The sequence below is a fragment of the Ziziphus jujuba genome, chromosome 11 (assembly GCF_031755915.1).
Source record: "Ziziphus jujuba cultivar Dongzao chromosome 11, ASM3175591v1".
NCBI classification, from domain to species: Eukaryota; Viridiplantae; Streptophyta; class Magnoliopsida; order Rosales; family Rhamnaceae; genus Ziziphus; species Ziziphus jujuba.
This window is the reverse complement of record NC_083389.1, coordinates 6,176,694-6,378,802: the sequence shown is the minus strand read 5'-3', so window position 1 is coordinate 6,378,802 and position 202,109 is coordinate 6,176,694. Positions and strand designations below refer to the sequence as shown.

Genomic DNA, 202,109 nt, shown 5'->3' with positions numbered 1-202,109 from the left:
ATAATCGGGCAAATAACAATATTTTTGCCAACATATTCATGTTCTGGAAAAAAAAAAAAAAGTGGAGCCAAATTTTAATCGTTTGGATATATATATATATATATATATATATATATATATATATATATATATATATATATATATATGCTTCTTGTGAACAAATACCCCGAAAAAAATTTACCAAAAAAAATAAAAAAAAAAAAGACAAAGAGGTCATGTATGGGCATTAGGCACAAAAGGTCACATGCCTTAGCAAATTGGTGGTGGTTAGTAAACAATTGCCCTCGATCATGTATGCGATACCATTGGGGAATTTTCTTTTATCGTTTTTTTGTGTTATTATGAGCAAATGGGGACCATTTTCCAGGGCAAAAGGATGTTCACAAAGCTTCCCTTTCCAAGGGCTGTAGAACTTCTCAGAAATATCTTTGTCATATGCAAAAATTTAATACGGCTGTGAAATTTTAGTGGCAAATTTTCGATCTTTTTTGCTTGCTTTCTTATGTATACAATACATTTGTTATAGAAAGGAAACAGGACAACAAGAATACTGTGGGGACAACCCAGAAAGCCATATAATTTGTGACAAATGGATGTGTACGAATAATATTATTTTTGATTAAAAAAAAAAAAAAAAAAACCATGGCGGTTTTCATTTGTTGGACCAGGTCAGGTCCGTTACCTGTTATTTTCCCGACATACACACCAAATACGTGTTAGATGTTATTCAGTGCGTTGCATACAGAATATATGCCATTCATTTAATTTCCTGTTTCAAAGCAAAAGCATATTTCATTGAGGAACAATTTCCAATCACATTTTGTCATGTGGCTTATAAATAGATTAAATACTCCAGGGTAATTAAATATTGAGAAAAATAACTTCCAGCAAAAAAAAATATATATATATATATATTGAGAACAATAGCCGGCACCTTCCGCATGGATTAAATTGTGCACATTTGTTGCAATTCAGTTTTATAATATATATGCATATTAATATGATGACCAAAAATATAAAATTTATATATAATATGTTAAGCCCAACCAGCATTTTCATTTATTTTGTTTTTTTAGTTTGTTTTTGTAAATGTATTCTAAAGCGCTTACGAGTACAATCTTTGAAACAATTTGGATATCTAAATTTCGAGTTGTCATTTTGAACACCTAGTTTATAATTATTTGCATTTTTCAAATTCAACTAAAATTGTCACATTGGTCTTTTTAATGATCCCTTAAAGACTCTATGCTTGTCAATGTACACTTTTCAAAGTTGATATTTTTATTTAATACTGAAACTTCAATTTCTACAATTCACATTTGAAATTCAGTTTGACTTTTATTTGATATTTTTATTTAATACTGAAACTTCAATTTCTACAATTCACATTTGAAATTCAGTTTGATTTTTATATCTATCAATTGCTCTTAAATTCTATTATCCACTTTGAAATGAACTTTTGGAAAATCTATCTAAATTCAGTAAAAGTTGTGGGAAAAATAATTCAAAGTGTTGAATCGCATCTGGTGCTGCATCTTGTGCCCTCTAAGGACAGGGAGTTGGTTAGTTGTCTTATCCACACTGCCATTCAAATTAAATATGAAACAAGGACCTTTTGATTTTTCTGCTTCAACTTTATGAAGTTTTAATTTTCAAATTCTACTCAAAACTTCCAAAAGGATTAAAGAGTTCGACAAATTTTGAAGGCTATATCCAGTTTTTACCAGACCAAATTAATTTTCAAGACCTTGTAAGCTAATTACAGCGATAAGTTTTCAAAGAACAATCTATTCTGATAATAGGAGTTTAACGCATTAGGATTCTCCCCCATAATTAACAGAGATGATAAGTTCCACAGATTATCGAATAGGAGTATTTTATTTTGTGATTGCCTTCTTTTAATATTCTTGGCGCATAATTTTTAAAAAAACAAGTTACATACTTTTTAGCATGACACACTTTTCCTATGACTATTCAACATGTGAAAGTAACATAAAGTTATACACAACTTATATTATACGGTTAAAAAAAAAAAAAATTAATTGAGCAAAAGTTTTTCTAATTTTTATAAAATATTGATTAAAGACTTTATAAAATATAAGAACCTTTTAATAGTGTCTGCGTGCTGACTTGGAAAGTTTATTTTGCTAGCAAAAAGAAAAAAAAAAAATTTTTTTTTTTTTGGCTGAAAATTTGATTTATTTGTTGTGGGAATATAGAAGCTGACTTTGAAGGTTCTTCTTTTTTTTTTTTCGCTTGAAGACTTTGAAGGGTTTTTGTGAGGCGTTTATGGATGTCATATGATGTAGAAGTACTGCTATTTGCTAACACAGCATGGGGCCTGCAACCCCATTGAATGTGTCATACTTGTCCAGAAATAACAACGTCCCGCCAACTATTCACACAGCTAACATTCTCTTCCTTTCAAACCTTTTTATTTATTTATAATCCTAATTTCTTCAAAACTTGCGCCATTGCTTGCATTTCCCTACTTTTGTTTGATTTACTCTTCTTCGTATTTAAAACGATAAAGTGGTTTTCACCCAAAAAAAAATAAATGAATAAAAAACAATAAAGTGGTCGTATTTGATGGTGCTCTACGAGTTTCCATGAAATAATTGAGTGGCAAAATTATTATTAATTTTGGGGAAGATTTATAGTTAGATTTAATATAAAAATTTATATATTATGAAATAATAATAATATTATATCTACCACTTTATAGATGAAATTTAAAGAAGAAATAATAGAATGGTAAAAACCACGTTTTGTATTGAGACAACTAAACCTGTAAATACACATACAATGAGTTTATAAAAGGCACCATATCAATCTAACTAAGGTAAATATAAATCAAATATACACTTCTACATAATAACCATTCTAGGATCAATCGGCGATATTATTTCTAATAAAATTAAGTTGTTTTTGTTTTTGTTGTTGTAATTGTTTTTTTGCCATTTCCTAAAGTATTAAGAGAGAATTTGTTCCAACTTTAAGATTGCATGGTAAGATCCTAACAGGAAAAGAAAAATCTGATTACGCTTTTTGGTAAAATGAAGATCTGATTGCTCTGTCCTATAAGAAAGTAGAAATGGGCCTTCATGAAACAGTTCCATAACACAATTACAGCTCACTATAATGATTTAAACACATGTTGGTTGAGTTGGTGAACTTAAGATTTTTTTAGATGAATTATTAACTTCAACACCTATCCATCAAACACAAAATGAAATTAGATAAAAAGAAAACGAAAGTTAATTAAAGCATTCCACTTGATTGATACACCTAACATACGTGGAGTCATAAAATGCTCATTTAAAAATGGAAAAACAAATTGGGAAAGCATAGAGATCAAGCAACATCCTACCCCCATTCAATAATTCTAGACCAACATAAAATATAATATGAATCGATGTAAAGGCACCCAAAAGCATATAATAAAAATAATAAATAAAACCAAAATTGCTCACATTATTTGTCAATCGCAGAATTAAGGGTCTCATTCACTTTTTTCTTTTAACAAATTAAATATAAAAACATATATTATATATATTTTTATTTATTTAGAAAAACGGATACATAATAATACCTGTAGTCCGCAACCAAATAATTATTCATGTAAATCTTACCGGTCCCATAAAAGGGCAAAATGAGAGCTGTGAAACTGGAACCGTAAGACATGTATGGTCCACTTCCCATACGGCATTGATATAAGATGTAGATCTACCATACGAAGCCTTTTCAGTAGATGCAACAGTGGAAGAGACTACACCCAATCACAACCCGTTTCCACGACACCAGCATCCAATACGGCAATACCTCAATACCACTGCCGTTTTTGCCTTTCACTAATGACGCAACGCAACCCCTCAGTCTCACCACCACCACCACTACCATGCGGAGCGTGAAACGCACCGCCTCTTCACACGTACTGTGGTGCGAAAGGTGACAAGTTTAGGCCCAGATATAGGACCCCACAGCTTTGGACTCGCACCTCCCAAAATTTTCTTACACCCCCACATGAACAGTCCAAAGGACTCGTCACCCTCACCCATGATTTCGTGATCAATTCCACGCGCTCATATGTAGAGTGTGAGAGCATATAATGATAAAATAACGTTGTCTTTTTTGTAATTAATTTACTTACAGAGAACAATAAAAAATAATAAAAAAACGTTTTTAACCCAGTGCCAGCAAAGCACGACCGCTTCTGTTTTTCTCTCGGCTTTGATTTTTCACTTTTGAGGCCTCATGATACTCTCCCCTCTCTTACAAAACCTCTGCCTCTCACTCTTCCACATAGTCTCTCTCTCTCTCTCTCTCTCTCTCTCTCTCTCTCTCTCTCTATTTTCCATGGCCACTCGCCGGAAAACCATTTACGGTGAAGTGCAAAACCGCCACGACAAACCACCGTTGAGAAGCAGCTGGTTATTGTAGGAGACAAGCGACGACCCCATTGTTGTTTGCATTATTATTTGTTGTTGTCTAGTTCTACGGTCTACCCAAGTAGTGTTTTTAGCAAAATGGCTGAGATGTTTGGCTCTGGGTGTATGGTAGCTTTCCATTTAGTATTGTTTCTGCTACTGAGTGGGCGAGTCAACTCGGAGCCCACCGAAGACAAGCAAGCCCTCCTTGCTTTCCTGTCCAAAATCCGCCACGCCAATCGCATCCAGTGGAACTCCTCCGAATCCGCTTGCAAATGGGTCGGAGTCGGATGCGACTCCAACAATTCTTTCGTCTACACGCTTCGTCTGCCCGGTGCCGGGCTTGTGGGTGTGATTCCACCTAACACGCTCGGCCGCCTGAGTCAGCTTAGAGTTCTGAGTCTCCGTTCGAATGGTCTGTACGGTGAGATCCCCTCCGATTTTTCAAACTTGACTGTTCTTCGCAGTCTCTATCTCCAAGATAACAACTTCTCCGGTGCCTTCCCGGCGAGCGTGACCCGTTTGACTCGCCTAAATCGCCTCGATCTTTCTTCCAATAACTTTACTGGCCCAATCCCATTCTCGGTCAACAATCTGACACGCTTGACCGGACTTTTCCTTGAGAACAATCGGTTTTCGGGCAAGTTGCCCAGCATCAACGTCAGTTTGGTGGACTTCAATGTATCCAACAACAAGCTCAACGGTTCAATCCCCAACACGCTTTCGAAGTTCAGCGCCTCCTCATTCGCGGGAAATCTAGATCTCTGCGGTGGACCGTTACCACCTTGTAACCCATTCTTCCCATCTCCGGCTCCATCTCCATCTCTAAATCCTCCACCGAACCCGGTTCACAAAAAGTCCAAGAAGCTTTCTACGGCCGCCATTGTCGCAATCGCCGTCGGCTCTGCTTTGGCTCTGTGTCTTCTGCTTCTCATTCTTGTGCTCTGCCTCCGAAAGCGACAGCATCAACAGCCTGCAAAGCCGCCGAAGCCCGTATCGTCGGCTCGGGCCGTGGCGACCGAGGCCGGCACGTCGTCGTCAAAAGATGACATTACAGGCGGGTCTGTGGAACCCGATAGGAACAAGTTGGTGTTCTTCGACGGCGGGATTTACAGTTTTGATTTGGAGGATTTATTGAGAGCCTCGGCGGAGGTCTTGGGGAAAGGGAGCGTTGGGACCTCGTACAAAGCTGTTCTGGAGGAAGGAACTACTGTGGTGGTGAAGAGGTTGAAGGATGTGGTGGTTAGCAAGAGAGAGTTCGAGACGCAAATGGAGGTTCTGGGTAATATTAAGCACGAGAATGTGGTTCCTTTGCGAGCCTTTTACTATTCCAAGGACGAGAAGTTGCTTGTCTACGATTTCATGTCTGCCGGTAGTCTGTCTGCGCTTCTTCACGGTAAGATTTCAAAATTATTCACTCAGTAATTTTTTTTTTTTTTTGCTTGTTTTAATTCAGGGAATAAATGTCATTAACGTAAAAATAAAATAATTTGAGCATCTGGGTATATTACATTACCAAGAATAAAGTTATCTGTACTCAATTTTTTAAAGAAATAATTATCTGCTGGGATTTTATATGTATAGAATGTTTGACCATAGTGGAGCCTAGAACATTTCCAGTTGTAAAAAATATGATAGTTTTAGTATTTCTAGATGTGTTACAATGTGGAGGACTTAAAAAGGGGGCATGAATTATGGCACAAATTTTCTTCTCAGAAAGCCGTGCTTTTCATTTTCTATTACTAACGAACGCAGAATACGCAGATTCCGTTTTTAATGCCCGAGTCCATAAAAACATTCTTGATTTTTTTCTAGTTCTAAATTGAGTATTAGATGTTTTATTCTTCCTTTTATTTTGTTCTTCTGTATTTTAAATGCAACGGACTTCATGACTAACCTTTGAGTGACCGACACACCATTTTACTCCTTTTTTTATGTCCTGGGTGAGCTTTTACTTCTTTTCAGAAAGTCTATTGCAGTCCCAAAAAGAGAGGGAAAGAGAAGGGGGGGACAAAAAAAAAGCGAGAAAAAGGAAAAGAACATAAAGCTTAACCCCCATTGAATTTTTGTTTTCCAAAAGTGGTTGCTTAATTTGATGACAAATTATGCTCTTGGCCTTTTATAAAATTTACGTTTCTTGACCTGCATTTGCCTTTTAAAATTTCATTACTATTTCTTTGATAACAAAGACATTGGAAGTTTATTTGTCACATGAAGCTCTTGATTTTTGGACCGAATTTTTAGTTGCTTTATCATTAACATTTAATTTGTATACTTTAAAAATCTCTATGGTTAGACCCAGAGTGGACCAGGGTGACCTGAATTTCCGGTTATTTAATTCTCGAAATCCTTTTTGCTTTCAGGGAGCAGAGGCTCTGGCCGGACACCACTGGACTGGGATAGCCGGATGAGGATTGCACATAGCGCGGCAAGAGGGCTGGCCCACCTACACGTGGCGGGAAAGGTTGTCCACGGCAACATCAAGTCATCCAACATCCTCCTCCGACCAGATCACGACGCGTGCATTTCGGATTTCGGGCTCAACCCGCTATTCGGCACCTCAACACCGCCAAACCGGGTGGCGGGCTATCGTGCGCCGGAGGTGGTAGAAACCCGCAAGGTCACCTTCAAATCCGATGTGTACAGTTTCGGTGTGTTGTTATTGGAGCTATTAACTGGGAAGGCACCCAATCAAGCCTCGTTGGGTGAGGAAGGAATCGATCTTCCCAGGTGGGTCCAATCCGTGGTCCGTGAGGAATGGACGGCTGAGGTTTTCGATGTGGAGCTGATGAGATACCACAACATTGAGGAAGAGATGGTTCAGCTATTGCAGATTGCAATGTCATGTGTATCCACCGTACCTGATCAGAGACCTGCCATGCAAGAGGTACTACGAATGATTGAAGACATGAATCGGGGCGAGACTGATGATGGTCTAAGACAGTCGTCCGATGACCCTTCGAAAGGATCAGACGGTCAGACGCCTCCTGCAGAGTCACGGACCCCACCTAGTGCTGTCACGCCTTAGAAATCTAGGCGTGTAAGACGGGATGAGTAAAAAAGGGAAAAGAAATCGACAAGGCAAAATGGGTGGGTCTCCTTAAAATGTGCACAGTGCGTAAGTTGCAGGATTAAAAAAAAGAAGAGTAGTAAAGTGTACACCTTGATTGGGAGGACTGGCTGGGGTGGTCCAATATCTGTTGTTCTTAGTTTTTTTTCTTTTCGTTTTTCATTTTTTGATTTCGGTTTATTTTTATTTATTTTTATCTAATTTTTATTTTTGCAATGATTTTTACAGGTGGGTAAGGGGGGATTTTGAATTGTTTATGAAAAAAAAAAAAAAAAGGGGGGGAAGTCGGAGAGAAGTTCCATGAACCGGATTGGAATTGACCATCTGATGGACTTAGTTGGGTTTTTTATTTTTAATTTAATTCTTTCTTTATAATTCCATCACTCACAATCTCTGTCTGTTAAAACATTTGGCTTTTTCTTCCTTTTACTTGTACATTATTATTCCATTAGTTATTTTAGTTTCTACTGCAATAAAGCCAACTGGGTTTGGTTAAAAAAAAAAAAAAAAAAAAAAAATTCCCAGAGCTTCCAATACTCCCATTGTCTACTTATTATGCATGATAAACGTCAAGCACTTTCATTGTCGGTTTCTTTTACTTATTTAAGTTTTTTGTTTCGAATAATCCAAGTTGAAAACAGTGCATCACATCGGGGCACACTGTCATATAGACATGTGAATAAACGTAAGGCCATTGAGATGGATAGGAAAGGAAAATGAAAATTATAATTTTTTTTTAAAGAAAAAGAATAAAAAAAAAAAGGAGCGTAAAAATGTTACATTCATGTTCTTGATCAAATATACAGGTAGAAACGAGAAATAGACGATCAGGACCGTCGGTCCCTTATCAGTGGGCGGTGGAGGGTAAGTATGTGGGACAATTGTGGTGGGGATGGCAGGGGAAATCCGCCACGTGGTGGATTATTTGTCCGTTTGTATATGGGGGCCAGTGAAGTGAAGGAGGAGAAGTGGAAAACAAATGGGGAACAGCCTGGCCGGCTTTAGACTTTCTCACACTCACGCACACACACACATAGAGAATAGAGCAGAGAGAAGAGAGGCTTTTGACCGAGGGACCTTGTCAGCGGTTGATACAGGCGACTATGGACCCCACATGCTCCCTCAGCCGTCCATCTGAAATCCCCTTTTCGCTCTTTTTCGTCTTTTTCCTTTCCCCTATAACGACGACGTTTTGGCATACGTGGTTCTGCCAGATTATTAGAAGCGTAAGAAATCATTTTGGGGATATTAAGCTCTTTAATTAGATATTATATATGGGATTCTGGATTATGCAATTTTACTGTATGTGTGGGCTCCTGCCGGCTCCCGTACTAGCTCCTTTGGACTGAGATGAACTTTTTTTTTTTTTTTTTTCTTTTCTTTTCTTTAAAAAAATCAATTTGTAATTTTCTTTGTTATAGAAAACACAGTATTTCTCACTCATCTAAAGTTGGAAATATAATCACGCGCGGTTGAGAATCCGTTTAGGTGTACACACACTTATTATGCAATGTCAGTGACTCCCAGCGAGGAATGTACAGTGTCAGAAAGCGAAGGCATGGTCCGAATGGAATCCGGTTGACCCATAATCAAAAATCAAAATAAAAAAATAAAAAATGTTCTTATAAAGAAGTAGTGGAAGGATAAAACCAACGCAGTTCTTATTCTGTTTTAATCCTCAGCATTTGATTCCTGGGAATGCTCCCAAAGCTCGTCTTTTACTTTCTTACCACAAACTGACGCGTGGAGGTAATTTGGTCCAACGACCATATTACCCTCCAAATTCCGTAGAAAAAGGCCAAGCCTGGTTGAGGAATGGTGTGGCTACCGAGGCACGTGCCTTGTTTAAGAAGCCACATTTTCGTGGTTTGGTGCACCGAAAGCGGAGGATAGCATTGCTTTTTTGGTTGGACTCCAAATTGACTGTGCTTTCCTTTTGGCTTTGGCTGTTTTTGCATTCCATTAAGCAACAAAAAATCACCTTAACTTTCTCTGACTAGTCTTAATCTTTGTCCGGGGCCTGTTCCAAGTACTCCGTTTTTATGGTTATTTCCATCAAACCTCGCTTAGTCACGGATAAACTCCCATTTTATCAAATTATTAATGCAGTTTTTCATGAAAAGCCAAATAATCAGAAGGTTGGATGATCCAACAGAAAACGGACACGTATAAAGGGGGGGCTTCATCTATGCTAACTGCTCAAGTAAAACTCCGGGTCCCATGGCATTATCTTTGTACCTTTATTTTATTCGCCTTTTTAGGTGAGACTTTTGATAGAGAAGCCTTGGACATTTTGTTGTGTATGTAATGTACGTGTGAGCGAATTGTGCGAAGTGTTTTGGACTTGGACTACGACTTAAGATACAAAGGAACTTTGATTACACAAAACATGGACCAGCCTCTTCATTTTTTATTTTTTATTATATATAATATTTTGGCTTTTTGATGGGGATAAACATGGCCCACATCAGTGGATCAATGATTCTGTGCTTTGCGGTTCACAAAAAATTCGCATCGAAGGCTTTGGATGCAAGGGATGAGGAAACATGAAAAAAAAAAAAAAAAAAGGGCATTATTATGATTAAAAAAAAGTGTTGGAAAATGATTAATGACACTGAAAAAGCTGAGGATGTTATAAACATATGTAAGGAAACCACTTGCTTTCAATTGGCAGCTTAAATTATTTTTGTGGTCCATCTTAATATATAAAAGCTGTCCATATTAAGCAAATCTTCTCTCTCTATCTCAACTAAGTAAAAGCGACTTGGGGGTGTTGACTGTCAAGGTTAGAGGTTTTGCTTTGGATGCTCTAAGCATATTTTGCAGAAAAAAAAAAAAAAACAAAGAGTGATTTGATTGTTCGAACTTAATATTTATTTTCCAAATTTATATAGTTAACCTAACTTATACATAGTATACCCACTCAAAAAAACTTTAAATACACAGTTTATGAGTATTGTGTATAAAAGCTTTAATCGTGTACGCATACGGTTCACCTAAACTTTACCCTACACTTTAATGCCCTTTGATTAACTTTAACTTCCATGGGTGGATACACCAAGACTAACTCAGATATATCCTTATCAATACAAATTTTTTATAGACAAACATTTTATCCTTCTAATTAACTTTGTCTCTACCTTATGTTTGGAGTTTAAGATTCACTATGATATATACAACTTTATGTCATAATTTCATTTTCTGTTAACCAAGGAATATTAAATTATTTTATAGTTTGATGGGTGTTAAGTGAGTGTTTCTCAAGCAATTCAAATTGTCACGGGTTAAGTAAGTGTTCCTCAAGCAATTAAAATTGTCAACTGATCTTGGTTCATCCTTAATATATATTGCTCATCTACCACAAGGAAAAAGCAGTAAATAAAGACAAATTAAGAAGTAGGATGATTGTGTATCATTGACCAATGCTTCTGGAGTAAAGAACTGAATATCACCAGTTTCCTTGCCTTCTAAGCTCACCTTCAATACATATATATATATATAAATATATATATATATGTATAATATTGGCTACAAAGATTACTAGTTTTAGTTTTGAAGCTAAATTAAAAACTATCTTAACTTACATTGTTTAAATGCGAACCTTGTAAACAATATCTCATAATTCTTAGCAACAATTAGGGGTAACATAAAGATTGGATTATATAGAAAGAAACAAAAACTTGTCTTCAATTTTGTTATATACCTTCTTCTTTCCTCCAAAAAGAGTAAGCAAAAGGGAACACGCGAGGCGTGGTGTTTGAATATTGATTATTAACTCTCTCTATGGATCACTTCCAATATTTTAAAAAAGTAATACTTCAAAGTTCAAACCATTTTAGCAATTGTACGGTCTAAATAGTTTCTGTTTTCCTTTTTTCATAGAACACATGCTTTAGGATTTGAAAAATTGTGAAACCAACCGGTCTATGAAAAGATACAATGATCTCCATGTTCTTCTTTGTCATGTGAAAACGATCAGGTACACCACTTTGTGGTGGCCACTGAGCAAACAACTTTTTCCACATGCTTCTTCTTCTCCAGTACAGAGAGAATAAACTGTAAAGGAAGTGGCATTAGGAATTTAGCCCTGTAAACTGCTAATTCTGTGTTCAGGAAAATGCAAAAATTTGAAACAATAATTATGTACAAGTTAAGCAGGTTTCCCTGGTTATGTAGTACTGAAAGAGTGCAATTACAGGCATGAGACGTGTTCCGCAATCATGCTTTTATTGACTTTTTGCTTCAACAAATTTGAAAATTTGATGGATTTTTTTATTTTTTTCCCTCCTAATTATGACCACGCTCCTAGGTAGGACTTTGTGCCCGCATAGACGCTTCTTTTTCATTCCTCTCTTATTTCAGAGACTCGTGGTTTTGATTACTGGAAAAAGAAGCAACGTCAACAAGCAAACAATCACATGAGAAGAAAATGACTACAAGAAATATTTAGTAATCCCCGAGTGTTCATTTTTTAGTGCCATAATATTTGAGCAGATTGAGCCTGAACAGGGGTAGGGAGCTATATAGAAGGTTGATGTCAATGTAAAAATTTATTAACCACATTTTATGGACAAGAATTCTCAAGAGAAATTAGATGAGATGTAAGGAAATTTCGAGTAAAACACATTTCCAATGCCAATAAAGCCAATGTATAACTAATTTCCTCAATTTTGGGGTGTGATTTGTCACCAGCAACAAACACGTGAAGCTCTCCTCCAATTTGAATCCAGCTACATCCAGGAATCTTCATTAGACCCTTTTCTTTCATAAAACGTCTCACAGTTTTTACCTCATTCCATCTTCCTGCAGCTGCATATGCATTTGAAAGTGCCACATAGTTTCCCGAATTGTTTGGCTCCATTTTTATTAACCTTTTGGACAAATATTTCTCTAGTTCGATCTCATTCTGTTCCCTACAGGCAGCAAGCAATGATCCCAAAATATGTGCATCTGGTTCATAAGGCATTCCCATGATGAGCCTAAAAGCTTCATCCAAATTGCCACACCGAGAAAGTAGATTCACCACACAACCATAATGCACCATCGTTGGCCTCAAATGGTGTTTGGATACCATATCAAAAAATAGCTCCAGACCTTCATTTGCCAGCCCAGTATTGCTGCATGCATATAAGGTATTAGTGAAGGTTATTGCATCGGGTTCTAAACCTTCTTTCTGTAGACGTCTATACAGGGCAAGAGCTTCCATAGCTTGACCATGCAATGCATAACTGGAGATCATTGCGTTGTAGATAGGAAGTTCCTTGTTTATAGTAGTATCAAACACATTCTTTGCTTGATCTATATTTCCACATTTGGCATACATATCTACCAAAGAGGTTGCAAGCGGAGTTGATATGACATGTACATTCCTCGTCAAGTACCCATGAATGGCTTTTCCATACTGTAACAATGCCATATCTATACAAGCTGAGAGTAAAGAGACAATGCTCACAGCATTGGGTTTAATCCCAGCCTTTTGCATGTGCTGGAATGCAATAATTGCTTCATTGCCAAAACCATTCTTAGCCAAACCAGAGATGAGACTAGTCCATGTGATCAGGTTAGGCTGAACACCAACAGACTGCATCTGCAAAAGCATGTCTTTAGCCTCATTTACCTGCCCATTTTTAAGAAACCCTACAATCACAGAGTTCCAAGCTACCACATTTGGTGGCACACCTTCTAACTGCATCCGATAGAACAAGTTCAGGGTCTCACCAGGGAGACCCAACTCTGCATATGCAGCCAACATTGTGTTCCACAATACAAGATCTTTCTTTGCAGTGGAGTCAAAAACTCGTCTTGCAAAATCAAGTCTCTCACATTTTGCATACATATCTACTATGCTACTTGCAACAACAACGTCAGATTCTAGGCCATTTCTAATACAATAACAATGTCCTTCCCTACCAAGTTTCAAATTACCTGTATCAGCAGAAGCAGACATTAAGGTTGCAAGAATCACAGAGTCAAATCTCAGGTTTTCTAATCTCATCTGGCTGCAAATATCTAGAGCTCTGTCAATATCACCGGTTTGCACATAACCAGATATGATCAGATTCCATGTGACCGCATCTTTCTCAATCATCCTACTGAAAACTAATTCAGCTTCCTCCATCAAACCAACCTTGGAATAAAAGTTTATAATAGAACTACCCAAGATGGTACTCAATTCTAACCCACCTACAATTACTAATGCATGCCCTTGTTTGCCCTCTTCTATTGCACCCATATTAGCTGACGCTGAAAGAAAGCTCGAAATGGTAACTTGAGTGGGCTCAATGCCTTCAATTCGCATATCATAAAACATCTTAATTGCTTCCTCATTTAGACCATTTCGTACATAACCAACCATCACGGAATTCCAAGTGACTACGTTCTTATCAAGCATACTATCGAACACCTTCTTTGCATCCTCCAAAACGCCACATTTCCCATACATATCCACAAGGCTACTTGCGACGAAGACGCATCCGCCAAAACCCATCTTGACAACATACCCATGAACACCTTTACCGAACTTGATACACTGCAGGGAACCGCAAGCCTTCAATGCATTTGGAACGACGAAGTTATCAGGTAAAAATCCACTTTCCAGCATTTCACAAAATCCAAACAAAGCTTCTTCATGAAAACCCATTCTACAGTTTAGTCCAATAATGGCAGCCCAAGAAAACACGTTCTTTATGCCTACCGTCCGAAATAAGCTATAGGCAACATCATAAACATTACATTTCGCATATAAAATTAATAGCTTTGTTTCAATATACTCGTTTCTTGCGAAACATTCGCCGTTCTTGATAATCCGAGCGTGGATTTGCTGACCCGTGGACAGAGCTCGCTCATAGACACACCCTTGAAGAAGCTCACCGTATATTTCAGCCCCAATTTCGAGATTTTCAAATTCCATTTCGGTAACTAAGTCCACGGCTTCCTGAATTTGGCCTTGTTTGCACAGAGAGGACATATGGTGGAAGTAAGATTGGTCCAAAATTTGATGCTTCTTCGCATTCTGTTGAAATTTTGCGACATGGGTTTGAGTCAATTTGTGTGGGTCTGTGGGTTTAGAGAGTTTGGAGAGAGAAAGTTGTGGGTTTGGAGAGGTGGAAAGAGGAAGAGAAGCCATGCATGAAGCAGAGCAAGAAAGACAAGGACGTTGCGGCCGTTGTTGCCACACAATGCGGGAAGGGCATTTCCGTAAATTCAAAATTGAGATAACCAACCAGAGCTCGTAAATTTTAATTATTTTTTTTAATTAAAGAAACACAAAGGAAATAATAACTAATAATAACAGTTGTAACAAGGAACATCTTCCATTTGAGGTCCATCTTAATATAAGTACTTGGAAAGAAAGCCTTTTGCCTATCTTTTTTGAAAGTTCAAGAATTTCATAGCAAAAGCAAACACTGAAACAAAGAGCAAAGCAAACCCAATTACTGCAAAAGAAGCCACCCAAAGAAAATCATATCTGTAACCCATGTAATCCATCAGATATTCAGCCACTGTCTCTCCAGACTCAAGCTTAGTCTGTAAATCCCCAAACTGTGAAACAATCACTCCGTACAAACTCCATGACACTGGGGACAGCCAAGTATACCATCTCCACCACACTGCAATTCTCTGCAAATTATTTTCAAAACCAAGGAAAAAAAAAAAAGAAGAAGAAGAAGAAGAAGAAGATATCATTGCCTCCCTAAAGATGAAGCTTTTAAACAAACATATAATGTGAAATATTTAAATTTTTACTAACCGTCCGGGGAATTGCGAAACCAGCAAAGAGATTCCACATTGTATTAAAGGTGCCACTCAATATAGCACCAACTTCTTGACTAGGACTTACTGCTTCTAACATCATACCAAAATAAATAAAATAGAGTATTGTGAAAAAGGTGAAGAACAAGTTCAGCAAGAACTTGCTGGCTGTCCATTCGAATCCAATCATTGCATAATTTATAACCGCATAGATAGTAACCTGAGCTATTGTGTATGGGATCTCAATTGCAACCTGGCAAGGATTATTATTATTTTTGTAAAAGCAAAGTCAAAAAGGTCAGTAAGAGGTTGAATGAGGAAATATAGAGCAAGATTTAGAAATGAATACCTGTGCAATTGCATAAGGCAATGCAGAGTACATCCCAGCAGCCTTCTCTCTGTAAAAAACTATTCGTTCTGTGCTGATAAGAGGTCCAACTGAACCAGAACTTTGCGATCCCATGAATGCGAGTGAAGGAAACATGGCACCCAAAGCATTGAAAATTTCCTCTTTTGTACTTCTGCAGATTTGACAGTATAGTATGTAATCTCCTGTTGACTTAAAAATGAGAACTAACTATTTGAATGCTTAGACAAAACTGTAACAGCTAAATTTTACCTTTTTCTTCCAAGACCCCAGAATATGAACCCGAACATTATGGCCATTGCGGTGCTAAACAAAAGTCTAACAGCATTGTATGGTGTGTTCCTCCAATATGATTTGTTCTGTTTCCACAGACAGGCTTTGCATTGAGTAAGATAGGACTGGGAGTACTTTGAAGAAAAGTGAAGATCTTGAGAATTCGAAGGTGGCATATTTAACTCCCTAATCAAAGCTTTGTTTCTCCTGAAAATATGTGAATGATACTTGAGAATTAGAGATCAAGCAAGTTCAGCTTCTTGAACCAGTTTTTAGTCTTAAGTAGTTAAAACTCACTGGCAAAGAGATGATTTCTTGTATATATCTGCAAAATTGACACCTAAAACTTGTTCTTGTGCTCTTGTTGTCACTTCCAACATCCACGCTGCTGGGTTATAGCCTTCTCTTATTTTACCAATTCCAGGAATTTTCTTCCAACACCAGACATTAGAAAGGAAGAGTCAAGTCAAAGGTGAAATTCTTCTAGTTAAAACAAACAGTAGATTAGAGTTGCTATTTACCTCAAAATAATCGATTAATTGACAAGATTGTCTTCCTAGAGGTCCTACATAAATCTCTTCACCTCCTCGTGCCAAAAGGAAGAGCTATTACCAGAAATTAAAGATGTTAAACATCCATGTTTTAGTATAGGAAACACTTTTAAACAGTAAATAGATTAGCAATGTACCACCTCATCAAATGATTCAAAAATGTCAATACTTGGCTGATGAATTGTGCATACTACAGTTCTTCCTGTATCCACTGTATTTCTCACAGTTTTCATTACAATGGCAGCTGCCCTGGCATCAAGTCCTGAGGTTGGCTCATCCATGAATATTATTGAGGGGTTTGCCACAAGCTCCACCGCAATAGTTAACCTTTTACGCTGCTCAATAGAAAGTCCATTCACATTTGGGAATCCAACCAATGCATTTTTCAATGGTGTAAGCTCTATCAAATCCATGACCTCCTCAACAAAATGCTGCATTCATCAAGTTTCATAACACAGTTACTGTAAAGTAGGCATAAGAGGAAGTTTCTATGAAGATTCAAATTAGTTCCTCAAACCTTTCTAGCCTTTGAGTCAATATTTGGCTGTAGACGAAGCCATGCCGAATATATAAGAGATTCATGTACAGTTACGAGGGGAGAGTGGATATCATTCTGTTCACAGTATCCAGAAATTCGAGCAAAACTATCCTGCTTCTTGGGGTAGCCTGAAATGGTGATGTTTCCCTCTATGTGTCCACTGTTTTTTCTTCCAGCCAACACGTCTAGAAGTGTGGTCTTCCCAGCACCACTAACACCCATGAGGGCTGTTAGTACTCCTGGCCTGAATATCCCACTCACTCCCTTTAGTAGTTCCAGTCTATCATCTGAAACACCTTGAGCCTTCATTGCCTATAAGTTTTATGGTTAAAAAGAGTACTTTTGAGTATTTTAGATAAATATATCTCTTTCTATGGATAATATATAGCTTTGCAGTCTGTGTATCATAATACCTTTGGCATATCAATTGAATATCTGATATTCTCAAAGGTTAAGCAAAGTGGTTTGAATGGTAAAATCATTCCTCTATCCAGAAGTCTTTCACCTGCAGGGTAATCTATAATTTAATGTGTGGTTTTAGTGATTGCAGTTTATAAAGTAACAGTTAAAAAGATTATAGTAAATGAGAGGTTGCAAGGATTACCTTTCGACGACTTCTTAGAGCTAGCTCTGCTATGTTTTGCTCTATTATTTAGTGTTTCAACACAATTGGTCTCATCTGTTCTGTTAGTGTTATTCTCTTCTGATGTATTTTCTGTATGAAAAACCATCTGAGATTTCCCATATTCTGCAGGAATTCAATCCAATATAATTATCAATTCAATTAGGTAGAAACGAAACATAGATTTGTAGCTAGAGTAATTGAAAGTAAGAGCACTTACGATTAAGATAAGCAAGCGCCAAAATGGAGATTCCATTGAATATGAATGTGAAAACAATCAATGCAATGACACTAATCCAATACCAATCTGGGCTGGTGAACACCCCGCGTGATTTCAAGATGGCTACTCCTAGAGATTCTTTTGATCCATTAAGAACCTACATTTGATTTTCAGTCCTTAAGATATTCAATGATAGAAAATTTGCAAACACTTTTTTTTGTTTTTCCTCCCTTAACAGGATACTTACACGTTTCCAAGCTCCACCAAGGAATTCATTTGTTGAAATTGCAGTTTGGGCATACATCAAAGGGGAAGTATAGTAACCCCAAGTGAGCCATTTATGTAAAGAATCTGAAGGAAACAAAACAAGTTACATTATTTTCACAAAACACTACAGTTTACTAAAGAAAACATCAGACAGTACCTGATACGTATCTTCTATGAACTATACATACCTTTTGACAAAATGAATCCACCAAAAACCATAACCCACAACACTGCAAGGGATCCACATGTATTGGAAATGATATGATCCCTTGTTATTACTGCAATGCATCGGAAAAGTGAATAGGCCATCTGTCCGCTCAGAGTTAAAGCAAGGAACTGTTTAAGCAAGCTGAAACAAGGAACCAAAAAGGGTTACTAACAAGAAAAAGGAAATGAAAGAGGCGAGCTTAAAGAAAAACTGGTTAGTTGATATTGACCTTGTGAAATTTGGATCATATCCTACTATGTAATAAGTTGTAGCAACCCAAAAGGCAACTTCAAGAATGGATATAGGCACTCCTATGATCGATGCTGGCAACGAGAATGCCCATGAGGGAAATAAGCCTAGGTCTCTTTGCTTATAGAATATTGGAAGTTTATTAATGGTTAATGGGAGCTCAAAAAATCCAGTAAACATTATTATATTGAGAGCAAAGAAGAGTGCACCCAGATAGACTCTTCCATCTTCTATTGAGCTGTGATGGTTCCTGGCTTGTGCATAGACTGTTGCCATAATGATGGCATTAATTTCTAACTGTAAATAAGAAAAAAAATTGATTGTTTTTAAGTTCATAGTATTACAAATCTGAATTACTAGACATAAATAAGCAAATACTACTCACTTGAATTGCCTTCAGAATGTGCAAAAAAGAACTCCTTTTCATCAGAGTAACTTCCCTTAATAAGCAAGCCTTCAGCAGTTCAATCTTATTGGTTCCATATTTGGTTTTTGTCAAAGCTGCAGGGTGGCTTTTGTACTTGTTGAATGGGGTGGCAAGCTCATGTTGGATGGATTTTCCCACATGAAATGACTTAAAAGCCTCTGAAAACTCCTTCACAGAAATATAATGGTAATGCTGCTCTTGACTCACCCAGTACTGTCTCTGATCCTTTTTTGATGTCACCTACAATGCAGTATATAAGATATTAGAACTACAGTGATAAATTCAAAGATTTAGGAATTTGAATTGGGAATCAATATTTAATCATTGGAATCAATATTTAATCATACTTCCTGCAGGAAGTCTGCAACTCCTTTTGTCTCAGGACATTTGAATCCCATGAATTCAAAGAAGTCAAGGACATGTTCACGCGGCCCTTGGTAAACAATGTATCCTTCTGACAGAAGAATAACATCATCGAAGAGATCATAAGTTTCAGGGGGAGGCTGCAGAAGAGAAATTATAGCAGTCTTATTGAGGATGTGGATTGATTGCCTAATTGAGTTGATGATCTGAAATGTGGTTGAACTGTCAAGGCCTGTAGATATATTGTCCATGAAAAGTGCATTTACTGGACCAACAAGCATTTCCCCTGAATCAAACCAAACCGTAATAGTAAAAAAATAACTCTTTAATAGTCTTTAACATCCAATTCTCACAAAAATTTTCTGTTTACCTGTAGTAACACGTTTCTTTTGCCCACCCGAAACGCCCCTTATCATATTATCCCCTACAATAGTATCAGCACAGACATCCAGCCCCAAGATCTGTAAGTATAAAAGAAAGCATTAAAAATAATAAACTAAATCCTATTGAGTATTTCATGTAGACATGCACTGATAATCTTACAGTTATATATATATATATATATATATACCTTAAGTATATATTCTGTAACTATCTCTTCCTTGCGCTCTGTCAAGATTGATGCCTGCATTAGAAAAAAATTTAAGAAGTTCTTCTAGGTATGAATTCATGAAAAAGAATCCAAATAAGTCTTGGATTTCGTTTTTGTACCTTCATCAGTGCATCGAGATAGGGATCTGGCTTGATATTTAGTTGTTTCTCCCTTCTCAGAAGCTCAGTCAGCATCTCTACGAATATAGTTTATGTAATCAAAAGTAATAAAAAATATTTTGTTCTTTAGTTTCTCCAGAATTGATTAGTCTAATTTCTAAGGTTTCGAACCTACCATAACCAGTACCAACTCCTTGACATTTTGCAGAGAAGGCTAAAGTTTCTCTAACTGTCAATAAGGGAAGGTGAACATCATATTGGCTGATATAAGCAGAGGTTCTTTCGGGCACAAACTCTTTCAGCTTATGGCCATTGTATGTAACTTCCCCAGAGAGCTATATACGATTCAACAACAGCTCTATATTAGCAAAGCCTTTTGAGATAATGCAAGAAAAGACCACCAATTTCCAAGTCATGGACAAGGGATAAGTAATATAAACATATATATAATGAGAAAATTTTATTCACCTTTAGTGTTGAGTCAAGTTTCCCTGACAAAGCTTGTAGCAATGTAGTCTTTCCTGATCCTGGAGGCCCTAAGAGAAGTGCCATTCTACAAAATGTTTCTCATAAGTTTTCAGTAACCTATGAACTAATTAATTCAGCCGTGAATTTATTCAGAGAAAGAAATCAAAAGGGCATGATTCAGGTGGATCCTTCATATTATACCTGCCAGGTTTTACAATTCCATTCACATTATGAAGAACTTGGAACTTTTTCTTTCGACTTGGAAGGATATGGAGATAATTTGCAACACTCTAAAGAAAAGAGTTTTTAGCTTATGATCAGTACTCTGGAAGAAAAAAAGGTTAACCAAAATGTTCAAACTTATTTGCAGTTGAAATAATTATATATACTCACCTCTATCAGATTGAAGTAGAAATTTGGTATACTGGGGAGGGCTCTGCTTCCCACATAGGCTTCACCATCAACATTCAGATTCTCGAACCGAACTTCAATTGTTGGCAAATTCAGAGAAACTCTAATAACATTTGAAGAAAATTTTAGCTATTTGGAACAAAGAAAAAGGGAATTAATTAATAGGAAAACTGAAAATGCATGGAAAAAGAAAGTTTCAAAATTAAACCTGTCTATTCTGCTCTTAAGCTTGTTCAAGAACTCTTCATTGTTATCAACATCTCCAATCAACCTGTTTAATAATTCCTTTCTCTCTTCAAAACCAAGCTTTTGAAGATCAGTTTCCTTCAAATCTCCTGTAACTCCATGCAAAATGCCTTTCCGGGCCCTTTCATATGTTGGAAGCCTTTCAAGAGCAGCCCATTTGAGAGCCTCTTCATCAGCCTGTTGGGATGTTTCTCTGCTAGTACTAGGCACATTTGAGTGTGTTCTATAGTGTACAATCTCCATATTGGACTTGCTCAGAAAAACAAGGGAAAGCAAGCAAAATCAGAAAAAAGAATCACTCAGGAAAATCGAAATGTATGAGGCAGTACCAGTATATGAAAGAAAAGAGAAGGGTTGGTAGCTGGTTTAAGCTTTAATTAAAGACAGAAAACAAAATCCAAGAAAATCGTATGAGATTCTGTAAAAATTGGCGCAAGCAGCTTTCTATATTTGCATAGTATTAAGTTGAATGTATAAGATAAAAATGTGTTTACATCTTTAAAAAGTTTTTTATATTTATTTTTCTGTCCATATATTTTGCATGCCATGCATCAAATTAAAGCTGTTTTTTACGTTGATTTATATATCGCTATTCAAAGTATATTCAACAGAGTCATGAGGATTTGGTGTGCTTCTCAGATTCTGACAAAAGAGAGAGATCCTCAGCTAGATCGCAGCATTTATTAGAGATCATGTTAGATTTTGGACAAAATCAAAACTAGCCCACATTCAAAAGATACATACATACACACACACACACATATATATATATATATATATATATAACAAAATAATAAAATTGGAGTAAAAATCTACGAAACCGAACTTTTATGTTTAATTCTCCATGATTAACTTTAGTGGACTACCAATTAGGTTTCGTTTTGCTTCCGGATTAGGATTGTTCAAAGTTTTTATTTTCATTTTTTACTCTATATTATTTCAAAAAATGTATATATAAAAGAAACAATGATTAAAAAAAATAAATAAAAGAAAAAAATGATTAAAACTATATATAAAGAATCTTATAAAAATGGGAAGGAACAAAGATTTAAAAAAATAATAAATAAAAATAGAAATAAAAAAAGGGAAGGCAAGGTAAATAAAAAAATAAACATGTCCAAAAAAACAAAAAACACACACACGCACAGAGATTAAAAATAAAATGAAACCAAAAAAAAGGATAAAAAATGGGGAAAAAAAAAAACCGATGCCAAAAAAAGGAAGAAACAAAGATAAAAATAAATAAATAAAAGTGAAAATGGAGTTCTTTTTTGAGTTATGGACATGATTTTATCATTTGCTACACCAAGCGTGGGATTCGGACTTTTTATTTAAATCCCAATCTCACCAAACATGGCGAGGAGAAGAAAACTAAAAGGTGTTAACTTTCATTATTAAAGCATTTTAGGCGCTTATTTAATAAATAAAAATCTAAATACTTTACAAGTAAACATGAACTTGCTTATATAATAAATAAAAAAATAGATGCTATCCAAGTAAACATTCATGTGGTTTAATGTAATGGTGAAAATGACCTTGCCAAAAAGGTAGCTTTTTAGCTTTCATTGTCCTAAACAGAGCTTAATGCAACAGGAGAAACCGTTACCACGCCCTTGTTATTTTAAAAGAGTAAAATCATATGAAAACATTGATTATTAGGAATGTTGTTTTGCAGTGAACAATGTTAGCAGCCGGTAAGGACTCTGGTAAGGAGTCTAACGACTTTGGTAAGTACTCTCATTCCTCAGCTAGCTTATGTGGCTTTGAAAAGCATGCAAAAACTTGCTTTTACCAAATGCCAGTATTTTTGTTTTTATTTTATTTTCATTATTCAGTTTTTGTTGAAAGAAATATGGGGTTTTATAATGTTGTTATTTGGTTGTGCTTTCTATCCCTCTTTATTCTGTAACATTTGGGCTTTTATTTGCATTTTCACTTTATTAATTGATAAAATGTGGTTAGAGTTGAGGTGATTTCCAACATATGCAGGTGGCTACTTACTCAAATTGATTAAAAAATTAAAATGGAAAAAATAGTGAAAACATAAGGTTTTTTTTATAATAATTTTGCATTAAAACGTAATGTCATTAGGAATTTAAGTGGCATGAAAAGAACAACCAAATCCGAAATTAGGATACATAAGAAAGGGAAAGGCCTTTTTCAAAAAAAAAAAAAAAAAGATAGGGAAAGGCCCATTAACAAGGTTCAAATAGTAGTGAAGGCCTTGATGCCCAAAACTAAGCCCAAAAATGACGGCCCATAAGCTTCCACTCTCCCCCGGTTCTCGGGTCAAATCAGAGGTCCGATAACATTCAATTTGTAAAATCTTCCTAATATTAACAAAATTATATCCAGAAATATCCACTGCAATGTCTGCAACCATAAAGTTATTGGCTTTTTTTCCTTTCTATTTCCGTTAACACTGTGAAAAAGATCACCTTTAAAAGTGGATTGGGTAAACTCGCCCCGCTATATTCGATACATTTTTTAATTGGATTGGGTATCAGATCTTAGCAAGATGGATTAGAAAGTTTTGAAGTTGAACCAGTCATATTTTTCAATCTCATTCAGACAAGTTATCGAACTCTTCTATTTAGTTCTCGTTTATTAATATTTCTGTCTCTTTTTTTTCTTTTTCTTTTTTAAAAAAAGAAGAAGATGTTTTGTATGTAACTATACATATAATAGTAGAGCATTCAATTGAGACCAAGTAATATATTTAAATAATTTCAGCCAAAAAAAAAAAACTGTCAAATTAAAATAATTTAGTTGTATTTAAGCTATAATTTTAACATGGATTTATGATTTCTAAAATTCTACAGTTAAATAATCTAAAATCATTAGTGATGCAACTTTGAAGAACAACAGCTTTATTAAACATCAACTTCACGAATGTAACTAGCTAGCTTTTGTCAAAATAATATAGATATTTTATAATTTTAACTTTGTTACATTTTTTAACAAATTTGAAGACACAAAGCAAGAAAACTGAGAATTAAAGAAACACATCTCCAAAAAGATAAATTAGGTTGGTGGATATGACTTTGGATGCTCCGCAACTTTGCTGATAAACATCACTATATACAACACGTAGCTTTATATGTACATACAAGTGTATAAACTTTGAGATATCTGAGCTTTAGCATCAGATTGATGAGGAATATTTGGGAAAGGAATTTTGATTGATAAATGCTATATAGTCAGCTTTCCTTCTTTATTAGAAACTTGTGACAAGCAATAATAGGTCAATAATCTATAGTTGAATTTTAACATTTTTTTTTTATTATTAATTTTTTGTTCACTGGGGTTGAAAATTCCAGACTTCAATGAGACTCTACTGGCTAAATGTAACTTTTTTTTCAAGTTCATCGTCTTTTTCGTAAGAGGCCGACCAAAGTGATTCTAATTCCATTCCTCCACTTTCTCATGCTTCATACATATATATATATATAAAAGATGCTAATATACACACATATAAAGAAAAATGCAGAACTACCAGTACAAATATTCTTATCTAATGCCAGTCAAAGTACCTCTTAAAGTATTTGAAAAGGGGGATACTAATTCTTTAATTAGGAACCTTGCATGCACCTGCAACAAATAATATTTTTGTGGTATATATTATATCCACCATTTTAATTTCTTATATAGGATTATTTCCTATCAACTAATTATAATCAATATTTATTCTGCAACTTTTGCGTTGATTTCTATAGAATTTATGCATCCAACTTCATCTTTTATATTTAAAGTGATTTTTTTTAATATATATATACACATAATTTCATTTTCATTAATTTGTAAATATCCTTTTACCTATTGGGTTTCTGTGAGTTTCTCTGTGCTAATTCTAATTCCCCTTTAAGAGAATAATACGCTTCTTATCATTTAAAAGGGGAACATTCAGAAAAACTGAGAGGAGCACAAAACCTTTTATTAAGATAAGTATGAAGCATCCTAATAATTCAAATCCAAAACAGCTTGCAATCATCCATAAATAATCAAATTCTGATGCCAAAGCAAAGAATCTATCCAAAGTGAATTAGGGAATTTATTAGAACAATCCGTTTCTCATATAAAAAAGAGAATTTTTTTTTATCATTTTTTTTTAATAAAAAAAAATCAACTTAGATGATTCTCATTGACAAACCTTACAGCCCGTAAATGTAGCCATCACTGGCTTTCCGCAAAGTTTAAGAATATTTCATATAATGCAACATAAAAGTCATTCTTTTTTTTTTTTTAAATTGTAATTTTCTTTTTTTCTTCTCTTTAGACCAAATTAAAGATAACTTTGAACTCTTGATTTTGTTTTTTTTTTAAATTTCGAACCTTGTTTCAGAGATTGTGACAAATAATTGGACGCAACGGAATAGAATCTTAACATGCATAATTACTTATGTAATTTATTTAAAAAGCCTTTAATATTAATTATTTGTGATTCTAGTATACCGTATGTCGCATATGCAATACTAATTTCTGACACTTGTGGGGCTTATTTCTTTTACTTAATAATTTATTGATTCGTGTGTAAGGTTTCTCTTCAGCCAATCACCGTTCATGTACTAAGGTATGATGTCAAAGATATATGAAGGACTATATATGTAAATGCAACCGTGTATACGCATAAGTATTATATATGATATCGATTCCAATTTTTTTTTCTTTGTTTCTTTGGGGAAAGATAATATACAACCTTTAATTGCTGTTTCTTATTTTATATGCTTTTTTTTTTTTTTTTAACTATATATTTAAGTTTTTTCTGTTGCATTGTGGTGCACTAACAAATAGACAGAGTACTAAACTCCTCCCATCCCCGCCACAACCAAAACTCGAAAGTTCATTATTTATCATTGAGTGTGTATACATATATATATATATATATATATATATATATATATATATATATATATATATATAATGATAACAACCAAAAGGGCTTTAATTTACCAATCATTTCTAAACTTTATAATATGAGGCAGTGGCATTCAAAATTATGAAACGGAAAAGAATGAGATTCTTGTCATAAGTGATGAAACAAAAGCAGGTCATAATTATAACGGTGGGGGGTTAGTACGGATTTGGCACATGAAATTGTGCCAATGTCCTGGCAATGGCATACAAATATATTTCAGAAAGAAAAAGTTAAAAACTGAAGATACATTATGTAAAGATTTTATATGCTATATAGTTAACTTTTTTATAGGGAATTTTGACAGGCTTTGGAATTGAACACTTTTCAAATATATATATATATATATGCATGGAAAAAAAAAAAAAAAAGTAGGGAGGTTGGAGGGAAATTTCTGTCAAAAAACTAGTGGTTCTTGGATGGGCTTTTCATTATAAAGTACGTGAGATAGGCTTGTAAAAAAGTAAGAGATAGGCTGTTTACAGAGGTCTCACTTTTGGCCCATCCTAAAACCCATTGGAAACTTCGAGGCTCTAACCCATAAAAGTAATCCTTGGCAGTTGCCACGTGGACTATGGCTAATATTTCTAAACAGTAAAATACTAACTGATTATCAGCATTTTTTTTTTTTTTTTGACTTCTCTAAGGGTTTTGCAACTTTGTGAAAGAAGATTCTTCAGATTTTACAAAGGATTTGAAAGTTTTTTGGTTTTTGTTTTACATTTTATATATGCAACATTTTTAAAGTTGAAATTTGTGTGATATATTTTCTTTTTTGGTGTGTATGAAATTTGTTCAGGCTTTTGTTTTGTTTTGATCATTGTCTCACTATCACAGTACATAGACAGGGTTAAAGATAAATCCACTGAAAAGTATTTTCTTAAATAACTGTTTTATATTTATGTTGTACCAAAAATATTTTAGCAATTCATAAATCTATTGTAAATGCTCTTAATTAAACATATATGCTTCATAGATGATAAATCTATTTGCTTATACGTCACAAAAATTATAATCTACATTATCATGGGAGGTATTTGTATCATTAGATTGTACTGTAAGATATAATTTATTTAAGTTGTGTATCTAATATATAGAAGAAAAAAAATATTAAATTTATTGGAGTGCATTTAATATGATAAATAATTAAGGATATACCACGAAACTTGTTTATATGATAGTTTTATTATTATTATTATTATTATTATAGATGATACGACAGTTTTTAAATAATGGATAAATTAATAATAACTCAAACCTACGAAGAGTGAATCCGATGACATGATGTTATATTTGTATATCATATAGAATTTGGTGCTGTCTTGATGAGCAGTGGCGCAGGTTAGCGTAGAGAAACATCAGGGCTCACGTTAGCATGAGCGAAAATAAAACAGCAAGAGAACTGGGGGCGTCGACAGACACAGACCTCGGTTTCGGGTTTCGACAAATAAAAAAAAAAAGAAAAAAAATCCAAAAATGGGGAAAAGAGAATATTCCTCTGGGTTAGCGCCAGACAAAAGGGATATTCAGAAGGACGATATGGAGGGAATATCAGGACGCGTGTCACGAGGAGAATCTGTCTTGCTTTTCTTCCTAAAATACAAAGGCAGGAGAGAGAAATTAAGAAAGAAAAGAAAAAAAGAAAAGAGGCCCCAAAAAAAAAAAAAAAAAAAAAAAAAAAAAAAAAACAAGAATCTCCACAAAAGGGTTGGGTTGGAGTCTTGTACCATAAGACTGATTTTAGAAAGCGACCAACCATCATCATTTCATTCTCTCTTTCTCTCTCTGTCCTTGTCTTTGTAAGGGAATTCGATGCAATCCAGTCCAGTCTCTCATACTTTGTTTATTATAATTAATTTCATTTTCTTATTATTTTCCTCAGATCTCCGTTTGCTCTATTTGGGAGAGACCAAACCCAACTCTTTTTATATTGATTGGTTATTGCTTATTACTCTCTTAGTCTGGCAAAATTCTTATGTATACAAATATAATATATGTTCAAGAAAAAAGTTCATTATTTAAAAGAAAAAAGAAAGAAAGAAATAAATAAAGAAAAAGCAAAGCCCACCAGAAAGAAATATTCATGCATGGTGGGTATATCTCATATCTACAAATTAATTAAGACTTTTGTTCCTATATTCATACATGTATATATGTATATATATTATATTCTAATAATCCGAATCCGAATGGGGTTATGGGCGTTCAGAGACCCCAGAAAAAAATAAATAAATAAATAAATTCTGTTTAAATTTTTATAAAGAATCTTCTTACCTTCCTACCCACTTCATTAAAGTAAGTAGCAGAAGAAGATTCCCTACTCTTAGCCTCCTTTATTATTCTTTACGAAGTTGGGGTTTGGGTTTTTTTGCTCCTTTAAGCTTTGTGAGTTGTGTTCCCTTAATTTAGAGTCGTAGAATTGGAACTAAGATATTCCTTTCTTAGAGGCAAATATTATATTCTTTAAGGTGAATGTTTTCGTTTTTTTTAGATTAGATATTCTTCCTCTTCTTCTTAATCTTTCGTCTTTTTTCCCTCTCTGAATGCACTCAATTTTAGAGAGCAATTATGCAACTTTTTTGGAACCAAAAAAGAAAAAGATGCATATGGTCATTTGAATATGTCCTTTCTTTCCTTCTCTTTCCCCAATACGGTGGTAAAAAAAAAAAATATATATATATATACACATTAAATTTGAATTATGGTATATGCTCCTTTCCTTCCCAAAACCCCTTTTTTCCATTTTATTTATGTTTTTTTTGTTAACTCGGTAGATTCATCTAGTAATATATTGTATACCATATATTTTATAATTAAGGATGATATAGAATACTTTGCTAATGTAAAGGACTCCTCAAAGTACTACATGACGGTGCTATGGAGTTTTTTTTTTTTTTTACATGGTATAACTAAGATCACAACCATAAAATTATCCACCACCACTCTTTTTTGACCCTTTTTTTGCCAATTCTTTAATATGATCTAAAAGCATTTTGTAATATATATATATATATATATATATATATATATATATGTTTTTTTTTTTTTTTTTTTGATAAAGTATGGATCTTTAATATAAAAAAAATATGTTATCTTATTTGATATTAGATTTTTACGTTATAAAAATACACATACGCATTTTAAATCACATCTATACATATATATTCTTGTATTTGATATTTGTCCTCCATCTGCTAAATTCATTAAGAAGCAATGAATTTTGTGAAAAATCATATGTAAAACCAGTTTCAATAATATACTGCAATGTATAAAGAATTTGAGTAAGAACAATATATATATATATATAGGCAGATGTTCATGGCTAGCTCGTAACGATTCCAAAGACTTAAAAAAGAAAAGCATATTTATAAAAAGAAAAGAGGAAAAAAAGTACGACAGTAAGAAGAAGAATCATCTTTTGTTTTGGTGAATTTGAATTTCGTACAAAGACTAATCTCAAAGGCACAAAAATAAATAAAAATCATATAAGGTCCTAAGCACATGACCCTCTAGTGTCAGAACCTCCTTGATTCCTTCACTCAGACCACCTCTCTCACATTTTTGGCTTTTATTTGCCTTTGTTCTTTGCAAGAAGTTACCATCCTTCTTTATCCCCTTTGCTTTTTCTTTTCTCTCTCTCTCTCTCTCTCTCTCCCCCCAAATTCTTGCTTTATTCCTCTTGAACTCACCCTAAAAAAGAAGACGATCCTCTTACGATCCTCATTGTGTTCGCAAACAACATCTTCTTCCTTTCTCTCTTCTCTCTCTCTCTCTCTCTCTCTCTCTCTCTCTCTATCTCAAACTGAGAAAGCAGCCAAACACCTTCTTTTGCCCTTGTTTGTTCCTACATACCCCTGTTGTTATTTGATAACATGAACATTTTCTGAAAACGCAGTTTCGTTTTTTCCCACATCTATCTGTTTGTTGTTGTCACATCTAAAAGGAAAACAAAAACAAAAAACCAAAAAGTATAATGGCATCGCCGTCGGAACTATCCCTGGAATGCAAACCCCATAGCTATTCCATGCTGCTAAAATCATTTGGAGACCATCCAGCTGATCAAACCCGGAAACTAGAAGAAACCCTTTCTCGCCTTGAAGAAGAAAGGCTCAAGATCGATGCCTTTAAACGCGAGCTTCCTCTTTGCATGCAACTTCTTACCCAGGGTACTATATTATTTATCATTTTCTGACCTTTTAAGGATATATACATATATATATATATATATATATATATATATGTAAAAAAAATCTGATTTGTATTAATATTGCTTGTATATTTTCATGTTAAAATTAATTAGAATCATAGAGAGATTAAAAAATGAAGATTAAAGAATTAATTTTTTTTTTTCTAGCCACCTGTGGATATTCATGTGATCCATGCCTTGGTTTTCAACCTTTTTCTTTTTCTCTTCTTTTTATTCATAGAAATCAGAGATACATATAGCTTTCTCTACGTGTGTAAACTTTATTTGTTATATATATATATATATATATATATATGCACTGTTATATTTACTTTTTAATTGAAAAATGACATTTTATTTTTCTTTTAATTTAATTTTGGTGTAGCTGTGGAGAATTCAAGGCAACAGCTACAGGCCTACAGAGCCAATCAAGGACCAAGACCGGTTCTTGAAGAATTCATACCCCTTAAACATTCAAACTCTGAAGGCTCAGAGAAAAGCACAAACATCTCTGATAAGGCAAATTGGATGACATCAGCACAGCTATGGAGTCAAGCAAGCGATGTAACCAAACCCCAATCCACAATTACGTCTACGAAAGAAGCCGATATAGGCTTCAACGTAAGCCCAAAACTTGCTTTTGACAACAAATTGCAGAGAAACAATGGAGGAGGAGCTTTTCTTCCATTCTCAAAAGACCGTAGCTCATCTTCTTCAAGTCCCACTTTACGACCTCTTCCAGAATTGGCTCTCGTATCCACCGACAAAGATTTGGAGGATAATAAGAAGTGTTTGGAGGCCGAGAATGGAGTTTCTTGTTCGAGGAGATCAGATAACTCAGGTAAGATTGGCAATGGCGGCTGTGGAGTTATTGAGCCTGGAAAAGGAGGTGGAAGTGGATCGGATGGACAACAAACAAACAATAATAATAACGGTAGCAATACTACTACTTCTTCTCAAACTCATAGAAAAGCAAGGAGGTGTTGGTCACCTGACTTGCATCGAAGATTTGTCAATGCTCTTCAAATGCTTGGTGGTTCTCAAGGTACGTAAAAAAAAAAAAAAAAAAAAAAAAATAATAATAATAATAATAATAAAAACCAAAACCAATCATATTATAACCATTATTACAAAATCATACCCTTTTTTTTTTTTTTTCCTTGGGTTTTCACTAATTTTTTTATTTTACATTGATTTTCAGTGGCCACTCCAAAACAGATCAGAGAGCTGATGAAGGTTGACGGTTTGACCAATGATGAAGTTAAAAGCCATTTGCAGGTATTTCCATCTCTTTCCCTCTTCTTTAGAATTCTAAAATGATAAAACTGACAATTTGGATGAAACATGTTTTCAATACAAACTGTCACGGTATTTCAGTAGGTTCTCAACATATAATAGGAACCATCATCCACTGAGGTATGAATAACTGATTATAAATTTGGTCTTTTTTTGGAACACAGAAATATAGGCTCCACACCAGGCGGCCAAGTCCGAGCCCACATACAGCAGGAGCCCCAGCACCACAGTTGGTACTCATAAGTGGCATCTGGGTTCCACCAGAATACGCCTCCGCAGCAGCCGCTGCCCACAGTGGGGCCCAAGCCATCTACAGTCCCCACCCAGCCTCCCATGCACCACCCCATTACTGTGCCCCGCCTGTCCCACAAGACTTCTACAGCGCACCGACACCGGCTCCGGCACCGCCTCCTCCTCACCACCAGTTGCACCACCACACCCTCCATCACCAGCTCCACTTGTACAAGGCCGCCTCACAAACCCACAGCTCGCCTGAGTCTGATGCTAGAGGGGTCGGTGGTGACCGGTCGGAGAGCATTGAAGATGGTAAGTCCGGGAGCAGTAGCTGGAAAGGTGACAGTAGTGAGAATGGAGGAGATCAGAGAAATGTTTTGGCTAATTAACTGAGTCAATTTAAAAAAATATATCAATGGAAATGAGATCACTTGTTGTATTAGATTTAGGGTTAGGGTTAGAATTAGGATGGTTCATGTTTTAATTGTAATTTTATTCTTAATTATTATGTCTACATAATATTTAATATATATTTGTTTATTACTAGAAGAGAGGATAACCAAGGCCATAACAGTCAGTTGGATATTTGTTTTTATACCCTTCTTGAGAAAATATCGAAGAATATTAATTGGATTCATATGGCTTTTCGATACAGTGTTATTACATTTTCCGAAAGATAATTTCTCATCTCTTTGAATATCATGGACTGGTATATATATGCGCATGGACATATTGGCACTCTGTAGGCATATAACAAATATGTCGGTCCCCATACCCTTGCAAAACAACTACATTAATGTGCAATGTCGGCGGCATGCACAATACCTTTGATTAATTCTATTAGTCAATTGTTATGACAACGAAATCACTCTTAGTCTGTTTCTCCATCTTCTTCTCTTCGTTAACTTTGACTTTTAGTAAAACTTTTTAAAGTTTTTGATGGTCTCTGTTCTATGATATAAATCCACGTTATATATATATATATATATATATATATATATATATTCATACATGGATAACTGAGGCAGCTTTCAAAGAGATAAATTGGATGAAAGTATATATACATCTATAAATAAAACAACCAGATTGTCCACTTGGGTATTCAACATATAGAAACAAATATGACGATCCACATCATAACGCAAAACCTTCGACCAAAGACTACCATATTCTAATCAACACCCGCCACCCCACCAAAAGAAGAAAAATACAGGCAAAAAATTGTTATTTCCAAGATCTTTGGTCATGATATCATATATTGCCATTTGTCAGGATTCCACCCCGTATAGCAACATCATCACCACCAATATTTTCTGCCATCGCTGAATCAACAAGGGACTGCAAGAAGAAGATTTACAAGTTCTTAAATTCTACGATCCAAACATGATTTTACAAAATTTTACCACCTGAGTGCTGTGTGGACAATTAACATATTCAGAGCAAGCATCTTCCATAATCTAAAAGTGACATGTTACGTAAGTGGAGTAACAAGTCCATATGGAGTTGAGCAGCATAAAAAAGTTGAATTATGCGACGACAAGACATGAGAAATGTTAATGGATGGAGATACTAACCTGAAGTTCTTTTTCACAGCTTTTAAGTTTTTCGGAGTAGTCTTTTACTTGCAGGAAATATTTATGCAGCTAAACACAATTTAAACAACACAATGTTAGCTACAATCGATGTCCCAGCAGGATCTCTTACAGTAAATTTTTAACCGTTGTGAATACCTTGGTCAACTGCATCCGATGATATGAAGAATTCTTCTTTGCATTTACCAATGCATCTTCCAATTTCTGTATTCACCATCCAATTCTCAGTCGAAAATAAAGAGATTATGCTATAAAATGAAAAGAGTTGAAACAAAATGACTTTTGCATTTAGGATAAAGAAAATATACATTTGATTTGTTTTGTAAATCTAAAACATGTCTGCCTTTCTCTTCTAGCCTTGCTTCCACAAGAGAAATCTAACAAGGTAATGGATATTAGATTATTCAGCTACTGAAATGTCTGAGGTAAACATAACAAGAAGGATGGACAATAAGTTTATCTGTAGCGTATACAAAGTATCATGATGAATAATTTATAGATGGAATTATGAAACTGACAAATTCTAATTGATGCACAACTTGAGCGCTTGTTAAATGACAAGCAATACATGTATAACTATCTGTGCTCAAATTTTAAACAGAAAACAAACCTCCTTCTTGAGTTCTTCAAACCTTTGAGTGGATCTCTCTAGTTGTGCTTTTACCTAATAATGCAAACAGAACAAATGGAAAACATCACCCCTTAATGTAAAATTTCACTCACAACCTCAACATAGATAACAAACACTGAACTTACATCATCATCATAATCATCACTTAAATTGGATAAAAATTCTCCACTATGTCGGTCGATAATATTATTACTGCATAAAACAAGCAATAGACATAGTTAAATCAATGAAATTAAAACTGCAAAAGAAACCATGACATGGAAAATAAAGTTATATTCATATGCCAATATGTTAATATTCTGCAGTTTATATCTTTATTTTATCCTTTTTGCCATCCCAAAAAGAATAATTGCTAGTTAAGTGATGAAGTGTAAACTAATGTCATATCAATCAGCCCAATGACCAGCTGAAAGTAATGTTACAAGTACGTAAAGAAAAGTTTCTTATGGAAACACGAAAGACAGCATGATTTTACCAAGCAGGTTAATATTTAAAATCTTAGAAAATACCACTAAAAATAAATCACAGTACTGGAATCTTGGTGGAGTTGAATGGCAAGCAAAAGCAAAAAGGTTTCTTACCCATTCCATTTCCTTGACTGCTGATTTCTATACATGGGGACAATATTATCATGACCGTTGGTTCCATCCATTTCCCTATCTTTATCAGGGTTGAACTCCAAATTGTGTTCTCTTTCCCATCTCCTATCATGGTTCCTGCTGTGGTCTTGCTCATTATCTTCCAAATTTCTGTCTTGATCTCGACCTTTATCTAAGAAATGACTCCTTGCCTGATCATGATCATATGCATACTCATATTCTCTTTCTTTTTCCTGATCACGGTTGTGAGACCGATCACGCTCTCTTGACCTGTCACTTTGATTCCGATATCGCTCTCTATCATGATCATATTCCCTTTCTTGATCTCGACCCCTGTCCCTCTCAATATTCCATCGAAAACTTTCTCTACCAAACCTTGATCTTCCACCTCTAGTCTTTACTTCATTTACTTTAACAACCCGCCCATCAATAGTCTAATTCAAAGCTTCACAGTGTCAAAAGTCTAAATCACTATTATTCTTTATATTAACAGATTATGAGTGTAATAAAATCGGATATAAAAGAAAAGAAAATACGTACCCTACCATCCATGTCATTGATAGCATCAATTGCTGACCTAGGATTCGTATAAGTAACAAAGCCATAGCATTTTCCTCTAGTCCCATAATCATTGATAATCTGCAGGCCAAGTATAACCTAGTTACATGTCTGCTTATCCTTTCAACCCGCATACAAGCAATGCAGTTAAACAAATTATAGGCAGCAAACTACATAAGCATCCTCCTTAAACTTTGCAAAGATTAGAAACCATGGAAGAACAGAATACAGGTACTTATCAGTTTCAAAAATAATTAAACCCTCTGAAGAAAATAAATAAATAAATAAAGAAGAAAACAAATGTTGTTAAATTTACTGGTCTGCCTCACTCAGTTCTTCCTAACTAACTTCAAAAACACATTTAAAGGAGAACAAGAAGGTTCTTGCTCAAGTTCTCTACTTCAAAACTAGTTGGTATTCCCAACCTTCGTATTAGTCAATTTTCAGCGCTTTAATTCTTCTGGGTTGCTCAGAAATCTACTTCGTATAGCAATACATTCCCAACAGAAAGCAAAAAATAATTATTTCACAAAAAAAAAAAAAAAAAAAGAGCATACGAATACAAAAATTGCCCAATAATTTGTCACTCACAATAATTTTCCATTCCTAGTATTCTCAACAATTTGAATCCAAATAAAAGAAAAAAAAAATCAATTAATAAGCAAAAGCAAAAAAAACAAAAGCCTAACAGTAAATGCTTAAAGCCCTAAAGACAGATAGTAAAGAGAGCATTGGATAAAAAGCCGAATTTAGAAATGAAAATGAAAATCCTTGTGGGTCTACCTTAACAGCTACGACGGCACCGTACAAATCGAAGACTCGGCGAACGCTATCTTCGGTTGCGTCGTATGGTAGGCCGCCTACATATATTGAGCTCTCGTCGTCGATTGTCATCTCTCTGCCCTTTTTTTTTCTTATTTTTTGCAGCGGTTAAGCAAGTTAGCTACCAAATCAACTGCGAACTTTTAAAACGCACCAAATTTAGCTTTTTTTCTTGATTGCAAGTATTAGAATTCTATTTAACACATTTATTTATGTGAGGGTAGTTAATTATAACAATAATAATAACAGCTGGTTTTGAGACAATAAAAGAGGAATAATAAAGGACTAGATTAAGGGCAAATTTGGAAGAGAACACAAAGCTAGGAAAACAAACTTTGTGGCCCAATAATAGTGGGTTGGACTGATATTTGAGATTGTGGGATATAAGAGTTTCAAGAAGCCCATAAATTGGCTCCAATACTTTTTAACATTTTGGACTTTTGGCTTGTAACTTCCAAAACTTTGCTAACGAAGAATTAACCTCGACTATCGAGATATAATTATTAGAGAAATAGTCACTTATTGTTACATTATTAATTTCTCTGCTAGACGACCAAAAAGAGTAAAAGAAAAATGGTCTGGTAACTACAGAAAGCCCAACCAAAAAAAAAAAAAAATTCTTACAATTAAAAAGAATTTGGGTTTTGGCTGATAAATGTAATTATTCTTGTGTATTATGGAGTTGGTTAATAGAGTTTGAATCCTGAACATGATTTCACCATCCACTTTTAGGTGGTGTTTACTTAATTCAACTAAATGGTTAAATTGTTTTTTTTTTTTTTTTTTTTTATCATTGATATTGATATATGGATTATTGGAGAAACAATCTATTTCCGTTATTATTAACAAGTTTTTTTTTTTTTTAATCAAAGCTATTTCCCTGTTTATTCGGCCATATATATAAGCACTAGCAAACAATAGAGAAGGACACTACACAATTGGGGGCTATTATTTGGGGCTTGCCTTTCCCATAAATTATTGATGATTGCAAATTAATAAGAAATTAATGTCAAATGCAAAAAGGGTAATAAAAATTAAGGTTCAAAAGCTTAATGATGTTTAACTCGTTTTACCCATCAAATTAAAAAAGTTTGCACTTTATAGTATTATTATTCCCTTTGAATTAGCTAGGAAGACAAATTAGAATTCAAACATCATGTCTAATCGCTAATAATTCTAACATAAAGTGGGTCTACTTTTATAAGTCTACAAATAGTGCTTGTCAATCTAAATACGGTCAGTGTCACTAAAAGTATAATCTGCCTTGTACTCTTTTGCCCACGGTGGGATGGGGTATCGAATCAAACACACTTTTTGTCATTCCAATCATTTACTGTTCATTATTTATTATTAAAATTCATATATATAAAATATGCTCTAGATTCTAGCAGGGGGTGACCACTAATTTGTGCACCAGAATTTTTGTAGTACTATTTTTTTCTTAATTTGTAGTGGTATGTTAATAAAGCTATCTTTATTTTTTATTTTATAAATCTGTTACTTTCTTTTTATTTACGAGGAGAAAGATTACTAGGAGAAAGATTAATGAGAGGATTTAAAGAAAAGAAATAGATGTTTTGTTGGACAATAATCCAACTTTGAATAAAAAAAAACAAAAAAAAAGCTTAAAATTCAATAAAGCCATTAGAGATTTACTTCTGCCAAAAGACACATTGCAAAAATATAAAATAATATATATATATATATAGACAAATTTGAAGTAAAAAAAAAAAAAAAAAAAATAGAGGTACGGCAAAATACAGAAGAGAGTCGCTGAGCCGGCCCTCACTACTCTTTAAAGGATGACCCACGTTTCTGTCATATATATATATATATATATAGATGTATTATGTATGTACATATCTCCACCATCAAGGCATCAAACATTTTATACCAAAACATCTCTCTGACCTCTGGCCGGAATTCATCAGCGGAGTGTGAAATCCCGGTGATTTCTCCGTTGAGAACTTTGACTTATTATTTCTTTACGAAATTACAATTGCCAGATCTGTGTTCTAGCTGAAAAAAGAAAGAAAACCAGCTTGGTAATGCACTGAAAAGCTTTGCAGAGAGCGCTCAGACCAAACCGCCACCTTCTTCTATCTTTCTCCTTTATTTTTGCTCTCTCTCTCAGACTCAGACTCAGACTCTGTATGGGAATCTCACACCTTTTAATCATTTATCGATTTGTCTATACAATACTATACTGTTCATCTCCCTTTCGTTTATATATTACTCATTCTTTTCGTTTAGTGATGCAAAATTAAACCAAAAGCTATAGTGGTATTTTATGTTGTCAAAATGCACGCTTTCATGACCAAAAAGCCCATATCAGAACTCTTTCACACTCTTGCTCAGCTTTTCTCGTTTAAAGTTTAATTTTCTCAAATATAGAGACGCTAGTGTGTGTATACATATATATATATATATGTATACAGTATGCACACACTTTTATGGCATGCTTCGTTCTAAACTCATATTTTCATTATATATGTTCTTCCCTGCATAACATTATATTCAGAGAGTTCACTGAACTGATTTGCCTACCCCACTTTGATACCTTAATGCACTTCTTCCAAGTGTTTTCTCTTGCTTATTTTTTCCCGGTTTAATTTTGTGATTAACTAACTGTTATTGCTTCTTTTTTTTTTTCTTTTTTTTTTCTGTATGTTTTTCTCTTCCAATTGTTCTTCTTGATCAAAGCATTTATGAACTCTCTGTTTCATATTCTTAATTGTATCTGTTTGTGTATCAATGCTGACAATTACGTACTATATTTTAAATCTCTCACATTAATTTCACTTTCCGGTGTAATTATTTCACTTCAGTTAAGTAGCTTGCTAGGCTTACCCTAAAGACCACCCTATTCTCTAGCATATCCAATCACAAAGATTTGGACGACCCATATAAATATAGTTCTTCCTCTTGCGTATATACATACAAGCTAAGCTAAGCTACCTAGCTAGCGACTCTAATTTGTTTATAATATATATTCAGGCTTCAGACTTCAGAGGCAGTGTGGCGTTGAATGATCTGGGATTACATAGCGTAAAACGCAAGGTCTGTGATCTTCCTTATTAACTCTTTCACTTTATTACTCTACGACTATGGCGTTCTTGTTTTTCAAAGTGGCACTGCTGTGGAGATTAAAATATATTTAGTAGTGGCTGTGCGCTTTTTCTTTATCTCTTAGCTCGCTCATGATTGCAATGGAATATAAATAAATGTGCAGGTTTGGGTTTAAATTTTGTTTTTTTATTGTCGACCATATGTTGAGCAGAGAAGAATTAGGGATTATTCTCCTTTGTTACATATCCATCACACGTGATACATGAATATGGATGGGTGTGTGAAACATAGACAGCTTTCCGTCTTTGGGGTTTTGTTTGGTTTATATACGAGTCTCTCTTTCTTATACTTGCTTTCTTTTTGTGGTCTATGATGCTGATGTTTCATTCTCATTTCCTACTCATTTCTAGCATATATAGGTGTTGTTTGCATTTATCTCGTGGACTTTTGCTTTTAAAAAAAACTATTACGTGGGTTTACATTTAGGTATATTTGGATACAGGACAAATATATGTAAAGCTAGTTAGGGATAGAAATTTATAATCATAGACCTCAGCATTAAATTAGAAATTTCAGATTAAAAACGATGTGTATATATATATATATATATATCATAATTGTCATTCAAGCTCTTCTAAAATGCCAAAAAAGGATTGTTATTTACAAATGAAATATCAATGATTTAAAAAAAAAAAAGAAAAAAGAAAAATTGAAAAGAGATTAGAAGGAAAGCCGATGTGTGAAAAGGACCTTGCATTGCTTCTTAGATTCTTTACCCCGATAATGTTACCCTATACATAATAGTCAATGGCACTTTGGCCTGACTGGAGCTGCTTTAGGACAGAAATGTACTATGTAATTCAGACAATACATTGACATTCGACCTCCATTTTGCATTTTAATTCGATGCCACTGAATACTATTCATATTGCCGTATTCTAAACAAAATGATAAAAGGATTAAAAAAAAAAAATGAAAACTAAAAAATTGCACATTTTTTTAATAAATTTATTTTAATAACAACTTATATATATATATAATTAGATTCTTTTCAAATTCAAGCAATGTCTTTTAGATATTGTTACAAAAATGAGTAGCTTGGGGGTTGGTAAATTTGAAAAAATAAAAATAAAAGGCCTGCGAATGGACAATACATATTCATGTTGAAGTTCACGACCATACTCCTCTGCCCGAAAAACACAAAAACTCAAAAGAAAAAACCCTGGCAATCTTTTAATTAGCTCGAAAAAAAAAAAAAAAAAGGTTCGTGCACTTTGTCCGATTAATAAAAAAAAAACAAGAACCAAATGAACAGATTAAATACGTGTTGTCACAGTACTTTCTCACTGTTTTTTCATGGTATAAGTTAGCGTTGGGATGAGATAAAGCTCCTCTTTGTTCGCTGAAAAGGGTGATTTCATTTGCTACCTTACAAGACCAGACCAGAACACATATTCAATGTGTAAAAACCACATTAACCCATGGTTTTATATGCTTTTAACCATTCACAAGTTAAAGGCCTCCATTTTTTGTCCTTATAATTAAATATTCATCTTTCAATCAATCAGTTCGATTCTTTACTTTTGCAAGGCTGGACGTCTCTCCTTTTTTTTTATTTTTTATTTTCTCGTTTTTATGCGTGAATATAAAATCCTTGGAAGGTGAAATTAAAAGATTTTGATGCCATTATTTTTTTCTTTTCTCTGGTCGTTCTTTTGATCATCTTTTTCAGTTTGCAGCCGTTACAATGCTTCGCGCCTTTCCAACTTCTTACATTTTCCTTTTTTGAAAAAACAAAGCTCTCAAAGATTCTCAAATGAAAACGTGTAAAATGCAATGCCTGCTATCGGCATTTGTTACCTCTTAAAGCCATCAAACTCTTTCCTTTTGGTGCAAAACCTCTCTGTTTCTCTGTCTAACTCTGCCTTAGTCACTCAAAGCGACCATGTGAAAGTTTTTCTTTTGTTTTAATCAGGCAGAACCCCCCATTGAAAATGAAAGACCCAGAAGAGAAGAAGCAGGCGATTCACTGGAAACCTCAGCACAAATGCATGGATCACAAGGCAGAAACTCTTACTGTAGATATAAGTAGAAGAAATGGAAGAATAAAAAGAGGTAGAAAAAAGATTGGTTCAAATGTGGATGAGTCTCCTGTTTCTCGCTGCAAGAGTTTAATGTTCCACACAAGGCCTGGGTTTGGGCAGCTTGGAACCAAATGCTTGGTTAAAGCTAACCACTTCCTTGCAGATATACCAGACACTAATATTAGTCATTATAGTGTAAGTAATGCTTATTCTAGATTGAGGAATTGTATCTAGGATGAAAAGTTTAACGAATGCAGAGTTGGAACCATTAACAACATTGTTTTTTTTTTCACATTTTGAGTTCAGGTTGAAATAATCCCTGAAGTTACTTCTCGTAGAGTGAGTAAAGCTATCATGACACAGTTGGTGAAACTGAATAGAGAAACTGAGCTTGGTATGAAACTCCCTGTTTTCGATGGAGGAAGAAATCTCTATACGGCTGGATTGCTGCCCTTTACTTGTAAAGAGTTCATAGTTACTTTAATTGATGAACATGAAGGGACAGAAAGTGCAATGTAATCTATCAATTTCAACTTTCTGTGCTTCATACATTTTGTTCTCTAATTGGTAAAATATTTTTCTGTCATTTTAACTGATGGTTGAATTGTGCTTGGCTAGGAAACAAGAATTCAGAGTAACAATCAAGTTCATAGCTATTGCTCGTATGCACCAACTACGCAATCTTCTTGCTGGAAAACAAGTTGATACCCCTCAAGAAGCACTTAGCATCATTGATATAGTCTTAAGAGAGGTTGTGGCGCAAAGGTACAGTTTTTTTTTTTTTTTTTTTGGTTCAATTTCCTTTGACATCAAAATTTGCAATTAGTTATCCTTCAATCTGGATGATTGTGTTTTGTAGATATGTAGCAGTTGGAAGATTCCTGTATTCTCCTTGTATTAAGAGACCGCAGCAGCTAGGCAGTGGTTTGCAATCCTGGCGAGGTTTTTATCAAAGTATAAGACCTACTCAGATGGGATTGTCACTGAATATTGGTGGGAGTTCTTCTCCATTTAGGTTTCTTATTGCCTAAGAAAAGCAGTTATTTATACCATATACGGTTAACATCATTGGTAATAATTTCTTATGTTGTTCAGACATGTCATCTACTGCATTCATAGAGCCACTCCCGGTAATTGATTTCGTAACTCAAATTTTGGATAAGAACGTGTTTATAAGACCATTGTCAGGTGCTGACCGTGTTAAGGTAACTACCATACCATATGATAATCCTTGAAGCAACTGTTTAAAAGTAGGAAGATAATTGCGAATAAATATATAATCTAACCAGCTTACCGCAGGTTAAGAAAGCCCTTAGAGGTGTCAAAGTTGAAATCACACACAGAGGAAATGTGCGAAGAAAATACCGGATTTCAGGGTTGACATCACAGCCTACAAGTGAACTACTGTATGCTTTTATTTTAAAGCTCCTATTCTGTGCTTTATTGTTTATATTGTATGTTGTTGGTTCAAGATTATTATCCACAGAAATTGCTTTCTTTTTGCTGGAAGCAGTTTCCCAGTTGATGAGCAAATGAACATGAAATCAGTTGTTGATTACTTCCAAGAGGTATATGGATATACCATTCAGTATCCTCATCTACCTAGCCTTCAAGTTGGAAACCAGAAGAAGGTGAACTATTTGCCAATGGAGGTAGGCTTTGCTCAATATTTTCCCAGCGAGTTCCTTTGTCCCTTTGCAGCAATTGAAGTACATCTAATTAATTCATGTAATGGTCAATATTCCAGGCTTGTAAGATAGTTGAAGGACAGAGATACACAAAAGGACTGAATGAGAAACAGATAACTTCTCTGCTGAAGGTATCATGCCAAAGACCACATGAACAAGAAGCTGATATTTTACAGGTTCATATAAGCACTTCCCAAAATTTATTGTTTACTTTACAAGAATAACAATACTAAAGGCTACGAAATTGAAATTATCCATCTAAAGTAGCAATACTAAAATTTAGTGTCTCTGCAGACAATTCACCAAAATGCATATGGGGAAAATGCTTATGTGAAGGAGTTTGGCATAAATATAGATACCAAACTTGCACCAGTTGAGGCACGGGTTCTTCCAGCTCCATGGGTAAATTTCAATATCACTTTGATATCTAATGTGGCAACTCAGCTTCACATAGAGACTCTAAGCAAATTTGCCTTTTACCCCCAACTTTCTGATAGTTGAAGTATCATGATACTGGAAAAGAGAGAGAGTTTTTGCCCCAAGTTGGTCAGTGGAATATGATGAACAAGGTTGGTTAACACTTAGATGTAAAAAATTTATTAGTTTCAGAAAAGATTGTCATAGTAATTGAAGACAAATTCAATAATGGCTGTTATAATAATGCAGAAAGTGATTAATGGAAGCACTGTAAAACATTGGGCTTGTATTAACTTCTCGCGAAGCATCCAAGAGAGCACTGCTCGTGATTTCTGTCAACAGTTGGCTCAGATGTGCCAGATTTCTGGAATGGTAGGATAATACTAAGCAGGAAACATTTTGCTATTGAGCATTTCTTATAAAAATCGGTTGCCTTCTAAAGCCTCGTTTTAACCCATTCGATTGATGTTGTTGTAATCTGATGATATTGATCTTTAGGAATTTAGTCGGGATCCTGTGATTCCTCCATATTCAGCTAGACCTGATCAGGTAAAGAGTGCCTTGGAACATGTATGCTGTACTGCTGAAAAAACACTTGAAGGGAAAGAGTTGGAGTTACTCATTGCCATTCTTCCAGATCACAATGGCTCATTGTATGGTATGCAAATCACTGCCATTTCAAGTATTGGTTTTCTGTGACTAAAGATTAGGCATGGAAACCCTTATTCCAACTAAAATCAACATCTTCTATGCTCAGGTGACCTCAAACGAATTTGCGAAACAGATCTGGGGTTGATTTCTCAGTGCTGCCTAACAAAGCATGTTTACAAGATTAGTAGACAGTACCTGGCAAATGTCTCATTGAAAATCAATGTCAAGGTCCGTTAACCAATCCATTAATCATCTGTTACTGCAATTGTTTTCTGTTTAACCTCAGAATCATAGTTTCTTGTTTTCTGTTTACTCAGATGGGAGGAAGAAACACAGTGCTTTTAGATGCTTTAAGGTCAAGAATTCCTTTGGTCAGTGACATCCCAACAATTATATTTGGAGCTGATGTAACTCATCCTGAATCAGGAGATGACATTTACCCATCTATAGCAGCTGTAAGCTTATCTTGAATCCTCAGTCACTTGAAAAGTGGTTATAACTTTCCTTGGTTTATGAGCCATTCAATTAATGTAACACTTATAGGTGGTGGCCTCCCAAGACTGGCCAGAAGTTACCAAGTATGCCGGGCTGGTCAGCGCTCAGCCTCACCGGGAAGAACTTATTCAAGATCTATTCAAAACTTGGAAGGATCCTCAGCGGGGTACTGTCACTGGTGGCATGGTAAGGTATGTGTTTGAGATTTTGAAGGCACGGCATGATAAAGAAAAAAGTTTAAGTACAATGTGAACAGGTTTTTAAGCCTTCGATATTTGATTTAGAGTTTTCAAGTTTTTAGAGTAAATGATAATCCAAAATCCACTGGAAGCATACTAATTCAAGCTTTTTTTTACAGGGAACTTCTGCTTTCATTTAAGAAGGCCACTGGACAGAAACCATTGAGGATTATCTTTTACAGGTAGTTAATCAATCAGCAAAAGGAAATACTGGCCTAATTTCTTTATATTTTCTGAATTCAAGATTTTTTTCCTAAATTTATTGTTTCATACATAGTTTTTTTTTCTTGTGGCATACATATCCTTTACTTCTCATGAAGGGATGGTGTAAGTGAAGGTCAGTTCTACCAGATTCTACTCTATGAACTCGATGCCATTCGCAAGGTCAGTTAACATTCAACCTCCTTATTTCTCTGGACAATATGCTTTTCCTCTTCATGTGGTTAGGTTATAATCCAGCCATGTTCCAGGCCTGTGCCTCATTAGAACCATCTTACCAACCTCCAGTAACATTTATCGTGGTTCAAAAGCGACACCATACAAGACTTTTTCCAAACAATCACAATGATAGAAATAGCATGGACAGGAGTGGCAACATCTTACCAGGTTAACATCGAAATCTTGGTTCTATATAAGAAAAGGAAGAAATTAATAAACAACTATAATTTTGGTTAATTTATTGATGCGTGCAATTGTTATCTTCATAAAATATACTATACTTTTGGTTAATTTATTGATGCGTGCAATTGTTATCTTCATAAAATATATATATATAAGTTTGTATTTCCGAAAAAATGTAGGTACTGTAGTGGATTCGAAGATCTGTCATCCAACTGAGTTTGACTTTTATTTATGCAGTCACGCAGGAATCCAGGTATGACTTTAGAAAACTAGACTTATATCACAATCATACAGAAATTAAATATTTGAAAATTTTAACGCGCAAATTGTGAAACTGGAAATTGGAATCTTACAGGGGACCAGTAGACCTGCTCATTATCATGTTCTGTGGGACGAAAACAATTTCAGTGCTGACGAGATTCAATCTCTAACAAATAACCTCTGCTATACGTAAAAACTTGTATTTACTTAATTACTACTACTTCACATATTTTGTTTTCTTTTCTTTTTTAACGTTTGGTAATTATTTTCTTACAGGTATGCTAGGTGCACACGATCTGTCTCTGTAGGTAAGATTTTTCTCTCTTTTCATCGTGTTATTAATCAATATCATATTAGAAAAAAAGATATATTATTGTTTGTTATGTATGCAGTTCCTCCTGCTTACTATGCTCACTTGGCAGCCTATCGAGCTCGATTCTACATGGAACCTGCTGATTCAAATGGGAATGCGAAAATACGAAGCAAATGCACAACAAATGGAAACAGATCTTGTGTTCAGCCTCTGCCTGCTTTGAAAGAGAAGGTGAAAAATGTGATGTTTTATTGTTAAACTGGAAAAAAAGTTTGGGGAAACTGGTGGCCAAGCTATACAGAGACTTATATATGAGATAAAGAAATATGGTGAAAATATTTGTACGTCTATATTTTGTGTTAATGTGATAGAGGAGATAATTTGTGCATTGAAAAATTTTGACAATCAATCTAACAAGCCTTTAATTTGCCACACCTAGTTCAAGATTATATGGAATGATTGTGATTCTTTATTTATTTATTTCTTTTTTCTTTTTTCATAATCAATGCTGTATTATAAACAATTAAACATTTTGGGCACTTAAAAAACACAAGAAAGTATGTGAGATAGCTAGCTTGCAAAGCAGACATGATCCACAGGACCACAAGTAATATTAATCATAAGAAATTTTTGGTGAATTACAGGCAGGTCCTTGGAAAATGAAGAAGAAAATGAAACGGACAAATGGCTAATAGATCTTGAAGTCAGATATATTTCTTTCAGACTACAGTATTATTGCAGAAAGGATAAAAAAAAAAAATTATGTATTGTGTTATATTTATTCAATAAAAAATTCTGAAAGTTTGAAAAATGAATAAATCCTGTAATTAAAATATATGTCTAGCTATGACTCATTGTGTGGGGTACCCTACTGGAACAGCTCTGATTTATATCGCCCTACGGAAGAGAAATTATTCACAAGGATTTTAACTTTGGCTACAAATCAATTTTGGGTCCCGTGAGAATAAATATTTTTATAGTTTGTGGGGGTTGAAATAAACAATTCAATGAGAAAAAATAAAGAAAAGTAAATTAAGATACGGAGTGATGCCTTTTTCATCTACACCCTGTCACACCCAAAACATTGGAAAAGCTGCCCCGGTCAACTGGACAATGAGTCAATCTTTAACTAACCAATGACCCTTAGAGCAACTAGGCAGTCAACGAATTAACGGTTTAGATTTAAGCGATGGCTTTATGTGATTGCTATTTCTTTGCCCTCCTTTATAAATGTGTTTCTTTATGTTTCGCTTCTGTTTTTTTTTTTGTAATATCATTGATATTTTCAGAACATCTTTCTTTTACACCAAATTGGATCTCATTCTTTCATACGAGTTATATTATACTTCAGTGAGACACAAAATGTGGACATCTTAGAAAAATAAATAAAAAAATAAGATAAAGCTGACAAAATTTTGCAAAACATATCGTTTTTTAAATATTTTAAACAATTTAAAATTTGAAAGAAATAAAGAAGAAAAAAAAAAAAGACAAATTGAAGTTTGTGTTTTATTTGGCCTTTTTTTTTTTCCTCTCTCTTTTTAATTTTGTTGTTAGTTACAATGCCTAATAAATTCAAATTACTATTAAATAGCAGTTAAAATAAACAAATTACTCATATTTAAATAGAAAAAAAATCAAAAACCAAAAATCACTAAGTAACGAACGGCACTTAAATTCTATGTTTTAATTTACCTTTTAAATTTTTTTTGGGTGATATAAGGGACGACAAGTAGCATAGAAGAAGATAACACAAATATTATTTTTTTTTCCCCTCTCTTTACAAAATAATAGTAATATAATTGAACTAATAGTTTAAAGAACTATGCCACATTGTTTGAAAGTGATAGACCTAGTATTTTGTAGAAAATAAAAGGAGAGAAGACGGGGAAGGAAGGAGGTGGAAATATGAATATGAATGCAATAATTCTAGGATACTACGTAAATATCAGCAGTCCACGTCAATCGTAATTAGAAGTGGGACCCAAAGGTTGATGGCTCGTTTTATTTGGCTCTTTAATTTAAAGAGGAGTCTCTCTCAAGGGAAATTGACCTCAGGGTGAAGAGAGAAATAAAAAATGAAAATACAGGTAAGATCGCTGTCGACACGTGGGAGATAACTGACACGTGAGTATACTGCTGGTCGTGGGCTTAGGTTGAAGGTGGTCCTCATTTTTCTTTTCATATTTAAAAGTGGGCCATCACCACCCCCCCTTCTCTCTCTCGCAACTTGCTCAAGCCAGCCAGCGAGGAGGCAACAGGCTGAGTGACTCCGTAACGGGATCACGTGAAATTATGAAAAGGCAATCCCCTTCTATGGTCCCACTCCCCCCCGACTTTCTTTCTCTTCTCGCTTCCGGGTTTCAATCATTTGACCCGTTTTCTTTTACTTTCTTTCTTTTCAATTTTTTTTTTTTTTTCATTTTTAATCCCCGTACTCTTACTCTGCCTCACCAGCTTACCAGTCACGGCTAGATTATAATTTTTTTATTATTTAAATAAATTCAGTTAAATCCGTTTGCTATAAGGCTATCTATTTTCAATAAATAGTAATTTTACCATTAGGTGCGGAATTTAACAAAAAGATGTTTTTGGATAAGAGAAAATAGAAAAGTTAGTAGGATTGAGGGATTTTGCAGGAGAGAGAGAGAGAGAGAGAGAGAGAGACCCATTTGGCATTTGGGACAGGAATGGTGACAGCCATGGTATAGCAGGGTGGACAGGCTTGCCATGTGACCCGAACCCTTTCACCTCCCTCTTTGTTCATTATTACGTTTCTGAGGGTCCCGTTTGCTTAATGCCCTTTTTTTTTTTCCTCCCACAAGTGGGCACAGACCCACATGCACCATTTTCTCTGTAAAGTCTTGTGGCTTTCCAATACAATCCCACCATTTTCAATTTCAATATATCTACCCAATTACCATAGCAAAACCCAATATTTTTATGTGCATGCACCTAGTAAATGCAGAAATTATCTTCCTCTCAAGTAATAATAAGAACACTATTGAATATAGAAAATGATCGAATTTTAATTCTATATTTCTACCTAACTAAAAGAAATTATTAGACTAATCTCTACTACCTGTGGAATTATTGGAAGTAAATGTAGAAAAACTTCTTTTGGAATCATTGAAAATTAAATGTAGGAAAGAAGAAAAATGAGTTGCAATAACAAAAAAGTTTTAGGAATATTAAAATGTTGATTAACCTTCTATTTTATCGTTGAGTAATATCATGTACCTTTTACCTTTTCTTACTAGGACCATATGCTGTCATGCACTCCATGTTTGGGACCCCATTTTCAAAACTCCTTTAAAAAAATTTGGGTACTAGGTCGCAGCCAATTTTCATGTCTCTTCACCTGCTCCGTAAAGTCAATCCAACGTTGATTTTTTGAGAATGAGACTACCACGTTGGCTGCATTTGGACAAATAAGTAAAAAAGAGTGAAATTTTTTTTTTCTTTTTTTAAAAAAAGAAGCAAATATTTACATGTTTAATTAGGATAAAGAGTGAGGAGATAGAAAGCTTAGGATCCCACCAAACGCGGTAGGCAGAAAATTATTAATGTTTGGTCGCAGGTTGCAGTCTACTAGTCTAGAGCCAAAATAGGGACGAAGTTGTGTAGCTTAGATTAGACCTCCGAAAGCAAAATTGCTTTATATAGAAAAAAAAAAAAAAAATGTCAAATACTCTTCTCCATCATGTTTATCTCCCTCGATCCCTCTCCACTCGTACCATTTTTTATTAATTTCTCTACCAATCTTTATTTGGTTTGCTTAACAGATTACAATCACATACTAACTACATCATATCTACGTGGGGCCACTATCTGTGATTTACCAAATTATATTGACAAATGACTAATAATAATAATACCAAACAGTAACAATTATGTAACTTTGGATGAGCTAAAGTGGCACCTATAATATTCTATATCTTTTAATTTGTTTTAAGAAGTAGTATAGAATGCTGCATCAATACGTAGCTACAACGTAGCCTACCAGAATAGAAGAGACATTCATTCTTTCTTTTTTCAAAAGCAAGGTAGAAAATTATAAAATGAAAAATAGTAAAAACCATGGAAAAAATTTACAACACTTGACCATTATTATGATTTACAATCCCAAGTGGATTGCTTACATCAGCCGCCGCTTGCCAAGCTGAAGCCGCGATGAGAGGCCGGCTGTGCCATCCCAGAGTCAAACAACCTTCGTTCTCCTCCACACAATAGCCTTCAGATGAGAAAAGTGTTAAAAGCATGCTCGCTTGTTTGAACGCATTAGACCCCAGGTGCAAAGGCCTGAACCCGGCTTGTACAAGCCGACTCCTCCACTTGGCTAACGGCTCGTGCCTCTCCACCCGAGCCGAACCTTCGCAGCACACGACGTTGCATATCTCTCTCTGTATGTATATCTCGGCTAAGGCCTTCGACGGCTGCAGCGCGCAAGCCTCTAGCGAATCGAACATGGTCGAGTAGTAATACAGTGCTTCCGTAAACCGATCCAAGAATCCGACTTGATTATGGTCCGCTTCTTGTTCCACAACCGTCATAATCTTCGGGTTCAAGTTCCGGATCCACCCGAGGACCATTTCGATGGGCAAATTGCGAGTGTTGTTGGCTCCGAGAAGCCGGTGGAGCTGCATGATTGAGTTCACGGCAACCGCCTCTTTGGGGCTGACTTCGAGCATCCACGGCTTCACGTCCTCTAGCCTAGAAGCTGCAACGCCACGAAAAGCGAACCGGACGTTAACGGACTGGGCTAACTCGGCGAGTCGAAGCCCAATTTCACGGAGCGAGTCATGGCCATCGGGTGATGGTGGGCCAATGCCCGTTAATCGTAACAGAGGAGGCCCACCAGGACGTAAAGCAAGAGCTTGAATGAGAGGCGGCCACTGCAAGCCGTGCATAAGGTTGAAGTCGATGACGTGGACGCAATCGTGACCGTCGAAAGCTTCCAATATGGCCTGGTTGGCGGTGAAGTGGGCAAATTTCAAATAGGGGCTAGCCTCGTAAAAATGATGGTACAAAACCTCGTTCTCATAAGCCGAGCCGTAGGTTGAATTATTAGCAAAACCCCGCGGAGCGAAAACCCGGCGATTGAGCGCATCGATGAAATACCCGGCGACTTTCCCGATGCCGCAAACGGTGTTGACGCGTGTCAGAAGAGCCTGCATATTTTCGATTAAAGAACCGGCCAATGCGAGCTCGCCACGCTGGATGGATTCGGCACACGTGAGCAGCATGTGGACGAGCTTTATCCCGGAATCTTCTTCCATGGCCGTGACGACTTTTAACTGATGGGGAGGAATAATGTTTGGGTCGGCCCAAGCGTCGTCGTTTTGCATGGTCGTCTGATTGAGAACGGGGCTGGCGATGAGATCGGGGAAGTCGGGGAGATCAGAGGGCAGTGGTAGAGCATGAGGGTTGTTCAACTCGGAGAGCAGCGAGTCAACCCAGGAGGCCATGTCGGAGGGATTGTAGTGAACGGTGTCGGAAGCGAGCTGAGAGACATCAGATGGGGAGTTGACCATGACGGTTTCGAGGCGTTCGAGGCGCTGAGCGACTTGTCGTAGGTCGGAGGAGCGAACCTTATAGCCGGCGCCGGCGAGGAGGCCATCGATCTCGTGGGGTTTTGACGTGGAAGATGATGAGCTGCCGCTGCTACTCCCGGCGGAGATAGCGGAGTCGTACGGCCCCATATGAATATGAAATAGAATGCTAAAGCTAGTTAGCTAGTTTGGTTGAATGTGGTGTGGGATATGGTAATCAGATGCCAAGTGGGTGGGTGTGGGTTTCGTTGTTCATTCCTAAAGTCCCATTGACGAAGGAGAAAAAGAGAGAGAGAGAGAGAGCTGTGGGAGTGTTTTTTGAGAGTGTGAGAGTGAGTGATGGAGGGGAAAAGGATAGGTGAAAGAAAGAGGAAAAGAGGGTTTTGACGAGGGAAAGAGGATGAGAGACTGAGTCAGTAAAAAAGAGAGAGAGAGAGGCTGACACGTACTAAAATATGACCATGAAACGTAAACGGGCGTATAATCCTTGTTTTTGCATATATGTATTTGCCTTTTGATTTTGATTTTTTTATTTTTTGTATTTCCCAAAAATTTGCTGTTTCGTTTTATTTTCATTATTTTTTATATTTGTTTAATAAAAGGACAGAATTATACCATGAATTAAATACATATGAGTGAACGAGAAACAAAAGTTTTTTTTGCTGCAAAGATGATCCTATTTGGCATCGATGTATGGACATCAAATAGGAAAGTCATTAAATGTATTACTTATTGTTATTATATATTATGGTTGGTATAGCTGCATATTATTAAATTCAGGAAACAAATCAAATCAACTAAGTTTACATGTATATGGTTTTTGCATGCCGCATTAAATGCACCCTTTTTTTTTATGTTGTTAATGATACGGTTAATTAAAAAATTAAAAGTTTTTTTTAATACGGTTTAAGGAAAAAAAAAAAAAAAACTTCATAGAAACAAACAATAATAATGATATAATATGATAGCGGGTTCCACATTAGAAAAAGGTCTAGAAGTTTAAAAGATGAACAATTATAAGCTAAGAAAAAAGAAAAACTCTATATATAAAGATGCGTGCAAAATTTCCATAATAGGGTCCATAATGCGACCAAAAGAAGCCGGCATAGGGAAGGCAGAAAATGAGAATGGGTCAGCAACATATATACATGTAATAAGGTAATTAATCGACTCGTAAATTAGGTGCTAATTGTATAACATTTTCATAGACACTCTTATTATATATTTTTATAATATATAGCCGATCAACGGGCCTCAACATGTATAATTAATCGGCAATATAGTATTGTAAAATGATTGGAGTTAAATGAGTCTATTTTCTACCTTAAACTAAGCCTAAGGGCTCTTTTGGCACGAAATATATATACTTTTAAGACAAAAAAAGAAAAAATATATATATAGAATTGTTGATTGAGCTTTTACGGAAAATTGCTTACACAATTTTATATATAAAGGTGTTTTTTAGTTTTTAAGTGTGTGTTTTATTAGGAATTAAAAATATTTAGAACTTCAAAGAATATGTACTGTATTGTAATATCGAAAGTTAATATATGTGTGTGTGTATATATATATATATATATGATGGAAAAATAGTTATTCCGTTTTCGTCCTGCAAAATCTCCGTCCCCGTTCCGTATTTAAAGAAGCGGGAAAAACCGCAAAAATGGGATCGCAAATTCCTCGCAGGGATGGAGACAGTATTTCAAAAACCATCCCCGCCCCATCCCATTGTCATTCCTAGTACACAGTGAGATTGAAGAACAAAGATCGGCATCCAGAAGGGATTTGCACTAGTATTGCATGAATGTGTTAATGTTCCCTGACATAAATACATGCATGCAGCCCCATCCACATGATGTCAATTTTAATAATCCAACTCATCACCCTGCTCACAACTTCTGTATGTAAAACCCCAATATTATATACGCCAATTTATATGTTTTATTATTTCTTTAATTATTTGGATCTCGCTCATTTACACAGTATAAACTAAATTAGTCGTGGCGCATACCATAAATTTATTGATACTTACATCATACATGTATTATATATTTTTTTGATAATGCATACATGAATTATATAGTTATATATAAATTCGTATAAAATATATTGTTTATATGCACAGTATTAAATAAAAATCTGACAAATAGTATGATGCTTGGGGGAAAGTGACATATTTCACTGTCTAGATCTCCTTTTACCAATAATATTACCAAAGTTCTCCCGTTTAAAATGGAAATTAAAGTACAGTTTTTTTTTTTTTAATGGAAAAAAAAAAGAGATCCCCTGGTAATATAATTTAGACCTTAGGCTAAAAGCCTTGCGCAGTAAAGCTGTATGGACCCTTTCTTTCGAGGCCCTTAGAAACACTTCTTCTCTCTTTTATTCTTAGATAGTCCAGCTCGTTCATTAATTATTCTCATTTTTTTAGATAATTAATTAAGCTAAAAAATTAGGTATGTATTTCGAATAAAAAGGGTATAGTGTGACAGTAATTTCGAATGTACTAGACGATACATGTGTCATAGAGAAAGACATCAACAGTTGTCGTTGTTGATTTCATAATTTACGAATAAAAATAACATATTACTTATATTATAATAGTAACATCAACCGAGGCAACAAACATAAGATAATTATAATTAAATCATTAGTTTAGTAGCATATCTCGTAATTGAGACAAAGAAAGATTCATATTTTATACAATATATAATTATATCCAAAACTTTAGCTAGCCCTCAATTGGAAATAAATTATAATTAAGTAAATAGATAAAAAATCTAGTCGTTTGGTATTGAGCGAAGGGCGTGCACAAACATCAAATAGGGATTAAACCTTGTGCCAAATGTAGTCCAATTTACAAGTTCAATGAGTCAATAGCAGCTAGACATGAGTCTTCTGCTTTATTTCAAGATTTGTGACAGTTTTGTGCTCTGGCCCTCTCCTCAAGGCAATTATTTTCATCACTCCAATAATTCTGCCATTTTTTTCTCAGCATGAGATAAGAGTAGCACAACAGATCAAGGAGAATAAACTCTTAATTAATTAAAACTTTTTTTATTAAAAAGTTTTAAGCAATTATTGAGAGAGAGAATATTGGATCTCCAAGATATGTAAAAAGATTGCTTTGTTTAAATTAAGTTATTAAAAGATAGCATCAGAAGTGTTGAGTATGTTTAATAATATTACAAGAAATAGAAAATTATACAAGTAGAAAAATAAGACAAAAAAATGCTTAGAAAAAATGGCTTTCTTCATAAATGTGGGGTTGACGTGGTCCACTCAAGTAGTGAAAGTTAATTTAGAATTGCATGCATGGGTGTGGAGATTAAGATATAAATTTTGCATGGAGGAAATTAAAATTAATTAATTTAATTAGTGAGATGGCAGAGGAATCATATTGGGTCCCAAAAAAAGAAATAAGGAAAAAAAAAAAAAAGGGCTTATAGAAACAGTTGGAATTCCCGGAAACACTAAAACAGAAGAAAATGAGAAAGTGTGAGGTGGTCCATGGAGTAACATGGAATTTGGGGACCATAAGAATTGCAAAAACCCAAAAGCACGAATTTAAGTGTAAAGCAAAGTGTTAGGATCGAGGACATTTTATTTTTATTTTTATTTCTTTTGTTAGGGGAAAAAAGATTATTTTTTTGGGAGAGGAAAGGAATAAGATGTGGCCACGTAATGCAAGTTCGAAATGGATTTCTGAAAAAAATGTGCGGTGGCATGGCAATGAAGAAGAGGAAGGAAGGGGTTGGAGCAGGGGGAGTTGGGGACCAGAGGCATTCCCTTTGAGAATATGTTGTGTTTGGGGCAGACATCTCTATTGTGTGCCCCATTCCGTTCTTTTAGCTGACACTATCACGTTATCAATTCTAGTTCCTTCATCATCTCCTTTTATATATCACACACACACACACACACACACACACACACACATACACACACTTTCCTCTCTTCTTTTGTTTTTCTATCCATTCCCTAATCTGATTTCCCCCTTTATCAAATGGAATTGAATTGTGTTGAATTGGATTAATTATCAACTTTAAATTATTTGTTACTTGATTAGGCTAATTTTTTTTTTATGCGTAATTAAGTTAAATTTGAAATAGTTGAATTCAATATAATATATATCTTAAAATATCACAAATTTATTTGGGCTTATTGTATTATACTTAGGCTTTAATCAAAAATTTTTAAAAACCCAATGCCATCACCTATTGGGGCCATAAAAGGGAGCCCACTTTGACTGAAAACTCATTTTCAACTAGAATGGTCCAAAAATGTAATAAATACTATACATATTATTTGTGATCATTAATAATAATAATTATGAATATTAATGAAAACTATATTGATACAGTAAAAATTAATTTGATTCATTTAATCATTGATTTATTATTTAAAAAATTAATATGAAAAAAAAAATATATATATATATATATTTTAAAATAATCAACCCAGCATCGAAAGAAAGGTTTATTTTTAATTTAATAAAAATTTTTCTATTAAAATTTTTTTTAAAAAAAAATTAGAATGTAAATACCTATCCAAAAATCACATATACATACATACATACATATATATATATATATATATATATGGAAGATGGAGGCAAAGTAGCATTTGATATATATATATATATGGACTCAATAAGACCATGTAAGTGAATTTGAAATTTGAAAATGTGATGATGCTTATGATATGTATTTTGCACACAATAGTTGATAGCCGTCGACTACAAGCTAAAATAAGGTTTTGAATCAAGGAAGGGTGAGTCCAGAGGAGAAGGCTATTCCAGCCATGTTTAAGCCTTTCATTCTGCAATCAGGGAGTGGGACCCAAGTCCACTGCCTTCCCACTATGTCGTACCGTAGCCAAATTATGTCCCATAATCCCTCCAAATTAGACATCAAAACTGCATTTATTGTTCCATTTATACCCTCCAAACACCCCATCATAACCCCATAAGGCTTTTTAATCTGCTCCATCAACTTGCCAGGTAACTTTGATATCATTTCCCAATTCCTACCATTTAAACCCAGGCCCAACATTTCTATATCCTTCAACATCCTCACTCTCGTATTTGCTCCATCAACACCGTCCGATTTCGCGATCATCATGTACCCATCACCGCAAACGTGTAACCTATCAATACTTTTTCCCCAACTGAATCCAACCGTCAATTGCCTATCCTCCCCGGTTCTGCCGTCAAACCTTGGCCGTAGGATTACTGGTGTATTGTTCGGAGATTTGATTGCGATCACAGAAGATTCGTTTGCTCCATGCATCACACTTAAAAAAATATGATCGCCCACTCTCTCGGAAACACGGAGCGAGCCGGCATCGTCCTCTTTGGCCACCATAGACTGCCACTTATCAGTCTCGGAGTCATACTCGAACACTACCGGACGATTCTCTACCAACTCGGCAAACAAGAAGCGGAAATGCTCCGACCCGATTGGGCCAGGCAATAATTTCATTCCGGATCTTCGCCAGGAACAAGTGCCGCGTGGGCCCAAAGGAGTGGGAGGGATCTTCCTAACGGTATTGGTGACCAAATTAACTGTAATAACCGCCTGATGAGAATTCGAAGCAAAGAGGAAAATATTCCCACCAGCAGTCAAAAAGAAAAGATCCTCCCCTGGAAAAATAAAAGGTTTCAACAAATTAGAGATCGGAATCCGGAACCACCGGTCGGACCGTTCGGCGAAACCGTCGAGAAGAGAATACCGATGGCAGCGCTTCTTGAAGAGAAAGAGCCAAGTTGTGGAGCGCAGTCTCAAATTATATTGGCGAACAAAATCTTGGTGGGAGATAATCGAAGCCACAGTTTTGCTGACCAATTTGAATCGGATAATTTCAGGTAAGGCCAGGCAGAGAAGTATACGCTCTATGAGTTCTGAAGGGAGAAGGCAGAAACCAATAGCATTATTTGTTGGTGAAGTTCGACAATTACCCATTTGGATTTAGAACCAAATTTTGTCTAAAACTGCTGCTCTTATCCCACAAAAAGGATTTATTTATATGTAGATTGTTAGCGTGGTCATTTGCTTAGCTTTTGGGGAACCTTTTTAATTAATTAGAATTATTATAATAGAGAAGGCATGCTAAGTTAATATATTTAGCTCCTAATGAAAAAAGACAAATTAGCCAACAAAGCATTGTCACGCTTGTTCATCATTTTGTTTAGTGAAATGGGCGGTGGCAATATACACAATTGACTTTTGTTGGTCCTTTTCTTTTTTTTTTTTTTCTCAAAAAGAAGAATTTTGAATGGATAAGATTGATGTTCCTTGTGGATGAAAATGAGAAAGCGAAGGAAATTAATAATTATTGTGTATAAAATAAGAGAAAGAAATTGAAATTGAAGTGTTTTTAAATCATTAAGTGTGGCGTTAGCATATACCCAAGTGAGCACGGGAGTCACTAAATTAGGTAAATTATTAGAGATAAGTCATGCTGTGTAGGTGATGAAAGAGAAGGCCACAATTTCCAATGCATGAAAAGGGCTTTGTTTCAATTGAATTTTTATGTTAAAATTGGGTATCTGCGTTGGATTTGACAACATATACATGGAAAAAAGTAAAGGGGGAAAAAAAAAAATAATGTTTTTTTCTTTGATTGTGGTTGGTTGCGAGTTTAATTTTACTCTAATCAAATTGCTTATATAAATTGTGATTATAAGCCAAGATTGATGGATTACGTACATGGTGTAAAGCTCAAGGGGTTAATATATTTAAAAGCAAGTTTTGGTACTGAAAAGGATGTTAATTCCTTGGAATTTAAAGAAAATTGGAAACGAAAATCATTTTAAGATCCTACTAGAGTGAGTGGTAATGGGAAGTATTAATAATAGCAAATACAAAAAAAAAAAAAAAAGGCTGCGAATTTAATTGACATTGGTCGCTGGCTTGATAAAATATAATTTGTTTATTTTTACGAATAATAAAGTGGCCGTCCAAGCATGCTTATTGTTTGTTATTCGTTAATTTTAGTAGTGTTCAACTTTGACTTATAATGGTGTGCTACCTCCAAATGCATAATAGGTGGAGTATAAGCCACAGACAGCAGACCCCATAAGAAAACTAAAAGGAAGAAAAGAGAAAGCATTCTGATGGAAGATAAAATATTATTGAATTGAAAAAAAAAAACCCAATAAATTAAACAATACGATATATAACATTTCCACAACTATATATGCTTCCTAACCTTATATAATTTCTTTGTGGAGTACAAGTACCATTTGCTCTTATTTAATTAAAAAAAAAGAGACAAAGTACCATTCTCTCTTTTGCAAGGCCAGTCATACTATAAACTTTAGTTATATAAGATTTTAGGATGTGAGTAGGTAAACATCACTTGTTCAACTTAAAAATTGGTAGCGTTGCCAAGTAAATAAATTCACAAAAAATTTCAATAGTAACGAACCCCAAAAGCCTGGAATTGGCACTGTATCAGAAACCCGACAACCCGGCCCGTTGCCAGTTATGATTCACTAGTTTATTATCTTATATCAATTATTTTGGCAGTGATTTTTCCAACTGAAATAACGAAGAGCGAACCTAATAAACAGCAGCAATGGCTGCTCCTCTGTCTGTCCACCATATTAGACCACCATTATCTTCTGATAACTCGATCTTGAAGAACCCCACTTCCAGTTCCACCACCATTGTCGCAACGGCAACCACCGCAGCTTTCACTGCCAACTCCATAGCCACCACCAACGACCATCCAATTCATCCTCATCCATGTCTCGCATTGCTTGATAAATGCGCCAATGTTTCCCAGCTCAAGCAAATCCACGCTCAATTGCTAAGAACCGGCCTCTTCTTTGACGCGTTCACCGCCAGCAAAATCGTTGCCTTTTGTGCTCTCCAAGAACACGGAAGCCTCCGCTATGCCCGTCTGGTTTTCACTCAAATCTCCAATCCCACCACTTTTACTTGTAATTCCATTATTCGAGGTTATACCAATAGGGGTTTGCCTTCCGAGGCCATGCTTTTCTACCAAGAAATGCTTTTCCGTGGTTTATTGCCCGACAGGTTCACATTTCCTTCCCTGTTCAAGTCTTGCGGGGATTTGCGGGAGGGAAAGCAGCTGCATTGTCATTCTACCAAGTTTGGGTTTGCTTCCGATTCTTATATTCAGAACACTATGATGAATATGTATTCGACTTGTGGGTGTTTGGTTTCAGCCCGAAAGGTGTTTGACAAAATGGTGGAGAAAAGTGTGGTTTCTTGGGCAACTATGATTGGAGCTTATGCTCAATGGGATGAACCCACTGAAGCTGTGGTGCTTTTTAATAGAATGGAAAGTGGAAACGTGAAACCTAATGAGGTTACGTTGGTAAATGTCTTAAGTGCCTGCTCCAAGGCAAGAGATTTGGAAACTGCAAAACAGGTGCACAAGTACGCAGATGAAAATGGGTTTGGATCCCATGTGGTACTTAGTACAGCTCTTATGGATGTCTATTGCAAATGTGGATGTGTATCACTGGCTCGGGACTTATTTGACAAGATGCCGGAACGGAACTTGTTCTGTTGGAATATAATGATTAATGGATATGTTGAGGATAGTGATTATGAAGAAGCTTTACTACTCTTTCGGGAAATGCAGCTTCGGGGCGAAAAAGGCGATAAGGTGACCATGGTCAGCCTGCTGCTTGTTTGCGGCCATTTAGGTGCTCTTGAGCTTGGGAAGTGGTTGCATGCCTACATACAGAAAGAGAAAATTGAAGTGGACGTTACTTTGGGTACAGCACTTGTGGACATGTATGCAAAGTGTGGAAGCATAGAGAATGCGCTGAAAGTTTTTAAAGAACTGCCTGAGAAAGATGTTATGACTTGGACCACCTTGATTACTGGTCTTGCCATGTCTGGACAAGGGGAGAAGGCTTTAAGGCATTTTTATGAGATGCAGAGAAGTGGGGTGCAACCAGATGCAATAACCTTTGTTGGGGTATTGGCTGCTTGTAGTCATGCTGGACTGGTGGATGAAGGGATTTCACACTTCAATTCCATGTCTAATATGTATGGCATTCAGCCTACCATTGAACACTACGGTTGTTTAATTGACATATTAGCACGAGCTGGTAGAATAACCGAGGCAGAGGAATTGATTGAGAAGATGCCAATGGCACCAGATCATTTTGTTTTGGGAGGCCTTCTTGGTGCTTGCAGAATCCATGGCAACCTCGAGGCTGCAGAAAGAACTGCTCAACGACTTTTAGAACTTGACCCAGAAAATGATGGAACATATGTGCTCTTATCAAACATATATAGTTCAATGAAAAAGTGGGAGGAAGCTAAAAGAATTAGGGACTTGATGGCAGAAAGAAACATAAACAAGGCTCCAGGATGCAGTCTTATTGAGGTCGATGGAATTGTCCATGAATTTGTGAAGGGGGATTCATCACACCCTCAATCCACAAGGATTTATCAAATGGTGGAAGATATGATCTGCCAATTAAAGAAAGCTGGTTATGTTCCTGACACATCAGAGGTATTTTTGAATACAGATGAAGAGGAAAAAGAGGCTGCACTAAGCCTTCACAGTGAGAAGTTGGCAATAGCATTTGGACTCTTGAGTACAAATCCTGGGACATCGATCAGAGTAGTCAAAAACCTTCGTGTTTGTGTTGATTGTCACACTGCAAGCAAGCTTATCTCAAAAGTCTACAATAGGGAAATAATAGTGCGGGACAGGAATCGGTTTCACCATTTTAAAGAAGGATTTTGTTCTTGCAATGATTTCTGGTGATCTAACAATTGTAGTTCGTACATAATTTTCAAAATCATAGTCATACTCTTGCATTCACGAATACAAAAGCCTGTCTGCATTCCTTAGCACCGGCTAGTAACAGTCTAGGCTTTCATGCATCTCCAATAAGCAGAACTAAAACATTTTCAGAAGTTGTAAATCCTTTCCTCGGAGCATAAAAAGGAGCCTGACTATTGTCACATGCATAACTACAGACTTTATAGAAGGCAAGGATTAGGAAAAAATCCCTTGTATTCTCAAAGAGTAAGTCATAATATGCTCTATTTACTATCAAGCACCAGCGATCGGTGGCTTTGGCCCTTGAGTAACGAAAGGTACAGACTACAAAAGGTTTCAAGTGGAAAATAGCTTTGATGTCAGCCATGAGATGGAAAGGGTCAACTCCTGGAAAAAAGAAGTTAAATCTTTCTATAATCCTTAGATTTTGATTAAAAATTACTTTGCACCACACTGAATAAATTCTTGATATTACTATTTGGCCACCAACATTGCTTGGGAAAGTGTGGATGTTAATACGCTATATCATGGGAAGGCCTTCTAAAAAACTCTTTAAAATTAAATTTAGCCATGAAATAACACCGCTAAGGTTTGATATTTGGTTTCAAATGCAAACATTACTCTGTATGAGCAGTAAATATGACGTTAAACAATTGCCAGAGAAGAATCCATGGAATAACAAAAGGATAGGTCAGCATAAGTGCGAACCATTTCATCTTCGGAAAAGAAATTATAATATCCGTAAAATCTAATACAGAATATTTCCTGAGTCATTAATACCTAGAGTTTTTGCTCCAAATACAGAATCACTAATACCAGACGAAGCACATCAAATATTATGAAACTGTTTTCATGGAGGCTAGAAAATGAAACATACAAAGGTCTTATACAGAAGCAAGTTTACCATGAATTCCCCTTCCTTGATTTTCTTCCTCAAAATCACCACCTTCATCATTCTCACTGCTACTCTGCTTAGACACAGTTGACTCTCGTTGCGGCGGAGCACTGCCAGGTTTGGTAACTGATTGCTGATAAAGAACTCCACCTGAAATTGTGAAGAGGATGCAAACCAATCCAAAGGGACTGGCATGCTTATCCCATATCAAAACATTAATGGCAACTGTGAGAAACTTATTAACCACACCAGTAACTGTGAATGCTGTTGCAGAGATCGCCTTCCTTGCTGCAAACCCAAAGAAACTGATGAGTAAACCAAACACACACGACAACGATACGGCAAAAAATGCACTGGATTGAAGCCAACTCCCAGAACTTGTTGCCAGAGCAGCAAACACATCAGAATACTCTCCAGTAAGAATCCAAAACAACGGAGCCACCATCAAGGATAACAAATTGTTATACAACACAAAACCCCAAGTATTCAACCCAAGATTGGTGACCATATGCTTGATGTAAACCATTTCAGTAGTAATTGTCACCAAATAAGCAAATGCCCAAGAATAAGCAGTCAAAGTAAAACCTGAATCAGTGGCCACATACCCAACAGCTCCACCCAAAATGATCAACAATGATACAAATGTAAGCTTGGAAGGGCATGGTTGTTTCCTAAATGCGGTATCAGCAATTGCAACCAAAAGGGGTGTCAAGGATCTGAACACGATGAAAGTATCCACATTGGCATGGCGAAGAAGATTGGTGTTTGTGAAGATTGCGAGATAGAAAACAAAGGCAGCAGGTAAAAACTTCTTGGCAGTCTCCCATGTGAAGGAATCATGGTGCAAAAACCCCAGCTTTCCCAGAACCCAAACACCCAGAGCAGAGGTTAAGTACTGCAATGCAGTCAAAAGGCCAGGATAGTTGAATTTGGTAATGGCATACTTATTAATCACAGCGAGCAAGCTCGAACAGAGAGCGTATCCAATCACGAGACTACTCGTGGCATAGTACTGCTTAGGAGCATCGAAACGAATCGAAGACATTGTTCCCAAATTTAAAATCCCCCAAACTCAAAAAGTTTCGATGCTAAATCTATCTAGGTCTTCAAGATCAATTTTTGTACCAACTATAAAAGGAAGTCCAAGCATCCGAAACTTAACAATGAACCGGAAATGGAGTTCATTAGCAAAATCTGAGACATGGGTATTGAAGATTTAGCCGATCTAGTGTGTATATGGAAGCAAATAAACACACAAAAAACAAGACGATGAATTGAACAAGAATATCAAGAAATTATACATCACCGACAAAATTAACAGCACAGATCTTGAACGAATATGCAGAAGAGGACCTGAATGGAGGAGACAAATACCGGGAGCTAGATTTGCAGAGAGCACAGAGAGGAAGCGAAATGGGGGAGAGCAGAAAATTGAATGAGACTATCTACGGCATTCATTCGTTCATTCATTATTATATATATGTCAGTACGACCTCCTTCCTGATTGATTTCTTTTGTCTGCAGCGAAACACCGTCGGTCTTAAACCTTTCGCAAATATTACATACAAGAAAACGGGATCGTTTTCGTTGGAATTTCTCGAACGGCGTCGCCAATCTTTTTCTACGCGGTCTGTAATTTGATTTCCTACGAATGTGAAAAATCAAAGATTTGTTTCTTTTCTTTTTTTTTATATAAATTTATGATTTATCTCAAAAAGAGAAGAAAAACAAAAATGTAAAATAATTTATTAAAATTACTTAAATAGATATTTTGTGGTTGGCCGTCCATTGGCTGTGGGGTGAGAACGGGGAAGGTCGACTTGGGATTCCAATTCCACCTCTGACGCCAGTACGTGACTAAAGTCTGAAAACAACTGAAGCTGAAGGTACATCTGGACCTGGTCAGCATTCATTTGGCCCAATATTAAATATATCTTCGCCCAAAAGTTGTTAGTAAGCCCATATTGGGAGAATGTGAAGGGAAAGGTCGATTAGGAAGTCCATTCGGATCAGCAATCTTCTGGCCCATTATTGGATATATATTAGTCGGCTAATAAGCCCATATAGACCCAATATGGATTGGGTCGGGATTTCTGTAGTAAACCAACTTAGCCCAATCTAGAATCTAGTTTTGGAAGTTAGCTTTTAGCAATTGTTCTCGGGGCAATTTGGCCTAATGCCCTATTTAGAAGGACCATGACGATATATATATATATACCCTTGTATTGGTAAATTTTTTTGTTTTACCCTTTAATATCCATTACACCTTTAAAAAAATTTTAAAAGACTTGAATGTCCTTTATTTTAGATCTAATACAAGGAAACCTTTTGTGGCTCCTCTGATTCAGCTTCTGGATTCTCATCCAAAACCAATGTTGAGATTAGAAAGAGTACCAAATCCAAGGATAACAAGTTTGAGTTCAATGAAAGCAATGCTCAGATCTTCAGGCTAATGCTCGACGATGCCCATCTTCAATCTTGCCTTTATTTCTATGAGTACTGGAATGCTTTTACCTTCTCGCTTGTGGTTATTTCTTCTTTACTGCTTTAGAAATACTTGAATGATGGATCAGAAGAATCTGGATCTTTAGCAAATGGTGATTTTGTTCCGATTCTACTAGGATTTGTGCATGTTTTTAAGTTTTTGACATTGCTCACCAAGATTTCTTTTGAAAACTCTGCATCGAGGAGGTCGGAGAAGCAATTAAATGTTCTCTTTGGGGCTTTGGGAGCCATAGCTGGGAATATGGTTTGCTTCCTAATTAGTCCTTTGGTTTTGGATTTCAATTTTGGTCCACTTGATGGTTTTGGTAGATCTTCAATTGCTGTTTTAACGGCGAGCAACGTCCTTTGGTTCTGGATTACCGTATGGCCTTCGATAATTACCTATGAAACCTACGGTAATCAATTTGTAGTTGCTGGAAAAATTACTGTAGGTTTCATCAGTAATTACCAAAACCCCTATGGTTATCATATTTTACCAATTTTTTGGCCCCCACAAGTCCCTTAATGTGTGTTAAATGCAAAAACATGCAAAATATACATTCTTCAATGATTCTAAGGAGAAAAAATCTCAAAATTTCTAAAAAAGTTCTCAAATTGGCACAAAAATTTGATTACCATAAAGTTTTCGGTAATTGCCGATGAAACCTATGGTAATCAATTTATACTCGTTGGAAACATTACCAAAGGTTTCATCAGTAATTACTGAAACCCCTGTGGTAATCACATTTCACCAATATTTTGGCCCCCCACAAGTCCCCTAATGTGTCTTAAATGCAAAAACATGCAAAATATACATTCTTCAATGATCCTAAGGAGAAAAAGCCCTAAAGTTCTGAAAAAGTTCTCAAATTGGCACAAAAATTTGATTACCATAGGGCCTTCGGTAATTACCGATGAAACCTATGGTAATCAATTTATACTTGCTGGAAAAAATTACCGAGTTTCATCGGTAATTACCGAAGGCCCTATGGTAATCAAAGTTTTTTGCCAATTTGAGAACGTTTTCAGAACTTTTGGTATTTTTTCTCCTTAGGATCATTGAAGAATGTATATTTTGCATTTAACACACATTAAAGGACTTGTGGGGGCCAAAAAATTGGTAAAATGTGATTACCACAGGGGTTTTGGTAATTACCGATGAAACCTTCGGTAATGTTTTCAGCAAGTATAAATTGATTACCGTAAGATTCATTGGTAATTACCGAAGGCCCTACGGTAATCAAATTTTGTGCCAATTTGAGAACTTTTTCATAACTTTTGGGGTTTTTTCTCCTTAGAATCATTGAAGAATGTATATTTTGTATGTTGTTGCATTTAACACACATTAGAGGACTTGTGGGGGCCAAAAAAGTTTTCGAATGTGATTACCATAGGGGTTTTGGTAATTACCGATGATTTCTACGGTAATTTTTCCAGTAAGTATAAATTGATTACCGTAGATTTCATCGGTAATTACCGAAGGCCCTATGGTAATCAAATTTTTGTGCCAATTTGAGAACTTTTTCAGAACTTTAGGGGTTTTTTCACCTTAGGATCATTGAAGAATGTATATTTTGCATGTTGTTGCATTTAACACACATTAGGGGACTTGTGGAGGCCAAAAAATTGGAAAAATATGATTACCATAGGGGTTTCGTTAATTACCGATGAAACCTACGGTAATCAAATATTTTTGCCAATTTGAGAATTTTTTCAGAACTTTTGGGGGTTTTTTCTATTTAGGGTCATTGATATTTTATCAACATAATACGACAGATGACTTTTCCAACAAAGCAACACATAAAACCAACGTCTATTATGCCAAATGTCAGGACCCGTCCAGAATTCCTTCTCCGGAACCCTAGACAAGCCCTGATCCCAGGGAAACCCTACCGAACCCTCCAACGGAAAATCCGGCAGAGCCTCCCCTAAGGGATTTACTTACCACAAATTACCTGCACTGAAAACACACTTCTATACTCATCCCCTTATTCCTCCCGCAAACTACAAATTGGTTCCACAAATTTCAGCACTTCAAAATAAACAACAGCAGCAACCTAGTGCATAACGAACAACTACACGTCCAATACAGTATACAGAGCATTATACGACAAATGCGGAATTTATAAAATGACAGATAAAGAAATAATACAAGTTCAAGAGGAAAAAGGGAAGAAAAACTTCTTGAACCTTCGGCAACGAACTGAGACGTTGGGCTCGCCCCGGACAATCAACGTCTCCAACCTGGACCTAGGGGAACAGAATTTAAGAGTGTGAGATGCTAATCATCTCAGTGAGTGACCCTATCTACTGAACACCTTTAATATTAATAATATACCAAATAATTAAATAAATAAATAAATAAACAATTGAAGTAACGCTATCTCTCAAAACCCTCACTATTCACTCCGTTGGAAATGTTCCCCTTTTAAAACATTTTCACAAAACCCGATAGTCGTACTTCCCGAAAACCAATGAACCAAATAATTTAATAAACAACAAATAAATAAATAACTAAATAAATAAATAAATACCCCAAATATAAATAAACTGAAATAAATTATAATAAATAATTTTAGAACACCTTTGGGGTTTAAAACATTATTTGCAATTTACACCGACGCACCACACCATATACCGGTGATGCCCTCCGATACCCAGCGTCCCGAGCACCGACTGGCGGGGGGTTAAAGAGAGAAACCTGCAACGGTCACTTCGGCGTCCCGACAGTACCGCTGCTAAAACCATCAACCCGGCCAAAGAGGGGGGCGGCTGTGCACAACAATAACCTTGCCTGCCCACGGTCCAATGGCAACTCACGGGTGAAGTAATAACCGTGCGCTAAACCACATAATAACTGCGCACTACCATGTGTCCATACACCATACACCAGAACACCAATACTGTATGAGTGCGTCTAAAAATAAACAATATTAACCAACCGTACCGTTTTTCAAAATTACCGTGGGAAATACATTAAATTCTCATACTTACCATCCCACATATTTTTATTAAACAACCCGGTACGAAACAGCGATAACAACAAACCACAACTTTCTCAAAATACGAGATGCAACCATAAAAATACCGCGGGCATAATTTATAAAATTTAACCAAATATTTTCGTAAAATATTTAACCCAATTATGCCCGAAAATTATTACTCAAAATCACGTACAATTAATACCGAAATCCACTTTGCTCATGCATAATAATAAATTAAACCACAATAAAATAGTAATCGGGAATTTCTTAATGACCCCAAAAATTCCATTTATTACCAATGGGTAAATATATATATAAAATAATATTTTTCCCGATTGTATTTAAAATACACCACATTAGCACAAATTACAGATACCAAATCAATACCACATAAATACAATTAATTACCCCAAAAATATTTTTAAAGGTGGGTCACTCACCTGGAGCACGCAATTAAACTATGATCCACCATGGGATCAATTCTACGACTCACCGGTGCTCCTAGAACAAAATTCACAGATAGTCAAATAAATTAATATTTTAATCGGATAAATAATACCCGGTATCCGGGGGGTCAAACACAAATGGTAACCAAAATAGGCGAATGATATACCGAATCGAAGCTCGTGGAACGAGGAATGCAAATCCGGTCTCCGTCGACCCCAATTCCGCCGGAGGTGGCCGGAATTTGGTCGGGAAGTTTCGGCCGGTTTTGATCTTGAGGGATCTTTCAAACGGTGGGGATTTTGGGCAATATAACCCAGGAAATGGACTCAGAGGGGTCGAAAATAGTGGGATAGAGGTATGGGACAGGCTGGGTTGGTCGGAAACGGCGAGAATCGCCGGAAAAATTTCACCTCGCCACCGTGACTTCGCCGGCCTGATCTGGGCGCGTCGCGAGGTGGCCGAGGTAGCGAGGTGGCGGGCTTGGACGGTGGCCGGCGCGTGTACTGTATGGGTGGCCGGAAAAGTTAAACACGGGAGAGAGAGAGACGGCCGATGGGAGAAAAAAAAACAACTGTGCGTGTTTTGGTTGAGCTCGGGGAAGAAGAAGGAAAAAAGGAAAAAAAGAAAAGAAAAAGAAAAAAAAGAAAGAAATGGTGTTTTCCCACGTGGGGAAAAGAAAAGAAAAAGAAAAAGAAAAGGGAAAATAAAACAAATAAATTCAAATTAATTGAATAAAAATATTATTATTTAAAATAATAATAAAAATAATTTGATTTTACACATGGTTGACATGTGGCATTTCACCATGGTGACACATGGTCACCTTCATTAAGTCACACGTGGCACATCGTTACGCGTTTAAAAAATAATAATAAAATAATACGGTGTTTGAAAAACTCTACAGGTCCATAACTTTTAAACCACATGTCCAAATCGGACGTGCCGCCAGTCTACGGACTTGTATCGACGAACACTTCACAACCATGCATGAGTCAACGCTCAACCTTGCATGAATAAAAAGTCAACTCCGACACCCCTTGGACAGTTTGGACCTCAACTTGTTTTGCTCAAAACTTTCAAACCGTAGCTCCGTTTTCAACGTGCTACCAATCTACGAACTCGTGCCAACGTGTATTCCGTAATGGTACCTCAGTCAACCTAGAATTCCAACCGGATCAAAAAGTCAACTTTTGACCCCTTCGGTCAACGGTCAACGGCCAACCCCGGTCAACGTGCAAAAATTCTGACATGGTTCGGGACGGGGTGTTACACCAAAACACACGTTACGCGGTTGAACTACTAATTGCATTCCTTACAACATTGCATAACACACGCATACCACATAACATGCCCCCATTATCTTAATATAGCATAGAGCGATTTATGGTCCTTCAGTTGAATGGTGCTGTTGGTTGGCAGTGCTATCAAGAGGTATGGCGGCTGAGCATAATCAGCTGCTATGACCAATCTGTTTGCACCTCCTGCATCTATATTGATGACGCTCCTCTCCTTGAGATTGAATCCTCTTCTTTCTTGGTCTTCCTGACTGTTTGCCAATCTTAGGTGGAAGTACAAGCTAGTTTATGACATCATCGAGAGCATGCCACTGACATTTATCTCCAAGTGGATATATGGTTTCCGAATATGCGTCGTGGAGTGAGTCAACTGAGTAATGCGCCGAGCAAAGGATATATGGAGAAATATGTCAATGCTTACATGCTACAATTGCATGGACACAAGGAAAGCCAGGTTTCTCTATACGGCATGTGCATTATCTGTCAAATTTAAATGAATAATATGCTACAGTGACTACCAAATAAGGGTGCTTATGAAATGAATGATGCAATCTAGAGAAAATCAACGCTAATAAGTTGAAAAGTGTGCAAAGACTTTTAGACAGAAATTTTACCAGCCTAATCAAATACACTCCTCATTCCCAACACTATGATAAAGAAAGGTTGTAAACATGTCCCCAAAGAAAAAAGGTTGTATCCATGTTCCCAAAGAAAAGTTTATCCAAAAAGGTTAGACAACATAAAAGAATAGCTCTTTAGGTAAACAAATCAAACACCGATAACATACAAAACTACATGGTAATAATTTAGAGAATGTCATATAAAAGAATAAAGCAAAAGGTCATCAAGTTATTTTCTCTCATGACATAATAAAATCCATTTCCTCCAAATCATAGTTAACATAAGAGAGCTGCATTAGGAGGATAAAATGCTTAAATTTTTTTTTAAAAAAAAAACAAAGTAAACAACCAAGATATAGTAGTGTAATTAGACTTTGAATATATGAAACAACTTACATAATATATTAAACAATATGTGAACAAAACTATGATGCACATTATATGTGAGTCTACATAAATATGAATTTTGGGGACAAAGATATTGCACACATGATATACATTATGAGCTAATTCACTTAGAATTTTGCTTTAGTTAGTTGATGGAGAATATGTCAATGTCACCATTCATATGACCTTGTAATGTAAATAAACAAAATAAAACTTCAAGTCAAATAGAATATACAATTAAAAAACCAAACAAAACATACAATTCTTCCAAAACTTCAATTTCTATTCTCCACAATTCAATCTTCAATCTCCATACTTCTAGCATACAAAAAACACAACGTATAATTCTTCCAGCATACAAAATCCACATTCCTCAGCATAAAAAATTCACATTCTTCCATAATTCATAACAAATAAAGATAAAATTAGGGAGAAAAATTTAGGCTATGTACCTTTGAAAATTTATGCCACTGCCCAAATTTAGTCAATCCTTCAATTAACTGGTTCTTCCTTTCTTCATATGTGAGCTTCTTTAAGTTGAACCTGTCAAATAAAGAAAGAGAGCAACTATCATCATATTCTTTGTTTATAAAAGGAAAAACAAACAAAGAAATTCATTCATGTAACCAAGTAACTAACTTTTGTTTTTCTAACATTATATGATCAAACCTAGGTACAAAGAGAAACTAAAGGTAGTTTAATCTCAAATTAGAACAAAACAGAATAGTTATAATATACATAGTATATACAACCAAAATTGCATATTATCAGTATAAATTAGCATTTAGCATATATAACCAAATAATCTCTAACATGCTCGTTATCCACATGTTAAGTTATACACAAAATGCATTTATTAAAGACATTGTATTAATTGCAAGTTCACAGATATTAGCACAAAAAAGTAAGTTGGAGCTCATTGTTTCTATATCAAAGAAAGAAGAATAAAATGAGTGGGATTGGACCCCCATAATTATTCATCACACCATCAACACATGTAACATATCTAATATTGATGTTGAACTTCACCAGTAACAAAAAAACATGCATGACATTCTCCATTGGCCTTCCATGCCCATGTTCAATAAGAATTCGACTTTCAAAGGAGACAATTCCATTTCTTTGACCAAGAAACACATTCTGTCTCTTATCTATACACACACACACACACACACACACACACACACATATATATATATATATATATATATATATATATATATATATATATATAAATATGACAGATAAAAATAAGAATATCTAGGATTTGACTGTAAGGCATTTGAAGGTAAGCCTTTTAGGTAGTAATTTTAGTAAAAAGTTCTCTACTTGTCGTATATATTCTGCTAGCATCTAAATAACAGTAAATTTCCAAGCATATCAAAGATAGATACACAGCTAATAAAACATGGTTAATGAGATTATGATTAAAACATGGTCAAAGAGATTATGATAAGATAATATTAGAATGAGCATCCATTATTGCCATAGAAACATAATCAGATTGGACAATAGAGTTAATATATACATATATGTAGCTACTTCAAGTGTGTGTATAGATATATATGCATATGATATGGTAATCAAATGTAAGAAAATGTAAAGTTGAACCAACTCACACGTATAGAATAAAAACAAGGTAATATGTACATGTTTTGTTTTGCCAAGGTTTGAAAGGGAAAAAAAAAATCATAGCTTGTCCTAGCTAGACATAACAGTATATTTTAGTTGAGAGATGAAGCTCTTTATAGAAAGCAAGATGCATTGAACAAGCAACAATTGTAATGTAAACACATTTACTCCTACATATATCTATATATTAATATTTAAAATATATGTATGGATGTGGAGTGAGAAAGTTTGACCATACAAGAGTCTTTCATGTCCCATATGCATCTGGTGAGGTTTACATCCTGCACATATCTATATATTATTCTTTCCGCAAAAAGAGAACAAAGATCGATCTAGAAAACTTTGACAATGCAGCTACATGATAGCTTAACAGACACAAGTAATTTTGACTCACTAGTTCACAGTTGATCAAGATATTGGCGAATACCACATATGATCAAGAAAAGAGTACCTATAATCACATGAAAACCATGAAAGCCAGTTGCTAAGAAAAAGGTAGAACCATGAATACTATCTGAAATAGTGAAGGGTGCTTGATAATATTCCATTCCTTGAAAGCCAGTGAATACTAGAGCCAGTGAAACGGTAGCTACGGAATACCCTAGAAGGGAATTTTGCTTTACTTCCCTCAATCTTCACTTTACACCACGCCAGCTCCCCTTTCATCATAAGGCGTGGAATAAGACCCATGGGAATCTCCATGGGACTCCAAAATTGCATCTATCATGGTACAATGAGGATGAGTTTTATCTCCAAAGGAAAATCCATGAAGTTTATTGTTAAGCTTGATCCAACTGTGCCCAGGACCCTTTTTCACTTCTAAGTCTCTCAGTCTCTTCCTCACTTCCATCTTCTCACTCCACTTCCAACACATATGTTAGGCAAAATTAAATATGCAGGTATTTGCTTAGGATTTAAACTAAATATCTTCTCTGCTAGACAATATTATATAATGTTAATGTATTATATAATGTTAAGACATTCAAACACAAGACCAGATAACATTCAATAATTATCAACCTCACAAAAATTAAAACTTTAAGAAAACATATACGTTTTAGCAAGAATGAAAGAGTAAATGGGATGCTTGTTGTTTATTTTTATCATTTCTCTATTTACTACCATTATTATGGTTCTTTTAGTCTTTGCTCACAAAAAAAAAAAGGGGGGGGGGGGGGGGGAATGTAAAGCCTTGAGAAAATGTTCGACCAATAAGTGGTGGGTTTGAATTTTTGATAAAAAAAGTGCAGGAAGGTGTACCATAAACGTTTATAGTGTCCTGGGGTGGTTCATTATCAGATTTCTTCACTGTGAGATCAGCACAGACGACAGCATGAATTATCTTGTGCAATTCTTCAAGGTTATTTGCCTTAATTCCTCTTTCTCTGTACTCACCAAAGGATTTCACTAAAAAAAAAAAAAAAAAAAGAAAGAGAAACCCAGTAAGAACTTCAAATCTGATTTTGACAGATGCATACAAACAAACAATAGGTGGGTTTGAAAAGAGAAATAGAGAAATGATTACCAAAAGAAGAATTAAAAATAAAAAAGGATTACTAGGAGAAGGATCAAAGTTTGTAATAAATGAAAAATGAAGAACGTGAACAAACTCAACAAATAATCTCTAATAAACCTAATCCTTGAACTAAAACCCAAAAATTTCAACAAGATAAACTTACCAATGATTGAGAGAGAAAGAGATGGGATCGCACCTAAAGGGAGAGAGAGAGAGAGAGAGAGAGAGATAAGAGATCTTAGAGCTGTTTTGTCTTTCTCTCTTCTTTATAGTTTGTTCTGGTTCAAGAGAAAAATGGATCATTCTTCTTCTATTTTTGTTTTGATATTTAAAAAGGATACTTTAGTAATATTGAAAAATAAGAGGGCGAAAGAAAAAGATTGAGAACCGAACGGGTAAATTTTCTTAAGGGTCTTCCAATATGGGTATTGGACCAAATTCCTTGTTTACTGTTAAAATGAACTAACTAGTACTTGAAATTCGCTAAAATCGCATATGCTTACCCATCGCAACTTTCAATCATTCAGAGTCATTTTTCGCGGTTTCTTTTCTACTCCGCTGGTCTTTACAAAATTCTCAGGCAAAAGTATACTAACCGGTGAGTCATGCATACAGTACCTTCAGCGTTGCAAAACCATGAGACAGCTCAAACAAATACAGACCCAGATCTTTATGGCCGGACTGCATCAAAGTAGAGGCCATCTCAACAAGCTCATGATATTCTGCACCCACCCATCTCTTGGAAATATGCAATACGCTGAGAAGATCTTTGGTTACATTCAAGATCCATGTCTGTTCGTTTATAATGTAATGGTTAAAGCATTTGCTAAACTGGGTAGTTTTAGAAAAACCATTTTTCTTTTTTGGCGATTGAGGGAAGGAGGGTTGTGGCCTGATAATTACACGTACCCGTTTGTTCTTAAAGCGATTGGATGCTTAGGAGAGATTCGGGAAGGGGAAAAGGCTCATGGGTTTGTGATAAAGACTGGGCTTGAATTTGATACTTATGTTTGTAACTCACTTATTGATATGTATTCACAATTGGGCAAGGTTGAGTATTTCAGAAAGCTGTTTGAGGAAATGCCTGAGAGGGATTCAGTTTCTTGGAATGTCACAATTTCGGGGTATGTTAGGTGTAGGAGGTTTGATGATGCTTTAAATGTTTTCCGGCGGATGGCGGCAGAGGGTAATGAGAAGCCTGATGAAGCTACTATTGTAAGTACTCTGCCTGCGTGTACAGCTCTAAAAAAATTGGAGCTTGGTAGGGAAATTCATGATTATGTTAGAAGTGAGCTTGAACTCACTACCATAATCAGCAATGCTTTGTTAGATATGTATGCTAAGTGTGGGTGTTTGGGTGAAGCAAGGAAGATTTTTGATGAGATGCCAACCAAAAATGTGATCTGTTGGACTAGTATGGTTTCTGGGTATGTAAATTGTGGCAAGCTGGATGAAGCTAGAGAGTTGTTTGAAAGGGTTCCTGTTAGAGATGTTGTTCTTTGGACAGCCATGATCAATGGGTATGTGCAGTATAACTGCGTCGATGATGCAGTAGCCTTATTCCAAGAGATGCAAACGAGAAGAGTTAGAGCGGACAAATTTACAGTGGTTTCTCTCCTCACAGGTTGTGCTCAGTTGGGAGCTTTAGAGCAAGGGAAATGGATTCATGGTTATATAGAGGAATGTGGAATTAAAATGGATGCAGTTGTTGGTACCGCTCTTATTGAAATGTATGCAAAATGTGGGAGCATAGACAAATCTCTGGATATCTTCAACAGATTGAAAGAAAAAGATACAGCTTCTTGGACTTCAATTATTTGTGGGCTTGCAATGAATGGAAAGACAAGCAAAGCACTTGAAATGTTCTCAAAAATGAAACAACTTGGCATTCAACCCGATGATATCACATTTGTTGGTGTTTTAAGCGCTTGTAGTCATGGCGGATTGGTTGAGGAGGGCCGTCAATTCTTTTGCTCCATGAGAGAAATGTACGATATTGAGCCAAAGTTGGAGCACTATGGGTGTCTAATAGATCTTCTCAGTAGAGCTGGACTATTAGATGAAGCAGAGGAGTTGATAGAAAAAGTCCCTGACAACAAGAATGAGATTGTGGTTCCCCTTTATGGTGCATTGCTTAGTGCTTGTAGAATCTATGGCAATGTTACAATGGGTGAACGAGTGGCCGAAAAGCTTGAGAATTTTGAATCAAGTGATTCTAGTGTTCACATGCTTCTTGCCAATATCTATGCCTCTGCTGACAGATGGGGAGATGTTAAAAAGGTGAGAAGGAAAATGAAAGATCTTGGAGTAAGAAAGGTGCCTGGATGTAGCTCAATTGAAGTTAATGGTACCGTCCATGAGTTTCTTGTTGGAGATGCATCTCACCCAGAAATGACAGAAATAACCTCCTTGTTATGTAGAATGATAAAACCATTGTCGGGATCTGAAGATATTGGCATGTAGGAGAAGAATAGGTCTCTGATGGAGGAACCTACATTTGGAATTATTTTCGGCCTTACATATTAAACATTAAGTCTAGATGAGTGCTTGATTTCTTTTGTTTAGGATTTTCAAATGCAAGGCTAGTGAAGCATTTCTTCGATCTGATTTGTTGATTATATAGTTGACTTACTTAATAAAAGGTTGGACGGATTAATCTTGCTCAAGATCGACCACAGTGGCGCCTACTTCTTTGGCATTCAACAAACTCTAGCTAGAAGAAGAAAACTTATGTATGTTGAGTGCCGGAGACTTAGGAAGTTGTCTGTGAACTATGTAATAACTTGGAAATTGGAACGTTGAAATGATGAGGTCAAATGTTACAGCTAGAAGAGCGATAGATTTGTGAGGTAAGCTTCACTCCTTCAAATGTTTCAAATATTATAATTCCCCATTTTTCAACTTGTATCTATTATTATAAAACCTCGTAAACCCAACTGGAATATTTTACGTTCAAAAAAGAATTCAGCGCAATTATATTATATAACTCGAGTGTGCAAAGTGCTTAATTTTATTTTTTTTCCGTATTAATCTTTCATCAATGATCCCATTTGTTTCTTTTGTTTATTAACTGGGTAGAGCCGTAGTGGTGGACGGGAGTCAAACGCAGTATCGGAGTCATATCAAATTATCATAATATTATTATATATTATCTGAATAACAACTTATTAAATTAAGTAAACTCGAAAAAATTTGTCTTCTCTTGGACCCGTATCGAGCACTTTTCTTTTTCCTTTTTCATTTACCTCAACTTGTTGTTGAAGCATTTATATAGCAGGGACAATCCAAATCCAACTAATTCAAATAAAAAATAAAAGTCTGGCAGCCATCAAAACATATTAAGACATATAATCTCAGTACTGAACATATATATATATATATATATATAAAAGTACTATATCAGTAAGGCTACCGACCAGTGATTGAATCTGCTCTACGTCACTGGTTGGTTGAGGAATACGTACTGTAAATGACATAATACGACTAATTGAAAACCTAGCTTGCATTATGATATTTATTTTGAATTAACAAGTAGTGCCCTCATGTTGGGAGTTTTCCGGCTACACATACATATATATTATGTATATAATACTACGTTGCTAATGGGTAGATAGGAAAATATAAATGCATAAAATTCATGCCGCCGGAGCATAATCATAACCCCCATCGTCGTCGTCGTCATCATCTCCATCGCCTTCGTCGCATGTTACAGCAGGATCAAGCTCATCATATTCCCTTGTACCATCATAACTAACATGATGATCTCCATGTGCAATTCCAGTAGTAGTACTAGTACTGTTGAAAGTGGGAGTCATTTTCTTGACTGTATGGGTGTTTGGGGGATGGGAAGAGAGGTAGATAGCAAAGAGAGAGAGAGAGAGAGAGAGAGAGAGAGAGACTAAGACAAGGAAAAGATAATAAAATGTGCTAATTAATCGTGATGGGGGAATGAGAAGGGGTGTGAAAGGGTATAAATAGGGTTAGAAAGAGGGAAGGGGAAGGTGTCGGGAAATGTCCAGGCACGTGGAGAGTGTGGAGGAACGCCTGAGACCCAGTGCTTGGTAGAGGGTGGTGGTATATGTGGACTGCCACCTAGGACCCTCATTAGCAATTTAGACCACCACGTAATTGGTCTCACTGTGCTACATATTACAAAGACACGTAGTGAGATTTTTTCAATTTTGGTCGTCCTTTGGGTACATGGTTGAGTCAATTTTGTTAAAATGGAAGATTATATATATGTGTATGGAAAAAGATACTGTAAAAGTGGCAAGTGGTGGTTGGATATATATGTATATGGTTTGATAGCCTAATGGGTCTAAATCATGGAATGAGGCTCATAATTATCCTTTACGCGCTTTCGAGTTTTTCCACCCAAATATACCAAAATTGTGTCACACTCTCTGCCTTGTCTATGGTGGAGATTTGGCCAAAATTTTGATTCTTTTTCTTGCTAGCAATTTAAACAGCCAGATGTTCACATATTAGGTGAATGTGAGATATTTATATCTATTCATTCTTAGAATTTCCATGACTCCCCAGGTCGATCAAATGCTCTCGTCATCTTATCTTTTCAATGTCATTTTGTTTTTTTACATGTTTGGTTATTTCATCGACTAAAAACTTGAATTTCAAATTTCCATCGAAAAGATAAAAAATAGTTTCATTCTTAATTAATTTCATATGGTGTGGGAGGTTAATTATTTTTTATTTAAGTTAAGCTAATTAATTTTTAAATAAAGGTGGATCTCATGTGTCTATCTTGCTCCTAATAGGAGTTGAATATCTTACTGAAATTAATTGGAAAGGAGTAGTTGCGGACTCGTATATAAATTATCTTCTACCATTTACTTGGTGCACAAGCCAAGTTGCACAGCTTTTTGTAAATTAAGCGCTTTGGGGAATAATAGCATATTATATATTATACAATGATTTATTCATAATTATAATAGATATGCATTTTTCTTTTGTTAGAATTCTATAAATATATAAATGTTTGCCAACTGACAACAACTATATATATATATCTTCAAAAAAAAGAAAAAAAGAAAAACTTTATTAATGATTAGAAAGAAAGTATCTAATAATCTAGTGGTGTATAGTGCTTTATTTTGTCCTGTTGTGAATGTGTCAAAAACTCTAAATTTTTACTAAATATTGTTACTTTTTAGCATTCCATAAAATATTTTAATAGTTCAATTCATTGACAAAAATATACCCAGGATTAAACTATTGGTAGTTTTAGCATATGATTGATAGTTATGAATGAATGTATATTATATATATATATATATATATATATATAGAGAGAGAGAGAGAGAGAGAGATATGCCTTAATTAATTTAATTTGGTACATATATAATATCCTACAACGTGCATTACTGTCCACATCATGAATTATATAATAAATATATTTTACATTGATGTAGCAGTCGCAATTGCATATATATAATAACAATAAAAAAGATCAATTTGAACTCCTCATGAACCATATATATATATATATATATATGTTTCGCTTTGCTTTTCTTCTCTTTTTCACCAAGGTAGAACACTGCATATTTTTTTGATGAAAGAACAATATGCACATGGATTAACTTTGAGAGTCGAACACATTATATGGAAGCTAGCAATATGCGCAGTTCGTTCGTAGGGTAATTTGAGGTGCCCTTGCAATTAGTTTGGGGGATTTGTATTAGACGGTATTAATTACTTAATTATCATGCTTAACATAACATATTGATATATATTAACTCCTTAATTTCATCAACATATACAAACTCCTTAATTAAAATTTCATCCCAAAAGTAATTAATTAAACAGAAAAGAATTCTCCAAAAAAATAATAATAAAAAAAATAAATAAAGGAATTTAAACCGGCCGGCCGAAGAATATGGCTTCAAATCATTAATTCATCATATATATTAATTACGTTGTAAAAAGGTAAAAACATCAGATACATATGCACAATGAATTGTCGATGAAGCTGGGGAGAGCATAATCGTAATGACTCATCTTCATCATCATCAATTCCGTGCATATTGGATGCCATCGCAGGACCATAGCATTTGCAGCCATAGACACCATTCCAAAATGCGTTCCATATATTTCTTAACACAATGAACTCACAAATGGGAAGCAATATGGAGCATTTTCATGGACTTTAGAGCAACCAGATTATATTATTAATGGCTGAATTAAAATGGGACTTATATATCAGGCCCTGTACTTTTAGTCTGCTTTAATTGGTCTGATCTGAATTGAGGATGCGATCAAGATATATGAAATATTACATTTTTCCAGAGACTACCAGTTTATTGATAAGAGGAATAGTATCGGGCAAGAATGATGCCTGAATTTGTGGTGGTGATGTGAGACGCCAATAATTAATCAAAGATTGAAGCAGCTCAACTAACCGAGTGGTGCATCTATTCGCTACAATTATAACATATTCATATAGAGTTTGATTTTGAAATTGGAGAAAAGCATGCTTTTTTTTTTTTTTTTTTTCAGAATATGTAGGTATATAATTTTATTGAACGCCTTTTTCCAAAATTATGTATATATGCATGGGCGTATCTTGATCTTTTGCTCTCCGCTGAGACAAAATTTTTTCCAATAATTGAGGGGATGTGTATGAAGGATCAATATTGACCTAGAAGTTTCTAGAATTAACTAGTATATTTGATATACTTGGTTGGAAGTAGAGCATTGGAATTTGTGAAAAAAAAATATCTAAAATTGAGGATGAGAGCAAAGACATAGTGGAGAAGTCTAGAAGCTTTGAGTAGGCCAAAGCAACCGACTTTGTCAAGTATAAAAGGAAGCTTTGGCTTCCCTGCTTGGTGAGCTACACAAGTGAGCTCCAAGGAGGCTCTCGGTTGGTGTGAGTGAAAAGGCTACTCAATTGAGTAGAGTAGGCTCCTAGAGAGAGAGAGAGAGAGAGAGCTCTCATGTTATAGTTAGTAAATAATGTTAGGTGTTTATGTGTTGGTGTCTAAAAGGTTATCATGTGTGTGGGTCCTGCTGCATATATGAGTATTTTATAGTGTGTTTATGTATTTGTTTTTTTAAAATTATTAATATAAGAGAATTGATTTATTTTCTCCCCCAACAGTGTATGCATTTGTGTATATGTACATGAGGTCAGAGGGAGACACATGCACATGCATGAGGATTTCTGCGTTTGGACTTCCTCAATTACTTCGTAATTAAATAAGTATGTTTTTATGAATAACAACATTAGTTAATTAATTAATTATGACTGATAATTCGAAGAGTATATATAAATATATATATTCAAAGAGTTTTTTTTTTTTTATAAAATTAAAGTTTAATTACGTGTGGACTTTTAGAGAATTTGGACTTAGGGAAATAAATTAAGGATCCATATATATAAAAATTGAGTTTATAGTCTTGCATGCATGAGAGAGGATTAAATTAATCACCTGCTTATACATACATACATACATACATACATATATATATATATATACAGTCCGTCTATGGTACGGACGGTCCTCATACGGACCACAGTATTGGTGACGGTTTTTCATAGTATTGGTGACGATTTTTTAAAAAACCGTCGTTAATACTATGAAAAATCGTCACTAATACTGCGGTCCTCATGCGAACCGTCCTCACCATAGAATTTCCATATATATATATATATATATATATATACATTCAGATTTGACTCTCTATGTAATTTAGTTTATGAGTGCTTAACTTTTTAAAAATAGAATACATAAATAAAAAATTAGTTTGAACTTTTGAGTATGTCATCTATGATCAGTACAAAACTTATATAATAATTACTATTACCAACAAAAAAAAAAAAAAAAACTTATGTACTAATTAATAACGGTATAACTAGTTGCATCACAATCACAGGCGTCATATATTTAATTTCTCTTATCTTTAACTAATAATACTTTAGTAATGAGAACTAGTTCAGCAACAAGTCTCTACCTCTGGAACATTCTAATTAACTAGTCACTGAGTGGTACCGGTTATTATTCCCATTTTTTTTAACTATAAACTAAACTGTTATTCTTGAGAAAATTATGCAAATATGTGTCTCTCAGCATCTCTTGTAGGTGTAACGTGAATGTACATTCCTATATATTTAGGTCCTTTATTAATAAAGCTTATAAAAATTATATTTACCGTTTTTATTTGTTCTCAACTCAAAATTATTTGAAAGTTTTATGAAACGAATGCAAATAGTTAATTTACTCATTTATTTGGTTGTTTGGCTAAGCGAATCTCTTGTAGGTGCAAATATTTTAAATTTCTTATGATTGAACTGACAATCTTTTAATTTTATTATATTAGGAATTGTTATATGAAATGTTTAAAGTCGTCGTATTTTATTTAAAATTTTAAAAGAATTGTTTTATGAAATGCTTAAAATTATCATATTTTATCTAAAATTTTAAATTTGAATTCACATATTAAATACTATTTTATCTAATAATTAAAATTTTATCACATAAATATTTTTGATTTAATCATTCTTTTATAAAAAAGCTTATAATATATATGAAGAATATGAAAATGAAAGACATCGATATGTATGTTTGTATATATATATATATATATATATATATATATATATGTATGTATGAGTTCAAATTCACGAATTATGGTAAATAGTCCCTGATTCTGGCACTTAAAAATACAAATTAACATCATCAAAACATAGCTAGCTGCTAAACCCTATTCTCAACACTCATTTTATTCTGTACCAGCAGTCAAACTGTTTGCTAGATTGCACTCTAAATATATAACTAAAACCCGTGAAATGAATATATGAACAGACATCGAATTTTTATGTATATGTATACATATATATGCATCTAGCCACAGAATGAATGTATCCTTCTTCTTGATCATCATCAATGCCATCCAAGGATGCAGCTGGTGCATAGTCAGAATCTGGGAGATGATCATCATCATCGTCGCCATCATCACATTTGATGCATGCTGCTGGGGCATGGTCGTAGTCTGGAAGGTCATCATCACCATCTCCATCTACGTGTTTCTTCCACCATGAGGCGTTAATGGCAACCTTGAATAATATTCTGAAATCCATTAATTTAATTTCTCGGAGTCGGCTCCTGATGTAGCATTCATTCGGACCATTCGACGTTTTTTTAGGACCTTAGAAAGTTCAAAGCTGGGAAATCGAAATAATTGGAGTGTATAGAGGTTAATTTTTCTGGATAATATGGTGGGGGTGATAAGTAAATATTAATATAAGCGCTAAGGTTGGTGAAATAGATATATATGAATGATTATGGTATTCAAAAATATTCTGAAAAATGTACGTGTTTTTCAAATCCTTAAATATACGTAAAAAGTTTCTTAAGACAACTTCAATATACCAAGCATAATGACTTTTTTTTTTTTTTTTTTGAACAACCAAGCATAATGACTTCCATGAAAAGAATATGTAATAAACAAATCATATATATTCATAAAAAAAAAAAATCGTATATAAATACACACTAGTCAAAAATTAGTAGAAAGACAATAAATAAAAGCAGAGTAGATAGAATCTGGATATATGGGGAAAAATGTTAGATTGAGGTTAAAATAATTTAAAGTTTACAGAAGTTATGATGAGCTATAAAGTTTAATTAAAGTGATCTTATTTTATTAGTAAATTAGTTAGATGAGCTGGCTGCTTTGTTGGCAATATTGACTTAGACTTTGACCTCGTCTTCAACACACATACGAGTGTGTGATTAACGTCGTACGCACGAAGGAGTATTCTTGTAGGTGAATATTAATTGATTTTTGGTGGAGAATATATAGATTATAGACTTAATTTCATTTTTTTTGTATTTTTTATGGGAATTTTTCAAAATATCCGAAGGAGTATTTTATATGATCCATATTCATAAACTTGCTTTGTCTCACATTGTTTGGAGGAGTAATATAATTTATACGTGGGACTGCCCATTTGATGAAGATTGAGATAAATAAAAAAAAATAAAATAAGATCTCACATATTTATTCATACAGCTGAATTTAATACGATTTACTGCAACTCGGTCATAAAAGCGCAATATTTCTGTAATGGATATATGATATATATTATATTCATTTGGAATTATTAAAAGAAAATAATTAAATCACGTGATGATGATCACAAGACGGATGATATGAAAACGAAAAAGAATTTTTGAAAAAGAGTTTCTATTTATTTCGTCTTTGCATTGAATATCTTTACAATAATGGAATATAATTGACAGAAAAACAGCAAATATCTTATAAATCAATTCCTAATCAACAATTAACAATGATCTAATTCCGAAGAAATCAGTCATTATCAGGATAACTTTGGAACCTTAAATATCGTACCCGAAATCCAATTTCTTCAATGTCTCATCAGAAATAATAAAAAACATTTTAATTCTTTTTATTTTTATTTTTATTTTTTATTGCCGAGAGCAAAAACAATAGAGAGTAAATAGAATAAGAATACGGGAAGCTGAATTTATGATTGTTCAAAGCGAAATCCAACTTGGATGTATACTTCGAAGTTGTGGACTCATTGCGGCTCATGGCAGGCACGAGTGAAGAGCGTGGAAGAACGTGCATATATATTAAGCATCGACGCCAGTGTGTGTGTGTGTGTGTGCGCGCGCGCTTATCAGTCAGTAATATATGAGTAATCTAAAAAGTAGCCTGAGAATCTTATTCATAAAATCACAATCAATGGAATATGTAGCTTTGGTTGATATTGATTAACACTTGTAGTTTACTCTATAGATGCTGTGGAATCCGCAAGAAAAAAACGTTTTAAAATTGTCCATCTGTTGAAAAAAGTATTGCAAGAAAACAAAAAGGAATTCGAATATATGAACTATGCATAGTGTACAATGCATGTTATATTTTATTTATCATAGAGGAAGATAATAATAGTAAAAAAAAAATATTCCGGCTTAGTATAAAGGTTGACTTTGTTTATATTAACTATTTCTTTTCTGGCCCCAAATTGTAATTTCATTCTTTTGAATTTCATGTATTGGGTCTTGCCACGTGTTTCATTTCGTCAAAGCAACTACTACTTTCAACGACAAGGACAAAGGTCCAATTTTGACCACCAAACTTTCTATTTACTAGTTTTTTTTTTTTTTTTTTTTGGGTAATATTCTATTCACTAGTTTAGTTGCTAGACTTTAATATTTTAATGTTAAACATAATATATAAGAAAACATCATTCTCTACATATACCATATTATATAAAGTCCACACACAGTACACAAAGCTATTATATTTTGCTTAAGAATAAAGCTTATAATTAATATCTTAATCAACTTTTTAAAATCATGAATTACAAAGACCACGGTCATAAAATTATATATACCCCATGATACTCCCATTCTCTTGTACAAAGAAACTAAGAATATGTTGAGCGTCCAGACATTGTGTTGTCCAGCATTCTATGTCTGTATCGTCGAGTAAAATGTTTTCATATATATATATATATATATGCACCCCAGAAAAAAATAATAATAAAATAGATACATGCCAATGTTTTATTTGTAGTGATAATAATAAAATAGATACATGCCAATGTTTTATTTGTAGTGATTTCATAAACTTTTGGTAGGGCATATGGGTAATTTCGGTGCCCATCAATTGCCGCTCCGTGTGTGTCATTCACGTTCTTCAACGATTTCTCCACGCACTCCTCTCCTGCCCGCCATGCGTTAAAACAAGTTCACCACTTTCTTTCAATTTGCGTGTTAATTTTGGGACTCATTTATCACCTTCTTCTCTTTTGCTTTGCATATATATATATAAAATAATTTCCTGGTTTCAGTTTGCAAATTTTAGGAATTAATTTTTTTAGTAATGGTTCTAGTCTCAGTCATGTCACTTCAAAGTCTAATTAAAACACAGATTTGCGTGGGAGCTCAGTGGTTAGCACACCACAGCCCGGGTCAGTTGACGCTGGGTTCGAGTCTTGGGGGCAAGGGGATGCCCTGGGGCATAGCCAAAAATAAAAAAAAAAGAAGTCTATTAAAAAACACTTTCAGCAACAAAAAAAAAAAAGAGGTCGATTCGCAAGGAAAACGTCTTCCATTTCAATGAAGCATACGGTTTGGGAGAAGGTGATAAACGGTGACGTTTCTAGATGTATGACTATGCTCCAGCTGCGGCTGGCATATGACAGTCACCGCATTGGACAAAGTCGAAAAAATGGTACTAACTGGTGAAATTAACATTCTTTTTTTATTGGACAAAATTGAAACAAATGCCAAGTAAGAAAAGAGAGAAAATTGATGGCCTCAATCTCTCTTTTTTTTTTTTTTAATTGGTATTAGATTGACTCAAGTTTTAATAGGGTGAGGGCTAATGAAGTAAAAGCGGATATAATATTAAATTAGGGTCGCCACAAATCTTTGGGCACATGCTTGATTGTACTCTTAGACCCTTCGACCACTAATTACTCTTTAATATCTTTATTAGTCCTTAATTACTTTATATTATATTCCGAGCAAAACAAACAGATACTCCAAACGAACTTAATTTATACAAGCCAATATTTAATTCAAGTATGCTAAAATATTGGCTACGAGAGTCACAAAACCATTAATTAATTGCATGATGATAAGTAGATAGATTTAAATTAAAGACTCATAGTACAATATTCATTGATATCGATATCCACTTAACTACTAGCTAATTAAGCTTTACTTACGCAGAAATCTTATAAAAAGACGTCCTGATTAGAAGCTTAAGGATTAGCTAGCTAGAGCTAAAAAGACTCTCCATAACCCTGCAAAAAACTTTTGGGATCCGATACACAAATTACAAACCGCCATGATTAGAAAGCTTTTATATGTTGGAGTAATCACCATCAAAATGCACATTATATATATATATATATATATATCCATTCATGCAGCCGGCGCATAATCATAGCCATGGTCATCATCATCATCGTCATCACCATCTACGGGTGCCAGAGCATGATCGTAATCATAGCCTACGTGATTACCAAAATCGAAATCTCCATCTATGTATGCTGCTGGGGCATAATCGTATCCGTCGTCTCCGTCTCCGTCTCCGTCTCCGTCTCCGTCTCCATGCTTCTTGCACACGGAGGCATGGACTCCTGAAATGGCAAGCATTTTCTTTCAGGATATATATGGAAGATATGCAAAGGGATTGATTTGAACTAAAAGGACAAGAAAATCTACAGCAAATAAAATTAATATGAATATGGAAATTAAGTTGAGAAATGGGAGTGTGTGGTTGGGTTTTTGGTAAGAACAAATGGGAATATATAGAGGGGGTCAGGGAGAAGAAGATGGTGGGGAATGATAAAGTGACAAGGGCTAGCCCGGGAAAGAGTGTGGACTCGTGCTTGAAGGGTGTGGTAGCCCAATGCCGGTGAAAGGTGGCATTGCACTCCGTGGTCCACCTTTTCCACACTTTACTGCAATTCTTTAGTTAACTTACTGCTTAAACGATCTGGGGTGATAAAAATTAAGTTTATCAAGTTGATTGCTTAATTTGCATTTGTTTCTTCGTATACTGATATCTATGTTAATTAGAGAGATATTTATGTAAAACCCAGATTTTTCTTATGGTCCTCATTTACATAAATAAATAAATAAATAAATATTATTTCCCAGTAATACATTATATGAATAAATGATTTATTTGTTTGATTTATATAAATACTTTAAACTGTCTTGTCCAACTAATACCAAGCAACAATTAAAGTCCAAAATTTTATATAAAAATGATAAATATATTGTACATGAGCTAGCTCATTTACAAACTTGAGTTTAGTTAAAAATGTTGAATACATATATGTATATATGTATGCATGCTTGATATGGTAAGGACCCATATATAGGTTCATCAAAACCTTCCCTATCTATATATATATATATATATATATATATATATATATATATATATATATATATATATATATATATATATATATATATATATATATATATGTATTATATTATACATGCTACTAATGGCATGATGAACTAATTAAAGGAATTTAATATTCACCCAAAAAAATAAAAATTTAAAGCACTTTAATGTTTTGACTTTAACTTCGTTATGGACATCCTTTAATTCGGTTTAATTGAAGTACATAGGTGATCATCCATATTCAACAACATCCATATCAATCCTCATGAAATTCAAGAATTAAACTACCATTTGGTAGCATGGTTGGTTTCCTGATAATTAAAATTTATTAGACATATAAGTTAACTATAAAGTTATTATAAAGTTATAAAGTTAAAAAAGAAAAAATATATATACACCAAATTAAACACAACTTTAAATTTTGTTGGTTTTTAATTTTTCATTTCTTTCTTTCAAGTTTAGGTTATTCAAAATGTTTTATAAACTAAAACTACTATTAATTAGCATTTGACATGAATAAATTACACACAACTATATAAAAAGGATTTAAAACAAAAGTTTAAAACTGACCATATTACAATACAAAAGAAATACCAGAAAATTTACGCAAAACTGCTTTCTTGCCTTGCTTATGATCACCAAGACAATAACGATGATCAGAAAAATTCCTAACTAAATGGGGCCGGCCAAACCTTGAAAGAGTTTAACAACAGGCTATGAATGGCTCAAGGGAATCAGAAAAGTCATATATATAGAGAATTGAGAGAGAGAGAGAGAGAGAGAGAGAGAGAGAAAGATGGCTGGTGTGGCGAGTTGCAGCAAGTAAGCCCCGTGGGGAGGTGTGCCATAATGCATCAAGAGTGTGTGTGGCATGTGAAACGAAATGCCACACGGATGCCCAATTGGCACTTATTATGTACAACAGCAGGCTAATTCCCATTCGTTGGATCTGCTGAGAAAGCTACTAGTCAATTTTCTTTTTCTTTCCTTGTGTGGGGTTGTGAAAAAATCATTATTTGACTAGAATTCAATGTTTTCTAACATTTGATCTGATTACGTGGATTAATATACGCCAGCACTGCACAAACTCACAAAATAAATTAACAAATCATATTCAGATGATCGAAATTTTGGTCGGTTTCAATATTTTTATTTAGTGGAGAATCTTATTTTTAAGGGAATAGATAATAATATAGAAAAAAATATATATATATTACTTATGTCCGTTTTCCTAGTTATTGAAAAATGGAAAGTTTGTGATTATTCAAAAATATCTAATTCCTTTTGTTATTTTTGCGCCATCAGAAAAAAAAAAAAAAATCTCAATATATTGTCACTTCAAAATTTCGTATAATTTTTGTTAGTAATTTGAAAAAGAAAAGGCTAGACAATAAACAGTACCACGTATTTAAGGATATGTTTCATTAGATACTATTTAATCGCCAAAATTGAAAGTTCCTTTCCAACTCATGTTTATATTGTAACATCAGACTGTGAACATCTATTTCCTATCGTAATATAGGTATTCACATTATATTGGTAAATAACCATCTATTATTGTAAATTTATATATACATATGTATATATATATATATATGCATCTTTATTATTCTTTCTTTCTCAAACGACTTGTAATGAATACTGATCTTGAAAACATTGCAACAACAATATTTACAAGAATAAGAACATCTGAACATGCAATTAAGTGACTTAATTTTAATAAAGACCATGACCATGAGTAATAGCACTACTCTGTGGAGACCGTATATGGGGCCGATTATTCTAATAGTCTTAGGCTTTCACCATTTTTATGAATCTTAATATATTGTTAGTAGAATCTTAATAAAAATAACTAGTTATGTATACTATTATAGTCTATTCGTGCCAACGGAGCTATAATCGTATTCAGCGCTATAATCATCATCATTATCTTTATCCTCCCTGTTATCATGAGCATTATCATCATCACCGTCATCATTATCATCATCGTCGCTGTTGTTACTGTCATCATGGTCATCGTTATCCTAATTGTCATCGCTTCATGATCACTATGAACTCCTTCCCTGTATGACTCCGAAGCATATTCCTCATATGCATCATTTCCTTCTGTATAATCCTTACTATTGGACTCTGACATTTTGTATTTTTTAAGAGCAAAGAAAAAAAGGAAACCAAGAATATATTATTGAGAATTGTTATGACTAGTGAAATGAACATGAACAGGGCACACAGTAGAAGGCAGACACTTAGATATATATATATATATATATATATATATATATATAGAGAGAGAGAGAGAGAAGTTAATAATGAAATGAACATTAATGAAATTAATTTTCTTAAGGATATTAAGTCGATAATCCGCCGCTTGCAGATTGAACAGGGTAGGCAGCATGACTCATATATAGTTGATGAATTAATCCAATGTAATTTGTGTTAAACTCGTCATAATAGGTATTTCTTGGTTTCATAAGCATGGATATTTTAGATTATTGAATTCATAGCCGGCCTCTATATGTAAATTATACTTTTAGGTCCTCTGACGAATTACTAAAATGTACAACTCGATCAGTACATGTAAATTTTATTTATTTAAAAAAAAAGAAAAGAAATGTTATAATAATGATTCTGCTTGATGATATTTGTGGAAGAGTTCAGTGTTGTTGATGAACGAAGTTGGTTTATGGTTCCAGACTTTGGTAAAGGTAGCAGAAGAGAAAGGAATAAATATCTGGAGGTGGCTTTAGCTTTTGTTCACTTCTCCGGTGATGGAGAAACCACGGTTGAAGAAGAAGAAAAAGGAAGAAAGGTCTTTGGGACAGCACAAAAACCAAAAATACGGTTTAAAAAATTTACCTTTTCAATAAATAAAAAATTAAATTAGAAAGGCGAGCTTATTAGTAGTTGTGACCTGGCAAATTATTTACATATGTCGTAATATCATTTGGTTGGAGTGGTACCGGCTGATGTGGTACCACCGTGTTACACAAGTTTTTCTCATGTTTTACAAATCACTATTAAATAACCCTTTTTTTTTTTCAGCTTTTGTTCCCAATAAATTATTTTATAATTATTTAAGGTGCATTTAATTAGAGTTAAGCTGCAGCTAATTAAAAAAAAAAAAAAAAACTCGATTGCTTGGGAGAACCAGGATGAAGATGAATTTTTTATTAAGCACGATTCATGCGCAGTATATTCATGATTCATCCAACTAATGATTAAGATTATTGTCGCCTTAAAATAGATGTACATAATATTATATATCTCAGCCCAAGGCAAATTCACTTTTTTTCTTTTTTTTTTGGCTAAGACAAAATCATACACAAATTGTTTCCATTGGATGCCTTCCTATTGACCAACAACAAAAATAAAGAAATAAATAATGGACTCCTTCCTAGTTATATTGAAAATTCAAACACAATTAATGTCAAATCAATACTACATGAAATTGTTCAAAAATCATATTTTAATTTCTTTTTTAAGTTAGCTATTTAAAATTTTTTTATATAAAAAAAAAAGCTATTTTAAATGAAAAACAATATCAGAATTCCTGTAAGTAATAATAACTCACGAAAATGTAAACTCAGGTACATCACAACACCAATTAAAAGAGGCCACGTAAGGAAAGGGGCCACAGGCAGCCCCAGCCAGTTGGTTATTGCGTGGCCTTTCCCAAAACGAACACCAACCGATCATTTTTCTGGCTAAGATTCATTCTCAATGTCCTCCCTTCAGCCGAAATAGCGATGCAGTCACCAGGAGACCCATATTTGAGCTCCACGGCAACATGTCAAGCACACAACTTTACCACCAAATTGTCCAAACAAAAACCACCGCCTTATGCGTCAGTTTCCGGCGACCGGAAACCACCACACACTCTAACCTGCACTTCCCTCCTTCCAAAACTTTGAAATACAAAAGCTTAGCCCTTAACACTAACAAGGGCTCCAAATGGGCCACCAGGCTAAGCTTGGTTGAACAAAGCTTGCCAAAATCAACGGTCGACGTGGAACGCTTAGTGGGTTTCTTGTATGAGGATCTACCACATCTCTTTGATGATCAGGGGATTGATCGGACGGCCTACGATGAACGTGTGAAATTTCGGGACCCAATCACCAAGCATGATACCATTAGTGGATATCTGTTTAACATATCTCTATTGAAGATTCTGTTCAGGCCTGATTTCATGTTGCATTGGGTCAAACAGGTTTGCCCTTTTGCTATAACAACCATTCTCTTTAGTAAATATTGGATTTTGGAATTGGATTTTATTATAATTTAATAATCATCCTCATGATTCCCATTTGCATAATGCACTGAAAAAAAAAAAAAATTATATTTTAATTTTGGCATTTTTGATGATTTAGTTACTATAGACAGGTCCTTATGAAATAACCACAAGGTGGACTATGGTTATGAAGTTCATTCTTTTACCATGGAAACCAGAATTGGTCTTCACAGGAACTTCAATTATGGGCATCAATCCAGAGACCGGGAAGTTTTGCAGTCATATTGTAAGATCCACCTCTTTATTCAATATCAGGGGATTCATATCAGAACCTCTTGAAGGTGAAAATATAACTGTAAATAACCATTTCTCTTTTTCATTTAATTCGTAGGACTTTTGGGATTCTATAAAGGAGAACAACTATTTTTCTGTGGAAGGTTTGTGGGATGTGTTCAAGCAGGTATATATTGAATCACCAAATTGAAAAATACCATTAGTTGATCAAATTAACAATGTAAAGAAAAAATAAAGTAAAAATAAAAATAAAACCATTCGAAGTACCTTATGTAGAATGGGCGATGCTATGCAGCTCCGTATTTATAAGACTCCAGATTTGGAAACGCCCAAATATCAGATTTTGAAAAGAACTGCAAATTATGAGGTATGTATATCTGCCTTTAATACATGATATAAGACGCTTACCATCATGATTTCTTATTGTGATTTTCTATTTGTCAGAACATAGATTTTTTTTTTTTTTTTTTTTTTTTTGTCTCTTTATCATGTTTTACTGCCATGTGTTTCTAATAACATACTGACATGAAAGTTCTTCATCCTTTGTCACTTGTCTAACTGGAATATCCACAGGTTAGGAAGTATTCTCAATTTATAGTGGTAGAAGGAAGAGGAGATAAACTATCTGGGTCCAGTGGCTTTAATGATGTTACTGGGTTAGTATTTTCTCAAAGCAATAATTTGTTTTATGGTTTTTCTCTAGTTCTATTGGATGGTACAAAATAACGCTTCCTATTTGAGCAGGTACATTTTTGGAAAGAATTCCAGAGAGGAGAAGATACCAATGACGACTCCTGTATTCACTGAAGCATATGATTCTGACAAGTCTAACGTATCAATCCAAGTAGTTCTTCCACTGGAGAAAGATATAAGCAGGTGATGCTTTGCGTTTTGGGGCACTAAGTGTGACAAATTTACATTAATTGTTAAATTAATATCAATAAACGATCATATGGAGCTTTGACATTATTGATGAATTAAATTCGATTCAAAATGAGTAGTTAAGTAAATGAATATGCATATGTCTGAACAGTTTACCGGATCCTAATCAAGAAACAGTTAGCTTGAGAAAGGTGGAAGGAGGGTTTGCTGCTGTACTTAGGTTCAGTGGAAGACCTACTGAGGATGTTGTGAGAGAAAAAGAGAAAGCTTTGCGCTCAAGTCTTATCAAAGACAGCCTGAAACCTAAGATTGGTTGTTTGCTTGCGCGTTACAATGACCCAGGACGAACTTGGAGCTTTGTATTGGTATGTTCTAGTGCCCTTGAAGCTTTTAATTTGTAGCTACCATTTTCTCTGTCTTCTCTAAATTTGTCTTCCCATATATTTTCTTGCTGGAACTTGAGTTCATCCATGTAGGCAATCTTAGAATTGTGACTATTGTTGAACATTGTTGAAACTAAAGTCCAAGGATATTATTCATAGACACTGGATAGAAAGGGTATTTACCATTAAAGGCAAATATAGAGACAGCATTCACTAAGAATGTACATGTTTAGTGACCCAGAAGGTAGTAACTTTATCTTACTTTTCTGCTGCATCTTCGCAGGGAGACCAAGTGGTAAGAAAATCCTTTTAACATTTTTAAAAGTGGTTTTCTTTCTAGAATGAGTATAGCATGCAGAGACAGCAAGTTGAGTAAAATTATAATGTCTACTTGTAAAAACTTGTATTGGATCTGGAAATTCCCTTGCTGGATATTGTATGATCTATTTTTCTCAAATTAATGTTAGATATGGATAATTTTGTTCTTTTGTAAAAATCATTTTAGGAACCAATTAACAATATGAATTTTTGTTTTGCTGTTAATTGCTGAAGAGGAATGAGGTGCTAATATGGCTCGAGGACTTTACATTGGACTAGCAGTATGTGCATCACGGCCTTTCAAAGAGATGGTCTAAGCAGTCATAACTGTGAGTAGATGTGTTCTGCAGAGGAGATGTGCTTTGCAGTAGGAAGTTATACAAAACTACAGTTCAAAGAAATCAATATTGGTATGAATTTGTTGTTATTTTTAGATGCTTGAAAATCCATTTTAACATCTTTAAAGTGCAAGACATATTAAGTCTCTATATGTAGAAGACCATATCGGATCTGAAACATCATAGCTCAATTGTTGCCATTGAATTTTTGTTTCCATTTTTCCGTTTCTATTTCCAATGGATATTGTATAATCTTAATTTCATAAATGAATGTTGGATATGGATGATTTTGTTCTTTTTTGCAAAAGTCATTTAGATATTATTTGCAGCTCTATCCAATAGAAAGTAGAAACTAGGTGGGAAAATTGTTCTCATCAATATAGGTTTCATTTTGAAAATTACTCTTATTGCACTCCTTGATTGCTACAAACTTTTTTTCAGAGAAGTGTTACCGCTTTTTTTAAGTTAACCCACTTAAAATGTTTTTATTTAAATATTAACGCACTTAAGAATGACAAGTTTACTTTATCAAAAATAAAAAATAGAATGATAAGTTTACAGACAATCATATTAAAATGTTAATGTTTAATCATAAACAAAACTATTCAATATTTCCATTCAGAAGAAAAAAAAAATTGTGACTTGGATATTGCAACTATTAGGATCCATTTGGAATGAACTGGACTATTCAATATTTATCGCAAATTTACTGATTAATTATCCCATTGAAAAGCATGGTTTACCCGTTGGAAAGCATGGTTTAGACTATTTTATTAGAAACCATAAATCAATATTAATGCCATTGTTAACCATCATGATTGAACTTTGATCCGTGTTGATGATAGAACTTTGGCCGACATTGACCAATCGATTGACATGTGTTACCTGACCTTTGACTGGTGTTGAATAGCCTAAGTTCGGGAATAATTTTTAATTAATTTGTTTTAAATTTATATTAAAAATTATTCAAAATTAAAAAGTTATATTTTATAATTAGATCGTTCGAAAAAAGATTTAAATGATTCAATCATATGTCCTTCACATTCAAAATTACGGTAACACTCTTGATCATACATAACTTATATTTTTTTTAAAAGAATAAAAATTTTCAGGGTTAATATAAATTTTGTTTCATTGCCCATAAATTATTGTTTTTGTATCACTTTAGATGAATCAAGCAATTTTTTTTTAATACAAGTATAATTTTTCATGTTAAAAAAAAAAAAAAAGAATTTCAACATAAAGAAAATGTAATAATAAAAAATTGTTATCGACAACCCAATGTGAATAAGTATAAAGAAATTAACCATAACTTGTTAAAACCAAAATATCCTCCCAAGCTATGTTCAAAAACAAACCAGCAATTGAAACCAAAACTTAATGAATATAATCATCCACATTCAGAAGTAAAATAATAATAAATAAATAAATAAAACTGCAATTGTATGATGATTATTCGAAAGCCCATTGGTTCTCCTTGCGAATGGCCTCCTCTTCCTCAGGGGTGAAGTCATTCTTGATTTGAAAAGTCTCACGAATCTGTTCAGGGGTCTTTCCCTTGCTCATGTCTGCAACAGTTTGGCACGTGAGGTCCAGCAGGCTCTTGATGTTCAAGTAGTTCGCTGCCAGAATGAGGTCGAACAGTGTGGCCTGGTCCACCTTCGCGAAGCTGGTGTCCCAGGTCTTGAGATCTTGATCCTGATCATTATAGGAATTAGCAGCCACGTCATCGTCCTTTGTGCTTGTTGCAGTACTCGATGACCATCGCCAGAATCTTGCCGCTCACCTTTGGCAGAGGAATGCCGCTGTCAGCGCAATCGTCTTCGATCATGTGCTTGATCGTCTGTGATTGAGCAGCGATCGCCTCCTCAATGTAATCTTCTTCGTAGACGATGAAGACGCCTCAGCCATTGTAGTAGTATTTATTTGTTTCTTTTAAGAGAGAGAGAGAGAGAGAGAGAGAGAGAGAGAGAGAAGAGGAAATTTTCCTGCCTTTTCTATTCGCAAAAGTTTCTTCTACAGAGTTTAAAGAATGGGGATTGTAGGATTAGGTATTTATAGAACGGGGTTAACTTGTTGGCCAAGAGTCCAACTAGTCTAGTTAGTATACATATTCCATCAAAAAAATAATCCTACCAACATAGTTATTAGCTTAGTTTCTTAATCCTCCTTTTGTTTCCTTTTCCTTTTTTGGTTTTTGTATAGTTTCCTTATCCTTCTCCTTCTTTTAATACCGCATTCATCAAAACTAACGATTAATAATTAATTCATTAATTAATATATTACTCCGTAATATATACTTTGGACATGTATAATTAATTCATTAATGTATACTACTCATTAATATAAATTTTATATAATTAATTTAAATATATAAGTTTTTTTTTGTATATTTTAATTTCAATATTCTATTATTTACATTTGCAATTTATGTATTTTTTTATATTTACATTTTAAATCATATTTAATAAATATATTATAATTTTAAAAAAGAAAAAAAAAAGGGAATCCCGACCTCCTCCTCCTAAACAGCAATTAGAGTGGAGATTGGCCATACAAATTCTTATGGGGACGAAGAAAGCATGCATAATCCCTATGACCAAGTAAATGTTACCCAAAATATAGACAAAAAGCTACCAACTCAATATAACAGCATTACTTCGAGACAGATGTACAAGATGATAACAACTGAACCCACAACCAAGAACAAGAAGCTGTGCAAATTTGGATCAAACTTCTTGGACAAAAAAGTTGTTCAGCTAGTTATATTGATCAACGCATGTGCTGAAATCCTTCACTAGTTCACCTGTATAAGAATAGCTCCCATGTTTAGCAGCAAGCCATGTGAATTTTAGAGGTGGAATAGAAATAGAAGAATGTGAAAGAAAGCACATGTAATCTTTTTAACTGTCCAATTATTTTATGTATTTATTTATTTCCTTCTCTCTTATTTATTTAAAATATTAGCGTTCAATTGACTCTTTTGTTTTTGTTTTGTTTTTTTTTTTTTTTTTTTCAATTTCATTTTCCGTTACTTTCTTCAATTATTTAATTCAACACAACAGTTTCTCAAGATTTGATCAGTTTAGACTTTACAGTTTCCTGTCTCGAAGCTGAGTTAACAATTCCTCTCGTTTTACCCCAAGTCCGTCCTAAATCCAATTAAGTTGGTGGTGTTATTATTTTGTTTTTAGGCAAAATTGCCTATCCCTCTCTCAGAGTAATAGAAATTGTTGAAAATAAAATCAAACCAGCAAGTACGCCTGAAGAGCCTCTACAACTAAATGTCTTCTAAAAATATACACAAAAAGCTACCATTTCAACATAACAGCAACACTGACAGTTTGGTACCAAATGTACAAGAACAGACTAACTGCCTAACAAAACGAACAGACAAGAAGCTGCTAATCAGATTTGCTAATTCTGATCAAAATTCTTTGGATAAAAGGCTGATCCGATAGTTACTTTGATCTGTAGATATGTGCATAATCTCTCCATAGATCATGATCTGTAGAAGAAGTTTTCACAGAAAAAAAAAAAAAAAAAAAAAGTCATACAAAGAACCGCATACGATGAAATATAATAAAAACAAAAAAAAAAAAAAAAACAGCAAATAAGCATGTGAAGGTACAGATAAAATTAGATATGCTAGATATACCTATAAAAATTATTGCAATTTTTTTTTTTTTTTAAGCAAAGTACTAGCATTGTGGAAAAGTTAATGCAACTGTTCCTATAATACCATTGAGATATAGGCATTATGCCATATTATGCTCATGAACAGTGGACATCCACAAGATTCAGAACTGTAAGTTGTAGAATTGTTTGACTCTGACATCAAAATGTCTGGGATGGAATTTAAAAAATATTTTTCAGACTCAGTATTGTAGTCTAGTAGCGTATGGAATTTTTGTACCTCAAATACAACATCAAGTAAAATTTCTAGAACTATCAGATGTATAATAGCCTACTACTATTATAAGCTTCCACTAAACTTCAGTATACTCTCACTAAAAGCATAAGGATTGCTGTGTGAATGCAAGAGTAAAACAGAAATATAAGACATTTTTAAGAAAGCATACGTAAGTATGTGTATATGTGCACAAACAAAAAGAGTGTCCATTATTTAAGATTCTCATAATATAATATAGTCTTTAGAAACTAAATAATAGAAAAGAAATTTATAAATCCTCATTAAACCCTTTAAAAGATTCTGAAAAAAGAAATCTAAAAGCAGTTTGCAGTCGACTTAAAATGCCATGGTTAAAAAAAAATGTGAGTTTGCCATAATCTAGTTCGTACCTAACTTACCAAACATCTGAAATTGACTTTAACAGCTAAAAGTTGGGGCTCAACGATCAATTTATTCAATACCAAATAGGTTTTAAATGCTAATGATTCCATGAACAAAACCACAGAACCAAACATCAAACATATCAGTAACGGCAATTTACAAATGCTTGCTTCAATAAAAGAAAAGAGCTAGAATGCTTGTTCCCGTAGAAGTATACCTATAATGTTTAAACATTCTAATCTAGACCAAGCTCAAGTATCGAAACAGACAAGGCGACAATAAAAATGTAAACCACCACCACGAGTCACTCAAAGAAGCAATCAACTCAAAAGAAATTTCAAAACTGTAGATGACCTGTATTTAAGGGAAATCAGTAAGAATAGATACGTGCTTTTTAAAATACATAGTTGGGAACCTATACTTAAATCATTAAATTGAAAGTATATAAGCATATATTTGTACATAAGTACACACATACACATGCATACACATAGACACGTACATATATACGTATATAAAGACATATACATATACATGCACATACACAAACAAGAACACTATAAACAAATACATAAAACTGATACTACTATCCAACTTACAAGTTTGAGGAAACAGGTAATAGAGAACGAGGCATATAAAGTATCCAGTCAAAGAATCCCAACAAGTCCAGAAAATTAAGCATGATTCACCTGAACTATATTACTTTCATGCAATTTATTATTCCAATGAAAGATATGATCGTCTATACTATCACCAAGTCATTGAAATATCAAAATACATAAAATTATTGAAATTTCACTCATGGAACATTTACTTACATTTAAATTAAATACGCATCGATATTAACCGATAACAACCGAACTAAAACATGATAATTAAAAGATAATATCCTTAACTTCAACTTGATCTTCGCTCAAGCCAGGATGGGGTTGGCCGGAAAATTTGAGAATAGCCAACAGCAGATTCCAGCGGCTGAGTATCATAATCATCCAAGTCAAAAAAGCCAGCAACACAGCCTGGTAAACCATCCTTATGACAGCTGAAGCTTCTATAAGTGAAATAAATGCAGTTGTTCTTCAATCCAGCTGAATCTCTAGCTGAAACAAAGTAGCAACAACCATCTCCCACGAACATTACCCGGTCCCCCAAGTCCTTCACAGAAATCTATTCAGCTGTGTCTTCGTTAAACTTGTAAAATTCTAAACGAGTGGTCTTACCACCACCATCAGAATCTTCAACATCGAAATGAAAACTATACTCCACAAACTTATCAATCAGAAACAAATTCCCAAGTGAATTTACAAAGTGCTTAAACTGTAAGGAAATTAAGGTATAAAACTCACAATTGCAGCTGAAGTAGAAATGATAAAAATGAGAAGTTGTTTGCAAAATATTCAAATAAAATACACACAAAATAATTGGCAATTGTAGAAGAATTTTATTATAGCAAAAGAATAAAAAATAATTTCCCTATAAAATAAGGAGAGCACAAATAACAATACTTTCTCTCTTATAATAGGAGAAAATCCACACACTCTCTTACAAAAGAAAGACAAGAATATTTAGGAAAAATCATTTCTTAATTTTCTCTCTAATACTCTCCTTCTCTCTCTTTGTTTCTATGTGTATTTCTCACACCAAAATGGAATCACTTCTATATGAGATGGAATCACCATTTTCAAGGAAGGAAAACACATATATACAAAGGTGTATGAGGCGGTTAAAAGAGGCGGTGGAGTTAGTAAAATTGAAATTGAATTTTGACTCCATCATGACAACTTATTAAATGTTGTCATCTTTCTTCCTTGGTCAAATGAAGTGACTTAAAAGATAAAAATTGCTTTGTTACCGCCTTTGTGAAAGGAAGGAAAGTTGCCGCCTATATGTCAATGCAATAAATACATGCATTGCCAATTTTGACTTGTCAACATTACTTACGCCAAAAAGTGGCTTTACTGCCACATATCTCCCACTTAAAGCCACTTTTGCTATAACCCTTCTATCCTTTATACTTTGCCATTTCATTTCCATGCTTGCTTATGTTTCTGCTAGGCCAATGGAGGATCTGCACAACACAAACTTGTCAATATTAATTGGCTTTGTCAGAAAATCTGCCAGGTTGTCTTTAGTATGGATTTTCTGAAAATCCACACTTCCTTCCTCCACCTTCTCACGAACAAAGTGAAATAGAACTCGTATGTGTTTTGTCTTTGAATGATATGCTGGATTCTTTGCTAAATGCAAAGCGCTTTGACTATCACAAAATAGAGTTGTTTTCTCTTGTTTGTGTCCAATCTCCACCAGTACCATTTGCAAACAAATTGCCTCTTTGCTAGCTTGCGAAGCTGCAATATATTCTGTCTCCATTGTAGAGGTAGCCACGACAGACTGTAGTTTTGAAACCCAGCTTACAGCTCCTTCAGCAAGAGTAAACACATATCCCGTGGTGGACTTGATTTTGTCAAGATCACCTGCATAATCTGAATCAACATAGCCTCTGACAGTAAAGTCTGATCCTCCATAACATAATGCAGCATTTGAGGTACCCTTCACATAGTTTAGGATCCTCTTCATAGTATTCCAATGCTCTCTACCAGGATTCACCATGTACCAACTAACCGCTCCCACTACTTGTGCAATGTCTGGTCTTGTGCATACCATGGTGAACATTAAACTATCCATTGCTGATACATACGGTACTTGAGACATTTTCGTCCTCTCTTTCTCGGTGCTAGGACTCATACTTGAGGAAAACTTGAAATTAATAGAAAGAACGATAAGAATTGGCTTACAATTTTGCATGTTAAAACGCTGCAAACATTTCTTAACGTAATTCTTCTGAGAAAGCCATATCTTCCTATTATTTCTATCACGGAAAATTTGCATCCCCAGAATCTTATTTGCCAATCCCAAGTCCTTCATTTCAAACTCCCTAGCCAACTGTGCCTTCAAATTTTTAAAACGATCTTTGTTGGGGCCTGCTACCAACATGTAATCAACATACAACAGCAAAATAATAAAATCACCATCACCAAATCTCTTGTGGTTAGCACAAGGATACTAAGTCTGTTGTATCCAAGGATCATGATGAAGGAATCAAATCTCTTATACCAACATCTCGGCGCCTGTTTGAGACCATATAGTGATTTATTCAACCTGTAAACCAAGTTCTTTTTTTCTTTTTCTTCAAAACCTTCTGGTTGGAGCATATAAATCTCTTATTCAAGTTTTCCATGAAGAAATGCAGTTTTGACATCCAACTTCTCTAAATACAAGTTAAATGTGGCACACATCGCCAGGACCACACGAACTGTTGTAAGTCGAACAACAGGAGAAAATATCTCATTGAAATCAATACATTCTTTCTGAGCAAATCCTTTCACCACCAATCTAGCATGATAACGCTCCATTTGGTCATTGCTATCTCTTTTGATCTTATAGACCCATTTGTTGCCGATAGACTTCCTTCCTTGTGGTAGTGGAACAAGATCCCATGTCTTGTTTTTATGGAGAGCTTCAATTTCTTTTTGCATTGCTGCCATCCACAGAAAAGCTTCTGGGTTTTTTGTAGCCTCTTGGAATGTTAATGGCTCTCCATCCTCTATTAGAAGGCAGTATGCAACATTACCCTCCATAATGTATTCTGAGTGCTAAGCTGGTTCTCTTCTCTCCCTAGTTGACCATCGAACTTGTGGAGTTGCAAACTCAGCTTGCTCTCGTTCTTCGTGCTCTGGTGCTGCTTCAGAAGAATCTAGAGCATTTTGTTCTTCCCTATCTTTGACTTGAACTATAGTAGTCTCTGGTTTCTCTTTCGACATGCTATCATTTTCATTTTCTTATATTTTATTTTCTTTGAATATCACATCTCTGCTGATTATTACCTTGTGGGCAATGGGATCCCACAGACGGTACCCCTTAACTCTATCAGCATACCCTAAGAAAATACATTTTCTAGATTTTGGATCCAGCTTTGATGTTTCTTGGGAGTTGGACATAACATAAACAGGACTTCCAAATATATGTAAGTGAGAATAATTAGCTGGCTTATCAGTCCATATCTCCATTGGCGTTTTTAGATCAATTGCGATTGATGGTGATCGATTGATCACATAGCAAGCGGTCGTGACTGCTTTTGTCCAAAATGACTTGGCTATCCCTGTAATTCTCAACATTGCTCTTGTCCATTCCAACAAGGTTCTGTTCATCCGTTCTGCTACTTCATTTTGTTGTGGAGTGTCTGCCACCGTGAACTGCCTCTTAGTACCTTCTTGTTAACAGAAGCTATCAAATTTTGCACTAGTATATTCTCCTCCATTGTCCGTCCTCAAACACTTGATCCTTTTCTCAGATTCAAGTTCCACCCGCACTTTAAATATTTTCAAAGCTGGAAATGCATCCGCCTTCCTTTTGATTGGATACACCTAACATCTCCTGGAGTAATCATCAATAAAAGATACAAAGTATCTTTCACCTCCTAGGGATAGAACTGGTGCTTGCCAAACATCAGAGTGGATCAACTCTAAGATAGCTTTGCTTCTAGCATTAGAACTGCTAAACTTTAATCTATTGTGCTTACTAATAACACAATGCTCACAAAATGGTAATGAAACCTTTTTGAGCCTTGGAAGAAGCTTTTGTTCAGCAAGAATCTTCGAACCTCGTTCCGACATGTGGCCAAGCTTACGGTGCCACATCATCATTGATTCGTCTGGAGAGCTTGTCGACTTTGTAGATTCTTCTCCTTATTGTAGTGTTTCTCCTTTAAGCATGTACAGATTTGCAATTATCTTTTCCGCTTTCATCACCACAAGTGCCCCTTTAACTATTTTCATGATTCCATCTTGAATATAGGTTTTGCACCCACTATTGTCTAATTGTCTCAAAGATAATAGATTTTCTTTAGGCCTTTCACATGTCGTACTTTCTGAATGGTGCGAACCGTACCACATCATACATCTTCAATTTGACAGTACCAATATCAACGATCTCCAAGGTATGATCGTCTCCCATGAACACAGGTCCTCCTGAGATAGGTTCATATTGGTGGAACTATTCTCTACAGGGGGTCATATGCCATGTTGCTCCTGAGTCCATAAGCCAAACATCAGCAAATCTTTTTCTGCCTTCAGTAACTATTATTGCTTCGCTGTATAAAATTTCACCGTCATCCAAGGTACTCGCGACACAACCTTAAACTTTTGATGACTCTAACACCTTTTCTTTTGTTTTCTTCATTCTTCTTGAGATGCCAACACTTCCTTTTGTAGTGACCTTTCTTGCCACAATAATGACATTTGACATTCTTCTTGCTTCTGGATTTTGATCTACTCTGATTTTGACTCCCACTGGGGCCACGTTCCGTTGATCTCCCTCTCGTCATCGCCAAAGCTTCCACTTGTTGTGAGCTTCCCAATCTATCTTCTTTGCTTTTACGCCGACTTTCTTCTTCAAGAACCGCGGCTGCAATATCATCGAAGACTAAAATTTCTACGTTGTTGGTTATGTTGACAATGAGTTGATCATACGAATCAGGTAGACTTTGGAGCAAAATTTCAGCACATTCACCCGTATCGATGTTATGCCCCATTGCTGTGAGCTGTGAAAATAAAATATTGAGGGTGTTGATGTGATCTGTCATAGTCGTTAACTCCATCATCCGAAGAGTGTAAAGTCTTCTTTTTAAGAAAATTTTGTTGTGCAGTGATTTGGTCTCATATAATTTTGTGTGTGTGTCCCAAATTTCTTTTGCCGTCTTTTTCTCCGTCACACTGGACAATACTTCATCGGCTAGTGCTAGATGCCGATTAGCAATAGCATTGCCATCCATCTCGTTCCACTTATCATCATCAAGGAACTCTGCGGGCCTTTCAAAAATTGCCGCCAAGCAGTTATCTTTTCTTAAAACTGCTTTAATTCTCATTTTCCACAATGAGAAATTACTTCCATTGAATTTTTCTATTTCATACTTTGCCGCCATTGTTGCAGGTACTTATGAATCGGACTCTAATACTACTTGTTAGGAAATTGAGGTATAAAACTCACAATTGCAGCTGAAATAGAAATGATAAAAATGAGAAGTTGTGTGCAAAATATTCAAATAAAATACACACAAAATAATTGACAATTGTAGAAAAATTTTATCATAGCAAAAGAATAAAAAATAATTTCCCTCTAAAATAAGGAGAACATAAATAACAATACCCTCTCTCTTATAGTAAGAAAATCTACACACTCTCTTACAAAGGAAAGACAAAAATATTTAGGAAAAATCCTTTTTTAATTTTCTCTTTTCTCTCTAATACTCTCTTTCTCTCTCTTTGTTACTATGTGTAATTCTCACATCAAAATGGAATCACTTCTATATGAGATGGAACCACCATTTTCAAAGAAGGAAAACACATATATATAAAGGTGTATGAGGCGGTTAAAAGAGGCGGTGGAGTTAGTAAAATTAAAATTGAATTTTGACTCCATCATGACAGCTTATTAATTGTTGTCATCTTTCTTCCTTGGTCAAATAAATTGGCTTAAAAGATAAAAATTGCTTTGTTACCGCCTTCACAAAGGAAGGAAAGTTGCGCTATATGTGAATGCATTGCCAATTTTGACTTGTCAACATTACTTATGCCAAAAAGTGGCTTTACCGCCACATAAACAAAACCCCAAATCTATGCCCATGGGTTACCATTAGAGGTGCAACTTGAGTGAGTTTCAAAGATGAAGGATCAACTGCTATAGTCAATCCCATGCAATCCACAGCGTAAAACCTTCCATTGTGAAAAGCAACATCCTGAAAAAGAGAACCCACACGCCCATCATTAACTTTCGTCCATTTCTCATCACCCTTTTTTTAAATTGCCAATATCTCATCAGGTTCAATAGCCACTTATGAACCACAACGACGTTTATAATTAGAGTGGATTTCAGTTCATAAACTTCACCGCAATCGATTTTTCCAATTCCAACAGAGTCAAGACCTTATGCTTTACCTACGTCTCTGACTCACCCTGTAATCCAACAAGTTGATATCCCTATTGAGCAAAATAGCAATCTTACCCAGTTTTTCGATGGTGATTCTGGTAAGAGGATCCTTGAGGACGCACTTTCCCGGAGGAATCTGCATATTCAATCCCGACAAACCAGTTCTTGGTGGAACTCCAAGCGCTTGAAATATTTTTCAAGGGTTTCGATGCAATAGACAGTGCTCTAGTCGAGCAAGAAGTGACCTCTAGCCTCTACGTGAAGGCATTTGCTGGAATCGATTGGAAATGGAAGTTGGAGAGGCGAGCCATCAGGGTTGGAGAGGCTTTTTGGGTGGAAGAGGGACTGAAGATCGCCAAGAGGAGCAGACAGCTCGCAGTTGGAGAATGTCCGTACGAGTGGCGAATCGCTTCGCAATCTCTTCCAGCACGTCTCTTCCGAGCGATGCCCATTTTGAAGGGCTCCAATCCAACCATTGTCTCCTCGAATCCGTCCTCTGTTTTGGGGGGTTTTGGGGAATTTTGGGGTCTCTGTTTCTTGAAGACGAAGAAAGAGACGTACGGTTAGACATACTTAGAGGGATGTATTCAATTTAGAGTTTGATAGATTTAAAATGAATTATAGATTTTAAAGGATTTGATGGATTGTTATGGAATTCTACAGATTCCATAAAGATTTTGTAAGAATACAATGAAATCTTTGGATTTAAAGGTGGATTTCATATTGACAATTTTCTTCACAATTTCCCTGTTAAAATCCTTTCAAATCCATTAAAATCCATCATTTTTTAAAGTCTTTTAAAATCAATGACCTTTTGAATACCACCAGATTTTAAAAGAATTATATAAAATCCTAATTGAATACATCTAGATTTTAATGTACTTTTATAAAATCCATCAAAATCTAAATTGAATATCATTAGATTTGTATGGACTCCTTTAAAATCTAAATCGAATACCTCAAAATTTTAAAAGACTTTTAAAATCTTTCAAATTTTAAATTGAATACATCCCCCTTAGAGTCATCTTAATTATTATTATTATTATAATTTTTCTTTTAACAGTACATTTACCAAATGAAAAAATAAAAAATCATTTTTACAGATGGAAAATTGTGAGTGGATGAGTACCTACTTAGATTACGAATTTATCTTTTGGACAAACTATGAACATTACGGTGAAAAACGAAGCTGATTATTCACATCTTAAATTAAATCCAAATGGAGAAAATTTTCCGTACACAATGTGTACAGCCTCACGTACTTCCACGTGTAATATTAATGATAGGTCATTTTTTCTAAGTAATTACAGGTTAGATTAAAAGCCGCTAATTTCAAATTTTGCGTCTGTGCTTTCGTTTTCCTTCTACCCGGCGACTATTGTGTGCACACTGCGGCATCCATCTACATCCATCTATCTGCTATCCACTCCAGCAAGTTCTGTTCTTCTCGGTCACTGTGCTTTTCATCCATTCCAGCAAGTTCTTCTCAGTCACTGTGCTTTTCTTAATGGGAAATAAAAGAAAATATGCGTGATTGAGGCATTCATGGTATAAGATGCAGTAAACACAAACAAATTGCGTTTTTTTTTTTCTTTTTTTTTTTTTTTAAGTGCATTAGCACTGCATTAAACAAATTACAATTAGAAATGGTAAATCTTTAACTTTTAGACTTTTATATATAATATTAGGTAAACCAAATTAACTTTTGCAGCATTTTTATAGATTTACAAGATTTTCTAGTTTTTTATTTCTTTTCTAGCAGCTTAAGTAAATATTATAATTTATACTTTTTTTTAATTATTTTTGAACACACATTATCAAATAATGTGGGAGGGGTTATCCTCCTACAAACATGATTATACCTAAGACATAATATGAGAAACTGGGCATTTAATTGAACCTACACTTGAGACAATGGAATCGGTAGAATCATAGCAAATAGTTCAAAATTCTTTGCACCCCAAGCCATTGCCTTTTTTAAGAATTTCACATTGCTTTTAAATTGTCATTCCACTCTGACTTTCGTAAACTTTAATAAACATGAATGGAATGAACATAGCATCATGCATGTCATATATCTTCCTATCAAAGAATATTTTCGGGAAAAAAAAAAAAAAAAACATAGACTGTAAAAGCTATAAAAAAATTTTCATCATAAAGAAAAAGCAATAATAATAAATTGTTATCGACATGCAATATGAATAAGTATAAAGAAATTAAACATTAACTTGTAAAATTAATATTTGTCCACATTGAAAGAAAGTAAAAAGAAAGACAATAATAATAAAAACGGCATGGAAAGAGTTGTATGTTGATTATTCGAAAGCCCATTGGTTCTCCTTGCGAATGGCCTCCTCTTCCTCGGGGGTAAAGTCATTCTTGATGTGAAAAATCTCACGAATCTCTTCAGGGGTCTTTCCCTTGATCATATCTGCAACAGTTTGGCACGTGAGGTCCAGCAGGCTCTTGATGTTCAAGTAGTTCGCTGCCAGAAGGAGGTCGAAGAGCGTGGCCTGGTCCACCTTGGCGAAGTTGGTGTACCAGGTCTTCAGATCCTGATCCTGATCATTATAGGAATTAGCATCCACGTCGTCGTCCTTGTGCTTGTTGCAGTACTCGATGACCATCGCCAGAATCTTGCCACTCACGTTTGGCAGAGGAATGCCGCTGTCGGCGCAATCGTCCTCAATCATGTGCTTGATCGTCTGCTATTGAGCGGCGATCGCCTCCTCTACCTCGAAAGTCTCGCCGTCCGAACTCCTCAACGTAATCTTCTTCATAGATGAAGACGAAGAAGACGGCTCAGCCATTGTAGTAATTTTTATATATTTGTTTCTTTCAAGAAAGAGAGAGAGAAGAGAAAATTTTCCTTTTTTTTTTTTAATTTTTATTTGTAAAAGTTTCTTCTATAGAGTTGAGAGAATAACGAACAGGGATTCTAGAATAAGGTTTTTATAGAACGGGGTTAACTTGTTGACCAAGAGTCCTACTCCTAGTCTGCTTAGTATACATATTCCATCAAAAAAAAAATTCCTGGTACATATTGGAGACCCACCGTGTATTAGGATAGTTTCCTTATCCTCCTCTGTTTCCCTTTCTGTTTTGTGGTAAATGTTAGTCTGTGTTTCCTTGCATCGCATTAAAGTCTCCGTCCATTATTTGGAATTTGAAACTAAAGTCTAAGGATATCATTCATAGACACTGGATAAAAAGGTTTTTTGACCATTAAAGGCAAATATAGTCTGTAGAGATAGCATTCACTAAGAATGTACATATGTTTAGTGACCCAAATGGTAGTAACTTTATACTAATTTTCTTCTGCATCTTGGCAGGGAGACCCAAGTGGCATGAAAATCCTTGTAACATTTTGAAAGCGGCTTTCTTTCTAGAATGAGTATAGTATGCAAAGATGGCAAGTTGAGCCAACATCATAATATCTACCTGAAATAACACACACGAGTTTGGCAAATATAAAAGATATGCACGCTATTGAAGATGCTTGAAAATCCTTTTTCACATCTTTAAAATGTATATAGGATCTGAAAATATCCTAGCTCAGTTATTGCCATTGAATTTGTGTTCCCATTTTTAGTTTCTATTTCCAACGGATATTGTATAATTTGTTAACATAATTAAAGATGGATATGGATGATCTTGTTCTTTTTTGTAAAAATCATTTTACATACTATTTACAGCCATATTCAAATGTAGAGAAAGTAGGTCCAATCTATGTAGGTTTTATTTTGAAAATTATACTTATTTTATTTTATTATTATTATTTTTTTGGAAATTACACTCTTTGACTACTACAACTTCTTTGTTTTATTTATATTAACCCACTTTAAGATGACAAGTTTACCAATTTATGCTTGAAGCCGAACAATGATATAAAAATATTAATGTTTAATCATATAAACAAAACTATTTAATATTTCTGTTGAAAAGTAAAAAAATATAAAACTTTTGTGACGCGGATGTTGACCAGCCTTTGACTGGCGTTGACTGAACTTTGATTGGCATTAATCCAAATTTTATGAGTGATGACCAGTCTTTGACCTGACCGACCTCTGACCGTCTACGTTGGCTGATAAGGTAGTTCGAAAAAGATTTTATAAGTCATATTAACATCTATTGAAAAAAGCATTCTAATCAAATTGTTTAGTGGTGTGTCTCTACCGTACAATAACGCTCTTATGCAAACTTTTATTTTTTTAATCCAGACTTTTATGATTAATATAAAAACTTGTTGCTATTTTTAATCCAATTTTTTAGGGAAATTAGTTGCATTCCCTTTTATCATTTTAACTCAAAACAATTTTTAATGAATTTGGCTAAATTAACATTTTTTTGGCTAAGATTGGTCATATAGCTTCTTTCTTTTTTTATCTTTTTTTTCTTTTTTTCTTTTTTTCTTTTTTTCTTTTTTTCTTTTTTTCTTTTTTTCTTTTTTTCTTTTTTTAAATTTCAACATTGACATCCAATTAGAATAGAGGACTTGTTAAAACCAGAACATCCTGCTTAGCTTGTTAAAAAACAAACCAATAATTAAACCTAAACTTAATGAATATATTTGTCCACATTCAAAAGTTTTAAAAAAAAAAAAAAAAAAATCTGCATGGAAAGAGTTGTAATAATGACTATTCAAAAGCCCATCGGTTCTCATTGCGAATGGCCTCCTCTTCCTCAGGGGTAAAATCATTCTTGATGTTAAAAGTCATTCGGATCTCTTCGGGGGACTTTCCCTTGATCATGTCTGCAACAGCTTGGCACGTGAGGTCCAGCAGGCTCTTGATGTTCAAGTAGTTTGCAGACAGAATGAGGTCGACGAGTGTGGCCTGGTCCACCTTCGCGAAGTCGGTGTCCCAGGCCTTGAGGTCCTGATCCTCACCATTATTGGAATTAGCAGCCACGTCCTTGTGCTTGTTGCAGTACTCGATGACCATTGCCAGAATCTTGCTGCTCATGTTTGGCAGAGGAATACCGTTGTCGACGCAATCGTCCTCGATCATGTGCTTGATGGTCTCCGATTGAACAGCAACCGCCTCCTCTACCTCAAAAGCCTCGCCTTCCGAGCTCTTCAGTGTAATCTTCTTTGACGCCATTGTAGTAGTATTTATTTTTTTCTTTCAGAGAGCCAGAGAGAGAGAGTTCTTCTTTATTTTTTCTTCTTAGATTGTTGGATAAGCTATTTATAGAATGGTTAACTTGGTGGCCAAGCTTTGAAAAGAAGAAAAAAAGAAAAAAAGACTAGGGAAATTGTGATTGCGTTTCCCTTTTCCAACACTAATAAGGATGTTTCGGACTTCCTTTCCTGTTTAGTGCATGGGCTTCAAAAATAATTTTATCGAAAATTACAGTAACACCCATTTACTCTTCCAACCTTTTCAGAAAATTACAGCTTTAAATTTTTTATTAACACCCCTTCGGTCAGTCAAACCTTATTTTAATAAATAAGGTTAAGGTTAGTCCACACACTTAAAATGCTTTTTAAGGGGGAAAAAAAAATCTACAAAACAAGCACCTTTTTTTTTTTCTTGGGGGATATTTAGAAAACAAATTGAACGACAAATCTTAATCCCAAACAAATCTATTAATATTTTGGCTAAAAAAAATTCTTAATATTTATCAGAATTTTCACAAACCAAACAGCAATACCAATCATCAAGTAATCAATCACATAAACAAAAGGATGATAAATAAACAAAATTGCCCACTCAATCGTTTTGCATTCTGATGGATTGCCTCAAAAAATTAAGCGGGAGCTTATACTCAACAACCAATTACCAAGTAATTAATCACATAAACAAAAGGATGATAAATAAACAAAACTGTCCACTCTATCTTTTTGCATTCTGATGGATTGCCACAAAAAATTAAGTGGGAGCTTATACTCATCAATTTTCATCTAATGGAGTTTTATGAATGAGGAAAATGAATTTGCATTTCAATTTTCTGTTATGATAGATTTTTAGCATTTGTAGTATGATTATCATTCATCTGTCTTTCCTTAGTGAGCTATTTTAGGCTTCTGTAAGCAAAACAATTTGTAAAATGCAACCAGTAATGCCTAATTCTATGATTTTTTTTTATTTTTTATTTTTTAGTGAATATGCCTAATACTTGATTATTAAGATCTGTTTAGTGACTAAAAAAAAATCCTTTAAATATCTTTGGATTATGTTTTTAAGAACTATCCTTGATGTAGGAATATTATCGAATATTAGAATGAACTTATGGTGCATCTGCATCTTGAAAATGAAGGTACAACAAAAATATGTAAAATCTGTTTATTATCTAACAGGTTAATCTAACGTAGTAGATTTAACTAAATAAGAAGAATTCGAAAAGAAGTATGCTGTGGGATTTGGTCCTAAATGGTTAATAGAAATTGATTGCACTCCTCTCATTAATTGCAATTTTTTTTTTTTTTTAAATGATTGCATCATCTTGCATAAGTTAGTATCGAAGTTGAAGATCTCATACGCTTGAATACACTCAGGTCAGAAGTATTGAACATAAAAGTGGGCTTTTATTGGATCCTTATTCAATCTTCTTGATGATGCCCAACAAAAATTTATAAGATATATCCAACAAAAATCTATAAGACCTTGACTAAATGGATAGATTCCAAATATAATTGCACCATCAATCCTCCCTCTCTTTTTCGAAAATAACTATCATCTCTTACGATTTCTACTATTTTCTCTTTTTTCATTTTAAGAACTACACCCCACTATTATATGGGATATTATAATCTTCAGGTTTTAGGTATTTACTTTAAAACATTTATATATATAATAGCATTTTTATATGTTTGTTGGACCGAACTTATTCTAGTCGAGCCCAATCAAGTCAGGCTTAGCGTGAAAATGGTTGGACCAGAGATAAACTAGTCCTGCCTAATCCGAATTCATTTCAATAAACAGGCCCGTGGCTAAAGACACGACACCGTTTTGTTCCAGCCTAATTCATAGAATCGTGAAACCCTAATTTTCTCTTTATACCTTCTTCCATCTCCATTTGGCCGCTACAAAGAGTTTTTGCTCTCTCTTTCTCTCTCTATCTCGAAGCGCAGCCATGGGGAGAGTTATTCGTGCTCAGCGTAAAGGTGCGGGATCGGTGTTCAAGTCCCACACGCACCACCGCAAGGGACCAGCCCGGTTCAGAAGTTTGGACTTCGGCGAGCGAAATGGTTACCTCAAAGGTGTCGTCACCGATATCATTCACGATCCTGGCCGTGGAGCTCCACTTGCCAAGGTCGCCTTCCGTCACCCTTTTAGGTACAAGAAACAGAAAGAGCTCTTCGTCGCCGCCGAGGGCATGTACACCGGCCAGTTCATCTACTGTGGCAAGAAGGCGACTCTCGTCGTCGGCAACGTCTTGCCGCTCAGATCCATCCCTGAAGGGGCTGTGGTCTGCAACGTTGAGCACCATGTCGGTGATCGCGGTGTCCTTGCTAGGGCTTCTGGTGATTACGCCATTGTTATCAGCCATAACCCCGACAACGACACCACCAGGTATATTATCTTTATCGCTTGCTCCTAACATTTCGTTGTAATCTTCTCCATCAATTTTTGCTTAAGAAGCGAAGTCAATGTTTATTTGGGTCAAATCCTGTAAGAATGATGTTTTTGTTCTTTAGATACGCCTAATTCGCTAGCAGAAGTTCGTTCAATGCTGTTGTCCTTAAATTTTGCCCTTTTCAGTAACATGATGGTTAGAAAAATTATGCTTTACTTTGCTTCTCAAAGAGTTGATTGTGGCATTATCTTTCATTTGTTAAAATGGTATTGTTTTCCTTATGTTGCCAAGTAAATTGCTGAATGATTTACACTTAACAATTGTCGTTTTATTTAGTGGAAGTTAACATGGTATTTAATTTAAACGTTATAGTTTTATATGTGTTCAAGGTCGTGGTATGGCTCCTTTAGGGTTAGTTCACAAATACCATATTTACTCAATTCAGTTTTCCTATAACTTTTACCCTTTTTCAGAAAAATCGTGGTTAAAATATCATGCTTTACTTTGCTTTTTAAGAAGTTGATTTTGGCAGTGTATTTCGTGTGTTAAAATTTTATTCCTTTCGCTATATTTCAAGGAAAATTGCTGCCTGATTTATACTTGACAATTGTGTTGAAGTTTTATGGCTTCTCTAATTATGTGCTTCTGGAATCCTGGTTTTGTTTTGGCCTCTAATTTTAGGATGCTTCAGGCTTTAAGGGTGAGTTCACAAACCTGGATGGCTACATTTTTTTTTTTTTGGTTGACATGTGGAATGAAAATCGATACATAGAAATGCTACTACCACTAGTCAACTTAATATTTACAATTGCCTTTTATCACTTTTTTTGTGTGGCTGCTGATAGGTTGTTGAAAAGTGTTTAGGTTTAGGAGTCTCTTAAGTGGTATTCTTATCATTTATCACTATAACACAGTTGATGATCTCATTGGTTGTTTAGTATTTTGCATCATTGTAATGCGGTTTGTGCACATGTTATCAGGGTGAAGCTTCCTTCTGGTGCGAAGAAGATTGTTCCAAGCGGCTGTAGGGCAATGGTTGGGCAGGTTGCAGGGGGAGGTAGGACTGAGAAGCCTCTTCTTAAAGCTGGTAATGCTTATCACAAATTTAGAGTGAAGAGAAACTGCTGGCCAAAGGTACGTGGTGTGGCTATGAACCCAGTTGAGCATCCTCACGGAGGAGGTAATCACCAGCATATTGGACATGCAAGCACAGTCAGGCGTGATGCTCCTCCTGGCCAAAAGGTGGGTCTCATTGCTGCTAGGAGAACTGGTCGGCTCAGGGGACAAGCCGCTGCAACTGCTGCCAAAGCTGATAAGGCCTAAGGCTAGGGGTGTTTTTAAGGAGTTTCACTTCTTTTTTTGTCTCTTTGAACTTAGTTGCTCTGTTTTGGGATTGTTTACTTTTCTAAGTTGTTTTCTAAGACTAAGAAATGCCCCCTTTGATAGAAATTTTGTTAACGGGTGAATATTTGGTTGATCTATTATTTCATACTTACAATTTGGTATTTATGCCTCATTAATAATCTTCTTTTTTTTCTTTTCTTTTTTGATAACTTTCCTCCAAAATAAGATAATAATCTTATGTTGTGCTAAAGAGAGAACGGTAATTAAATTCCGTGAACCCCTTCATTGAACATTTGTAAGGGATGGTCAAATAGCCTGACCCATAAACTCTAATGGATTGACTGAAAGTTGCTAGTCAGTTTAGCTTTCGCTAAAAATATTGGAGGGTGTGTTTTGGGTTATAAAAGGTTATTTGTTTTAGTAGAAAGGTTGCAGTATCGCTTTGAAAATTAAACTGCGAATGCTTGGTTTGCTAATTTTGGTACTAAGCCAGGCAGGTTGTACGTGGATTTTAAGTAAATATGACACTGTGACAATGTAAATTGAATAGTGGCGGATCATTCTGGATGACGCACTCATGATAAAAAAACCGTCAATGCCCTACAAAATGGTGTTTTCTGTTACCAGTTTAGAAAAAAATATATAAATGCTATCAGAAGTAGGTTTGGTCCCTTTGATGCCAGTAAAACCAAAGAATCAAAATCATTCTTTTGTTACTTAGATGTCTCTTCGAAAGTGTATTACCCAAAAAATAAAAAATATGTCTCATTGAAAGTGTGTATAATTTCTAATTGATCGACAGCTTAAAAGGAACTACGGTTAGCTGTCCATTTTACTCTTTTTTTTCCTGATCGATTTTTGATTGTTCATTAAATATTCTTGAATACAAAAGCATATTAAACAGCCCCTTGTCAATCTACACTACTTTCTTTAGCTCTTTGACTAAAACCCCCTCATATCATTAAGGGATTAGTCAATCTACAGTGTGACTGTGAATATTCGAATTTGGGATCATAGAATATTGGAATCATCCACATTCTTCACCAGATCTACAACTTCTTTTCACCCGCACTGTAACGATCTAGTGGAGATGCCAAACATCAAAAGCGTGATCCTTACGGTGATCAATTATTATGATCCTTGAATCTCGGAATCCTCAATTATTATGAATCTGCTTGTGCTGAATGTACTGATCACCCTCAATGAACTCAAATCAAAGCTATTGGATCTACTTTCTCATATGGAATTGACCGCGTCACTGTATCTACTTATATTCTTTTTTATTCTCCTTTCAGAACCGGCCTCACTAATTGGCCGCTTTATAAGACCCAACTCTTTGCAGAAATCGGTTGTGTTGAAATTATTTACAATTTTACATGTGGCAAGATGACAGATGCCACCTTTTTTTTCTTTTCTTTTTTTCGAGTAAATTGTCGGTCGCCTCACAGGCAGATGGTACCATTCGTACATAATTTCCCTCGCATCACATGACTCCGAATCTTCAATTAATTTCGATTTACCGAAGAAAAATAAAATCAGATTATTATTATTATTATTTTTCGGTGAATATAATCAGATTGACTTATAAACACGCTCTTTTGATAAATAGTCAGCCTTGTACGAAACTAGTACATATTAAGCTTTTTTAAGTTCCAATCTAAAGCAGAGTGAGCACAATGGAAGTCTTGGATTTTGAACACTTAAGGAGCAAATCACGGCAACCAATGAAGGTTCAAGTGGGAGCCAGCCCTCATACACTAGACAGCCTTTGGAAAAGAAAGTCTCTTAGCGTTGGAAAACGGAGACAAACAGACACTTCTCACGGCTAATTTGGTGCTACTTTAACGTGGGCTTTGCTTTCGAGTTTCCAACAATTCAAAACTATTAATGGGAACCGGGAACGGCATCGGCATCTTACATATTTTATATTTGTATCCCATTGATTAGCCAAAATTAAACATATTGAAATCCCACTAGTTTAGACCCCTATATATGTGTCTATAAAGGCCTCGGTTTTATCTACTTCTTTTCGCTACAAAACATGGCTTTCTTTGTCATATTTTGCTTTCTGTCCCTTCTCTCCCTCTCCAATGCCTCTGCTTCTGCAGCTGTTCCTCGTCCTCTTGACGGTAAGCTTCTATCTCTACTTGTAGTACTCGACGTTATTTTTCAAGTAAAAAATTTTTGCACTTTTTTTTTTTTTTTTTGGGGGGGGGAGGGGGAGGGGGGGTGGTAATTCTAAAATTTTAGTGCTTGATTTTACTTGCAATTGCAAGTTTGGTCTTGAAGTAACAATTTTACATACCCTGCTCAGGACTACTTCCAAATGGCAACTTTGAAGAAGCTCCCAAGTCTTCCAACCTCAAGAAAACAGTGATCATAGGGAAATACTCACTTCCCAAATGGGAAATCAGTGGCCTGGTGGAGTACGTCTCAGGTGGAACCCAGCCTGGTGGGTTCTACTTTGCTGTTCCTCGTGGGACCCATGCTGTAAGGCTTGGCAATGAGGCTTCCATTTCCCAGAACTTGACAGTTAAGCCAGGCTCAATCTACTCACTCACATTTGGTGCCACTAGAACTTGTGCCCAAGATGAGATGCTCAGGATCTCAGTCCCTGGTCAGTCAGCAGACCTTTCCATTCAGACCCTTTATAGCAGTAATGGTGGTGACACTTATGGTTGGGCTTTCCAAGCAAACTCCAAGGTTGTCAAGTTGACATTTCATAACCCTGGAATTCAAGAGGACCCCAGTTGTGGACCCCTCTTGGATGCCATTGCAATCAAGGAAATGTTGCCTCTCAGATACACCAAAGGTATTTATCTATGACTAAACAAAGATCTAGTCTAAAACAACCATGTTTCACTGGATTTATGCCTTCTATTTTTGTTTGTTTTTGAATATTTTTCCTCAACTCAGGAAACCTAGTGAAAAACGGTAACTTTGAAATTGGTCCTCATGTATTCAAGAACTTCTCAACTGGAATCCTCCTCCCTCCCAAGGTTCAAGACCTAGTTTCACCACTCCCAGGGTGGATCATTGAATCCCTGAAACCAGTGAAATATATAGACAGTAAGCACTTTTCAGTTCCTTCAGGTTTTGCTGCAATCGAACTGGTTGGAGGGAGAGAAAGTGCCATTGCTCAAATCATCAGAACCATCTCAAACAAGTCCTACAACCTCACCTTCTCTATTGGAGATGCCAAGAATGGTTGCCATGGATCCATGGTGGTTGAAGCTTTTGCTGCTAAGCAGACTCTGAAAGTCCCTTTTGAATCCAAAGGAAATGGTGGGTTTAAAACTGCAAGTTTCAAGTTCCAAGCAATTTCAGATAGAACACGGATAACATTTTACAGTGCCAATTATCACACCAATCTCCATGATTTTGGTCATCTCTGTGGACCTGTTTTGGACAGTGTTCGAGTTTTCCCAGTGCCTTATTAGTCTCCGTTTGGCAGTTGCTTAATTAGATACTGTTAATTATAAAAATAAAAATAAAAATTTAAAAGTTCTAGGGTTTGTAATGTAAGGACTAAAAGGTTTTTAACGGCGAAATTTGTTTCAAAAACCTTTCTTAAAAGAAGGGTAATGTGAGTCACACTTTTCAATATCTTGATACTGTTATTTCATGTCTATGATCTTCTTTAGTATATTAGACTATTAGTACGCGGTACGATAATTTTGAATTCTACTTCAAGTACCTGAATGAAGCTTTTAGAATTTCTTTTTGCCTTTTTCTTTTCCTAAAAAAAAAAAAAAAAAAAAAAAAAAGGCTCTCAATTCCACCATTAGAAAGAGTTTAATATTTTATCATGTAGTGTACTCTTCCCATCTATTCTTTTTTAATTTATTTATTGTGTCTCGCCCTAATGATCTGATCAGTAAAAAAGATGCTACTTTTTTCATATTTTCTAACGGTCGAAAGGTTGTACTTAACTTTAAAAAATGCATTATTAATTATTAAAGCAGGATTAATCTATGAACGATTGTTCACGCTCTATCTTGAAATGATAGCATGAATATTACCCTCTTTTCTTTGTATATATAAGATGAATCTTCTGGCTATCTCATAATCCCAAATAAGCTAAATTTTTTTTTACAGGTCTTTCCACTTTTCCAAGCTTTTGTCTTTATTGTAAGGTTTGCTCAAATGGTTTGAAGTTAAAATGGTGGAAAATTGAAAATCGAAAAGTGAGAATTTCTTTTTATATTCAACTAGTCTAAGCTAGCACGTTAAGTAAGTCACAGACTCACCATGAGTGGGCCTCCCGCGACACGCTGTAATATGTAAGTTTCTAAAATTTCCAACAAATCAAAGTTAAAAGGTTGTTTTTATCTAAGTGGGAAGAAAGAACGCAGTTTGATATAACAATTTAAATATTATCGTTAATAGTAAAATTGTTTTCAACATCCTTTGGAACGGGAACAGGGGAACACATCCTTTAGCACCGTTTCAGGCCATGGTCATTTTCAATTTTCAATTGGATTATATAATCCCAAATGTAAATCATCTCCAATTTATCAAAATTTGTTTGTCAAGACTATCCTTTTGAGAAAAGATAAAAAATATATATTATATAATATAACACAATTAGTATAAATTGTGATAAATATATATTATGTAATATAACACAATTAATATAAATTATGATACGACAGATTAATGTTTAGCCCAATTTTGACCATCTCAAACGTGAAAACCATGGAAGCAAAAGGACAAAAGTAGCAGTAAACTGTCAGTTTGAGAATCATTATTGATCGTGTTCAACATGAGTTTCGTGTGTTATATCTAATATATAATTTATCCCTAATTTTATCATTTTCAATTATTCATACGAATGTTTATATTATAGAATTTTCGTATATATATATATATATATATATATATATATATATATATATATATATATATATATATATATATATATAGATATATATTTATAAATATTTTAAAAGAAACCAATTTACTATACAATAAATAAATTTCTTTTTTAGGGCTATTAAAAAAAACTTTTATGACTATGAAATTTTAAAATATTTAAAATATATTTTGTATGCATTTCATTATTAAATGAAACCATTTTTGTAGAGTTTGAAAGTGACTGCAAATGAATGGCGATGACAAGAAAAAAACCACACCAACGTGCACGGCGAGAAGCCACGGTCTAAAGTTGTAATTTGGGACTTGTATCTAAAATTCTACAAGTCCCCGCAATCACCATCAGTCAACTCCATCCACGAAACATTTACCCAAAAAAAAAAAAAAAAAAGACTCCATCTACGAAACAGAGACCATACGCGTGGTAGTACTTCTATTACTTTTTTGATGAATGTGGTTACATTGATTACTTTCTTCTTTTTTTTCTTTTTTTTTTTAAATGAAGTGGTATTTCAATTATTTTATTTTATTTTATTTTGTTTTGTGGAATGGTACTTTTTTGGCTGTGCCCCCAGGCATCCCCTTCCCCCCCGCCGACTCGAATTTATTTACTTGTAAACCCCATGATCCTTATCAATTAAAATTAAAATAAATTTTTTTTGCTGAAATTAAAATTGAAATAATTAATAAATGGCATAATGCAATGACATATATATATATATATATTTTGCATGTATTTTAATGCAATGGTTACCACATATTTCGGTATGATACACTACAAGAATTGTGGTATATAGCAAAGATTATACCCAATAGAAAATTTTGTATGATTTACGTTTATATACTGTAAAATTTGATCAAAATATAGAATATTTATCGAATATAATTGGGACATGCCAAAATTTTAGAAATTCAATAACTTTATTAAAGCTCAACAGGAAAAAAAAAAAAAAGGGAAGGAAATTGAGGTAATTTTTTTTAGTTTTTAAAATAAAAATAATCAAATATGAAGTGTCCAATTTCATTACATACCTTTAATTTTGTCGTTATTTCATGAATTCATAAAATATCAGGAACCAAAGGCATGCATACGAAGAGAAGAAAAAATATCCAAATATATTCAAGAATTGAGAGAGAGAGAGAGAGAGAAAGAGAGAGGGGAGAGCAGAGGAGTTTTTGGTCTAGCAAAGCAGTCTTCGTCGACGGAGAGAGAAGAGTGGAAATACCTGCGACTCTACCGTGTACGACAGGAGTTCATTTCTGCCCCAAATTTCTCCGTTGATCAACCACAAAGCCACCACTACGGATAATAATAAGCCAACGGTCTCGCTGACGAGTCCAAAATTCCATCCATCTGTTATCAATTTCACTCTCTCTGTGTCTCGACGCAAAGAGAAATAGAAATAGAAAAAGAGCAAGGAAAAAAAAAAAAAAAGATACAAAAATGGCGGTTGGGAAGGAAGAGGTGCAGGAGATAGTCAAAGCCCGTACGGATAAAAGGGAGTACAGGAGGATTGTCCTCCGTAACTCTCTCGAGGTTCTCATCGTCAGCGATCCTGATACTGACAAGGCAAATCAATTATCCTATATCCTCCACAACCTCTCATTTTTCCATTCCCAAGTTTCAGAAAATTGCGTTTTTTTCTTCTTTTGATTTTCTATTTGTCTAAGCGTTTTTGTTTATCAATTCAGTGTGCTGCTTCTATGGATGTCGGTGTTGGGTCTTTCAGCGACCCCGAGGGTCTTGAGGGACTCGCCCATTTTCTTGGTAATTCTGTTCTCTTTGTTTGTTTTACTATCCATTGTTTTGTTAGAGCTATGTTTGCTTTGCCTCTTTTTGAAGTCGTGGTTCAGCAATGGATGTTCAATTATGCATAGAATAAAATACAATGGAAAACCATTTTATGGATTTTGTTTAATGGAAACTCAAAATGGTAGGAAATCATATATGGAGAGATAAGTGAGCAATAAACTGAAATAACTATGATTCATCAAATTGGATGAAAATTCATATATATATATATATATATTTTTTTTTTCAAGAAAATTGGAGCGGAGGGTTGATATCTTTTTTTGCTTTTGCAGAGCATATGCTGTTTTATGCTAGTGAAAAATACCCTTTGGAGGATAGCTACTCCAAGTACATTACTGAGGTATTCACTGTCTTCCATATACTATTTAGTGTGCTTATCTATAACAATGCAGAAAACAAGGACTTACCACTCATTCTTAAATGTAAATCTTTTCTATTTCGAAATTCACTTTAGTTCTTCCACTAGTACCAAGTCTTGTTGCTACTTATTTGTTAATTTTAATGGCATTAATATATTGAAGAAAGACATATCACAATGGCTTAGGCTGCATGCTGCTCCATCACCTAGTTGTACATGACGGTAGCGTCAAGAAGTTTGATGCATCTCTATATTTAAGGAATAAGAATGATGCATTAAAGTATTGTATCTGTCCAAAATTGACACGTCGATATGTGGATTTTGTTTTCCATGAATGATATTTCATAAATTATCTAATAAACGATTTGTCTAGTGAACTTGATCAGGAAAGTTTGTCTTAGTACTCAGAAAGGTGTATATGAGAAATCACGATTTACTCAGCATTAGACAAATTGCATTAAGCAATATGAATCGGGGTAAACAATGGTTCGATGAGTTGTTGGAGAACCTATTGGTAGACTAGTAGAATTTAAGGCAGAGATTAGTCTACTACAACATGTACTATTTTGGATTACATGCTGTGACTAGTTGGATTGGATCTGGATAAATTCGAGTGTGTGGTGTGGTAGTTAAGGTTAAGAAGCTATCCTGATGTATAATCTAGTGTAGGTGTAATTCTGTGAAATCTCATGTGCTTGGGTACATTACTTTTTGAAGAAATGTCCCATTGTGATTACTAATTCATCTTGTTGTCCTACATGACTTATGTGTTTTCTCCTTGATGCAGCATGGAGGCAGCACAAATGCTTTTACTGCCAATGAGCACACCAACTATTTTTTTGACGTTAATATTGATGGATTTGAAGAAGCTCTGGACAGGTGGATGCCACTATTATTTTTTTGTTCATTATTATTTTTCTCAGTTTAGCAATGATAATTATATCTAAGGATTGAAACTGTGATTTACTGTTCAGATTTGCTCAGTTCTTTATTAAGCCATTGATGTCAGCTGATGCTACAACAAGGGAAATCAAAGCTGTTGATTCTGGTTAGCGATTTACTCTGGATCATGCTCGACACTTGATTTCAATATCAATTTTTTAAATCAATGTTGATAGTTACTTTCTTACAGAGAATCAAAAAAACTTATTGTCGGATGCTTGGAGAATGAACCAGGTGCCTTTTGCTTACCTTCATAGCTTCCTTAAATCTTTCTGTGACAGTGCAAGAAGCTGGATGTGCCATGTTAAAAGGGAAAAAAAAAGAAAAAAAAAAAAAAAAGAGGTCCTTTATAGGACAGATTTTTAAAATAGGTTTACAAGGGGCATATGTGTCAATCTCATGGTCAGATTTTAACTTCTTAGTTAAATTCTTCCTGGGCTGCTTTGTGGAAGTGAGGCTGGCCATGTTAACGATGTGGAATAAGGTTGCCACTGTTGCCTAGAGAAGTGGCACATTTATGCCTCCTACTGAGACTGGCCATGGTAGTGTTTTTCATATAAAGTGGTTACACATCCCCAGTTGAGTTAGATTATCTGGTGTTTAAATGGCTTTTGCAATATTTGTATTCTTGAGCACCTGGGTTCTTTTAAAAATTTTGTTGATCATTAAAACATGTTGGCTTTCACTGGTAATTTGTACCAGTAACTATCCATGTGAAATATTTTTCTAATTGTTGCTTTCTGCTTTTAATTTGTGTGAAATATTTTTCTAATTGTTGCTTTCTGCTTTTAATATGTAATTCTCTGCAGCTGCACAAACATCTGAGTTTGGAGGGGCATCCATATCGTAAATTTAGCACAGGTCAGTTCGGTGTCTATAGTTAGCTGTGGTTCAGAATGACTGCTAATTCTTACATTGTGCAAATTTCATCATTTATGTAGGGAACTGGGACACGTTGGAAGTCCATCCAAAAGCAAAGGGAGTGGACACCAGACATGAGCTTATAAAATTTTATGAAGCAAACTATTCAGCCAATCTCATGCATCTGGCTATATATGCAAAGGGTTAGTGATCACATGTGCCTGTAGTTAGGGCTCCATTACATGGTGCTTTTGTTGAATTATTGACAATTATTATTCCTCTATCGGGAATATTTTCAGATGACCTTGATAAAGTCCAAGGACTTGTGGAGAGCAAGTTCCAAGAAATTCGAAACATTGATCGCACCTCTTTGCGTTTTCCTGGTGATCCTTGCTCATCAGAATATCTACAGGTTTGTGTTGTGTTGAATTTCTTATCTCTATTAGAGGGTTGCATAGTCACAATTATATGAAGTATCCTGATAATAAAGCATGAAACTGAGACTTTGTAGATATTAAAGAATTAATTATCAGTCATTCTTTTGTTTATTTATTTCAGATTCTTGTCAGAACTGTCCCAATAAAGCAAGGTCATAAGCTGAAAATTGTGTGGCCAATTACACCAGAGATTCACCATTACCAGGAAGGGCCTTGCAGGTATCTTGGTCATCTTATTGGCCACGAAGCAGAAGGATCTTTGTTTTACATCTTGAAAACATTGGGTGGGTTTTGCTTATCCCTTACGTGTTAAGATTATTAGTATTCTGAAAAGAATAAAGCATCATTTGTATTCTGAGACTTTTTAGGGCATTTAATGTGCTACAGCTTTTCTTTTGCTGTCAACCTACTGGGGTTTGATGACGAGTACTGTTAACTGAATTTTCAAGCTTTTATTTCATAAAATAACTAAGCATTCCATTTATGCATTTTTCTCTTATTTTACATTTTCTTCTTGTTTTCTATTATTAAAATTGCCATGCAACTGCTGTGTGTACAAAAATCAAGAAGTTCTGCTTTAATGTTGTCATCTAGGATTCTCAGCATGATTGTTAAGGTGGATGTATTATAGAGGCATATTACCAAGAAGCTTAAAGTGGAAATGAGAGAATAATTTTATCAAGATGAAGGGGATAAAATTTAATTAATAAAAAGTTGTTCATGTTGAATCCAATTCAATTGCTGTTGGAAAATTTGCAGGGTGGGCTACGGGTTTGTCTGCAGGTGAAGGAGATTGGTCTTTGGAGTTTTCTTTCTTCAAAGTAGTGATTGAACTTACCGATGCTGGGCATGGTTAGTTTTTATTTATATATTTATTTACTTTATAAATATACATATAAACCTCAATTCATTCTGGGAAAGTTTTTATTTTTAAATGGTCACGTTTTCTGTTCTGATTGAATTGCAGAGCATGCACAAGATATAATAGGTTTGCTATTCAAATACATTAGCCTCTTGCAGCAGTGTGGTGTTTGCGACTGGATATTTGATGAGGTAGGGCTACAATTCAAATCTGATTGTTATTTAGTGGGTTGTGGTAATTGGGTGTTTGGGTTTCGGTTTAACCGAATCCTCTTGGGCATGCTTTTGGTTGAGAATGAGAAGAAGAGAGAGTGAGAGTTAAATGGTGCTGCTCGCTGAGAAAAGAAGGATGTAGAGGAAGCTGCTGCGGCATCTTGGTCTCTGTTGGAGGGCAACAGGTTTGAATTCTTTCTTTTTCTACTTTCTTGTCATACCCCATGTGTCCTCTTTCTTTTTTTTGTTTCTGCACATCATCATATACTTCAGTCAGAGGTATTCTTTTTCTGTTTTTCATAATGTTAAATTTCAACTTTTATTTTATTTTAAGTCCTTTTAATTTACATGAACCTTTTATTTTATTAAAAAAAGGTAATTCTTATTTATTTTTACTTTTAAGTTATTTTTTATACAAATACTTCATTTTCCTTTACCTTTTTTCCATTTGACTAACATAAAAATGTCAATCTTCAACTTATTTATTTATTACCTTATCTCTTTTGTTTTATTTATTTATTATTTTTATTTTATTAAATTTAACTTATCATTGTGTTCTTTTGTTTTGCTAATTCTTTTTTTTTTTTTTTTTTATTGTGCAGTGCCTAGATGGGAGTATGAAGACTAAATTGAGAGGGGAAAAAAGTAAACGAAGAATGACTAAAATTGAAAACTAATCCTTTTTTCTTTTTTTCTTTTTTTACCATGAATATTTGATTTCATTGGGGCTTTTATAGTTTTCTGAGAATTTTTTTTTTTTTTTTTTTGGTTAAAACAAAATTAAGGCTTCCGCATTTCCTCATTGAGGCAAAAAGCCTCAAGGCTGCCTTAAGCTTTTGAAAACCAATGGCATTAAATGCATTCTTGGTGTGTGCCTACATATGCAATCTTATTTTCTTTTTCTCATTTGCTTGTTTATTTACATATAATTTAATTATCGAAATTAAACCTGCATCTGAAGAATGCTATAGTTGTGCCTACGATAGTGTCTCAATTTTCATTATGGACACATGGATATGAATAATCTGAGAATGTTAATTGGATATCTGACTCATCAATATCTTGCTATTTAATAGATATTTACAAAATGTCATCATACTATGGTTTGATTCTAGATTTTTATTTTAAGTTTCTGTCAATGCTTTCCACATTGGATATTCATTGTGGAAAGTCATCTTTCTGTTGAAGATTCTGAGATGGGTTGGTATTTTAATGAAGCTTTCAGCTGTTTGCGAGACGAAGTTTCATTATCAAGACAAGATTCCACCTAGTGATTACGTTGTCAACATTGCATCTAATATGCAGGTACTTGAATGGATTTTTTTTCCCCCGTCTCTAGTTCTGTGTCTTAATAACAAAATCTTGACTATGATGAACAGAAGAGTGACTTTGTTTTTATTCTCTAAAAATGGAAGGATTGATTAAAATTGTATAGGGAAAAAAGAAAAAAAAAAAAAAAAAAAAAAAGGAAAGGATGATGGTTGAATCTGAGTCAAAATTTTGGGACCGAAAGTATAAATTTACATTTTTTTTTTTACTTTATTTTTGTGTTTTCTTACAATTACATATTCTTTATGTTATTATTTCTTTCTTGTATGGTGGTTTTGAATAATTTACAGTTATATCCCCCCAAAGATTGGCTGGTGGGATCATCATTGCCTTCTAAGTTCAGTCCAAGCATTATTCAAAAGGTGCTTGATGAGCTTTCTTCAAACAATGTTCGGTAAGATGATGGCTGCTCGTCATGTTATGTTATAGCATGTCTGAAGCTTGAGACCATATACATGGTCCCATTTAGATATGTTGTTATCTTTATTCTTGAAATCTTTTACATTGTAAGATTACATCATCATGTTTTCATATAAGAATGTGCTATTTAATTTCTTTTTTTGCTATTGAATCATATCTGTAGTCGTATAATCCACCAAAACTGTATGAACATTACTTTGTAATTGCTGTTAACCTTGCCACTTTTGTTCTTCCTTTACTCCCTTAGATTCTTACTTGAATTACTTCACTCTTTTAAATGGGTGAATTAATTTTTCTACCCTGTATCTTAACCATTTTAAATGGCATTCCTTCATCTTAAACCAGATTGATGTTTCTCAACCTTTCTTTTTTCATGTTGCGTCTTATCCATCTCAACATGCTCATACCCAAGGCACTTGTTTTACGGATCTTTTTCATAAATATTCAACTCTTTATAGTGAGGCACAGGAGGACATATATAAGTGCTATAAAATTTCTGTGAAACCCTTACAGTTGGCAATATTCCTTATGTTCTACAGAATCTTCTGGGAGTCGAAGAAATTTGAAGGTCATACTGACATGGCCGAGCCATGGTATGGAACTGCTTATTCCATTGAGAAAATTACTGGCTCCATAATTCAGGTTTGTTATTGTATATGTGTGTGTATGATATCATATTTAGCATATAAAAGGAATATAGCATCTGCTTAGTTTATTTCTAAGTTAGTAGGTCTTGTAGGAAATTACAAATTACAATGTCAATGAAGGTAAAGCAAATTCCAATGGAAGTTTATTTGATTGCAGGAATGGATGTTATCTGCTCCTAACGAAGATCTGCATCTACCAGTACCTAATGTGTTTATCCCCACTGACTTGTCAATTAAGAATGCACAAGAGAAGGTAGGTCGTATGCCAAAATGTTATTTAAACTATTAAAAGTGGTTCAATGTTTCTCATGTTATTAATCTTTTCAAACAGGTTAATAATCCCATTGTCTTAAGAAAGTCGCCATATTCAGTGTTATGGTACAAACCTGATACAGTTTTTCTTACTCCTAAAGCATACGTTAAGATAGACTTCCATTGTCCCCATGCTAGTGACTCGCCTGAAGCAGAAGTGCTATGTGATATTTTTACAAGGTTGTTAATGGACTACTTGAATGAATACGGTAAGATGTGTCCAATTTTATAATGTTTTGAACTTGGGCTTCTTTAGAAAGTCCCTTGGTAGTGACTGGTATCATTTATTACTTATATATAATAGACATTATTTTCTTGAAAAGAGCTTATTTAATCTCCTTTCATTTCAGCTTATTATGCTCAGGTAGCTGGTCTTTATTATGGCATAAACCACACAGATAGTGGCTTTCAGGTATCTTAGTAAACAATGTGAATCTTGATGCTTTGAGGTCTTTTTTCTTTTAATTTTACTTGCATGCTATATATCATTTCTTCTCCTTGAACAAACTATGCTTCAGCATATTGTATTACTGTGAATATCTACTTTTTTGTTTTGAACTATATTGATTCTTTTGTAGGTCACACTAATTGGTTATAATCACAAATTGCGAATCTTGCTGGAAACGATAATTGCAAAAATTGCCCAGTTTAAAGTGAGACCTGACAGGTTTTCTGTTATCAAGGTAATGGTTATGGCTCCTTATGCAAATGAGATATTCCAACTTAAAAAAGTTATAAAATTGCTTAGGATATAATCTATAAACATATGATTTGGAAATTCCATTTGAGTATCTCAAGCAGCATCTAGGCCCATCTTTACATTCCATGCATTATTTCTTTCTTATATCAGGAAATGGTAATAAAAGACTACCAAAATTTCAAGTTTCAACAGCCTTATCAGCAGGCTATGTACTATTGTGCATTAATTTTACAAGATCGTACATGGCCATGGACAGAAGCACTTGAAGTTCTTCCTCATCTTGAAGCTGATGATCTTGTTAAATTTGCTCCTGTTATACTCTCAAGAACCTTCTTAGAGTGTTATGCAGCAGGTTCCCATATTTAAGTTTTTCCACCCAAACAGTGTTTTTGAGTTCTTACCTCTCAACGGTTTTAAATCTCTTTTGTTTATCGCTAATTGTTTTTCAGGAAATATTGAACGCAATGAAGCTGAGGCTATGATCCAAAATATAGAAGATATATTATTTAAGGATTCAAACCCTCCATGCCAACCTTTATTTCCATCCCAACTTTTGGCAAATAGAATCGTGAAGCTTGAAAGGGGCACAAGTTACTTTTATCCTGCTGAGGGCCTTAATCCTAGTGATGAGAATTCTGCCCTTGTCCACTATATACAGGTTTTTTTCTATGTCTCGCTTGCATGCCCATGATAAGTTCCATTACTATAGACATGCAATTGCAGCGACATTTCCTGTTTCAAACCTGAAGCATGTTTTTATAAAATAATCTGAAGTATTCGCTACTCAAGTATAAATTTAAATTACTTTTATTATATTCTTCAATTTTTAACCAAAATAGATTTTGATACTTATATTTCTAATTCAGGAGGTACATACATTGGGTCTTTAATTAAACTTTTCAAGTGTGTCAACAAACCCTATCCATGTTGTTTAGCATTAATATGAGACCTTTTCAATGTTGTTGTTTGCCTCTGAAAATTGTTCTTGTCTCCAAAAACTTTTAATGTCTTTACATGGTTACATAATTTCAATTATGTTTCATTTTCAGACCATTTCATCCTGGCTTAACATACATCTATTGTTATGTTGCTATTTATGTTTATCTATCAGTTCTGGATTTTATGTCCCAAATAATATTGTTTATATTGTAATATAATTTGATGAGTTATCCATTAGTTGAGATTTTGACATTGTTTCTGTTTGCAATCTTGTTGAAATGTTTAGGTTCATCGAGATGACTTTTTGATGAATGTGAAGCTTCAGCTTTTTGCTCTCATTGCAAAGCAGCCGGCCTTCCACCAGCTTAGATCTGTTGAACAACTTGGTTACATCACTGTTCTGATGCAGAGGTTTGCATTAGCTTTTTTTCATTTTCCATATAATGTGTAAAAGTTTCATTTATTTTGACTTTGATTTTCCAATGTAGGAATGATTCTGGTATCCGTGGAGTGCAGGTCATTATCCAGTCTACAGCAAAGGTATACATGCTTATATTTCTTTGTCATTATTCCATTTCCATATCTCAAGAAATGTGTGTCGATCTTAACAGGGTCCAGCAAAACTTGATTCGAGAGTGGAGGCTTTCCTCAAGATGTTTGAAAGTAAACTCTATGAGTTGACCGATGATGAATTCAAGGTGAGATGACCATGGAAAAGCATTTGTGACTAAATTGTAACAAACTTTTTATGCTGTAAAATAACTTATGAAATGGTTGTCACACAGGGCTATGTAAACACTTTGATTGATGTGAAGCTTGAGAAGTACAAGAATTTAAGGGAAGAATGTAGATTTTACTGGCAAGAGATTTCTAATGGGACCCTTAAGTTCAATAGGAAAGAATCTGAGGTATGAACATCCCATTCAAAATCTATTCTATAAAAGGTGGTGATTTTTGTATTTTTCACTCACTGGTGTAATTTTTCTTGTACAATACGTGAGTTCTATCTATTCTAAGATTCAGGTTAATCTTCGACTGGTTGAAACAGGTTGCAGCGCTGAGGCAGCTTACAAAACAAGATCTAATAGATTTCTTCAATGAAAACATAAAAGTTGGTGCACCTCGGAAGAAGACACTGAGTATAGGAGTGTATGGGAACCCACATTCTTCCGAGTACGCAGTTGATAAAAGTGAGCCAGCGGAACCCTACTCAGTTAAAATAGATGATATTTACAGCTTCAGACGGTCAAAATCGCTTTATGGTTCATTCAAAGGAAGCTTGCTTCCTGTTAAGTTATAGAGTATGCCTACAATCTATGCCTAGGTTGTCAATGAGAAAGGTGGCAATTGAAGAGGAATCTTCCTCAACTCATATACCAAGCGTGTAAGGGTTCCGGGGAGCTCTGGAAACGATGCCCGAGAAGTTCATTGACAGAGTAGTTGTTGTTTAACTGATTTTTAACTTCTTTTTAAACAATTAAAATTGTATTTCACCGTGGAATAAAATAATATTCTGGAATTGTAACTTAATGAGAACATCATCGTTTTTGTTTTTTAGTATAGATTATAAACAGTTTGTGTGATAATTATCATCTGTTTTCTGTTTGTTTTTATGATTTTCTTTTTTTTTTTTTTTGGGGCTAAAAAAGATTTGGTCCTCAACGAATGATTTGACAATTGGCATTGAAGATCAAAAAAGCGAAGGACAAATTTGAAAATAGGGGGAAAAAAAAAAAATATATATATATATATATCTCGAATGGATGCTGGAAGATATGGAAATTCCAAAGTAAATTCTGAAACCGTAGTAAAAGTAAGATGCGGAAGATATGCAAAAGCTGTATTAACAGAGAGATACAAACAGAATCAATACAAATCACTATCAAAAAGGGTTAAAAGGTAATGACACCGAGAAAATTTTGAAACACAACTGAACAATAATAAGATGCCAGATTTCAGAAAGAGATTATCATATTCAAGCAGATATTTTAATTAATTCGATCAAAATAATATTAAAAAAAAATTTTGACGATAAACCTAGAGATACTTACCTTTCGTCTTCCGCGCTAAAAATCTCCTTAAAGAATACCTCGCTAGTGAGTGCTCAAAAAACAGCTCGAGTTCTTGTAATGGCTTAACACGAAACTTCTTCTGCAAATCTTGCTCTTCTTTTGCCTCTTCGAGCGACTCATCTTCCTGGAAATAGAAACTGGCGCGCAAAATTAAAAAAACAGAGTACGAGAAAGATCAAACGGAAATTCAAATGAAATGGAAATTGAAATAGAAATTAGAAAAGGAGATTGTGTTTTACTTTGCAAGGACAAGGCGAAGGAGGTGTGGTGGAGAGGAGCAGCAGAACCGAAGCTACTGTGCGCTATAGAGAACATGGAAATTGTTCCATTCTTAAAGAAGTTTCTTTGTTTTCAAAAAATGGCGGGCCCATTTTTGTTTTCCGAAAGTCTCTCGCTAAAAATGTTTGCTCATCTCTTAAACACGCGATGGTTAAACAGTCGCTTGGAGCTCTAATTGGAGTATAATTGTGGCCAAGAGTTTAATTGGTGCCACCTGGAAAAGTTACTGTTTCATTGGGTTGGGCTGAGCTCAGGCCCATTAATCCTGAGCTTATCTTACTATCTAGGCCCATCACATTTTTTTGGGGCTATTGTTTGTTTTTGCCCATCAATCCTTGGTGTTTTTTTTTTTTTTTGGTAAACCCCTCTATGGTTAGGAATGGGATAGGGTAGGTCCAGTTTTTAAACTTTCGTTTCAGTTCCTGTGGAAATTATTTATTCCGTTCATGCAGTTTTTCTAGTTTGTTTAGAAGTGGGACGGAGACGAGCATTTCCCAATCGGGAACGGGACATAGCGATTTTTTTCATGTATTTTTTTTTTTATATAATTGATATAATTTATTTTTTGAAAAATTTATATTAAAAGAAATTATGAACAAAATATAAATAAAATGATTAAAATGTAATAAAAATACAATAAAATATATCAAGGTTCAAATTTATAATCATAATAAAATGTATTTTTAAAAAATACAATAGTCTGAGAGGCGGTTTCAGATCACGTTCTTTATTCCTAGATCTCGGTTCCTCCCCGATTCAGACTTTAAAAATTTATCCTAAATTCATCCTACAGTTTTAATTTTTCAGAAAAAAACTGTCCCTTTAAGGACCGTACACCGTGGTTTTCAGAATATGAGGGACAAATTGACATCTCCATCTATGGTTAATTCATGTTAAATTATAGAACATACATTCAATCTAATGACTTATACACTTTTTTTTTTTTTTTTTTTCTGGGCCTAAGAACACACCTAAACTGAACACAATTAGAAGCTGTCAAATGCAATTATTACCAAAAAACGAAGACCAAACAAAACATAAAAAGAAGCTGGCAATTGCAATCACTGAAACTCTGTAAACACATTGGATTCCCAACCAACCACCAATCAAAACCATGCCCAAGAATTTTGTGGCTTTAGCCTCTTTTTTCACCCAAAAAAACAAAAAATGTTAATTGATAATCAATGCAATCTGCGTGAGCCAGCGAAGTGCTAATAACTAATAAGGCGGTTGAATTGAATATATCCTTTTATAGACAGTGCAAAAGGTGGCTCTTTTTCAATCCAGTTGAGTCTTTTTGGAAACCGGTTATGCCTCACACTTTTATATGGAAAACACTTGAATTTAATTACTATTTCTAATCGATAAAAATTTACGAAAACTACCCAAATATTTTACTTCCTTTTTTTTAATTTTTTTTTTATCTCCATCCTTGTTTCTTTCTCCCTTTTGCCAATTTCTCATATTTAATTTTTTAAGTCTTGAAACCATATCTACATCTTTTTGTCTCTTTGAATAAGTAAACAAAATAAAGAGCCACATTATTCCCAATAAACACTAAAAGGGAGAAAAAAAATAATTGTAAACCAATAAACTAGAATCTCCTTGTGTAAACATAAAAAATCAACTACTAATCAAATAAAATAATGAATAACAAAATTTGTTGTTGCCTATATTTCATTTCTCCTCTTTTGACAAATAAAGTCAGAAAAAAAAATAAAAGAACTCAGTGCGTATGGAATTTAATCCCATAAACGCCTTGGTGCCGCAACTGGCATTCTAAATTGTGTCATGAACCGGTACGGGGCTGCCGCCGATTCCCTTTTTTGCGTGGCAGAGTTGGTTTTTTGGTCTTCAATACGGGTAGAGGGAGGGTGGTAGTATTTCCGTCCGGTTTGAGGACAATTAGCATGAAATCTTGCAGCAATTCTCACCCCTGCATCCAACAATTCCACAAACTTTCCCATATCTATGTATTTATAAATTTCTCCTCTCTAACTATAGCTTTTCGAACCGGAAAGTTGACCCTTTTTGATTTTCCGAGAAAAGGAGGAGGCGGAGGATGTCGGAGAGAGAACCCCAAGGAAGTTATAAGAGAAAATGCTTTTGTGGAAGGAGAAGGGGGAGGCCCTTTACTTTTATAGCCCCCCTTCACTCTTTTCTTTCCTTCCTACTTCCTTGGCCTTTGACTTTCTTGCCTTTATTCAATTCAATGTCGTTTCGGTCAAAATCCTTTTTTTTTCTATTTATTTATATTCCTACCCCTTTCCACTCTTTTTCCTATATATATTTCTTTTATTTGAAACGTGAAATGTGATTAAAATGTTTAGAGTGAGTAGGGCTATTTTAACGCAATTGACAGCAGATTCAATGTGTCTCTAAATATGATTTAGTTAGCTGTATGTGGCCTAAAATATTTGGGCCTAATGGCTTTTACCCATGAAGTTTAACAAATTGTGTTCTTTAGGTTGTAAGGGCATAACAAAAAACAAATTAGATGTTTTGGGTTGAAATCCCAATTACGAAATTCTATAGGGCTGCAAAGTGATAACCATATTCCTTTCCTAGTTAGTTCTTTCAAAAAGGTCCAAGGAAGACTGCGTTAGGCTTCGTTGGTTGGTACGCGTTGAATATTCACTTGAAGGGTATCCACCCCCCTTGCCCGTTAGACCAAGCACGCGCGTGGCGCCACAACATTTTCTTTTTCAATTAATCGGTCAAGTTTCAATTCAAGTCCAACTCCTCCAATTTGTTTAGGAAAATATATATTATTAATTAATTGCTTCCGCGTTGTTGTTAAAAAAAAGAAAAAAAAAAAAAAAGGAAAGAAAAAATCCTCACGTGATGAACCATACTTGATATTACATCACTATTTTCACTACAAATTTGGTTTGCAAACATAGTTTTGAAGAAATATAAAAAATAAATAAATACATAATCAATTGATTAAACAACGTAAAAGATATGAAAGATTCAATGATCCGCTTGTAAGTTTTATTCAAGCATGTGATCATGGGGAATGAGATATTTTAAAAATTGGTTTGGGGTTTCTTTGAAGCAATTTGATCTGTTCAAAGGTCGCTTAAACTCCCCCACTGTTCTTTCTCCTAGTCTTTGGTTTTCGTTTTCCTCACTTGAAAGAACATTAAAGATGCAAAACTCAATGTTGACCATTCACAAAGACAAAGGCCAACAAGTGTTCATCCCGGCTAGATGTATATAGCAAATTAGCAATCAATTTGCTTGTCTCTTCGACCTTAAATACTTATTTTGAATTATATCTGTTACACTTAAATCTATCTGAGAAATAAAGAAACAAGTTTTAAATCAAGATCTTAAAATTTCAATATTTCAAACACAAGAAACCAAAATGCTGCAATTGTTTCTAACTGAAGAGTTTTATAATATTACTTGATGTCTAAATGTTTCCCTTCTTTTTACTTAATTCTAACAATCAACCGTAACCTTATCCTATCCTATACCATTAAAAAGTTAGCCAACACCTAATCTTAGAAGCATGTCGTCGTGAAACTATCTTAATGACCCAAATGCATACGCAGACTAGCCATGGTAAAAGATACAAATCCATATTAATATTGCACGATTGTATAAATCTAAAAGATAGCTGTCATCATCACTACCAGATCATATCCAAGATCTAAAGTTCGATCCTTCGACCAACTTACCAGCTGGAAGATAGTTATAGAACTTATTAGCTCCTTTTTACATGATTAATCTGATCTGAAAGGAAAAGTATGCGCTCCCATGCCTATATAGATCTATACCTGTGAGTTGTTACCGCAGTTAATCAATTTTGAGTTACTATTTTCACTTTAGCTATCTGTCCAATCAAAATTTTCCCAACTAGTGGGAATGATCGATAGCTAAAAACTATGCACATGACCGGTGACTAGTCCGGTCACCACAGCTAGCTACTACTTATCCTGCAATCTGCAAAACAAAATGAGTAGCATAAATGTCCCAAGAATTAGAATATTACCATAAAATTATGTACTTCCCTTTTTTCTGTTTTGCTATGAAATTATTCTCCTAATGTATCTTGTTAAATAGAAAGCCTTTTGCAATATACATTTCGAGTAAGAGTAATTAATATAAGCATGGGTTTTCAGAAGCTAATGCTGAGCTTATAAAAAAATACCATGTAAATATAAGGGTTCTGACGTCCTCCTGTGCCTGATCTTATAACCTCCTCAAGCTTTAACAACCTGCAGAGAACAACCGTATTGATCAATGTATCCTCCAAACGTTTTGCGCAACCAACATATCTAGAGATCCCATGCAACATCTACCATAAAAAAAGAGATCTCATGCAGTTGGACCCGTCAATTCAGGACATGCCATGGACATTGATATATATTCTTAGAAAGGTATCTTAACTGATAAGCGGTGATGGGTCGCGTTGTGGCATGCATATTCATTCCAATGACATGAACCTCTGTTTTACTACTTTTCAATCTAAACCCATAATCCGCAAAATCGGACTAGCTATGCTGTTTCACTCCTCTAAGTCTACCCTATTAACAACATGTGCAAGCACTCGTAGGAGTCTGTGATTGGCAACTGGATGACAAAGATTCAGACAATATAAATAATTATGAAAAATTTCGTAGACCACAGATGACTACATGCATATGCAAAAGAAAGACTACATGCATATGCAAAAGAAATAAACTAGTTAAAGGTTAGATGCTTCTCAACCGTCGATCACCATATTGATTACTATCCGACGGCTGAGACAATCTGACCAAACTAACTATCTTGCGCTGTTGCACACGAAATATACGAGATACTATGATACTGCAAGACGTGCCACGTGGCATTTTCCACAGGGAGAGAGAGAGAGAGAGAGAGAGAGATCACATTCTCAATGCTTTGCTGGTGTCAGGACTGTCACCAAGCAGTTGGCGTATCCTCATTTCAGAAAAACAGCCGCCAGACAGCAACTTCAAAATGGCTTCAGCTAGGCGGCGCATTTGAGTTGAGCCGACGCGCTTCCTCATGAGGTCCTCGCGGACCATCTTCTCCTTGCGTCTGGTCAGGTAACAGCTTCGCGCGCTTGAAGCCGAGCTAGAACTGCTGGATATGCACGAAGTCTCAGCGAACGCAGATCTGTAGGACGACGAGGCAGCCTTGTCGGAGCTGAGCTTCTGGGAATCAGAATTCCTATAGATCTTCGTGCGACTCTTCCTCACGACCTGTCAGAACCCATGGAATCTTTAAAACTCGCAGCAATCATAGAAGTGATAACACAACAATTAAGTGCTTTAAATAAAGCAATTCGAAACAGATTTTGGAGAGTATTTTTCAGTGAAATTCTACAAGAGTAGCATCAAAGATGACAGAACCAGCCGGCAAAGAATTTGAACGGAATTTCAGTTTAATTCTGGCAGAGTATTAGTGTTACTTGTAACAATCTGCAACAAACCATTTGATGCAGACGAAGAATAGCTTCAATTCATTAAGTTAAAAAATGTAAAAGATTTTATGATTGCCGGAAAACAATTCGATCTAACGTAAAAAATTATAGAAAAGGAAAATCTCGATCAGATTCAGAACATATGCAAATTCAGTAGTAAATACAGGAATTATAGTCCAAATCAGATGCAGAACACATGCAAAACCAATATAACAAAGAGATACGAATAGATCAACACAAATCAATAGCGATTAGTTCTAAAAATAATGGCATCGATCAACTTTTGAAACACGACTAAATGATGATAAGATTCTAGAATTCAGAATCTGATTCAATTGCGTTAATTCAATGGAAACAAGATGAAAATAATTAAAAGAAAAAGAAAGATTAACAAGAAAAAAAGAGATAAGATCACCTTCAGCTCCATCTCATAGCGATGAGGCACAGCAGCCGCGATCTTCGTCTTGCTTGCTCTAGTCTCCTCAGAGAAGACATCGCTGGTGATGGAAGAGCTCGAGTTCTTCGAATCACTTGAAACTAAACTTCCTCTGCAACTCTTGCTCTTCGTTACCCCTCCGATCGACTCATCGTCCTGGAAATCGAAACTGACGAGCAAAATTCAATAAAACAGGGTGTGAGAAGGATCGTGATCGAATTGGAAATGCAAACGCAAACGAAGAATGAAATCGAAATTGAAAATTGAAATGGAAATTGGAATAGGAGATGAAGTTTTACTTTGAAAATTGAACTAAACTGCAACTCTTGCTCTTCGTTGCCCCATTGATCGACTCATCGTCTTGGAAATCGAAGCTGACGAGCAAAATTCAAAAAACAGAGTGTGAGAAGGATCGTGATCGAATCGGAAATGCAAATACAAACTAAGAACGAAATCGAAATTGAAAATTGAAATGGGAATTGGAATAGGTGATGAACTTTTACTTCGAAGGAGAGAGAGAGGGAGGTGTGGTGGAGAGGAGCAGCAGAGCGGAAGCTACTGTTCGTTCCAAAGCACATGGAAACTGTTCCATTCTTCTCTGAACAACTCTCTTTCTGTTTTGAAAAAATGGCGCGTCCATTTTAATTTTTTTGAAAATTTCTCTCCCGCTTTCTATAACTGTTTGTTTACCTCTCTAAACAAGTTATGCGTGCTTGTTTAAAAAATATACATATATATATATAGAAAGAGAAAAAAATAATAATTATAAATTAAAAAATAAATAAATAAATAAATAAACCTATTGCCTATGGGTGTTATGAACGATGTCGTTTGGCAGTTAACTGGAGCTCTGGCTCCCTCCAAGTGTTTTTCGCATCGTCCGGTTGGAATACTGGGCCGATTTTCTAAGGCTGTTAGACTTAAACGAGTGAGTTCCCTCCACGGGCCCATGTAAATTAATAATTTTTTGCTTTCTGAACTATTCTTCGCATCCATATAAAACACTAAAATAGATTAAAATATTAAAAATTTTGAGACTTTCTAATTGTGTTCTTTCCTTTTATTTATACAATTTTATAATCGTGTTTTACTTTATGGAAAATCATATATAGTTTTATATATTTTTATTGTTGTTTATATTAGCATTTACATTAACAACTAACAAGTTGTTAGCATTAGTATACAGAAGGATGAATCCTATATTTGAAACTCAAATGAGCACTGTAAACAGAAGTACAATTCATTTACCAAACAACACAAAAACAGGAAGTACAATTCACTCAAACCAATGAAATTTGGTCGAGAGTTAATAGATATATAAGAATTTGTAATTTCTCTTTTGTGTGTTTATCATTTAGTATATCATATTATCCTTTATAAGCAAATAGAAACAAATTTACAAAATTGGCACCGTGTTTTAAATAAAATCATATCAGAATAAGAATGTTAATTGTAATAGATTATAGAGATGATAGAAAAATGCAAGAGGTAGTTAGGCTTTCTCAAAGAATCAAAGCCAGAAGAAGCAATCACAAAGCCAACCAACCAGAATATTTCTAAATGAGACACCCCATCAAACATTATTACATCTGGTATGAAGTATTATTCAATCCATCTAAATTCAACTCCCAATCCCAATATAAAAAATAAATAAGTAAATAAAACCAACAATAAACAAATAATTGGCTAGATAAATAAATAATATAATATTACAAAATACAAATGGGCAGAAGCGAAACAATAAGACAGAGACCTCCGTCCCACCAAAAGCTGCAGCGAAGCAGTTATATTGAAGCCTAAGCAACCCAACCAAAATGCCCCACCTCTCATACCACACATGTCGGCAGAGCAACCACAGCTGAGAGAGAAAACATTTGTTTACACGCTCTCTCAGAAACCAGACTCCATTACCCAACATTCAAAATCTTCGTTTTTGGTGTTCCAACTTTCTCTGTGAATTTGTTTCAGGAGTTGAAGTTAAAGTGGGAAGTCGAAGAGAGTTCAGCTTCAGAGTCAAGGTTGAAAAAGCACAGAGAGAAATTTGAGGGATTAAATTTTCAATGTTGGTCCAAGACCGTGCAGCCCCCAAGTCCCCTAAACAATCCCAGATCAGAACCTTGCCTACTACTCTTCGTCCAAACCGCTTTTCCGAGTCCAAGAGCCTCGATTTCTCCACATGGCTATCGGATAACCTCTACAAGATTATCTCAATCTTGCTCCTGATTGCCACTGTAGCCGCCCTTTACTTCCTCCGCAACGTCGGCGACACTGCAGCTCTCCTTTGCTTCGAAAAGGAAGCTGAAGCCCTTGAGAAGATCCAATTCCCGCATGTGAATTGGAATTCCATACCACCCAACTCTGATAAGTCCTCCCCCTACGCGAATTTCCGATCGGAGCGGTGGATCGTCGTTTCCGTTTCCAATTACCCAACCGATTCGCTCCGCAAGCTCGTCAAGATCAAAGGGTGGCAGGTCTTGGCGATTGGAAATTCACAGACGCCGTCGGATTGGAGCCTTAAAGGTGCAATCTTTTTGTCCTTGGAACAGCAGGCTAAATTGGACTTTCGCGTACTGGATTACCTTCCTTACGAGTCGTTTGTTAGGAAGACCGTGGGGTATTTGTTTGCCATCCAACACGGCGCGAAGAAGATCTTCGATGCTGACGATCGCGGCGATGTGATCGATGGCGATTTGGGTAAGCACTTTGATGTAGAATTGATAGGAGAAGGTGCTAGGCAAGAGACGATTTTGCAGTATAGCCATGAGAATCCGAATAGGACTGTTGTGAACCCTTATATTCATTTTGGGCAACGGTCTGTTTGGCCTAGGGGTTTGCCTCTGGAAAATGTAGGTGAAGTTGGGCATGAAGAGTTTTACACTGAAGTTTTCAGTGGAAAGCAGTTCATACAACAGGGTATCTCTAATGGTCTCCCTGATGTTGATTCGGTTTTCTATTTCACCAGGAAATCGGGTTTGGAAGCCTTTGATATTAGGTTTGATGAGCATGCTCCCAAAGTGGCATTGCCTCAAGGAATGATGGTGCCTGTTAATTCTTTCAATACAATTTACCATTCTTCAGCGTTTTGGGCTTTAATGCTTCCTGTTTCTATTAGCTCAATGGCTTCTGATGTGTTGAGGGGCTACTGGGGACAAAGGCTGTTGTGGGAGATAGGTGGGTATGTTGTTGTTTACCCACCTACGGTTCATAGATATGATAGAATTGAGGCATACCCATTTTCAGAAGAGAAAGATCTCCATGTAAATGTAGGTCGCCTAATTAAGTTTTTGATTTCTTGGAGATCGAATAAGCATAGATTGTTTGAGAAGATCCTGGAATTAAGTTATGCAATGGCAGAGGAGGGATTCTGGACTGAGAAAGATGTAAAGTTTACTGCTGCTTGGCTTCAGGATTTGGTTGCCGTTGGTTACCAGCAGCCAAGACTAATGTCATTTGAACTGGATCGACCACGGGCGAGTATTGGTCATGGGGATCGGAAAGAGTTTTTCCCAAGAAAATTGCCATCTGTTCATCTTGGTGTTGAAGAAACAGGAACAGTGAGTTATGAGATTGGAAATTTGATTCGATGGAGGAAGTACTTTGGCAATGTTGTTCTTATTATGTTCTGCAGTGGCCCTGTAGAACGTACAGCTCTTGAGTGGAGATTGCTTTATGGGCGAATATTCAAAACCGTGGTCATTTTGTCTGGACAGAAGAACCCAGATCTTGCTGTTGAAGAAGGTCAATTGGACCGACTATACAAGTAAGTTGCCTGCAATGTGCATTTTAACCTTTTACTTCGTTAGATTTTTATTTCGAATTACCAGGTTTGGCTTTAGATGTACCTAATCTGTTGGGTTTGTAATTTGTACATGTTATTTTGGGTAGATTGGGAGCCAAATGAGTAATGAATAAGAGGATCAAGGGCACTGTCATTTAGTGTAACATCAATAATCTGTGTCCAATATCGGGATAGAATCTGATTATAGGATCTATTACAAGTTTTAAGCTACTGATTCTTAGAGTTGTGGCTTGTGCACAATTCTTGTTCACAGTTTTGTGCATATGAAATGAACAATAATCTAGCATGGGGTTTCAGCAGTCTCTAGTTTGTAATCTGCAATTATTTATTTGTGGGACTTTAATCTTTAGGTTAAGTTCTTGATAGGATGTTAGGATGTATTGTCATTCTGTGAGATTTCAAGTGGTAAGGTTCGAATTGAGATTTGCTGTGTTATCACCTCCTACTTGAATACTGGTACCTCCCAATTGAGATTTGATGCCTTATAAAATTTTGTTGTTGTGGCTTCAGTCTCAATTTTGCTTCTTTTAGCATTTATAACCATTCTACCTTCCCTTTCCTTCGATCCATATTATCATAGATTATAGTTGGTTTAAAGGGGCCAGTCATTCTGATTTATGATTATAACTTATGTTACATTTCTACAGAGACCTACCCAAGATATTCGATCGATTTACCAGTGCAGAGGGATTTTTGTTCCTTCAGGATGATACGATTCTTAATTACTGGAATCTTCTGGAAGGAGACAAGACTAAACTGTGGATAACAAACAAGGTAATAATGCGACTTTAGACATTCCATGCAATTATAATTTCTTCCTATCCAAGCATGTTATATTTTCTCCCATTCTAGGAAAAGTCATTTTTGGTTGCCATGGCTATTTGTGCCTCTAGAGGCCTTCACAGCTTCTTCAGTTTAGCTGAACATGAACAGAAACATTTTTATTTTTATTTTTTTTCCCCAAAAATGATGAGATAATCATAACATGATGGTACTATTAATGGTCAAAGCTGTTATTTTTCTAGCATACAATTCCTTATGCCAAAAGCCGATTTTTTTATGCCGGAACCATTATCAGTTCTCTCTAACAATTTAGATGGGATTCAGGTGTCCGAATCTTGGACTACTGTTTCAACCAATGATAACTCAGATTGGTTCTCAAAACAAGCAGCTATGGTAAACAACATTGTCAGCACGATGCCAGCTCATTTCCAAGTCAGTTACAAAGAAACTGTAAAAAGTGGCCAGAGCCTTACAATATGCAACTCTGAGGTATTCTATATCCCTCGGCATTTTGTAGCTGATTTTGCGGATCTTGTTAATTTAGTGGGAAATCAAGAAGTCCATCAGAAGGTTGCAATTCCCTTGTTCTTTTTATCAATGGATTCACCTCAGAATTTTGACTCAGTGCTTAGTACAATGATTTATAAGCAAACACCACCTTCTATGAATTCTTCTAGCCTTTATTCATCCAAAGTACCTGCTGTTCACCCATGGAGTGTATCGAGCGAACAGGAATTTATAAATTTGATCAGATTAATGGGATATGGTGATCCTCTCCTAACGGAGTTAGTATGAAGAGAATAATAATCTCTGGGTACAAAAAATAGCAGCAAGAGATGAAGAAAGATACGCGTACCACTTCCTTTTTGTTATACCAAAATCCTTGTATTCTTTTCCTTCATTCTTTTTTCTTTTTCTAGGGGAGGGTATATCTTTTGTCTTCTTTTTTTTTTTTTTTTTTTTTTTTTTTTTTTTTTTGACCTTTTGTAGATTTACCTTGTAATATTCATTACTGATTGGACACTTATCTGAACAAAGATGTATCCATCTTTGCTTTTTGTTCGTGAATATATGAAAGGAGAAATTGTATTAAACATTGATAACCCAATAGTTTAATATTTCGAATCTTAAATCGTTTAAGCAAACTTCAATGTGTTTGCCAATATACCCGTTTCTTGGGTCTTATAATATAGAAATCTTATAGAAAGTAATCGGCAAAATTGAAATTAATTTGCTTGTAACTTTGTTACTTTATTCATATTTGACAACATGAAACTCATTAATTATCTTGATCGATAACTAAAATTGACAGACGTTTTCCGGAGCGCAGAAGAGATAACGTCTTAAATTCTTTAAACGTAGTAAGAAAATTATCAAACCATAATTGGTAGGAGAAAAGAAATATTATCAACAATGATAGAAACATGTTCTGAGGTCTGCAAAATAACAGTACAGACACCAGTGCCTAAGCCTGTAAATACGTAGGATTGCATCAGGAAATGGGTAAAACTTCACATCAAAGACATTTCCCAACACTTTAGACTATCTACCTTTTTTTTTTTTTTTTTTTTGGTGTGGGGGGGTAGGGGGGAAGGGAGGAGGAGGGCCTGAGGCTCATCGATGCACTGATATTTGCACTTTACAAATTTTCTGAATAGCTGGTTTGCAGATTACCGGTCAATTCCTTCGATTTTGTCTTCGACTTCCGAGTACAACTGCCTCAACCTTTCAATATTATGTTCTGAAGTCTCCCAATAACCACGTCCATTGGCCTCTAAGAATGTCTGCACCATTTTCCGGAAGGAATTCGGGTTGGTATTCATGAGCCTGTTCAACATCTCTTCATCTTCAATGAAAGTTGTGTTGGCCTCTTCATAAACCCAGTTGTCAACTTGACCAGAAGTCGCACTCCATCCAACTGTGTTCGTAAGCCTTTTCTCAATTTCACGGACACCCTCATACCCACTTGACATCATTCCTTCATACCACTTGGGATTCAATAACTTGGTTCGTGCATCAAGCCGCACTGTCTCAGAAAGTGTACGAACCTGCGTTACATAAAATTCATGATGGTTAACCAAGTAAATTTATGTGCTTTTAGATTATAAACACAAAAATATTGAGCAGAGAAAATCCTGAACTCGCTTTTTAAGTAGGAAGAAGTATTGAATTCTCACCTGTGCATTAGCTGTGGTGGTGTCAGCAACGTATGCGCTGGGTTTCTTCCCATCCTTCCTTAGGTTCTGTACCAGGTTGGTTGGATCTGAGTCAAAATAGTGACTCACATCAGTGAGTGAGATTTCTGAGGAGTCCAGATTCTGGAATGTTGCGTCAGCTGTGCTCAAAGCCATCTCAAAAACATTTCTTTTCTCAGTCATTCCTGCGCCAGGGGCATCACAATCGAAGGCAAAAGATTTCCTGCTTAAATACATGTCTTGCAATTGTTTCTCATCATTCCATGAAGAATTCTCAACGGCAAGATTTATATTAGAAGAGTAGGATCCTGAGGCATTTGAGAAGACCCGTGTTGCAGCTTCGCGAACGTCAATTCCAAGGGCTTCTGCTTGTTCAATTGCATGCTTCCTAACATAGTTCATTTCAGCTGGCTCATCTAGCTCAGCAACCATCTTTACTGCCCGGTCAAGAAGATTCATCTGCAAACAAGTTGCAATCATCAAAAGTTGATCTAAAATGAAGGAGGAAACATGATAAAGAAATATGATTTTGAAATGCAATTGTTAGTTGCCACACTGATTATTACCTCTCTATAGCCTAATTGGTTAATTTCTAAATTTCCGGTTTTCATATCCAATCATAATGGCTAGTGGAACTTGAAAGAATACATGAATTTCACAATGAATATCCAAATTAAGAAACTTATAACAATACCTGATTGATAAAGAGGTCTCTGAAAACTCCTGAGCAATTAACAACAACATCAATCCTAGGCCTTCCAAGCTCTTCCAAATCGACTGGTTCCACCCGGTTGACTCTACCAAAAGTATCAGCAACTGGCCTAACACCAATCATCCACAGAACTTGAGCCAAGGACTCACCATAAGTCTTGATATTGTCTGTGCCCCATAAAACAAGTGCAACTGTCTCAGGATAGTTTCCCCCATTGTCTGCCTTCTGCCTCTCAATTAGTCTGTCAACAACAACTTTTGCACTTTGCATTGCTGCTGTTGTGGGTATAGCTTGTGGATCAAGCGCATGAATGTTCTTTCCTGTTGGCAAAACTTTGGGGTTTCTAATTGGGTCTCCACCAGGCCCTGGTTCCACATACTTCCCCGCCAATGCTTGCTTCAAACTTCCCAACTCATTATCAGCCACAATAAGCTTCAAACATTCTCCTAAAAACTCAAATAATTTTCTAAGCTTGTCCCTATCTGCCCGGTAAAATTTTGTGTTTGACAAGTATTGAACCCAAGGCTCGTTGATACCAAATCCAAGAATAGAGCTGAGCTTATCAGCCACATCAACAACTTGACCCTTCTTATTTGTTGTACGCTCCACAAAAGCTGAAATTGCTCCACGTGATGCTTCAGTTATTTGCCTAAGAAGCTCCACATCTTTCAAAATTCCTTTGTCACTCCCTCTGTAGATGTCCTCTATGTTTCTTCCCACTGTTTCAGCTAATATAGATGGAAGTGATGATATCTCATCTTCAGGACGGTCCAGTGCGGCAATGTTGACAAGAGTTGCTATTGCTTCTATGGCTGATGGAGGCTCACCAATGACATGAAGACCACAAGGCAAAAGACGGGATTCAATCTCCATGATTTTGGAATAAACCTTACCAACCACAAGATCTCGTTCTTGCGCTGTGATTTCCTGCCCCTCATCAGGTAGTTCCACATCCTTGTCAAGATTACATTGTTTAGCTGTGCTGATGATAGAGCTGACAATCTGTGGTCCACGGCCTGTGTCTTTAAGAGATTGGTATGAAGAGATGAGCTCACTCAACTGCTTAAGGCCCTTGTAAAGCCCTGCATTTTCTGCTGGAGGGGTCAGGTAGCTGATGGTATTAGCATAGCTGCGGCGTTTTGCTATAGTTGCTTCAGATGGATTATTAGCAGCATAGTAATAGACATTGGGAATGTTTCCAATCAAACTGTCAGGGTAACAGACATCACTCATTCCCACCTGTTTCCCGGGCATGAATTCCAGTGAACCATGGGTACCAAAATGGAGAACAGCATCAGCTTTGAAAATCTTTTCAACAAATGAATAATATGCTGCAAAGCCATGATGTGGACTAGCTGATTTTGAGAACAGCAGCCTCATAGGATCACCCTCATAGCCAAATGTGGGCTGGACTCCAATGAAGACATTGCCATACTGTTTGCCATATACTAAGAGATTCTCTCCATCTGAGTTCAGATTCCCAGGTGGTTTTCCCCAGCTTTCTTCCAATGCATTGGCATAAGGTGTTAGGCTTTGGTATTCACGGACCCCCATTTTGTAAGCAACATTCAGGTTTGGACTGCTGAATTGAGCCTCTTTGTCATGAATTACTTCTTCAATCAAGGCTTCTGATGTCTCTGGAAGGCCCTCAACATTGTAACCGTCTCTTTTAAGATCTTGCAGAACTGAGAAGATGGAGGAAAAGACATTAAGATAGGCAGCTGTTCCGACATTTCCTTTGTCTGGTGGGAAGCTGAACACTGTGATTGCTACCCTCTTCTCTGTCTGCATAGTTGCATAATTTATTTTCAGAAGATTTTAAAATATAAGAATAAAAACAGAACTTTCAACTAGGTTCACAATGTCATAGACAGCAAACATATTTGAGGATTTCAAACTATAAAGGCAAACAAAGAAAATTAAGTACATCAACTCAGAAAACCTGCAGTTATGGTTAAGAGTGTAACGGTGGAAGAAAATGTACAGGTAAATCTTCACAGACAGAATTTATTAATACGCTTTAAAAAACAGTGGAACAATTAGAAATATCCTGTAAGATAAACAACAAATACCTCAGCAATGAATAAAGCATAAAACTTATAGCACTGAGTTTTTTTTGTTTTTATTAATACATACATATATATATATATATATGTATCAGATATATCCTCCTCCTACTGCCTCTATAATTGCAAGTATGGTTTGGAAAAAATTGAAGTCTATGCAATCATTTCTAAAGTTGATAAGATAGAATTAACATAACAAGATCAATCAATTCATTATCACAAACAGAATCTTTTTCTAGCCAGACTAGAATTCTTGCTGTCTAGTTTTTTGAGGGCATGTAAGTTATAAAAATGTGTGTTAAGAAGGAACGCACCTTTGACTTTCTTTTCAGTTCAGCCCATCTAATCGCCCTGGTGCATAGTTGTTCCACCCTCTTGTGAAGAGCATGTGATTTCCCTGCAACCGCATTGCATTACGTATTAACCATTAAAATCATGACTATAAGAATGAGACAGAAGAAAAAATAGCAACATAAATAATGGAATATATCCATACAAAAGTATTACAAAAACTCAGTTTTTGGAAAAGAATAAAACAGACAGTAAAGGACGCTTCCCTTACCAGTTCTAGGATCCCGACCAGCAAAAACAATAGGCTCCATGCCTCCATCAAGCTCGGGAAGAGCCACTTGCAATGCTACCTGAATTGGGTGAAGCCCCAGAGTACTGTTTAACCACTCCTCAGTTGTCTGAAACACCAGAGGCAACGCAACAATATAAGGAACATCAAGCTTCATCAGAGCCTCAATAGCCCGTGGATGATCCTGCCTTGCCGGCCCTCCGACCAAAGCGAAACCGGTAAGCGATACCACCGAATGTACAAAAGGTTTCTTTGTAACCGGATCAATCAAGTACCTCTCAACCGGCCCTGAAAAGTCAAGTCCACCGGCAAAAATTGGTATCACTTTAGCCCCTCTTGCCTCCAACTCCATAATCACTGCCACATAGTGACTTTCATCTCCTGTAACAATATGACTCCTCTGCAAAACCAACCCAATTATTGGTGCATTTGGACTCTTAAGCTTCTCATTAGCATCCCTCCTTGTATCATACCAATTCATATACTCCTTCACATCATCATACATACAAGGAGCCAAAGGGTGCCAAACCCCACTATCCAAATACAGAACCGGGTCAGAATACTTAATCTTAGTCCCTTTTAGAGCGGGAACATAAGACCCGGATATCATTTTCAAGAAATTCTGCAGATTATCAGGTGACCCACCAAGCCAAAATTGAAGACTAAGAATATAAAGCCTAGCATCCTGAGCTTTATCACTGGGCAAGTATTTCAAAACCTTAGGCAAAGTTCTTACTAGCTTCAACATGCTATCAGCAAAACCAGCAGACGACTGCTTCTTCCTCTTGAAAAGCTGGAAAAACGGACTCTTTGACTGCCCAAGCTGTGACATACTGAAAGAGCCCAACTTGTTCAGCCTCATCACTTCAGGCATTGAAGGGAACACCAAAACGGCGTCGAGTCTGTCCCTCTCTTTCTCCACAGCAGCCTTGACTTTGAGAGCAAGTTCCTCCACAAAGATCAAAGACCCAATGAAAATGTTAGCGTCCTCAAGGTCCTTGCAGAAAGTTTTGTACGTGGCTTCGTCTCGGAGCTCCTCAACCAAGTAACCCACAACTTCATACGAGGCATCCGTTTGGTTGCTGTTCAGAGCCTGGACTGCGGCTGTTAGAGATGACTGATACTGAGCTTCCAAGACTACGTAGACGATTTTCACGGTTGGTAAGCCTTGGTTGTTACTGGGTACGATTCGACGAACCTCTGGTGTGGTTTGGGTGAATAGTCCATTGCCAATTGCTGCACATTTCACTCTGAGAGTGAATTTTGAGTAGGTGGGGTTGATTTTCCTGGGTAGAAATGAGTGAAGAAAGTAATGCTTTTGAGAAAGTGAAGAAAGAGCTTCTTTGGAACCGGATAGAGTGAATGGCGATGATACTAAAGAAGCCATTGACAACCAAGCTGTTCAGTGGCAAAACACACACACACAAAAAAAAAAAAAAAAAAAAAAAAAAAAAATACTCCTCTGTTTTCAAAATCAAGGAGATGATAATTCACACAATAAACATAGATATGTATAAAAAGAGAATTTTCTGATAATTGTATGAAGCTCTGCGTTACTCTCTTCTCTGTGACTTTGTTTTAGCTTTCAGTTTCAGTTTCGTTTCTTTTTCTCAGGAACATCGAAAGGCTTATAGTTTTATATTGTGTGGAGGATAACAACTACGAAGGGGGGGCACTTGGGAATAGAAACAGTTGGTTTTGTATAGTTAGTGGTGGAAGTTTGGGACACGTGGCAATATGTGTAGTCAATAAATTAAATGAGTGTAATTATTTATTTCTGAGGTTGAGTTTTCATGTAGGTCTGTTGATGGAGAAAGAGGGAGAGAGCAAAAGAGCTTGTCTACTTATCTATCTGTTTGGGTCTTTACGATGGAGTCTCCTGAATTCTGATTGGTCCAATAGGATTCCCAAAAGTACCATAAGGAAGCAAGAGTGGTTAATATGGATGATGAGAGAGAAATTGGAAGATTTTTTTCGAACGCTCTTACTTTTGCTTGTAAAGATTCTTGCTTTCGAGCATGTGTTTCTCAGGACAAGGAATTGATATTTTCCTCTGCGGACAGCCTTGAGACCAGATATTCCCTGGCCTAGTGGCTAGTATCTATACCATGTCCTTTAACGTCTTTTCACTTTCTTGTGTATAAACTGAGCAAGCGGAGGACAAACTTAATGGCAATTTCCCATAAAAAATCATCCACAATTAACTTATCATGAAAGATGATTTTTTTTTTTTTTTCTCTTTCCTAAATGACATCGTTTTGGAATCTTTGTATTCAAATTTTGTTAAAAATGACGCAATCAATACCAAAGCTTTTCGATGCTACTAACCCTTCCAGTCCAACCAAAAAAAGATGGTTAAGTTTTTTTAACATATAATCATCATTTTTGGATTTTTACTCGAAAACAATTTAAAGCGTCAAAAGAAAACTAGAATCTTCATATTCGTACATGTTTATGTTTTTGTATGCTAGCGTGAGTGCTTTGATATTCGTAACACTTTTGCTCGGCAGGTTTCATGTACACGTAGTTTCTCATATATCTTTTGTTTTTTGGTGAATGTTTCTCATGTATTCTTTTACCTTACAAAATATGGCTGATTGATTACTGCAGTCTGCTGTACTCGCATCCGTTAAACATAGAATGGGTGTTTAGTGAAAATAAAATCAAACAATTTGCAAACCCAGTTAATACAAACCATAGATTGCAGATCGATTAGACTGAATATATATATATATATATATATATTCCATATTCTTGGTTTCAGGATTGAACAGCAGGGTTTAGGTTTATCAGGGTTACCTGTTCTCAAATCTTATGTAATGCACAAAGTTACAATATATTTCTTTTTTTTTTTTTTTTCTTTTTTTCACGTAAAACACAATGTTACAATGTTAAAAGTGCTGAATATTTTGCCATTTTCATTGAAGATTGTGTGCTTTGTACATATACTACCGCCAAATTATCATAAAGGAGGGGGGGAAAATTGGAAGCATTTCATTTATAAGATTTCATAACACTTTTGTAAAGCCAAAAAGACAAAATTGACTAAAGATGCTACCTCCCAAAAACCGTTCTTGATGGTTACTAATGTCACCAGAAGAAGAGGTAGAAATGAAAGTATATATATTTATAAATTAATCTTAATAGAAGATGGACAATGAAACTAGTAAACCTCCATACCGGAAAGGGCTTCATCTAAAATCTTCCGAAGTTCCTTCACTCTTTGCCTAGTCAGCGCAACACAATCCTGCAACCATAGATATCATTCTCCATCAGAATCGAGTTATTGAATTCACACCCTATTGAGTATCAAACACCACGATCGTTAACGGCATATTTATTCAGACTGATACTTCAACTTTATAGTTAAACAGAGCAATTTCATAGGACACAAATCACAAGTAACCCTTTTATGTTGTATTGAGTTTCAAGGCGCCATCAACATATTAACTTGAAGGGGCAAACCAACCTGAATAGCTGAAGTATAGGCAAGTACAGGTCCACCTGGCTTGTAAAGAGAGACAAGTTGACCAGATGAATCCAAAACCACAGTTACAAGAGTTTCCATGATTGATTCTTCCTCTGCAGTAGGGTCAGCCAATATGTAATTCTTGTGAAGTATGCATGTTAATGAAAATGGTATGCTGCTCAATGTGAGCTTCCTTTTCTCTTTATTTACTGGATCTTTTCCTCCCTCGTTCTCCTCAGACATAAGAACTACTTTCCCATGATCATTTAATGAAACTACAGGAATCTGCACTGTAAAACATAACAGTTATAGACTTATTTGATTAAACAGTTGCACAATGTAGTAACAAAGTTTAAGAATAAAATTACAGTGAGAAAAGGCGGCAACTGCTGAGAGCAAAGCAGCATCAAAGAGGGCACCATCAGCATCCAAACAGTATATGTCCTGCAAGAGATAAAGTCATACATTTTTGTGATCAGTACATATATATATTCAAAAAGATTATATAGGTAATTTCAATTCATGATTTACTGAGTAACTTGCTAAACCTATGTGATTAACCAAACATCAGAAAGCCAAGTGATATAGAATAAATGCAACTCAAAAGGAAAGAGAACAGACCAGACTCCAATCCTTATTTGTTCTTTGAGGCCATAATGAAAAGATGCGTATGCTAGAAAGTAAAAAGCATTACCAGGTAGACCATCCAAGCAGCTTTTCCATTGATCAAGGATAACTCCTTCAAATTAATCATGCCAGAACTGCATAGAACATCGAAATCATTAAAATTCAGCATGTTACAGAGCCATCTAGAAGTTAACATAGTGTGTACATATCAAAAAATGCAAGAACCTGAAGGGAAAAAAGAATTCTTTGAAACAGTTAATATTAGACTAGGCAGATAGGACATCACTGGAAAAGAAAAAATCAAGAGAAAAAACCAACACTCCAGCAGAAGATACTCAGAAGGAGCTAGGATAATTTAAGCGGCGAAGAATTAACCAGAGAAACAATCGACATGCCTTAGAATAGTATCAGATAACTGCTTCGACACAACCGGTTCTGCCTCAGCAGGCCTACCAGGCCTAACAAGCGGAGAACAAATTGGAGGCATGTGGAAATCAATAGCTGAAAATGGTTCAATGTTGATACCTAATAAATAAAAGCGAACAACAAAAATATAATGGCCCAAACAAAAATACAAGTTTTGCCAAGCTATGTAAACTCCACCTATGGATCCCTCATCTGGCGTCTCAGTTGAAGGTGTCATGACTTCCATTTTTATAGCAGCCAGCATGGTCTAGACCAAAAAAAATCATTAGTTACAAGAAATATATCACCTTAATACGTCTAAACTGTGTGGATATGCAGATGAATACAAAAGACAAACACACAGATAAGCAATTACAGTCAATCCAATCTTTGCTAGTGCTGATCCATCAGCAGATGCAACTGCCCCTAAATAGAAAAGGCAAATTAGTTAAACTTACATGGTTACATGAACTTTAAAAGTGAACTCCTTGCTACAAAAAATGAAAAAGAAAAAAAAAAAAAAAAAAATGTCAACGGACCTAAGGCTAACGTTGTATCTCTGGCTCTTCCAAGTGGCCTGGCATCAGGGCGTATAGATTCAACAAGATGGCGCTCATAGAAGCGCAGAGGGAAAAGTCGTCTGAAAGCATCCACGTCCATTTCTGCTGACAAATCCCCTGAAACATTTGGCAATCCCATATCTCTTTCTCTTTTGACTTGTTTTAATCACACTGCACTAGTTCGTAGGCATGATGCATCCATTTAGCATAAAATGAATTGACTCTATAAAAAGACACAAGATTTAACACGAAAAAAAAAAAAAAAAAAAGCCAAAACAATCTATACAAGGCAACCCTTCGGTACCAAGGTATCTGAAAAAGAAACACAAACCGATTTAACACCAACCTCCACTAAACCAAGCTTTCATTTATTATTATTATTATTTTTTTTTTCATTGTGATTCATTAAAGAAACAGCGCAGTGTATCCTGTCTATCTATAAAAATATAACCTTTGGAATCTTTTTCAACCAGCAAAAACATGGTAAATAAAATTCCCGTTCATTTAGCCACTTTATTAATTTAATCACTCATCAGAATATGTAACACAAAAATAATAAGAAATGCAGGCACCACGATTATGTGATATCGCACATGTGGGAAATTACTTAAAAGAAAGTACAATCCAATAAACAAATTCCCTACTGAGCACTCTTGTCTCCAAGACTCCCAAAAGCAAATTTTTGAATATGCTTGCATTATGCAACGATGCACAGTGACGAAAAATTCTTACAGTAGTACAGAACACTAAGCCATTTATTTCAACGCTTGATTACCAAAAAAATAAACAAAAAGAACACTTATTTACCCCAAAAAAAATTAATAAATGTTTAAACCAGAATTTCTAAATCGAAAAAGGTCGAAAAGAGAGGAAGGGGAAAAAGGGCAATGCTTACCAGCTGTGGTTGGTTTGTTATCTTCCCCAAGAACACGTACGGTGAGTGAGGATAGGTTTGAGGGAAGATTGGGAAAGAGGTTGTGGTGACGTGGCACGGGTTCCGATCACCGTCTGGCCTACTAATAAGTTTTGCAGATAACCGAAGCCGCGAAGGTGAGAAAGAAAGGCCGCCGGGAGAGGGAGGAAGTTGCTGGCGGAATGAAAGAGCTCCTATTGTAAAAGGTAAATCCACCTTTTTCCCCTTTTTTTTTTTTTTTTCGGGGTATTTTTTAGCATGGGCTTAAATAAGGCCCATGGATTTGGACAAAAAGCCCAATTTGACAATGACCAACAAAAAAGGGTCAAAAGCCCTACGCCCAAACTCATCGCTCCTCGCCATTGAAGCTGAGCTGTGCGGAGCTTTTAACATGGCGTGCAATGGTTCTGATTCTGGCTGCCGATCCAATTGCTATCGAAACAGAGATGAAGAAGATGAAGAAGTGGCGGCCGTTCCCTCACCAGAGACTAAACCAGTTGCTAATGGTAATAACCAAGGTCTATGCATTAAGTGCAAGGCCAACCAGCCTATGTCTTTCGCAGGCCGTCGCACCGATGATGACGCACGCTTCTGCGGTGACTGCTTTCGAAGCAATCTTTTCGGCAAGTTTAGGCTGGCCGTTACCTCCAACGCCATGATTTGTCCCACTGATAACGTCCTCGTTGCCTTTTCTGGAGGCGCTTCTTCCAGGTCGCTATTTTTTATCTCAGTTTTCTTTACTCTCTATTTGACTGTTAAGAAAGGAAAAAAATAAAAAAAATAAAAAATTAGATCTTAAATTCCAGTTAGCTTGGTCATTACGAAGCTCTTGGTTATAAGCTTTATGTGCTAATTTTAAGTGAAAAGATCATTTTTTTTTTTTAACTCTTTGTATGAAATGAGAAATTAATAATTTATATGGATTACTCAAAAAGATTTTTTTCCCCTTTTTATTGATCAAAACAATTTGTTGATGCACGAGCTGTTTAGTCTATTGAGATTGTTGCTATATATAAAACTTTGCTGATTATCTTTTTCATAAAATATTGTTCGAATTCATTTTCTAAAAAAAAGAAATGTTTTTATGTCAGAGTTGCTTTGCAGTTCGTACATGAGATGCAACATAAAGCACAGAAGAATTTCGATGCGAGTAGGGATAGATCATTACCAGTTTTTGGTGTTGGAGTTGCTTTTATTGATGAAAGTTCCATTTTTACTGTTCCTGAAGATGAAGTAACTAAAGGAATTGAAGATATCAGGTTGATTGTTTCAAGTCTAACGCCCCCAACCAAAGAATTGCATGTTGTTCCTATTGAAAGTCTCTATTCTTCAGATTCCAATGATGGAAGTGACAGATTAAAAAAATTACTAGATGCTGTTTGTGATGCCACTGGTAAAGAAGATCTTCTGGTATATCTACGAATGCTATCCTTACAAAAGGTTCGTCTATATGTTTAATGCTTTTAAGGCAAGTACATAATTAAGGGAAGGAGAATACACGACTCCATAATGTTTTCTACTTTCTTTTATTTATTTTATTTTTTCTTTTGTGTTGCAGATTGCCTCTGAAAATGGATACAACAGACTTGTATTAGGATCATGTACATCGAGGATTGCCTGCCATGTTCTTACAGCTACGGTCAAGGTTTACGTTTCGTTTGTTCTTTTTTCTTTTTTTTTTTTTTTTTTGGGAGTAATATTTGTTATGTCATGTCTTATGCATGCTTTTCCTGTAAACGATGGTTTAGATGGTTTCAGCTTTCAACTCTTTTCGTTTTGCTAATTTTCAAGATTTTGGGGGTTTTGACAGCATATTATGATATACGTAATCAAGTTTCTTTAGTTACCAAATGGACAGTAAATGACAACAATTTATGTTGCTAGTGAATATTTTTAGCGGGTCTTAGAAGACATTTTGATTGCTCAGGTACGTACTTTCTTTCAACAGGGCCATGGATACTCTTTACCCGCAGATATACAGTATGTTGATTCAAGATGGGGGGTCCCAGTAGTGCTTCCACTTCGTGACTGTCTTATACAGGAGCTCAACATGCTTTGCCACCTTGATGGGTTTGTAGTTCATATTTTTTCCTTTTAATCCATATCTATTTCCAATCCCTGATTGAATGGAGGTCCAATCTCTTAACTTGGCAGGGCAGCCTAAAGACGGTGGAGTTGAATAAAAATCCTTCCTCTAGCATCAATGGTTTGGTATCGTCATTTGTCACGTTATTGCAGGTACCAAGTGGGCCCTTATGGGCTGAAATGATTGTTATAGACTTGGTTTGGTAGCAAATTTAAAATTAACTTCTTTGGTAGGTTACTGTTACGTTTGCCTGATTGTGAGGTTCAATATTATCTCTTATGGATTTGGTTTTTAAAAGCAGATACTGCTAATTCTGTGGTTGCATATATGGAGCTTGCTAAATTAATTTCCTTTGCATACATTTTTTCATCCTTGAGAGCGTCTTACTTTGAAGCTACTTTCAAAGAAAAGCTTAATTAGCAAATTCTTTTTTTAACCTTTTTTTTTTTTTCCCTTTCTTAATCTCCAGGAAGAAAATCCTTCTCGAGAATGCACAATTGTGAGAACAGCTGGAAAGCTTACTCCATTTCATTTCAACAGAATTCCCGAGATCAACGACAGTAATGTTCCTTTGGCAACCCAAAGGCGTCAAAAGAGATATAATCTTAAGCCTACTGAATCTATTTCCTCGGAATCATTTTGTCCAATCTGCAATAGCCCACTTAGCAAATCTGATTTGCTAAGTTTTAAAAATGTCGAGAGCTGCGACACAAATTCTGTTCTTTTTAGTGCTGCATGCTGTTCGAGTTGTCGCTTTCAGATACTTCCCAAGGATCCGTCATCAGTTGGGGATTTTTATTCGCTTTTACCTCAGCCAGTAGTTGCCCGAGCAAAGTGTGGCAGCGCTGACAATTATAGTCTGCTAAGGTAAAATACTTAGCGTATATAATAGTATATTTCAGTTACAGTATAATTTGTTATAAGCTTCTATTACGGGGACCTCAACAAGCAAGATCCTATTGAGTTGCTTGTTTAGGGCTACATCTGCTTTATTCTAGTCTTGTACCTTTATTACGAAGTATCTTATTACCTTTCACAGCCAAAGGAGAAAAATAATAAAAATAATAAAATATGCATTTTACAATCTATCTGGAATTTTGTTTTGCTCATTTTCTTTCTTGTTATTCTACTTATTTATCTATTTTGTTCTTTAGGGAGCAAATTAAAGATTGCATACTTTCAGACAGCGAAGACGAAACATAGAATCAACTTGCTCACATTTTTGGGTTTTTCCATGTTTTCTGGGGGTCCCTGTTATTATTACAGGCATATGCAGTTTCTTAGAGATATCTGATGTGGTGGCGAGCCAACCATGAAGATCAGAAATTATTTAGCACCGCTTGCTTTAAGTTTTTATAAAATTGTATCAACAATGTGAATTTATTTTTAGTGTAATTTTTGGTACCTAATTTCCAATTAGGTGGTCAGTGTTCGGATAAATTGAATGGATGAACGATTTATTAAGTACAATGATGATACTCTACGTAGGGTATAACAATACTATCAGTAGAGTATAACAATACAGTCAGAGTCCGTTTAGTCCGATTAGAAATACGTAGGGTATAACAATACTAATGCCCAACAAAAAAGTCATATTGAACTGTCCGACCCCAGGCCCCAACACGTGGTGCCGCAGGCCCGACAAAACATTTAGCTTGTGTCAAGAGTGATGCCCCGCGTATACTAACACCCGAGGCCCAATCTGCATCGTAGCAGAATATTTAACTAAACTCTTTAACTAGTATTGGAGGGGTGCGCCAGGCCCAAGCTGTAGTGCAACGCATGGGCGACGCCCGAGAGACCCAGTAGCAAGCTACCGTTACGGCCCCTCCCCCTTGAAAAATTAATTTAATATCGTGTGGACCATTGGCCCACGTATCAGATATTAAACTGATAAGAACAGATACTACACTTGATCTTAGCCAAAAGGCCGAGAAAGGTATGCCTTCCCTTTTCTTTTCCCCGCCTGTTATAGCAACTCTTCAATCCCTACTTTCCTCCTACTTTACGATGTGGGATTTTCGTTAAACGTGCAAGTACAAATAATTTGAGTCTCCGCTCCATGTCTTCTTACTTTAAAAACTTCGCGCTTTGATCCAATAACTTCTGAAAGTGCTCTGCATCGGCGAGGAACCATTTTCGTACCTAACACCATTCATAAGTTTTTATCTAATATTCTAAATATTTGAGCCTCTTGTCCATGACTAAATACTTTGCAGCTTAATTTGGAGAAAAAGGTTATTGAATCCTGAGGTTAATTTTTTGCAATTGAATATAACTTCTGATAAGGGGTTTGAGGTCATTAAATAGTGATTATTTTCCGAAACAGGTAAAAACTAATCAAACAACATTAGGAAAGACTTATCAAGTAGGCAAATCAAATGGTGTAAAAACAAGTTATAAAATGTTCCATTCATTTAATTACGGTACACAAAGAAAGCCCAGTTTTTGAAGGAAAGAACAATTTTCCTTTCCCTTGTAGTTGGAAACATTAACATAAATATGATACTGCACTTTGGACTCAATTCATTTAGCTACAAAAACGAGATGAGAGTCAAATTTGGGAAAAGAATCCCTCCAGTTGACTGTGACTTATAACCACTCCAAGTTTCTCAGAAAAAACAGCACTTGTCAAATCAACTCCAGCATTTTCCGCCACATCCGACGCATGGATATCAAGATACTCATTCAAATTGTGCACCATTCCATCTGCACAAGCAGATTAAGTGTCATTTAGATTGTGGGTTTGCTACACCCCATTTGAAAGGCTGAAAACCATGTCTAGCATATATGCATGGAGTACAATTCTAGAGCAAGAAATGCCGCATTAAAAGTTTTACATGAAGAGGGCAGTAAAAATCTGAAAAGTTCTACTTAGAGAAACAGGCCAAGGTCCCTTCATATTTTAAACAAAACTAACATGTTTGAAAACAAGATATACATGGTTGCTATTAGAATTTACCTTCAGCAACAATGGGATCATAAGCAGGAGGTTCAGCAATCCAATTACCAACGGAATCTTTCATATGCCTCCTATCAGAAGCAAAGGTTTGGAGGAACACTGGAGCATGTACAATCCGGAAAAACCTGCTACCAGGAAAAGCAAGTTCTCATAATAAAGTCGTATATTTTATGACAGCATGCTATTGGATAAATAATTGGTAGCTAAGTTGCTTAACCATGTGAATTATTTTCCACAATCATGAGGAAATATAGAATCAAAATAAAAACTGTAAAAGAATATTTACTAAAAAGATTCTTATATGAACCATTGAAAGAAAAGGACTGCTTTTGGAAAAAAGTAAGGACAACTGATTATCATCATCTGTCCGCAAACTTAGGTATTAGCAACCACCCTAGTCCTCCATGGGTGACAAAGTGTTTTAACTTTTCAAACGAAAAAATGCTGCTTTAATGTGACTAAAGTTTATGACAATCGCAAGAAATCCATACGTTGTATTCAGAACTAGAAATGCAGCGGAAAGGTTAATACCTCTGATACTCAGAAAAGAGTTGAAATGATGGCCGAATGGTTTCTGAGATGTAGAGATCTAAAGGAGAAGGAAATGGAAGACTTGAATCTAAATCCCATACTAAGTGAGGAGAGTCACCTCCATTTTTCTTCTGCTAATTAAATTGTATTTCCAAAATATTATTAGTAGCCAAAACCTACGAAAATATACAAGACTTAACCAACGGAATTTACAGTAGAAGGATTTTGATTCTACCTGTATGCAAATGACATGATAATCCCATAGAATTACTCCATCTGCTCTGTTGCTAGCCTTTTGATGCCATAATGGAATCTACAATGCCGTGAAGGCACAACAAGAACCAACATCTCATTTTAAACTCAGAGAATACATGATATAATTATTAAATTAAACCAAATCAAAATCACCATTGCAACAATAAATCTCCATAGATGTCAAAGAAGAATACTAAAGGTAGTAGTGGCTCCTATGCTTCTACCCAAGCAAACTGCAGTACATTGTAACATAATAAAGAGACAAGGGAATTTTCAATTCTAATTCTGTCTGTGCATGTGTTTGTGCTGATCATTGACTAATTAACTAATATATCTGAAATTAATTACATTGATAGAAGTGATGCCAAACCAAGAGACTATTAGATTCATTATTTTGCTATATTTTTCTTGAGAAAGATGACTAATCATCGATTCATCAAAAGTAAGTTAACCATTTGCACCATTTGACAAAAGAATTTCCTGAAGCAACAAAAACTGAAGATTAAGCCAGCGTTTTTCTTATTTTGGCAAGAATCAACAGCATAAATAAGGTGATGAACAAGAATCAAATAAATCTCCAATAAGTTGAAGAACAAAAATCAAATTATCGTAATGTATGTACCTGTTTCTTCTCATTGGAAATGAAAACGACAAAAAGATCAGACCCCTTTGCATCTGCTGTCCCACTTTCACATAATTTCTTGCAAAGAAAGAATACATTCTCCTCGCTACAAAATCATAATGAAAAGAACAGCATAAGCAAGAAAACAAGATTTTTATAACAAATATGATTATATTAGGCAATTGCTATGCATATAAATAATGTTCTCTACAGCTTTATACAAACGGAAAAAATAGCTGCCCCAATTAACATTAAAGGCCATGATTCACAAGGGGTTGAGTTTTATATGCCAAAAGATAACAATCGGTTAAAATATCTACTAATAATTATCAGTGCAAAAGAATTTCTTGCCAACAAATTCGTTTTGGGATGAAAAAATGTGATCAGTTTCAATCCAAGCATCATATTAAAATCCTGGCCTCTATATAAACAAACCCAACATCAGGTCATCGTCATTAAGCAAAACCAATGTAATATAAGCTCTTCCCATCTCGTTTTGCTTTATATACATTCTACATCACCATCATATTCAGCTTAATTTTTACATTAAACAACTTTAACATGAATTATATGCTAACAACACCATTACCATTACCTACCAACCAAAAACCCTAAAAAATAAAATTAAGACAGAAAAAAATGAAACCCAAAAGCTGAGATTATCAGAATGACCAATTAAAATGAGAAGATTATATACGTGAGTGGATATACCAGTAATACGGGGTGTGTTGGAACTGAGAAACATCCAAGTTCGAAGAGCTGCTTAGTTCCAAATTTTGTGTCGTCATCCTTTTCTTCTTCTGTTCGTGGCCAGAAAACGAGACACAAAAATGTCCAATTATGTTCCTCCTTCGCCTCTCTCTTTGGGATTATTTTCGGCGCTCTGACTAATGCTCTGGAGCTCCAATTCAAAAGCTGAAACTTTATAGCTCATAAACCGAATAACGACTCGTCGTATTTTCTGCTAAGCCCTCGGTTTTGTTAATTTATTTATTTCCGATATCAGACGTCATAAAAACGAGTTTTTTAACAACCCCCCACCAAGTCACCAACACCAACCAACCCAACAACTCAACAAGGCATGGAACCGGAGGACCTCGACCACCTCGACGTCTCCGGCACCTCCAGCTCATCACCACCGCCTCGCCGGACCATATGCGGCAACTGCTCACGGCCCAGCCCAGTGTGCCTCTGCGAGTCTCTCCCGGCCCAGCCCATTCCAACAAAAACCCATGTCGTAATCCTACACCATCCCCACGAGGCCCAACACAAGCTTTCCACCACTCCGGTCCTCACCAAATGCCTCCTCAACTCCACCACCATCGTCAGTCGCCGTCTCCGGCCAGGCCTCTCTCCTCTCCTCGACCAATCCCCACCAGCCATTTACCTTTTCCCACCTACCCACTCGTCACCGGCGGTTAATTTATCCTGCCTGCAGGTACAGGACCCAGAGAAGCCTTTGGTGCTCGTCGTCTTCGATGGCACTTGGAAGCACGCGAAAGAGATGGTCAGCGCTAGCGAGGAGTTCTTGTCCAAATTCGCCAAAAGGGTGTGCTTGGATTTCGATGAGACAGTGAGTGGTGGGAGTATCTACGACTCGGAGTTGATTCTGAGGAAGGAACCCTTTGGTGGGTGCGTGAGCACTATGGAGGCCGTGGCAAGAGCTTTGAGAGTTATGGAACCCAATGGGTTGGAGATCGAGAGGAAGTTGGTCCAGGTTCTGAGGGATATGGTGAGGTTGCAGGCCGGTTATTTGAAGCCCATGAAGACCAGGCCGAAGCTGTTGAAGAAAAGCAAGCAACCAAATAAGAAGCTCAACCATGAGAGTGAAAGCTCTTGAAAATTTTTTGTTCTATTCTTTATGGAACCCATTTTTTCTTTCTGCTGAAAATTTGTGCTGAGTTAATGGTTTTTTAATTTGCATTGCATGAGATTGTTATGTCTGTTTCTTTTAAGATAATTATTTCTCTTATACATTTTATAAATGTAGCCTAATAATGGTTCTGTGAGGAAACTTTTTGCTATTAGAGATTCTTACCAAAACTATGATTAAAGATAACTATGAATTTAACATGATAAATTCAGTTTAATGTAAAATTTTAAAGAACTTAACAGTTATATAATTTGAACAAAAATAATTTTGGTTACAGTTTTGCAGAGTTATAGACAAACGCCTTGCCCTTGTTAACATTAGGCTTGACTCCCACATCATAAGTATATGAAAGGTTTTCAAAATGTATGCCGCAAAGGTACAAGGTTAACCTGTCACAAGACAGAGTGATCGGGTCAAGATTTTCGCATCAGACCGAGGGAAGTCCCCGGGCCCAGTACTACAGAGATGTAGTCTCGGAAACGTGCGAGCTTTGTGAGCTGAAATACTTTTGTCCACTACGAAAGGCTGAAACCAGTGTTGGAACCCGATGGACTTCCAGCCCAAGGCATCATGGCCTACTGAACAGTTATTCACTTGGGTCCAATGTTAGTTTTGGACTAACAGAACGGGGCTTGTGATCTTGTGACTACAAATATTTTGTTCCTCTATATCATAAATTTTCTAATAAAAAAGTATTCAAACAAATTTGAAAAGTGAATTGATCTTCTGCCCATTCTATTCCCTCTCTCTCTCTCTATGTCTTTTCCTTTTCTTTTTTTTTTCTTTTTTTCCATATTTTTGAGTTATTTAGTTGTTGTGTCTCACATCCGAAACCAATCTTTGTTGGGTGTTTGTATCACAGAAAAGTAGAGGGCAAGGATGGGCTTACAAAGCCTGCAAATGTGAACAATAGTGGGGCCTCCCTACTTTCGCCAAATGCCAACGACCAAATGGGGCGGCACCTTCTCCTCCTTCCCTTCCCACACTTAAATATTAACGCAGTACTATTATTTGAATCATAAATATTAACTTGTTTATCCATCTAAATTCTAACAATTAAGTTTTCTTTTTAACATTGGTAATTTCGATTAGTCAGATTATTTATATTATCTTGCAATGACTAAAAAAAAAAAATTGATGAAATAAAAAACACCCATTAATTATTATATCTTATTGGTACTCTCCTTAACTTATTATATTACTTGTGATACCTTTAGGGTATGACTTGTTTTTCAATTGTTGATTTTAGATGTTTATTTGTCTCAACCTTTGTAAGGTTGTTTGACTCGATGACGATGCCTCAAAAATTTGAAACTTATATATCCATGCATAAGATTGGTAAGCATAATATTTTGTAAAAATTAAGGATTAAGTACCTTGTCTTGTGATCATATTGCATATTGATCCCTCTAATTTAAAACATTTTATATTGGATTTTCAATTACAATTTTTTTTCATTAATTTAATTTCCATGTTTATTCTTTGATTGACTAACTGAAAAAATTGATTAGTTTTCTCATTAATTAATTAATCATTTTTTTATATTTACAATTTGAAAAATGAATCAATTTTTAAATTATGTTATTCAATTTAAAAATTAATATGAGGATTAAAATAACATTAAATAAATTGAAAATTGAAAATTAATATAGAACATTTTAAATTTAAAAATTCAATATTCAAACTAATCAAAATGTAAAATACTAAGATGCAAGTAATTCGAAAAATAATTGAGAAACACTTACACTTTAAAGATTACAAAATCACTTGCTATGGAAAGGGAGACCCTAATCACTCCAACATTATGCAAAAACAATCTTATTAAAGAGGTCTTATAAGGTCGTTTTCAATACTTCATCTTTGTGTTCCCAGTTGGCAATAGTGCACCGGCCACACCGTCCTTTTCCTATATTTCTCACAAATTAGGCAAACACAATGTTTATTTGACACGTGTGTACCTGATATATATTCAATGATGTAGTCATGCTATATAAATAAATAGATAAAGGATTAGGATATGAAATGGTCTTATCTATATTTATTATAGAATGCACCGAAAAAAAAAAAAAAAAAAAAAAAACCTATATGTATTATAAACTGCAACCTGAAAGATGAAACATTTGAGATTATTCAGACTTTTTTGGTTTTCTTTTTTGGTAATTGAAGATTAATGAGAATTAACCAAGAACGATGACCCTCCAATGAAAATACTATATTTTGGACAAAAACAAGATAATGATTGCATTTGATTGTAATATTGAGCTTAAACCCATCTTTTTTGGGGAGGGTCATTAGAGATAGCTTCAAACAGTAACCTCATGCCTGTCCATGGAAGGTATTTGAGGGTCCATAATCTTTGATAGAGAGGCGAAAAATGTGTGTAAACATATCGTCCGCTTGCTTATGATGCAAAAATTAATTTCTTAATTGGAGCCTCCCACATGGAAAAGATAGACTGTGGACCAATGTTATGAAGTGGCAATCAAAATATATATTTAGTACCACACACCACATGATATGTTCACTTTTTGTGCACTGAAAGCTGCCACGCTTGGAACAAAATGGTGTCAAAAGGAAATGCTATTTTGGGGCTGTGGTGGCTATTAATTCTTTATTGTGAAAAAGCTTCACGATGGCATGTCCAAATATTATAGTAGATAATATAGCCACATTCATGATTAATTGCATGGCAACTCTTTGAATAGGTTGGCTGCAATCAGAGAATATTTGGTGGACTACTTTGGTTATAGGTTGTTTGGTGATGAAATTTTTGTTGGTTACATATTGTTCTTCTAAACGTTTGCATTGCTTATTTTTCATTTTGTATCTAATATTTTCCTAAATTTACTTGAAAATTTCATCGAGTTCTTCTATCAATAGTATGTCATTATCCTCATACGACTTTTTGGATATATTGCAAATTACAAATAGTGCACTAATGAAACAAGGCAATAAAAGAGTATGAGGAGACACAGGAAATAGTTTATGTTGTGTTTTACCGAAAATAAAAATAAAATAAAATAAAAATATTTATTTTTTGGCTTAAAAAATAGTTTATGTTGTACAGTATTGGGGGCTTTCATGGAATTGGTCAGAAATTGGACTGGTTTATGCCTCCCAACTATATTTTCGGATAACGGGATATCAAACATTCGGATGCCTTTGTCTTTTGCCAAACGCATACTCGTTCAAGAAATACCGATAATTCTTTTTTTAAAAAATAGATTTCCATTTATCAGTGGACTACATTTATTATTTTACTGCTCGTTTCACAACACATGACCAAATTTTAAATTATTATTGGGTAACAACGTGGCCAAAGGATCCCTAAACCTTTGCTTTTAAAGTTTACCAAATAGACTAAACAGAAATACATAATTTTTTAAATGGAGTATTTCTAAATACAACTTAGAAGAAAACTGTATGCATCCACATTGCATAGTTACTGTCCGTCCCTTCAAAAATGAAGATTAAAAGAAGGGGGAAAAAAATAAAAATAGAAGAAGAGTTTTTCTGTTCATATAGAACTACCCATATCAAATAGATGAAAATCATTTTACCATAATGGGTTTTCTTCATAAACACTTATAATCCATTACGCATTTTCTATTATAGCATTATTTTTCAATCCAATTTTCACTTCTTTTTTTTTTTTTTTTGGGTTAAATATACATTTTTTTTTTCTTATAGGTTGCTTGAACAAATTTGCTTTTGAATGGGCATAAATTTTATTGCTAGAGTGTCTCCTAAGAGACATATATTTTTACTCAAAAGTAGATTAGTTCCAAAACATGCATTTGATGCTAAGGATGCAACATATTGCCTAACAAAAGTAATTGACCATACCCATTAATCATATGCATTTGGTCAATTTGGTTACACTGCCTATCGACCAAAAAAAAATTAAATAAATAAAATGTTTAGAGTACTAGATTCATTTGTAGTCCTATTACATCATGTGACAGTGACTTAATAGTTCATGAAATGGGTTGTCAATCTTGCTACATGGGTTGTCAAGCTGGCTTTTATGTTTCTTTTGGTGGGTGCCTTTGTAATCCCACCATTTTTTTTCATTTTATAGTTCTTAGCAACTAATTAAATTTTCTGCCAATTTTTTCATATTGCCCTATCCAAAGCAATGTGGGTTTTCTTTTTCTTTTTGAAATAATACTTTTCTTTCTCTGTTTATTTTATTTATATGGTTGATTCTTGGGACATTCTCTGATGGTCCGAGTGCCCCACAATGACAACCCTCCTTTTCTCCACCTTCTACTCTCATCATATGTAGTATCATGCCTGCCATACATACTTTCAACCAACATGCTTTAGTAACATGAGAAATAACAAACAGTTGGGATTTTTTTTTTTTTCGGTTGTATTTACATTTTAAAATTTAATATCAAAAAGTGAAATAACGATTTTATCTCTGAATTATCTCGGTAAAAATAATCATTTTAAAATATTTTCATAACAAATAAAATTTCATCTATTTTAAGAAACAAGTTTTATCATTTGTTTTGAAAAATAAGTTTTATGGCATTGGATATATTTATTATAATTGTGGTGCATTTTTTTTATAAATAATAGTAATAAAATAAAATGTGTGAAGCTTTCTCAAAAGTGATTCATGATCCTAGTTCAAGTAAGTTATGCTGTAGCTAGCTTATAGTACATAATGAATGGAACTTTGTTTCACAGTACAGTTAGGCTGCAATTGGGATGATGTAGAGGGAAACCAACAAGATTTTTCATGTAAGACCTATAAATCTATAATTCCCTATTACCAGAAAGACCCATAGTTCCCTTTTGCATATATGCCATTTTTCTTTTTGTCAGTCTTCCTCTAAAGTTAAATGTAAATAAAGAAAAGTAATTGAAAAAAGAAAAATTAAGCACAAAAAAAAAAAAAAAGTTACTAGGACGATTGTGTTACCCACTTTTATTCCATAAAATAATAAATTATGTGGTTGTCACAATCTGTTTTCTTTATGAAAATTAATACGGTTCTAGCATGAGCAATTTTTTGGCAAATTCAATGAGAGACTTCTGACAAATTATTGAAGCAATTACAAAGTTTTTAGTGTGCCAAACCATACTCCGCATGTGACATTATTTGGGCTATTTCAATTTTCCTTATGTATTACTATTTCAAATTATTTTAAAATACAATTATTTTACTTTGTGTTTATTTCTCTTATCGGATTTTTTTTTTCACCGTAGGTTTTTACATATGAGATGTATAAGTCTCGCCTAATGAATTATATGTTAGAGTCTGTTTATTAGAAGTTATTTTGTATAATTTGTTTATTTATTTTTGTGATAATTTTGTTTGTGTGATTTTTTTGGTAATAGTTTTGTTTATGTGATTGGCAAAACCAATGGAGAAGAAGCATCCCAAAGGGCGGGAGTGAGAGTTGCAGTTTTTGTTGATAAGGAAAGCCGTTTATTTTCCAAACGCAGCTGAAATGCTTGTCATATTCCTATCTCCCAGACATCAATACAAAAAAACACACCCCTTAATCCCATCAACAGTTACTTTTTCCCTCGCTAAATTTCCATATTATTTCTATTATAAACCAATTTCAGGAGAAAAAAGAAGAAGAAGAGACTAGTATGAAAATGAATCCAATATTTTTTTTTCCTTCTTTATTTTTTATTTTACCTTCATTATTGATAGAAAACTAAAAAGGGCAGCTTAGAAATTATTTTAAAAATTAATTATTAAAATAAGAAATAATTTAACAAATAGTTCCATGCTACGGGGAAAATTTGTATATATCAATTTCAAATTAGGTAAAACTTAGATGTCTTTGTCGTTAACTCTATCTCCCAACGGAAAATAAATTAAAATAATAATAATAAATAATATGACTAAATTTATTTTATTTTTTGATTACTTATTTTCAACATAAATTCCTTGAAAACTCAATATTTTATATATATATATATATACATGTATAAAATGGAAAATTCAAAAAAATATAAAAGCGGAGGAAAAATAATAAAATAATAAAAATAAATCCAAAATGTAAATGTAATCCATATAAGTAAAGCGAGAAAGCAAAGATGGCCGGTGCCACCGTCACCGGATCTTTGCCTTAAATAACGACTTTGTCTGCCAAAACTCTCTCTATCTTTCTCTTCTCTCTTCATCTTTCGCTTCGTTTCGCTTCTCTTCCTCATCATAATTCATTCATACCTCTCTCTCTCTCTCTCTCTCTCTCTCTGTGAATTCAATTACAAATCCTCAAAAGGCTAAAAAAGTTGGAGAGAGAAACGCACACACAGCAATAATTCACTTTTCTTTCCAAGTATCTTCCTTCTTCGCTCCTTTATTTCTCTCTTTCTTTATTGCCAGCTCTGAACGCTCGTCCTTCCCATACCCGTTTCTTATCTCTCTCTCCTCCAACGCCTCTTAATCATACATAGAGATCCATTTCAGGTACGTCAATTCCCTGTCGCCGATCATCATCTCTCTGTTTTCGTACTCTGATCAGCTCTGGTGATCAACTATGGTTATCAGCTTTGGTTACTTTCTGACATGTAGATCTCATTCTCTTCGTATTAGTAATTTGATCTCTTGGTCTGATCAGTAATCGGAATTCCGGATTATCATGTTTTCTTTATCTGGGTCTCCAATTAAATCCTGATAATTGAAATGGGTTTCGGTTATTATCAGTTTTTATATATCTTTTTTAACTGTGTTTAGATTTTTGATCTGGTACATATGTTGGTTTTTGTCTGTTTATTGTTTGTTGATGTTCGTTCTTTTGTTCTTTGTTTGCTAGTTGTTTGATCTCTTCTTTTCATGTTTTGTCGCGATTTAATCGTTTTCAAGCTTTAAATGGTTGGTAGTTCAAATTGTTGAATGGGTTATTGAACTGAATAACTGGGAGATCTCAAATATAAGCTGTGTTTCTGTACTTTATGAATGTCGTTTATGAAACTTTTTCTGGGTTCTTTTATTAGCATGGTACTTTCTTATGACCTTTTGATTTCACTACTTTCTGTTAGATTGTGAACTAGGACTTTCCTGATGAATCCAGAATAGCATAATTTATAAACGTTCTAAAGGTAGATTGGAATTTCAATTCAGTTGGCACTCTCTATTCAAGATCATTGCTTCTGGATATTATTGGGATACTAGGACACAGTTTGAAAACGTAGAAGGCACTACTCTCTTCACTCTTGGTGAGTCAGTTTTAAGAATGTTGTAATTTGGAGCGACTACTGACGGAGCATTTTTCCAGTGTTTTCAGTTATTAAAACGTTCAGTTTCACAGTGTGGTGATATCGCATTCTTTTTGTCGTATCCACGTAGAAAGCTAGGAGACCTGGTATTTGTCAAGGAAACACTGACTTTTGGCTAATAATCTACTACATGTGGAATAATCTGGAATTGTTAGAAACATGTATGTTTAGAAAAGTCAACATTGTTTCTACAGAATAACTGTGGTGATTATCATGAAGCTGTATAGTATGCAAGTTACAAAGAATCATAGAAAATCTTGAACATGGTCAAGGATAATACTATTTGTTGTCATTTTATCAGTGTATACTGAACTTGCATTGCTCAAAATGAAATAAAGCTAAGGGAGAAGGAAAAAAGACAGGATTGATGCTTATGCCATGGTATCAAGGGGGGGATTTCAATTATTCATGAAGATGTATTACTGCAAATGGAAGGTCAGCGATAAAAGCAAGCCACTAAAGCCACGCCAGGTGAAGATTGGTCTTGGTGAATACTAAGTTTGGTTTTAAGTTCAACAAAGAGAATGATGATCTGAGCTTTGTGAAAAGTGGTGAGATTGAAGTAGGATTTACCCATGAGACTTGGATACTAACTTAAGTTATTCTATGGAAAATTAAAGGGGAGTGCAAGTTGGTTAATGTTGCAAATTCCATCAGAGTTATAATCTGAATATCTTACGAGATGACATGGAAAATGAGTTACCTCGTTAATAAATACTTGGTTCTATGTGAAAAGATACAAATCGATATTAAAGAACTGGAGACATTTAAAGGACAGAAGGACGACTCCAAGCACAATGCAAGGAAAAGTACATGCTTATGCAGAAAAATATGAACATTGTGCTTCTCATTTGAAGGATATCCTTTCTGGCACGCACATGTTCCTTTTTTGTGTATAAAAGTCATGTGTTTTAAGTTATTATTTTGGATATATGTGGCTATAAAGTGAACTCATATGACTTCAGTGCTGAGTGTCAAATACAAATAAACTATGATTAGAAAAAATGCTCTACTAGGTTCTGACATCTGGTACTTATATTGATGCAATTTCTACACAAATTTCAGTTTCAGTTCTAATCTTTGTATTGTTCTGAAAAATCCTACTAATTATATTTTTTTCTTTCTTTTGGGTTTCTTGAGTCTGAAGTTCTATTTAGATGATGATATGGTTTTCAGTCTAGGATTTTTGACTTTGGATTTTCTCACTGTCTTTGTAACCACGTCTTTGTTCTTTCTTCCAGTTTGGATGAGTGGAATTTCCACATAGCAGAGCATAGGAATCAATAGGATATATTTTCTGCCTTTGCAAACAGAAACTTTGGTAAAAAAGGATCTCAGGCAATGTCTAGTTCAGCAAAAGGTTTGGATCCTGCATTTCAGGGAGCTGGTCAAAGAGTGTATCCTTTAACATAGTGCTTTAAGAGATGAATATGTGGAAAAAAGATAATTTCAGTGCTGGAATAAATGTGAAAGAGTATTATAATATACCTCTGTTATATATATATATATATAAAGTACTTTTCAATTTTCATCGTTAAAATTCAGTTTCAAATTAAGGGATGTTGACCTTAACATTTGGTAGAGGGACTGAAATTTGGAGAATTGAGAATTTTCAGCCAGTTCCATTGCCAAAATCTGAACACGGAAAATTCTACAGTGGTGATTCTTATGTGGTCTTGCAGGTGTGTATAACCATCTACCGTTGCCTTTTGTTGCCATTTTTCACTGTAAACAGGGGCACGCACAGACTGTGGCTACCAATTACACAGAAATTATAAGACCAGCCCCAATCAGTGAAGTATTTTTCCATTTGATTCATTCTTTATGCCTTTGCCTAATTTAAATTGTTGCAGACAACGCAAGGCAAAGGTGGTGCTTATATATATGACATTCACTTCTGGATTGGAAAAGATACAAGTCAGGTATGCGATTACGTGTATATTTCTGTGTCTATAACAGATAACTTTTTGCTTAAAGAAGTATGAGGACTTAAAAATATGGTTTTACATGATCTAGTATCTTCTTATACATGTCTTTTTAATTTCTTATTGTAGGATGAAGCTGGGACAGCAGCTATCAAAACCATTGAACTCGATGCAACTCTTGGAGGACGTGCTGTGCAAAATAGGGAAATCCAGGGCCATGAATCTGACAAATTTTTGTCATACTTCAAACCTTGTATTATACCATTGGAGCGAGGTGTTGCATCTGGATTTAAAAAGCCCGAGGAAGAAGAATTTGAAACACGCTTATATATCTGTAGGGGAAAACGAGTTGTCAGAATGAAGCAGGTTTGAATTCTGTTGGCATGAGATTAAAAATTTTGGTTAAGATTCTTTCAGTAAATCTGCTGGAGATTCGAGTAAATATCACCATTGCTTTTTCTTATACAGGTCCCTTTTGCACGATCTTCACTGAACCATGATGATGTATTCATATTAGACACTGAGAATAAAATTTATCAGTTCAATGGTGCAAATTCCAACATCCAAGAAAGGGCCAAGGCTTTGGAAGTAATCCAGTTTTTGAAAGAAAAGTATCATGAGGGGAAGTGTGATGTTGCAATTGTTGGTAGGCAGATTTACTTGTACATCACATAACATTTAAATGCCAATCCATATCTGCTTGAACATATTTATACATTGTTGACCTGCAATTCCGTAGAAAGACATCACAACCCCTTGTGGAAAAACAATTATTCGCTGAGAGGGAACTAAAGATGTTAAATTCCTACCAAAATAACTGGAAGTTCCAACCAATAAAAATCCTAATGATATAATTGTGCCTTTTCCTTTCTTGTACTTGTCTCCAAACTTTCATTTTTCAATCACAATTTCATAATTAGATATGTGCAAATCTAAGGCTTCCAGTTCTTTACTCATTACTTGTATAAATTGTGTTCACAATGCCAGATGATGGGAAGTTGGATACAGAGTCAGACTCAGGTGAATTCTGGGTCCTCTTTGGTGGTTTTGCTCCAATTGGCAAGAAAGTTGTTGCTGAAGATGATGTTATTCCAGAGGTCACCCCTGCTAAACTGTATAGGTATTCTAGTCTTCTAACTTCACAACCTGATTGTAAGCAACTGCCTGACAACTCTCTCTCCCTCTCTCTCTTACACACACACACACACACAGAGACACTATACACGAGCATGTTTGCTTGTGGGCACCTGTAGATTAATGTATTCAATGGATGCTGATCTATAAACTAATATGAGCATGTTCACGTGAATTTGGTACCCTGGTATCTGCAGCATAACTGATGGCTTGAAGATTGTAGAAGGTGAACTATCAAAATCTTTGTTGGAAAACAACAAATGCTATCTACTGGACTGTGGTGCTGAGGTATTTCTTTGGGTTGGCCGAGTAACACAAGTGGAGGAGAGAAAAACTGCCATGCAAGCAGCTGAGGTAGTGTGTTTTTATCTATTTCTTAGTTTGTTAAACTCTGATATAGGTTTCTAAACCCCAAATTTTGTCACCAGGAGTTCCTTGCTAGTCAAAATAGGCCGAAGTCAACACGTATAACTCGACTTATTCAAGGTTATGAGACACATTCATTCAAGTCCAACTTCGACTCTTGGCCATCAGGATCTGCAGCTCCTGGTGCTGAGGAGGGAAGAGGAAAAGTAGCAGGTATAAGTCACTTCCTCTGATGAAAGTTGAGCTAGAATCTTTATGGTTAGATATATTTATGATATCTTTTGTCTTGCTAGCTTTGTTGAAGCAACAAGGTGTTGGCGTGAAGGGAATGACAAAGAGTGCTCCTGTAAATGAGGAAGTCCCTCCTTTGCTTGAAGGAGGTGGAAAAATGGAGGTATAGTGGATAGCTTTCTATCATTGACTTTGGAAAAGATTTGATTTGTTAAGTTGGTTTACGTCATTATAAATATCATTTGGAAAATTTTGTTTACAGGTATGGCGCATCAATGGTAGTGCCAAAACTCCACTGCCCAAAGAAGATATTGGTAAATTTTATAGTGGAGATTGCTACATCATCCTTTATACCTACCACTCAGGTGATAGGAAAGAAGATTTATTTTTGTGCTGTTGGTATGGAAATGATAGCATTGAGGTAATTTGCAATGTTCTGCTTTGAATTTAAAATAATTAATAGAATGGATTTAGCAGTGGTTACTTATAGGTGTTGCGGCTGGTTGAAGCTTTTGTCATAATAGCTATTGATTTAACTATATTACTCTATATGCGTTTGCCCAATGCAGGAGGACCAGAAGACCGCATCTCGATTGGCCAATACAATGTCCAACACACTGAAGGGGAGACCTGTTCAGGTATCATAATAGTCTATAATCAAGTTGGCAAAAGTACTTTTAAGATTTGTATATAAGATACGCCTCTTGCAGGGTCGCATATTTGAAGGTAAAGAGCCACCGCAGTTAATTGCACTTTTTCAACCAATGGTGGTCTTGAAGGTATTCTGCTTAAGCTCTTGTGAAAATCACTTACCTTTTTGTCAAATGATTCATTTAGGAACCGTGGTTATGAGAAGCTTATGTTGAACTTAAGAAGTAATGATCAATTATTCTATTGATCAACTTCCATTTCAGGGTGGCCTGAGCTCTGGCTACAAAAAATTCATAGAGGACAAAGGTTTGACTGATGAAACTTACACTCCGGATGGTATTGCTCTAATTCGGATATCTGGAACTTCTGTTCATAACAATAAAGCAGTCCAAGTTGATGCGGTATGTGAGGAAAGACTTTACCTATGACATTATCAAGTCTAAGATAATACAGTCTTTTAAGTGTGTAATTCTTGTATAGGTGGCAACATCACTGAGCTCTACTGAGTGTTTCCTTCTTCAATCTGGGTCTTCAGTTTTCACTTGGCATGGAAATCAGTGCACATTTGAACAGCAACAGTTAGCTTCAAAAATTGCAGAGTTTTTAAAGGTGTGTATATATATATATATATACATACACACTCCTCTCCACATATGTATTTTAAATTCCCGCTTTTATTTGTCATTTTGTGTTTTGATGATAGCATTTTTCTGAAATCCCAACACGGGAAATTTGACTTAAGAATAACAAAATACATTTGTCTTAGTAGGAATTTTTTAGAGGTTTTGTAGTATTAAATCAATTAGAGCTTACGTTCCGCATATTTCAGCCAGGAGTTACCTTGAAACATGCCAAAGAAGGAACAGAGATCTCAGCCTTCTGGTTTGCACTTGGAGGAAAACAAAACTACACCACCAAAAAGGTTCCTCCTGAAGTTGTCAGAGATCCCCACTTGTTCACATTTTCATTCCATAAAGGTATCACTACTTACTGGTGGGCTTGAGTTAGTCCTTCATTACTTTTTAGCTCTTTCTTCCTTGAAATATCTTAAAAGACATAAACTGAGTTTAATATAATAAATTCATAAATCTGATTTACACATTCTAACTGTTTGATTTTCATTCATCCTGTTGCTATATGGATCCCTACAGGAAAGTTTCAGGTGAGTTTATATTATTAGCTCTAATGTAATTGAAACTTCCTTATAGTTTGACTCAGGCAGTATTAGTGGCTAATAATCTAATTTTTGTTTTTTGTTTTTTGTTTTTTTATTATTACATAATTGACAGGTGGAGGAAATTTTCAACTTCTCGCAAGATGACCTATTGACAGAGGATGTGTTGATACTTGACACACATGCTGAAGTATTTGTGTGGGTTGGTCAATGTGTGGATACCAAAGACAAGCAAAATGCTTTTGAAATTGGCGAGGTATTGCCACTGCTTAAACTGTTTTAAATTGTTTTTTATGTGGACTTCATACTTAGATATAAGATTTTTTTTTTTTTTTTTTTATTTTTATTATTTTTTTTTTTTGGTTGGGCAGAAATACATAGAATTGGCAGCTTCTCTGGATGGGTTGTCTCCTAAGGTGCCACTGTTCAGAATCACCGAAGGAAATGAACCTTGCTTCTTCACAACATACTTCTCATGGGATCATCTAAAAGCTACTGTATGTGAAAGAAACCAACAGAATTTCTATTTTCCTTTTTTGTTTTTTTGTCTTTATTTTTCTGTAGTTTTGACTTTTGAGGGAAAATTTTATACTTTGGGATTGGTCTACAAAGGCAAAGTTTCTAGTAAGTAACACAGGCATAGCGTGACATTCAAGTGGTTCCCAAGTTCCAAGCGTCAGGTAGGAAATAGTATCAAAGGATACATTTCCTCCTTCCCTAGATTAATTACTAAACTAAAACCACCCGAGGACCCTTCTGTGCTTACTGTGCGCATCTACAATATAATTGACCTCTGATTAAAGCGTTTGAAGCATGCCTCACCCTGTTGAGGCAGTTACGACTTAAATCTGCATTTTTAGTCTTTAGTTGGTTTAAGTTTTAACCGTCCATTCTTGGAGATACATTGAAAAAAAGATTTAGACGTAAAGAAGAAAGAAGAAAGAGATTGAGAAGAAGAGGGAGAATGACTGAAGTGCTGAACTTAGCTGTGGAGGCTGGTAGTGGTAGTTCAGAAAAGAGTAATAGAGAGGAGCTGCTTTTGCCAGAAAAAGAGGTTAGTAGGGCCACATTACTATCTTTTCCGCTATGTGTTCTACTTATTTGTCTATTTCCTTCTTTATTTCTGAGTGTCACCATCTCTTCGCACACCAGGTTTAGTTTTCTTCCCCCCCCCCCCCCCCCCCTTCTTTTTTTAAAATATAATTTTTATATTCTTAAAATTTTATTTTTCAGTTTTATATTTATTTTATTATTTTTCAAATTAATACGTTTCTATTCAGTATTTACATACTTTTTGTTTTCTTTTGTATTTATAGGTGTAGAGAGAGAAATTTGTCAAATTATAGATACACTACAATTTTTTTTCCTTCTTTATATTATTCAATTCACTTATTTTTGTGCCCTTAATCTATAAAAAGAATTATTACTGTACTTAATTAAATTGTTCTATTTCTTGTTGCTAATCCTTTTGCTTTTCTTTTCTTTTCTGTTTTTTGTGGTTTTTTTTTTCCCCCCTCCCCATTATGCAGGAGTGATGGTGTTATGAGACTACTTGATGGAAGGGTCGAAGACTAGTTGGAGAAGAAAAATTAAATAAAAGGGAATGTGAAAGAGACTGGATGTTGAAGAATTTAATGGAAGAATGTCTAATGTTGCCAAATGATTTTCTTACTATGAATAATTTGATTTTAATTTTATTGTTATCTTGATAGCTTTTACTGTTTTCCTTGTTTGTGTTTTGGTTACTTCTGATATTAATATCAACCCTTACAAATTTTGTGTTGAAATGCAGATTCAAGGAAACTCATTCCAAAAGAAGGTTTCGATACTCTTTGGGATTGGCAGTGCTGCAGAGGTAAGAAATTTAGTCATTTTTTGTATAATATTGGAGAGATGTTGTAATTGAGTTGATCAAAAAATCATGAAACCAGGATAAATAAGAGCATGACAGTAAACTGGCAATAGGAAGTAAAGTGAAAGATAAAATTAACTGTAACAAGTCAGGTTTCTCTGGATCTTGGGTATATTTCAATGTTAAGATAAATTAGCAGACTTGTTAGACATGCTTTTTATTTCTGTTTAATTTCATTTATTGGAGGCATAAAATTGATTAATATGGAGTATTTTGTGTATCTTTTCCTGCTTCTTTTATATCAATAGTTAAATCCTTTATGAATTTTCATTTTCATACATATAACTGGTGTGCCTCCCCTTCCCTTTCTCTCGAAAGAAGTCGTTCCTTCCTTCCCTCCCCCCTTTTGCTGAAATGTTTTCTCTTTTGCCAGTATAAGTTTTGTTTCCAACTTAGCTACTCCTTGTTAATCTTTTGCTATTCTTTTCTTCATCGAGTATGACTTCTTTTCCTCCTTTTTCTTCTCTTCTTGTTAAATGCTTACTTAGCTCAGCTGCCATCCTTTATCTTATTACCTTAGAATTGGGCACATGTTGACTATTATGTAACTAGACAGCTTATATCCAATGCCTGGGCACTTCAATTTATTTTAGTTGAAAGTGCCCACTTTATATCCAGTATGTGAATTCCCCCTTTTTTCAACCATACATCCTGTTTTTCTTCTTAGACTGGATCAAATAGGAATGTTGAAGATACTTTCAACAAATATGTGTTGCGTTTGCTATCTGGTATTCATGCATATTATCCACATCCTAAACCCATAGGGGCCTCTTCCATTACAAATTAATGGTTGCGATGAGGCTTTGTTACTGACCATCCAAAATGATCTAACTAAACTAAGATTAGAATCTTTTTGAACCTGATATTGATGGTGATAATAACGATATACATATGTGTGTGGTGAAGCATCTGTTAATTATAAGGATACTCCTTCCACCAAATCAACTGTTCTTGATATGATGTGACTGATTTTCTATCCCATTGCTGAGCCAGGAAAAGTCCAATGGGAATTCTGGAGGACCAACACAAAGGGCTTCTGCTTTAGCTGCTTTATCTTCTGCCTTTAATCCATCCTCTGGAAAATCGGCCCTTATGGTATCTATATTGCTCATGCCAATAGAGTTCTGTTAAGTGTATGCTATTGTCATGTCTTCATCAAAACAGGAAAGCCAAACTTGCATACTAGGCATTCTTGGAGCTGTTTGCGATATAGGAAAGGAAAACAAGAAAAGTTGTTTGAAAATAGTTTGACCAGTTTTTCATTTTATTTTCTTGCCTTTAGGTGAAAATTTGGGTTTACATGTGTCGGTTTTGAATTCAGAAGTCATTTCCCTATCCCGGTCTTACTTTTTGTTTTGCTTGTTTGGAGTTTGTGTGGTTGAATGATTGTACATTCAGCCCTTGTGGTGGGTATGGTATTGTTCATTCAGCCATTGTAGAGGTTATGGTTGCTGCTTGGGCCAGGCTCCTCTCAGCCAAAAAGGAAAAATGAAAAAAGAAAAGGAAGAAGAAAAAAAAAGAAAAAAAAAAAAAACTCAAGAAGGACTTCAGTGGTTTGTTTTTCATGAAAAGAATTTCAGTGGTTCATTATGACTGGGAGATCCATTTCATCCTATTTGGTTGGTTTGTCAGGGAATTTTGCTGTTTATGGACTTCATATTTATTATTTTTCACTTTATCTGTTTTTTCTCCATTGCATTTTTCCTTCTCTGGATGGATCAATTGCGAAAGCATCTATTGCGAAAGCTCTTTGTGCTGGGTGACCTCCCTTAGTAATTGAATAATTGATTACGTCATTGGATATGCATTCCAAGTTGCAATTTAAATCTTGCTTATTTGATCTTGTGATGTTATGCTTATTGTTATTGATATATCTTTCAATTTTACCCATGGTACTTCGTTTTTTTTTTTTTATAATCTTGATTTTGGTCAGCATGTGTTTTGCAACACTAATATGCTAATTAAGGTCGTGTGCTGTCTCGTGGCCAGGACAAGTCCAATGGATCGAGTCAGGGAGGACCAAGGCAAAGAGCCGAAGCTTTGGCTGCTTTAACATCTGCATTTAATCCATCCTCTGGAACCAAACCCTCTCCTCCTAGGCCTTCTGCAGCAGGTCAAGGGTCACAAAGAGCTGCAGCAGTTGCTGCTCTTTCACAAGTTCTTACTGCTGAAAAGAAGAAGCACTCACCTGATGCCTCTCCTACTCGAAGTCCTCCATCAGAAACTAGCGCCCCTGGTAAGGAATCATAAGAAGGCCATTATGCTTCTGTTTCTATATGTTAGACAATTCTACTCAAGCAAAATTATGATAAAATGAGATTGCCTTATATTCTGCCATTACTAACAGCTGAGAATCCTGCTTGATGCATAGCAAATTTCTGTATAAGCCATTCCTCTATGGCTTTCTTGAATCCAAAACTCTATAGCATATGACACGTTTGAGTACTTTCTGCAGACGCAAAAAGTGAAACCGCCTATTCTGAGACAGAGGGGTCTCAGGATGCAGCTGAGGAAGTTGTACCTGCATCTGTCAGCAACACAGAGGATCCAGAAGCAAACCAAGAGTCTGTGCATGATGGGAATGGCAGTGAAAGTAGTCAAAGCACGTTCAGTTATGATCAACTGAAGGCTAAATCTGACAATCCAGTTACTGGGATTGATTTCAAGCGAAGAGAGGTTTGTCCAGTAATGAACTTTTCCACCTTTCTTAAAATCATCATTGGATTGGTAATTATGGTTTTTATTTGTCTGTTTATCCAGGCCTATTTGTCAGAGGAGGAGTTTCAGACTGTATTTGGCACTACGAAAGAAGCCTTCTATAAACTGCCCAAGTGGAAACAAGAATTGCAGAAGAAGAAATTCGATCTATTCTAGGGATTGTGATTTGCTAGAATTGTCTGCTATTTTTGCTTCCTAAGTTACAGTTCGTCATTCATTTTGATTTGGGTTATTGTGGTTTTACCCTACGCAATGCCTGGATTGCCATCTAGCATTTTGCTATATTCCCTTTGATGAATATAGGACTTTGGATAGTGTCGGTATTGATTGTGATGCCGCCTGAAGAGTGATTTTATTTTATTCTTTTTCTTTTTCAACTGCTGCTGCCTCTTGTAGTGATCAAATATATTTTGCTTTATAGGCAGTAAGGAAGGTCAAATTCTTTTATTTGGTCAATATGTATTTCATCTTGTGTTATTTGACTATTTGTCTCTTAATTTTATTTTTATTTTGCGTAAGGGGGTGTATACGTATCGAATCTGTACTGTTTCAAATACAAAGAATGGTAAATTTGTTTGTTGTTTTTCTATTTTGAGTTTTTTCTGCGGTCACGTATTCCTTTTGTTCTTCTTTCTTCCTTTTTATGTCAAAAATTCTTTATCTTGTACAAGAAATTCTCAAGGTGCCTCTAGCTTATTCCATTTCTATTTCTATTCCTCTCGCAGCGTTTTCCTTTTTCGGATTTAACGAATAAAGGAAAAGCTAAAAATGTTTCACAGGAGAACTTTTTGAAAACATTTAATAAATCTGCTTTACTTGCAAACATAATGTATCATATATCACTTTTCCAATGTATGATGTATCACTTTCCCTCTCCTTCCTATAAAACTTTTTGAATAATCACATCACTAGAAGTAGGCGATTTTTCTTTTTCCACAACTATCATCATTATTATTATTTATCAATGCAAAGATATTAAACCGAAAAGCAAAGTAGCTCATAACTATTCATAACTTGTATCTCTAAAAAGGAAAATCATATATGTATTATGTATATATAAGAATAGTTTCATTTGGCTATGGAGGCTTGCTTCATTAATTTAAGCTTACTTGCAGGCTAGATGGAAAAATTATAAGTTTCCTTCTCAATAATTAATTTGAGTGGGAATGGTTCTTTTTGATAACCCATGTATTTATGAGACATCATATTATGTGAAGCCCACCTTTTTTAATTAGGGTCCCCCAAATTAAATTAAATTAAATTGCCTTGTAAGCCTCATGGGTGACCACGGAGCCCACTCCAGAAGCATCTCAAATTATTGAATAAATTTCAACCACAAAATGAAATAACTACTTATCCAAAGCGCCTACCATTTAAAAATGATTGCTAGCTTATCTACTCATTATACAGTAGATAAATCATCAACTTGTGCTTAGTATAATTGGTTGTCCTTTACGCTGCCTTTATTTGGTTCAGAAAGATATACATTATTTTTATAATATGTATATATATCATGTTATAGTTTCGATCTTTTTTATTATTATTAAGTTTGTATAACCTCAAGTCCATTTCTTGATTTCATTACTTTTGGATATATCACACAAGTTCTATAATATCATTTGGCTCTATGTTAAGTGGACCAAACGGTAGAATGTTGAACGGAGAATTAAATTGTTTTGGAAGTATAGAGTAATCCAAATTTTTATTCACATGTACCCGATAGAACGTTTTAGCTAAATAAATTCATATTCTTCTTGTGAGGTTGGACATTCTAGCCCGGATCCTTGAGACAGTTTCTTTGTATCCAAAGTATATGGGCCTAGTGAAAAGCTATGTACCAATGGCCTGTTTTAAACCTCTTAAAGTATTATACCTGTTTCAAACCCCTTGAAGTATTATACTTACCCAAAAATAAAATAAAATAAAAACCTTAAAAGTATTATTATTATTACTTTTTGGGAAATTAAAAACCCGTAAAAGTATCAGGAAATACAGTTTTCTCTAATTTATATGTTCTTATCTTGGTCAAGTAGTGGAATGTGTTTTAATTTGTTTCACAATTTTATTTTGCGAAGGCAGCCCTTTATCATAAACTTTTTGAACAACCTCTTTTTATCAGTGGCACCTTTTTTTTCTAGTTAAAAGAGAGAATATCAGGCTCCAACTTATTGAAGAAAAAAAAAAAATCAATAATTTGGGGTGGGGGGATGGAAAAAGGAAAAAGAAAAAGGATCTATATGAGGTCCAATTTCTAGCTACGTTTACTTTCATATACTTCGCATAACATAATTCAATATAATATATGCATTTCTAAATTTATTAAAAAAGCTTTGGGAAAACAGGATCTTGCAACATAAATTGAGAAAATGGATAATCTCCACCAAATTAAAATAAAGCAAACTTAATGTTAGGTAAGCTACAGTGACATAAGCCTGACAATAGCAAGGTTTTCACATGCTAGAAAAGAACATCCACCTAGACCCATGAGTCATCCGTGGGAATATATGCCCCAAGCTAGGGCTGCCCTTCAAAAAACCTTGAATCATATCATTTGAAAGTGACCCATTTATTTGCTCGTTATCTCCCAAAGTCCTCCTCCCCCGCTAAGATGATAGCCAAACATAGCATTATAAAAGTTCATTTCCCTTTTTTTGTTTTGTTTTGGTTTTTTTTTAATTTTCATTTTATAATATATCATAGAGATAGAGCACAATCTCAATACATAAAGTATAAACTGTGTTTGGTGTAAACAAAAAAATAATAATAATAATATTAAAGTTCTTAATATATTTATCAAATGATGTGTTATGTAATATAATATTATTTAATTAGTATATTTTTTTAATTTACTTATTCATTTAAAAATTTATGTTTCATATTTAAATTATATAAATATATCAAATTATAATATTTTAATATACATTATTTAATAAATAAATTTAATAAACAATTTAATACCTATAATATTATTGAAAAAAAAAGCATTTCAAGTAAAATACATGATTATCTGTTTTTATATGTTTATGTGTCTGTTTCTTCCTGTTGTTTTTTTATAGTTAATTTATAGTTTTGATTTTTGTTCATTAATTTCTTTTTTATTTTTTGGTAAAGTTCAGTAATTTCTTATTATTTAAGGAAGATGCTAGGTATATGTTGGTCTATATACGTATGATTCCCCTACAAGTAGTTAGATTTTAGGGTCTGTTTGTTTTGAAGGAAAATACTGAAAGTTAATGAAGAACAAAAAGAAAATAACAAAAGTTATTTCTATTATTGAAAACAAAAACATGTGAACTTGACGTGAAAAGAAAATGTTAATTTGAAAAAGGGCATAGGCATATATATATATATATATATATATATATATATCAGAATCATCAGCCAAATAATTTGAGAAAATCTCAAAAGAAGATTTTAGAATAAAGTTTTCTAGATAGCTTTCACTGGTTTAAATAAGTATTTATTAATTTCGGTTCCTATCTAAACAAACACAGTGTGAATAAAACCAACGGTACAATTAAATCCGGTCCTACAATCATGATATGCTTAATTTGAATTTTGACAAAGCATTTCTATATCAATAATTTATATATGGAACACAATCAGTCACTTTCCATCAAATACTGCATTTTCTTCTCGTTTCTAAGTGGAGGGAAAATTCACCAAAAATCCAAAACCCCCTACATAATCCATCCACTATAATCACCATCAAATTGATTAAACTAAGAATAAGAGTTTAGGATTGATCACTAGCCATGAATTTTACACCTTTTGGACGAATTTACGTGTAAGAAACTCTCAATATAACAATATTTAAAAAATAAAAATAAAAAGAATATCTATATAGAGATGGAGAAAGGATTATGGGTTTATTAACAAAATCGTGATCTAGTGGATTAAGTAAGCTGATTTTAAAATTCTTAATTTTTGATCCGTTGCAAGTAAACTCACTAAGCCAAGCCTAAGCATGACACTTTCCTTTTTGTATAATATTTTTCATGGTGCATGCGGAGCAAACGGTCGGTCATAAACCTTTTCGGCGGAGCCTCATACTCCTCTAGTTTTGTGCGTGTTGGTCGGCCTTAACTTAAAAACTTTCTCTCTCTTCCATTTACCTTTGTATTTTCAAGTTAGAAATGTTGGAACTTAACCATATATAATATATATATATATATATACTATTTCATTTTGTGTATTTATTTACTTTTGTTATTTTACATTTTCCCTTTCAGCATATGTGAACAGTAAAACGTTGTAAATTGAGACTCGAACCGAAGAAACTTCCATTCCATAGGATTGTTTTGTGTATATCTTTTGCGCTACAAAGTTAGTTTTTTTGTATTTTCAAGTTTTATATCCTATTATTTATATTTCAATATTTTAATCAAGAAGAAAAAGAAATTCCCTAACAACATCGGACCATAATAAAAACATATATAAAAGAGAAAAAATTATGTAGTTTCTCAATAATAAGGACGAAGTAATGCAATTGTGTAGTTGAAAAAAATAAATAAATAAATAAATAAATAAGACTGTGTTTGGCCAAGAGCTTCTTATATACGAGGGTCGATTAGATAAGTTCAAATCTAGCTAATTACCTATATATATATATATATAGGATAACAAAGAAAGAGGATAGAGCATAGAAAGATCTAATGTGGCGTTATCGTAAGAGTGGTTAATATAATTCATCTCAAGGAAAATGTGGCACATTGTATTACTGGAAAAAAACCAAAGAAATTATTTAGTGCATTTAAATCTTCCAAGTCAATGTCAAAAAATAAAACACAATTGCGGAGGCCCAAACCCTAAATATTTTGTAGTATTCTTCATTTCCTTTCTATTTACTAGTTTCTAAGACAACCACTCAAATGCCTTTAGGATCATATCCCTTGTGGAACTATGGAAGCTGCCAATTTTTTTTTTTTTCCCGAGCTTGATCTTTCGCACACAAAATGTGTGGGGCAATTCTCACGCAAATTGCCCTTAAACCCCCATCTAGTGCAGAATCATCCATCTTTCTCCCACTTGGGGTCCACGGCCTACCACAACCATATAACAAAAATCACAGAAAGAAAGAAAACAGAAAAAAGAAAAAGAAAAAACAAAAAAAAGAAAGGAAAAAAGGCTGGTAATTGTCTTGTATAAATTATGTAATGACACGTGGCTTCATTATTGGTGTCGGTGGCATGGCTTTTACCTTGAATGGATATGATCAAGCACTTCGTAAGATGGGAGAGCATCCAAAGAAAAGAAATTCTTCTACCTCTTGACTTTTAATTTTATGTCACATACAAAATGGGCCTCCCACAAATTTTTCCTTTTGTTTTTTTCTCTATTGGCTTTTTTCCTTTTTAAATTGGAAATTTATTGGAAAGAAATATATATCATAATTAGCAATTCTCTGTCAATTATAAATAAATTGTCACGGGTTACAACCCCTTCTTGTTTTTGTTTTTTGTTTTTTGTTTTTTCCTTTTCGTAATAGGTTTACAACCCCTTTGACCTTCTGAAACCTTATCGATCGATCATAATGCCGTCTAAAGTTTTAAATTTGATTCTACTTATAAAAGTTTAAAACCATCAATTTCAGGCTAAAATTGGTATAATCTCAAATGCTTTTATGCATTTTATTTGTGTTTAATTTCAAAAGTATAAGATAAATATCCTATTTGGTATAATTTTTGTTTCTATTTATGCTTTCTGAAAATGTTTTATAAGGAAATCATTTTTTAGAACTCTTCTCAAGGTCTAAAATAAAATTATCCAAATATTTATGTAAAATTGTTCAAATATTTTCAAATATAGCTTTTAAACTTTAAAAATTGTTTTTGACAACTTAAAAGTTATGCCATTTATGTTATTCCACACTTAATTACCTTCAATTAGATTATCAATTCATTATCTTTGTCGAAAATAAATTTGTTTCTTGGCATAAACAAAAAGCTTCTCCAATATTTTATATAACTTATACCTCCTACTTGCATAGTTCTTTTTCCTTTAAATTATATAACATATAAATTTTTTATAAGCAAAAAGGGAGAAGACAAGCTATTATTTGTGGATTCCATGAACTATATTATTTCTTTTATGCAGTGTTGGTTCGATTTTTTGGATTGAGCTTATATTGATATATTAATTTACCTTTTTTTTTTTAATAAAATATAATAATTTACTTAATTGTTAAGTTAGGACCCGTTTTTACTCCTTTTCTTCTAAACACATGTATGAAAAATGACATGCATTATCTGAATATTGCACAAAGATAATCTTTTTTATTTTCACACTAGATGAAAATTAAGTCACACTCAAAAATCAAAATGGAAGTGACTCCCCTGAAACTGCAACTCCTAAACCCCACATATCTAGCTTTTCCTAGTAGATAATTGCAGCTTGTGACAACTGGACATAGGCTGGTAGTTGATACAGTGTGGGACATGCAACATAACAACAAAGCCTCAACAGCATGAGTCATGACCTAGAACTCAAATCTGCTCGCAGAATTTAGGAAAAATACCCTTTTTTAATTAAAAAAATAAATAGAATTACACAATTTGCTTAATGATTTTTTTTTTTAAAAAAAAAAAAAAGGGAAACAAAGGAAAGTCAAACAGAAAGCCTTTAATATGTCAGCCATTGAAATGGGCAAAAAACTAAAAATATCAGTATCGGGAGTAACAAACACGCATACGCTTGTCTTACAGTGTCATTAAAATAAAAACCTTTCAGAAATAGAAGCAAAAAATCAGAAACCTTATTAATAAAATGTCCAGATGAAAGTAAATAAGGACCTGTTTGGTTGGGAGAAGAGCTGAGGGAGCTGGCAAAGTAAAAGCGTAAGGCGCGTAATCATCACGTTTGTTTGTTCAACCTTTTTATTATGCGCTTTAAAAGCCGGGAAAAATATTTAATAGCTTAGCGCGGATGGATAGGAAGATCACTAGCACATGGGTTTCATCAATGCGTTTCACTTCTTCCTGCGCGTAGTTCCATCACATTCCCTCCATGAAAAAAGTCTCTCTCCCTCTCCTTCTCTCTGTTTCTACTACTTTCCTTCCTTATTTTCTCTCCCTTTCTCAGTTATTTCTCTAGAAAGTTGCACCCAGTATCAACGTCAGAAATTTGATTTTCACCGTTAGGTCTGGTCCGATTGCAACAAGTTTTTTTGTTCACATAAATATCCAATTAATAAAAACGGTTCAATTAGTTCAGAAATGCTTATTAGGTTCCAAAACTCCAAGTCAAACAGGGAGTCAATAATAGTAACCCCCCAAACCCCATCAATCATACAATTGATCAATTTTAAATTTTAATACCAAAAGGGTAATGATTTATTTTGACTCTTACTATTAATTTTGTCAATTAAGAAAAAAAACTTTTAGTAAATACTATTTAATTTTGCTGTGATAGCTGTTTTTGTTTGTTTTGTCCTGTTACCACCACAATCCATGCCAATGCCATTCCTTATTAGCATACACAAATAAATAAATAAGAACACATATTTATATTTGAAATATTCTATACATGTCAGAACAAAAACTGGGAGGATAAGAAACAATATAAAGAACAAAAATCTTATAACTTATCTTATTGAAATTTCTATTTACCCCCCCTTATTCTATGGTTTGCTAACAATCCCTATAGATAGAAGAATCTACTTCGGACGAACATAATTGCTTCATAATAATAGAATTAATATCGTGATTACTATTACCACGTTGAATAACAGGATATTCTGATAAAGACAAGGAAGCATCTAAGTTCGTGCCGAGTCCAGTGAGTGAACTCGAGTCCGGGATTGACTCAGTGGACTTGATAAACTTTATGTTCTTGGCCATGAACTCGCTGCTGACGAGTTGGTTTAAAATTTCCGACTCAGTGACGGTGCTCTTCTTCTTGTGTTGCATAGCAGCTCGAACGATTTCCGTTAATACGGCATTCGACAACCGTCGAATTCCCCGAGCTCCACCGGCGATAATGGCCGAGTTGACCGGGTAATGGGACTGAGATTTATCCGGGTTCTTTTTCCCATGCTTGCCAGACACGGTTTCTAACTTTTTGAATACAAGAACTGACTCAGGACTCAGATTCCTGACCCGCCCACCTGGGTCACCCAAAACCACCAAGTTTTTCACGTCCACCAACATTATATGCTTGAAATTGCGTCGAACTCGGCCGAGTAGCATTGGATAACAAGCCCATCTCCGCAAACCCAATGAGACGTGGTCTAAGAACCCGGAAAGCGTGTTCTCAGGATCAAGCTCCGAGGTCTCAAAACCCAACACCGATCCATAACTGAACCAAGTCAACTCGCTCTCATCCTCTCCACGATCCGAGTAATTATAATTGCTCCGATATCTCTTCCCCCACAAAGGCTCTCCAACCTCCTTCTTTCCGATCTTTTTCAAAAACTGAGTCGCATCGAAACCCGAAATGGTCCGCCTTCGACGACCGGTGGTGGTTCTGTTCAATTGCTTATGATGAACAATAAGCCTCAAGAACGACTCGTTCTCTTCTCGAATTACCGAACCAAATCTGGACGAAGAATCTGAAATCAAAACGACGTCGGCTTTGGCAGCGAGACCGGACCTAAGCAAGAATCTCATGAATAAACGAATCTCATCCTCATTAACATCCTCACCCACGTGACCCACAACAAGATCGCTCATGGCTCTGGTACCTCTTCGATACAGAGTCCCCATTCCTTGCAAAGCACTCTGTGGAAGATTGAGATTATTACTCTTCTCCTTCGAATCCCCTGTTTTCTGCTTCCACATTTTGGCGTACCAAGAGGACGAAGAAGAAGAAAAAAGCAGAGGATTACCATGGTAATTGGGGGTGTTGATTTTGGGATTGGGCCGGAATTTCGGGTCGGAATCGTTGATTAAATCTGGCGGGTTCTGGGATAGAGATCTTCTGGAAGAGGGATGGTGAACTCTTGTTGTGGTGGGTTCGAAGGTGGAAAGGGTGAAGAGGAGGAGGGTTATGAAGACGAGGAGGGCACAAATGGAAATGGTGGATTGGGCTTTTGTTAGGATCATATTATTGGAATTACTTCTTCTAAAGGAAGAATTAGAAGACCTTGACAAAGAAAAAGAAGAAGAAGAAGAGGAAGAAGAAGGAGAAGGAGAAGAGGAAGAGGATGACATGGAGGTAGAAGGGGATTGGAAGAGCTTGTTTTTGTCAACAATGGCGGAACTCTGGTGATCTTCAGGAAAGAAGACCAGGAGAAGACCCATTCCCCAACTCTCTCGGCTGTTAATCTTCGCCTTGGCCTTTGCTGCGAAGCCCTTTTTTTTTTTTCTTTTTTTTTTTCCCCTTTATAAATTTTTCTCCTCCTCCTATTCTATCTTCGGCTCTCTCTCTCTCTCTCTCTCTCTCTCTCTCTCTCTCTTTGTTTTTCTTTGTTGTGTACCAGGCTTATGCATGAATCGTGACAAAGCTAGCTATAGGAGGGCTGCGTTTGCCTTGCGTAAGTGTCTCTTCGCTCTTGGTTCCTTTTCAAGCTTCTTCTCAATTATCTATTTTTTTTATGTTTGTTCTTGAAAAAAAAAAAAAAAAAAAGGAGCCTATTTTCCATTTTTTCTATATTGGGTTAAATACATCTCTCACTTTTTCTTTTTCTTTCAACTTTTTTTTAAGATAAAGGAAAAAAAAAAGTGAGATGGATATAAATCTTGTTTTTTCTCTAAATAATATTATTTTATGTACGTGAGAAAAATATTCATTTATTTATGAAATTCGACAAGAAATACATTACTCTTTTGTCTCTACCGTGCTTTTTGTATAGAAATAATAAGGATGAATTTGAGATTCGGCCAATGGATTTAACTAAAGGAAGAAGATGAACTAGTCAAAATTAATGCTGTTTGATGAATGGATTTTCTCATTAATTTTTTCTTTTTGATAAACTGAATCTTGATTCTTGAGATTGCTAATTGTTAATTCCCTCTTTAATTTTGGTACCATAAATTAATTCTGACATGATTGAAACTTAGTTATGACAATCTAATTAACTTAGCCAAAATAAAAGGACGAAAATTTAATTCGTATCACCAAATTCTGTAGTCGAATATTAATGGCATAATTAGTTATCGATTACTCATATCCTTAGTTTGTCCAGCATCAATACTACTTATTAAACTCAACGATGTATAAAAACAACTCGAAGAGTTAGAAAAATAAAAGAAAAACTTTCTTTTTATTTTTTTCTTGTTGACATCATGTTCCATGTAGTTTTTTAAAAGCTGGAAGTAGATTTCAAAGTTCTAAAACGTTTTTAAGGAAATTTGAATGATTTTTACAAGAAGTTATTAGCTTACAAAATAATTTTTAATCGAAACATGTGGAAAATAACTTTTTTAAAAAAGCAGAAACTTTATTAAATAGAATATAAGATTATAGATAATGTTTATGAATAAGAAAAAGAAAAGAAAGAAAACAACATAAACCCTACAATTTTCTATAAACTAAGTTGAAAGTGAACTCTTTTCTAAGAAAACGTTCCAATTGTTATTTTCAATTTCTTTCTCCAGTGGCAGACCTAAAAGTTGATATTAGGCATATACCATACATGGATCAGGTTACTTACTTTGTTTACTTACCAAATTCAATGAAGTTTTATGCAATCATGTAAGTACTTGTATTTTCCCATACATAAAAGAAAAATTCAAGAGATATAATTACTCTTGCAATAAAATAAATACTTTTCACAAACACTTGGTGATTATCCAATCTCTTAATTTTGTATAAACAACATAATGAATTCATTTGATCTATTTTCCAAAGGCACTAATAAGAAACATATCAATACAATCTTATTCTTATGTGGTATTTTAAAAAATAATAGTAATAATAATAATGGTGCCGACACAGTGTAAGATTGGATTGGGGAGTTAGAATTGATGGAGAAGATATGGCTATGGTGTTTAGAAGAAGACACCTGTAAATGGGGTCCAATGAATAAATAGTCAATCATACGGATTGCTTTAGATTTTGATGCTAAGCCATATTTTCCTGCATAGATCTACACCTGCATTCTTTACAAATTCCATGTTCTTTGGTAAATATTTTTGTTTCTGAAGTATAAATTTTATTTGTCCATAATTTGGTCTATGATTGAGTAACCGAAATAGGACAAAGAAATCTGGAAGAGATGATGGAATTGAATGAATAATGGAAATTGAAGAAAGAAAACCGAAAAGGGTCCCAAATGTTTTTCTTGAGCTGTGTGGGAAAACTGTATTGACGGTAGATCTAGAATGGAAGTTTCCATGAAACCAAAAACACGTGTTCATAAAGACCTTTGCTTCTTGCTAGGTGTTAGCCTGTCCGTACATTGGAAAACGTACTTCTTGCCTGCGCTGCACCACCACCACCACCCTCCTCTGCCCACCAACAATTTTCTCATCCCCCACCAAACAAAAATTAAAGTTCCCATTTTTCTTTTTATTTTAATTCTTGGATTTTTGCTAAGGAAGAGATTTTATTATTGGAAAAAGAAAAATATTGGGTTTTGGGAAAACTAGCAAATTTCATAAAAATAGCATAGAGATGGATCACTAGATGTATCAAACAGGTATTGTAAAGGCTTTCGTCACTTAAAATTGGGTGGGTAAAAAGGAAATGATGATGAAGGGAAAAAAAAAAAAAAGTTAAACATTCTTCTCTTTATAATTTAAGGTTTTTATGAAAATGACAAGAAGTCCAATGTGAGATATGTGTGCATAACACTCTTCGGTGCTTCAGCATAGGCCATCTTACTTGTTTACCAAAAAAAAAAAAAAAAGCATAGGTCATCTTACTCAGCACTGTTTTTTCTTCCCACTTATTAGTTCACTAGTGTTGTAGGGTTTTTGATTGCAATGGCCTATTAGCGAACAGTAAATAGGCGGGTTAAAGGTAGGCCATGGTCAACTTCCAATTTTATTACCCCGCTGATAAAGGGCCCTTTATGGCATTAAAGTTCCTCCTTTCCCACTTTTACATATTCACCGTGCATGAATTATTATGTGTAGGAGAGAAAGTGAAGCATTCACCCAAAAAAAGGAGAGAAAGTGAAGCAGTAACTTTAATTTCTTACCTTCTCACTAAAAGAAAAAAGCTTTAAATTATTACTCTCCAATGGCAGTAACTGGAAAGATTTAATTAACCCCACCTCTAGATCTCAAAGTACTCAAGGACAACTGAGCTGTCTATGTTTAGCTGGTCAAGTTGGATCATTGTTATCAAAGGTGTGCTATTTGCCATAACTTCTTGTTTCAGGACACTGGAAAATGGTAATTTAAAAAGAAAGAGAAGATCTATATTTAAAAAAATAAAAAATAATATCAATCTGTTCAACAACCCAATTTGTTTTAGAAATGTGGATTTATTTTATATTAATCTGGCTTATCTTAATTTGGAAGAATATCACATCGGTATTGAAGATTATTTTATTTTTAAAAAAATAAAAAAGAAAGGAAATTGCATGGTAAGAAGTGGAAAGTGTTTTTCATATTCCATGACATTATGCAGACTACGAGGTAATTAATGAACTACTTAGAAGTTTATGAATCATGTCATACCTTTCTTTTAACATAATATATATAGAGGGAGGTTTGGAATTTTGCAACCGCATGGTCCATGTTCACAAATATTTTATTTTATTAATATAGTTTATTGACACTCTCACAGAGTTTTTTCCAACCTTTACAGAAATTGGTTCAACTGTATAATTCTAGCCCATTGCCAGCTGCTTATTTTCTTATTTTAGTTAGGCTACAGGATGTTTTTAATATACTTTATTTGAAAACCCTACACAAAAAGTGGAAGCCACTTTCAAAAGTAGTGAACTTCGCATATTACATACATGTGCCGAAATGGGTCAATCTAAAATCTGGAGCATACGAATGTCCCAAAATGTTTGAAAAATTGAAGGCCAGCCAAGCGTTAGTGGGATTTGTCTCTCAGTAAATGTGCTGCATTTCCATCATTATACTGGGAATAAGCTTTAAATTTCATCATCTTATGGTCATTGACTCACCATGTGGACAATGGTGGACACATTTATCCGGGTTTCTATTGGTTCCTCATTGGTCTCCCTCTGTGTTCTCATTGGTTTCCCTCTATGTTCTCATTGCTAAAAGTCCACTTTAAACTTGCTTATTTTTGGGATGGGTCACGTCTACATGACAGAGAAAATATTGGGTGCTATTTAATTAAATATTTATTATGATTTATGATATTAATTCCTATCTTCTACTTTTTGATTTAATCTTTGTTTTTGAACATTTTTATCAATTTATAGTTTTAAAGTTATAAACAGAGTGCTGCGGGGTGTTTCTTTTTTTTTTTTTTCCCATCCCTAACAATTAAAGGCTATTAAACTCTTAAAATTAATGTTTAGAAAGATTTATAAAAATATTGTCAAATCACTGAAAATTTGTCTATAAGATACAAATTTCCCAAAATGTTTATTCTAAACCATTTTTATCAAATCATTGAAATTTAATGCTTGAAAATTCAAATTGTACTAAGGGTTTTGTTGACTCAAATAAAGGTGATTAAGCTTTTTGAAATCAAGAAAAATTCAAGCTTATTTATAAACAAAGAAGAAAAAAAAATTCAAGCTTTTACCAAATATATACCATTAAATAATGTTTCACTAAAAAAAAAAAGAAAGAAAATTCCCTTAGTAATTCACTCAGTTTATAGAAGGCCGTTAAAATGCTCAAGCCTTATAGTACTTAATATGAATGATTAAATTATGGACGAGAAGTGCTAACCATTCTTCAGCCAAAAAAAAAATAAAAAAAAAAATAAAAAAATTGAAGGAAGAAGAAGAAGAAGAAGAAGAAGAGAAGTACTAACTATTTTTTAAAATAAAGTAAATGAAAAACAAATAAAAAAGGATAATAGAAATAGTGCATTCACCGAAATACGAGAGTTGTACATATTGGACGGAAGAGAGCATTTTGCGGTTGTGCAGCTCATGGACTCAATGCACCTACCTTAAACAAAAGTTAAAACTATGTATGGAACATTAAAACCACTTTGTTTTTCCACTAAAAATAGACCTTTGCTCATTGATTCCAAAGGATGCATGAGAGAGTCAATGACCAAATGAACTCCATTAAAAATGCATGTACTTTTGCTCATTCATTCCCAACAGACTTTTTTCTTTTTTCCTTCCCAAATTATCCTCGAAAATTAAATGTCCAAATTCCACGTTGAATTTTACCATCACAAATGGCTTGGATTTAGTTAAGTTTTGATAAATTATTTAGTATCCGTAGTGGTTGTTTTTTTCAATTTTTGAAGAGCAACCGATGATTTGGAGAGAGGGAAAAAAAAAAAAAAAAGGGAGAAAAAAAAAGCGTGATGTCCATATAAATTGCTGATATACAAATTGTGATTTCCCCCACAGTGATTTTTGATTTTTTGGTATTTTATTAATATTCCCATTGGAAAGGGAAAAAGTGTAATAGAAAAGGAAAAACATGGAAAGGCCACCAAGCGTAGGGACTCAGGTCCGTGTATTCATCAGTGGGCCCAAATGAATATTTGGACTGAGGCCCATTCCGTATTTTGGATTTGAAAGTCAATAGCCCAAATCCAAAAATTTGAACCATTAATTTTAACATTGGATCGGGTTCGATTCGACCCGCCCAAACCAGCCCTGTTCCTTAAACCTCAGATTAAAAACCCTTCCTGTCGCTTTGAAGCTCCAAACTCTCAAAGCGAAACCTGACAGCCAGAGAAGACCCATGGAGGTTGAGAAAGCAGAACACGAAAAGGAGACCGAAACCGAACATGCCAATTCATTCAGTGGAGGCTGCGATATCTGCCAGCAGCTCATTGACCGGTACACAAAGTCTACGGCGCCACAACACCGCCACCTCATCGCCACGGCCATGGCCATGCGCTCCATCCTCACCACCGAGTCCCTCCCACTCACTCCAGCCGCCTATTTCGCCGCCACAATCACGGCAGTCGAAAATGCATCGTCTGCTTCTCAGACACTAGACTCCACCGCCGTGGCTGCGCTCCTGTCGTTCCTGGCCATAGTGCTCCCGTTGGTGCCACCGCAGGGGATTGCGGCTACTAAGGCGATCGAGGCTATGCAGGTTCTGGTGAGCCTGCAGGCAAGGGAGAAGGAGGGATTGGCTATGTTCACTGTGAGGGCTGCAGTGAAGTGCTTAGGGACTTTGGTCGGGTTTTGTGATTTGGAGGATTGGGGCTCTGTCAAATTTGGTTTCGAAACATTGCTCAAGTTCTCCGTTGACAGACGCCCCAAGTTATGTGATTTTCTCCTAATTGATATTTTGCTTTTTTCTGGTTAGAGTTAGAAGCATAATCACAATCATCCATGGGATGTGGTCAAAATTCAATTTTTCACTTTGACAAGGGTCAAAATTCAAATTTTGGAGAATATTTTTTTGGTGATTTGGTTCGCATAATGGCTTTAACATGAAGTCTGGGGTGGTTCTAGAGGTCAAGATATGGAATTTATTTTTTTATTATTTCTATTTGCGTTATATATTTTGTTGCTGATGCCTGATGGATTTGTGACATCTAAAGATTGCGATATTTTTTTTATGGGGTTCACAATTTATTGTTTATTAATAATTAATATTATTTGAATGTTACAGGTCCGTAGAAGTTCTCACGATTGTCTTGAGAAGGTTTTTAAGACAATCCAGTGCTCAACTGTTATCAAGGAGGCAAGCAAGGTTGTACTTTCTATGCTGAAAAATTACATGCCTTTGGCAATTGGTTTGAGTAGTTCGACTGTTGGTACCAACGATGATATATTATCAAAACCTCAAAATCTGGAAGTCCTACACATGCTAAATGTACTAAAGCTTACTGTGCCTTTTCTCTCTGTGAAAGTAAAAGCAAAAGTTCTTTCACAAGTACACAAGCTTTTCAGTTCCCAATTCTCAGCACTTACAAGGCACATTCTCAAAATTATTGAAGCGTGTTTTGAAACCTCAAGAGTTCATGTCATTGCTCCTGAGACAGAAAAAATTCTAGTATCTCTTTCTTCTTATGTATCTTTGGGAGATAAGATCCCCTTGGACACAGTCATGGCTGCAGCAAATTTGTTAAAACGCTCTTTGAACATACTCCGTGATGGAGAGTCAAGCTCATATGTTAAGAATCTTCCTCTAGTTTGTAATTCACTTGCGGGTACTTTTTTATCCCCCCAAATATATTATGAAAATCTTTATGTTGTATTTAAAAGTTTTCTGACACATGTTATCCATACGATATAGGTCTTCTGACTTCTGAGGCTAGCACAGCTGCACATGCTTCAGTTATTCTAAAACAGCTGATTAACGACCATGTGGATCAAGCAAGTTTGGTGATTGATGATGGAGGACAGGAGAAAGTGGAAGCAAGTGAAGTAAAATCTATCTGTTCTATCTTTGAGAATTGCCTTAGCACTTGCGATGGAAATCCAAATGAGCACATTCTTGCAGTAATATCTGCATTGTTCCTGAAACTAGGTACTTAGACATCATCTCGTTTGCTTACATATGACATAACCCAATAGACTTTTACTTGAATTCGTCCTCACTTTTGCGAACTTTCTATTTAATTGGACGTACATATTATTAAAAGTACCTTGTGTTTGATTATGTAGTTTAATTGATTTACTGGCTAATTTCTATCTGCACACTCTTAACGTGTTTGATTCTAGTCTTTGATCGACTTTGCGGTTCTGTCATTGTTTTCAAACTTTATCACTTTGCCTTCTTTTAGTGTCACAATGGTTACAATGGTTTTGCATTATTTTGTTCTTGTGTAATTCATCACTTCATGATGATCCAATTTCCGCTCATTATTTTTGTATTCTTGGTGATAGGAGGGATCTCATATTACTATATGAAAAGCATTCTGGCCAAACTAGCTGATTTGATGACCCTTGCTAGTGGCAGCAAATCTATCACTCACCATGTAAGTATTGATTCAACTGAATATTCTTTAAACATCTGGACATTGTTATGGGAGATGTTCAAACTAGCAACTTGAGTAACCATCTTTTTTGTGGATACCTGTTCTGTATTTATAACTTAAATGTGGGGGACTCTCTCGAGAAAAAAAATGTGGTGAACTCTTTCAAGTTATCAAACCCAACAAGTGTTTTCTGTCCCTGGAATGTAGGACATTGTTTTTACTACGAATAAATTTTTCTTGTTTATTTTTTTATTTTCAAATGAAACATTTTGCATTTTTTAGGGTAATTTGGTCCAACATGATTGGTAGGTCAAAATGTTTACCAGCTACAAAATATGCTTTACTTCTATTGAAGTATTTGGATGTTAAAAAATCTTTCAATGTGATCACAGTATCCGGGAAGTTTACATGATATGCTGTCATTTGGCTTCATATATCTTATCTGGTGGACTCACAATTAGCAGCCCAAGGAAGATGTATGTTAGCTATTGTTGGTTATTGAAATATTTGTTGATGTCTTCATCATCATATGCAGCTTCGAAATTGTATAGGATCTGCTGTAATTGCCATGGGACCTGAGAGGATACTTACACTTGTGCCTATATCCATTAATGCTCATGATTTCTCATGTGTAAACATATGGTTGGTTCCCATTTTGAGAAGTTATGTAGTTGGAGCATCACTAAAGTACTACTTGGAGCATATTGTGCCTCTTGCGAAAAGCTTTCAGCATGCCAGTTGTAAAGGTATTTCTTCTCCCTGATGCCATCTACATTTCTGGGATAGAAATCATAGCGTTATATTTAATCGTGAAATAATGCATATGCTGCTTGCCAGTTCTTGATGGGATACTACTGTCCTTGAGCATTTTACTTATTTATTTGTTCGCTGGGATGGTTTTAATTTTAATAATCTATTTTACATCCTTACAACCTCCCTACCAAATCATCTCTCATTATTCGCCTGAAAAGTAATATAAAGAACCAGGGCGATTGAGGAAGAATTTCTATCTCAAAGCACCTATTTGATTGGTTACCATCTCAAGTCTCAATTTTAATATATCATCACATGTAGTTCACTAATGTTCGGAATTTTGTGTCTTTATTTATTTATATATTTTTATTTCATCTCTTTCCTATCCCTGCTTCTTTACAGTTGAAAGTTCAACAATTGGGCAAGATCTACAGTCTCATGCCCATGCCCTGTGGGGACTGCTCCCTGCTTTTTGTCGCCATCCAACTGATATGTACAGAAATTTTAAACCTTTGGCTGAAGTTTTTATTAAATTTCTTAAGGAGGACTCTTTTATGCACGATAATGTTGCTCTTGCATTACAGGTGATACTCTGTTGTGCATAATGATCATAAATGTTTATTTGTACGTTTGGTCTGTTTAATTATTATTATTTCGTGTCTTATTCACAGTGCTTCTTCCATTTTTTTTTTTTCCTTTTTTCCTTGCTTGCTTAGGTTCTTGTAAACCAGAATAAAAGTGCACTGAACCCAAAAATTGATGCTGATGAGTCCTATGCAGTAAGAGATTCTCCAATAGAATTCGGCAGTATACCCACTTATTCAAAGAAAACTGCAACCAAAAATATCAAGGCTTTAGTTTCATATTCCACTGAGTTGCTTCAGACTCTAACAGACTTATTTATTGATTCATCTCCTAAAAGGCGCTCATATTTGAAGGTTCTTTTCTTATCATCAGTCTACCATTTTTTGCAATATGAAATTTCAGTCAATATAAGAAACTCAGATCAATGTAATCAAATTTTTTTCTGTTGGCTTATTTCCAGGATGCCATTGGATGCTTGGCTTCTATTACCGATTCTTCCATAACAAAAAAGATCTTTATATCACTGCTTGAGCGTTTTCAATTCATTGATGGTAGGGGTGAATTTGGAAAAGTGGAGAGTCAAAATGAATTAGTTGATACTGAACAAAGAATGGAGAAAGATGCTCAAAGGTAAATTTTGGGAATTTTGTTTCACATTGTAAGAGGTGGAGAAAAGGTTATATACTTCTACAGTTTGTCTCTTCAATTTACATGTTGATTTTTCAATATTATGTTTGTAAGACCGAAATGTGGTTTCCATGATCAGTTAGTTCATTAAATCATTTTCAGTAAGAAAGCATTGATGACGTATTATTTAAATTGGTTTTATTATTCATACAGATATATGATAATGGAGCTTGCATCTTCTCTTGTTGAGGGAGCCAAGGAGGATCTTATTGATCTAATCTATAGGTTTGTTAAGCACAGCTTTCAGGTATTATGTTCACTTCAAATGCTGCATGGCATGTTTCATATTGATAGAGCTCAATGATGGTTTTTACTAGTATTTAATCTAAAATCACGTTTTGGTAATTTAGGCCACTGATGGGATTGAAAGTCATGAAGCATGTTACACATTGAGCAAAATGATTAAGGTCTGCATTGGTAGATTTGTTTTCTTCAAATTCTCTCTCTCTCTTTTATTAAAATAATGATAATAATAATAATAATAATAATGTGGTTTGTTGCATTTTCTATGAATTATATTCCCTTTTCTTCCATGTAATGGAATGGTGCAGGAACATGATTGGTTTTGCTCTTCTCGATTTGTTGACGTGATTGATTTGTTATTCGGCTTGAAATCTCCTGTTGACATAGCAACTCTAAGGAGTCGCTTTGATTGCTACCACCTTTTAATGGTTCACGCATTGAAGGTCAAACTGCTCTCTTTAGGACTATGCTAAGCGTATTTGCATTTTAATTATATGTAGTTGCAAGTTTCAGTGAAATATTTTTCTGGGTTTGGGTGATATGTACGCCTAATCTTTTATCAGTAGATATATCACATTAATATTACTTTGTTGCAGCATTCATATTCTTGTTTATATTTTACTTTCCATTCTTATTTATGTGAAGCTCGAAATTTTAATATGGAATTTAGATGGCAGTTGAATTTGCTAATAATATTCAAAATGCAGATAAACTCAGAGGAAGAGAATACAAAGGCTTTTCTCATTCTCAACGAGATCATACTTACACTAAAAGATGTAAGAACGACTTATAAGAATTTTGATGGTTCACCCATAGTTTATGTCCAATGTTGACCTGAAAATATTAAACGCATGGCATATATTTATAGTTTGAGACTAAAGTTAAATTTCCTAAAGCACCCTGCATGTATTATTGGTATCTTATCTCTTTAATTTTTAATAATTCAGATATCAATTATCAGTTACATTGTATAAAAATGGATCTCTTATTAATGTTTTTGTTAAAATTGTAGGCCAAGGATGAAGAAACAAGGAAAGCAGCATATGATATCCTCCTGAAGATAAGTTCTAGCTTAAGGGACACACCATGTATCAGTTCTGATTCGCCTTACCAAAAACTACTAAGCATGGTTAGTGTTTCCTACATATTTATGATGCATAATCTAGTTTATGCACCCTTATTTGTTGAGGGCATGGATATAATATCTTTGGTACCATCTCTTTATATTCCTCCTTGGGATGGTTGTCATTTTGCTCTTTATGCCACTGGTTCTGTGCTGCATCATTGATTGCCAACTAAATATTTATTACTTTCAGATAATGGGCTATCTTTCTGGTGCATCACCTCATATAAAGAGTGGAGCAGTATCTGTGCTATCTGTGCTTATATACAAGGACACAGATATTTGTCTTTCAATGCCTGATCTTGTGCCTTCTCTTTTATCGTTACTGCAAGGAAAATCTGTGGAAGTTATAAAAGTCAGCACTTTTTAACTAATAGGAGATTTTATTATTTATTTTTTCTCTGATGATGCTTCTAATAGTGATATGTTAAACGTGCTACACATAACAGGCTGTCTTGGGCTTTGTGAAAGTGTTAGTATCTTGCTTGCAAGCTAAGGATTTGCAGAGTCTTCTTTCTGATGTTGTCAATGGAGTTCTTCCATGGTCATCTGTTTCGAGGAATCATTTCAGATCAAAGGTATGCAAAATTTTCACACTAACCTTTTATTGGCAGCAGGGAAAGAAAGATGCTAAAATTTGTATTTATTAAATTTCCAATAGCTTGACGTGTGTATGTTTCATTTTATTTTTCAGGTCACTATCATAATGGAGATTATCTTAAGGAAGTGTGGTTTTCCTTCGGTTGAGTTAGTTACTCCAGAAAAATATAGAAAGTTTATCAAGTCAGTTGCGGAGGTAACTTTCCTTTTCTTTTTCACATAGAATTACGAATATTAGAAATCACTAGCAATCTAAAATGTAAGTTATATATATATTCCTTTTAATAGTTAGCCGTTTGTATATTCTGCTTCTGTTATAGTTCTGCATATGAGCGAGGCATTGATATGTATTTGTTAAAAGTTGCTCTTTCATTCTTCTCATGAATTTACATTTTACTTTCTTGTTCCATCTCTTCTATTCATTCCCTTTTTTTTTTTTTTTTTTTAACCACCATTTCTTCATTAAATGATGTTCACACCAAAATTTAGAAAACAATGATTTAAATTAAGTGTGTCGGATATTTCTGTGAATGTTATTGTGGTTAATCATGCCTATTTTACTGCAGAACCGCCATAACAAAACAGGATCTGAGAATGCTGCTGTTACTGAAACAGAAAGAAGGCATGTAGAACCTTCCACCAAGGAATATGATCTACTTGCATTGTCAATTAATGTATTCTGTCTTGTACAACTGGACTTTAGCTAACTCAGGGCTTTTTACAGGCAGCAGAAGAGGAAAAGCAAGGAATCGGGTACCACAACTGAGAAAATAAGATTCATGAAACATACAAAGAGAAAGGAGAAGAAACTAAAAACCAACAACCTCCCTAGCACAAATGAGCCTGGTATGTCTATTAGAGGAGGTGATGGACGAAGGCAGGATTTCAGAAGTAAGCATGCTAGCAGGAAAATATCTGTTAATGGTCAAACAGAAAGATACAGAAACGCAAACAGGAGGAATTTCAAAGAAGGGCCTACCTTTGGTGGAAAGAAAAAGATGAGAACAGACAAGAAACATGAAGCATCAGTTCATAGACCAGCTCTTGCTTCCAAGCTTCACAAACACAAGAAGATTGGCAAGAGCTAGTAGATTAAAATCGATTATGCAGGGTGACTAATATGCTATTCTGGTAATGTTATGGCGGTGGGATTCCATTTGAGAAGTGAAGTGATCTCTAAATTTTTGCCTGCATTCCTTTCTTTCTGAATTGGAGATTAGGACAGGTATGCGGCTTGTTGGGCCTATTAGGATGGCAGGATAAGATTTCGTTTTACTTTCCCACTCTTGGAGGCATTGAAATGGAGTAAAGGGGGAGTAAAGGGCTAGTCTGGCTTAGTCTGGTTAAGCTTAGCATAGAATAGTTGGTGTTGAAAAATGAGAAGGATATACTCCACGACTTTGGTTCATCGGGGCGTGCTGATCTTCGTCCTCTGTCTTTTTGGTACTTCTAAAATGTAATCTATATACAACATACTTTTCTTTTTGCAGAGTATATAGAACAGTAAGGAAAAAGAGTAAGCTCAATTAGATCACTGTAATTTGTTTTAACTGCCTTATTTGATCTCTACTTGTCAAAATTTTTGGTTGGGTCTAATTTTCTTAATTCTACTTGCGGTTATTTGCTTTACCCAGGATTTTTCAAACGCTATTTTGTTGGGTATGTTGCATGAGATTTAAATTTTTTTTTTTTTTTTGGGGTAAATACATGAGATTTTAATATTGGACTTTGATGTAGAAGATGAAAGAAATTATTTAAATCCTTTTACGAAATACCAGTTAGTTTGTATTTTGTCATATTATTGTGAATATACCTTGGCAACTTAAAGGAAATTATTATTTTGAAAGGGCAATTTATTTATCGATTAATAAATAATTTATTAATTTAAAAAGAGTATTATTATTATTTTTTTTAATAAATAGTTTTAGCTTTATGCTTCTAATACTTATATAATATATTATTTAAACTTTTATTATTTAAAAATATATCTATCAATGAAGATCATAATCTAGATGATAATCGAGTTTTAAGGGTAATTATGTTTTATCAATAGCTGGTAACTATAAAATGAAAATATTAATATTTATTAATAATAAAAATAAAAAATAAAAAAGATGAGGTTGAGTTAGATTTGGGTACAAAGAATAAGCAAGAAAAGTAGGCACCCCGTAATATGATTTTTGAAGAATAGCAATTTTTTTTTTTTTTTAAAAACTAGCCATTTTGGGATAAAAATACCTTTGATAAAATTGAAAATTACGCAATAGGTTTTTTTATCCTTTTCTTCTTCCTCTACACAGCCGTTCATGTAAGGGTTTCTTTAACAGGCCACTCTTTGCATCTCATCTCCTCTCACTCTCATTTTTTTGTATTTTCTCATATCTGAAACTAAACTCAGGTAAAAATTTTATCTTTTTTCTTATTAGATGAAACTAAGAAAATATGTGTTTTTTTTCTTTTTTCTCTTTCTCTTTTTTCTTGTATTTTTTGTTAGTTTTGGAATTTTTAAG

The 202,109-nt window shown here is 34.9% G+C and overlaps 27 protein-coding genes, 1 long non-coding RNA gene, 1 other non-coding gene and 1 pseudogene across 43 annotated transcripts; 14 read left to right on the top strand and 16 right to left on the bottom strand.

Annotated features, from left to right (window-relative positions):
* Positions 1-4,233: 4,233 nt before the first annotated feature.
* LOC125419458 (probable inactive receptor kinase At2g26730) lies at positions 4,234-8,033 on the top strand. The gene is made up of 2 exons (XM_048465510.2): positions 4,234-5,823; positions 6,791-8,033. The coding sequence occupies exons 1-2, from the start codon at positions 4,527-4,529 to the stop codon at positions 7,453-7,455; spliced, it is 1,962 nt and encodes a 653-aa protein (XP_048321467.1). The 5' UTR covers positions 4,234-4,526; the 3' UTR covers positions 7,456-8,033.
* A 3,995-nt stretch (positions 8,034-12,028) lies between these two features.
* On the bottom strand, positions 12,029-14,640 carry LOC107431700 (pentatricopeptide repeat-containing protein At5g55740, chloroplastic). The gene has a single exon (XM_016042677.4). It carries the CDS (start codon positions 14,621-14,623, stop codon positions 12,062-12,064), a length of 2,562 nt encoding a protein of 853 aa, XP_015898163.3. The 5' UTR covers positions 14,624-14,640; the 3' UTR covers positions 12,029-12,061.
* A 211-nt stretch (positions 14,641-14,851) lies between these two features.
* On the bottom strand, positions 14,852-21,413 carry LOC107431712 (ABC transporter G family member 38). The gene is made up of 24 exons (XM_060812687.1): positions 21,133-21,413; positions 20,907-21,027; positions 20,715-20,803; positions 20,514-20,598; positions 20,221-20,380; positions 20,046-20,122; positions 19,906-19,959; positions 19,705-19,795; positions 19,319-19,620; positions 18,930-19,211; positions 18,525-18,841; positions 18,276-18,436; positions 18,068-18,171; positions 17,821-17,977; positions 17,583-17,726; positions 17,392-17,483; positions 16,958-17,290; positions 16,581-16,871; positions 16,411-16,494; positions 16,187-16,320; positions 15,869-16,096; positions 15,599-15,770; positions 15,248-15,502; positions 14,852-15,117 (listed from the first exon to the last, which is right to left on the bottom strand). Exons 1-24 carry the CDS (start codon positions 21,411-21,413, stop codon positions 14,860-14,862), a joined length of 4,272 nt encoding a protein of 1,423 aa, XP_060668670.1. The 3' UTR covers positions 14,852-14,859.
* Positions 21,414-29,610: 8,197 nt separating this feature from the next.
* On the top strand, positions 29,611-32,448 carry LOC107431689 (myb family transcription factor EFM). Its single transcript, XM_016042668.4, has 4 exons — positions 29,611-30,248; positions 30,654-31,313; positions 31,470-31,546; positions 31,729-32,448. Exons 1-4 carry the CDS (start codon positions 30,056-30,058, stop codon positions 32,185-32,187), a joined length of 1,389 nt encoding a protein of 462 aa, XP_015898154.2. The 5' UTR covers positions 29,611-30,055; the 3' UTR covers positions 32,188-32,448.
* A 366-nt stretch (positions 32,449-32,814) lies between these two features.
* LOC107431702 (uncharacterized) lies at positions 32,815-36,218 on the bottom strand. The gene is made up of 9 exons (XM_016042679.4): positions 35,962-36,218; positions 35,161-35,259; positions 34,603-35,054; positions 34,147-34,213; positions 34,001-34,054; positions 33,699-33,767; positions 33,529-33,594; positions 33,373-33,441; positions 32,815-33,136 (listed from the first exon to the last, which is right to left on the bottom strand). Exons 1-9 carry the CDS (start codon positions 36,070-36,072, stop codon positions 33,050-33,052), a joined length of 1,074 nt encoding a protein of 357 aa, XP_015898165.3. The 5' UTR covers positions 36,073-36,218; the 3' UTR covers positions 32,815-33,049.
* Positions 36,219-37,875: 1,657 nt separating this feature from the next.
* On the top strand, positions 37,876-46,314 carry LOC107431701 (protein argonaute PNH1). Of its 2 annotated transcripts, none has more exons than XM_060812813.1 (24): positions 37,876-38,151; positions 38,998-39,060; positions 41,045-41,348; positions 41,460-41,668; positions 41,772-41,918; positions 42,013-42,146; positions 42,249-42,358; positions 42,453-42,559; positions 42,667-42,805; positions 42,901-43,017; positions 43,136-43,243; positions 43,339-43,410; positions 43,508-43,630; positions 43,757-43,916; positions 44,016-44,137; positions 44,227-44,364; positions 44,453-44,595; positions 44,763-44,825; positions 44,964-45,027; positions 45,114-45,249; positions 45,444-45,517; positions 45,620-45,714; positions 45,802-45,833; positions 45,948-46,314. In XM_060812813.1, the coding sequence occupies exons 3-24, from the start codon at positions 41,064-41,066 to the stop codon at positions 46,094-46,096; spliced, it is 2,727 nt and encodes a 908-aa protein (XP_060668796.1). In that variant the 5' UTR covers positions 37,876-38,151; positions 38,998-39,060; positions 41,045-41,063; the 3' UTR covers positions 46,097-46,314. The 2 variants fall into 2 exon arrangements, with proteins under 2 accessions (XP_060668796.1, XP_060668795.1); XM_060812812.1 differs by having other exon boundaries at positions 45,918-46,314.
* Positions 46,315-49,843: 3,529 nt separating this feature from the next.
* On the bottom strand, positions 49,844-51,956 carry LOC107409613 (protein SLENDER RICE1-LIKE 1). Its single transcript, XM_016017041.4, has one exon. The coding sequence runs from the start codon at positions 51,538-51,540 to the stop codon at positions 49,930-49,932; it is 1,611 nt and encodes a 536-aa protein (XP_015872527.3). The 5' UTR covers positions 51,541-51,956; the 3' UTR covers positions 49,844-49,929.
* Positions 51,957-56,024: 4,068 nt separating this feature from the next.
* Positions 56,025-57,607, bottom strand: LOC107431707 (uncharacterized). Its single transcript, XM_016042683.4, has one exon. It carries the CDS (start codon positions 57,351-57,353, stop codon positions 56,154-56,156), a length of 1,200 nt encoding a protein of 399 aa, XP_015898169.3. The 5' UTR covers positions 57,354-57,607; the 3' UTR covers positions 56,025-56,153.
* A 961-nt stretch (positions 57,608-58,568) lies between these two features.
* Positions 58,569-61,209, top strand: LOC107431685 (pentatricopeptide repeat-containing protein At1g08070, chloroplastic). The gene has a single exon (XM_060812694.1). It carries the CDS (start codon positions 58,972-58,974, stop codon positions 61,150-61,152), a length of 2,181 nt encoding a protein of 726 aa, XP_060668677.1. The 5' UTR covers positions 58,569-58,971; the 3' UTR covers positions 61,153-61,209.
* A 634-nt stretch (positions 61,210-61,843) lies between these two features.
* On the bottom strand, positions 61,844-63,839 carry LOC107431728 (GDP-fucose transporter 1). Its single transcript, XM_016042717.4, has 2 exons — positions 63,824-63,839; positions 61,844-63,710 (listed from the first exon to the last, which is right to left on the bottom strand). The coding sequence occupies exon 2, from the start codon at positions 63,108-63,110 to the stop codon at positions 62,055-62,057; it is 1,056 nt and encodes a 351-aa protein (XP_015898203.1). The 5' UTR covers positions 63,111-63,710; positions 63,824-63,839; the 3' UTR covers positions 61,844-62,054.
* A 9,767-nt stretch (positions 63,840-73,606) lies between these two features.
* Positions 73,607-77,343, top strand: LOC107431736 (pentatricopeptide repeat-containing protein At1g31430). Its single transcript, XM_016042725.4, has one exon. The coding sequence runs from the start codon at positions 73,926-73,928 to the stop codon at positions 75,891-75,893; it is 1,968 nt and encodes a 655-aa protein (XP_015898211.3). The 5' UTR covers positions 73,607-73,925; the 3' UTR covers positions 75,894-77,343.
* Positions 77,344-86,031: 8,688 nt separating this feature from the next.
* LOC107431697 (uncharacterized) lies at positions 86,032-88,137 on the bottom strand. The gene is made up of 2 exons (XR_001582651.4): positions 87,945-88,137; positions 86,032-86,568 (listed from the first exon to the last, which is right to left on the bottom strand). It is a non-coding gene; the product is annotated as an uncharacterized LOC107431697 (long non-coding RNA).
* Positions 88,138-91,033: 2,896 nt separating this feature from the next.
* LOC107431695 (uncharacterized) lies at positions 91,034-94,090 on the top strand. 2 transcript variants are annotated; one of them, XM_025066842.3, is made up of 8 exons: positions 91,034-91,557; positions 91,727-91,864; positions 91,970-92,038; positions 92,168-92,239; positions 92,446-92,528; positions 92,617-92,748; positions 92,906-93,119; positions 93,421-93,658. In XM_025066842.3, the coding sequence occupies exons 1-8, from the start codon at positions 91,138-91,140 to the stop codon at positions 93,448-93,450; spliced, it is 1,158 nt and encodes a 385-aa protein (XP_024922610.3). In that variant the 5' UTR covers positions 91,034-91,137; the 3' UTR covers positions 93,451-93,658. The 2 variants fall into 2 exon arrangements, with proteins under 2 accessions (XP_024922610.3, XP_015898161.3); XM_016042675.4 differs by lacking the exon at positions 93,421-93,658 and adding an exon at positions 93,690-94,090 and having other exon boundaries at positions 91,035-91,557.
* Positions 94,091-94,213: 123 nt separating this feature from the next.
* LOC125419501 (SKP1-like protein 1) lies at positions 94,214-96,025 on the bottom strand (annotated as a pseudogene).
* Positions 96,026-107,370: 11,345 nt separating this feature from the next.
* LOC107431713 (SKP1-like protein 1A) lies at positions 107,371-107,892 on the bottom strand. Its single transcript, XM_016042692.4, is given in 1 exon segment — positions 107,371-107,892. A coding segment is annotated over 1 exon segment (495 nt). The 5' UTR covers positions 107,879-107,892; the 3' UTR covers positions 107,371-107,383.
* A 1,451-nt stretch (positions 107,893-109,343) lies between these two features.
* Positions 109,344-110,215, bottom strand: LOC107431705 (SKP1-like protein 1A). Its single transcript, XM_016042682.4, has one exon. It carries the CDS (start codon positions 110,168-110,170, stop codon positions 109,706-109,708), a length of 465 nt encoding a protein of 154 aa, XP_015898168.1. The 5' UTR covers positions 110,171-110,215; the 3' UTR covers positions 109,344-109,705.
* Positions 110,216-112,145: 1,930 nt separating this feature from the next.
* Positions 112,146-113,912, top strand: LOC107431740 (60S ribosomal protein L8-1). The gene is made up of 2 exons (NM_001323885.1): positions 112,146-112,585; positions 113,570-113,912. The coding sequence occupies exons 1-2, from the start codon at positions 112,146-112,148 to the stop codon at positions 113,910-113,912; spliced, it is 783 nt and encodes a 260-aa protein (NP_001310814.1).
* A 1,610-nt stretch (positions 113,913-115,522) lies between these two features.
* On the top strand, positions 115,523-117,558 carry LOC107431704 (protein DUF642 L-GALACTONO-1,4-LACTONE-RESPONSIVE GENE 2). The gene is made up of 3 exons (XM_016042681.4): positions 115,523-116,062; positions 116,248-116,745; positions 116,850-117,558. The coding sequence occupies exons 1-3, from the start codon at positions 115,975-115,977 to the stop codon at positions 117,371-117,373; spliced, it is 1,110 nt and encodes a 369-aa protein (XP_015898167.3). The 5' UTR covers positions 115,523-115,974; the 3' UTR covers positions 117,374-117,558.
* A 2,340-nt stretch (positions 117,559-119,898) lies between these two features.
* LOC107431720 (insulin-degrading enzyme-like 1, peroxisomal) lies at positions 119,899-130,226 on the top strand. 2 transcript variants are annotated; one of them, XM_016042700.4, is made up of 26 exons: positions 119,899-120,378; positions 120,501-120,576; positions 120,894-120,961; positions 121,767-121,858; positions 121,954-122,027; positions 122,112-122,155; positions 122,731-122,782; positions 122,863-122,985; positions 123,082-123,194; positions 123,341-123,503; positions 123,979-124,071; positions 124,187-124,272; positions 125,512-125,598; positions 125,913-126,016; positions 126,582-126,684; positions 126,847-126,942; positions 127,021-127,210; positions 127,352-127,413; positions 127,580-127,684; positions 127,852-128,053; positions 128,151-128,359; positions 128,927-129,051; positions 129,129-129,180; positions 129,252-129,338; positions 129,426-129,548; positions 129,689-130,226. In XM_016042700.4, exons 1-26 carry the CDS (start codon positions 120,253-120,255, stop codon positions 129,938-129,940), a joined length of 2,907 nt encoding a protein of 968 aa, XP_015898186.1. In that variant the 5' UTR covers positions 119,899-120,252; the 3' UTR covers positions 129,941-130,226. The 2 variants fall into 2 exon arrangements, with proteins under 2 accessions (XP_015898186.1, XP_024935321.1); XM_025079553.3 differs by lacking the exons at positions 119,899-120,378; positions 120,501-120,576; positions 120,894-120,961; ... (1 more) ...; positions 121,954-122,027; positions 122,112-122,155 and adding an exon at positions 122,217-122,463.
* Positions 130,227-133,971: 3,745 nt separating this feature from the next.
* LOC112493543 (uncharacterized) lies at positions 133,972-137,543 on the bottom strand. Of its 2 annotated transcripts, XM_025079490.3 has the most exons (6): positions 137,368-137,543; positions 137,164-137,238; positions 136,844-137,033; positions 135,873-136,207; positions 135,151-135,217; positions 133,972-134,942 (listed from the first exon to the last, which is right to left on the bottom strand). In XM_025079490.3, the coding sequence occupies exons 1-6, from the start codon at positions 137,502-137,504 to the stop codon at positions 134,931-134,933; spliced, it is 816 nt and encodes a 271-aa protein (XP_024935258.1). In that variant the 5' UTR covers positions 137,505-137,543; the 3' UTR covers positions 133,972-134,930. The 2 variants fall into 2 exon arrangements, with proteins under 2 accessions (XP_024935258.1, XP_048321920.1); XM_048465963.2 differs by having other exon boundaries at positions 133,972-135,217.
* A 921-nt stretch (positions 137,544-138,464) lies between these two features.
* Positions 138,465-142,982, top strand: LOC107431709 (probable glycosyltransferase STELLO2). Its single transcript, XM_016042685.4, has 3 exons — positions 138,465-140,624; positions 141,311-141,437; positions 141,771-142,982. Exons 1-3 carry the CDS (start codon positions 138,925-138,927, stop codon positions 142,239-142,241), a joined length of 2,298 nt encoding a protein of 765 aa, XP_015898171.2. The 5' UTR covers positions 138,465-138,924; the 3' UTR covers positions 142,242-142,982.
* Positions 142,831-148,626, bottom strand: LOC107431688 (magnesium-chelatase subunit ChlH, chloroplastic). Its single transcript, XM_016042667.4, has 5 exons — positions 146,982-148,626; positions 146,734-146,816; positions 144,336-146,138; positions 143,624-144,100; positions 142,831-143,494 (listed from the first exon to the last, which is right to left on the bottom strand). Exons 1-5 carry the CDS (start codon positions 148,384-148,386, stop codon positions 143,117-143,119), a joined length of 4,146 nt encoding a protein of 1,381 aa, XP_015898153.2. The 5' UTR covers positions 148,387-148,626; the 3' UTR covers positions 142,831-143,116.
* A 1,342-nt stretch (positions 148,627-149,968) lies between these two features.
* LOC107431711 (uncharacterized) lies at positions 149,969-153,153 on the bottom strand. The gene is made up of 9 exons (XM_016042689.4): positions 152,956-153,153; positions 152,040-152,231; positions 151,877-151,926; positions 151,699-151,768; positions 151,491-151,596; positions 151,163-151,229; positions 150,837-150,912; positions 150,469-150,758; positions 149,969-150,246 (listed from the first exon to the last, which is right to left on the bottom strand). The coding sequence occupies exons 2-9, from the start codon at positions 152,197-152,199 to the stop codon at positions 150,163-150,165; spliced, it is 903 nt and encodes a 300-aa protein (XP_015898175.1). The 5' UTR covers positions 152,200-152,231; positions 152,956-153,153; the 3' UTR covers positions 149,969-150,162.
* An 82-nt stretch (positions 153,154-153,235) lies between these two features.
* Positions 153,236-156,529, top strand: LOC107431710 (cytoplasmic tRNA 2-thiolation protein 2). 2 transcript variants are annotated; one of them, XM_016042688.3, is made up of 7 exons: positions 153,236-153,684; positions 154,065-154,413; positions 154,532-154,618; positions 154,922-155,043; positions 155,133-155,211; positions 155,529-155,926; positions 156,214-156,529. In XM_016042688.3, the coding sequence occupies exons 1-7, from the start codon at positions 153,251-153,253 to the stop codon at positions 156,260-156,262; spliced, it is 1,518 nt and encodes a 505-aa protein (XP_015898174.3). In that variant the 5' UTR covers positions 153,236-153,250; the 3' UTR covers positions 156,263-156,529. The 2 variants fall into 2 exon arrangements, with proteins under 2 accessions (XP_015898174.3, XP_048320841.1); XM_048464884.1 differs by having other exon boundaries at positions 154,901-155,043.
* Positions 156,530-156,806: 277 nt separating this feature from the next.
* Positions 156,807-157,002, bottom strand: LOC112489031 (U2 spliceosomal RNA). Its single transcript, XR_003053357.1, has one exon. It is a non-coding gene; the product is annotated as a U2 spliceosomal RNA (small nuclear RNA).
* Positions 157,003-157,441: 439 nt separating this feature from the next.
* On the bottom strand, positions 157,442-160,458 carry LOC107431692 (protein N-terminal glutamine amidohydrolase). 4 transcript variants are annotated; one of them, XM_048465943.2, is made up of 6 exons: positions 160,141-160,458; positions 159,430-159,535; positions 158,788-158,865; positions 158,553-158,686; positions 158,022-158,149; positions 157,442-157,768 (listed from the first exon to the last, which is right to left on the bottom strand). In XM_048465943.2, the coding sequence occupies exons 1-6, from the start codon at positions 160,215-160,217 to the stop codon at positions 157,614-157,616; spliced, it is 678 nt and encodes a 225-aa protein (XP_048321900.1). In that variant the 5' UTR covers positions 160,218-160,458; the 3' UTR covers positions 157,442-157,613. The 4 variants fall into 4 exon arrangements, with proteins under 4 accessions (XP_048321900.1, XP_048321901.1, XP_015898157.1 ...); XM_048465944.2 differs by having other exon boundaries at positions 158,022-158,146; positions 160,141-160,450; XM_016042671.4 differs by having other exon boundaries at positions 158,553-158,683; positions 160,141-160,450.
* Positions 160,459-160,510: 52 nt separating this feature from the next.
* On the top strand, positions 160,511-161,416 carry LOC107431691 (tRNA-uridine aminocarboxypropyltransferase A). The gene has a single exon (XM_016042670.4). It carries the CDS (start codon positions 160,511-160,513, stop codon positions 161,267-161,269), a length of 759 nt encoding a protein of 252 aa, XP_015898156.1. The 3' UTR covers positions 161,270-161,416.
* A 5,910-nt stretch (positions 161,417-167,326) lies between these two features.
* On the top strand, positions 167,327-179,253 carry LOC107431724 (villin-2). Of its 5 annotated transcripts, XM_048464892.2 has the most exons (25): positions 167,327-167,744; positions 168,399-168,493; positions 169,795-169,950; positions 170,136-170,235; positions 170,407-170,475; positions 170,608-170,844; positions 170,947-171,124; positions 171,466-171,598; positions 171,810-171,966; positions 172,041-172,191; positions 172,272-172,372; positions 172,472-172,630; positions 172,779-172,847; positions 172,920-172,988; positions 173,124-173,261; positions 173,341-173,469; positions 173,690-173,837; positions 174,012-174,022; positions 174,150-174,290; positions 174,406-174,531; positions 175,827-175,889; positions 176,940-177,041; positions 177,936-178,182; positions 178,402-178,622; positions 178,707-179,253. In XM_048464892.2, the coding sequence occupies exons 3-25, from the start codon at positions 169,895-169,897 to the stop codon at positions 178,818-178,820; spliced, it is 2,919 nt and encodes a 972-aa protein (XP_048320849.2). In that variant the 5' UTR covers positions 167,327-167,744; positions 168,399-168,493; positions 169,795-169,894; the 3' UTR covers positions 178,821-179,253. The 5 variants fall into 5 exon arrangements, with proteins under 5 accessions (XP_048320849.2, XP_048320848.2, XP_048320851.2 ...); XM_048464891.2 differs by lacking the exon at positions 168,399-168,493; XM_060812562.1 differs by lacking the exons at positions 167,327-167,744; positions 168,399-168,493 and adding an exon at positions 167,824-167,845.
* A 6,896-nt stretch (positions 179,254-186,149) lies between these two features.
* LOC107431735 (uncharacterized) lies at positions 186,150-188,189 on the bottom strand. The gene has a single exon (XM_016042724.4). It carries the CDS (start codon positions 187,901-187,903, stop codon positions 186,293-186,295), a length of 1,611 nt encoding a protein of 536 aa, XP_015898210.3. The 5' UTR covers positions 187,904-188,189; the 3' UTR covers positions 186,150-186,292.
* Positions 188,190-193,364: 5,175 nt separating this feature from the next.
* Positions 193,365-201,228, top strand: LOC107431734 (uncharacterized). Of its 3 annotated transcripts, XM_060812722.1 has the most exons (19): positions 193,365-193,941; position 193,988; positions 194,297-194,837; positions 194,924-195,157; positions 195,517-195,608; positions 196,144-196,354; positions 196,764-196,945; positions 197,078-197,299; positions 197,407-197,576; positions 197,787-197,880; positions 197,984-198,040; positions 198,185-198,319; positions 198,584-198,652; positions 198,889-199,005; positions 199,193-199,354; positions 199,449-199,577; positions 199,694-199,795; positions 200,166-200,225; positions 200,328-201,228. In XM_060812722.1, exons 1-19 carry the CDS (start codon positions 193,412-193,414, stop codon positions 200,685-200,687), a joined length of 3,468 nt encoding a protein of 1,155 aa, XP_060668705.1. In that variant the 5' UTR covers positions 193,365-193,411; the 3' UTR covers positions 200,688-201,228. The 3 variants fall into 3 exon arrangements, with proteins under 3 accessions (XP_060668705.1, XP_060668704.1, XP_060668703.1); XM_060812720.1 differs by lacking the exons at positions 193,365-193,941; position 193,988 and adding an exon at positions 194,025-194,138; XM_060812721.1 differs by lacking the exons at positions 193,365-193,941; position 193,988; positions 199,193-199,354 and adding an exon at positions 194,022-194,138.
* The last annotated feature ends 881 nt before the right edge of the window (positions 201,229-202,109 follow it).

Bases quoted from the DNA above. Each gene is read 5' to 3' on its own strand.
- LOC125419458 (XM_048465510.2), top strand. From the start codon at position 4,527: ATGGCTGAGATGTTTGGCTCTGGGTGTATGGTAGCTTTCCATTTAGTA. The intron at 5,824-6,790 runs GTAAGATTTCAA...TTTTGCTTTCAG, and splicing joins TCTGTCTGCGCTTCTTCACG to GGAGCAGAGGCTCTGGCCGG.
- LOC107431700 (XM_016042677.4), bottom strand. From the start codon at position 14,623: ATGGCTTCTCTTCCTCTTTCCACCTCTCCAAACCCACAACTTTCTCTC.
- LOC107431712 (XM_060812687.1), bottom strand. From the start codon at position 21,413: ATGGAGATTGTACACTATAGAACACACTCAAATGTGCCTAGTACTAGC. The intron at 19,960-20,045 runs GTACAAAAACGA...TTTCTAATGCAG, and splicing joins ATCTCGATGCACTGATGAAG to GCATCAATCTTGACAGAGCG. The intron at 15,771-15,868 runs GTAAAATTTAGC...TCAAATCTGCAG, and splicing joins TGGGGTCTTGGAAGAAAAAG to AAGTACAAAAGAGGAAATTT.
- LOC107431689 (XM_016042668.4), top strand. From the start codon at position 30,056: ATGGCATCGCCGTCGGAACTATCCCTGGAATGCAAACCCCATAGCTAT. The intron at 30,249-30,653 runs GTACTATATTAT...ATTTTGGTGTAG, and splicing joins CATGCAACTTCTTACCCAGG to CTGTGGAGAATTCAAGGCAA. The intron at 31,314-31,469 runs GTACGTAAAAAA...ATTGATTTTCAG, and splicing joins AATGCTTGGTGGTTCTCAAG to TGGCCACTCCAAAACAGATC.
- LOC107431702 (XM_016042679.4), bottom strand. From the start codon at position 36,072: ATGACAATCGACGACGAGAGCTCAATATATGTAGGCGGCCTACCATAC. The intron at 33,768-34,000 runs GTTTGTTTTCTG...TTACCTTGTTAG, and splicing joins TTGAAGAACTCAAGAAGGAG to ATTTCTCTTGTGGAAGCAAG. The intron at 33,137-33,372 runs GTTAGTATCTCC...TTCTTCTTGCAG, and splicing joins GCTGTGAAAAAGAACTTCAG to TCCCTTGTTGATTCAGCGAT.
- LOC107431701 (XM_060812812.1), top strand. From the start codon at position 41,064: ATGAAAGACCCAGAAGAGAAGAAGCAGGCGATTCACTGGAAACCTCAG. The intron at 41,919-42,012 runs GTACAGTTTTTT...TGTGTTTTGTAG, and splicing joins AGAGAGGTTGTGGCGCAAAG to ATATGTAGCAGTTGGAAGAT. The intron at 43,411-43,507 runs GTTGGTTAACAC...ATAATAATGCAG, and splicing joins AGTGGAATATGATGAACAAG to AAAGTGATTAATGGAAGCAC.
- LOC107409613 (XM_016017041.4), bottom strand. From the start codon at position 51,540: ATGGGGCCGTACGACTCCGCTATCTCCGCCGGGAGTAGCAGCGGCAGC.
- LOC107431707 (XM_016042683.4), bottom strand. From the start codon at position 57,353: ATGGGTAATTGTCGAACTTCACCAACAAATAATGCTATTGGTTTCTGC.
- LOC107431685 (XM_060812694.1), top strand. From the start codon at position 58,972: ATGGCTGCTCCTCTGTCTGTCCACCATATTAGACCACCATTATCTTCT.
- LOC107431728 (XM_016042717.4), bottom strand. From the start codon at position 63,110: ATGTCTTCGATTCGTTTCGATGCTCCTAAGCAGTACTATGCCACGAGT.
- LOC107431736 (XM_016042725.4), top strand. From the start codon at position 73,926: ATGCTTACCCATCGCAACTTTCAATCATTCAGAGTCATTTTTCGCGGT.
- LOC107431695 (XM_016042675.4), top strand. From the start codon at position 91,138: ATGTCAAGCACACAACTTTACCACCAAATTGTCCAAACAAAAACCACC. The intron at 92,749-92,905 runs GTGATGCTTTGC...ATGTCTGAACAG, and splicing joins CTGGAGAAAGATATAAGCAG to TTTACCGGATCCTAATCAAG. The intron at 93,120-93,689 runs GTATGTTCTAGT...TAATTGCTGAAG, and splicing joins GAACTTGGAGCTTTGTATTG to AGGAATGAGGTGCTAATATG.
- LOC107431705 (XM_016042682.4), bottom strand. From the start codon at position 110,170: ATGGCGTCAAAGAAGATTACACTGAAGAGCTCGGAAGGCGAGGCTTTT.
- LOC107431740 (NM_001323885.1), top strand. From the start codon at position 112,146: ATGGGGAGAGTTATTCGTGCTCAGCGTAAAGGTGCGGGATCGGTGTTC. The intron at 112,586-113,569 runs GTATATTATCTT...ACATGTTATCAG, and splicing joins CCCGACAACGACACCACCAG to GGTGAAGCTTCCTTCTGGTG.
- LOC107431704 (XM_016042681.4), top strand. From the start codon at position 115,975: ATGGCTTTCTTTGTCATATTTTGCTTTCTGTCCCTTCTCTCCCTCTCC. The intron at 116,063-116,247 runs GTAAGCTTCTAT...TACCCTGCTCAG, and splicing joins TGTTCCTCGTCCTCTTGACG to GACTACTTCCAAATGGCAAC. The intron at 116,746-116,849 runs GTATTTATCTAT...TCCTCAACTCAG, and splicing joins GCCTCTCAGATACACCAAAG to GAAACCTAGTGAAAAACGGT.
- LOC107431720 (XM_016042700.4), top strand. From the start codon at position 120,253: ATGGCGGTTGGGAAGGAAGAGGTGCAGGAGATAGTCAAAGCCCGTACG. The intron at 123,504-123,978 runs GTGGGTTTTGCT...GAAAATTTGCAG, and splicing joins TTACATCTTGAAAACATTGG to GGTGGGCTACGGGTTTGTCT. The intron at 127,685-127,851 runs GTAATGGTTATG...TTCTTATATCAG, and splicing joins ACAGGTTTTCTGTTATCAAG to GAAATGGTAATAAAAGACTA.
- LOC112493543 (XM_048465963.2), bottom strand. From the start codon at position 137,504: ATGGACGCGCCATTTTTTCAAAACAGAAAGAGAGTTGTTCAGAGAAGA. The intron at 137,034-137,163 runs GTAAAACTTCAT...TTTGCTCGTCAG, and splicing joins AGTTTAGTTCAATTTTCAAA to TTTCGATTTCCAGGACGATG. The intron at 135,218-135,872 runs GTGATCTCTCTC...TGTTCTCTGCAG, and splicing joins ACCAGCAAAGCATTGAGAAT to GTTGTTAAAGCTTGAGGAGG.
- LOC107431709 (XM_016042685.4), top strand. From the start codon at position 138,925: ATGTTGGTCCAAGACCGTGCAGCCCCCAAGTCCCCTAAACAATCCCAG. The intron at 140,625-141,310 runs GTAAGTTGCCTG...ACATTTCTACAG, and splicing joins CAATTGGACCGACTATACAA to AGACCTACCCAAGATATTCG. The intron at 141,438-141,770 runs GTAATAATGCGA...GATGGGATTCAG, and splicing joins AACTGTGGATAACAAACAAG to GTGTCCGAATCTTGGACTAC.
- LOC107431688 (XM_016042667.4), bottom strand. From the start codon at position 148,386: ATGGCTTCTTTAGTATCATCGCCATTCACTCTATCCGGTTCCAAAGAA. The intron at 146,139-146,733 runs GTGCGTTCCTTC...GCAACTATGCAG, and splicing joins AACTGAAAAGAAAGTCAAAG to ACAGAGAAGAGGGTAGCAAT. The intron at 144,101-144,335 runs GTATTGTTATAA...ACTTGTTTGCAG, and splicing joins GAGACCTCTTTATCAATCAG to ATGAATCTTCTTGACCGGGC.
- LOC107431711 (XM_016042689.4), bottom strand. From the start codon at position 152,199: ATGGGATTGCCAAATGTTTCAGGGGATTTGTCAGCAGAAATGGACGTG. The intron at 150,913-151,162 runs GTAATGCTTTTT...TATCTCTTGCAG, and splicing joins CTGCTTGGATGGTCTACCTG to GACATATACTGTTTGGATGC. The intron at 150,759-150,836 runs GTAATTTTATTC...TATGTTTTACAG, and splicing joins AGTTGCCGCCTTTTCTCACT to TGCAGATTCCTGTAGTTTCA.
- LOC107431710 (XM_048464884.1), top strand. From the start codon at position 153,251: ATGGATTTGGACAAAAAGCCCAATTTGACAATGACCAACAAAAAAGGG. The intron at 154,414-154,531 runs GTTCGTCTATAT...TTTGTGTTGCAG, and splicing joins GAATGCTATCCTTACAAAAG to ATTGCCTCTGAAAATGGATA. The intron at 154,619-154,900 runs GTTTACGTTTCG...TTGATTGCTCAG, and splicing joins TTCTTACAGCTACGGTCAAG to GTACGTACTTTCTTTCAACA.
- LOC107431692 (XM_048465943.2), bottom strand. From the start codon at position 160,217: ATGACGACACAAAATTTGGAACTAAGCAGCTCTTCGAACTTGGATGTT. The intron at 159,536-160,140 runs GTATATCCACTC...ATGATTTTGTAG, and splicing joins CAACACACCCCGTATTACTG to CGAGGAGAATGTATTCTTTC. The intron at 158,150-158,552 runs GTATTAACCTTT...TTTTCCTGGTAG, and splicing joins CTCTTTTCTGAGTATCAGAG to CAGGTTTTTCCGGATTGTAC.
- LOC107431691 (XM_016042670.4), top strand. From the start codon at position 160,511: ATGGAACCGGAGGACCTCGACCACCTCGACGTCTCCGGCACCTCCAGC.
- LOC107431724 (XM_048464891.2), top strand. From the start codon at position 169,895: ATGTCTAGTTCAGCAAAAGGTTTGGATCCTGCATTTCAGGGAGCTGGT. The intron at 172,373-172,471 runs GTATAGTGGATA...TTTTGTTTACAG, and splicing joins AAGGAGGTGGAAAAATGGAG to GTATGGCGCATCAATGGTAG. The intron at 178,183-178,401 runs GTAAGGAATCAT...TACTTTCTGCAG, and splicing joins ATCAGAAACTAGCGCCCCTG to ACGCAAAAAGTGAAACCGCC.
- LOC107431735 (XM_016042724.4), bottom strand. From the start codon at position 187,903: ATGGGTCTTCTCCTGGTCTTCTTTCCTGAAGATCACCAGAGTTCCGCC.
- LOC107431734 (XM_060812722.1), top strand. From the start codon at position 193,412: ATGGAGGTTGAGAAAGCAGAACACGAAAAGGAGACCGAAACCGAACAT. The intron at 197,881-197,983 runs GTATTATGTTCA...TTGGTAATTTAG, and splicing joins TTGTTAAGCACAGCTTTCAG to GCCACTGATGGGATTGAAAG. The intron at 198,041-198,184 runs GTCTGCATTGGT...GGAATGGTGCAG, and splicing joins CATTGAGCAAAATGATTAAG to GAACATGATTGGTTTTGCTC.